A 244,339-nucleotide genomic window follows, 5' to 3' on the forward strand; every position below is an offset into this window, starting at 1 on the left:
CACACGCTGGCAGTCCCGACGGGGCCCCCGGGAGAAAACCGTAGACCATAATCAATTACAAATCTGTGGTCAGGTCATGAAAATAATTTCCCAGTGTCTCGCTTTTGTAGACTTAAATTTGTGCGTTTGGTTGGAGCTGTGTTTTCATCAGCACTGGCAATGCAATAAAAACAGCTGAGGTTATGGTGTGCGGTTGTAGGGGCCTCAGACTGGCGGCTTTGAAAAGCCAGGCTCTCCGAGACATAACAAATTAGAATAATGATTTCAGTCAACTGGGATCTGGAACAAATCGTGCTGTGAGATGGCGAGTGAATGGGCCAGAATCGGCCACTGTTCGGCACCAGAAACCGCCAGCGTAGCCCCCTGCATGATCAAACAACGTTAAAAGGCAAACTGCTTCATGTACAAATTGAGAAATATAAAAAGTATATAAAATAATCCAGTTTTAAAAAGTATCGGAACATTTTATTTGTGATATATTGTGGTAAAAGTCATTTTATTTAACTTAGTTTTTTTTTAACTAGAATTTCTCTAAATAATATGCTAAATTATTTTTAAATCTAAATTACCCAAAAAATACAATAGGAGATGGCTTGGTAGGCTTTTCAGTGTTTCTGTTCTAAATTAAACTAGTAGCACCCCTAGTGGATAAAAAAAAATCAGTGATTATTTTACGTGTTGCCGCCAGGTGTCGCTATGAATTAAGGAAAACACTGGAGTCTATCAGCGAGACTAGGATGTTAAATATTGGCACTTCCAAACTCAATCGCCCTCCATTTACTGATTTGACGTATTTATGAAGTTTATTCTGTATGAAAGAGAGAAGTAAAACCACCTAAAGGTACTGCTGCACTGGCTTGTCATCATGCACGTAGCACATGGATCATGTATTTAGTATGGAAGATTTTTGTGTATTTTATTTCAGATATATTTCATAATGGAGGCTGGAGCCAAGGTAGGAGTTTAACAGTGATTTATTGAGACAGGCTTTGTTATGGTAAGCCAGAGATCAATGTATGTTTGAATACCGATGTCAATGTTAACTGTTGAGTTCTGAAGCAATGTGCAAGAGTGGTTTGGTCAACCTCCCTGGCCAAGGTAAGAGATATTTTGTATTGTGCCGATGGGCACGCACTTCATCAAAGTAGCTGAAAGAATAAGGAACTGAGTCCAGAATCCAGAAAGTGTTAAAGAGTTCAGCAAGGTAAGAAATATAATCACACTGAATAGTCTCGCATGGAATTCAGCAGAATCTGTGCCGAGAGGCTCTTTGATGTTTTTGTCTGTACAGCTCCTGAGTAGCATAACCTTGATTCAGCAAAACATCCACATCATATTCAGTGTTGTGACTGCAGACAACAGTGGAAAGCAAGGATGAACACTAATTCCCCAAACTCCATTAGCTCCATAGTTACACAAAGCTAGGAATTAAGGGCGGGAAAACAAGCTTCCTCACCAGAAAGCTGCTTGATCTACTTGATTATGAGCTCAAGTGATGTGTGGGGTCTTTGATTAAGTGATAAACACTCCCCCTCCTGGATGGGTTACTTCAATCTTGTCTATTATATGATAATATATCAACAGAAGCCACTTTACTTTCTTGTATGGAAAGGGAGTCATCATGCACACATAATCGTCTTGGCAAATGTGCTGGAAAAGAGGATCCCCAAACAAAGACTACCACATCAAACACCCTGGGCTTCTCTACATTTTTTATTCACTGCACAACTGAAATCAAATCCATTTTGAATTGGAGAGGATACAATCTATTGCAAAATTTTCATATGATTTCATCTACATAAGAATATAATGGAAAAGTCCAATGATGTGAACGTTACTTATTCCTTTAAAAATATAAAAAAATGGGATTTACTTAAGAATCTACTACATATCTATGAAGATAAATTATGCTGTGAACATTTGCTTTCTTATTAGTTCCATGTTTGCTCATATTCTATATCAGAATTGAAGGCTCTCAATTGTCACCAAAACTGAACATCAAACTGATCAGGCCACAGCTGGAACTGCAGGGTTGTGGCACATATTGTACTGCATATTCTATTCTGGAGTACGTGCCTCCTCAGCACATGAAGCGGAGTGTTTGCAGCCAACAGGCGAAGGATTCCATCCAAGTTCGTATGCATTAAGAGCTGAGGGAAGTAATAAACAGCTGTTGTCAAATGCAGTCCTTTAATAACACTCCAATATAACAGCTCTCCTATCAGTAGTGTATAAAACACAGGTAACCATGTATGTAAAGCACCTGTCTTGCTGCACAGTCTGGACCCTCAGCAGTCCGGTAATTAATTCAGTTGGGTACAGAACTGTGGTGCCTAACAGAAAGGAGAAGTGTTTTTTCAATGCGAGGCTGCTAAACGGGGGTTGAGGCGGTCTTCACGCCCACAGCAGCTGTCCAGTGAGAGCAGGGTTACGCTCCTTGATGAGGGCGGCAGTGATCTGGGACAGGTTCTCCACAGCCTCTTCCCACCGTTCCGCATCCTAAAACATGGGAGCACAGACACTGTCACTCACACAAACAGACTACAAGTGTCCCGTGTCCTCTTACCCTCTAACCCTATACTTTAGCCAACACATCTCTCCTCTTACCATTTTCCCTCTCACTACAGCTCTTCAGCAACACATAAAGCTATTTATGTGTAATGCCTCCATTTTGGTTACTGTTCTACAGTACATCTCTCTTCTCAGTGGTACACTGATACATGCATATCTTCCCCCTCTGTTTTATACCTCCACCGGTACATTTCTCATCTCCAGATTATACTGCTACCTGTATATCCTCCTATCGCTGTAATACCACTACCTAGCAAAACCTCTGCTGCTACTGTTAGACCACTACCTGTGTGTTACTGAACCTATTATTATTACTCTACCTGTAGATGTCCAACTGTTACACCATGACCTAACTATCTCAATTATCACTATCACACCACTTCCTGTATATTAGTGGTTCCCAAACTTCTCAGGTACCCCCAGCTGGATCTAGGATTCCATCTCAAGGACACCTGATGCAACTAATCAAGGGCTTAATTAGATGTATCAGGTAGGCTTGAGGTGGAACACATCAAATACCTGAACCCAGCTTGGGGTACCAGAGGAAAGGTTTGGGAACCACTGCTGTGCATCACCTATCTTGTCATTGATACTTCAATATTTCCATCTTCAGCGTATTTAAAAGTTACTCCTTCATGTATACACGTTGTTCCACAAGAAAAACCATGCTGTACCTTAACTTGAACTGAACAAGTTATTCTCCCCTGAATGTTACAGTGTAATATCTTCACATGCCAATCTCTTCTCTCATTGTTACACTATACACCCGTACTGGTAGGCGTCTCCTTTGTTGTTATATTAATACACCTACACCTGCATATATCTGTTCTATCTTCTTTATTGTTATGGTGACATCACCCGCTGGCCCATAGGAAACTAAATACAGGAGGGATATATTTTTTTGGATATAAAAGTTCCTGGCCACATGCTTTGGAACAAAGCATGTTTCAATAAATTCTGCTAAATTTGTATTGACTCAGATGTTACAAAAAGGCAACACTTAAGCAACAATAATATTTGTGTCTTAGTAACTTTCTTTTGGCAGCAAAAAGACCATTCTGTCATCCACTTGATCCAAAAGAACATAATCTCATTCTGATTTCAATACCCAAATAAAGGTAATGATTTGTTTCAGTCAGCAACTAAATTGCACTTAACTATTTGCGAAAATCTTGCGTGTGTCCCAAATAAAAGTTAAAATATCCAGGCTTCAGGTTTTTAATTTATTTTTTACAAAACACTGCAAAATTTGTACCCAGTTCTGCTACCATATAACATATGTCTTGGATGCAGGCCAGATAAATACATTTAAAAGAACATCCAAATTGTAAAAACTAAATCTCGTTACACATTACAGTTTGGGGATTATCATGACCCTGATGTTATGTGAAAGTGAGATCAATCAGCAGATGAAAGCAATTACTGATAGACTTTCAGGGGAAAAACATTGCATAAATTAAAGCATTTCTAATCAGTTTTGCTGAATTAATGTTCTTTAACCAAGAAAAATGACATTCTTTACAGATTACAGCACATATTTTAAAGATCATTTGCAAGCAAACAAACTTTCTGTTATTTTCCCAGTTCATTTATTCACACACACTGTTATTTTTCTGGCCTTTAACCTATTCTTACCGACATTTTATTAACCAAAGTTACATGTTCACCAGTTATTCCTTACTACATCTTTTGCAATTAAATTGCTTTCATTTTAATGTTTTCTTTCAAAATAATTCATTTTCCATCAGTTATAACAGAGCCACTGCCACTGGGACTCTGTAGGGAATCAGTGCCAGTACGTAATTGACAATAGCGGCATGCTTTCTGAGGTCCAAACAGCCGCCTCTCGATGGAACATTGGAAGAATACTCTTCCTCGGGAACGTGGTGAGGCACAGGCATGATCCACGAGGGAACACTGATGATGGCAAACATGTGCCAAGAGGTTCCACTCTTAAAAACACACTTCTTAATAAGAGCCAGTTTCCAAGGAGTCCCATGATGCGAATTTTCCAACAACTGGATATTTCAGTCAAAGAATATCTGGATAGGGAATCAGTACTCATTTATTGATTAAAGAAACACAAATCTATAATTCAATCAAAATATGATTGCTTTGAAAGTGTTCCAAAATGTGTCATTTTGGCATTTCCTGTGTTTCATTTTTTCTATTCACATTGATTTTTTTAAAGACATCAAACAAGAAAAAGGGTTTTCCTGTTTTCTTTAAAATGTAGTGCGGGCCCTTGTTATTTTGCTTAATTACAAGTATTCAACAATGGGTGGAGGAAAGCCAAAACATCTGCGAACAGTCGGCGGCGTGTGCCAGCGTCTGTACACTGAGTCAGAATCCGTATCCATCATTACGGGATCACGCATAAATTCATCAGGGACAGGAGCCAAGCCTCCTCAGGAACTCCACGACATGTACAAGGGATCTTCATTTTGCAGCTCTACTCTCCTTATGGATTGCTGTTGTCTTGGTCGATATTCTGAAAAGCCATCTAGTATAAGCGACACAGCATTGACATCATTGATCTGAATTGTTTCTGTCAATCATTATACTTTTTGGCATTAATTATCCTATAGCCTCTAAAATGCTCATACACTGAAAAGCTTTGCTACATTAGGACATGTAGCTAGTTTTAATGATGATTCAATGAAGTGCTCTTCCTGAGGTTTCTGTTATAGCTACCACACAAGAAAATGTGAAAAATTAAAAACACAGTCAAACACATCATAGCAAAATCACCCAAATGGATCAAATACTAAAGGGAGCCTAGGCCAATGCATTCCATCTTTCCAAAATGGATCAGAAATATGAATCATGCTTCATAAAATACCATGCAGTATTAAATGAAATGGTTCTTCAATGTAAATGTAAAGGACAGTTTGAGTATCATTTTACAAGAATCATATAATTTTGTTAGGAATGGAAAATTAAACTGTCAAGCAGTATCATCTACAGGCGAACAGATCATTTCAAATACAGTTAGGTTGAAATGCTAAAAACAGGTAATTTTTACATTTAATTTTGCTTGGGCTAAAAGCATTGAGCTGCCCAGATGACTCACCACAGGAATACAACTGACAATTCCACATTCATTTAAAACACTAAGACAAACATACACTCAGTCGCCACTTTATTAGGTACACCTACCTAGTACTGGGCAGGACCCTTTTTGCATCCAAAACAGCATGCACTATTCATGCCATAGATTCAACAAGGCCCTGGAAACATTCCTTAAGGGATTTTGGTCCTTGCTTACTACTCAAAAGCATTACCTAGTCCCTGTAGATTTTTTAGCCACAAATTCATGCAGCAAATCTCCCATTGCACCTGATCCCAAAGGTGCTCTACTGGATTGAGATCTGGGACTCCAGGCCATTGGAGTAAACTGAAGTAACTTTCATGTTCATGAAACCAGCTCGAGATTATGCGTGCTTTGTGCTTTTTCGATCATATGCCTTGCCACTCTGGATACAAGCACCCGAACGTTCACTTTTCCACTAAGCACACATTGCATTCAAATGTACAGTACAGGCTAAAAGTATTAGGCCACAAATTTTTTTTTAAAACCTTAGAGAAGAATTCAGTTAATATGAGTGCATTTATTGAATAACAAACATTTTTGTATATATATTTGTAACTACAGTAACACAAAAAGATTAGTTTTACAAAAAAAAAATATCTTAGATATGACTACTCAAAATAGCTGCCTTTGGCTTTAATCACAATTAAACAATTTATTAGAAGTCTAATCATCTTGCAACCTGGAGGTGGGAGGGAAGGTGAGGGGTAGTTAAATTGACTAAAATCTTATTTACCTTAAGTTTTTTGTTTTTTTTAAACCACAGGTAGCCTAATAACTTTGGCTTGTAGTGTAAGTAAAATAGGCGGTAAAGCTGGTTTCTCTCTAGTTGCATTGAGTTCTTCCTGTACTTGTGGTGCAGTTTTACAATGGTTTCTCTTGCTGGACAATGCTGGCTAATGGTAGTGTCTTGCAACAATGTGATATCACAAACAATAGCATGTGACGGACAATAAAGATACATTCACTGACCCACAAGTCAGCCCAGTATACCTGCACTGGCTGGAAAATATGGCTGTACTCTGCACTGAAACCCTAGAAGATCTACTATTTCCACTGTGTCAAGTCCAAAAAGAATAAAGCCTGCAGGAATGAGCTTGTTAGGTCCATTGCTCCAGGCATGCAAAGTAATCATCGAATGGGGAATTCAAAATATGGAATTTGAATTTCTTTTTGTCTCCATCTTACATAAAAATAATGGATGAATGGGGAATTTTTCCAGTAAATCTTGGTACCTTTCTAGAGCCTTCATTGGGAAAAAAACAGTTGTCTTCACTGGATAAAATGATTATCAGAGAGGCTAATGTTCATCAGTAGAAACAAGCCACTTACATTAGTACCCTCTATACCATACAAAACCTGCAAACTCCATATTAAAATAAATCATAAAGAGAATTACAATGCTGTATTAGTTCTAACTAACAGGAAGATGAGTATTTTAAACTCAACAGTACTACATGGGTCAAACCAGTGCTGACCAGCCAATCAGATCTGTATTCCGTATGTGCTTCACTCTTCCTTGTATTTGGATGTTCTGCCTTTACTGATATTCATAATGAACCAGCAAATCAGAAAACATCAACGATGGGACATGTGCAACCCCAAAATGTGTGCAGTCAGCTAGAGTGTCTTTATTTTTCTTTTGGCAAATACTGCACAGCAGGTACAGGCAGAATGCAGGTGTCCAACTGAGCACAGGTAATATGGTCACTATGCATGATAAGATGGGAGATACACTGCTGAATACACGGGCATATTTCCATCCTTAGAGCATCCCTATTGCTGCACTAGAAACAAGGGCTGAATACAACAACAACACTTTAATACTCTACCCAGGACACCCTAAATATGTTCAATACTAAATGCACAGAGCTGAATATCTGGTCAGTAAAAAAACACCACCATGTTAATTGTCTGTGGTTGTGTATGACAGAGCCCTGCTATGCAAAGTCCAGATCCTTACAGTATCCAGATTACTTCTTTTTTCAATGCATCCTCCTTAGCAGATGATCCACATATTGTTGATATTAGTGAAAATATTGCACAACGCCACTCACAAACATGATCTGCCTCTCTCAAAGCAGAGAGAAGGCAATCTCACTGAAGAGAAATGAAAACAGGACTCATGGTCTCTGCCACTCAATAGAAGTGCTGTCAGCCATGTCTCTGCTCAAATCAATGACTGTTTATGTTAGTAGTGCTTTCTGGTTGCTATGATTATGGATTTTACCGTTTTGTGACTGATACGTCAGTCTGACGTGCTTACATTGCGCTTTTAAGGTGTATGGCATAAGGTTCCAGCTGAATGAATATTTCAGCATTTCATATAAAGCCCTTCTGTAGCTGTTTTTTAACCTTTGCTTGAATGAAACCAAAGCTGCTTTCATCTAACTGCTATGATGCAGATAAAAAATTGATAGAAAATGCATATTCCAGTTAATATGTAGAAATATCTTCCTATTCTAAATTTTAAGAATCAAAATAAGAATCAGTTATTAATGCTATTGCACTGGTTCTTAAAACCACACATGATTTAACTACAAAATACTAAAATAGGGGCATACTATTTCCATTGCTGCATTAAAATAAATATTTTAAAATTTATTTACAAATCAGAAACAATACCAAGAAACCTTTTTTATTTTTGCCAAAATTACATGATAACTACAAATTATATAACAAGCAGTTATACCTCATACTACCCCTTCCCTTGGAAAATAACTTGATAATTATATACCTCCTGTAACTAAATTCCCAATTAGCCACATGGAACAGCTTGACAGTGAGCAGTTTGTGAAAAGATGGTTTTGATTAAGCTGCTGTCACAAAAGGATAGACTTGGGCCCAGACTGTTGTCATGGAGATGGAATCAGCACTGAATGTAAAGTCTCCATCTAAAAATAACTTGCAGCATAACAAAGAACAGGGACACATATGTCATTGCATACAGACAAGAACACACACGCCTGCGCATGTGTGAATGTAAGCGCACACAAACACTGAACATGTGATGTTCCGCTCATATGATTTGCCTTTGCTGCGATATTAAAGTTTACCATAAAAATACCCATACATGGGATGTTGATTCAGATACAGTCTTGTACATTTCTAAAATAAAATGACAGATTTAAAGCAAACAATTTTTTATGTTGTTTGTTTAAAAAAAAAAAGTTGCTTAGTCACCACAAGTGGGCAATGTAGTATATTCTGCCACTGAAAGAGAAGCAAAAAATAACACTGCACACCTACCTTAAGAAACCCCTGGCCTGGCTAACAGCCTCTTTGAAATATCACATATGCCTTTAGATTCCCTAGCACTGTGTAATGACTCCACAGCAGGCATGAGAGGCATCAAATGAGAGTGGACATGGTTGTACTTTTCAGACATGATGTTTCTGTACACTTCTGTCACTATGATGTTTCTATACAATTCTACGACACCTCTGTAGTCTGCTGTTGTAAGTGAGCTCAGTTGTGTTGACATTCTCATTACTGCTTTCTATAAGAGACAAGGCTCCCAATTACAGGAAAGAAGCACTAGGAAATCCTTTAGCAGCAAACAGCCAGGAACACCCATCAGAATAGCATTCTTTGGCATAGAATCCATACAATTAGGGCAGAGAACTACTTAAAAATTGATCAGCACTTTAGGAACCCCTTTAGTCTCCATATAAAACAACTAATTCCCACCTAATTGTTTGACATCTCAGTATATATATTTTTTAAATTAGGAATAATAAGGAAATCTATATAATATACACACGTATACATACATATACCTGTATACACATATATTCAAAGAAAAACAAATAAATTAATATTACGATCAATACCTGGTCAAATGTAAGCATGATAGCTGGAACCAAGTATATTCTTTAAGTACTAAAACTGTCACAAGAGGGCACTGTAATCACAAATCAAATTCTTTGTGGGTATTCACCATTCAGAGTTTGTAGGAAACGCTCATAAACCTGGTCTGTGTTTATAGACATTCTTGTAAACAGCTTATGTAATGTAGGGTTCCAAGCTCTTCACATCACACTCAGCTTTGCAAAAGGTGACCACAGAATAAATAACAGGACCTATTCACGAAGGGACCCGAGAAAAAAAATCAATTTAAAAAGGTATTGTATTTCTGACTGACAGAACATCGTTCTCTGAGGGCTCTTATAGGAAATGGGGGTTCATTGCACTGCCCCCCCCCCCCCCCCCCACATCTCCCCAACCCATTCAGTAGATAGTTGCTGGAGGGTAAACTAGGAGGAGAACAGCAGGTCCAATTACTGCAAGGTCCACAGCCTGAATATGAGCCCAAATCCAACGGGATATTTTACCATGGTGTAATCTCACTCAACAAAAAGATTTTAAATCACACAAAGGCAGCATGAAGACACAAAACGCAGATTTTTAAAAAATGCTGGAATTTCTGCAGCATTACTACAGCACTACATGTCATTTATCTTCTACAAAACAAGAGTCAAGCTAAGAAATGTAAACAGCAAACTGGCCCTGTACTGGAAAATGGAATCCACAGTTACGCTCCTCACAATCACACTGTAATATCAAACTAAAAAGCTTTTCCAGGCCCTTGTGGTTTGTTGTTCTTTTTTTTTTTTTTTTGAAAAAATTCCAACAGGACATGGTGCCTGGAAGTCTGTATCTCTGATTACCTTGTCACTGCCATTGAGCTTCACTTCATTTAAAAAGGGACCCATATTGTCTGAGTGTGGATAAGCTTTGCAGTCTTTATCCTCGCTTTTGTACGACTGCGAGTTGCTTCAGATTTTCTGGCAGGGAGAGCCGCAGCTCTATTGACTTGTCACCGTTCCACAGGCCCATTGACACAGGCACATTCTTTCAGAATAAACCAGTCAAGCTATGATGAAAAATCACTTTCAGGGGCCCTCTGCAAATTTCCGCTTTCTGTCCCAACAAATACGGCATCCATTGAATTTGTGCTGGTTAAACCAAACAGTGTAGCCACTACCTGCAAGGCACGATTCCGTTTTTTTTGTTCAATCTGCTGAGCACGCCCCAGACAGAAAATGCCACACAATCTATTTTTGCAAAGAAAATACAGGAAGCTACTCTTTTCAGGGTGAACACTAAACTATTTCCGCAACTTAAAGTGACTGATGACTTTGTTTAAACTTGACCCACCAACAGACATAATTCTAAACACTAGGCAAAACAATATGTTTTAAACTAAAGGGAAGTGCTGGAATGCAACATAGATTTAACCCCATGACATATGGGTCACAATTTCTGTGCCCTAAGCACAGTTGCATAATACTGCCTGGCACCTGTCTCATCGCTGCCACATTTCAACACAGCCAAGAATACAAACAGATTGTGCAGCAATGTGTTTTTATTACACTGTCAAAACAGCAGAATATCAGACTAAACTGTGGTTGGGTATGGAGGCTATGCTGTCCAGAGGAACTGATGCGTGAGAATGATGGCTTGATATAATATACTCCATAAATATACTGTATATCCTCATCTTATTCTGATTTGTAGCTACTTCTTGTTATGGTCTTTTCTAGAATGTGCTTTGAACCTGATGTATGAAAAAGGATGTAATAATTATGCTAAATTAAAACAAGGATATAAAATATTCTACCCTCCATAAAATTAGTAAAAGAAAAGTTCACAAAGTCAGGGAAAATACAATGATTTCCTCATGGCTGCACTGTGTTGTCGTATCCATACTGTCTGAGTAGATCAAGGGGTCTAATTTAGTGTCATTTAACAATGCTTAACAAGATGGGGCTGTTATTATAGTCCTTCTAGAAACATAAACACTGACAGAATGTAGCATGGCCACATACCAGAATATCTTGAAAGGCAAACACTGACAATAGCTTTTCAAAGCCTGAAAATATCACTCTTTATCTATCAAGTGTTTTGTTTTCCAAAAAATTAATGAAGCTTGGAAATTCATTAACTTTTCTGGGTGGTCAAAGCAAATTGCAAGCAGGGATATGATTTCATGCTTGGAATGAAATTAATTTTTAAATACACCTGTGGCAATATTTCTACAGTCATGGACTGATTAAATGTTTACAAACTAATTACACAGACCTGGTAGGAATTCATTTTTTGGAGAAGAAATCTGTTAATAATTGCTACTCTTTGGAATGTTGTTTTAAAACTGTATATAAAAATCTAACAGAAGATACATCATTGAAAAATAAACGTTTTAAAATCCAATAAATAGAAGCTGAATAAATAACAAATTTGCTGAAAATACTAAGTTTAATGCCCCAACGAAGTTAGAAAGAAATCTCCGCTTCAGATGCTTCATGAATTTATAACTCAGAAGAGAATCAATGAAATTTAATAATTGAAAATGCATTTCAACCCTTCACTGGGAAAACACGGTAACTCATCAGTGCTTACAAGGCTAGATCTAAAAGGGCATTATAAATGATCAATAAACATCCTGAGAAAGGATGACTGAGAAGAGAAAAACCATGTGAATCTGGGATATGTATGTAAGGAATAAACCACGACGGAATGTCCCGTTATTGGAAAATAATGTACGACGGGGGTGGTGATGCAGCCGAGGTGAATCCAAGGTCGCTTAACCACTACCGAAGTACATTATTTTCCAATAACGGGACAGCCCAGAGGGGTTTATTCCACAGTCACTTATACAACGGGTTACCAATAACGACTATACATGGTTACTTTAATATTTATTGATTTTTATCGACTTAGTCACCTGGAATTGAAATATTCTTCCACGGCCATTTGGGCATATTACTTTACCGTTGTCAAGCAAAACTCTTGTTGGTAATTCTATTTGGACCATTGTTATGCAAAAACTCTGGTTGGTAGTTCTATTTGCACCATTGTTAAGCAAAAACCTCTGGTCGTTCATTCCATGAAAACAACGATTCTTTCAATAAAAAATAGTTCCTTGTTTTTATACCATACATTTAGCACCAGTTTTGGTCATTTTCGTCATTACATTATTTAAGAAAACTGAATGAAACCATGACTCAATCAAATTAATCTCCCAAGCTCTAGCTTTTTAAAATGGTCACGCATTGGACGTAGCGTTTCTCCAAGACCTTCTGAAACCGGGTTTGAATGCCAGCTAGCTTTATGATAGGTTCGCTGTCACTTGTCACCTAGCCAATATTAAAATTCACCTGGATTTTAGGTCAAAATGGTCTCACAGCATGCTTTTTAACTACTGAATTATATTCAAAACAGCGGTTCCTATAAACACAATCGTTAATGAGTTAAATACAGAACGCCTATTCTACTGTCCAAATAATGGACGATTCAGTATTTTTCGGGATGGCTGGCAACCCTAAATGAAGCTAGTAACTAGAACCGTGATTCAACGTTGCTATCAACTGCGAAATTGGACATTGAAAAGGGGAAGGGATGTAACAACAATTCAAAATCGAAAGAATAATGTTGCTGTTTTAACTACTTCAGAATGCTGGACTTTGTAGCGCATTGATTTTAGAACTGTTAAAAGGCCGAGGTGTCCCTTTACTGAGAATTAATGCCCACCCTTGGACCAATCAGAATTGAGTATTCAGTCAAGCCGTTGTATAATTAAGCAATAGCTCACGACAGGCCGTGGTATATGATTATTATATCACAGCTAAGGGGCGTTGTTCAGCCCGACGCGAAGCTATGATATAATAACCATATACCATGGTCTGAACTGAACTATTGCTTTTATATGGCAATATGAAAGTAATAGACACACTCCAATTTAAATAATTTTTATTAATAAATAATAATGTTCAAAATAAAATAGGCCCTCCTGGCTGCCTGCACATACTGCGAGGCAGTTGCTATGCAACGAGTGGAGTGATACTGAATTTTGCAAAGGAATTAGACATCATAGCCATGGTATATGGTTAATATACCACAGCTATGAACCAATCAGATTGCTTGATTTGAGCTACCCGTTTTATAATGGGTTATGAATCGAATGCTAAATAGGGGAGTAGACCAGGCCTGTCAGCCCTGCAGAGATGCAATTTGAACAACTCAAAACAGATTCAGCGCCTCCACTTATGACATTAAGTTATCCGCCACAGCTGTAAACGTTTCTGTTGTATTTCACTAATAACAATCCTAAAGCATTTTCTCCAAAAGCAGGTTTGAACTGAAAGATATACGGTGTGTACAATGGAAATGTTATTCCAAGAGAGTAGTTATTGTTCAGATAAGCCAGACATTGTTTTGTTACTGTATAGATGACAATTAAAACCATTTCATTTTTGACTACCTCAAGAAACAAAATGGTTCTTATAAACCTGTTGACATTGCAGATCGCCTGTATAATAAAAAGCAACTAGAATATTGGCGACTGTTGTATCATTTTATTTATTAACCCAGAGAACTCAGTAGTGTTGTCAATGGTGATGACTGCTCATTTAGTAACGCAAAACCCTTGTTAATCCTCTGGAGAAAATCAGCTATGGAAGTGATCTTGAATGTGTCTCATGGGCCCACAAGGAATTTTGGCACTGAATGGTTAGTCACAAGTCTTTTACCTTGTGACCTTTTACCCTCTACCCCTACCACCCCAAAAAGGTACAAGACCTGTATAGTACAGTATTAACCCCCCACCCCAAAAAGACAGTGGTCTGGGTGTTCAGTTTCACAGCCTGCCATTGGAGGGGAATCAGGTGAGAGAATGGACATGGACTGTCTCTCTTTCTCTTTTTTTTACGGACGGCTAATCTCTTCTCAGGTTTAAGATTCCTCGTCTGGGCTCTTTGACAAAGAGGAAGCACTGGGTGGGTAAACATGAGGGCTCTCAGAGCGGGGATTAGAACCCCCATATATCACCGTGACAACCCTTTTCAGCAACTGACAGCCCGCCAGGGCCTAACGCAAGAGGGATCCAGTGTCACTTCCTATCACCGCGGCAACCATTGATAGGGGATAAAATCACCTTTTTCACACCGCCAGATCACCTTACTGCCATCGCTCAGCACTGAACCTGGAGAACAGACTTTCTCATCAGGTACCCTGGCCAAAATTCCTTCCAGAGTCCCAACGCTTTAAAAAAAATCTGGGTGTTACCCATTCTGAAGCTTAATGCCATGCATAGTCCAGCTGCCTGTACGGGTTAGTTAAGGTGTACAGTGAGTACCTCGAGGGGTTAGTTAGGGTGTACAGTGAGTACCTCTGGGGGTTAGTTGAGGTGTAAAGTCAGTATCTGTAGGGGTTAGTTAAGGTGTGCAGTGAGTGATTGTTGGAGTTAGTTAAGGTGTATAGTGAGTACCTGTAGGGGTTAGTTAAGGTGTACAGTAAGTACATGTAAGGGTTAGTTAAGGTGTGCAATGAGTATCTATAGGGGTTAGTTAGTTAAGATGTGCAGTGAGTACCCGTACAGGAATTTGCAGTGCACCTAACATTACTGTACAGGAATGATTATTTGGTAGTAACCACTACTGTCCTAACCAGAACTACACAATTCACTTTACATTGTTCTCTTTTATCAGAAATTCAACATAAGGGATTTTTTTATCATTTGCATTTGGTACATATCAGAAAGTTAGATTCCCATTTTCCCAACTTTTGTATTACGTTTCACTTCTACAGTAGGTTGAAAGCAACTGATGTGAGAACACTGAGACCATGAAGTCAGACTGAGGCAAACAGGGGTATCATGTATTAAGCTGGTCAGGCTCCATTACCTCATACTTAACAAGGGACAAGCTGAATGAAAAAGCAGCTCCCACTCCCTTTCAGGATTGAGTTTTCCCATGCAAATCTATGGAATATGTAGGACACAATCTCATAAACGAATGAAATGGCCAGCCATTCACAACAGGCCCCTTTTTTGCCCAGAAACTAGTATATTCTGATCCCTTCCTCAGTCAAAATGTCCCTGGAAAAGTTTCACTACAACTTGTCAGCACATACTTTATGACGAGATCACGGGTAAACCGCTCATCGTGACACAGAACTGCAAGGAGCAAATGTCCTCCTCACAGTACACTAAAGTGTTTTTTCAGCCTTTTAAAAGGTGGCTTGTGTTCTATGTTTCATATGTGTGAACTGGGCGATGCCTTCAAGCACGAAGGGAGGCTCTGTCTGAGGCTGAATGACTCAGACGGCTTCATTCGTAAGGTCAGAGGTCACGCCGATTTCTGTGGTGTGAAGCAGTTTGATGTACACTCTTTGGACAGTACCCCAGTTTATCACAGGGTCATTACCCCGATAAATCTCTTTTAAAGCTACCCAACAGACAGGGTACCACATTTACAGTCTGTGGAATGACTCATCTGGGGTTTGATCCCACAACCTTCCAGGATCAGGGCGCAAGCTCAACCCAAGGCCACAGACCCAGTCTCTATGTTGTGCATGTCACGTATGCACGCTATACTTACTGCCTGTATATAGCCTTACTCTACAAACAAATGAAAATCTATACATTTAGTAAATTGGTAAACATCAGTTCATGTCAAAACTGATAAAGCATTCTTGTGTTATACTGTTCAGCGTAGGATGTGTTGTGGCAGCATTGCAGTTGATAGAGCCAAATGCAAATATTTCTTCCCACAAAAGGAAATTAAATATGACAAAGGCCTCCAGAGAAGACAGACGATAGGCTGAAGACAAAAATTCAAGCTGTTTTAAATAAGATGCCTGTGTCTATTTAGCAAAGTGTATTTACAGATTCTTATCAAACATCAGTGCATGTGTTTGCACTAATCCCTCGACATACAAAAAAGTTTCAAAAGCTGAAGTTTGGAAATTCTGTAATGCGCAAAGACTGTGTGCATTCCATTTGGGAAATGCGACTCAAGAAAACGACTTAATATACAAACCAAATGACAATGGGTAATTTGAGTTTTTCCAACAGAAAAGGATGTGCATTAAAAAAAATTAATTGTGGATGTCATTTTTCTGTCAAACAGATGTTGCTTGTCTGATGCTGTTAGTATGGAAAGACTAAGTTAAAATGCACAGTGAAATCCTAACAAAAATGAAAGGATGATCCAGTCAGAACTCAATCAATACCTCTTGCATTTCATTTGCTTTTCTGTTCTTCTGACAGCAGAAGTTGTATGCATACTATATAAAATGTAGTGTACATTCAGATCAGGTCCAGAATGTGCATGTACTCTTCAAGTGCGCTAGTATTTAATTAGGATTAATTAAAAAACCACTCATTTAAAATTCACATTAGTATATTGAGAGCACACATAAGAATCAAGGTGAAAGGAAAAGACCGGAAAAGAAGTATGAATTAGCCCATCTGGGGAAAATTATCTCCATTACAATACACCAAGAGAATGATTTATATCAGGACTTTATCGGCTGTTCCACTATCTCAAAATGACGTGCATTTTATCATCATGAAAACATTATCTTCATTCCCTCCCTTTCCTCTTTTTCATGTGATGGCTGAATAACCACCCATCACTCTCCTTGAGCTAAAGGAGGACTCTGGTATGCAGCTTAAGGAGGCTAGAGCAATCAAATACAAATGTTTGTCATCTCAAACTAAAGAATATAAAGGACCATTTACAAAACAGTAATTTGATGTTGGATTGAACACTCCTAGCTCCTGAACTGGCTGGATGAAAAAGGAGCCTGCTTTATCTCTACATCATCATTCCACCTGTCTCAGCCTTGCCAACACTGGTGAAGAAACATCAACAGAGAAGTCGAGAAGACCTTCTGTACCGCAGCCCGGAATTTTTCAGACATTAATTTGCAATGCACAGTTCCTGACAAAGGATACTTTGTGCGTTTGTCATGATTATGTTTTGGAAAGTCTTTCTTATGCATAAATGTCTCCAAAGTACAGGCCATGTTTTCTTAATTAACTACTCATTATTCAATACAAACTTGCTCAACTTTTGCGATGTGTGTTTATCTGCGGAGACAGTAGTGTACTTTTTTGCCATCTGAGTTTTGAATTTGGAAGCACCAATAATTGTTGAGGCTTAATTGAACTCGAGGCTTAAGCCACTACAATGCCACCCAAACTTCAGCTGGGGATGTTGGAGGGTACTAGTTAACCACAGGATCCCTGACTGACTTGCACACACTCAAACACTTCTGGGATGATGATAATCATAACCTACTGACTCCCAGTCATATTCTAAGACACCTGCAGGGACTATATATATGGCCCATATATACGCATATCAATAACAGACCCACAAAATAGGTAGAAGTCTTTTAAATTGAGAGGAAACAATATTATACAAAGCATCAAGAGTTAGAAATGCATTCTTTGTATACATTGTCATGCATCTGTATTGAAGGGGTTTCAAATCCTCTGCCATTTGAATGAGTCAAGAACTGATGGAATATTTATTCCAGGGTGGTGAACTTTAGACAGGAAGACTTGCACAACATCCTCTTGAATCCTGCAGGCACCATTATACTCTTGACACAGGGGGCTTACCGGAATTAAACCCGCACAAAATGCCCAGGAGAAATGGGTGCGGCTATCTTCTGCCCGAAACAGTGTACAGTACAGTAACATGGCCTTTCATACTCTAATCACACTGTATAATCTTTATATAAGGCACTATGGATTTGAAGCCTAAAATCAGGAATGGTCTGGAAAGTACTTTCAAAGAATGGCTTCCCACACCTCACCCACCACCACCCTTAACCCCCCCCCATATCCCTCCCAGCCAGCCAACACACAGTGCAGACAGCACATGTTGCCCCCCCAAGCAGCTACAAGAGGAGACAAGACTTTGGAGAGAGGAGCAAAATATTTTCCTTGTTGTTTTTCTTTCATTTTACACAAGTACATTCCTGGGCGACTATTAATTTTCTCAGAGCGTTTGAAGAAGAGGAAAGCTCGTGAGAGCTAAAGACAGCACGAGGCATACCTTTACGCGATCGAGCAGGATGCCGTAAAGCAAAATATTTTTCCTTTTCGCTTCCGCTGCAAGGTTCCTGATGCCGCCCAGCGCTGCCATCCTCTCGCTGGCAGAGGTCTGCTCCGACACGCCTAAATGCACCTATGAAAACAGGAGCGAGCGCCTCGTCAGAAATACCGCCTCAACGCCGGCGATCCCCACCGCAGGAGGCTCCGGAGCAATTAAAACACATTAACGTTCGCATCGCTGAACACTCCTGTCTGCTTTAGATGCCTGCCAGGGAAGACAGGAAGCAATTTGGTCGTGTTTCAATTATCTGAGCAAAGACGTCATAGGAGGCCTCCACCTTCACGTTTGGCCTAAATTTTAAAAGACTTCACAAAAAGTTGACCTTTCGAAATAAATTAAGACAGAAATGGGTAAATCCACCCCCAAAAAACCAATAGAGATTCTGGCCAATGGTACAATCCTGTGCACTTAATAAAATGGTTTTGGGATCTGAGACTGCAGTAATAATAATGGGAATGAAAGGATTACAGCCAACAAATGTAACCCCAACAAGACAGGCCAATTACACCTCTAGTTTCTGCTGTGCCACCCGCATGCTGTGCAAGGACCACTGCACTTGAAGTTTGTGCACGTCTCTAATGCAAAAGCCATCGGAGGAGAGAGACAGCCCTCAGAAATGACAGCTGGTTGCCTGTGGGTGACTGATGCCTTGTTGAAAGGAATGAATGCAGAGGTAACCTGAGTAACTAATGCCAATTTAAAGCCAGCCTTCTCCAGGAGGACAAAGGTAATTTTGTGCCTCCATTGCAGACTCGGTGTCACATCTGGCTAATGACTAATGGCCAAGCGTCTAGTCTTCGATGTCTCAAATACAGGACACAGTCTCCTTTTTGGTGAGGCTCCATTTTGCCATTTTTTATTTGTCAGGAAATCCACTTTTTCTACGTATTACAACTTCAACCAAATTCACTAACTGCTGGATCATTTCATGTTTTGTTTCTTCCATTCATTAAAGTGCAATGGTGTGCCAAATTCCTGTTCATACTTGTGTTTTTGATCTCAACCAAATTATAGCTTCAGGGCTGGACTAGGTAATCCCAAAGGAAATACTGTTGTTCGTAGATTCACAGACTATGCAAAACTCAATTATATAGTATTGCAGTATCATGAGGTTGTTATTTAGAGCTGCTAATAACTGCGGCATAACAAAAACTATCCGATGCAGGTCACAGGTCGCACAGCACAAACTGTGGCCTTTAGGGTCTTCAGCAACAACTACAAAATCCCACAACTGCTTCACATGGTTTCCACGATTTCTGCCTCTCAAGCTTATATAGGCGTGATACGTATTTGTGAGCTTCTGTGAAATCCCAACAACAGGAATGACTCAGAATAGTTTTTTAAATAACGCACCACATCCTTTCTACCTGAAGTGCCTCGCCCAAAGAGCCAAATATGCGCCTCACACACGCTTTCACTCAGGACAGGGAGCCAATCTCACCTGCAAGCATCCTGGAGCAAGGCTCCACACAGGTACAGCCCTTCTGCCGAAGTTCTTTTCAATGCAAGAGCAATCTTTAGCAAATCAGAGTGCAAGTTCAATCAAGTTATAATGTATGACATGTGCAGTGATTAAGATGGAGTTGCTTTGAGTGAAGTACGCTGGAAATGAACCAGAACAGCAATGCCCCAAGCTCTTTTTCCACTGCTTTGTTTTGGTAATTATATTATTCTTAGGGTGAAAAAGTCATCTTCAAAAGAAAATAAAAGGCTTTCGTTGGTGGAAAATGTTTCCTTGTGGCTGTGATGGATTCATTCAAATTTTAGTCTTCAAGCATTTAAGTGCTCTTCTCCTAAGAATATCTTGAAGACTCTCAAAAATTGGAAGAAATAAACTCAAATCATTCCCAAATAGCAAAAAAAAACAATAACAACAGCAAATTATCCCTACAATTTATATAAAAATTACATATTTGCACCACATAATGTCTATTCCAGATTACAATTACAGACTAATGATGGGAAAGTTCAGTCGCAGTGTGATAAAGAAAACAGAGGGAAAATGAACCCCTACTGTACATATGCACACTCTAAAACTCTCCAAGGAAATTCCCATTTTCTTCCAATTTCATAGCCATTGTAATCCCAAACGTCAGAGTACCCTGCTGACTTTTGCAGGCATAAATGTCACATCCCTTAGATAACATGCCCGTTTTGATATGCAATATATCAAAATAAACAGTCCAAAAGGCCTACTCAAGCACCCTGATGGAAGGGGCAAGCCACATGAAATTCAGACCGTGTCACATTCTCCACTGGTCATGCAAGGCCTGCTCCAGTATTACTGCAACACACCTACATCAACTGCATAAGTATGTATTACAAGATTAACACCACATCTTACCAAAATCAGAACAACTGAATACAGAACTGAATGAGCAGTCTCCTCAAATGTCTTCAACAGCTCTTCTGCGTCAGCCAAACCAGCACCATTCACCTATGACAAAAGCACAAGAAAATGTGTGAAAATGTGTGAAACAGCACATTAGGTGTTTGTAATGTTAAAAGCCAGAAACCATATTTAAAGTGAAGAAACCAGCGCAATAACATCTGAGGGAAGTTTCACATACGCTTTGCACTCGCTTGTCTACTTGGCCAAAGGCCTTGGCAAACTTCACTATTATTTGTACCAACAAACTGTTAAAAAACTGTGTTTGATCTGCTTGTTTTAAGTTACTTCATGGTACTATCAGTACTTTCTGAACTTACTGTGACCTGGACGAAGTTCCAGGTCTTTGCAATGAACGTGCCGCTGCTTCTCTGTGAAGTCGGCACGATGTCCACATGCTTTGAAGCATAAAAAAGAAAAAATTATAGACAGCATTTATTTCCTGATAAGATCCAAACATTACACCCTGCATTTTGCATACTCGCATTCCTTGAGAATCAGTTCCTCAAGGCGAGACAGCTTCCTTGACCAGTCGTTAAGTGTATCATCCAGCAACAACAGATTCAATTGAACATTTTTAACAGCTAAAAACATAAACACCTCATTTATGCCACACAAAACAGACCTTTGTATTTTTCTAAATGCAATGGTTCAACTGTTGAACTTTCCATTAAATTTTCCCACTGTAAGTGCAGCTACAGTCACTTAATTGACAAAAATCCAATAATCTCCATCTGAGCAGAGGTGACTGAAATGACAAACGCAGATGTTAGACTCACAGAGTTCAATGACTATGTGGAGATTTCTGCTAGTGCCCATTACCTTTCCATGGCCTCAATTATATTCTTAATTCTGCCCGCATATACAATACTTTGTTTGGCTGTTTGTATACCCGATATGTATAGTTTGTTTTCTTTGTGTCTTTTTAAAAGATGTATGCTTCCAAAAGAGAGAATAGCATGGGGCCTGCTGAACATTTTACTTATTCAACTAAACCACAATGTTCTCAGTAATCGATCTGCCTCTATCTTGGAGCAGCATCGAATTCTGAGCACTGAGTAAATGAACGCAAAAATAAACATGCCGGATCTGAGCTTGGCACATGCTCCCAATTGAGCGATTTAAATGTTAAAATAACAAAGCCAATGGGAAAGATGCAATTGTTATAGGAAACACATGGAAAAGTTTAATTGTTCTGGAGAGAGAGCCAAATGTGGGTTAAATCAAAAACCCATTTAAGGCAGAAAATGCAGATTAATGAGGTTATGATTTCGGACATGATCTAAACCAGGTCGGACATACCATTGACCGTGAAATTGAGCGAAATCCTGTTGATGTTAAGTGAATGCTTCTCCTTGCAAAGGCCACATGACCTGTGTTACTGTACATTCAGTGCACTGCAAAATTACTGGCACCACTGTTAAAGATAAGCAATAAAGGCTCTATTAAAGTAAACCCTGTTAATGAGCTAAAAACTGGGGAAAATTATATCCTTTCATTCTAAAGAAAATTAGAGTTTTCTAATTTCCCCCCCCCCCCATGTTCAGTACTCTGTGCATCCTCTCTTCGCAAGGTTAACACTACTGGATCATCTTCTATAGTGTTTTATAAGATTTATGATGGGGCAATATATATGGCCAATCTTTGACCATTCCTTCAGTGGCCCTCTTCAGTTCAAACCACACAATTGGATGAGGTTCAAGCATGGAGACTGCGATTGCATTGCATCCCTGTGGAGTTTATTTTATACTGTTTTGCTCATCTTTATCATGGGTGTCAACAAGAAAATATTGTCCTTCATCAAGCACCAAGAATGAAAAATAAGGGAGGCGGTGTTGTAGAGGAGAACTGTCCTTTCTATGACCTGAGATAACCACAGACCCTCCTGCAGAGAAAATCTCACCCAGGAGATGGACAAAGACCAAATTATTAAAAACATAGTTGAAACGTGATTTCATTTTAGGAAGACCAGAATTATGTAGGGTGGAGAGTGTAAAATCCATCCATGCTGAAGACACACTTAATAAACATTTTACTAAATCAGTAATAGTTTTAATGCCAATTTACGCACAACTACAGATGACTGCAATAAATCTGTCTCAAGCTTCTAGATGAATCTTTCAGCTGGGAGTTCAGCAGTATTAGATGGTCAAACAGGAAAATACATCTCCACATGAACCTCATAATGAAGTCCAGCATGCACAATATTGTGATTTACTTTTAAATGTACAGGAGAGCCTTAGCATTGTCGTGTGAAATTCTGCCCGAGTATGCAAAAACATTCTTCTGTACTTGGCCTTCAAGACTCTCTTTGTGTAGATCAAAAGAGTCAGTCATAATCAATCAACTTCATACAATAAATGAACAACAGAGACTGTTTATCAATTGGTGAATGGTTCTGAAAAGTGCTGGAAGTAAGAACTAACAAGCACGCAAATCAAGGTCTGACCAGGCTGATATGAAAATGCTTGGTAAATTCCATCCTGCCAAAGAATTCATTCCTTGTCTTTTTAAACAATTAAATAATCCCAAGTCTGAGCACAAGGTCATTACAGCAATGACACCCTTTACATGAATAGGTTAACCTTTAATCATTTAGTGTGCACAGTCAAATTTCCACAAGAAACTACAAAAATGTTTAATGCCAACAAAGCAATGTATTAACTCTCTCTCTCTCCCTACCTCCTTCTCCCTCTTCCTCCCTCCCATCCACCCCTGGGAGTAATGTATCTGCATCAGACACGTGCGCACAGGAACATGAGCCCAGGCTAGCAGCCACCTGAGCACACCCAGACCTGTTCCCAATCAGTCTGCCCGAGATGAACCCATACATCTCCTCACTCCACTGGGATTCCACAGCAGATCTCACCATTTCACAAAGGAAGATGAAGGGTGTGGACCGACATAAAAGGGACACAATATGCCAGCATGGCAAGGGTAAAGCACAGCACGTCATGCGCCTTAGATTTCCTTCTGTCATCGGCCATTGTAGACGATGTATTCTTTTTAATATCTTGGGAAGCTGTAATTAAAGCTACGGAGCTATCTTGGAAGACAGTCCTCTGTAAAGAGCAGGGGGATAAATGAGAGTATAATTGAGCTGATGTAAACTGGGTTTACCTAATTCCTGCGAAATATGAACGCATACTTTCATCTTTTCTTCCCTGGCCAAGGCAATGAGTGAAGGTGCACAAGTGGAAGTGTGCGTCACTCGACCCAAAGCTGCCAATGATCTCAAATACTGGGACCGTTCAGATGAAGACACATCTGACCCCCATGAGGGTTACATGCATGGCTAGTGTGGATACTGTCAGGATAAGCCACACAGACTAGCAAATGGTATGCAAGGCCATGTATTGACCAATCAGACACTTACACTTGCATTTTATGCACAAAAATACGAACCAAATGCTGCCGTTATTACTTAAAGCATCCAATATCATTATTGATTTCAAATGTAGACAATAATTTGATTTTGCAAGGTTTTTTTTGCAGTGATTAGTCTATATAAAACCAATTATGCAATTTCATGCCTCTAAACTGATTGATAGCTAATGGTTCATATTTTCTGCATGAAATATTTGCGGCTGTGGGGTGGCTCAGATACTGGTCGCTGAGATACTGTTTTCCAACGAGGGGTCCCAAGGTCCAAATTCTGACGATGCACGTTCTGACAGTGGCTGGTAGCCCCGCTGAGCAAAATGCAACTGCACATAGCATTTCACAGGGAGGAAAAGGAGGAAACAAAAAAATACATATCCAACCCGTCCACCTGAATCCACTATGACCCAGATGGCCAGTGCCGCCATCAGCACCTCACCATGTCCTGAGATGCCAGTGTCTTCTGCAGCGCACCCGCTAACCGCGTTGACTCCTCACACAGGCCTGTGACAACACAGGCCGTCTGGGCAAGCGTCTCTGAAAGGAGAGGGAATTGTTTGAATATGACTTAGGCCTTAATCTATCCCAAGAATAGCTTTCTCTGTGGTTGACAAGGTGAAGAGAGAAAAACGCTGCTGCAGGATATTAGCGTGCTTGACGCACAGGATTTCCTCCGAGCTAATTCCCTCTTTCAGAGTTGAAAAATGCGAAGAGGAAATGCTCTCACCATGTGGAGTGAGAAAACCTTTGCTTTTTATAATTACAGATATCCTGCTAGTTAATATAACAAGCCTTCCACATAAATAAAATAGGCCGTATTTTTATCTGTGAAAGTATTTCCTCAATCATGTTGGGGGGGGGGGTGATAATTTAATGGATCCTGTTCAAATGATTTGACTTTATTATGGAGGTTTTCAGTCAATAAGGAATATTGCATACCATTGTTGCAATAAAAATGTGCTAACCTTTAGTAAGGATTTTCCTTAGATCACAAAAATGCATAATACATTGAACCACCCGATATTACGAGGTGATGAGTATTAACATATACATGTCATTGAATTGAAGGAATGGAGGAATGTTGATTAATCTAAATCAAATTAAATACTTACAAGCTGCATGAGAATATAAACTACCCTGTTGTCTGTATTACACAACACAGTTTTAAAAACTAGCTAGAAGTTCTACAAGAAAGGCAAAGTACATTCAAGGCTGCTAAGGAGTTGAAAGACAAATATTTACAGTCAAGTTTAGGCTTGCTCGTTTGCTTGCATTGCCCCTCTTCATCACATAATTTAGAGTTAGACACCATACATAAAACAATATTTAAGCTACGAGATTGGTTATATTAAAAAATGAAAATATATATGATCTCTTAGTTCAAGATTACAAAATGCAGGACCAGGTTAAATGAATAGCTTTTTAATGTACAGGGATATATCCACAGCAATTTCAAATTTAAACGTCTGGCTCTCAGTGTGGTTCCTTCTGGCGACAGGGCCACCCAGTGGTGCATTTGATTTCATTAGAACAGTTCATGTTAATGGTCTGTTCTGATGGTAAATAGACATGGAAGGCAAATATGTTCCTATCTAAATTAAGACATTACGTCACCTCATTGTGTCTAAATTAGGATTGTTACAATAAACGGTCAGTATCAAAGATAAGTAAAACTCAGATCTGTTAATATGAAGCATTCCATGGAAATTTAAATTCCCAGCCAATATTGTGATAATGTCAGTCTTTTCAAGAATGAAATTAACCCATTCAGTACAGAGCCTACATTCTAGAGGATTTACAGTTTCCTATAATAATAATGACAATAATAGACATCATCATCATCATCTTATTAGTAATATCTCTTACTGTCTGATTTCTTGAAACTGAAGCACTCGAAAAAAGTCGAAGCCCCAGGTGGAGTGAGATTTGCAGGAAATAGTTAACACCACTCAGGGCAATATCTGTTTACTGATGCAGGATTTATTACTTAAGAGCCAGTTTAGGGTGTGGTCCCTTCAGAAGGACATCTAGTGCAAAGCTTGATAAAGAATGTTTTATAGCCTGGCATGGGGAGTGGGTGCTGGAGAAGGATCAGTGCACAGCTGTACAGCTCTGGCATACTTATTCACACACGCACACACATATATACACACACACCCCTTCCCACGCACAGAAGTGCAGAATACCTACGATGATGCAAAGCTCCAACTCATAAAACGTGCCCGTGCACGTAGGAAGATGGCTGCACTTAATTTCCCTGCATTATTGCTTTCTTAGTGGACTCCTTCACATACTGTACATTTATACATGATTTATACTCTCTTTATTCTGTTATAGATTGGAGCTAAGCAGACCATGTGTAAACCTTTTGCATAACAATATCCTTCACACTCTGTAATCTGAACACAATCATTTTTCTAACAGTGAAATTTCCATGATTTCCCCATTACATAAAACCAATAATAAACTTTTTGCAATGCTGCTAAAAGTAAATGAGAATATTCTAGGCTTCAACAATATTATTATATGGTACCAGTTGGAGAACAGGACATCTGCTGAACAAAGCCTGCCTCACTTCTCGTTTTGGACAGTCCTCTGACCATGAGTCCAGTGAACTACTAATTACGGATGCAACAGCGCAACTTCAGGGATTATGAAATTTAAGCAACAAATGTAAGGTCAAATTTCTTATACTTGTTTTACTTGTATGTATGCAGTGGCAGAAATAATACAACAATAGTGCACAAAGAACAAAACCAGCAGCAGCATAAAACAGTGAGTCAAAATGTAGGGCAATAGGCAGAAAAGCAGGACTTAATGTAAAAGTATGCTGGCTGTGACAAAGATGCCCAGTTCCTCATTCACTGCATCATTTCCACAAAGTAAAGACTATATTGCAAAAAGGCAATACTGACCAAATGGGCCCAAGTCATTACAGTCTCTGAACACTGCTTGGCAGTGGTTCAAATTTATTTGGTGGCCAGATATTGAGACATTATGTTTTCCATATCTTGGTCAAGAGCCCATCCTAGCCTGCCAGCTTGTCCAGACAAACACAGAGATGAGATGCTGTGTTATTTCATTGTGTATGTATCCTGTTGTGTTGTATTTTTCTTGCTGTGGTCCAACCATGCCTTGACATGCCAAAGCCCTTGGTCCGCAAATGAGTTCTCTGCCTGCCAAAACCCTGTCGCACTCCGTCTGCACACACACATACACACTCTCACACACACATGCCAGGTCATATACATTTCATTTCTTTTTAATCATTTCTTCCATGTACTTCCAAACACAATTCTCCTCAAAGTCAAATTTTGATGTGCTAATCTCATGCCTGGAGTGCTGACAGCTGGATAATAGTACACATTTGCATGTTTTATCCAACACACTTCAGCTCTTTTTAATCATGTATTCATATAATTCCAAACAGACAAAGTTTGGTGAGCTAATCTTACCACCTGGAATGCAGTTGAACAGTAATAGCACACATTTGCATATACTGTATTACACATAAAGAGATGTCATGATACAATAATGATGCAATTGTTAATCAGAGATTTCTAAATCCCACTGGCAGCCAGACTGCTATGATCGGGGTCAGATCCAGGTTGTGTTGCTTGAAGATATTTTGATTATTGAGGCAAAGGATTAAAGGAAATAAACAGTGGAATTAAAATTAGGATTTGTTCATTGTCCTGACATGAAAACACAGACGAGCACAAACCTTTAATTAACGATTCAGCAGCAAAAAGATCTTGTTTGTAGGTCACCTATTGGTGGAAAAACAATTACTAACATGAGCCACCCACAGGTCACATTTTAGAAAAGTCACACAGAAATAAAATTTCTGGTTTTGTATCAAAACTTTTTTTATTTTTCTTTCTAATTTTCATGTTGGCATTGAAATTTCTATTGTTCACTACAATGATATTATTATACTCATGTACAATATACAGTATAAATTATGCATCTTTGCACAACAGTATAAGAAATGTAAAATTTAAGGTAAAAGGATTGTTCTATGAGACAATAAAACAAACATTAGTGCTTGGTAAATATCAAGTAGGCATACAGTACATTTCCCTTGAAATGGTAATTATCTTGGTGTGTGTTTCGTTATGTCTAATTTAAATCTGTATTGAGTTTAAATTAGATGATGGCTCCATTAGGGGATGGAGACTACTCAAAGATATAACAACAATGCCCATGTAGTTTTTTCAATGCCCTGATTAAATCTCCATCCACAGCTTCCTACTGCCGCTCCAACCGCTGCTCCTCACTGTTGCCATGACCACTGCTCTACACCGCTGGCCTGAGCACTGTTCCGAACTGCCTGTCAGATTGCTCTATTCTGTTTCCCTTAACAGTGATCCAGGCTACTGCTCTGACCACTGCTCAACACTCCACATGACTTTGACCTCACCTTCCACAGAGTGTGGGGGCCTTCGATGAGTCTGGCATTGGTACCGCAGTACTGCAGGACCAGATGGAGACACTCTGTCCCGAACTCAAAATCCGTCTCGCTGCACTGGGGATAGAACGGCGACACAGTGAGTTAATCTCAAAGCACCACTGCAGCATCCTCACACACAGTACCTCCAATGAATAAACAACTTCATAAAGCTGGATCTTTGTTCATATACCTTTTGCAGAAACATTAGCAAACTTATGTTTACTACACACACACAGAGGAATTCAAACAAAATATGACACCTCCTAACACAATGTGGGGCAGTCTGCATTTCTCCTGTCCAGTTGCTTTGTTTGAAAGTGTTCTAAGGAACCAGAAAAGGTTTTCAACAGATTGTAATGAACACCAGATTACCTGGACTATTACCTCATACTTAATGGATAATGTGAATGCGATCCGAGAAAATAAGTGAGCAATATTTTATCTCATTTAAAGAGACGGGGTTTTCATGGGGCTTAGTTACTGGAAGGGACATAAAGTGAGAAATCTGAATGGTCCTACAGTAATTTAACCTTTACAGGTCCCCTCTTTACAAAGGGGTACATCAGGAATGGGATTGTGTGTCTCCTCTTTGTCTATTCAGCCCTGAGTGACTTACCGCTAGCCTCAAATGCATGTCAAACATCCACACAGCCAATGTGTGGCTCACTCAAACCCTGACGTTATTTTTCTCTTCTTTTTTGAATGTCCTAAAGCGCTCGGCTGACAGATACCTGACCCTTTTTGGTCGGTAAAGAAAAAAGTGGCAGTCAAACCAACACAATGCCCACTGCCATATAAAGCAGCCACTCTTTTCACTTCATTTCCAGTTCATTTTTCACACGGCTTCAAGTGAAAATGAAAATATATTTTTCTGTGGTTTTTTTCCACACAGTCGTTTTACCCTACATAGCAAAATCTGTTTATAATTTCAAAAGAGGTGGCAAAATCAACATGGCTTCCAAGTAATGAAAAATAAGTTTATGCCAGGACTAAAATTAAAAGCAGACAACTTGGGTTCCAATGGAATACACAAAGCTCACTGTTTCTTCAAGCTCAAAAAAACGGCTACCTAAATTACCATCAAGCAGAACTAAACAACCACCAAAAAGAAGTACACACAGATCCAGAGGCAGGGCTGTTGACATTAGAAATCCACTATTTTACAGACCTATGGGACATATTATTGGCAGGAATAGTACGTGGTAAGTCAGTGGAACATGACAAAATATCAAGTCAATATTTTAAGGTAGGAATCACCACTTTAAATAACCTACACCAGTTATTCCGCCTGTTGAGTTGAATGTAAGAACATTGCATTTTGTGTTCGCTTTCTCCCACACACATACCGCAAACCATTCATGAAATTGCCATACTGTACTGTTACAGTATTAGCATGGTTATAACTCACATCACCAAGAATGATAATTACTTTCTCTAATCTTTTTTGGGGGAAACTGTGACTTTTTGTTCTGAAGCACAAACATTCAGTATTCTGCCAGAACTAAATTACTGTGCGGTTAACTTTTTTTCTGGCACACATAATCAAACCATCGTGAAAATGATAGCAACTGTACCACAAAACCTTCAGCATGAAAGCCTGCAGGTTCCAGCACATCTAGAGAACAATGAACAATGGCAGAGGACTAATGTCTCGTTCGAGTGTTTGAAAGCCTTTTGTCATTTTAGAGGCACTTCAAGGCAGCAATTATTCTGTGAACATAAATCTTATCCCAAAGGTCATTTTACTGTGTTTGAGCAAGCATTTGGGAGGGGCAGTCGAAAACTGCTGGACTCGGTGTTCTTAAGGACAGAGATGACATCACCCCGATAGTCAACTTTATATGGCCCAGATCTGGCTCACGTTCACCATCGTAATGTGGCCCAGACAATGATGGTACACAAGTAGTCTACATTTGGTTGTTATACCCAACCTGGGGCAAGCCACAATGAAGCCAAATCTCAGCCAGCAACAAGGCTCTGACATAGTGTGTCATATTAAATTCCAGAAGTGGACTTAAAGCTGGGCCAGCTTGCCCCATCAATAGGTTGTGGTCTGTGTAGAAACCGACACAGAACGATTTCTGTTATATCCCAAAAGCAAACAGCAGCCAATCGAGACATAAGGCACCATATAATTGACCTGTCAATTACACCAACATCAGGCCAGAATTGGGACGTGTATCCAGCCAATGCCAATAGCCAGCTAATTGTGCTGGCACTTCACTGGATTCAGCTTACAGTTGAGTCGAGTCTTTACACTTTTTTCCTTATCTCCTGGCTGAGTAGACTCACACAAAGACACATGCAGTATTCTGCTTAAATGCAATATCCATTTATGAAGCTGAATATTGTAGAAACAAATCTGTACTATCCTGACTAATGCATCATCCAGTAATATGCTGATCTGGAAGGCCTTACCTGCACATAAGCCTGATAGATGATGTCATAGAGGAAGCCCTGGGGCATCTCACTTGCTCTGTATTTGGCTCTTTCCAAAGAATGATCCAGGTAGCCCTCAGATGTTGTAGCAATCACCGTGGATACAAGAGGTCTTATAGCTCCAGAGGCCTACAAAAAAAGAATTGATTGTAAATTTTAAATCAGTTTACTTACCTTAAGGAATAGAAAATGTGTCTTTCAAAAGTCCATTTTGCTCCTCCCAACACCCAGTCTACAAGATGTCATCAAGTGAGAGATATTGTTCTCCTCCCACTACTGCTAGTTCTCTCCTGTTGTACTGTGCATACTGTAAGGTGTACAACTATCACTTCCATGAAGGCAAGTGAATCAAATGGGTGCACACACTTTAGCTGTTGTGTTCCTAATAGCTACATGGATGTGGGTAGTACAGAAGCAAGCAACTGCCAGTTCTTAAGTGGGGAGAAAATTTTCAACAAAAAAAAATAAAAAGGTCTGTTTACATTTGTGTAGAGATGAACTAGAAACAAAACTCACACTGACAAAGAGTTTCCTCAGCATTACATGTATTACACCAACAGATGCTCTTATCCAGAGAGACTCACAAAAGTGCAGAACATAAGTGTTACTCCCAGGAATTATAGTGTGAGATCACCAAGGAGCAGTTTCTCTGGGTAACAAGGACCAGCTGATTTCCTTCTCTGTGGGTAGAGGATGACGGCAGCAAGGTGAGATCAAAGGAGTGAATCAGAAGGGGGTAGCAAACTGACAAGGAGCTCTCCAGCTGGGAAATAAAGTAAATAATAAACCAACAGAGTTCTGGAAATGAGCTAAGCAAGAGTGCCAGCTCATCAAGGAAGTAAGCACCTGGTGAACGAAAGTGACCTAATGTAAACTGCTTGGTGAGGTTAGCAACAGTGTGGAATTCAAAAAAAGAGATAAAGAGGTGAGAAAGGGAGAGATGGAAGAGTAAATGAGCAAACCAGTTCCACCTCCCCTGCCAAACTGCCAGAGAATGTGGGAAAAGGAGGAGGCTGAGGAGAGGGCTGCTGGGGTTGCAGTTCCCGTCTGCCATGTTTGGAGGGACAGCAGGGAGGTGCAGGATGAGATAAAGTCAGCTTTGTCAATGGCTGACTGGCAGGTCCATAGGGCCCCTACAAATGTGTCCAAGCCAGGGGGCAGCACCGGCCCTACAGACAGGTATGGCTGCAGCGGTGGTTCATTGCAATCACATCAGCTGTGGCCCATTACCTAATTATGGGCTCTATAACAGGCCTAGCATCCAGGTCTAGGAGAGGAGTGCTTTGAGCTTTCGGAGCTGGGCTATGCACAGTGTGGTGGGTTGCTGCCAGTTTGTTTGGTTTTTGTTAATCTTTTGCTTTTGAGCTGTTGCCAGAGTGGCCATTTCTTCATTTATTTCTGTTGGGTTGGTATTTTAGACAAATATAAGGTGGTAAGCCAAACTCTGTTCACCCCCAGCCCTGCCTCACTGTAGCTGTTGTGAGGGTACAGCAGAGTTTGAGAAGTTTGAAGGGCTTTCTGTGCCATGAAGCAGAGTGGAATGGGAAGCAACACGTGTCGCCAATGAAGTAAATACTCTATTGGATGTAATGAATACCCTTCCTTCACAACAGGAAATGTAGGTGAATTCATAGATCTGATAATATATATTTTATTTTAATCACTGTAAAATGTATTTGGCAGCTCATATATTGTAGTATTATGAAGATAACTGCAAATGTTTGTCTATGTGCATGGGCTTAATGAATTACACATGAACTGCAGTAGGAATAAACATGTGGCGTGTGTGTTCTACATGTTGATAAAATCAATAATAATCTCATAGTTCCCAGTGGAGGCTTGAATTCCAGGGTGTTCAATGCTAGTGACATGTTAATCAAACCCAGACTACTGTTTCCTTTAGGAGTCACATATCAAAAAAGCAAGAAAACACTCTAAATTCACCCTGAAAGGCTTTACCTTTTGTGAATAAGCCCTTTCATTTGCTTCAGCATTCTGAAAACGGGCATAGTTGTGGACTTTTTATGTATGGCATTAAACTCCTAATTGTTCCCTGTATTGAAAAATGTGATATTTTGCAGAATGGCTAACTTGTTAAAGTTTCCTTATATTTCTAAAAATTTCAGGCAAGATCCTTTCATTTTCATGTTTGGTCGATCTGCATAAATATCTACAAGGCTTGCCATTGCTTGTGAGTGCCTACACAAATGGGCTTGAGCATGTCACAGCACTCACAATCAAAGAAAATCTTTGATTTTGAAGACTCAGAGTAGACATATCATCACATACTAAAGTTTTCTACATGTATAAGCATGCACATGAACCTCAAACCTGTTATCTGCAGAACTCTTCAACCACATAATTACACCAGAATGCATTGCTCATGTAAAACAACTGCTAATATCTGTCAAGGTTTTGCAAGGCAATGGCTTAAATGTGCTTTCAATTTAAGGCAATTATAAGATTTTAACATTTCATGGTGTAAAACAAAACCATGATACCCTTTCAAAAGTCAGTGAGTGCAATTGCTCCACATCTACACAGAATGAAAAAAATAATATCCAATGTGTTGACAGAAAAAACAACTGCTGGATTAAGTAACAGAGGAATCTAAGGACAACCTTGGAAATTAACATTCTTCGAATGTCTCCACTGGATGTAACAGTTGTGTTTCATACATTGCGACATTACTGTACTTTTCTCCATTCAATGCAGTGTTATTGGCTTGGTCAAAACCAAACAAAAAAACTATCACAACCATTCATGCACCCCATTACCCTCAAGTGCATTCAGACAGTGAAACTACAGTTAACCATGTTATATTATACAGGCAAAATGCGAAAAGCTATATAGGTACACTCTGACAAAGACAGTAAAACAGGCACAAGAAAAGGAAAAGAAATTGTGGACCCACCCCTTGTTGCTTAGCTGCAATTGCTATCTTGAGAAGGAAGTCCTCTTCAACAAATGGCCTGACAGCATCATGGATAATGACCACCTTTGGCTTTTTCAGTGCTGACTCCCCTTCCCTTTCCTCAAAGGCCAGCAGCCCATTAAAAATGGACTTGTGTCTCGTTGACCCCCCCAGCACCACTTTAACTTTTTGGTGACCAAATTGCTGAACAATTTTCACCATCAGATCAATGCTATCTTTGGCAACGACAACAACAATGTTTTCAATCCATGTTATTCTGCAACAGAAAAATATAGTTATCAATGTATCATTTTGTATTTGATGACATAGTGAATTAGTGAATTACACAGGGTAGCAGGGTATTACTGATTACTTATCATCTGTGCATGTCATGCTAGTAATTATTTTTCTTTGTTTGCATTTAGGACACAAATGTCCAATTCTAAATAAGGTTACCAACGAATGTATTCTAAACCTGCCTTAACATAGCTAAATCACACCATATCTGCTTCAATTTCAGTAAATGTCCTTCAAAACAGACTGACTGGGCCGATATTAAACAAACACTAAAACTGAAGATGATAATAATAATAATAATAATAATAATAATAATAATAATAATAATAATAAACTAGAAAGTGAACTATCCTTTTAAAAAATTATGTAGCATAAGGTTGTCAATCCAACATACCTCACCAATATCATACCCTAATAGGCTACTCAAAGTAGGCCTATTACTCTGTCGGAGAGCCTGCCAAGAACCCTGTCCCCCCGACCCCGAAAAACCTATCATGTATAAGAGAAATGAAGGACACAAGTATACCAAAATAATTTACTGCTATAACAACCAGCATTAGACAATAACGGCACTGCATGAACTTCCACCTACCATACCCAGAATATCACTGTACCAAACGTACTGTGCTTTGCCTGCACTATAATGAGGAGTGTTCGTAAATAACGTTGAATCAGGTTTGAACGAATTAAAAAACGAATAACCGATTGATATTATGAACCGACAAATAGCTGTGTTACGAATAAATAATGCGTACCGAAAATCGCATTATGATCACCCTTCCCATTGGATTTACTAGGGTACTAGCCTATAATTTTTGTAGCCGCCCATGCCTTGCCTGCTCGGCAAATTCCATACGACGGTGGAAGTAGGCTACTCGCTTTCCTCGTGAATAGACTCGCGAACGGCACGACTCGTTTAACCTGTTGTTACTGTAGTAACACCAACGCTGGATACCTACATTGGCTAATGAACTCAAATAGAGAGACAACCAGCAAGATATGATTCTGCGGGAGCGTGTTTTAATAGAAACAAATACCCGCAGTCTAAACGTTTAGTTGACCGAAATCTTGTAAAACTACCAATACGTTGTTTCTTAAACGTTACCTCTCAAAGGCTTGAATCGTGTAGCTTATCAGTGGTCTATTAAGAAACGTGCAGAACTGTTTTGGTGTCGACAGTCCTGTTCTCTCTCCAGATCCACCGGCTGGAAGTACCACGGCCACCGTGAAATCAATGGTGAAACATCCCGGAATTTGTTCTTTGGAGCCGGTCTCCCCTGCAAGGAAACTCGCTGGATTTGTCGGCCTGACGATATTCTCTTCTTTTGTTTCCATTACTTAGATTTGTATAGTTTTCTAGAATCATTCGACTATTATCCACATTAATTTATGGTAAACCTTGCCGATCCGAACCAATACTTCGTATTTTTTCAGTTCATTATTAAAGCTAGTCTAGTAGTCTAGTAACTTAGCTAGCTACTTTACATGCGTTGCTGTCCTTGCTTTGCCGGGGCTGGCGCTTCAGTTATCTGCAGACAGTTGCCATCGTCTAAAGCTCCCAACGCTATCTCGAAAAGCGTTTTTTTTACTCTTCACAAAAATACATTTGTGAAGCTTATTTTTTTCACGTGTTCAGTTGCTTTTTATCATGGAAGACTGAGTGAGCCATACTAACAACTTTGATTTTAGTCAGTTTAGCTGGTACTTCTGCGACTGACTAATAAGAAGCATCATCAGTTAGATGCAGCATCTAGCCTATACGCGCATAGAATTTGCTAAAAACCCGTATTACCTTCATAATTCGTCGCTGTAACGAACAACTTAACCAATTCTGCAGAATAACATAATTTTATCACTCCATAGGTCAATTTTAAGTTGTCATGATCTGATTTAGCGTATTATTTCTTGCTATGCATGGTGTTACTATAACAGGTTGCTGATGTGCACACACAAAATGTGCACAATAATCAAACCCAGAATCAAACTTGACACTAGTTTTTTTTTTTTTTTTTTTTAACTTCAGTCTTGTAGCTACTTCTTTTTCTTGTGTATTTAAGCTGAGACAAACCTATTTTCAATTCACTGTGTAATGCTATGCTTTGGACAGCCCAGCATGTGCTTTTATGTTGTGTTACATGGCCATTGAAGGAGTACAGGTCTGCATTTCAGCTGAAGTAGGTATAGTGCTTGCATGAGGGATCCAAGTAGCAAATTTGTACTGGGGAGGGGGAAAATTCCATTTTGGGAGGGGGTGCTTGCATTTTACATATTGTATTTTACAGTCTCATAAAAGCCCATATGTATAGTCTGATTTTGATTTCTACACAAAGTTGTGTACATGAAGTAGGCCTACAGCATTTAGGCATGTCTGAGAGCATCGATGTTATAAATAAGGGAGGGTGGTCTGCGCATGAAGCTAGACAGGAAACCTACTGTCAGATAAACTTAGCTGTGAATGTCTGGATGGCTCATAAATCTGTAAAAGGTAGAAAAGGGTGCATCTGACTCCAGGCAGTGTTTTACACCAGTGAAGTAGGCATACGGTGTGGTTGATGACAAGGTATGCTACTACTGTATATCCAACCTCTGCAAATTAAAATATGTACAATTTGCTTTTGCCTTTCTGATTCCCAACTGGTGAAGTCTGAGTAAGTACAAGGTAAATGTTTCCATATGGAAAAATGTATTAATTAGAATACCCAATGAAAATCCATGAGGTATGTGTTTGAATATCAAGGTATTTAATTGGTGCATTCAGAAAATGTATCTGCGTGTTGACTCAAGTTAAATCTATTGAGGATTTTTCCCCTTTGGGAATTTATACACTTCGTTTCCATTTGAAAGAACACCATGATCATCTCTTTTGAACAAAATCTCTTAAGATAGTAAATTGAGGGTATTACCTCCTGCACTTTGTAGCATACGCTTCCTGAGGCACATCTTTGACTGCACAAAACAGGCCAATGAAAAGGTGAACATGTAGTTACCTTGAGTTTAAACTACATGTGTTAGGACTGTAATGTGGACATGCAATGTAACCACTTTTATACCGAGTCTTTACATTTTAGCAGCAAATTTTATGCATGCGTTTAGTTTCACTCAATAACTTTATTTTAACACTGAAGCATCACAACTTGGTAGTTACTTAGTCATACTGTCCCATTTTCCCATCAGTATTTCTGATTTGTTTTGTCTAGTTTTTATTCTATTATAATAAAGCTCCTGCATGTGCTCCTGTTGTATTATTTTCGGTGATTCGTAAAATTGTAGTGTACCCTGGAAAAAATAATTACAGTTTATTATGTTCTGTGAAGACAAAACATATATATATATATATATATATATATATATATATTTAACATACACAGTGCCACTGCATATTACAAACACTACTTTGACTGTTCTCTATATTGGCTTTCACATACAAAAAATCAAAAAATCAGATATATAAAAACTGTTGACTCACAAAATATTATATTACATCATATACAAAATTTACTGTAAGATGTGAATATCACATGTTTATATCTGGGGTGTTTGGTGAGCTACAAATATGGGAGGCAAAGCAGGGAACTTCCCTCTGATAGTCTAATTGTTGTGGATTGTTTGGTACAAGTAAAAAGTGTGCAAAGTTAAAGTTTTTCTGTTGATTCCTTTTCATCTAATTGCATCTTTGGCAGTGATGCCTTTGTTGCACTTCATGCAAAATCCAGATTTAATTATAACAAAACTCCCTTTTAACCAACCAGCCTTCTTTATTATAATTACGTGTATTTTCCCTGAAGTGTAATGCTAAACATTATATAAGATTAACAAAGTGAAAGAATCTGTTTCTGATGTGATATTCAAACAGGTAGGCAAAGTAACTAAAAACAATTAAAAAAAACATTCAGGACTATTTTATGTCTATAGGCTAGTTTTGGTCTCCCGCATTACTCCCATTTACTCAGTCAACTACTGGTTTAATATACTTCAAACTGTAACCAATTAAGCCCATTATCATATATATTTACATATATGTACACACGATATCTTTGTTTTGTGTTTTTTGTCATATTATGGATCTTTCATCATGCATGTTAAAATGATTTTACCCAGTATTGCCATTAATACAATGCATTTTTATGCTATGAAAAAAATTTTTTATCAAGATTTTAAATAATGTGTAATTATTTTGGAAGGCAAGGATTGTCTTGTCCCCATTCTGTTTCGGTTTAACTTACAAAATTCTTTCACCACATCAGGTATTGGGAAAAGAAACAGTCAACTGATGGCCTTGGTTCAGGAATTCAGTGCTATATACGCATGGTCCTCCAATGGTCCACAGACACTCAGACAACCCTTTAAGAGATAATCCAGGACCGCAGTCATTGTGAGTCTTTAATTTTTTGGCTCTGTTTCATGCCAGTTCTCACTGATCTTGCCCTTCCCATGCCTCCTCTTAGCCTTGGGTTTGTGAGCCAGCTGAGTCTGCGATGAATCCTCAAACTTGTGACCTGACTCGTTGTGCTGTCTGGAGTACCTCTTGCACTTGCAGGAAGTGACCACTGTGATTTTGTATGTTCTTGCACTGCCGTCCTGGCACTGTAGCTGGATCCGCTGGGTGCGAGTCTTATCGTTCACACAGCGCCAGTCCTGGGCATTCCTTCGGCTCCAGAACTTCCTCCCATTGCTACCACCGATCCAGTTGGGTAGCATTTGAGCTGGGAGGCACTCACCAGCACACACTAATTCCTTGATTGGGTTTATGCTAGTGCATTGGCCATCCGAGATGTACTTAGTAGACCGTAGTTCTCTGCATCCAACCTGGGTTCGCTCTGCAATAGACAGCGGAAGAGAAAATAAGTCTGAGCTTCCATTAATGACATAGTTCACTTTTGCCAGCATTACAGCTGCAGGATTATACATGCCTTTAATTACCCTTAAGCTTTCCATTCACAAGTGAGAAAACACATGTACAAAGTCCTCCTACATATAGTGCAATATATATCAATCTAAATACATTTACTGTCAGTTTCTCAATTTTGGTAACTGAATTGTACAGTTTATTCCACTAGTGCCGATTCAGTTCAAAGCAGAGGGTTTTCCTGCAGGATTGTCCAAAGCTGTGAAGTGACACCATGGACAATATTCTACTCCAGGCTATATCTTCACACACTGTAACCCAACTCTCAGCTCATTCACAATGCAGCATGCGCCTCAGTGACAATGTGTGCCTTTCTCGATGACAGCGCCTGATTAATGAAGAGCAGAGAGAGGGCCTGGCAGCTCCAGGTACTGAAGGTTCAAAACAAACACCGCCTTAATCACAGACTTCCTGAGGAGCTGAGGGCGAGCACCTCCATTCATTTGTACAGGCACACCTTCTCCCTCCTAGGATTATCTGACTCTCTCTCATCTCTACCACTCAACTGGGCACCTGCCAGTAAAATGTGCAATGTAGATCATTCCACCAAAACATCATTTGGTGCATTTAAGTGAAGGTGTCAGATAACTGTACCTTCACGGGAAAGCATTAGCTACAAAGTAAAATGTCCAGTGTTAATTAAACTCTAAGAGATAACATTTGGTCCCACTAGGCTATCTGCAACCAGACCAGTCCTGACCAGCACAGTGATTGCAGGAAAAGATAACTGCAGCTTTAAAATGTGGTTAATGAGCATGTTTCAATTAGCCAAATAGAACAACTGCGCAAAAACGTTATTGAGAAATCACCGAATCAAACCTTGGACTAGCTATATGTTGTGTTTAAATAAATGTAAGTAATTTTCAATAAAACGTTTTAGTCTACAGTAGGCTACCCAATCAATCTAACCAATCATATTTGAACTGCTGGTTGTTGGAATTTATCCCTGATACGTGAATATACTGTAATTCATTATTGCACTGCATTTAGAGTATGTTTCTACATCTAAGCGTCTGTAAATACAAAGGATGCATAAAACTGAATTTGTTTCAATAGCAGTGGGCGCATTGACGTCGACTACGACGTGAAAAAAAAATGTTATCAGAATGTACATAGAATGCTTAAATGGGAATTTTTAAAATCATAATCATTAATCGTGATTTAAAACAAATCATCTTACCACTTCGCTCTTGAGCGGTGTTGCCGATGCTTCTTCCACCGTTTCTTGCACGATTTAAAGATACATTACTCTGAATCTCTTGTACCGGATTAACCACGTGTGAATACAAGACCTCAGTGGCATCATTCTTGAACGTTTGACAGCTCTTCAACAGTATGCAGAACAAAAATAAGAAGTGGCACGCTCTGCATACGTTCAGGTGCATGACTGCTTCTGGGGGTAGAAAAACAATCAGATCCCGTGTCAGTGAAGCGATGCTTAGTTTCAGATCTCTGCGGCGGAGGTGCAATGATACCTTTCTCTGAGACTTTTATATACCCGCCTCTTATTTTGGCAGCTGCTGTTGTGCCGACCGTGGAAGGTTTCCGATTGAGACATGGGCGTAACTGTATGAGCATCACCACGCCCCACGCTCTCTATACCAATTCTCTACTTTCATTTTTCTCCATACCAGTGATGACAAATAATATATATTGTGCTGGAATTGTGAAGCAAACGTATTCCAAGTACTAGGAAATTGAATTGATTAAAGTGCCAAAATTAAAATTTTATTGAACTTCCGTATTATAATTATTTTCCTAGTTTGCACTGTTAATTAGGCTATATATTTTCATACTGCTTAAAATACAGACAATTGACATGTTAAAGAAACATTTTATTTGTAAAGTATTTTTGCTAATTATATTGAGACCTGAATCTAATGCTTCTTTATCGGTCCGTAACTATTGTCCCATATCTTTTCTGAATGTGAGAATGAGACTGCTGTCTGGACTCATTGTGTTCAATGTGAGAGAAGCAATTAGCTTCCAAAAAAAATATTTAACTAATTTGAAATAAACAAATTACATACACCATGACTCATGTTTTGTTAGAATAAAGGTTTGTGTTGTCTTTAAGTGTTTTATAATGGTTTTTAGCATATATTATCTAGCAAAGACACACATACACATACACACACGAGTGAGCACACACATATTTTAACACTTACTGATGAAGCAGTGGATAAGCTTAATGTATCTCTTCAGTTTATGAGTATTCATCTTTTCTTATGCTGTGCTGAAGGATAGAACATACAGTTCTGTGTTTTGGTTAAATTGGATAAACAATCTGACAAATCGGTACACTCCAATTCAACATTGATTGATGACAAAATTATAATTTCACTTGAACGAATTCTATATGTGTGACAATTCTGCCATTATACATTGCATATGATGATCAGACTTGGTAGGTATTTAAGCCTGACAATATACAATCAATATGTGATTGGTTATGTGATCCAATGATCAAATAATCCACTGGCCATTGAATGAAGACTTAAGCAATGTACGTGTGTTGGCGGTGGTGGGGGGTGGTCGGGGTGGTTGTTTACAGAGTAAACTGTTTATACCTTAGTGGTCAAAGAAGGACCGTCCAAATCAGTTACCTCAAAGTCATTCATTCATACCCTCATAACAAGCATATTGGTGTAACTCTATCGACATATTTGATTGGATGCTGTATATTAATTATGTTTTTGTGATTATGCTGGTGTAAATGAGAAATTGATATCTTGGCTCTGGCACAGTGTAAACTATGCAGTGGGGCTGATATCTGGAGTAAATGAGCAGTATCTCTGCTACAAACCATAATTAACAAATTTATCTTACTACAGCTATGAATTGCTCAAAAAATATACCAGTGCATATGCAGTAAAATGTCCAGTGTTAATTTAACTCTAACACTTAATTCAAATGTTAACTGTTAGAGTTAAATTAACACTGGATATTTTACTGTGTACTACATTGTCACATCTTACATCTTTTTCATTTTTGGTGACAAAATAATGATCTCTTATTTCCCAAGGGGCTGTGAAACTCGTTTACCTCACTTCCGAAAAAAAAAGAGTGAAAAGGAAACCGCTTGGAGTCCCTAGAGACGGTGACGGGTGAAACAGGGATTGTAAGGCCTTTTTGATGCATAAACGTCCAGGCGCTGGGTTTAAGAAAGAGGAATTTCAGAGCTGTACATACAATACAGCATTATTATTTTTTTTAACATCTCAAAAAAGCAGAAAGCCGAGATAGCCCTTTATGTGCTCCTCGGCCGTAATGACAGTGACATATAGACCCAGAGAGAGTGAGATAATACAGTGAGAAGTAAAGAGTTCATGAGTTATTAATATATCGACAAGCAACATGACAGGAGCGTGTTCATTACCAGGAAGGACCCTCTTGCGGAAACAGCAGGTGGGGCCGGAGGACCTATTTGGGACAAAGGGGCTATATATCAAGAACAAAGCAATGAAAAAAATTTAGCACATAGGTATATAGCAGCTTTAGAATTCCTACGGAAGTGTACGGCAAAAGGGAATTCCAAACAATGGATCCCTTTTCCATTCATAAATAAGAACTCTCTTCTGCTGTCACTGTTTTAATGGGTAATTTCCCCCATTTGAATATTTCATTTATCCTTAGTCTTTCCATTAGTGATTTTTAGTCTCTGCTTATATAAATAAATATCAATAGTCTTTTAACAGGCTGAAACATTTTGTTTGTTTGTTTGTTCGTTTGTTAGTTTTGCATTTGTTCTCAGGAAAATTTGTGACGTACACCCAGTTTTAGACAACCCAACTTATTGTCACCATAAGTCACCCCTTCTCCCGTAATCAATTTTCCAGGGTGTATATATTGTGTGCACTTTTCTAAACTTTTCTGCAAATTATTATTATTATTATTATTATTATTATTATTATTTCATTTGTATGATGATCCTCAACAATAAAAACAAAAGGCTACGTTTTTACGTGATGAGATACGGACGTGTGTGTATCACCCAGCACAAGAAATTGTGACTCAAATGCAACTCAACCTTGAAAAGAGAAAGCCTGCCCTCTAGCGATAAATCATCCATGCAGCGTCCAGAGACTGAAAATATCACATTTTGTATATTATTTTTCATACAGGCTTTCCAAGCCCTATTTGCATTGCGCTCAATCTTACGGCTCAGTAAAATGGCTCATAATGTGATTAAATGTATTAACGTTGCAGAGTTATCTAATAATCTGAACTTTCTAAGGTATCTCCTATACACACTAACAAATAATCTAGATATAGTTGTTTCAGTGCTGTAAACGGCTGGCATTAACTAATATATGTGTATAAAGCGATTTTTTTTATAGATAAAATGTATTAATTAGGCCTGATTTTTATATTATTTTTATAGTCAATGCATAGGCCATTAGGACCTACTGCAATCACTACTGGAGAATGCCCGGAACATAATAAGCCCGTTTGTGCAATTTATCTAATGAGGGCCATATCCACACTTATACTGGTGTGTTTGTAAGGGTGCGGTTTCTTAGTAACTGCGAGTTTACTGAAGTCACGAGTCGAAAAGAATGGAATTGAAGGTAGGCATTCAGGTGCATTTGCTATTAAAGTTGTCATGAAACGTAGCCTTAAAACTAATGCATGGCCATGCGTAGACTGCAATGCCAACTATAAATAATATCGTATCTTGATAGGAGATTAGTGATATTCTACAAAGGTGCGGCATTAAAAGAAACATCGACGTCAGCCAACTTTACTTTGCCAAGAGGTAATCTAATTATCTATCTCAGTCGCATTTCAACAGAATTACAATGTTTGTCTGTGAAATTACATATGCTTGAAAGCTAAATATGTTTTAATGGCAGGGGAATGATCTCTATCCCGGATTTGTCAAGATTCCCAATGCTGAGACGTTTATGGGTGAACAACAATAAGGTGTGCATTAATGATTAGTAAAAACCTAATATATTATTTATAAATTATACGAAAAATACGTATAATCCAAAAAAAAAAATTTAATAAAAAAGAAAAGAAACTTTAAAAGGGGAGGGAACACGTATGATACTTGACAGTAATAGGCTGCATCTGCTACGTGTGTGTCGTTTTCACATCCAGTTGCAAATACAATGCATTTTGAAGACGTACTGTAGTTCAAAATCTCTATGTAGTTAAAGTAGTTCCTCTGTCAAGTCTAAAAGGCTTCATAGCATAATTCTCCCTCAAGAAAATTGTTCTATTTATGCGGGAATTCATTCGTATTTTAATCCAGTATTCCACAATTATTCCTATTATATATTCCATTATTGATCATAGGTGAACGATTCATGTTTTTTTTGTTTTTTTTAAATCAACCTACATGATCAGTTACTGTCAGATGCTGAACTGTAATCAATTGAATTCAAATGAAGGAATATTAATTCCTGATATGTCCATTCAATGATTCAGATCAAGAATATTTCCTGTCTGGCCATCAGTTGCTGCTTGACTGAACTTTACCTGCACAACAATACAATTACCTCTATTTCAGGTACAGTACATACGATAGTAGTAGAAATAGCAGTTGTGATAATAATAATAATAATAATAATAATAATATTCATCATCATCATCATCATCACCATCATATAATGGCACCGAGTCGCACACAGCAGCCACATCAACTGAGGTGGAGGAGGAGGGGATCATTATGCCAGTTCAGTTTATAATGTATGTTCATTTGTTTTGGCAGCATTTAAACAAAATTTAAACTGTGGTCTGCTGAAATCTGACAGCATTGTGTGTGTTCACTTATACGAGTGCATTTGTGCCCTCATGTATGCATGCATCAACGTCAACAGGCTATGATTGTGTACACATGTATTCTGGTGTGGAATATTTAAAAATATATTCAATTTTTATGCCTTATTACATCTTTGTGTACAGGAGCCTTAGGTCACCTGACTTGCCTGAAGATTCTGTCATTGCACAACAATGAGCTGAGGAGGCTAGAGGAGTCAGTAAGAGAGCTGAAGAGAATGCAGTGCCTCCACATTGTCAGTGAGTGATCCCCCAATCAGGCTCAGTGAGTGATCAGTGTCAGTGAGAATCTGTCAGAGGCTCAGTGAGTGATCAGTGTCAGAAAAGGTCTGTCAGAGACTCAGTGAGTGATCAGTGTCAGTGAGAGTGTCAGAGGCTCAGTAGGTGATCAGTGTCAGTGAGTTTGTCAGAGACTCAGTGAGTGATCAGTGTCTGTGAGAGTCTGTCAGAGACTCAGTGAGTGATCAGTGTCAGTGAGAGTGTCAGAGGCTCAGTAGGTGATCAGTGTCAGTGAGTCTGTCAGAGACTCAATGAGTGATCAGTGTCAGTGAGTCTGTCAGAGACTCAGTGAGTGATCAGTGTCAGTGAGAGTGTCAGAGGCTCGGTGGCAGTATGGAGTTACAGAAGAAATCATAGGACAGATGGACCGACGACGACGTTGCTTTTTCATATGTCAGTGGACAAATTTGCCTTATTGTCGCAGGACTTTAGACCGCTGTGGAAACGCAGACAACAGTGGGCTGAAGGAAACTTTTAGTTCCTTGAAAAGTAGTTCCTGGGACTAAAAGTTCCGGGTACTTTTGGTGGAAACGCGGCTTCAGTGAGTGATCAGACCTAGTGAGACACCTTTGAGTGTGAAAATGTTCTTAGTGTACAGCAGATCACGACAGCTGAGTCAAGCAATGCATTCAGTCTGCTGAAACTGAGAGTTGTAGATTTGAATCCTTGAGATACATATATTGGACAATTACGTCAATTCCTCAATTGAGTAACACTGTTAAGTGTTAAATATCAATAAGTATTCTTATTGATATTTATGGAAATGCACAATTTATAGAACATTGCTGAGAAGGCTATTTATTCAAGAATGTCCATTGATTTTTTTTTCTGTTGTAGCTGAATAGAGCATTGTTAGTCTCGAGTTGGGGTAGGCAAGTGATCATACTCTTATTTCTTACATTACTGGCTGATATTATGTTGTTTGCAGCTTCACTTATAGTTGCTCTATTGTCAATTCATCCTTGCTGAGTAAGACACTAATAGTAAGAATCTTTAAGTTCAACACATTGAGATGTTAAATTTTAGTTTTGAACCTTGGGTCTCCTGAAAAAATATGTAGCCAATATATAAAGTTTCCAGTGACACAGTCAACATTCCAATACACCAGTTGCCATTCATACTGCTCCAAGATGGACTGGTGAAGATAACATCTCAATCCAGTACTGTCACACACACAGAATCACAAGGGAGAAATGCACCAATCAATGGAATGTGCAAATTACATATTGTAATTATCACCATATAACCAGAATGTCCTTACAAATGAAAAGCAATATGTCTACAATAAAGATGTTTATTTCCAGGTTTTTACCTGAACCCACTGACGTTAGATCCTCAATATCGCCACTATGTGGTCCACCATTTGCCATCTGTTAAAATGCTGGATAGTAAAGGTATGTCCCTTTTATATCTAAAATTAAGTTATTAAATGAAAACATTGCAACGTAGTTGTAAACATATCTTAATTGACTGTTTAGGTAACGCATATATAGTATGAACCTTATTGAAGTTGCACAATGACCTTAACTGTAAAATTAAACTTTAAACATGGCTATGTAATTCATTATATGCACCGTATGTACTGGGGGGGGGAAGCCGTATATTGGGGAAATTCAGACCTTGTTTGAAACGGTGGGTTGAATCAGACAGTCTACTTGTTCTCTCTTAAGAGGTGAAGCAGGAGGAGAGGAAGGCAGCATTTCAGCGATACAGTCCAGACAGACACCGTGTCCTGCAGTCTCTGGCCTTCGGGAGGCGAGCGGAGGCTGCTCTGCTAACCGGAAGCGGCTCCATCCCAGTGGGAGGAGCCAGAGCAACAGGCGCTGATGGAATCTTACCTGAGTAGCACTGATGATAAACAACAGGCAAGAACATCTATGGTTATGCAGCAGCCATAAACAAAACATACCTCTCTTTGTACTGTACATACAAGAATTTGTAACTGACATTTTTAAGGCTACGTTTTGCAGGAAGGCTGGTGCACATGATACTTCAGTAGCATGTATACCATTATTTTACTTTTTCCTTTATGACGCCGATTAAATTTCCCCGATTGTGATCTAAGCATTTATCGCTTTTTAAAAATTAATCTGTGTTTATACCAACCAATACATTTCAACGAAAAAACATAACTTGAATATATCCAGGGACCTGCTGTAGTGTCCTTCTATAAGGTACTTCAGCTGAACCGATTCAGTATTCTGTGCCAATATCCTGAGGAATAAACTACGAGGAAGAAAACGAAAGTCAGTATTTTAAGAGCAGGAACATGAGGGGTGGGGGGTCTGCTCTGCAAATAAATCAAAGCCTGAGGCAGATACACTCCTATGATGACCACAAAAGGCCGCACATTTTCACAAATGAGCACTTTTAGCTTGTGCACTGTACTGACAGCTGGAACTGAGTCTTGTCCTTCTGAAGACAGACAAGGTAATCTTCCTCCCAAAGAAAGAAATGTGGCAATACTGCCAACCCAACCCAAAAACAAGGCCACCGTAGAGCATGGCATATGCCACCGACCGTATGATGTGAACCATAAAAAATCTGCCTGATTGACAAAGGCCGTTTCTGTTAAATGAGCGGAAACCAAATTCAAGATGGCAGCCGTGGTAGCCATATTAAATAAGCAGTGGCGTCACCGATCAAAACCAGCCTTCGTGTGGTCAAGTCCAATTCACCACCAAAAAATCAGCCGGATCGACAAAGGCGTTTTCTGTTAAATGAGCGGAAACCAAATTCAAGATGGCAGCCGTGGCGGCCATATTGAATGGCGGTGCGTACCGATCAAACCAGCCTTTGTGTGGTCAAGTCCAATTCACCACCAAAAAATCAGCCGGATCGACAAAGGCGTTTTCTGTTAAATGAGCGGAAACCAAATTCAAGATGGCAGCCGTGGCGGCCATATTGAATGAGCGGTAGCGTCACCGATCGAAACCAGCCTTCGTGTGGTCAAGTCCAATTCACCACCAAAAAATCAGCCGGATCGACGAAGGCATTTTCTGTTAAATGAGCCGAAACCAAATTGTTGACGGACGACATAATGCCCCTCCTGCCTCCTACGAAGGCCGGGGGCATAAAAAAAAAAACCTCCACAATAAATAAACTAGAAATCTTTTTTTATTGGTTATCCACATATTAAATATTTTCCAATATTATTATTAACAATGGCCAGTCACCAGACACATCTGCACAGTTAAGTACATTGATCGTGATTGTCTAATTATTTTTGTACATTAATGTTCTACATTTTCAGATCTACATAATCCGAAGGTCATGGGTGTAGCTATATAGCTTTGTGTCAGTGCATTACTGGATTTTCAATTATGATTCGGCCAAATAAGAAATGTTCAAACGAATGGCTACTGAAGATAAATGGCAAAGAGCAATGCATTGGCTTTTGCTTTATACATGATCAGATATTTATCATTTCCATGTTGTACAGTAACCTTTGCATTTATGCAAGAACCTGTAAATCATAATTAAATTATCTACCTTCAAAAGGGACCAGTAAACTGTCATCACACGTTATCCCACAGGAACATGTGTTGGAAAAAGCACAAACCTCATTCAGGTAGCAAGCCCACTTTACATTGAAAACTGTGTCTAATACACTCAGTTCAGCAGCCACACAACAAACACAGTGAACATACCTAAATTATTGGCCAGATTTATAAGTTTGTAAGCCACTAATGTGAAAAACAAACTAAACCATAATGACTGAGCAGAGATAATGTTCATTCTCTGTTTGACTCAGATCTTCCCTCATATACAGTATTGATGAGTTGCAATGCTTCAGTGCCAACTTCCCATCAGCACTGGAGCAAACCCTTGCCATGTTCCCCACAGTATGAAACAGTCTGGAAGTTTCAGGGAGTCCTGTTAGCTGAAAATGTCCTCAGTGTGACCCAGAAAACTGGATAGTTCTGCTGTTTAGTGCAGGCCAATCATCCTCCATGGGGCTACTGTCACGCAGGTGTGTGGGGATTAGTGGGCAGGACTCAAGTCTCCATATGAGTGGATCTAAACCTGATTGGTTGACTGGGGATCAGACACTTCTGGGTCAGCCTGTAGGTGGGAGGAGCCAGAGGGTGAACCTTCCTCTTGTCCCACAGAGAGGTCCTGCAAGGAGCTAGTTGTGTCTTCTACTGCCTCATCGTCTTTGGCTGAAGAGAGAGATAATGCATCAGTCATGTGACAACCGTAGACCCACATACTAACAAAATAAATAAATATATAAATCCTGCACCTGCACTTAACAACTTAGGAAAAAACCTACCCATTTTGCACTCTCAAAAACAAAGCATTATCAACTGTAATTTTTCAAGTGTCAAAAAGCCTCAAGACAAATACTGGCGGTCCACACTGTTTGCACTGCTGTTTAGGCAGGTCAGGATAAGTTAGGGAAGTTTCTTTATTGAGGTCAGTAAGTAGGCTGCGTAATATAAAACGCCAACACTGTATCAAACAATCATTATACACGTTTTATTACACAAGAGCGGGTGCAGTTTTGTTTCATTGCGCTGCTCCCTCTGAAACTACCATTTCCTCCGGACCCTGAGACACACGAGTTAGAGGGGCAGCTGTGCCGAGCCTTATTAATGGTCAATGCGTAAACGTCGCGGGATATGCACGTCACCCTGGATGAAAGCATCAGCAAAGTATATAAGCAAGTTTGCTGACAACAGAGCATTAGAAACAGCGATGCAGCAGTAAAACACGCGCATGTCCATTTCTTTCAGATGGACAGCCTGTCATATTCCATACCATTCTGTTCTTTCTCCATCAGTTTGGCTGACTCCGCCTCCTGCTTTTCCCACTGGTCTTTGAGTTTCTTGCAGACCTTCTTGTGCGTGAACCAGTGCAGCTTTTGGCAGGCTTGGTCACAGTAAATCACCTGGGAACAGAAACAGAGGCAGAAGAGTCAAGCATTTCATAGGCCAGTCGCCTCAGTTCTCATCCCCCTACATTCTTCTCTCTGCTAATTAGACTATATTGAGCACGGTGTCTGAATGGCATCTACAGAACATAAGGAATGGTATGCATTCCTGACATTTTTGGGAGCAGTAGGGTTATCGCAGGTTGCTCCCACAGAGTCGTAACAGTTACCTGCTTTTGCAGTTTGGACAGGCACCTCTTCTCCGCTCCCTTTTCTCCACAGGTGGTGCAGAACTCGGCATCCATGAAGCCCACCTGGCCCGTGATGGCCTGAGTCAGCACGGAGAAGGCTGTGGGGTCATTACCCTGATGCAGAGAGGAAAGCATTCAGAATCTGTCACAGGGTGCACACTAACATCAGTGTCAGGCACTGTCAGCAGAAACCATCTGGCTTTGCCTCTAAATTTCAAAGTAAGATTTCATCAGAACCACCAAAGACAACCCAAGACTAAAGAATCCCGCCCCCCCCCCCCACCCCCCATTTCAGCGTAAGAAATGACATTCTACACTAACATGCTGAAGGGAAGATGGATTGATCACACTTTAAAATGCACACAACCCCACATTCATTACAAAACACTCACAATTTCCACAGGTGCAATGCTTCGAACCAGCTGCTGAAGCAGGGTCGCATCACAATATGGAAACTTCCGGATACATTCACGGATAAACTTCTCCTGATACTGGGGAAAGCCATCGCTGTCACGTCCTTTCAACAGGCTGGAGGAGGAAAACACCAGCATTTTACTTCAATTGCTCTTTATTTACACTAATCACAAAAACAAAAATAACTATTACTATGAAATCAGTGCTCTGCAGGAATATTCAGAAGGAAAGTTTATTCTGTATGCAAATTAGTATGATATGCAGTACACACACGTAACAGATTAAATAACGAATAAACCAGATATTTGTCAAAAGAACCAGCAGTGATATTTGCATAATTAAATGCAAATGTAAATACGAACAGGGTGGAGCACTGGTCATGGCACAGACACTAAACGGACCTTTTAATGAGACCGTCCAGCTTGTCCTCTCGCTCCTTGAGGAAGGCCTGGCATTTCTGCAGGATGCAGCTGATGTAGTGCATCTTCATGGCCAGCACCTCGTTCATGTCCTGCTGCTTCACACACTTCTCACAGATCAGGTCCATCACCCTGAAGCACTTTTCCAGAGCCTCCACGTCTACTAACAGGGGATTCTCCTTCACCAACATCACCATCTGAGGCCAAAGCAAAGAGAGAGGGAGGAGGAAGGGTGAGAGAGGATGTGTGTGTGTGTGTGTGTGTGTGAGAAAGACAGAGAAATAAAAAAAGGAGGTGCAAAGAGGAGAAAAGCAGAGAGCAAAGGCAGTGAGGGAATTAGAGAGAAGGCGTGAGAGTGAGAGCGAATGGAGGAGAGAGAAGAGGTGCAAAGAGGGTGATAAGAATGGGGATAGAGAAAGGGGATACCAACATGTCACTATCCATCTGTTTCAATCAGAGAAAAAGAAACAGAACTGAGCCACACTGAAATCACAAAGGGAACAGAATGGCACAGGCTGTTCCACACTGATATAACACAGGAAACAGAATGATGAGGGCTGTTCCACAGTCATACAACACAGGGAACAGAATCAGACAAGCTGTTCCACAGTGATAGAACACAGGGAACAGAATGGCACAGGCTGTTCCACACAGCTATAACACAGGAAACAGAATGGAGGCTGTTCACAGATAACAGGAACAGACAGACAGCTGTTCATGATAGAACACAGAACAGAATGCACAGCGTTCACAGCTAACACAGGAAACAGAATGATGAGGGCTGTTCCACAGTCATACAACACAGGGAACAGAATGACACAACCTGTGCCACACTGATACAACACATGGGATATAATGAAGCAGGTGTGTTGTCAGAAGCAGTACCTTGACAGGGTTAAGGTTAGTGCTCATTATGATCTTGTGCAGGGGTCCTGCCAGTTTGGGAGGTAATTTGGGCTCCTTCTCCAGCCCCTGGGGCTTTGTGTAATACTCCAGTCTTGCTCGGGAGAAGAAGTTGTTGATCACGGTCACGCAGTCATGCTGGCCTGCCAGAGGGACCGATCAAATATTAAGAGTGAGAGATGGCTTATTTATTTTATTTTCATTTAGTTGACTTGATTTTGCTAATTTATGTATATACTGTACTCTGCAGTGCAACATATGAATAGAAAATAATTTTCATTTAAATAATTGAACTAAAATCCAAAAACCGAAGTATTAAAGTATTAAAACTCTAGGAAAGAGAGTTGCGTAGAAAGTAACACTTACTGACAGTTATTAATAGGGGTATAAACCACAGGCTTCACCATGACAGGATACAATTTTGATTCTAGAGGCAACGGTTCGAAATTTGGCAATATCACAGATTTTACTATGATACAATACGGAAACTGAAATTATTTTTTCCAGTATGGCTTTTAATATTATATATAGATCTTTTCTTACTATATATGACCCAGCTAACACAATCCTGTTATAATGTACTCATATATCCAAAATGCTGTTGAGAGTGCAAGAACTTATTGACATCATGTTTAACAGAAGGAAAAACGGCACTAATGCAAGTGATGATGAGGCTGAGTGAAAAACGTAAATAATGATGTTGGGCAGTGTTGCTAGAGAGCAAACTAGCATAAGATAATGGTAACCTCTTACCCACGAACGCCGCCATCTGAGCCGCAGTCCGCCCGACCGAGTTCACCACGTCCGTTTCGGCCCCGGCGTCCAGCATCATCCAGGTGATGTCGGTCTTTCCTGTGGGCCAGTGGGGGGGGAAACCGGTGCATTGTGGGAAAGCCACTACCTACCACAGACAGGACGCTGGTGTTCCCGCGGGGCTGGGAGCCCTACCTGAGAGCCCGGCGAACATGAGGGCCGTGTAGCCGTGCTCGTGCTCGTTGCAGTTGACGTCGGCCCCGTGCTGCAGCAGCAGCCTGCACATGTCGGCCTTGCCCTTGTACGCGGCGTGCATGAGCGGCGTCATCCCATACTGAGAAGGGCAGAACCAAGCAAGAAAGCAGGCATGCATGTGAGAGGGAGCGGACTTTTCTCACTGTGCTGCTGAGCACCAGAAGGCTGTAGGTGCAGAACCGGGATTCAGTCCAGCTGCGGGGCACTTTGGCAAACTAGCTGACCTGACTTTGTGCGAGCTAGCCAACATGTGAAAATCACGCAATACAGGTTATAGGCTAATCAAAAATCATGATCACCACTGAATAGAGATAAAATCTTTTCGTTGAAAAGCAAGTATCTGAGATGAGCCAAGAATCTCCTGGCTGTGAATTTCATGGATTTGCAGGAGTGATGTTTTGCAATGTTTGAAATAGCCTAATTATTCACAAACTGCAAAGACAGCACGGAACATACAGTCCACAGTGTGTAGTAGTTCCTTCTCTTGTATGCTAACTTAAACAGTATTGGGGAAACTTTTACTAATCAAATTAAAGTGAAGAAGAACACTATCAGTGATTTGAAAATCATGGATGTGCTATCAAAAACAGTTCTCAACTTGTTACACAGTAATTTACAACTTATTTTTTTCTTGTTACAGACAACAGTCAAGTACTAAAAATGTAAATGGTTAGATACAACTTATACTGATAATACCCATTGTACAGGCAATTCCTTGGTAACATAAAAACACTCAGGGGCAGATATTAAACATGAAAAACCGTGAATTTTGACTGCAGGGTCAAAACAAGCCATACAAATATGTACGCATACCATTCCTCTCAATAAAACTAAAGTTTCATTCAAAAACAGTCAAGGGTTTTCAGAAAAGGGTTTCACATGTTGCCTATGTTTTACAACAAAGGGCTGACTAAAGAAACAGACAAATCCTGCTCTGAAGTCTTGGAGGTAAAAAAAAAAAAAAAACAGCTTTCTTAATGGTCAATTCTGGAATTCATATGCAGACGGATTACTCAGCCTCAACATGCTTTAATGACGAGAGCCAATGATTTAGAGTCAAGTTCACTTTACCCGCACTGCGCCACTTCACATCCCACACCATTAAATGAAAGTGTGGCAACTAAACCAAAGAATAATATTTAAATACCAGAGGGAGTACTGAAAATGTCTGGTTTACATTTTAAGACATGTTTTCTGATATATTTTGGTTATCTCCATGAAAGAGAAATTTTAAGGTAATGGAATGACATCACAGTAAGAGGACATCAAAAATCACTCAAACAAATCCAAAGGTTTTTCAGCCAAAACAGTTTCTAAAAGACAAAATGTGAGCGTTAATGAATTCTCTTGGGTCTACAATTCACAAAGCTTCAGCCATTATTAAGTTCCTTCTCTGGAAATTTACTCAATGAATTTCAATTTTTTGGCCAAATAGGCAAATACTTCATACTTATTTTTAAAAGTATGACAGTGCTTATAAATGTTACTAAAACTTTATATTCTGAGAATATACACTTTTCTCTTCTATTTGACAGAAAATCTGATGCAATGCTATGAGGGGAAAAAGCCATGATACTGGTGAAGAACAAGCAGACAGAAGGCAATCCACTGGAAAACCAGCCACATCTGATTTTGACATAAGGACAGACAATCGAAAACTGCTGTTTTTAACTATTCTACTCCCTTACAAAAAGGTACCTAGGGAAACCTGCATGCTACATCTAGTGGTGCCTTGTTATTATAGTCCGCCTTTAAGTGCTATGCCTGTCTTCCACGTCTTGGCCACATGTCCACAACACAAAAGAAAACATATGTCCACTCAGAGTGTATGCATTGGTTTACAGTACAAGCAGCTAGCAATTGCATAACAGGATATGTGTACAATACACACTAAAAAGCTAAATATGACCATTGCAGTAACTTATACCACAACAGCAATTATTCCACTCTAACAGTGAACAGAATTAGCCAGACCTCTGGTACTATCCTTACAGTGACCTCACATAACTATAAATAAGGATGTGCTCAATGTGGCTGCTAAAATTAGTTTCAATTAAGTTGACAATGTTAAGCCACTGCACCACTTAATTATGCATCTGTATTGTTAAAATGTATGTTGCATTTTTTTCAAACTTCATTCTTACCTCATCCAAACAATTGACGCGTACATCTTTGCATCCAAGCAACCTTGAAGCTTCTTGGACATTCCCTAATAAAAACACAAATCCCAACATAAGCCCGGTAAAACATATACATCACCAGGGAACATACCGATCATATAAACACATAAGGAACAGTTACTCATTTACTTAAATGAATTATGGAATTAGCCGAACAACATCCTCAGTAAGGGTTTAAAAAGCATATTTTTTTCTAATTAATTTACTGTAAATTAGTTTATATATGGTTAACTTTATGTCAGATATATTCAACTGTGAGGACAAAACTAAAAAATCGGAGAGACATTTGAATATGAAGATTGCATATAACTAGTTATCTAGTTAGCAAACCAGTGTAAGCATCAACGTTACACTATAGCCAGTTTTTCCAATATACATAGACAACCTGCTGTCAACACTACTTGTCGGCAAGTCATTTCAGTATTAGTCAGCAACAAGCCAGCTAGTTAGTTATCATCATTACCCATAAAAACTACCTTGGCAATTAGAAAATCCATTCAAAAATATCGGTATAAATATTACAGATAACAGTAGTTTTGCCAATGTTAGACTCCAGTACGCCCACGGTTAATCGAATTTACTTTACTCACAGTGAATGTAGTTGCTAAAGTCAAGATTATCTAGTCAGGTAAAGAATTCTGACATGGCAACGTTAACTACTAGCCACTTTATGTTAGAACGTATATCTAAATGCTACCTACACTGACATGTTAGCAAGCTAGCTAACAGACAAACAAGCTCATAATAACGTTACGTGTTTAAATTGGAGCTATCAAATTGGCTGCAAGTCAGCCAATTATCACCGCTAAACTAAAGACACCGAAATGTGAAGCGTGGCTGGCAATGCATGAACTCATGTCACGCATGGTACGGCCCTTCGGCGTTGGTCCTGCATAGCTAGCCAGGTCGTCCATCATAACAATTTCTGAGTAACTTAGATCTACAGTACTGTCTGTATCGGTTCCACAAAACCACAAAAATACAAACATATTATGAATCTTGTCAGGTAGACAATGGCTATAGTAGCGAGCTAATAATAATAAGCTAGCATTTGTTTAGCTAACTTGCTAACGTAGGGCTACGTTAGACAATAATATTACCTGCTGCTATAACCTGAAATAACTCCTTCTCCGCGGCTGAGAGGTCTCCCTTTTTTGGAGAGGCCATGGTAAGCTGTCCGTTGACTAGTCTTTTATTTCAAAATTTTCAGGCTGTGATAATTTTGAGGAAAATATTGGCTAACTTAGCTGGCAGGCCATCTAATAGGCTGCGTAAAATTGCGTCATCCCCAATCTCCTTGTCCACCGGTTCAACCATAGACCGTAGAAGAACTGAAAGGACTGAGCTCTTGGAATGTACCACTCTACAAAGGAAGGGAGGCATAACTTGTAAATACATTAAACACCTCGAAATATGATACACTTATAATTATAATCTTATAATATGCAGTAGTACATTATATTGTACAAATTAGAAAGACACGTTTGCATTTTTAAACGTTTGGAATGATAATGTAGTTCTGTAGTTCTTCCCTGTTGATGTGAGCTTATATGTCAGGGCTGCACAATTTCGGTACTGGAAGGCAGATTTCCATGCCGGTTTTTGTTCCAACCAGTACAAGTTTTCTGACACCTCAGTAAACAACGCTAGTACTTGAGCACAGCAAAATCCTTAAGAAATACTTCATGTGGCTGCAGCTGGTGCTCTTGCAAATGTAATTTAGAGATATGATTGAGCTGATTAAATTATTAAGAGCAGAAGTTGGCACAAAATCCTGAAATGGATCTGCCCTCGTTGTGCTCTCCTGTTGAATGTCCTGTCCCAGCTTTTCAGAACCGTGAAGTAAACCCTAAACAAGGCTGTTATACTCATCAGATGAGGTATGACAAGGTCCAACCAAGGGGTGAAGGTAACCCACAGTTTGGCATTTCAAATGATAGATAACCACATTTTGGCATTTAGCAGATGCTGTTATGTGAATGGACTTACCTAGGTGCATACATACAGAATTTGATAACAAAGATGCTGATGCTAAATTATCAGGATCACATAGTAATAATTGAATACATTATCTTACAACATAAATTTAGATGCCATAGTAGGAGCAAGAAGGAAATGAAGAATGCAACATTAATAGGAAGAAAATGGGTTAGTGATATATGGATATATTAAGCATTGGTACACATAGTAACCCTTTGCAAAATGTGCATCACCCAATGAGCCAATTTGCAGTTTAAATAGGTGCATTTTCAATTTGTGGCAGAAGATGAAGAGTGATTTGCTTTCCTGATTGTTGTGGGGAGCTCATTCCACCACTGGGGCAGCCAGGATAGAGAAAAGATGAAATGGAGAGAGGACCCCTTCATGGAGGGGACAGTAAGGCCACAAGTGGATGTGGAAAGGAGTGGCCTGACAGGAGTGTTAAATCTGATAGTAGACTGCTGGTAAGAGGGTGCTGTTCCAAGGCCAGGACAACAGATTATCTTTTAATTTGGTCTACCGACAGGATACAGTGAAGGAAGATGAGGAGAGGCATGTTATGCATATATTTTGGCTGACTGTAGATGAGATGAGCATTCTGAATGAGCTGGAGGGGCCTGCACCTGCAGGGAGACCCAGCAGGGGGAGAGTTTGTTCAGTTAGAATAACGGCCTGAATAATTGAGCTTTAGGTGGATTAGATAGCATTCATTGTGTAAAACATACCTGTAGCATGCTGATTACAGAAAACAAGCTGGACTTTACCAAATATCACGTTAATTACGCAGCATACTCTGTGTATTGATATGAGCTTGAATAAAATTTAAATTATTTGATGGATTTTGACTGTGGTCTCTCTCATAAAAGGTACGTTCCTCACTTTACTTCTTTGTATTTCCATAGAACATGCCAGTTCAGCCACTTCAGTCCCCAGGTTGGCTAAAATAGAAAAGAAACTACTGGAAGAACAAAGGGGTCACTGTTGGATACTATTTCATTGCTGATTCCCCACACAATTTATGCGTTTGGTCACAAGGGGGCACTCCATCCTCTTGGTAAATTAAAAATGTATTTTCAAGACACTTCTCCATAATCATTAACGATCATCCAGCAGGTCTCAAAACTACTGAGTTTATGCTAACCTTGAAATGAACCTTGAAAAAAGTTTATGAGCACTTTCTGGGCAGTACTATTGCACGGTAATTCTGCTCAAGACTGAACTTGCATTGTGCATCAAAAGCCAGCATTTTTACTGTGACACTACCAAGCAGTGACAGTGTTGTCATCAGGTGGCTAGATTTTTCCAGTGCCGGATGTGTTTGAAATCTCAGCTGAACATTTCCAGTTGAAAAATTAAGTGCATTTACACAACAGAAATGCTGTGTTCTCTCTAAAAGTGTTTGTAGCCAAGAAATTGCCATCCTAACATTTGGGAATGACTGGTGTTATAATTGCATATTCATATCTGAATGTTAACTTTAAATAGGAATAAGTAAATATGTGAATGACTGATCATATAAGTTCTGGAGTACGCATTACTGCCATTGTAGATCTACAATCAGTTCATTGTGTGATTACATTATTTTCATACATGTCTTCAGTAAGGCTTCGAATACTGAAATTTCCACAATTTAACCCAGATTTCTCACTTGTGCATTCACATCTATGTAGATTTTTGTACAGCGGTCTCCATCTTCAGTCCTGGGAGACTATCTACAGGTTTTTGTGGTGTCTTCTCAGCTGCCAATTTAGGCTATTGTCTTGAGTGGACAATAAGTCAGTTGCTTAAACACTGAAGTGTTGAAACATACCAATGCAGGTGATGACTAGAACATAAAAATACTTATCTCCAGTCTTTGAAAATCATATAGAGAAAAAGTTTCAAAAAAGAAGCTTTGTTTTTTCTGTATGGCTCTTTATGTATTGCCAAGGGCTGTTTCCTGCTGGTAGTGTTCAGTGAGCAAGGAGAAGATGCAATAATAATAATAATAATAGCTTTATTGATACAGCAACTTTTAAATGCTTAAATGCAGCTCAAAGTGCTTTCCAAGCATAATGAAATAAAATACAGAGGTTACAGAGAATGGTGAAATAAGCAGAAAGCCCAGAAATGCTCAAATAACAGCTGTTTACAACAGTAGTGTTCAGAAAGACATCTCTGAACACAGAACACAGCTGTAATGGTGTGGGGAATGTTATCTTGGAACACATCAAGCCCCTAAATACTAACTGAGAATCATTTGAATGGCACAGCATACCTAAGCATTGTTGCTGACCATGTGCATCCCTTTGTGGCCACAGTCTACTCTTTTTTCAATATTTACTACCAGCAGGACTATGCACCATGTCACAGTCATGTCAGAAAGTGCTCATCATCACATGTTGGTTCCACAAACATGACTGTGACTTCCATTTACTCCAAATGGCATGCACAGGCTCAAGACCTCAATCCAATAGAGCATCTTCAGGATGAAGTGGAACGGGAGGTTCTCTGCATGAGTCAGCATGGGCCAAAATCTTTAAAGAATGTTTCCAACACCTTGTTTAACTTATTCCACAAAGAAGTCTGGCTGTTCTGGAGGCAATGTAAGAACGTTTTGTTGGATGATTCTGTGTGAAATGTGAACTAGAAAAACTAGTTTGGTAGGCCTCAGGCTCTACTCACAGGTTAAATATGGGTTTGTGCCTCTTCATGAATTCAGACAACAGCAATCCTGTATAGGTGATGCCAAAACTGCAGTGAGAACAAAGAGCAAGGCCGTTAACAGCTATTTTAGGCTCTGTCATAATTTTCCGAAGAACACACTATTTTAACGATTTAAGTGCATTATTACATTTCGTTGTCGTTGCGGAATGCTTTCCTTGTCTGAATGACAATATTTGAAAGACAAATTCATTTTGAAGGTACAGTAGGTAAACCAGATTCTACTTAAATATTTGTGGCATGGCTGCATTAGGCTCTTGTCATTCCAGTCACATTTGATCTGTGCATGCATATGGTATATCAATTGTTCCCCCACTTTTTCATATTGAACTAACTTTTTTAAAATATATATTTTGCCATTTATGCTTTTTACAGCTCTTTTCAACAGTAAAGGTAAAATCTTTACATTAAAGGATTTAGCCCTTGAATCACAATTTGGGGACCCCAAAATAACAAGAAATGCTAATGTGTGTCTCTGCCCATTACACCATTCCCATTGACTCATATTCAGAAAAACAAGCTGGTTGTCAACTGTATTTCAGTTTGCCCACATCCTTATCCATACTGGAAAGGCCTTATTAAAGGAGTAAAGAAAGAACAGGATCACAGAGGAAATCAAAATAAAGAATTTTTCCCAAATAACTTCTGGCTATTCCATTTTGGGTGGTTTATATGAGGTAAAAGCCAGTATTTCAATTCATTATAAGGTGTTCTTCATACTGTTTTTGCTTACAGTCAGAAGTGTTTTCTTCTCTATGATCAGCTAGCTTTCCTCCCATCAACTTCCTAAATGTATGCATGCTTGGCATGACAGTGGAGCTGGGTTGTCTCCTAGTCTATAACTAAGTGATGAACTTATGTGAACCTTAAGTGTAAAGAGATGTTGTAGTAATTATTTTCATGTGTTTTATTTGGAAGGTAGGTTTAGAACTTATGTGTTATACTGTCTTCACTAAACAGAGCCTAAACTGAGTTTAAAGCCCCTGCACACATATAGAAGAAATTTAGACTGGGCTCAGCTCATCTTCTTTTAAACCCATGAGCCTTCATTCTTATTTTAGATCAATTTAAACTTAGGGTTTTCCTGATTGCACATCTGTCTAATGCATTTGATGTAGTGCTGCAATGTGCTTTACATTCCAAACGGAATCCAGATTGCACCATTGGGGGCTTAGACACAATTGGTAGCATCACCCCAGTTTGGGAGAGCTTCATTCAGCAAACCCCATCTCATTGCTCCACAGCAACTGCAGCACAGTAGCTGTAGTAGCTCAGTCCAGTCCACTTATATCTTGTTTCATCTAGATTAAAATAAAATAAATAAAATTAAAAACAGCAATAAAAGCAGTGGAATCTATTCAGTTGGGCTGCCTACAAATTCAATGGCTAACTGTGATCAGTAGTGTGTGTACACACCCTTGCCCTCATCTGAGCATTACAAATAAAGAACTTGCAGAACAGCCTACTTAACCTGGGACTTGTGTTTTCCAACGGTTATAGCTGTGCTTCTCTCTCACTATATAAACCCCCTTGCTAAAATGAAAACTCTGTAAACCCTAACTCCACAAAAAACACCTGGCTATTAACTTGTCCTTCGCTCCACGAAATGTTCTTGTCTTTCTCTTAACCCACACTTACAGAATCAGAATCACACTGACGACGAGGACTCTGTTTTATCAAGAAGTCGACACTTTCTGTCTTGTGTAGCATAATGTTGAACTAGTTCCATTTGAAATACGCAGGCTGTATCGCTGTTAGAAGTTCCATCCCTGCATTTATTTGCATATGGCAGACGTACAGGACAAGGCGACCAATCAGAGCCAATGGATGCTTCTGGTTTCACACATTGGAAACAAACGCACTGCTAGCTTCCAGCGTAGCGTACGAGGCGTGTTATGTATCAGGTGGAGTCTATGACTGGGAATTTAATATACCCCCCTTTATTTTAGGAAGCTGTGCTTACACAGTTTGAAACATTTTTAACCTTTCCATAGTTTAGGGGAAAATAGAACATTCACAATGGTATGCGGCGGGTTCACCTGTTCCAAGAACTCCCTCTGCGCCCTCAATATTCTCTATGTCGTAAGTAGCCTGCGGTCTTATAAATTGCCATATGGTACGAAATGACAAGCATATGATATGAAAGGTTCGTATAATATGAAAATGCGTAGCGGTCTCACTCCTAATCAGATGAATCTATAAAATGCCATTTATTACTTATTCATTAAAATTGTGTCGTTTTTCAGTATTTGCACCTTTCTTTAACATTAAATTGCATATAAAATTGGTCTACAATATGGTAAGTCCCAACAGATTGGCTAGTGTTCATTTTTGAACTGGTCTATTGTATGTCTACAGGCCACCCCTTCCCGGCTTTCTGAGTCAACACATGGTATATTTATAAGGTATAAGGTATAGCCTACTTATTGCCGGTGCCAAATCGACTGATGGCAGTGCTGAAAGCTATTGCTTATTCTACCGGCCTTAACATCTGTTACGCTGCATGCATCGAAATGGAGTGGTTATGTTTCATCGTAAAAGCGTATAACTGTATCGGGGTCTATTGTTTATTCAACAGAACCGTGATGCAGTAGTCAGAACCTTGATGCATGGAAAAATGGCATGACCTACTTACGTTGATGGTGATGTGATCATGTGCGAGCTGGATGACACACCATAGTAGGGCTAGGCTACAATCGATGTTGTCCCGAGTAGTCTAGCTAGGTTCTCTTTAACCGGTTTTGGCTCGAACGACCATTGTAGGCATGTTCTTCCAATGTAAACATGCCTGATGATGTTCATTAACACATGCTTAAAATTAGCCTACACACCATAGTTCTTGCCATGATGAAGCATCTGCATCAGTGTATACAGTACGTCATATAATGATTATGGGCATAGAGACTGCAAACACATAGTGGTAGATGAACCCTATTGACATTTTCGGCTGAATGGGGATTTTGTCGGGTCTCCCTCTTTTGTTTTTCTTAGCCTATATAACAGACCAAGAATTAAGCGTATATATGGCACTGTATAAAATAGTCAAATATAGTCAAAAACATCAAAAAGTTGATGTACGCACACTCCAAATAATTCCAAATGTAGGCTACAAAAATTATGAATTGCTTGATAGTTTCTTTTTAAATGTAACCAGCAGTTTGATTTTTGATTATTGGAAAATTGTAGTTGGAGTTCTTTTACTTTTACACGAATAATCTCTGGTATCTCTGGGACATAGACCTAGCCTATCGGATGCATAAATAAATATTATTGTGTGTACGCCTAAATTACAAAAAAGTTAGTTAAATTTAAAATGTAATATCAATATATGGCAACTTAAAGCTGCTTGTAAATGACATTTGTGTTATGTTTCCTTTGAACTTTATTTCCAGTGCTACATTATCATTATTTTTTTAATTAACCTCCTAAAACCTGGCAATTCATTTTTGTCCCCTGTTGGGGACATGAGTCTCTGGTGTTAAACTCAAGAACCAAATATTCTACTATGCTGAAAACTACTGCAAGGGACATTAAAAATAATCAAATCAAATTTTTAAAAATATTTTCACTGCAATATCTTAAAAAATTTAAATACAACTTTTTTCTTCTGGTTCTCCAAAGGATATTCTGTGTTCTTCAACCAGCCTCTTTACATTTTAAGTGTAATTATGGTTGCTCTCTCAGCTGCAAGGTGTTAAGAATAACTGTTGTATTAAAATGTCCACAGTTAACTTAAACAGATGTCAATTATATAAAAACATGGATAGCCCAAAGCAGTGGGAGGACATTGTTGACACAAGGGCAGGTCTTGTGGAAAATTGACATGCAGCACCTTTATAAGTGCACGAAAAGATAACTTCACACTATTCTCAATCAGATAACATTCTGAACAGCATTATCAGCTAGTAGATGTGCTCCAAGTAGAGATGCTGAGCACAGGGTATCCCAAATGGCATGTAGTCTATTTTGCGCCTTTGAGAAGACTGGGGCCTATTTTTTTCCCTTTGCTCTCCTGAGGAGTGTATGCACAGCTAAGTTGTCTGCAGTAATAATGTGAGGCAGCTGGAAGCCAGGATAACTCTAGATTGCTGTAATCCGCAGTCGGAGGGTTGCCGGTTCAAACCCTGCCCTGGGCGTTTCGAAGTGTCCTTGAGCAAGACACCTAACCCCTAACTGCTCTGGCGAATGAGAGGCATCAATTGTAAAGCGCTTTGGATAAAAGCGCTATATAAATGCAGTCCATTTACCATTTAATCCCCCCACCTGACCCCCCCCCCCCCCCCCAAACACACCAAGCAGAAGTGAGATGCTTGATGTATCAGTAGAAGCCCTGTGTGGGTAAAATAGTTAACCTTTTTATCTCAAATTATTGAATTAAGATCATTGCGTGTGGTTTTGGTCATTTATTTGCTTTATGGCAGGTATTTAAATTAAGAAATAAATGAGACCTCTCTACCTCCTCTCTCTAGTCTAGCCTATCTCACTGTGGCTACCACTCCTTTTATTTGACCCTGCTCTCTGTCTTTTACTTTCATCTCTGTTTTCCCCATTCTCCTGGCTGCCTCTTTTCCATTTAGTTTTGCTTACCAGCCATGTGTCAGCCCTGCCTCGTTCAGCCAGTCATACATACTGCCAGTCCTGACACATGACTGTTAAATGAGGCCACTCTACTCTTTGACCTTCATTGACATCTCACTAAAGTGCTGTCTGTCTGCACTGCTGATTGAAGATGTACCACTACCTTACCCAGTGCACCCTCTACACGATATGTTTCACTGTGAACCAATTTCAGTGTTGTACCCAGTTCTCCACTGTGCTTTACAGTTCTGTCATTCTGTGTAGCACATTTCACTCACTTGTGAACTTGTGTTGTACCATGTTCTGCAATGTATTGTGTTCCTCTGATATTTTGTTACAGGCACGTACTGGAGTTTGTATTGTACCTTGCACTAGATGGGATTAGCCCCAGTGTCATTCTCAGTTCTGTGCCACCCTTGTCTTTCAGATGGTGAGCCTGCTCATGATTGGCATTGCCGCCTGGGGGAAGTGGTTCGGCCTGGTGTCCAGTTTCCAGGTGGTTGGCGGAGTCATAGGAGTGGGTGTGTTCCTCTTCTTTGTGGCCCTGGTGGGACTCATTGGAGCCATGAGGCATCACCAAGTGTTGCTTTTCTTTGTATCCTTTCTATTGGAGGGAAAATGCAGTGAACATTTCGCAGGGTCCGCATAAAGCTTTTATTACGTTTTTATTAACGTTTTCTAGGAAGTGCTCTTCTTATTTTGTAATAAGCAATGTAACATTCTCAAAAAATATTTTAAAATGTGTAAATAAAAATTGGGTAGATTTTTGGGTGTCCATATAATTCTCTATTATGTCATCAAAATAGAACATGGTTTCTCATGGATCAAAGCCTATAGCCATATTGCTTAATTTTTAAAAGATTTTTTGGTTTCAGCATGTATCTGTGCTTTCTGAGCTTTAGAAAACAGTGATCCAGTTTCTGATGGTGCTTGAATATGTAACAGGATCAAGGTCTGTTGTGACACTATTATGTTTCAAATGCAGACCTTCTCACTTGGCTGTAACATGTCCTACTATAGAGGTTTTTGTGCAAAATCTTAATTATACATCATGTGTATTTCATGCATAGGCTTGGTAGTAAAGCACAATTAATCATTTTTTGTATTGTGTTGTCATCTGTTTCTATTACACTACTCTGGTTGACTGTAACAGTTTAAAAGGCACCGGAGACTGGTTCTGTGAGATTTAGTTTGGCTAAATTGAACTGAATTTTATAAATCACTCTCTTTGGCAGTTGGTGTGTGGTTTACATATCCTTACACTTATCAATTACCATGGCATTAATTTTCAAATGCATTTTAGCTTCTCCCCAGTAAATGTTTCCATCAGGTGAGCTTGTTTTAGAGAAAAGCAAGAGCCAATTAGCGTAATATGATACACCACTTATCACAGAGGAACTGTCTTATGGAAAATCCTACTCAAAATACTTTCAGTGTGTAGTCATAGAGGAAGTCACATTATAAAGTGAAGTTTTAAAGTTAAATTTACATGTACATAATATTATTAATAGTTTTTGAATGGTAAATATGGTAAGAAGTGTGGAGGATATGCATTTGTATAGACTTGTTTGGAGCTGAAGATGTTGTGGTTTTTCTTAATGGAACTGTCCACTGTGTTATGTCACTGTAGTTCACTTACTCATTTCAGTTGAGGATCTGGTTAAGGGCAGAGTGCTTCCTTGACTGTGGTTTCAGTACATGATTATCCTCTTCATGGTGTTTGTGGTGCAGTTCTCTGTGTCCTGTGCTTGCCTGGCCATCAATAAAGACCAGCAGGTATGAGCCGGTATTCACACTTTGGACATTCATCTAGAGTGATGAATTAGACCCAGACTCACTCTTAACAGTGCGCATGGCCCTTGCCTTGTAACACATTTTGCAGTCTTAGTACTTCTCAGAATTAAGGGCAAAACATACTACAATGAGTGCCGTAATGTTTGACTTGTGCACTAGTGGTGAAGTGATGTTAAGAGCCAACATGCTTTCACTCAAAAAGTACAGTCTTAAATAAAGATGGTCTGCCTCCTCTCTTAGTGTATTTTTAGAAACATGATACTTTTGAGTTCACCCTGCTAATTAATTTATGCAGTTCTTTAATTTTCAGTTCATGTTCTGTAGAGCATTGCTTATCAAACAATGCATGATTATGAACATTTTTTAGACATATAGACATAAAACTATAATTATTATATTTATTTACATTTATTTATAAGCATACCATTACTAATCATGATGATAACTAATGTCAGAGTGCATGTGCAGTATTTAAATGTTAAATATCCATTTGCAATACGTTATATTAAACATTTGAATATTCTCTCCCTCTATCTCTCTCTATCTCCCATTTGCTTTTGTGTAGAGCCACCTCCTGGAAGTGGGGTGGAATAACTCCCAGATCACACAGAAAGATGTAGAGAAGACTCTGAACTGCTGCGGCTTTTCCTCTGTCGACTACAACGAGACTTGTGATGCCGTAAGATGCGACTCTTCCCTCTTACAGACGCCTGCGGGGATGTTGATGCCTCAGAGCCCTCGGCTCAATCTCCTGCTTTCTCCTCTTTCTCGCACCGCAGCCCTGCTTCCCCAACCACTCGTGCGCCACATGCGCAGCTAAGATCCAGGAGCATGCTGGGGAGGTGCTGCGCTTCGTAGGTGGGATTGGCCTCTTCTTCAGCTTCACAGAGGTGAATGACCATCCGCATAATACAGGCAGCAGTTTCTAGAGTGGCAAATGAATGTTAAATACTGTACACTGCTTTTTTTGTTTTCATTGGTTTGTTTTGTTATAGTTGGTAGCCAGCCGCCAACCATTTCTTGGTCTTCATTGGTCATAGTTGGCAATGGGCTGTGGTGTGGCACCGTAAACACGAGGCTAGTGCTGTATCACAGAAATCGTGAGAACATGGTGACGCCTTGTATTGTACTACCATATTACTGAATGCACATAGGTTTAAAGATAAACAAGTTCACATAAGTTGATATTTCTGGAAAATTTCAATTCACCATTCCTGTGATGGGGCACGTCATCTAATCTGAATCAGTTATTATTGTACTTATCTTAATTAGTCCTATTTGCTCCCACATTTCTTTCGCATGGTGGAAATGTGCAACATGACTGATTTATCCTCTTTGTTTTTGTTTCAGATATTGGGTGTGTGGCTAACATACAGGTATCGGAATCAGAAGGACCCTCGTGCAAATCCCAGTGCTTTTCTCTAAAATCCGTATTTGCTTTAAAAAAAATAAATAACTGCACTATATTTAGAACTACTGAAAATGTCTTTAGCAAAACAATCACCTAATTTACCAAGCAACTGGGTGGGTGGATTGTAGCATTTGGTCATCAGTAGTGTGTCTGCTCTTAAACTGAGGAAACTGCTGCCAAGCTCTGTGTTCAGATGTTTAATAGAGGCCTCCATCATGTTCTGAATTTCAGAGGTAGGTTCTAAAAAGGCTGTGTGCATTTCTGAGGAGACTGTCGCATCTCAAAATTCAAAATTTCTTGAGGTTTGTGTTTTGCACAATGAAATGTATTTCAATGAGACACTGCTGTATCACAAAATGGCACTGCTATGATTTAGACCATAGTATATGCATGCTGGACTGATGGATGTCCATGAAGGAAAATACAGTTAGCTGAAGTATAATGTTATTTATAAAATAAACAATGATGTTCAATCAAATTAAACAAATTGCTGTTTAAACATCCACTCAATTTTTTCCAGTGTTAAATACCCTTTTCCATGTTTCCATGCATTTCAAAGTTTTTCATTATTGTTGCATTTTTACGTAGGTAATATTAAGTTTTGCACATTCTTTTGAAAGAAACTATCCATTCAGTCTCATCTGTTGGTTATTGTAATTGCAAACAGTAACAAAGCAATAATAGAATTAAAAACACAGTTTCTCCTCAAAATAATTAAGAAAATTTAAGTTTTAGTTTGAGACAAATTATTAATCAAATGATTAATGGGTCTGCTTTAGTAAAAAGCTCTTACATTATGTAATGCAGCAACCTTTGTATTTAGCTAATGATTTCTGATCTGTGCCTACAGTATTCACGTCACAGTTTCACCTTGACTTTGTTGGAGTGTGTGCTTGATTTCTACATGCATGCCTATATAAAAAATCTATGCCTGTATCTGGCGGTTTTGTGGACTGTGTACTCAAATGTTTGTAAAACAAAATAAAGGGTTTGATATGTTGCTTATTTAACATGATTTAACATATAACTAGAGTGTGATGTACTGTCAGTGTTGGTTATGCAGCAGAAAATGTTATGTCGTTACAAGTTATATCAGGCAAGCTTACATTTTACATGTTCAGGTAAGAATGCTGTCTGGGGCTGTTGTTATAAACATAAGTCTTTTTTTATTTTGCTTTTCATATCCATTTATATGAAAGTACTGTACTTCTCCCTGATGTCTGAAACTGGATACATTGTTCACTTTTTGCTAGTGGAAATTGGTCCAAAGCGATGTGAGTGTGAGTCTCACTCAAGATTAAGTTATGCAAATGTAATAAGGTCATAAACAGTGTATTCTCCTGTTGGTATTGACTCTATTGTTTTGAGTTGTTTGGGGGATTGGATAATTGAACTCTCTATCAGTAACAAGGAACAAACAAGACATATTGGTAATTTTACGCTTTATTCATTGAACAAACAGTCCGGAGCCTCAGCAGCAGGTGGAAGAACCATACGCAGCCACAACAGCCTGGCACCTCCTCCTCATGCTGGTCACCAGCCCGGTCACACGTTGCTGTGGGATGGCATTCCATTCCTCAACCAGGATTCGTCGCAGGTCAGCTAATGTGGTTGCGTTGGTCACTCTAGCACATACAGCACACCCAAGCTGATCCCACAAGTGTTCAATTGGGTTGAGGTCTGGGCTGTTGGCAGGCAATTCCATTCAACCACGTTGGCTGACCTGCGACAAATCCTGGTTGAGGAATGGAATGCCACAGCAACACGTGACCAGGCTGGTGACCAGCATGAGGAGGAGATGCCAGGCTGTTGTGGCTGCGTATGGTTCTTCCACCCGCTACTGAGACTCCTGACTGTTTATTCAATGAATAAAGCGTAAAATTACCAATATGTCTTGTTTGTTCCTTGTTACTGATAGAGAGTTCAATTATCCAATCCACCAAACAACTCAAAACAATAGAGTCAATACCAACAGGAGAATACACTGTTTGACATTGGCAGGGAAATTTGGCACATTTCACTTGGGACCCCACCCACATAACCGGATGTGCTGCTCATCCCATAAATGCATGATCCTTACAAATGGGACATCATTGTAAAGGGAAATTAACAGGCTTTCCAATGATATAATGCTATAATATAATGAGATACAATGCTAATAATACAGTAACAACAGACATATGATCGACCAAACACAAATTTCCAAACTTTTTTTGAGGAATTTATGTATTTAACATCACTGCACTTGAATTAGTGTTTAAACGTTTTCATCAATAGTAAGATTTAAGAAATAAACAAAGCTTCAAATTTCAAGGCATTGTTTTGCATCTTTGTTTTTGCATAATTTTGCATCATTGTACATAGTTGCTGTACAGTTTTAGCCTCAGTAAAGGCAAAGACTTCAAACAGTAATATTGCCCTACCATTACCTACCTACTTCTGATCAGTAACATGACATATTTTTCCCTTTTTCCTCTTGATAATGTCTTCAATGATTCCCTTTTGTCATTTATCATTATGAACTTTTTTTGTTATTGCTGTTGTTTTGTGCAATATGGACAAATATATATATGGATAGTTGCTCAACTCTTTTTATTCAACACCCACTTTTCTTTCCTCTTTTTCCCATGGCGCGGCAGGACTGCCTCCATGGGCTATGCGCCGTAAATTGTGGTCACTCACTCACTCACTCACGGACAAGCTTTGTAGGCGCATGCACAGGAGGTGCGCCTTGGGTCTGGATGGTTTCGTGCTTGTTATATATTCACATGCTTTATTGTTGTAATTCCCTATCAGTCCGTTAAAGCAATTGAAAAGTCTTGCATGGGACCTTGAAGGACTTAACAGAAAACAAACAAAGCTGTCTCTTTGAATTTAATTAATGTTTGACATCCCTCTTTTCACTCTGCAAATAGTTGTAGCCGTTGTACAACTGACGCCACAATCTAGCGCTGAAATTCCTGAAATACTCGTGCAGCAAGTTCCCTGAGAGCAACGAGATTCCTACCTTAGGTTGCAGTAAATGCAGACTATGTTTTTCTGGAATTATCAGTGGAGTACTCAACTTCATTTTTTTAGGTTAAATGGAATTCTCTGAAACATACGACTTTGAGCTGAACACAATTTCCAAAGGTTGTTGTAGCATTATGGCAATCTTGATCTCTGAGCCCTGTCCCTCAGTGGTAGTACTGTTCCTAACAATATCAGCTCAGTTTAGATGTCCTACAAGGCTTGTAACTCAGGAAAAGGTCACTCAGCCACATAAGCTGTGTCCAAGTTCCTCCAGACTGCACAGGAAATTAATGGGAACTCCACTCTCCTCTGCAGACTTGCTCAACTATTTATCCAAGACTACTTATAAACAGTATTATTGAACCTTAGAGCAAAGCAACCTTTTCTTGAAACAGGATTTAGGGAGGAACATTTAACTTGAAAAGCAAACAATGCAACATGATGCCAGTACTGAACAGAACTGGATGAGAAGTGAGTCATGAAGGACTATATCTTCATAGAACGTATCCAAACCAATAATTTGAAATGTTGCTTTATACTTTAACTGTATGTTTGTTAAATCTAGTATCAAATTTAATATAAGAAAATATTTAGTGAACCACATTATAGAAAGAAGACATCGGTATTTCATTTGTAATAGGAAGTCAACATTTATTTTTGTCTCTTCAGGCCGCTAATCGATCTTTTGAACATTCATACCACTACAAATACATAAATAACCAGCCAAAACTATTCAACATACAGAAACGCTCCCCACATAAATATTACTGCAGTTCTTGCTAGGGAATGTTTTTAAAGCTGCTATGTTGAGTTAATACAAGTGATAACAAGAACAGACTGAAGACAAATATTCTTTATTTAAAAAAACTAATTTTTGTAGTTTCAATTGGAACTTTTACTAACATGACAGTGCAGTAATAAGACTAGCAGTTGTAGAATATTTAAAAGAGGATTGTGTCCATTGAAAATATGACAATCCAGTGCTTGGCTTCATGTAAGTAAACATTTCATGGTGAGTGATGTTGAAATCCCATCCTCAAGGGGATCATGGGAAATCCCAGAGGTCACATGTCATGTAAAAGGACAAATTCAGGCTCAGCCCATCTCTCACAGCTCTGTCTTAAGCAGCTTCTTGGCTTTCTGCATATTGCTGTACACTGAGGAAGAAGGGAAAAAATAAATAATGAAATATCTTTCACTGTATTCTCCTGAGATGAGTCATAAATGTGATCAAGGACATGTCTGTCAGCATTTAAGTTCATCGTATTTTAACACTACATTGATTTTGGGGTTAGTATTTTAATTTGATTTCACAGCTATACAGTAAAATGTTATTTCTGATTTTGTAACAATACAGTAATATCAAAATGGTTACACTTACATATTTTCATGTCAGATGGTTCATAAGCATACAAACGGTTGGCATATCTTCCAATGATATCAGCTCTTACGGTGAGAGAGGGGTCTGATAAGAGTTGCAGAAGAGTGAGAGCAATAGAGAGAGAGAAAGCAAAAGAGAGAGAGTGAGAGAGAGAGAGAGAGAGAGAGATAGAATAATCAAATGCTTTAATACAATGCATTGCAAATGGATATTTAATGTTTAAATTCAGCACATGCATTCTGACATTATTTATCATCATGATTAGTAATGATATGCTAATAAATAGATTTTAATAAATATAATAATAATATAAAATTTTGTTTGTTGACACTCACAGCGGCAATAACTTACCAACGAAAAGGATCCTGGGAACATACTGACCATCAGGATAGAGATGCTTGTCAGTGGTTTCAAACTGTTAGGGGGGAAAACAATGTCAAACATAATCTAGTCACAAAATGTGTCTTTGCAGAACCATTTTTATTTTGCCCTGTTAAAATGTATCTCAATACTAACAATATTATGCATTATTTTACACTTACCACAAGGTTCAACAAGATGAAGTCCTCATCTGCCATTTTCTGGATCTCTTTGTTGCTGGCAAATGCTTTCTTCAGAGCTAGGATAGAACCATATAATGAGCATACAAATCATGTGATTTTACATCCAGTAAAACATCACTTTTAAGTTTTATCCAAAACAAGATCATGATTATTAAAGGAAATACCATTTCTGTGAGTTATTTTACACACACACACACACACCTAAGAGCACATGATAAATTGAAAGGAACAGTTGTCAGACTACAGTAAGGTTGGCTCATTAGTGTCCAGTGTCTAAGTTTTAAAAATGTACATCCTACCCAGGCTGTGGGGACAATCTTCCAGGTGAAAGATCACCATTAGGGGCTTGTTACTGCAGAAATAGATTAATGTAACATTAATATCACTACACACCAACACGTCCAACACATTTGAACTGATATTTTAGGATTGTACAATGCTTACTTTGTCTGGGATCTGTACAAAGATTCTTCGTAGGTCTGAAACCAGATTAGCTCGTCTCCCCACCCTGGTGAAAGCAGAGGGAATGAGAAAAGAACAGTGGACAGACTGTAAAGGGAGTGGTTGAGGAGCTGAGCTTGCAAGTAGAAGGCCATAGCTTTAAGTCATGGGTGTCCCACTGATTTGATTGCATTCCCCTTGAGCCAGTATACTTAACCTAAACAATAAAGATTAAGGAGACATATCAAAATATGTATATTTCAAGAAAGAAAAAAAAGCGTTTACTGAGCAGTTCAGATTAGTTCCCAGTGCACATTAGTCATGGCCAAGGAACTGGAGAAAAAGGTTGACATACCAGATTGATAGAATACACAATTATTCAGTTCGATCTATTAGAGAGTAGCTATCTTTGGCAGCTGAGACTGTGGTGACACAGGCTTACAGTACCTCTAGAGAGCGTCTGAGGGATCCTCTTCTGGGGTGTCGCCTTGTCAGGTTTTCCCCAAGAAGATGAGACAGCCACCAGGACCAAAAGTACAGACAATAACCCCTTCATCATCATTGCAGCTTTCTGAAAGAGAGAAAAAATTAACCTTAAATGATATACCGTACCATACATACCATACATTCACATGCGGTGCTTCACTCATTGTGTACTGAGCATTCTCAGGAAATCAATTCCAGGATATGTGTTTGACAAAACACTATGACACTCATAGACTAAGCATAGATACAGACAACAGAATGAAAACACAGAATTTTAAAAAGCAAAGTGCTGTGGAGTAAGAGTTGATTTTTGCCAGTATCCTTTGAAAGCTAGGCAAAAGAAAGTTCTCCTACCTGTTTGCTGACTAGCCTTGTCTCGACTCAGATTGTAACTCCAGGTCCTGTTGTCGTCAACTTACCTGTTCCTTATTTATACACCTGCTCACCAACTGGCCCCACCCCTCTCCCCTGCTGGAATGTGTGCACATGGTGATACGTACACTAAATCTGAACATGTACATTTTTTAGCCATTTAGTGTTTTATATGATCAACTCAGTCAGATATGACATATCAAATTGTATTTGTTGTTTCCTTCATGCAATAAGGTTTATTTGGGTTTTTATTTCATATTATTTTTGCATAATCCGAGGACAGGTCGACAAAAATCTATAACTCTGATTTGTCACAATGCTGACTAGTCTGTTTGCTATTGGTCCAGGTCACAAAGAACCAGTTGTTTTATGATGACGATTCTTCTTCTACCACTATTATTATTATTACTATGATCATTACTATTATTGTTATTATTATTATTATTATTGTTGTTGTTGTTGTTGTTTTTGTTGTTGTTGCTGCTGCTGCTGCTACTTTTTGTTGCTTGATATTATTAAAGCAAAACTCTTGAAGTTGTTTTTCCTTTTAAAAACATTACACAAAAACAATAAAATAAGCCAATCACAATCACAATTATTTTACCTGTGTTTTAACTAAACATATGTCCATACATTAAGTACTAAATAAATTCCATATTTTCATTCTATCTGTCTAAACATCACTTCTAATATTTAATATAGGTAATGTACTGATTACAATAAAAATAATAATACTAGGAATTATAATAATGATAACAATATGTCCTCCATATAAAGCATTTGCAACAACTATTCAAATGAAGTTTGAACATAAGAACACTGGAACTTTCCTTTAGGTTCATAGCAGCTGTATGAGTAAACATCCCATTGACCATTTTCAGTTGCTACAGTGATCCGGGTGAATGGGTGGGTTTATTTGCAGAAGCAGGTGTGGGATCAGCACCTTTTCTACTATGAAGCTGCCTGCAATTCTAATTGTGGTGTAAGGTGAAAACCTGCATTTTAGATGCAAATTATGGCAAACAGAGCCCAGACAGGACAAATCCTGCAACTGTCACTTGTGTCCATGTTAACTACTTCTCCCATTCAATAGAACCCCTCAAGGCAAAACTTTGCATTTCTTTTTTACTCATTAAAAATAAAAAGTCATATTGTTCCATTAACATTTTCACTTGTACCAGACATTTTTCATTATGAATGTTTTTGTTAGTAGATTTACCAGAGATGGAATAATAAGACGTGGATACCGAGAATTGTTCTCAAAAAGTGATCAGTGCTTTACCATCCACTTATCACTATATTCATTTCTAAATAAAAATGTAACTGGTGGGGAAAAAAAGGAAATTCAGTAACTGTTTGAAAACCAATAAATATGAATTTAGGCCTACATTGCCTATACATCAATAGCCTGTAGAAGGTTGTTTTATAAATATATCCAAGCAAACACTTTCTGTAGGTCTAATTTGTTTTTCATGAAACCACCTTTAGTTCCCTTCAAGCAGTGATCTATCAGTGGTGTCAGTAATCGGTCAGACAGAATTTCTCCTCTCAAACACACTGCTCCAATGAAACTCACTGTCATCTCTCCACTCACTGCCATCTCTCCAAGATATGGAAAGGGAAGGATATTGTGACCAGTGGCGAAAGGCTGTATTGTGCAGGGTTCCCTAATATGAACTCCTTGATTATTTATATGTGCTTCAGACTAAATGAATCAAAGTTTAATATGAACTCTCATCCACTGCTCTAATTACACATACAAGTGCCTGAGCCACATGAGGAGTTTCTACTCTGACTACTGCTCAGTGATGGGAGGAATATCCAGCCGACATAAACCTTCCCTCATTCCAAAACTCCATGGTCACGATGAATCCCCTGCGCATGTCAACGGTTGCATGACTCAAAAAATTAAAGTTTTATTTCATGGTCTCCAGCCATTTCATAGCCACAACCAATCTAATAAGCAAATATGTTTTCTGTGTCCCATCATAAACAGTCAAAGCACTCTTCATCAAGAACTTTGCATAGTGGGCCCTGCTACAGAGATGAATGAATCATGTTTTAGCAGGCATCAGGATGCATGCCGACACAATAGAGCTGGAGTGCTGAGGTGTCCTTATTCTTGAGTCGTCATTTTCTGTTAACTCTGAGTTGTCACAGCCTTGTCAATATTTGCCAGAGGGAAAACAAGGAACCAGGAAAAGCCACGCCTGAACACACATTACAGAGGACATCCGTGCTAAACCCCGCCCTGCATACCAGGATGTGTGTGGGAGAGTCTTGCAGGTCTGTCCAGATAAACCTGGATCTCTGTGATTGGTGCAGCTAAAGCATGTGAGGCTGCAGTGAGGTATGTTGAGACATGCAGTAACTCTGCAGCTCCCTCTGTTGTTACAATACAGAAATGTTACTTTTGTGCAGGCAATATGGGTAGACATGAAGGTTTACAATAGATTACCACCGCCACAGTAGTGGAACATTCATTTGATTGCCTGTCGTTGAGGACTACAAAATCGACACAACTAAACAAATAAATGGATGGATTTTTCAACCAGCAGATACTCTGGAATCCAGGACTGGAGTCTCACACTGCAATCTTAATCAATCACTATGAATGGCCAAAGAACTCCCAGTAAGTTGTAAGGTAATTGACCTTCAACTAAATCAGACGTATTCATCCAGAGTTCATGCAGTTTTTTTGGCATATTACTTGGTTATCTTGAAGCCATAAAAGGCATTTCAAATAAAATAAATAATTTGCTTACCATTAAATATAAATATACTGCAAATTATATCAATAATTAATTTGTCCACTATAGACTTCTGAACGTTGTGGTGTGAAAGAAAATATTCTAAAATTGAATTTTAAAATTAGAATAAAAAAGAATAAAATTTGAAGATACCTAGCTTATATTGTGTAGTGAATTTCCAAAATTTGAGCAAATTACGAGCTCACAAGTACTGTTCAAAAATATTACAATTATATTTCCTATGTAGGCATTCTATGAAATAATGGAACAAGTCAACAAAAAGTAAAAATCAATCTTGAGTTTGTCCACATTTATTAACGCATGTACAAAATATATACAATGAAATTATGCAAATGTGTATGAATGTGTGTATATGCTTTATGTATAGACACAGATACACACATAAATCTCCCATACAAACTTATCTGGAAAATTAATGTGAAGCAGTTCTTTAAAAAAAAAAGAGAAAAAAAAAAGCCATTGTTACAGTCCCACAAGAGACACGAAGGCCAATGTTTTCACAGAAAACACTACTTGTTTCCCAGACAACTGTGTGTCGCCTGGCTCATATAACACTGACAGAACACATTAACCCAAAATTAAAAGCTGGCATTTAAAACCATGTAGCGTCTATGATGTACAAGAATAATTAGGGCCATATTCGCACTAGTATTCTTTTAAAAATGAATAGAAAAGAATATATGAGGAGAAAAGACTGTATGGGCTATTAACAACTATCTGCCCAGGCCAGCCTTTTAACAGTCTAGTATTACAAACTGGGAGTTAATTCAGGAGTGTTAGCTCTTGAAAAGCAACGATCATCCACTCACAGGCCTATAGCTCAGTTCTACACCTATGTTAACATGTCTTTTCAGCAATACTTTCCAATCGATGGAACTCAACTTCTTAGGGAGACAGGTTTCAGCAGTTTTTGTTTTCTTTTGTTTGCCACAAGAAATCATGGATTAAACGATTAATTAAAAATTAAACATATGGTACAAAAACACCTCAATCAACTAGCTGTATCACAACAGGTGTAAAACATGTTAATGCCACTTTACAGGAATGGAAAACTCATGAAATAAAAGGTTTAAATAACAATTATAGTGGAGTAGACCTCTGCCTCTATTGATCAAACGCCACATTTAAATATAGCAACTCTAGCACAGCAGAACATCTGTCGATGAGAGTCGGACTGAATCTTAATAATGAACAAATAAAACAGTCTTCTTGAGAGATGAAAGGGCCCACTCTCATCTGACTGCAGCTTGCCAAACTTAAGAACCACAGTCAAAATAAAAGCACACTTCCTGGTGCTCTGATCAATTCAGAGACAGAAGCCATAATGATGAGCCAGAGCCCAGCCGTGCTGTCCAGTCTATTAACTGCTCTGCAGTGTACTGCAGTGGAATAGTGTGCCCTGACATAGGCACAGTTTCATATCTCACATGGGATACACACCCTCCAGGGGCAGGCACAGGGAGCACAGATCTGCGAGACCCTGCACTGGATCCAGGCTGCTATCCATCTGAGCTTCTCATGTCATTCATTTTAGTGTCATTCTCTCATTGCAAAACAAAAATTAAAACATGAAAAAATGAACAAGAAAAAAATACAATGACTAATAAAATGATTGGTGGCAAAGACAAAAAATTGAAAAAAGGAACCAAAAAAAACAAACAAAACCTGTCCTAGAGATGAGTCGGCACTGACTGCAGAAAAAACCAGAAGGACAGTCTCGAAGGTATCGCCACCTTGTGTTTGATTCTAGAAGTACAGAATATTTACAGAGATGAAGTCCCCAGCCCCCAGACTGGAGAGAGGGAGAAGGGCAAAAGGACAGAGGAAACTCAACAGAGGCGAGAGGTATACATCTGAAAACAGCAGTGAGCCTCCATCCATTTCCTCATTAATTACAAACAGATGCTCTACACACAACCAAGTAAACTGAGGATTTTTTTTAGCTTGCTACTCCAACATCCCCACAGAAAAAATAAAAAAATTAAAATAAAAAACAGAAATGTATTGAGAGCAGAACCAGTGAACAGTGCTTTTCCGTCCTTAGTGGGTGAAGTTCTTTCTGGCCGTAGTGGTGAATCCAGCTTCATAATTCAGTCATACTGTGTTTAAGGGGAAGGGGCAGGGCACAAAGGGGGAACAGTAGCAGAGTGGCCATATTAGGGCAAAGGCGGTCCATTCACACCAGGGTGGTAAAAAGCACAGTTGTTCTCGTATCGACAGTTTCCCTTCACTTTGAAGTGCCGACACACAGGCCGACTGGACATGTCTGCAAGAGAACAAGAGAAATAAGACTTAATGATTTATTTTACTTTTGTGCGCAAACAAAATGAAGAGCGTGAAAAACCATAAATCTATCACCGTTTCATATGAAATCAAACAAATGTCATCATGCACAAACAAAATGTACTTCTGTACATGCATGGTAAAATGTATTTTAGTGACAAAGCATTGATGAACACAGTAAAGAGGCTCGTTTGTAAACTATTGGGGAACTCGCCTCCTCCCCTGGGGGGTCCGCCTCCGCCACCTCGCCCTCCCCGGCCTCCTCGTCCTCCTCTGCCGCGGTGGAAATGCCCGCCTCCGCCTCGGTGTGGGCCTCCTCTCATGGGCTCCTCCCCCCAGTAACCCCCTCCATCACCCCCTCTGGGCTGGCCAGGGGGCGGGCCCATCATCCTGGGACCGCCTCCAGCAGGGAACGGGGGGGCGTGGCCGTGGGGCGGCGGTGGGTGGGGGTAGTGAGGGCCGGAGGGGGGATTGTTGGGTGGATAGCCGCCATTCATGGGCATCGCCATGTTCATGTTCATGTTCATGTTCATTCCGGGGCCGTGGCCAAGCAAGCCTGTGTTCACTGTAAGGCGGTTAAACAGACATCACTTAGTACTGCTGAAGGTTCGGCCATCTTATTCACAAAGACCATGCCACTACAGCCATGCTTGAAAATAAGGTTTTTCATCAGTATATATGACTGTCACTCCCGTTTCCATGGGGACATTGGACCCTATCTACAAGTGATCGGATCTTGAGGGACAGGGAGCGCCCGTGGCTCTTTACCTGGTCCTGCCCCTGGAGGCGGGCCCGAGGGTGGGGCCTGGGGCTGACTCTGCTGCAGGGAGCCCAGCAGCTGCTTGATCTGGTCAGAGAAGTTGGGCTGCTTTATCAGGTCCTCTGCCGAGTGGCCGCCTTGTGCACCCTGTGGACGGCACACAGCAGCCTCAATTAACTCTACTGCTACAGACAGGCAGCGAACAAGGCCAAAAGCGCGTAGGCCTACCGAAACCATAGCCCCCCCCTTTCATAGCATCTCCAGGCTGATCTGTAAATTATTCCATAGAAGCAGGCATTTGTGATACGGTGCTCTTAGAGATCCTCAATATGCGACAGTACACACATAAAGCCATTTGAAAATAAGGGGACACGCCCGTCTGGTCTTTGAGATTGGGTTTGTTCACAGTGATCCTTGCATTTCATCTGCATAACCATTTACCCTTATGAATACATCCATCAAGTAAATAATGAATGGACAGTATTATTATATTCATGTAACAGTTTACTTTTCCCAGCAGCTGACTCTTCGTGTTTATTTTAAATGGCGGTCAGCAGGGTGAAGGCATTGTGAGCAGCAGACTCCACCTACAGCCTGCCAGTGAGGTCGGTGGAACAGGCCAAGGTCACAGCTGGGATGCTAAGCAGTGTGCCTTAGATAAAAAGAAAGTGTGGCCATGAAAGACAACTGTTCCTGTCTTATCTATAGTTATGATTTACTAAGGCAGACGCCTAGGAAGGGGAGGGGAACAGGGAAGAGATCATGTGTTATCACAGAGTGCGGTTTGAGTCTGTCATTGACTCTGAATCAAATGAGAGTTCCCTGCCCACATGAAGGGCTGAAGTAAAGTATTGAGCCTGGTTGTCTACTGAGCTGACGGACCTCCTAAACACCCTGATGTGATATTTGTGGACACCCCAAAGGAGGACCAAAAGGGGTGAGTGCATTTATTTAGTTTTAGTGTCTCTAGCTAGGGGATAGGGGCATCTGAATGGGAGGGAGTCGGGTGGCCTGTGGCTCCACAGGGGGTCATGAGAAGAGATCATTCACACTATAACTCAGGGTGTGAGAAGCAGGGAGTGGATGACAGGGCCACTGGTGTGCAGAGCCAGTTTTTGAGGCGCTGTTCCACTGTACAGAAAAAGGCTATGTGGGGTGATGAAGTGGGGGAGTCGTCCTGGCTGTACAGCGGCGTGCATAAAAGGCGCTAAACGCTGGCATTCTTCTGCGGGGTGCTGGTTTCTAAATGAGCCGCGCTGGCACACAGAGCCTTTTTACTGATGGGACTGGGGCACTCTGACAAAATACAGACATGCTGCTGTTCCTGTGAAGGTCTCCAACGCCCCAGCAGCCCGGCGTCCTCAGTACCCAAACACATCAGAAGTGTGACAACACAAGAGCGTGAGGGTCTCCCAGCACAGACTCTCCTCTCGGACTGACCGTAAGGGGGCGTTACTGAGGAGAGGGCAGGGACGCCACATCACCGCGCGTGTGACAGCGACAGCTCCCAGGCGCTCTCACCATGATGGAGGTCAGCAGCTCCTGCACGTTGACCGAGGGGCCCTGGGCCTGGGGGCTGCGCCCGCTGTTTCCGAGGTTGCCCATCAGGTTGGCCAGGACAGGGGGCAGCTTGGAGCCCTCGGGCGGGCCGGAGGAGGAGCCGGCCGGGGCCGCAGTGTCCATGGGCTCCTGGTAGCTCTCGTCTACTGAGGTACAGTCCTGCGGAGGGGAACGAAGACAATGTGCCAAACAGGAAGTGGTTCGGGTGGACAGTACATATACAGCCAATATACTGTACCAGGACACACTGCAGGGCTAATGCTAAACTTCCACAAAATACAGAAATCTAGGCAAAGTCTATAAATCATTCCCATTTTTCTAAAACTTGCTTTCAACCTTTGGTACATAATTTACTTGAATAACCATTTAATTAAATATTTGTTACAATTATAATAATACATATTAACAATAATAATAATTCATATTATTATTTAGACCAAGTACATGTATTTTGTGCACTTGTCCATCTGTACAGAGAGCAGAGGGTATTACATTACCTCATCGATGGGTATGAGTCGCGGGGGTACAGGTTCGTAAGGCTCTGGGTCTGGCTCATGAGGACTGTCTGGTACGCTGAAGGACACACACAGAGAAACACACGTATTTACACACGAGGCCACACAAAGACACACAGCTGCTTACAGAGGCCATAGGCAGACTTCACTCGCTGCCTGACAAAATGGGAAGCTTCTGCAGAAAACCATGTCACCACTAGGGGGCAGAAAGAGCAGCAGAGTAATCACTAATGATGGGGATGATGCTTCACAAACAGCATTATCAGTGACAAAAGTGAAAGGAACCAGTATGGTGCGTTGCTATAGAGTGGGAAACAGCCAATCAGCCCAGGTGTGGTGAAGTCACCTGTCTTTGCTGAGGAAGATCTCCTGCAGGATGCCCAGCTCCCTGTCCCTCTGCGTGAGCTTCTCGCTGCTATTGGCTCCGGGGATGACCAGGCTGGTGACCATGGTGAGGGGCCGGGGCGGGGTCCAGGCCGTGCTCTCCTCCATGGCATCGTGGGAGAGCCGGCGGGCCGTCTCAAACGCCTGCCGGTCCATCATCAGCTCTCTCCGCGCTGCCTCGCCAAAGTCTTTGATCTTATTGACGTTGACTGGGGGGACGGGAGACAAATACGTCAGACAATGAGAGACCACATCCCATCGGCAGAAAGCATTACCGTCACACTGACAGAGACGGCACACAGCGACAGACGGGCTGAAATGTGGTGTGGAGATCAAGGAACTGTGCTTGAAAAAAGGAGGTTGAATGTCCTATTCAAGGCCCTGGCATTGCACTGCTCAGAAGGATACATAACTTTCCCTAAACAGATAGCATGCAAAGTGTTGGCTGAGGCAAGTCAGCCGGGATACGGGCGTCTATCACGCAAATGCAAAACAAAATCCAAGCGTAAGCAACACATGTGGGCGTGAAACTGAAACACAAAACCGCGGCTGTTCTCGCCGCCCTCACCTCTCTCCGTCTCGTCAAGGTCAAAGAAGAAATACTCCTTCAGCTGCGCCTCCTCCGCCCAGCGCACCGTCTTCTTCTTTTTCCCGCTCTTGGTGAGCAGGCTCTCCTCCTCTCCGCGCGGCTCCGACAGGGCGTTGGGTTTCTCCCCTGAGAGACAGAGAGGGGTTAGCAAGCCTACTCCTGCTCAGCACAGTCAAATACACGTACTGCATATGTACAACTCTATAAGTGTGCACACACCTACAGTACAGCCGTATGCCTGTCATTAAACATGACACTAAGGTCGTGACTGACTGGTTAACGATCTCATTGTGCTAATTAAAACAGCAGGTGTGGTTACCCTTACATTATGGGCAGTGGCAAAGCAAAGTGAACGAACCCCTTCACAAGATAAAAAAAAAGGCATACATAATCAAAGAGTTGTGTGACGTTGAAAAGCTTCTTGACTGACATTGTGTGGAATGGAGTGTAGAAACAAACTTGGCTAAAATCTAAGAGAATTTCTACCGGATATTTAGGTCTGTCATTTGTTAACCAGTCAGCCATGACCATAGTGTCATGTTTAATGGCAAGCATATAGATATACTATAGGTGTGTGCACAATTCTAGAGTTCTAAATATGATATTCATGACACTCGATGAGACTATAAAGCGCATGGGCCCACTTAGCAGGCTGTCCAGTGTCCCACCTGTATCCATGACCTCTGTGTCCTCACTGGGCACGGGCGTGCCCGGCTGCTCCAGGTCGGGGGGGTCATGGGGGGGACTCTGAGTGGCCGGGGGTTCGGGGGACAAGGGTTTGCTCTGCGGGGCAGGGTAGGGTAGGGGCTTGTTGTCAAATGGGCAGGGCTGTGGAAATAAAGCAAGAAGCACATGCAAATCAGCGCTCTGCCAGCAGTACCCATGATACCATATACAGACACCACACTGAAGACTACAAAACACAGTGTGCTGTATGAAAGTACAAATCAAGTGCACCTGACACATTCTAAAGACTAGCAATCACTGTATTATGTGCAATTTATTTCATTAGGATGTGCACACCACACACGTGCATGCATGGCATGCCACACTGGAGATGTGGCATGCCACCAAGCCATATGGAGCCACAAAATATCAAAATGTCACTTTCAGCTTTTCTTTAAACAGTTTCTATAAAAAATAGCAGCTGAAAGATTACGCTGTTCAATTATCGTCAGTTAGGCTAGTGGAAGCCAACACTTTAACCTTTCACAACTTGCCATTGCAGCTGTTAAGTGCTTGCCAGCTGAATTTTCCAAGCTCATTGGCAAACATCAAGATCTACGCTGTCAAGCCAAAGCACAGTTTCAGTATGAAAGTGCCCAGCTTCAGCCATCATGGAACATTCAAACTCACCATGGCTATAATCTGGACTAAATCAATGCTACAATAATGGAGGCATTTCCTGAGTCCTGAGCTGGAGGGACAGCTGGGTGGTGTTTTACCTTGTTTGATGTTGGAGACACAGCCTTCTTCTTCTTCTTAATCTTGATCCCAGGGACCGGGGCAGAGTTAAGAGCATCCAAGAAGCCAGTGCACTCCATTGCTGAACCAGGGAAAAATCAGAGGGTAAAGTATAAACATGCAGACTCATTACACTGGGCATTTATACTACTAATACTGCCAGGACATTAGCAGAGTTGAGCTTCACAGTCAGTGGGTTTACATGATGTTTGAAAAAGTCGATTTATTGTTTTAGTCTGGCTAAAACTGGACTTTTAAAAATCATGTAAACATTGTAGTCCGATGAAATCGTACGAAGTCGATTTTTTCAGAGTCGGACTAACATACGATAATGCGGTTTGGGGGTTGATTTACTAACTACGGCATGTATACGCTTCAATAGGCCAAAAATTGGCCTAGGCATTCTGCGCATGTTCCGTAATTTACATAGCAACTACACGCTCCCGGTGGCCAAGCAGAATCGATAAAGTTTCAGAAAATATATAACTTTAAAAGATTTAATTCAATCTTCTAATGGGACTTGTGCCATTTATTGAGGGTGTGAAAGAAAATTTTGGTGCCGCTGACTATAATCGAATGTTTTCCACATTTACCGTTCGATTGAGCAAGTACCATTCAAAGTATATTTTTATGGGTTAGTGCTGTCCGATTGTGCTAGCTACTTCGCATTAACCTTGAACGGTGATCAATAAAGGCTAACAGCACAGTACCACTTAGTTATTGTCACTTCTATCACCAAAGTAATGAACTAAAAAAAGACGACAAACAACCTTTTTTTCTGTGAGAAATGCATTGTCGAGCTCATGCGCATACACTTCTGGCAACATTCTAAAGCTCCGTTTTGCCCTCCCTAGAATCATGGCGAAAAAAAACACATTTCTGGACGGACGAGGAGACCAACTTCATGCTATCGCAACTAAAGGAGTTAAATATCCTAAAATACATGGATGGAAGAAAAACACGGAATGGCGAACTATTCAAAAAAGTTGCGAAAATTGGAGGAAGCAGGATTAATAAGAAGCCTTCGTCAGACACACCTCGGTCAATAAATCAATTCTTTCCAAGTCATGTATATTGGGACAACAACCATAATCCAATTAAATCTCATCTTTGGTCAAAATGAGCTATTAATAGATTGATTTCAACTGTGCATGTAAACGCACTGAGTGAGCAGAAAAGAGATTAGCTAAGCAAAAGGTGTGTATGAACACAGGAGGGATATTTAAAGTGCTTACGCTGTGCTGGGATAATCTTGACTTTGATTTCCTTGGTGGAATTGGGTGTGGTGTTGAGTGGTTTGTATTTCTTCTCCACAGGTGAATCTGACAGAGAGGGGCTGAGAGATGTGCAAACAGTCACACATTCCGACTGACCACTTGGGATCACTTCAGAGCAAGGTAGCACGCTCACAAAACCAATAACTGCATATCTTTCTGACAATCTGGACATTCGTGCATTAGAAGCCCAGGCAAGCGTGTAACACAGGCATGGCTAGGAAAGAAGAGATGACTGTTCTTAAAGTAAACACGATCATAGCCCTAGATGCAATTTACCTGGGCCTCTTCAGAACAGCAGGTTTGATATTGTATTTGTCCCCAAGCTGGGGGGCGGCTGGGGGTTTTTTGGCTGGGACAGGACTGGGGGTGTCCACTTCTAGGCCTGTGAAGACCAGAGGGCAGTTAAATGCTGCGTGCTGAGTGGTGTTCTTTATATACTAATAACTGCAGTATAGCCAACTAAACCTGAGAAATACGAGGTCAGAAAACAACCTGGGATGAGCAGTAAGATTTTAAAGTGCGCATTTCTGTTAATATAATGATGAAAACAAACCATATTTCCAATAATGTAATGTTTGATTAGCTTCCTGTTCGCATACAAATGTATAACCAAGGACAAAAGGAGCCATCACTGACCTGTAGACCGGAACTTGGCATGGCTGGGGGCATGGGCTTTGGGCTTCTCTTTCTTCTTCTCCTCCGGTGCCACCTTCACTCCATCTCCACCTTTCTTCACCTCTCCGCTTCGGACTTTACCTTCCTCCTTCTTTCGTTTTTTGTCTGGGAGACAGATATTGTTACAGGAACACACATCATGGAACCGCACATCACTGTGCATTAATGCTCACAAACAGAACAGATAGTGAGCAGGAGAACAGAAAGTCAAGGAGGTGGGGTGGAAATTAAATGGTGGATCCATCAGTTGGAAATGCACAGTACTGCGCTAAGAGCTGCAGGCAGTGTAAACAAATGTGAGGAATGAAGAGAGATAAGGAACAAAGAGAATGTAAATACCTGATGGGGAGGCTCCACTGGACGTCGACACACCCTGAGAGCGAATGATTGCCATCCAGCCCTCGACCAGCACGCCTGCCAGCTTCCTCAGTTCTAAAGGAGAGGGACGCCCACAATTTGCATTGGTCGCATACATTGCTGGGCCTTTACATAGAACAGCGCACTGTGAAAGAAACAAATGCCGAATACACCCTTGACTCATAGATCTGCTTTTACCTTCAGTCTCTCCACTCTTGCTCAGCTGTTTGACCAGTTTGGCTGTGTTGTTCTGAGAAACAAGACAGAAATGGAGTCTTAAGTTCAGCTTTCATCACATGTAGGCAAACGTAGTAGTTTGACAACAGAATGCTGCATGACAGACATATCTGTGATATCTGGTCATTCGTATATGCTGTACTGCAACTGTGCCATGAAAACATTTATACCCATACACCCATATCCTTTATAATAAAAAGTTGTGGATTAGGACTTGGGTGTTTGTGGAGCAGGTACCTGTTTGAGGTGATCAACCTTGAGGGGCAATTTCTGTAGAGTTAGCAGAATTAACTGCAGCAGGGGAGTGTTGTTGGTGGTTTTGGAGTAGGTTAACCAGGCATTCAGCAGCTTGTACCCCCCCACCTTGATAAATCTGCAGAGAACAGCATAGGTGAATACTCCTGCTGGCAAGAACCATTCACACAGAGAGACGTTGAAACTGACAGAATTCAACCATACATAAGTGTCTTATTATTATAGCTAGAATACCTGAAAGTCTTTATTTGTGAGCTGACTTTCCGTACACTGAGAGTCAAGATTCATTCCAAACTGACTTCGTTCATTTCTAAAAAGCAACCTCTAGACTATGAACAAAATATCCAAAACACACTTCCCAATCAGCGACAACATTTCTAGATTCCATTCCAATGACTCCTCGAAAACAATGCCTAAACTATGGCTATTGGGGAACACAAGTCATAAATGTAGTCATAAATTAAGACTGGACTCACCTGTTCAAGATGTCATGAGATTTGGTCTGAAGTAAAATATTTAGGTAGATACATCTGCTCACCATCTTGTGGGAGGCTTTCATTAGACTGAGAGAGACAGGCAGAACGTAGAATGAGAAACTAAGTAGCAATCACAGTGGGAGGTTGAGCAAAATGTAGATTTTCCTACAATGATCTTTAAATATAGTCTCCTTAAATCATCAACAACTAAATTAATCCTTTACCATTTTTGGGTTCATTTAATGGACACACAACGTCCCAGGATGCACTGCAGCACGGACGTCTGTCCACAGCTAGATTATAGGCGCACAGAGAGCGTAATATTCCCTCCCTTACCTGACTATCTTTGTGACTGCTTCAGGGCTGCGAAGCTCGCCATCTTTCCCCAGCAAGTTCTCCACTCCGTTTATGACTTCTCTGGGATCCACTCCACTCCCAGCCATTTCTGAAAGCGAAACGCAGGTTTAAATTTTTTTTACTGCAGAATGAGAATAAACATGATTAAATCCACCTTAAAACATCTTCTATTGCATGACAAATCATTATGCTGGCATTAAATAAATACACTGCTGTATATAGATTTCCTTAGAGACCCTGCACCATCAAAACATGACACTGTAACAGTGCAGTATTCCCAAAGGTATAATTGGCTAAGTCAAAATGGATGGACGCAATGAAAAAACGCATGATGAACTCCAGTTTACTTATTTTTCATTGACACAGGGCTCATCTACAGCAGGCAAATGGAACGAGAGTTGGTTTTATACACAAATGGCATTATCACAACTCTATACCAATATAATAATGCGCAACTCAAATTCTGAAGCCTAACTGCAAGAAACAGAAAAGTTATTGCTGAACATAATTTCATGGTGTGACTTTTTATATTTTGATTACGCATCAGCCTTTTAACTTCTATCCTTTTAAACTGGGCAAACCATATAGTGTCAGGCTAAACAGAGCCTTTATACAAAATTGGGCCATCTAATCATGACATACTTAAAAAGACATTTGTACCAGGATTTCAGCTGTCGGTTGTTTAGGGCCCAGTATCTGAAAGGATGTCATTGACATGACTAGGACAAAGCCAAAAACAATAAAATGTTATTTTTAAGTACATTTCAGTTAGTGATTTTAGTTTTTACAAAATAAGGGATGGCTAACATTTTTTCCCCATCTGGTTTGCAATTAAAAGTTACATAGAATAATACATGCTTGTACAAAGTGACACACAGAAACAACTGATCACAACTGCAAATAGCATATCTTCAAAAAATATTCACTGAACTACAAACATACTAATTGTTATGTACGAGCAGTCATTGTTGGCCCCATGAAGTCCTATTCCTATAATTCTTCAAATCTTAATCAATCATCACTTTTATCTGCAAAAGAAAAAAAGACATCTGCCACAAATTAGCAATTAATTTTAACTGAAGTAAACAATGGTTGCAATCAGAACTGTGATATTGCTTGAGCCAAGACACTCAGGAAAGTACAACCGAATGGCATAAGAGGGAAGTGGGACAGATTCATTAGGATTGTCACTACCAATTAGTATAAAATCTTTGAATAAAATATTCCCTTATTCCCTCTTCCATTTATCTAACCATCTACATATGCACATGAAAAATGCATAAAATCCTCGTTTTACCAAGAATGACTCCTTGCTAAGCAAATCTGTCATATCACCCATAAGCTACAACATACCTTAAGTACTGCTGCAGTATCATGTCTCTAGTCATCTCATTAATGCACGCGTATGAATGAAAGTACAATAACCTAAAGCAGTTTGCCAACCCTGGTCCCTACTACAGACTGTCAGACCCGGCATCACTCAGCAGGTATTACCATCAATTTTTGTTCAAGAAATGTGAGGTTGTAAGAATGCATTCTCTCACGAGAAAACATGTTAATTCTTCAACTATTATACACAAGCATGCATCTTACATAAAAGAGTAATACTGTAAGTAGTTAAATTATAAATTTTGGGGCTTACAACCGTAAATGGAACTATTAAGCATCAGTGAATTAGGACTTTGCGGGCATTTCAGGGGCAGACCTTAAAATCTGGCTGGATACATCGAATAACTTCCATCATTTGCAAAACTACATCACCAACCACAGGGTATACAACCCGTTCATTAAAAGCTGTTAGTACAAAAACCAGGATGGTTGAGCCCAAATATTAAGATCAAGGAATACAGTGTACATATTAACTTCTAAAAGACTATTCTGTCTCAACACAGTATCAAGACTAATAAAATGTAATTTTACATTTTAAAGGTTTAGATATATATTACCAGATGCAATACTTTACCTTTTTCAAACCTGCTTCACCCTACTTAGCTCAATTTCCATTCAAAGACATTTACCCACCTGCTTATCCAAATGTGAAAAAGTATAGCACTGTGTATTCAAAATTTCTGCTATGCTATCTGATGTGATTTCAAAATGAAATCACTTCTAACCAGTCCACTAACACAAGGTGAAGTCCAGACATATTTTGAAGGTAAAGAATTTTAGACAAATGAAAACCCAAGTAAATCTGCGGGTGTAGAGCTTATTGTCTAAATACAAGACTGTGTGTGCATATGAATGTCAATATAGATCAAAGTTAATAATCATGAATATTTTTGACAGATAACACACACATTTTAAGGCGACTTAAGGGACTTCACTGGATGTGCATATATTCAATACTGTTTAAATAATCAAGGACCTCACATGATCACTGTTCAACTGAACTCTTGTGTAGCTGTAATAACAAAATTTAGAGAAATTTTTTCCATGTTTAATTTGAAGCTTACTTAACTTGTGATGTACAATCAACATCAAATGTGAGTGATTGCCAATCCAGAGCGAAATGTATGGAAACAGGCTAAATATTACTAGTTTTAATTTGTTAGATTTCTTACCTCAAGAACCTGCCCCCCTGTAACTCTGATTACAATGGCTGGTATTATACTTAAAACGGGATGCAAGAAAAAAGCTTGACACTAAATGTATGAGTTTCAGGGGGAAAAATTGTTATATTCAAATGTATAACCTATGCATAAAATGTACATTAGTCTTTTGTGGTTGGTTGCTAAGTGACAGAAGTGTAGCTGACACCAAACAACACAGGGACAAAAGACATGAGTGCAACAACAAACATGCACAAGATGGACAGAGAACTCCACAGCTGTTAAAACACAATTGTGCATGGATGGAGGTTTATCAGTTCAATTACCAGGCTTATCATCAGTAGAGTAACTTTTCTATGAAGAACCATTAATTTGGTTATCAAATATACAAAAACTGGAAGACTGGGGTTCATGTGAGCAATTACCACTCATGCCTGGGAAATAAATATAACATACGGAATTAACTTTAATGAATGGATGAAAGAGATTCCACTGCAAACTAAAATTTACCGGACAATTCTGCCAGTCCGACAGATCACTTTTCAAAACAACCTGACACAAGTCTGACACAATTACAGGCACAAATATGATTGACAAACCTATATGCATCTTATTTGCTTACCAAAGTTTACATTAATTTGTCTTCGATACATCTTAAAATACTTTTAAGTTAAAATTTCCGTCAATTTATGTTGATGTTTATGTAAATGTGGCATGCCTTATATCAAAATCAAGCTGGCAACATTACTAAATACTCGCCGACTAGTTCTACACCTTATCGTGCCTCAAATAAATGCAATAAGATTAGTTATAAAATCGTCGAGTTTCTAAAAGACACTAATGTAGAAATTGTTTATTCTCATACTTTTGGTATCCTTTCATGGCAAATAGCTAAACGTTACATTACTGCGGTTTAAAAAAAAAGATCAAACTGCTCCAAAAGTAACGTCAGACTCGGAATGAAAACCCACCCTCTCATGTCTACCACTGACAGAACACTCGAGTCGCCACGCTAGGGATATTGCTAAGGGAGCGAGCTCTCTGGCCTTCATACGCCCCTGGGTGTAAGTTTTACGTTTAAATTCCAAACGCTCAATGTGTATAAATAAATCCGAATTAGATTTGCCGGGATATACAGCCAACACGCTAGTTCAATCCAATTAAAACTAAGCGTTGCGCACATAATACAAACGCGAGGTTTCCGTTTATCGGTTTCATTTGCTGAAAACAAATACAATCCCGCCATCATACAATGACAGACTAGCCATTTAGCCATATGCCTCAGTATGGTATTGGTTAGCCATCTTCTTTCCTCGGGTAAAACAACAGCTTGTCCGCCATTTTGTGGCTACTTAGTAGCTCTGACAATGGACTATTTTAATCGATTATTATCAATTTCAGCGTTGTTGAATTCCCATATGGACACACAATTGTGCAATCTTTATGAACAGATTGCCGATTAGTTTATAGTATTCCAAAGGAACCCGTTTATTTGTTCTAGTAAGATAGCTGGCTAGTTCGCTATCTTGCCAGCTTTCGATGTCTGTACAGTCGACACATAAAATGTCAGTATTCCTTATTCATTTCAAGATCCATAGGTTCTTCATGTAATGCAATCTTTATGTATAGATTGCTCGGGCAGTTCGTTCCATTTAGCTCCCCAGAGCTTAAGAAAAAGATGCGATTTCATAAAAAAATTTAACAATTCCCTGCTTTCTATATGGCAATCTTTATGTACAGATTGCTTATAGCTACAACTTAATTCATTTCGCTGTATTATTCTGGTAACCCGTCTCACACACAAAGACGACGAGCTTTTAACGAAAACGTGGCCAGCACCGAGGTCTTAAGTGTGTGAGCTCATACATTACGTTACCTATATTGTAACTACTCGTTTCATTTGCCCAGTATTTGCCAACTACAAAGATTTGTAGCTACATAAACTATCAAATAAAATTATAGCTAGCTAGTTAGCAAACTAGCTACATTTTCTTAGCAATTAGCTGAAAGACTGGAGTGATACATTCGATTTCAAATTTCTTGGAAAATCGACTTACTATTAATATCTCCACTCAGCGTCTGGTATAATGAACAATGCCTTAAGGCAACAGATCTGTTACAAGTTTAAGATGGAAAATTCATGATTAGGTCGCTAGCTAGCTAAAACATTAGCAGGCAAACGTAACTATATGAAAAAAAATGGCTTTGGCTATTTTATGGGCGGGTTTGTGATAAAGGCAAGCCTTTTCTTCTGGAACAAAATGTGAAGGCCAAAAATAGTAATTAAATGTCCATTACTTGGATAGGAAAAAAATGTTTTTTGCTATTTGTCTTCAAATACTTGAAAGTCCTTGGCGCCCGATCTTCATTGAAAAAAGCATCAGACCTGAAATCGAAAACAATTCATAATAGCAAATTAGTGACAACATAACTGATTTATAATGTTAAAGATACGCTTAAATGCAATTTGGGAGAGCTTTTCCGGAGGGAACATTAAAACGTTATTTTGTATACGCAATTGTTTAATTGTTGCTGTAGAATGGTCATATCATTCTTACCTCCGTACAAATCCGGGAATGAGCTCAAAGAGGAGGGGACTTGTTTATAAACCCTGTGACGTGTTTGACTGGCGTTTTATGAGACCGCTTCACACAAGGGAGACAACGCCTGCGTCACCCCCCTCACGACATTTCCTAGGGCATTTTCGCGATCTGATTTAAAATTGTCTTCACAGCCAATTGCAGCTGGATGTGCTAATCTCGTTTGAGTGTTTGCAGTTATAAATAATGTAGTAGCTGTGTTTTCAAGTCGACCGTGATGGGTCTTCGGTCAGTATTGTTTGATATCTGAGTGGGTATGGACATTCTTCAATGTCCTTGCGGATTCACAAACTCCGCCCATAATTAAGAAAATCCAGCCCAGTAGGTCCCTTTGTGTGAAAAACAATTTTGAACAGGAAAGTGAACGGAAATGTTGTGTTCACTTTCAAAAAATAAAAATCTTATATTGCAGTTAGTCTAGAGAGAAATTGCCCCTGCACTCAAAATGAATTTTGCGGCACGCATGTTTCATAGATTGTTAACTAGAAAGGGAATTTCTTGAGTAATACTAAATCACCGCTAAAACCTTGTTTCTCCCTCCTTCACACGTAATCTGTGGCTTGCAAATCCAGATAGGTTTTTGTGTGCAATACTGCATCAATTGATTTGATTATCTTTCGTGGAAAGAGTTAAACGCATAGCGACATTAGGGGTGGTGGGGAGAATGAGGAGGCAGGTGGAGAAAGTGTGGCTTTCCATTTTGAGGGATGAGAAAGATAGAATGTGGAGTTGTGGAAGAGTGTAGCACTTGAATATTCAAGCGAATTGTAATTTCCTCAATTATGTATTAACAATACGTTTTATGTATTCCTCTGAGCATTCATTATTCATACGTAATTATTGATACATGAACTGTATTGTGGCTAGAACTAGAGTGATGGCCAAGCAGACCAACGAATACATAACATATGCAGTAATACATATTTTTATTATTTTTAAAAAGACACTCTAATAAATGTATTACATTACACTTTTTTCAAATTTGAGTCTAAGGTCATTGCATATGCTGGGTATAGTAAATAAAAAATAAAGATTTATAAAATAAATATTAAGATAGATTTTGAATGATCAAAAATAGCATGGTGACACAATATTGTTTCATTTTTTAAACCCCAATCAGTGATTAAAAAAAAAATATATATATATATGTTATGTGACATTTACTTTCAATTTGACCCAAACTTAATAGTTTTAAAGCAATTATTAGATCACAGGTACTGCATTTAGAGATGAATACATGGGTGCCGGGCTCAAAGGCATTTCTACATAATGCACGTCTCCCTTGCAGACAATATACATAGTGAGAAGCTCAAACTTATAGTAGGTTTGAACTTATAGTTATTTGCTTTGGTTTTGTTTTGAGCTCCTTATTTTCCACAAAGGGTTTAGTTTCAGTGATCAAGTGTCCATACTTTTAGTAATTATGACCCCACTGAGTTCCCATATTAGTCTATAATATTATCATTGACTCAATATAACCTCATTAGGAGTCATATACCATACAACACATTAAATGAAAGCATTTAATTAAGAGCAACATCTTGTTACATTTCAGTGATTGTAATTCTAGCTAGAATGAAAACCAGCATACAAAGGTGACCCATGAGTTTGGGAACCCCTTGATTAGACCACAGAAATTGATTTTATGTAGGAATACAAGAACAGTCTTTTGTTTTCCATTACTCATAAATCTTATGAATAAATGTAGCTAAAATGTCAGATCACGTACAGTGCAGTCCTTAAATACTATGGAACAGGAACTGATGATGGTGCAGAACAGACCTTTTTTCTTGCTTTGGCTCTGTACTCCACAATTTTAGACTTGTAATCAAACTATTTGGATGTGGTTAAAGTGCATATCCTTTTCTTAAAGGATAGTTTTAATACATTTTGGCTTCACCATAGAAATTACAGCACTTTTTATACATAGTCGCCCATTTCAGGGTACCATAATGTTTGGGACAAATGGCTTCACAGGTGTTTCTCATTAGTCAGGTGTGTTTAATTGCTTCCTTAGTACAGGTATTAGAGTGTTTTCAGTATCTGGTCTTGATTCCATGCTTTTGATTGCCTCTGGAGTCTGTTAATGAGACTGACAAATGTCAAGGAGACTGACACATAAGAAGAAAACAATACCATGTTTGGTAATATAATAACAAAACAGCCATTATGGTTTGTTTTCATAAATTAGTTAAGGCATAGAGCAATACTGTACAAGAACTGTCGATCAGTTTCATAATTACATACCAAGGTATTTCATTAATTCATTATTCCAATTAATTTATGTTCGATAAATGAATGAATTACAGTTGTATACTGCGCATGTACGTATCTGGTTAAAACGTTATTGCGGCGCAAAGGAGTCAACCTTCAAAGTGACCATTGCGACATTTTAATTCTTACAACTGGAGAGTGTGCAGTATATGAAATGTATACACTGAGAAAGGTGTCATTGTATATTAAAATAAAGGCTTATACAATTATGTGATGATCCTTGTTTAATGTTTTTTCCGAGTCAATTTTCCAGACAGTTAAAAGTGCCCTCGAGATGATGGGGTGGGGGGGACGGGACAGTTGATGACAGGACTCGATTAATGATGATGTTTCTAATGCATACATTCGGCGCATGCGCAGTATGACACGAGCGGACAAGGGCACAGCAAGGGAAGAGTGACATTCCTGCAACTTAGGAAACTTTAAATTGACTGATACCACCATAGACATACAGCATCCTTATACACATAACCTACTGTAAGTGCTGTGTTATTGTTATTAGATTGATTGCTATTTTGAGTGGTTTGGCCGCCTGAATCGGATTGCTGTTTCTCTGGAGCTGGCTAGCTAACTAGCCACAGGTAACTAACAGCAGGTTTAGATAGATAGCTAATAGCACACAAACATACTTGACAAGCTAACTTAAGCTAGCGATTTTGCCTATGAGTGTTCCGGTGTGTCAAGTTTAACAGCGAGTTAATATACCTGAGTTGTTGACACATAATCGTATGCCTGTGACAAATTATCACGATAGCAGCTGCTGCGCAGATACAGTTGGGTAATTAGCTAACTAATATTAGTTAGCTAATTTAGCTATCTATCTTTTACTTATGCCTATTGTTTTATATTACCTATATTTCTGAGTTTTATTCATGTGAATCTTTTTTGTCTCTAAAGCTTAAGTGATTCCATGAATTCAACATTTTGTGTCTAGCACCTTGAGCAAGCTGTCAAACAACCGATTGCTGTTACTCCTGTGACTGTGCGTGAGTGACTAATTGCGTTAGTAGCTACTCGTGTTTGGTCGGTCATGCGGTTCTTTAACTTTCTATAGCTCTGGGGCCAGTCGAGATGCTGTACATTAGCTCATCAGTAAAGGGTTGCAACGGTTGCTTTATTAGCAGGTTGATGTAGACGTAATGTAGGCTAGCAAGTACGTTAAGGGATTTAAATGATTACAGTTCTCCTGTATATCACATGTAAAAAAAAGAAACATTTTGTTGCTAACTACTGTACTGCTATATTTTTATGTTTTCATTAAGATAGAATGACAGAGCTTATGCCGTTTCATTGAAAACACAATATTACCTAAGTCAAAGTAACAATATAGTCAAAGCAAGTTTGTAGACAGAAAGATGGGAAAATCCGGGTGGGCTTTAATTTCACCGAACATCTTTGGATTGCAATCATAGACTTAAAATTTGTGGACCAATCAGTGACTGGGGTTTCCCCCTGCCCCCCGCGCTGAATGGCTGTAAGTAGAAGGGGCGCAGCGTTGTGGTTCACACGTGGGCGGAGCTTTGGCGGCAGCCCCGTTGTCCAGGGAGAGCGTTGGAAACTGCCTCAAGGAAAATACCTGTTAAAATCAGTAAGTTTTTTTGTTGTTGTTAGAACTATATTATGTTTGGGCATAATAATAAGGAGTTTTCACCAATGTCTCCCTGTCTGGCATTATTAAATGTAGTACAGTATCTGATATGGACTTCTTTATAATGAAAATATAATCACATCCAGTATTTTAGAAAAAATGTCATTTCCCCAAACAGATTGTTAAAATTATATGAGAAGTAATGGTTAAAATCATATGAATCAAAATTTAGAGTAGGTTTCATGTAAATTTTGCTGTCTCTAACCTTTGCAATCTCTTTCAGAATCATGATTTGTTTCCCATTAGTCCTTTCCGGACCATCAGCAACATCTCATCGGCCCTTGCCCCACTCAGTTGTACGTGCACTCAGACTGTCTGCCAGTCCACTGTCGACCCATTGATAACTCATCGTATCCCCAAAATCAGACAGCCAATTAAAGTCCCCTTTCGGGAAGAGACGGTCAGCTTGTGTGTGCTTCTGGGCCCTGGAGATGGTGGGGGCCAGCGTACCCTCTTAGAGGTCCCTCTGTCACAGTTCACTGGGTTCAGTGAGCTCTTGCCATCAAGACCCGCCAAGATCAGCGAGTTTCCTTTCCCTTTAACGACTGTGGACGGAAGGAGAGAGGATGACATAAATGTGAGAGGAGGAGAAAGAGGTGGCAAACGAGAGCCGACTGTGCAGGAGAAAGAGTCATTTCGAAGCTTCTTTGAGAAGGAGAGTTGCCCCGCTCCTTTTGTGTGGGGATCTTGCTTTTACTGCTTCCACTGTCCGGCTACACACAGCCTTTTATGGTATATGGACAAGTCAATGAGAATAACTAGACTGGAGCCCCAGACGTCAGCCTTCTCTACACCAACGCCTGTCTCTTACTATGCACACACAGTGACAGAAAGGGGCGAAGGAATGGACGAGAGAGAGAGGGAGAGGGAGGAGAAACTTGCTCTGATGCATGAGAAGATGAGGCATGAGGTGAGAGGGGGATGAGCAGGAAGGAGAGATGAGTGATGGTGAAAGAGGGAGGGGGTAGCATTGCACAGCGAATCTCTTGAATATTAACAAGAATATCCAAGGTGCATTTAAAATGTATGTGATGGCAGTTAACTTTAGGCTTCTTGAAGGTTGACTGGAATTTAATCATTCAAGAGACTTGTAGTTTGTTTAAACTACCAACAACCCAGAGGCAGCTGTTAAAATGAAGTCTTTATGGGTGATACTATGATGAAATGACAATAATTGTCATTATGCCCTGACCATTTATATGATCTATTGATGCAGCTTCTGTTTATTACATACTAATATACAATACCAGTTATGTTCATTTTCAGATACTATACTCATGAACTTTTCCATGAAATATGAAATTCTTAATTAAACTATATTCATTTAAATGGATTGAAGGCTCTATTTCGTGGGAAATCATCATTGCTCGGTTAACTACTGAAAACTGCTGACATCAGTTTTATGTAAATAATGAAATAATGCAAGGCTGATTAGTTCTGTTCTGGCTTCTGTGATAGGAATTGAAAATGGTATCATTACTGTCTTTCAAAATGTGATTGTGCTTCTGTTATTAATGTGGTTTTGCAGTTGCCTAGGTTCTTTTTGAAGAGTCATGACTACAGCATGTATTCCCCTGATGTTGAGTTCATCAATGGACTTTTAAACATCAAGACAAGGTATGCAATCTCCTGTTCCCAGATATTATAATGTATTTTGCTTGGCCAAAATTTTACCTTGAAATTCAGTTTTTGAGCAGGTAGTATTAAAACCACGAGTGGTATTTATTGTATAATTTATAATATAAAGTTCAGAGACAATATTACTTCTTAACATGAATTACGCTGAAATTTGCCCGGCACTCTAACCAGGCAATAGATGTAAGTTTTCTATGGTATGCTGTTCAGTAATATTAGGCAGGTATGGTGTGTTCCGCTTAATACTTCTTCTGGGACTTGTGGAAGGATTGTGAGGAGTACGCACTTGCCTGATTTGATAAAGGATGCATAAGGGGTACAGAAAATAAAGTTTTTTCAAAAATAATGAATTTCTGCTACCACTAATGATTTAATAATATCTAAAAACAAATTTAAAAAATAAAACTACAGTTAATTTTAAAAGTAATAAAAACAATATTCCCTTAATCAATGTAGTTTAATTTGCTATCTAAGCGATAGCTAGTTTGGTACATTCTGGCATTTTTTATATGGTTAATCTAACCAGTCTTTTAGGGTTAACCAGCAAAATGAGCATCCCCGACAAGTAGGTGTGGTTTTGTACCATGTACTATTTGGGACAAGACTCACACATCCCCATATTGTAGATTATTAATATAGCAGGTCATGGTCTCACAGTCCAAACTTTTTATACACAAAATTAAGAAGTTGTGGAAAAGATCATTTTTGTATTTGTTTCCTGCATGTCACATGATCACATAATTTAAGTTTTGTTGACTGTATGTGTATTTTAGCATTTTAATCCTATTGCTTCTAAGAAGTGTAATGAACCGGAAGCATCCTCATGTTCCTGACTTCCCGCCTGTCCAGGCCGCTGCTACCATGCCCCTGTCCCTGAAGGGCTGTGCGTGCTCTACTTGCGGATGTCCTGAGTGCTAGCTGAGCAAGCACGAGCGGCGATACGAGCCCACTGGGAGGGAGCGGGCTGCTGTCACTGCTGAGCCAGTTCACAGGAGGACAGGCATCTACGTCAGAGCTCTGCGCTGGGGTGGGGGCTAGCTTTCCACACGCTCGCATCGCTCTACAGACAACACAACAGTCCCACAACACAACGTCGCTCACACCTCTGGCACACACACCACTCACACACACAAAACACACCTCACACACACACACACACACACGCTCACACACACACACACAACAGCACTCACACACACACTCACACAACATCACACACACACACACACACTCACACACACACACACACACACACACACAACACACACACACACGCACACAACACCACTCACAACACACAACACACACACAGACACGCACACACAGCACTCACACTGCACACACACACACACACACCACACACACACACACATCACACACACGCACACAAAACACACACACCAAACATGCACACACACACACACACACACACACACACACACACACTCACACACAAACATGCACACACACACACGCACACATACACACACACACGCACACACACACACTCACACACACAAACATGCACACACACGCACACATACACACACACTCACACAAACATGCACACACACACACACACACACACAAACACACACACTCAGACACACACACACACACACGTGCACACACACTCACACACACACACACACACACACACACACATGCACACACACTCACAAACATGCACACACACACACACACATGCATGCACACACACTCACACACACACACATGCAGACACAAATGCACCTAGCTTTATACATTGTGTTCAATGTGTGGAACGTGTTAGTTTTATGTCCAGTAATACCATTTTTTTTGTTTTCTACATTAAATTTTTGTCTGTTTTTCTGTGCTCTTCATTAATATGGCAAAATAGGGACAGAGCATGTCATTAACACCGTTTCCTGATTTAAAGATGAAAATGTAAATAAATACAAACATTTAATTTGATGAAGTCTAGAACTGTGTGTAATGATAATATGTAACTCACTTTAGAAACATAGTGCAGTTGAATAGATACAATTAATATTGAATATTACATGTGTGGCACAGAACAATGTACAGTAATAGTGTATGTGTTACATTAAGTAGTTTCTCACTGTAACAGGTCTTACGATGCCTTCTCTACCTTTTACCTGGGGTCTGATGGGCTTGTCCACTGTCACAGAGTTGATAAGGTGAGACTTGGACTGTATTACATATAAAGAGAAGCGTGGCACAGTTCAACCAATTATAGGTTTAACTAAATGGATTGAATTAGATAATTATTACAATTTGTGAAACAATTGAATCCAAGACTTCACATTAGCAGCAACTGCAGCTTTTCTTCAGCAGAGCTTCATGCATTGTTAATCAAATGACAATGCTAATAACGTAGTAGGACAGTACAACACATAACTTTTCCTTTTTTACAATGTAAGTTGAAAATCCTCTTCACATTGTAAAATTGTCAGAAAAACAGGAATATTGTGGATAGCGTCATACTTTGGATAGGCTCTATATTTCACATACAACAGCCTGTGGCCGAGAGTTTAACTGAGCGATAACCTGAGGAACCATAGAAAACCACAGCCTACCTTTCCTGTGCTCCTGCTCATAATTTCTTAGAGGAATAGCTCAGGTTTGAACCCGCACCTACAGGGCACACCCACGCTTGTCGCTTGGCATTTTTTGAGTAGACCCCTCGGGAGCACAATCTGGTTCTCTGAAGCGCTGTTCCCTTTTATATTACAGAGATGAGAAATGGTCTGCTTCATAGACTGTGATAGATAAGTGTTACAATGAACTTCTGACTTCCTCTCTTGTCTTCCTCTCTCCAGGTCATGCCAGCCCAGCCCCCAGTTTTGCCGCGAGTAACCTCAGCACTGACCGGGGCATTGGTGGCCCTGGGACTGCAGGAGCACAGACCTGCCCTTAATTTACTGCCCTTCCTCTTCTTTCAGGATAGGGCTGGGGAGATAGTGAGGAGAGGGGCATACTGAACCTCCTGTAGAGATTGTGTAAGATTGTGTGTGTGTGTGTGCGTGCGTGTGCATGAGTGTGTGAGAGTGAGTGTGTGAGTGAGATGAAGAGAGCCCGCTGCATGTATTGTTTTAAGATGGAAGAGAACTAGGATATCACACAGAAATGTGTCCATTTATGATGGTGTAGGAGAGAGATATTATATATAATATGATATATAGAGATGCTTTGAGAATACATTCTGTCCTAATGACCCGACTACTTTATTTCCTTCATTCAAAATGAATGCAGTTCATTATTTTCTCTTTTGGAATTAATGTTTTATATAGCCACTCTGTTGTCTCTTACATTGTGGCTTTTTATTTAAAAATTAAGATAAATTATTACAATGAAATATAACCCTCAAATGAGCAAGGTCCTTCTTTACGTATGTATAACATACAGGTGTATAAGCAATACCTATATAATGTCTGTGTGTATACTATCTACCATTCATAATTGCTTACTGATTGAAGTTGTACATACTGTTCATCAGAAGAAATACTCAGTCTTGTACCATAATATTACATGCTGTGTAATGAATGCATCACTCAACATTGTTCAGGTATCAAACACATCATCTGCGTAGAGAAGCTTACAGACAGGCAATTGAAGGTAAGCTCCAGCTATATGGTGAAGGAAGAATTCAATGGGAGCTTTATAAACGTAGCCAGCAATGGCCAATGATTGTGGTTGATGTTTACAGACTTTAAAAGCACAAAGTTTAAATTTAAAAATAAGTTTCAAATTAAAGCACAGACCTTTTCTCATATAGCATTGATATAGTTATTTATATCAGGCAAATGATCTATCAATAAAATAATGTGCTTCTAACTGGCAAGATGGGATTATTGGACTGACAAGTCAGTTGAACTTGAAGCTGCAATATGGACCTTGCTGCTTATACAGTTGTCTGATTCAACTCTTGTGACCTGTGGTTAAACTGTAGCCTGTAACTGTATTCAATAATTTGACTTCAGCTATGGGTGTTTACTGCTCTGTGGTGAAATGTGTTTTGTTATACTTTATTTATCTAGGTGAGACCCAATAATAAAAATAATAATGTTCAGTGTGAGTGACGTGAGGTACCTCCATAGATATTGCTGCCACACAAAAAATTAAAGCAATTTTATTTTCCTTTTATCGCAATGGTGCACTGTGCCAACAGGTTCAAATATAAACCAGTAATAAAGTGACATTAGGTGTAGTCAATAGCACTAGCAAGAGTGTGAGTTACTTTTTACATGGGTGGTTGATAAGTAAATTAGATAATTTAAAAAGTTCCCTTTGTCTAATATTACATTTTGTCTAAAGGTCAGAAACCATTCAGACAAATATGCAATAACAGAGGAAATCAGGAAGGGGACATACTTTTGCATGGCACTGTATGCTGACTGTCCGCAATTTCTTTGCAAATTTTTTATCTGGTTGGTAGATTTGAACACTAGGACAGTTGCAGCCATTTAATTCCGCATGGATTTCTTTCAGAGAAACTACCTGTAGTTGGGTCTGGCTACTTGACTTTTATCTGTAATAAAATTTTACTCTCTAAAACCACCAGTTCTACTTTGCCCTGGATTGAAGAAGTGCACTGTGTGTGGAAATCAGTCTACAGTGAATACAGATACCAGGGTACCAGATTGCTATTACTGTAGGTATAGCATGGAAGCAACTACAACACCACGTGTGAGTTAGTAGAAATCTGTGAGCTACCAATTCATTGAAGGATCTCTGATTTGAGACTGAGGTCTCATGTATTACATTGATTTATGGCAACTATCAATATCTACAACTCTCAATATTAAATACTTCTCAGAGTTCTTCTGTTGAAGTTATGTTCTTTATTTCACAGCAGGTTATATTCATAAGCAAAATAACCAATTGTCTTTGGGAAAAGCAAAGGATAATACAGCCAATAAAATATAAACATGTCCAAGTAACATGGGCACTTCACGGAAAATAGAAATAACTGGCAACAACTATTTTATTTCACCTTTATAAGAACCTGAAATCTGTGTGCTGCAATTTATGTCCATATTCTCTCACTGTAAAAAAGAATGTCACCAATTTCCAGTTTAAGATGCAGCGAGAAGATTTTATTCAGCCAGAGTCACACCATTAAAATACCAAATCCCCGCAGCAGTGGGTGTTTTTATCACAATCACTTTACTCTTTTGTAGTTTGCGGTTTCATGTCCATCAGAAAAGACAAAATAATACAGCATGTTACAAAGGCAAAAGGATGGGGTAGCCATAAAGCATGTCTTACACACAGTAACAGGGTTTATGGGAAGGACAGAGGTCAAAGGTCATTTAGCCAAAAGCCAGAGGGATGATGGCCCTTGATGCCTTGCCTGGACCACTCAAGATCAGTGCATCTGTGGTCTTAAAGATGAACTGAAAAGTTCTCAGGAAATGTTTGGTGGGAGCAAAGATGGTTTGGATTTATAAATGAGTGGCTGTCTTTGGTGTGTTCTTAAGTCCAGTGGCAAGCCTTAGCTATGGAGAGTAAAATTTCTCACGTGTCAAGTTGATACAGGGCAAGTCTATTTGCTGTCCTTTAAGCAATGGATCGTTTTTACAAAAATGGCTGGTTTTCTCAGTGACAGCCCAGCCGGAAACAGTGGTGGTTGTAAGATGGGATCTGGATGGTTAGAGGGTCAGAAATAAAGAGGGTAGGTCTGGGCTCCTCATTGGTTTGAGTCCAAGGAAAAGGCCCTCTGAGTGTTAGGGAATCGCTCAGTGTCAAATTCCGGATCCTCCCTCACACGCTTCTTAATATCACTCCTCACCTGAGAAAGGAGGGGGAGGATGGGTGGGGATTGGATATTCATGTACATTAGGTCATTACTATTCATATAAATTTAAGTAATTATATACATGGGATTACAAAAAAATGTTGACTTCCGTTTTCAAAACAAGCACATTACAAAACTCCATACGAAACAAATCTATTAAAATATTAATGTAACAACAGAACAAAAAATGACAGACATTAGCACCCATATACAGCTGAATAGTTATACGGGAAAGCTGTTTAATAAAATACGTTCTGTGATTCTTCTCAATTTATTATTCCGTTGTAAAGCAACCATTCACAGTCTGATCACAAAAGGTCAGCATATAATGGATTTTATATATATATATATATATATAAAATCCATGTTGACGTCACAATAAATAATAAAAATTACACGTTTCGGATAAAATAAAAGGCCAAAGATTACCTGGTCTGCATACGCCTCCTGCAGCTCATCGCTCTCTAGCTCCGCCTGCAGGCTTCCTGGGGCAGTGACAGGCCTGACTCCAGCTGACTTTGCTGCCCGACTCACAGCCTCTGAGAGAGTGAGGTGGGGTCCTTCACCTTGTGCTGTCTGAGGAAAACAGAGAAGCTCATGTAGTCCCTGTGTAGCAGCACACACTGAAACTGCATTGAGACAAAATTCAGGGGTACAAAATACACACAAGAGGCATTGCATCTCTGGGTCATCGCTTGGTTGTCTTAATCGGGAAGGGGTGAAAAGAAATGACCTACATTTCAAAAAATGCTTCACAAGATAAAGCTTCCAATATTTTGGACATTACACAACAGATAATTTGCACCAACAAAACATTACTTAAGGGGTCTTTTGAACCTAAAATACACACTATTAAGAGGGAAAGTATTTTTATTTCAATGAGACTTGTACTGGCAAAAAAAATCTACTTTTTAATTAGTAAGAGGCTGGGAAGAGACTGGGTAAATTGTAAACCAAGGTCCAGGTCAGCACCAAAATGCTACTTCTTCACAGATGAATTAAGTTCAGCCTGGAGGTCCAGAACTGGGCAAAGGGTGACTGACAAACTAAAAGGTGGATGGACCAGGGAATACACAGTGGGAACAGAAGCATACACATTACACTGGAAGTGACAGCAAGTGTATTAACTGTAGTGGGGCAATATGGGGGAGTGAAAGAGGACAAATTCATGAATGAACAGCCGGCAGGTAATAAAGGACTGTGTTTTTACCTTCCTGCGTTTTGCTGGCATCCCATGCAAGTAAGCATCAGACAGAGGGGGTTGAGCCTTAATCTTCCTCTGAGAAATCAGATCATTTCTGATAATGGGAACCCACTCCTGATACGAGAGAGAGAGAGAGAGCTGTAGGATCACTATCTCTACAGCCCAGAGATACCTGCTACTGATGCAGAGAGAGGGAGACAGTGGGACAGAAGGTTCCTCTTACAGTATCAGTACAGCACAGAAAGAACCTGATCCAGAGAGAGATAACTGATAATATGATAACTATAACAACTGAACACAACACAGAGAGACAGAGTGTGTGAGAGAGAGAGAGACTGATGAGAGAAAAGCACACGCTCTTACAGGAGGAACAGCTGCGGCCCAGGGCTCCGTCTCTCCCCCCGACTCCTCCCTCCGGCCTGCTGCAGCCATGGCCCCACCTTCTCTTGTCTCCCGTAGTGAAGCCCCTCCCACAGCTCCTGGGTCTTGAGGTGACAACCCCACGGCCCCCACTTCCCGTGATGGCACCATGGCCTCCTCAGCCGTGGTGGCAGGGGCAGGAGAGAGAGTTCTGTCCGTCTGGTAGCAGTGAGGAAGGAGCAGGAAATGCGTACTGAGTCTCATGCACAAGCACTGGGTAAAAGCCCACAATAGAAGCTGAGGAAATAGAATGTAGCAAACACGGTTTCAATATTCTCAGATACTTACCAACCACTTCAGCATACTACTGAGGACTCAATCCTCAGTCAGACTGTGTATACTGGTCTTTGTTACTACCATAATTACAGCCTCTGAACAGAAACAAGCTGGTCACTGTTCTTAATTAGATACTTAGTGTCGACTGAAGGATGATTTACCCTCTTCAGGCCACATTATGTCAGAAACAGCTTTGTGTGCAAAGACAATCACATCCCAGAAGTTTTAATCATTCACATCACATACCATCTGTTTTGCATTGCGCTGTATAAGTTTCTGTGTAAGTTACTTCTTTATAAATCAATTATAGTGAGATTCGAAATGATTGGGTCCCTAATTGCCAAAAGTATGGCCATCTTGTCACTGAAATGGAAAAATAAAGAGTTCAGCAACAGCACAAATTGAAATGTGCCAAACTGGCATTATGGTGGCATACGTGAAAGTACAAAATTATGTTAGAACTTAAACTTCTTCAGCAAATTTTAACAGATCAAGAGACTCGCAGTAACAAAACCAGCACACGCATTGGGTCCACAGGACCGAGTTTGAAAACAGAAAGTTTTTTTAAAATAACACCATGGTGAAGGAAAACTATAATGAGCTCTAAGAAAGAACGAGCAGCATCTGACTAAATAAACTAATCAGGAGAGACACACACTTACCTCCACGTTGTGGCTCTCAAACTCCGGAATGCACTGCAAGTCCGACTCCTCCATGTCTGTGGCCTCTCCCTGCGATGCATAACCAGACAAGTCCCCATAATCACTAACTGAAACAGGCGCCACTTGTCCCAGAGGTTTACAATTCCTCTTAATAGTAAGTAAATGCAATCCATTTCAAAGGAAGCTAATGAAACGGGTAGCCTGGCAGCTATGCATGACCTATCCGCAGAGTAATGACGTATGAGGTGACGTTACCTGAGTGTGCACCACATAATGCAGGACCTGGTCTTCTGTAACCGGGATGTGCTCGAGTATGACCTGTAGTCTCATTGACATCATGCTGGTCAGCCAGTTCACCAGGCTGGGGTTCACCTCCGCAGACATCCTCCTCTACAGAGACGAGAGGAGAGGACCGTTCTAAAACCACAGGGAAACTATGCTTCCCAACAGGAGGGGGAGCTTCAGAAGAGACATGTTTAAGGCTCTTTAAGTTTTATTTAACTGCAGATGCACATCACAACTCGGATTAAAACATCCAGGTATACAGCTAGCCAGCCACTTAACCATTTAAAAAATTTCTAAAAAGAATTAATTTATAAATCAAGTCAACCAAAATGTCTGACGAAGCTGGTTAGAGCAGGGCATTAACAATTTATTTGTTTATTCATTTCCATAGAGGACCACATTTGTAAATAGCAATGCCCTTATGTGCTACCCTCCGGCATGAATTTCTATAGCAATTTGCAATGTATGCATTTCAGTCCAGAAATAAAATCCAATCCAAGCCACCATGTGCCACTGCTAAAGCGAAGCTATACTGGGGAAAAGGGCAAATTACTGTAGCTTCAGCACAAAGAGGGATAAACCTAATGAGATCAGGTGTTGGACTGTGATAAGCTGAAATAAGGCTTTCCCATGCTTTTCCCAGTCTGTTCCGCACGGACTCCTCCATAAGGAGGCTGAATGGAGGAGGAGGGTCTGTTCAGCAGGGACTCCTGCATAAGGAGGCTGAATGGAGGAGGAGGGTCTGTTCAGCAGGGACTCCTGCATAAGGAGGCTGAATGGAGGAGGAGGGCCTGTTCCGCACGGATTCCTCCATAAGGAGGCTGAATGGAGGAGGAGGAGGGCCTGTTCAGCAGGGACTCCTCCAGAAGGAGGCTGAATGGAGGAGGAGGAGGGCCTGTTCCGCACGGATTCCTCCATAAGGAGGCTGAATGGAGGAGGAGGGTCTGTTCAGCAGGGACTCTGGCATAAGGAGGCTGAATGGAGGAGGAGGGCGGCCTGTTCAGCAGGGACTCCTCCAGAAGGAGGCTGAATGGAGGAGGAAGAGGGTCTGTTCAGCAGGGACTCCTCCATAAGGAGGCTGAATGGAGGAGGAGGGTCTGTTCAGCAGGGACTCCTGCATAAGGAGGCTGAATGGAGGAGGAGGGTCTGTTCAGCAGGGACTCCTGCATAAGGAGGCTGAATGGAGGAGGAGGAGGGCCTGTTCAGCAGGGACTCCTCCAGAAGGAGGCTGAATGGAGGGGGAGGAGGGGGAGGGGAGAGCGGCGCGAGGCTCACAATGCGATGGTTTATGACGGCCGTGAGGGCAGTCTGCTCCCCTCCCAGGCAGTAGAGGTTGAGGGCAAGGCATTCAAACAGAGCCTGATTGCACATATGCAGCAAACGAGGGCCAAAGGTGTGGTCTGTAGGGACACAAAAAACAAAAACATGCAGCTCATTGGAAATATAACATCATAAGTATTACGAGGAAAAGCTACAGTCATGATCCTTCAGCAACGTCAGTCCTTTATCCATATATTCTAACCACCCTAATAGGGGAAAAAACACAAGTTTTAATTCAAAATTATTGAATCAAATATTTGCTGTATATCATTTCCTATGAATTTAGTAGAGCTTAAAAAAAAGAATACTGTCCAAACTCATTTCCCTACATATGTAAATGTATGTAAACTCAACATCTCTTAATATTCTTAATTCTAAAATCTCAGATGTGATTACCTGTGCAGAGCAGAATGTGTGTTGCAATGCGTGTAAACTGCTGTCTGAAGAAGGACATGTTAGTCTGTGTGACATCTACACCTTCCAAGACTGTAACAGTGGACTGAGAACAAAGAACAGAGACAAGGAGGTTAATACATAACGTATACACACCTGAGTTCAAAATAAATGAACAAAATAATGTTGGAGATAACTGAACGTTGAAAAGGGAAACGCAAAACTGAGACGTTGGAATGATCTTTTAATCTCACAAAATTTCCCTTAAATCTTTTAAAAATAAAAAAGGCAGAAGCAGACAGACAGTCAGAAGCAGCATACTTACGAAGCTGTCCGTGATGTATTCCTCCAGCCCGTTAATCAGCTCTTCAGCTCCTGCCTGAGGAGGGAAAATGTGAATTGGGGCACAGATGTGTGAAAAGAAAACATGCAAATCATTCTGGTTTTCCCATAGAGACCTAAATCTAACAAATCTTTAAATATTTATTCCTCAACCGGCATTACGGTTAATGTAGAAGCACCACTAAACTTCCTCCATTAAACATCAAGGGCAAGCCATCATAAAATACTCTGAAATATTGGTTAAAAACCGCTTAGCACAGAGCTTAAAGGGAACCCCGTCTGTTAAGACATTTAGGCCTTAAAATGGTCTAAATGCCTTCAATTATATAAACGTGTCATAAAAACCGTTTAAAAGTTATTTAAAATAAAATAAAGTAAAAAATCGACTCGTAGGTCGCCATTGTTATTACCGTCACAATGCACTCTGGGTAGTGACGTCAAATGGTTGCACGGGTCTCCTGTATATATGTCTATGGCTCTTGTCCATTGAGCGGCACTGAAAATGTCTTTTCGATAAGAGCCAGAGCGGGACACTACTCAGCAGAAAAGCACCGAGGACAGCCTCATCAAATAAATAAAAACTATGAAGACTGGGGGCCAGAGGAGACGAGAGTAGTGTATAAGAGATGGTGTCTGTGGAGCAACTGCTCGCCTACGCTAAGACGGAAAAGTTTCAGAGCTAGAGCTCCGCTTTCTAGCAGCAGCTGTTCAAAATCACTTGACCATACGGATCAAACTATCGCTTTTGGTGAAACTGAAACGTATACATGACCGTAATTAATTTAAACGGCGTAACATAGCCTAATTATTGATCCGCATCCTTGAATCTTAAATTGGTGATAACGCCTCCTTTAAATGCATAGTCCCTAATGATAATACATGCGGATACAATACAGGCGGGGTTCCCTTTAAAGCTAGAACTGTATACAAAGGTATGCATTTAGCACAGTACTGAAGCACATCATGATACTGGGGTGAGTACAGTGAGTACAGGTTCTCAGAGATGCTGGACTAAGCAGAGGGTGAACTGTGAGGGAGAAGAGGACAGGACTTAGAGATGCTGGAGCAAGTAGAGAGTGAACAGAGCAGGAGAAGAGGACAGCACTAAGAGATGCCATAGTAAGTAGAGGGTGAAAAGAAGAAGAAGAGGACAGTACTTAGAGATGCTGGAGTAAGTAGAGGGTGAACAGAGAAGAAGAGGACAGCACGTAGAGATGCTGGAGTAAGTAGAGGGTGAACAGAGAAGAAGAGGACAGCACGTAGAGATGCTGGAGTAAGTAGAGGGTGAACAGAGAAGAAGAGGACAGCACGTAGAGATGCTGGAGTAAGTAGAGGCAGAAGAGGACAGCACTTACAGATGCTGGAGTAAGTAGAGGGTGAAAAGAGAGGATGAAGAGGACAGCACGTAGAGATGCTGGAGTAAGTAGAGGGTGAACAGAGAAGAAGAGGACAGCACGTAGAGATGCTGGAGTAAGTAGAGGGTGAACAGAGAAGAAGAGGACAGCACGTAGAGATGCTGGAGTAAGTAGAGGGTGAACAGAGAAGAAGAGGACAGCACGTAGAGATGCTGGAGTAAGTAGAGGGTGAACAGAGAAGAAGAGGACAGCACGTAGAGATGCTGGAGTAAGTAGAGGGTGAGTGCAGAAAGAGCAGAGACTCACAGCGATGTTGGCCTCGGTGGCCTCCCTCCCGTGTAGATAGTGCTCAGTGAAGAACTGGGTCAGCTGGGGCTGAATGCGGCTCAGGGGCTGGTGCTGGCCGTGAAGCAGCAGCACCAGGTCCAGCATGGAGAAGCTCTGGCACACCAGGGCGAGCAGGTCACCGAAGAACCCTGCACACACCACATCCGACCGTGAGCCACCATTAACAACCATTCAATTATCCACCTCAGGTCTCACAACCTACTTACTGCAACATTTACTCAAGGAGGAAATGTAAAGAAAATCATTCATTTGTTAGCAATTCCCAATAGCCTTCATCAGCCCTGGCATGGCCAAATAAAATAGGCATGTCTTCTGAAAGATGATGATACCAAGACTGACATGTTATTATATGGGTATACGTTACAATCGCAGAACGCCTCATTTACAAACTGGCAAAACAATAAATACCAAAAAATCATAAGGGAAAAGGAAGCGGCAGCCACTCGCACATCACACTGTGAACTACAGGAATGCAGACACACTGTGAGAGACAGAATGATTACCTATGGCGTCACCAGTGCCAGGTGTGAATATGTTACTTGTCTGGGACAGCCTCTGGATAAACTGGGCGATGCTCTCAGCGTTATTTTGGGGGCCCCCCAGCGAGCCCATCATGGTGGACAGCACCCCCTGGACGATGCCAGTGAAGAGCTCCGGGCTGAGGGACTCTCCAGGGCCCCCCGGGCCCCCTATGCCTGCACCGGACACAGAGTTGGGGGTGGAGGTGGGGGTAGGAGTGGGTGTGGTAGTAGGAGGAGGGGTGGGGGTAGTGGAGGCTGAGGGGGGCTGTTGTCCAGTGGGAGATGGTGAGAAGGCCGGCTGGGTCGCCTTCAAGATCAAAGGAAATGGCAACAATGTTAACAAACACAATGAATTGGTCACTTTTCAAGCCCCACAAACTGCCAATCAATACATTTTATTATCATTACTACTTGTACTACTACTAGCACTACTACTACTACTACTACAATTAGTACAACTACTACTACTACTACTACTACTAATACTACTAGGGCCAGTTACATGTATAGCCCATGTACAGAAATGAGCCAGCATTGACCTGGATGAAGTCTGTCACGCCCTGAATGAAGACAGGCACACCAGGCATGGTCACAGTAATGGAGGTGGGGACTCCTGAGCCTGCTACCGGGCCTCCTGCCCCGCCAGCCAGCAGAGAACCCAGGAGCTGAGCCAGGCCGGCCTCCCCTGTCCCGCCCATGGAGGCCGTGCTGGTGGTGCCGGTCGACGTTTGGCCAGAGGTGTTGGCCGATGAGGTCGGTTGAGAGGTGGACGTGGTGGAGGTAGAGGACGAGGAGGAAGAGGGTGAAGAGGAAAAAGAGAAGGAATGGGTCGAAGAGGGAGTGGAGGTGTGGTCCGCTGGAGAGAAAAATGAGCCGATCAGAGGAACATCTTCCACAAAAAAAATGCTTTTCACTCCTGCTGAGAACATGACTAAATTCTACACCCGAATCATTTTATCCTTTTTCAATCATTTGAAGCTTACCAGTCTGACTTCCCACCCAGTGAAATCACCACCTGAGAGTGAAGTGGTTGAAAAGGAAAAGCCTACACAAAGCCTGACCCACTTCACAACAAGCAAGAAGATGCAATCACTAGCAATCACTGCTTTCAGATGGAATAGCTGGGTTCAAATCCCACATCTCATTTCAAACTGACATCATACAAAAATGTTGCAATAAGCAGTTCACTTTCTGGAGTTACAGACATTATTTCCATTTTAGCCAGGGGCTAGCCACCACACAGCCTGGTCTTCCAGGCCGAATGTTAGATTGAAACTGACTGAAAAAGAAGAGTTTCAGCTACGTTTCCAGACGGCATTTTTTCACGTTTGAATTTATGCAAGGCGTTGCAAGAGACGGAGACTGAGAGGTCAGGGAAGGCGAACTGGAGTGTGGACATGCCGACTGAGGGTAATTCGCCTCATATTGGATTGTCTTAAGGTAGTCAGTGAAAGTGACATGTAGGTGTTTTAGTCATTCCCCCCTTGCTGCTTTGAGGCTCTTCTCACATGTAGTCCAGCAGATGCAGGAAGCATTGATACTTCTTTCCTTCAGCCTCAGAGGAAATCTCTCTAACCAAAAGTGACATTAAATGTTGTTGTTCATTTTTTATTAAATGAGGTAAAATACACACGTATAATATGTGCAGGCATATTATCACTGTACAAGCTGCTTTGGAGTGTGTTGCTTTAAACCACTAACCCATCGATGCCCCAATATCAGCCACTGGGAAGCCAGCAGGCAGTGAGAAACTTTTGTAAATATCTAAAATATCCTTCATTGTACACAAAAAACTCCTGCTAATAAAAAAAAACATACACTAAAACTGAAATAACTCCAGAAGGTGAACTACACGTTTAAGTAATTACATTTCAGTTCAATATTTAGGTACTGAAGCATTTCATAGGAGAGGGGGTGGGGATTTCCAGTTCAATAAAGTCCTGCTGATTTTTATGTTTATGTTTCATTGAGCAACCGGTAAAACCAGAACAGTAGAGGAGTTGATTTACTATCCAAATTACTATTTTAATGTGGAGCCAAGACCAAACTAGTACCAGCAGACTCAGCTGCCACTGGCAGATAATGAGGGCCTAAAAATGAGCACCACTGTGCAAACAAGAAGGCCCCGTGATATTTTAAAAGGACTAATAATGAGAGAATACAAACTAGGGGAAATGACCATGAGGGTGGAGAGACGGGCCTTACCCATATGGACTGGCATCAATAGCTGTCCCACAAGAGCGTTGATCATCTGAGCGAGAGAGTTAGGAGGGGGTTAGGCTCAGTGGCCAAGCAGAGACATCCACACACACAGCTACAGGCGACACCTATCCGGACAGGAGTGCAGAACTATGCAGGGTGCAGAGACCATAGAGCACCCGCACAGAGCCATAGACATGGCAAAAAGTAAGCAAAGACCAATAAACAAGCGCAAAACAACCAGTATTACACAACCACCATTTCAAAGAAGCAAAGCAATGCAGAGACGAGCAGAACACACGCTAACCGCCATGCTGAGAAATATGCAGAAAGGAGAGAGTTCTGTACCTGTGCCGGCTGCGGCCCTGCAGAAGGGGGAACAGTTGCCCTCAGATTAATTGTGGCCCCTCTGGTCCCCAGATTGGGTTGGGGGACCCGGGGTGCGAAGGAGGGCCGGGTGATGACCACCCTGGCCTGGGGAGGGTGGGGAGGCACAGTAGGGGTGGCCGTAGGGGTGGGGGTGGTGGTGGTAGTTGCGGCAGAGTTGGCGGTTGCGCCACGGTCGGTAGCAGCCTGCTGGCCCTGTTGCCCGGCAGAGGCGGCTGTTGCCATGGCAACGGCCTGCTGTGTGATCTGTTGCACGATGGCCTGCATGAACTCCGGGGGCAGGCCTGGGATGTGAACAGGAGGAGCGGGGCCTACAGAGGGACAGCACACAACACGAGCCTGTGAGAGGGAGCTCTGCTTGTCCGTACTCTACCTGAGCCAGGGAAAGCAAAGAATACTCCGCAGACCAGCGGACAGACGACTGCAGAGAACTCCTGCCTCAGCTAAAGGACAACAGCCACAAATAAACGTAATGTATGTAATAATTTGCCGCTAATGACAGCAAGTACGCAAGCATCATCATTTCTTACCAGTCTGTCCAGCAGCTGCTGTAGTTTGCTGTCCTGATGTCGGAGATCCACTACCGGAGTCTGCACACACAAAAGCAAAACATCATTACCAACATCACTGGTATCATTACCAAAAGGAGACATTCAGTTACTGTCATTAGACTCCTACAATCAGTTAAATAATTAGGAACACAAACACAAAAAAAGCCTTTCAAATAATTTTTCCCAACTTATCCCTCAAAACCCCTACCAATATAGTCATGCACTTCACATTTTTAGCAATGTTTCTATCAAGCCACCATCTCATCAACATGGAATTCCTTTTCTAGTCTGACCATAAACACAATGTCTATGCTTGTTTACATGCAGTGGGTGGGGTTTCCATAGAAAATGCCTAATGAATCATTTTAAGAACTGACTGGTTCACAAAACAAAGTGAGACTGAGAAGTGAGACCCACCATCCAGGTTCATCTGCATCATCACCACCGGCTCCATGGTCTGGTGGCTGATTCTGATCATGCGCGGCCCTGCATGTCCCTGTCCAGGCTGCTGATTGGCTGAGGCAGGTTGTGGAGGCGGGACCTGTTCCTGTCCTTGTTGCTCCGATTGGTCAGCTGATTGTGCAGGTTGGGACTGGTCCTGAGCTGCCTGTCTGCCATTGGTAGTCATGGTCACAGTGGATCCCAGGTTTATCTGCTGGTGAGTTTCACATCAATACTGCACCGACAACAGCAGTTCTGTATTGAGTTCACAGTGAAAAATATGGAGTGCCACTTAAGGCCTTGCATTTCACACAAACGTGGAACGCCAGGTTTAAACACCACTGCAATGCCACTACAGACAGGTGAACGCTCACACTGTCACAACAACCCACCGGTATAGGGATGTGGTGCAGTCCACCTGGCATCATGAGGGGGGAGGTGTAGTGGGACATGGGCCGGATCACGTGGAGGTGACGGGGAGGGGGGGCCAGCAGGTTGCAGCGCAGATCACTCAGAGCGACTAGCGCATTGCCCAGGGGACGGAGGGCTTCCCCCACCAGATTCAAAATGCGCTGGTCCTCCTCTCTCTCCTGCGTCTGGAAGACAAGTTCATCGTCAGGGCTCAACCAACAGAGCTCTTACAATGTCATCTCAATGCCAGTGAGCACCGTCCGCAGCAAACCAGCCAATGCATTTAACATGCTGGGCGCAAAATGTACATTACGCCTCGTATGTGGAGGGGCACAGCCAATGCGGCTCTTACGTTGTTGTTGTAGTCTGCACTGGTGGCGGAGCCCAGAATGGAGTGTGTTCTCTGCACGAAAGGCTGCAGTCTCTCCTCCACCCTCCTCAGCTCTGACAGGACCTCCACAAGGTCTGCTGGGCAGGGGTGACTGTGGGACAGAGGGTGGTACGGAGAGACACGCTACTGCTGCCCTTACAGTGGGCCACGTCAGCCGGTACGTACACAGTGCACTCGGTCCTTAACTATCTGCAATATTTTTATGAAAAATACATTTTTCTCCCAAAATATTGAGGACACTGTGATTTTTTTAAAGAATTCTAAGCCATACCATATAGTTACAGTAGAACTACACAAATTCAGGACAGTTAACAGTGTTTTATAAACAAAATTCTATACAAATTCTGTATATAAACAGAATTAATCTGGGATCGAGTCTATATAAACAGCAGCTATAGTGCAGATACAGAAAACCTAACAGGAAGAAGGAAAGCAAATCAGTCTTACTTGGGTCCAGAGAGGGGGGGGCCCTCGGTTTGGGTGGAAGAGGAGGAGGAGGAAGGCGGAGGAGGTGGAGGTGCAGGTGGGGAGGTGTCCATAGGCTGAGCTGAGGGTGAAGGAGTGGATGAGGAGGAGGAGGGTGGGGCAGCAGACTCCTGTTGTGATGAACCACTAGACTGACCCTGAAACCAGTAGAAGGGATAGTGATATAGGAGCTTTGAAGAATTTATACAGATTAAACTGAAAAGATGAAATGCATTGCTTGAGTGTGACCCCCTTTGTTTGCCATGTGTTCTTTGTGTTTCACCAAACTGTTTACATGTGACAGTGTCCTCTACAGGGAAGAGGGGAAGACGACAACCAAAACAAAATTGCTGATCCTGTAACTATCTTTGTCCATTTCTTTCCATTATGTTCATCCATTTTTTCACAAATTCAGATATTTCAGCAATGCTTCCTGCCACTGTCCAGCCAATGAAGTCGGTCTGCAGACTGCTGAGGAGCTCATAACTCTGACAGGTAGTTTGTACAGTGTACAGGCCTAACATGTACAATACATCTACTCAGGTCAAACATGAAATATAGGTCAAACAAAAATACAGCCAAAATATGTAAAACTGATTAAATGTATTACTTGCTAAAAAGAATAAGTGAAACAAAATTATAATTCAAGGCTTGCAAGGTGGATTCTTGCCACAAAAAAAAAACTTCTGAGAATTTTCTAGATTAAGGAGCAATGTCAAAGATCAATGCAGTTTTCAACATTGGTTATGATAGTGAGGGAACCCTGCTTTTGAGCACTGCAGCTGAGGTGTACCTCCAGTCTACGGATGACTGCGTCTGTGTCCCTCAACAAGTTCTCAGCCAGTATCAGTCTCAGCCGGGGCTCGCTCTGCACCGATTGGTCCATGTCGATGTGCACATCCACAGAGCCATTGCTCTGAAACGGACAGTGAAATGATCCATTACTGGCATGTATTTCTGAGGTGAAAGTCCAAGCAATGAAGGCAACAGCAAGACCCTCTTACCCCGGTGCTGGTGCTGACTCTGGCACTCCTTGTATTCTCCCCCAAGCCTGACATCATCTGCTGCACCGACATCTGAGGGAAGGGGGCGAGAGCGAACTCAAACAACTAACTAATCACTGACAGCTATTGCTCAGGGATAGCAGGCACGGCTGAATTACAGTGCGTGGTATGTCAGACAGTGAATGCACCCTCAGATTATCACCAAACGGATTTAATCAAAAATGTTACATTTTTCATGTTACATTTATGTTACATTTCACATTGCTACGTTACATTTTTCATCCTTAAGTTAGATTGACTTTTGGAATGAGCCACTTCCACATAGCTGGTATTTTACACCAGGGGGCTTGGAATAGTCCAAGGAATGAAGAGTAGAAAGAAGCAGATGCACACTCATACACATGCAGGTAGCTGTGCATGCACGCAGAAAGACAAAGAAATAGATACACACTCATACACATGCAGATAGACACACATTCACACAGACAGACAAAGAAACAGATACACACTCATACACATGCAGATAGACACACATTCACACAGACAGACAGAGAAACAGATATATGCAGTATTTCAGCACCTGAATCTGCTGAGGGTCCATGATGTTCATGGGAAGGTTGAAAGTGCCCAGCATGACGTAGCTGTTGCCATTGCGGTCATGCGTGGGCATGTGAGCCGCTCCCTGGGAGCCGGAGGCAGACGAGTGGGAGGGCATGGCACCCTCCGCACCTCCTGCGCCCCCAGACACGCCCCCCACTCCGCTTCCCGTGTGCGTGGTCTGGGGCGGCGCCCGCTCCACCAGATGTATGACTTTCCCATCCACATCTGACAGCGGAGGGGAGGGGGGGATAAAGGAAAGAAAAGAGGACATCATCTCAGTCCATTCTTATTCACTAGCATGATACTTCTGCTACAATGCGCAAAACATGCACATGCTAATTGTGCAGCATCTGCGCTCAAGCCAAATGTAATTACTTGTGTTCCGTTACTGTACTCAGATCAGAAATGCTATGTTTTTACTGTAATAACTTATTGTGAAGAGACATTTACCAGTTGTTCTACTGTCCTTACGCTATACATGGTGTAGTGCCTACACGCTGCAGTCAGTGCTCAAGTTGGGCAGCTGTGAGGCAGATGTATTACTGTCACACGTAATGTAACGCCCATGCAACTCACTGTATTCTGTTAGTGTCTTCTCATCCTGGAGTACTCTGCCCTGGTAAATCAGCCTCTGTTTATCCACAGGAATTCCCACGGAAATTGAGATGTGCTCCTTAAACTGTTTAACTGTCAGCTGGGAGAAACAAATGGAAAGAAGGCAGAGGAAGGTTCCCAGTTTACACACAGCAAAGAAAGAACGAGTCACTCTTGACCAGTGCTGGTTATCATATGCAACAAAATCACAAGGGCCATACATATCAAACACAAGGGAAGCACTTACATCACTTCTGACTGTATAACTTCTGCTCTGAGAGTCCAGAGTCTTGACCGTCACCTCTATAGTGCTGGGCTCATCCATATTTATTTGCTGTTTTACATGGGTCACAGTGAGAGGGAGAAAGTTAAGTGAACACCCATGAACATCTCATTAGCCAAACAGACTTTCCTGCATTTCCCTTCTACATCACTAGATACATTATGAGCACTACATCAAAAAAAACTATCACAAAATACATTTTACTCAAGTCAGTTACCAATTGGTCATTTGCTTTAGGGCTGACAAATACTACTGCCTGTTTAGAAACAGTTTTCCAAAGTAGTCTATCCAGTAAGATTAATGGTAAAAATGATACACACTAGAGTGCCACATGATAAAAAGTGGTAGTCATAAGCTTTTACTCACAGGCCCATGAGTAGTCTACCTAAGCAAACATTGAAAGTAAACAATGTACTTATGACACATGGTTTTTTCCCTGTGCAACAGAAAATTTAGGCAAGTCCAGGCAAATCTTTCTGCCATGAACCTACCAAACGTCAAACCAGCACCTACTATTCCCCAGGTCAACTTTAACAGTACGCAGACCATTTTTATAAGCTGCATAAAATCATGTTTATACTTGTTAGCTGGCGAACTGGAGTCTTTGACAATACAGATTTGCAAAACAAAAATTGAGATTTATCATTGCATCTAAGAAATATATATATATATATATATATATATATATATATATATATATATATATATATATATATATATATATATATATATATATATATTTTACAATTCGCTATAACCAAAAACGCATTAAGATAGCGGCATGTTTTGATCTTGACATGCCAATTTTCTTCAGCTACAAACTTGGCATGGCGTAGTTTATTATAGATAGTTACTAAATGAAAGCATAAACGAACATAACCTGTAAACTTTTAAAATGGTTAACGCTAGTTATCAATAACATGCTGAACACTTATATATTATAAATCTATTTTCTAGATTAACAAGGACGTTGAATTAGCAGAGCACTCTGCTAGTAATAATGCCCACTAGCACTTCAACTGCAACAGACGCCTGACGAGAGTTAGGAAACGGGAGTTAGCTCAGTTGCAAACATATCCTATAAAGCTAACTATCGCCATATACAGTCAGTTCTCGCCAAATAGTATGTAGGTAAGAAAAGTTAACTACCTATACGCCATTGTTCAATTAAAATAAGAACATCACTAACGTTAGATACCACACAGAGCAAAGAGTAAACAGGGGCAACGTAGCCTAGCTAACCATACAACGATCGTGTCCTATCGTTATGTACCCGAAAAGGGCCGGTGTAGGTGCCGGTTTTTGTTTTAACCTAGCACCAGGACACCTGATTCGACTAATTAATGTCTTGATTGAAGATCATAATTCACTGAATCAGGCGTGGTAGGTAGTGATAGGCTAAAACAAAAATCTGCACCAACACCGGACTTTTTTTGTTGCAGAATTTGACACCCAGGATAACAGACCTGCTAAATGACTAGCTATAGCTCGCTAGCATTAGCTAAGTTAGCAAGCTAGCTAACACTTAGCAACGAGCATTTCAAATTTACTTGCCGATCTCACGGATATATCGTCAGTTTTTTGTAGTTACCTTACTTCGCGTACTGTTGAAACACCTTTATTTCCCAGTCAGAACCAATTCATGAGGTTAACGAACGACCGTCTGTTCATATTCCCATATTTCGTTAAATTGCCAGTATTTTAAAGATGCGACAAAATAAAGGAAGGACCTAGCTGACGTAAGCTTCTAACCTGGTGTCTATCTTCACCGCCTGAATTGCATTTTATCAGGTGTATCAACTAAAACCGCTTCCATGTCTTTTTCAGATACAAATACTTTAATCCTGAGACGGATTTTCCGACCTGACCCAGAGGAGTATAACGCAAGTACATCCACATAACTGCTGTCCTTTCCCAGCCATTCTGTCAATTGATTAGCGCTATTATTTCTTATGTGGATAAGAAAGGTATTTTAAAGCATGATTTTGTCACAACTTTTCTTTTATCAGAATGTGCTATATTCATCCCGTAGCTGCATGGAACACAGAAATTACACTGCATACGTGTGTGTGCGCGTGCACACACAAACATTCACACACAAGCAGCGTACTGTAATTATCACGCTTTGTGTGTGTGAAAATTAGGCACTGTTGTGTCCTATATTGATTTGATATGTCTTTCCGCACTTGTAACAGTAGAGGGTGATGTTGCTGCTGAGTCACTGTTGCAGTAAAGAGTCATTGAGTCACTGCTTCAAGCAAAATAAAAAGATAAGATAAAACCTTTATTGATCCCCGGAGGGAAATTCAGGTGTCATAGCAGCAACAGCATTGAGAATGAAACACAGGAGAGGTACAGGGAAGAGTAAGAGTCAACCAAATTAAGATAAATAAGTAAAAATAAAAAAATAAAGATAAAATAAAATAAAATACTGAGCTGCTGGCCCAATAAAAATAGATCAATGTACAGTGAATGCACACTGAATGGCCCCATAAATATAAATAAATGTACAATGAATGTTCGTGTGCAAGTGCGCCAGCGACCATGTAGGAGTCAGTAGTCAAAGTCATATGTGGGTCACGCTTGGTTGTGGAGCTGGTTGGCGACTGGCACAAAGGACTGGCAAAGGTGATTTGTGGTGTGCCGAGGAGGGGGGAGTCTGTGGCTGAATGTGCTGAAAAAAAAACGTGTACCTTTTTATATAGCCATAAAATGCAATAAACTCGGATCTCAGTTAGCTGACTACTATTCACTACTCACCAACTCTGACTTACCTCTTTCTTTTATGCCTGATGTATAAAATAGTGTACTTCACCATACTTCAAATTTAATATATAAATGATATGCTTAAAGTAGTGCTAGCAGGCAAGATATAATACTATTGTAGTGCAGTTTAAATATAGTTAAGGGTAATTAATTGCATTATTATATGTGTGTAATGATGTAGTGTACAGCTTACTACTGTTGTGGAATGCTGGTGTAATGATGCTGTTGTATTTTGAAGGTGTTATGCTATAAACGTATTCTGGTATAATGACACTTTAGTACTATGCAGGTACAACAATTCTGTAGTCTAATATAGGTATATGAGCACTGTATTATGTATGTACAGTTATACTGTAGTGCTGTACCGGTATAATGCTAATGTATGGATTATAGCTACAGAGAGAACTGTAATCAATAAATGTATTGTTAACTGAACAACCAACAATTTGTACTGGAACAAACAAAAGTACTAGTAGACATGTCTTTATATAGCTGTGCATATAGCATTATCCAAATGAAAATTCACAGAAAGAAAGAAAGAAAGAAAGAAAGGCTAGAGGGTGGTCTGGGAGCCATTTGAACAGATGAGTCTCCAGTTCATTTTGGGAGATGGGCAGGCATTTTTCTGTCCTGCCTGCAGTGGGAAGCTCATTCTACCACAGGGGACCAGAACACACAGGAGACTTGGAAGTGCAGGCACGTGGGGGTGAGGTGCGAAACCCTTAGAAGTATCAGGATGGAGAGGTCTGGTATGTGTCCTGGGTCTGATGTTCTTTTGAAGATATAATGGAGTAGTCACTTTAGCTGCTCCATAGCCTGGAAGGGGAGTGAAATGGCTGAGTCAGAGGAGGTTGTAGATCAGATGAGCAGTAGCATTGTGGATGAGCTGCAGGGGTCTGATGGCAGAGGCAGGGAGGCCAACAGAGAGGGAGTTGCGGTAGTCCAGACGAGAGATGACCAGCGCTTGGACTAAGAGCTGGATTTAAAAAATATATATTTGTCACATTTACAACAACAAAAAATAAATTCCAATAGCAGGCAAATGTGAGACAATAATGAGATTAGAGGAGAAAGAAACAAGTAAAGAAAAGTAGGACTTATTTATTTATTTGTTTGTTTGTTTATTATTTCTCCTTTATTTAACCCGGTGAGTCCCATTAAGATGTCTATCTCTTTTACGAGGGAGTACTGGCCAAGCAATGCAACAACAACAAAAAAACTGACACCTCTGTTTCACCAAAAAGTTCAGCTCACGTTTAAAAATGTAGAAATCCAATGTTACTGTTGGGTGCACTTGATTTAGCTTGCCATAGCCATTGAGCAGGGATGGTTGTGAGCTGCCGGGGCAGTGAATAGAGACGCATGGCAAACCAGGCTTCGTTATTTTTAGAAGTAAGACTTCTATGTCACACTGTTTGAAAAGTACATTACAGTGCAGACCTGGTTCAAATTGGCTTGTCAAGCAGCATTTCCTGTGGCATTAAAATACTACAGTGGAAGTATTTCCACTACCCCCCTCACTACCCATCTTCCGCCGTGGCCTGAAGACTCATCTCTTCAGACTATACCTAGACTAACTACCACCACACTGTATATTTCACTCTAAATCCACCCCCCCCCCCCTTTTATGACACTTGTTACATGTTGCCCCATCCCAGCACTTTTGGTAATTTGTATTTGTCCTAATACTGTAGCTTATTCTTCTGCCTAGTTGGCTTTGCAGAGGTTAGGTCAGAATAGTGTTCACTGTGTGAACTAAACGGTGTTTTTGGCTAGAAATAGCTGTACAAAATAAGTATTGTATCTTACTGAACCTGTGTTTAGTAGTTGTCTATGACCATGAAATGTACTTTTTGTACGTCACTTTGGATAAAAGCGTCTGCCAAATAAATGTAATGTAATGTAATGAAAAAAAAAACATTCTTCAGAATTTTATCAGATTCTGTCTTCACACATGTCCAACTCTCTCTTTCCCCCCCTCTCCCCCCCCCCTCTCTGCCTGCCATTTAGTGTATTGAACATTAAGGTAGTCAGCTTATTTATGGGGCAGTTTTCTTTATGCTAATACTGCATTTTAACTAATTTACTTCTACAGACTTAAGGGAATTGCTTCAAATTTGAGCCACCATGTCTCCAAAATTCACTGTACCATGACATGAGTCAGTGAACAGAAAAAGAAGCATGTATCTTCAACAACATATTTGAGCCTTAGCATACAAATTGAAGAGTGGATATTAATGTATTTTAAAGTGTTTTGACATTATTCCTTAGGCATAATGTGGTTATCGTGTATAATGTTAATCAGCACAAATGTGCTGAAATGGATCTTGAAAGCTAGCAGTGTAACATGCTGTAGAACACATTAATTTTGCTTTGGTCTGAACTATCAATGAGTTAACAGTATATTTCACTCGCAAAATTCACCTTTTAAAGAACCCACCCCCACAAACAACACAGAAAAGACATGAGTAATATGTGTACAAGTAAATCTACAGTGGGACAGTGGGGAAAATAAACAGATAGAAAGAAAGTTTTTGTAGGTGGTGAGGAATTAGAGGGGGTGTTTGATTTCCTGAAATGGGGGGGGGATCTGAGATATATGTGGGTGGGAGGGAGCAAAAAAGCAAATAATTAGACATTATTAACATAACCATATGTAACAGTCAGCGACAGCTCCATACAAACTATAAATCACAGATACTGCTGTTATGGCTTGACCAATCATATGTTCCTTTGTGAGTATGCATCACAGCATATTGGTATACAGTTTATGTTCGTGTCTGGGTTGAAGAACTTGGTAAATATGCTGACAAGGTCTTATGTTGAAACAACCTCAGCATTCAGTAGGTGAAATTGTTACAGCTGTTGGAACCTTTTTTTAATGGATTGCTGTTAGGACAAGTGCATGATGGTGCTTTAAAAACCAAAATATTCAAAGAAAATGACTTTTGAATGATGGTCAAAGTGCTCTTGAAATGATTGTGAAATAAGCAACCATGAAATTGCTTTATAGGAGAGGGGAAAAGTAAGAACAACATGTTGGGCCCTGTTCTTGGTAAAAATGGTTCTGCAGTTGCACCTGAGTGCTAGTGGAATTGTTCAATTCACCCTCAGAAATGGAATATTTTTCACTGTGGCCTGGTTTGGTAATTTTGTGATCTTGAATAAAGGTGTTAGCATCAACATGGGTGGGGCAATGCAATAGAGGGTACAGTGTGTCAATAGAAATTTGGGCTGTGCTAATGTGGTGCTGAATAATTTGTTTGTGCTTCAACCCACCCAGACCACCTCTTAACTCAAGTACAGAGGCTTTATTTTATTTTGGGAGCTTTAAAATGTAGAGATTTGAGTGTTGAACATATCGGGCAGGCGAGTGATCACACAATTTTTTAAAGAATTGTAATCCTTTCGTTAGTATTAATGTTACCTTATTTTTAAAGAGGCCACTTTCATTCTGTAGCCATGAACCTTTGTTTAAATCTACTGGTAATTAAACCAGCAGTAATCAGGATCTCATTAGAGCTGTTTCAACACCTGCTTTCCAAACATACATCTTCTTCCCACTGTCATTGGTTTGAAACAGTTTGAAACTTTTTCTGGTCTTTATTCAGAAAGCAGAGCGGAGTGTATTAATAAGCCCTATAGTCATAAGACCTGAACAACAGAAAAAAATTTCAAATGGTATGCAGATTTGTTTAACCACGTAACACAGTAGGGACAACGTCTTTCGATTTTATTCAGGCAAACTGACCCACCCTCCTCCCTGGAAATTCCACTCGAAGAAGACCTGCATTGGTCAAATTTCTGTTCTTGTGCTCTGTTTTATGTTTTTAGAAGAATCTGGGTATTAATTTGTGGTTTTCTGTTATGTACGTTTGAGTGTGTCTACTGTGCAACTGTGCTAGGTTGCTACTAATTACCAAAACACTGAACTGTTAATACAATGTGATCATATATTTTTATTCTTTTGCATATATAGCTTTTTTGATTATGTTTTTCATGAAGTACAACTGAAATAGAAGATACACACATTGAGACAATCATTATATTAAACACTATTAAACTTTTTCTAAATGTTATTCTTTAGCAATATTACAGAGATGTACACCTTTTGTTCACATTTTGATATTTTACTCATAGAAAGTGAATTCTTCCAGCTTAATGCTTGCCTTTTTTATAAGCTACTCTGAATTTATTATGCATTTTTCAAAAAGTGACTAATACTTTGCTTCCAAACTTCCTTTAGTCAGATGATTTGCAATGCTTGTGCGAAACCTCGCACATTGCTCCAATGCGCTTTTATCAGCCTAGCTATTTGGACTTTTTATTTTACGTTAGCAGGTTTGGGGAAAGAACCTAGATGCAAAAAAAAGACTTTAAAAAAATAAATAAATGACAGCGATTGGTTTCATGACATTATTTCTGACTTTTGCAACTGAATATGTATAGTAATGCCATTCTAAACTAATAAATAAAATAGATATGTCAGTAAAGTTTTTTTAACACCTCAGGAGATAATACAATATATTATTAATTTAGCCTCCACTCAATGACAAAAACAATCCAAATGGTGCCTGCTACAATCTGTTTCTAGAGGGAAAGCTCTTGTAATTTCCTTGTCATGTTTTCCAAATCATACAATAATGATCGCTGATGAACCTCTCTGATTTGATTGATTCTCCTTCTTTCCATGTGTACACCAGGGCTGCCCAATCAGTTCAGTGCTCAAATGCCTTCAATGGCTGCCTGTCAAAATCAGAATTGACTATAAGATCGTATTGTTAGAACTTTAAACAGTTTGTCTCCAGAATATTACATTACATTACATTACATTACAGGCATTTAGCAGACACTTTTATCCAGAGCGACTTACACAACTTTTTACATAGCATTTTTACATTGTATCCATTTATACAGCTGGATATATACTGAAGCAATGCAGGTTAAGTACCTTGCTCAAGGGTACAACGGCAGTGTCCCTACCCGGGAATCGAACCTGCGACCTTTCGGTTACAAGCCCAGAATATCTTAGTGAGTTACTTATTCCTTACTCTCCTCCAGGATCACTTTGTTCTCAAGATGCTGATTATGTGAAAATGTCATGTACTTATATCTAAAATTACAATGGGTGGTAGACCCTTCTCCTACGGAGCTCCTGGCTTATGGAACAATCTTCCTATGCATTTGCTGGCTTCAGACACACTCTTTGTCTTTCCTTGTAGGCTTAAAACATTTCTCTTTAGCCAACCCTATAGTTAGCCATTCCTAGTGTACTATATCCTCTTTAATGGTGAAGAGTAATCATGGAGTTTATGAAATTAGATGTGGTTGTCAGGGCATACTTGCAGTACTGCCACTCAAGCCAGCAGGACCAGATGCTCGTTTATCAAGTCTAGGGAGCACTTGTTAATGGGCTGTTTACACACATCTGAGGTGTCAAGCGGGCCATTACAGAGCTGACACACTTTGTAGTTTAGCGTCAAGTGTCAAGCTGGCTTTAATAAAGCTGACACACTTGGTAGTTTAGCGTCAAGTGTCAAGCTGGCTTTAATGGAGCTGACAAGCTAGTTTAGCCTTGTGCATGAATGTATGATCTGAGTTAGCCCTGCAGTGTTGGAGCATATATTGAAATCGAGTTGAGGCTCCAGTACATTTACTTTGTGTGTTGACAATCTTTATTGTGTCTAACCACATTTTCTCTGTTTGTTTTTCCTGGGGTTCCTGCACCTCCCAGACCACTCCAGCCTTATTTTCCCCTCCCTAAATTCACCGTTCATTCAACCGCTTCTTCATACCAGGCCGGCCAGTGGAGGATGGGCTCCTACCTCTTTCTGGGTTCCTCTTAAGTTGTCTTCCCTTCGGGGAGTTTTTTTAAATTGACCTCATGCGCTTGCTTTTTGGTGGTTCAGGCCTGATTTTGGCTCTTTTTCTGCTACTCTGTAAAGTGCCTTTGTGTCAGTTCTCTGTAAAATGTACAATACAAATAAAATTGATCTGACTCAATTTGATTTGACAATACCATCTTCGGGGTTTCTAAGTAGTTCAGCTCGAACAGAGTTTGAGTCCACACATGAGAAAACATACTGTGTAATGTTTTCTTTCAGTGTTGATTTCATATTGAGCATTCTGCTGTGTAAGGACTATAGTGGGCAAAGGGAGAGAGACATGTCTCTCATCAAGGGGTGTACAGACAGAATGAATCTGCCAGTCTCACTTGCATATGACAGGTGGAGAAAGGCTGAAGAAATTTTTTTTCATTATTTTGTTGTTTCCTACTAAAATATCATGCACAAAACATGCTGGCAGCCAACTAATTATTTAATCTGCAAGAAGATCATAGAGGTAGGGGTAGTTCTTATTTTTGTAATGAAATAAACAATTATGAAAACTAGAGCAAAAACCTCGGATAAGTTATAAGTGATAAAAGAAAAAAATGAAATGATTAATCAAGTTGCATCCACAGAAGCTTTACATCCCATGACCTATTGAAGTTACTGTCGGAACTTAATCCAAGACCAAGTATGTGGAAAGCTGATAATCAGCTTGGCACAAGTTAAAATGCAAATGCGTGTTGACTGAGGCTATATTCAGTTATTTGTACAATTCATGTAAAATCCTCCACTAAAAGTCAGTGCTCTTCAATAATTGGTTTTAGTGAAAGCACAGCACTTACATAAGAATAAGAAAAGAGGAACTGGAGGAACAAAGGAACAGGAACTTTTCTACAAATCTTTGCATGTCCTGCAGAAAAAAATACATCAAGAACTGATGAAACTAACTGGGAGAAAGTGTTTTGAGTTGCCAACTTAAAAAAATACCGCTGACACCCACTTAATCTAGGACAAAGAAACAGAGAGAGAGAACTGAAATTTATGGTGATCTCGGTACATTCCTGTTCTAAGTAAGTGAAACTATCTTTAAATGTTCATGATTGATTAACACAGTATTTTTAATCTTAGAAATGGGTCACAATTACACTCAGGGGAACATTCTTTTTGATATGAATGTTTTGGATCTGGTACTAAAATATTTATATTTATTTTTTGCGTAGTCATCTGTACCCAAAATAGCTTCCATTGTTTACATTGTGATATAGTGTACATATTATATTATACCTAAGCAATCCAGAATCCACCTTACTTAATCGTACAATTCTTGAATCAGGCCAGATTCTGTTATTTAAGAAGTTGCCCGGAATGCCGCATAATTGGAGAAAAAAGAAAAAAGAAAAAAGAAAGCAGATAACCACAGATTCAGTACAGTAATGAAAGTACTCTTGAAGAACCATAATACAGTTATACAGCACTAATTGATTAGTTTATTATCCATGATTCATAGAAGTAAGGAACATAACCTTATTAATCCCTATGTGAAAAGTGGATTCCCCCAGTAGCCATTTTCACTGCATAATCCAAGACATGGAGGAATTCTGACTTTTTCCCTTTTCGAGGGGCACTGGGTGGGGGCAGCGACGGCTCGGAAACACTAGGGGGTGCGAGAACACTAGGCGGAGCAGGGACACTGGGGGACTCGGGAACACTGGAGGACTCGGGAACACTGGACAGAGCAGGCGGCTTCTCCTCCGGGACAGCGGGCAGAGCGGGCCGCGGCGGTGGCCCCTGCGGGACAACGAGCACAGCAGGCGGTGGTGGCCCCTGCAGGACAACGGGCACAGCAGGCGGCCCCTGCGGGAGACTGGGTGGAGCAGGCGACCCCTGCGGGAGACTGGGTGGCGCAGGCGACCCCTGCGGGAGACTGGGCGGAGCAGGCCTCTGCGGGACAACAGGTGGAGGAGGCCTCTCCTGGGCGCGGGGCGAAGCAGGAGGCCTCTCCTGGGTGCGGGGCAAAGCAGGAGGCCTCTCCTGGGCGCGGGGCGAAGCAGAAGGCCTCTCCTGGGCACGGGGCGAAGCAGAAGGCCTCTCCTGGGCGCGGGGCGAAGCAGAAGGCCTCTCCTGGGCGTGGGGCAAAGCAGGAGGCTTCTCCTGGGCACGGGGCGAAGCAGGAGGCCCCAGCTGCAGTCTGGGCTGGGCTTGGGACAGGAACACGGACCCCAGCCGTAGGGAATCCGGCTGGGCCGCCGGATGGGACCGACGGGACCTCCGCGAGCCGGGCCCTGGAAAAATGGCCAGCCGAGACCCCTTAAAAAAAGCATGCCAGGGGTCTGCTGGCTGAGCAGTTGGAGGCCTGGCCGACCGGGAGGCAGCCCGACCACGATGCCTCCGTGACCGCCCGCCCCGGGCTCTGGGAGGCCCGAGGGCGAAAACTGGCTCGAGCTCCCAATCGCTGGGCGGAGAATCCTAGGGATCAGTCCACCGTACTGGCGGCATGATTAAACAAGAAACCCCAAAAACCTCAGGAAACAGGAAGAGGGGAAAAAAAAAACTCTGCTGGGTCCAGTACAGCTGGATCCTTCTGTCAGGAGTGGTGAGGGAATGGACCCAAATGCAGTGAAACACCCAAAACTCCCAAAGGAAAATTCACCCAAAGACTTTAATTATAAAAACTCAGGAACAAAGGCAGGAAAACAAAAAATGCCTCGCAGGTCAAATCCCAAAAACATAACACAAAACTTTCTTCAAACGCAAAAACAAAGAAAATCCAAAAATCCAAAAACACGTAGAAAACAGAACATGGGCAGAAACACACAGGGAGCTACTCTCAGACGGAAACACACGCGAAAACACAAGCAGAAACACAATCAGAAATGCAATCAGAAACACAAGGATCCAGCACCCGAGTCAGGGAAGAAAAGAACTTAAATAGACAAGACACTAATGAGACACAGGAGGGCGCAATGCACAATCAGACCACAGAGAGGGAAGGGAAAACGAGACATAACCAAAAAACAATAGTTGAATAATTGAAAACAATAATACAATTAAACAGGGAAAAGGAACAAAACTACAAACTGAAGTGCCGCCATCTGGCGGCCCAAAAAAGGAAACACAGACAGGCACAGAACCATGACAGTTTATTAGACGTATTGCTTTAAGTAATGGCCAGAAAGTGAATTGTGACCTTATCCTCCTACCCTGTCTACTGAATTGCATTACTGTATCTCCAGTCTTCCACATACCCCTGCTACCATTTCCCGCCCCCCCCCCCCCCCATAGGCTGAATTTATAGAACAGTAAGTCTATCTATCTATCTATCTATCTACCTATCTATTTATCTGTCTGTCTGTCTGTCTGTCTGGCAACAACACATACAAAAGACTACCTTCATTGTTGTTATCCCTTCTGTTTTAATAATTACAGTATTTCCCCAGTGTTTCTCTAGTAGGCTCGGTCTCCTGCTTGACAATGGCTGAGTCTCCACTGTAAGTTTATCTATTGACTATGCACTGAAATGTCAGGCATTTCCCCATCAGCTTCCCTGGGACACCAGCCAGCAGAGAAGATCAGCTTTGCTCCACATGACTGCTCAATCAGCTCAATAATGTCAACAGATTCCTTGTAATGGCCGCAGCACAGCCAAAAAAACATACAAATACCTCACGCTCACATTACAAAATGTCATATCGCAAATCAGGCATCGTGTTCTTCCAAGGGTAAAATCAACATCAAATCATTGAGTTTACCTGCTAACTGAAAATGCAACAAAAATAAAAGAACCAGCCAGGCTTCTGCAATAAAGATTACATGGCCATGAGGCATACTTGTATAATGATAACATGGGAGATTCCCCTCTCAGAAACAATATTAAGCTGTGTTTACAAATGAAACCTGTTTTATACACCTGTTCTAAGGAGCGCACCACTTTCCCCACCTGTATGCCTTGCCCCACATCGCACATGAGCACCCTTTCCCCACAGATGTCTTTGTGTCTTCTTATGACTGTTCATTAGGCTATATTTGTGGTTAGATAATTAGTTAGGTTCACCAGGTGTTGCTTCTGATGTAACAAAAATCCTCCTAACATTTGGTCGCAGTCATGTTACAATTAATGCATTCTTCTACTTTTGATTATAAAGTCACCTTTTTGGTGAATTTTTATGGTATAAAACACTATCATGATCTGACCAAAATGCAAAACAGTTGAATACCTTATACATTTTGAAAATACATGGAGAGCCCTTACACAGAGTATGAACTTAAGGATTATGGATGAGATTTAACCAAAAAAGGTGAAATTCTCATGTATTAAATGGCTGAAACCAAACCAGAACAAATCTGATTTGTTCTCTTTACAATGATGAACACATAAAAAGAATATACCGGACTACAATACACAGTGTTGGTGAAAATACTCTGAAAGCGTCATTGTACAAACTACAGTTACTTCACACTGAAAGTAGTTGAGCTACTACAAAGCAACCTATAGAGAAGGTAGCTTGCAAAACTACAATTGGTTTGGAAGAAAGATAATGTTTTACAACCAAAAGTAGTTCGTTGTTCCTGTAGTTCACTACACCTCAATATGCCAAAAAGTAATTAACTACAATCACTACACATATTTAAACTTAGTTGAACTACCAGCCAACTGCTGCATAATGTAATTAAGCTACTAGTTTTACTACATGTCATGTAATATGAGTGGATGGACAAACATAATAATAATGGGGTTTTTCAAATCGTCATATGTAGGTGTATGCAACATAATGTCATGTTCCTTTGAAATGCAATTTTATACTGATTGGACAATCATTTTCAGAAAAAGAAAATAGGTTACAGTGCCTGAATAGAAAAAAGGACTGCCTGGAAATTCCCATCAACAAGAACCTTTATCAAAAGGTTTGCAAGTTTGACAAAAACACTGACTGGTACTTCTCATGTGCACTTGGTCAGAAGGGTAAACATCCTCCACGTGAAAATGACAGACTTGCCTTTGAGTGTTCTTGTTTTTACTTGTTTTTACTTATATACAACACATTTGGAAAAATGGATTTCTGTATGTCGGATTTATGTGCTCGTGTTCACATATGATTTTAATGTGTCAGATGTTTGATTCTGAGCATTTAAACTATGATCCCATTTCTCTCAGTTGTTGTATTCTATATTCTCTCCCACTTGAAGCCCCCTACAACAGAGTTTTTTTTCCCTTCTGAATTATTATGGGATGATTTTTGTCAGTAGAATGTTAGTGACAGAAGTTTACATCATATCCAATAAAAGCAGTATTCTATTCAGCCAACCTCAGGATGTGATTCAGCTTGGATTTAAAGAAATGTGATCCACATCAAATTTCTTATGTTTGGATCATAAATATTTAATGAGAAAAATAACTGTAACACTTGATGGATTTTGTGTTGTTCTATATTTCTACATTTGTCTGTGCACCTGTGCTGAAGTCTTGGGACAGCACCTATGCATCCAAGTGGTGTCTGTTTGTGTTTGTCTGGGGCACTAGTGACCTTTTCTAGACAAAAAAAAAAAATGGGGATGCCCCAGAGAATCGAACACATCAGACACAGGGGAGGAGGGAGGAGGGAGGGGGGGGGGGGGGAGGGAGGGAGAGAGAGAGAGAGAGAGAGAGAGAGAGAGAGAGAGAGAGAGAGAGAGAGAGAGAGAGAGAGAGAGAGAGAGAGAGAGAGAGAGAGAGAGAGAGAGAGAGAGAGAGAGAGAGAGAGAGAGAGAGAGAGAGAGAGAGAGAGCAACTTTAGTGCACAGAAAAATGTCAAAGCACTTACTTCTTTGTATTACAATACATTAGACTTGAAAAGAAAGGGAAAAGTATGACCGTAGACCTAATGGGGAACAAATGTGAAGTGGTTTGTTTCGTTTTTATCACTGCCTAGGGAAGACCCTTGTGGTTTATATGTGCTCCACAATCTATATAAAAATAAATTGTTTTTTTTTTCTACACTTTATTCGATTATCCTGATTTGGTAATTGGCACAGGTTTGTATTTTAGCCATTCTACTTTCCTATTTGTCTCTCAGTATATTGGATCTTAAACATGGACTCAGGGTCTATCAATGCAATGTTAAAGGAACATTTATTTTGGTCAGATTGGTATACACATTCCATATGAAGACCCTCTCTCTCGGCTCAGTGTTATCATGATGCAGTGACCAGTGGCATCAGTGTGATAAGCATAGTGTTCAGGTCTCTGGTGTATAAGCATATAAAGGCTTCCCTTCACTCAACAGTTGGTGTATTTTCACCTGCTGATTTCCCCTGAAGTCTTTCTCAGTATCTCATACTATACCACAGTTATGACAACAGCTGTTAACATGGAATTAAGATCTTTCGAAACTACCAAATCAGTGTTAATTTATATAACTGCCAGAATGTACAGAAGTGGCTGTTTTATTCCAGGTGCTATTCATTCACTCTCACTTTGTCTGTACAGCCTGGTCAGTCTGCTGAGGGTAGTACATTTGAACTACCCCCTTCTTCTTTCTTTTTCCGACCACAGTGGTGGAAAAAAAACCTCTACTCATCTCTTCGCCACCATGAAGAGGGGAAATCCTGTAGTACTCTAAAGCAAACATTTATCTACACCACAGCATCAAACGTTGACACATCCACACTACAAGACACACCGAGGTAAGTCAAATTCATGAGAATAATGTATTGTATGAGTCTCTAAACAGGAAATAATGTAAGCTATATCAGGTAATGTATGGTACTGTAGCAGTCCGGGCCTTACGGTAAATATACTGGATTTCATCATTCCTTAAGTGGACTCTAATAACTCAGTAAGTGAAACTGTTGACTCTATAATATGCTAAAGTGTTTCTGTCCTTTCTAATTTTAAATTATAGAAAACTCGCTGATTTTCTTTGGGTGTTCATCTATCATTTCTGTTTTCTACCCAAACATACAAATGTGTGTCTGCAAACTGGATACAGTTGTGCATTTCAAATTGCTTTTGATTTTCTTTAACTGACTCCACTGGTTTTTTTGGGTGTAACTCAGCTCTGTAGAAAGAATGCTTTATTTTTTGTTTCTGAAACAAACATGTACCTGAATGCACACATATTTTTCATAGTTTCCTGATTATAGAGTATGTATGGACTTGTATCTCAGAGTGCAATGTTACTGCTTTTGCAATATAATGCATGGCATTTGGAGCGTTCTACCTGGAGAGTCCAAAACTCCTCTGTCATTAAAGGGGAAACACCTGCTGTGTGATATCAAAGGTGAAACCCCAGCACCCTTTCACCACTGTCCCTGGAACGTGTCACATCATAATCAACCCCTCGTTGTGACCAGAGTGCTGATGTTTCACTGGGATCAGGAGCCAGTGTCACTGCTCTTCCAATGGGGGATGAAAAGATGTGGACACAAAAGTTTTTACTGCTGCTGGTGTGGTGTGGTCTGCTGTCCGTGGCCGTGGTGGTCATGTCTGTTACTCAGCTAACCGCTCGACACAACACCCAAGACCAGGTAAGTCAGGTCGCCATATTCCACTCACAAGGACTTACTAAGTAAAGCAGTGAAAAAGAACAACATGAGTTATTTGTTATGTAATTTATTCAGTTTGTATGTCTGAAATGATTATAATGATGAGGATGATGATGATGATGATGCGCACTTAAAATGCAAGCTGAATGAACATGGAGTGATTGGATGCACAGCTGTATACTAAATTTATCATACAACACAGTCGTTCAGAAGTCAGTCATTAGATGGTGTTAGAAAGTTACTAATTAAGCTATAATTGCTCATTAATGTTTTTATGTGACCACATAATTGCAGTACACTGCTATATGAAGCTTACGTGCATGTATGTGTGCTTGTGTATGCATGCATGTGTGTATTTTGTTCGTCTCCCTGGACTTTTGTTTGTTCGGAAACTATTCAAGTCTATTCAGTGGTCATGTATAGAATTTTCTTGAGAGATTTGATTACATTTTTTTCAGGTCGAAGATAACAACCCACAACAAAATGAGCGTGAGTTTTCTATTGTTAGGATTTATGTTACTATATTTTTATTATATGTTACTATATGACTTGTGAATGTACTGTACCAGTGTTTCAAACATACAATACAAATATATAGACATATGCATGTGAAAATCTTACTGGTTGCTCATTTTTGTTTTTTAAATTCCCAGCTCATTCTCAGCCTGCTCAATCCAGCTCGACCACTGGTGAGTAGTGTATCCTCTCTCACTCCCATGTTCCTGAAAATCAACACAGGGTATGCAGTGATCTCAGTACAGTAGAACTGACTCTGTTCCAAAAAGACCTGGATATCATGTAGTTGGGCAGAACATAACAGGGTGTAGTTAATAGATTGAATGTTTTTGTGCTGTAGTGCTTCAATCAGAAGGTCTGAGGGGGTAGCGGGTTTTTAAGAAAAACATATCACAATACACACATTATAGTATATGCTCAAATGAGTGAAAACGTTTTGGGCAAACCGACAAAAACAATACCTGCTGCAACAATGTGAAGCTAGTTTTGAATCGCAGTTGAGGTACTGCTCCTGTACTTTTGGGAAAGGTGATAAACGTAAATTGCTTTAGTAATTACCCACCTGGATAAATATATAAAGGGAAACTGAAACCATGACCAATGTACATGTGAGCAAACTGGAGTATTTGTTAAATGTAATGCTAAATCAACAGAATTTTGCTTTCCATTGCAGGTCGTCCCCTTTCTCACATTCATCTAACAATAATTGGTAAGTTACAGTCCTGAACTGAAAGAAGTTGTTGGAAAGGAAGGGACTTTCATCCATTTCATCCATTCAATAGGACTCTCTGCAGAGTCTCTGCTGGCATAAACACTATATGCAGCCATTTTGGACCACAACTATCCCTAGTTCACACATTTCAAGTTTTAATATACTTCTTTTGTGGCACGTATTATTTGTACAGTACTGTCACTTATGTGTCTGTGGCTTAACTCCACCAACCCCCACTCCCCCTCCTGGTGGTCCTTGTTCTTGGGCCACCAAAATCCTACTGCCAGCTCTGACTCTGTGTGCTGTTCCATGTCAAAATGAAAAAAAGACACCCTCATTCCATTCTTCCACATTTCACCCTCCTTTCCCTTCTCCCGTCATTCCCCTCTCTAATGTTAAGAGGGACCGTTAGTGCTCATGATGGCAATGGCCCTGAAGGTCCTCTGCTTCACATTTCCCTTTTGAATTTCTGTCGTTATTCAACCTTGACTATTGCCCTAATACTGAATAGCATTCGTGACTACAATACCAAATCACAAAATAGCTCTGGTTTTTTTATATACTGTAGAAGTTAGTTTGAATGGTGAGTAAACTCAGCATGAGGCAGGTGTAGCTGCCTGTAGTAGCAGCCAGCACGTGGTGTTTTCTCCTTAACTCTCCTCCTTGCCTCCACCCTTCACTCCTTTTGTCTTATGCTTGGATGGACTGGTGCTGGAAACAGGGAGCCAGAGAGCCAATGGCCCCTCCACTTTCAAGAAGCGAGCCGTATTAGACTAAACCAATGGATAATGTGTGGAAGGAAAAGTAGGAAAATATAATGGGTAGGAAAAAATGATATCACATCAGCACTTTCTCATTGGTCTCTGCTGTGTCGCTGGATATTGATTAGAAGCATCACTTCTAAGGTATTAAAGCCCATGTTTTCAATGCAATCATTGAAAGCCTAATAAGACAGGAACAGCGCAATTGCTATAATTAATCTCCATTCAATTGAATATCTTTTAATAATAGTAATCATAATAAATGGCAGCAATTGTAGGCAATGTCAATGAGCCCTATGGTTTCTAACTACATCCCTAATTTTCTGTAGTGCAATGTAATTTAGATCAAGAGTATGATTTTAATATAGTCATAAGGCTAGCAGGGCAAGCCTCTTAGGTTCATATTCACACCAGCTGGATGTGGCAACTCAATCAGTCACTAAACAATTTCTTTGCAAATGCCATACCATGACCAAGCAGCACTAGGCCTGGCTATATGCTTGAATAAGATTCTGATGTACTTGCTTGGAAGGGCTGCCATATTTCTGCAGTTTCCTTGCTTGGCATTCCCAATTCTCCCAACAAGGGAGCACATTGCCATGCCCCCCACCACCTGACAGACCCTAATTCTGGAACATAGTCTGTATACCTACACTGTCCATCTTTGTATGGAATTTCTCCAATTGTGATTTCTGAGCATTGAGACAGGGTGGCTGTGTCTCCAATCCCAATGAATTCAAGGTGCATTTGGCTGCCAGCTCTTTATACAGTCATACTAGGATTAATTCAAACACACATGCCGAGCACGCCCAAGGTGCTTAGGAAACCCGTGGCTTTTATTACTACATGTATCAAAACCAAAACCTGGTTCAAAGCTTTATGTTCAGGATCTGGCCTATACTTTACTTCCCCCTCACGCTTTCTCTTCTTCCCACTTCTTTCTCCGCTCCTCTGTAAAGTGGGTTGTGTGACTCACTCAGCAGGCTCAGATGTGGAAACCGCGGTAATCCGAAACCAGTAAGGTATGCTGAATAAAAATAGCAAGCACAAACAAGCTTGTTTAGACTTAGACTTAAAAGATTGTTTGTCAACTTTATTCTGTTTGTATGTTTACTCCGCTTGTGGACCTTCTACATACCTAAGGACAGCTGGCTGACTTTCAGCCTTATGTCCAACCTTCTCTGAGTGATGATGAGCTTAACACTCTCTGCTCTTAACGCTCTCTCTCTCTCCCTCCCTCATTCTTTCTCTCTCTCTCTCTCTCTCTCTCTCTCTCTCTCGTTCAGACTCCAATTTGACCTTGAATGAGGACCTGCCTCCCCGCTTTGCCGGCACCTCACGTTCACTTGACCTCAGAAACAACTCGGTTTACGTCGGATCTGGGGGGCTCTACCATTTTTATGCCCAGGTGACTTTTGGCAAGATGACAAAGCTGACCAAGCGAAAGGTCACTCTGATCAGGAACGGCATACCAGGTCTGGAAGAGAGGCGACTCAGTGAAGCAGTGAACTGGGGGACAGAAGAAGGCACCGTATCTATTTCCCGGACAATTAGATGCCAGGAAGGGCAGAGTTTCAGACTTGAGATCTGGCCACGAATGCCTTTGAGACATAACGCACAGTATACCTACTGGGGTCTCTTCCTACTGACCCCATACGGAGTCAGGGAGGAAAAGAGATAATGTCAAAATTATAAAAAATGTTGACAGAAATAATGTTGGTCAACAGAAAAAAGGAAAAAGAAAGAAGGAAAACAGTTCATTTCAATCATGAAGCAAATTAATTTAATCTTATCTTGAAATGATGTTCCTGATCTAATGCCAAAGGAACAGGAGGGGATTGGATAATGTCATCTATAACTGATTTAAAACAGAATTGTTCCAATAAAGAAGACAGAAAGATTGTCAAATTAAGCTATTTAGTTTAATTTTTATATTTCTGTGCAAATGTAATTTTGTTAGAACAATATGTTGTTGTTGTTGTTGTTGTTGTTGTTGTTGTCATTGTTAAAATGTCTTAACAGTTTGTGTAAATTCTCAAAAAGAATAAGATAAATAATTTAACTGGTATTGTATTTATATATAAATGTGTTGCTGACATATTTCATAATGAACAATTTATGTAAAGAAAATGTATCAGTGCCTTTAACTGAAAATAATTAAACTCGGATAAACTGAACCTGTTACTCTATTAATGTCACTGTGCGACAACTCATGTTGACTCAGGCTACGTAAACCTGTTCAGCAAGTTTGTTTTTTTTGCCATGGCAATGATTATTGCTGCAATTGGCCACTGGATGGAGCTACTCTCTATAAAACAACTTTCCTTTCACTGCACTCTGTCACTTCTACTAATTCATGGATGAGCAAGAAGAGATACAATCAGTTATGATATGATTATTCACATCTTCATGTCTTTTGTTTCTTTTACCTTTTTGCCCATCATTGTTTAAATCTACCAAAGGGAATGACGTTAACGTAAATGTCCCTGATGTATAAATCACAGTCCAGGAACAATTTACTCATGAACACAAGAACACAAACAGATTGATAAACAATGTGAAAACAGGAAACCACAACAATGCTGGTAAGAACGCTAAAACCCCCTCTCCATCTAACTCCCTCTCCTCTCAAACCAATGCTTATGCGTACATTGTTTGCTGCACTTTCAGGTGTTGATAAATCTCTTGCTCTTAAGCCAATTTGCTTTGAAATCCATACCATAAAATCCATAAGATCTGATTCAATGATGTGATGTTTTGATATACTGAACACTGTCTTTGTTATTAGTTGTCAATATGGCACCCATTACTTCTTTCCTCCCCATATCCCTTTTATTAAAAAAACATTTAATTTGTTGCTGTTACATGCTTAAAAGCTCATGATCTGTGGTACATCTCCATAGATTGGTGGAAATCAACATCCTTTCCCTCTCACATTCAGCTGAATGTTTGTAAATGTCACAGATATGTAGAACATATAATGAAACATAAAATGAAACTGTCTCTAAGGTAGCATTGTTTCCCAAGGGGAAACATATCCAGAATTTCCCTGTCCTGGGTTGATAGCAACTTTTCATTTTCTCTATTACTTTTTCATGAACAGTGATTTGGTATTGATTGAGACAAAAATTTAAAATAAACAGATGTATGATAAAAAAAGATACTTAACCAGTTTAAGTAAATAAAGAAACAACTCACTCCACATATGAAGTGGGCTGCTAACTATCACTGCAATACAAAGTATTCATTGAATAATATTGATTGTGTACATTCTGTTAGTACTAAGAGTTTGTTTACAGGATACACTAAAAAAGTATCAACTACTGTTTACACCACGTCATGTCTTGTTAGAGGGTGGAATTCACCTTCTTGTTATGACAACTTCCCTATATCTGACAGAAGGCTTTGCTCATGCGCAGAAGTGGCACATTACATTTTCCTCACTACTGCATGCCATTGCTACGCCATGCATCATTGCATAGCTGAGCAAACAGAGGATGTGTAAGGCCATTGGCTGTAGGCTATGCTCATAGCATCAATGCATGACACAGCATTGCTCTTTAAACAATGTTGAAAAAGCACCATAGGAACTTTAATCAGCATTTTGTAATTCTTAAAATATGCTTTATTTTTTAGAATTCCTTATATGCGATCATTTTAATAAAATACAACAAGTCACTCTACAATCATCCTTGTGCATGTGTACACATTAACATTTAAAAAACACCAACTGAACTCTAACCAACTTTTTGAAAATTTCTAAATTCCTTATAAGATCTTTTCCAACCCAGAAAGAGACTTGGTCAAAATCGTGATCCTGGAAACCACAGAGAGTAAATGGTAAATGGACTTCATTTATATAGTGCTTTTATCCAAAGCGCTTTACAATTGATGCCTCTCATTCACCAGAGCAGTTAGGGGTTAGGTGTCTTGCTCAGGGACACTTCAACAAGCCCAGAGCGGGGATCGAACCAGCAACCCTCTGACTGCCAGACAACCGCTCTTACCTCCTGAGCTATGTCGCCCCTGCCAGAGTGTAAGGTCACAGACCACCTGAAAGAAAGTCAGCCACACCTGGCACCTGGCACCTTGCACCTGACACCTGACACCTGCCTGGGGGGGGGGGGGTTGTCTTGAAGAAATGAAGAAACATCCATATTTTTATCTTATTGACAGAGACCGAACGATATACCTTTCTGCTACTGTATTCAATGTACATAGTTGTATATATTATTTTATAATGTTTTAGTTCAGCACTAATCAAGAAAAATGCTCATTTCTCAATTTCAGGTATGGTGCATTGGCAACATACCACCTTGCGGTTGAAATTGCAACGTCACTATGCTACACTGCCAGCCTCAGTTTATTGGCATTTTTACATTTCTTATAACTGCATCCATGTCTGAGTCAGTGGGGGTAACCACAATACCCACTTCTGATTGCCCTACATTTACAGTATGCCACCCAGTTCACAGAAAACACAGGAATGCAGGTCATGTAGTCACAAAGGGAAAGGAGCGGAAAACTATCAACACAGTTCATACCACAAAATGGCAACTCTCAGGCAAGAAAAATTGAGCGTGGGAGTTTTCTTTAAATTACAGGGCCTTCTTATCTCAGAGCCTCCATTTAACAGAATTTGAGGGATAGAGGGAAACGGGATGGTTGCAAGTCCCTTGTGAATTTTAAAAAGGAATTACATTCAGTGTGTGGTTTATTTGTGTGTGCGTGTGTGTGTGTGTACTTGTGCATTTGTGTTATATGTGTACACGGCAAGGCGGCATGCCTGAAATCTATACAGCATCAAGACTTTTCCAACAGAAATAGCCACAATGACCACAGACTCTCAGCCCTTAAGAAAATTCATTTCTCTACCCTCTGACCTCATGTCAATGGAAAGAATTCACAAACAACTTCACACATCCAAACTATAAAGCCCCAAACGTATGATGATTACATCACAAATGCTCCAGGCCCTCAAACAATATGTCTCCATATTGGACATTTAGCTGCATCACAAATGAAAACATTGGATGTGCACTCAAAATGGACATATATAGAAGTGCACACATTTATAATATAATGACTTCCTCACAGCAGGTACATCAATTTTTTAAAAGTGAGAACAGGTAAATTTACCACTATGCCGTTTCTACTGTTAGCTACTTTTTAACTAGACTATTGTAGCTACTCTACAATGCCACATTTCTACATGAATTATAGCTAGCCCTATAGATCCTCTATGGACATACATACAATTATTATGTACACAATTTCCCATTAAAAACACTTCCATTTAAAAATATGACACTATCATTTATTTGTCATTCATGGTAAAGGAAAAATGATTGAATCCATGCCTATGTGTTTCTTTCACCTAGAATGTGTGTTTGTTGGATGTATTTATGTGCATGCATGTCTCTCTCATTACCTACATTCATATGCACTTACTCATAGCAAACACATTGCAAAAAGAAATTATATCTGAAGAAAAACATGCTTTCAATGCAAAAAAATGCCAAGTTAAAATAAACAATATTAGCTATCTTAGTTGATACAAATTAAACAAGCTGTAATCCAAAGCAAGCTTGAATTAATGACTTATAGACAGTGCTTTGTATGTGTGAGTGACTTGGCATTTTTGTACATTGGAAATGTGTTTTTCAGATTAGAGCCAGTGTGTATGTGCGTATGCATGTGTACCCACATACATGACTACAGTATCACAGAATGCGTGCAGGTGCATGCTCGAATGTTAATCACATCCCCATCAGTCAGCAGAGATAAGGATTTGAAATATTTAATCTATAATCAGCCAAATAAGTGCTAAGATGAAAAACGTTTTGACTGCAAAAGTAATCAATCCATTTGCTGTCACAAACTTAAATAAACTCACTATACTTGTCTTGCATGCTGCCTTGGATGACATCTCCTGCAAACTGGGTATAATGTAGTAGAATTAACTGAAATGGAAATCCTTAAGGTAGAATGCTTGAGTCAACTTTGAGTTTTGTGGGTGGATGAAAATGCTGGAGATGACACAGCCAGCCATCATAACCTGCATCTTGGGCCGAAATCACATCTGATTATTAGAACAGAAATCATCCCCTTTGAATACTTGTATATGTGAGAATTACTTTGCAAAAGGCATGGGTACAGAGTAACAGAGAGTAGGAGAGAGAATGAAAGTCAAGACAAGAGTAGTGACGTTCATGTTTCCTCTCTCTGGTATTTTTGAGATTGGGAGGAAGTGGACTACATGACAGACAGAAAGAACACAGCGCTGAAAGAAACCATGACAAATACCTTTAAAGAATGGATACAAGACAGAACCGATAAAACACTTATTATTTCTGAAGGGACCTCTTTTTGACAAACTCAGAACCCAAGTAAAAAGTTGGGTCAGAAATGTGGATATGCTGTGATGACTGTGGTAGAGGTATTTAAGTTTGATTCAACTCAAAATGTGAGGTACTGCTCTGACTACTGCTCTACATTGTGGGCCTGATGGAAAGACGAATTGATGAAAATGATTTAATTTGTAGTATCAGATGGATATAGTGCTCAAATCTGGCCGTTGAGGCCAGTAGTACAGCTAGTTTTCATTCTTCCCGTCAAATCTGGACTGATTTAAACATGGGGCACCAAGTGAGATAAAGCTCTGGCCAATCAGTGGTATTAATCGATCAATTAACTATCTGGAAGAAAATAAAACCTGCAGTATTGCTTAAACTAAAGTACGGGCTATGTTCACAGCTAACAGTAAAAAAAATAGTTGATTGTTCTAAACTGAAAGCATTTGAGTAATTGCTGGAATTTAAACCACTCATCACATACACTGTGTACAGTTGGCATATTGACAAACCGGATGCTCTACTATATTGAATGCTATTTAATTTTTCTTTTTAAATAGTAAATAGTGGTACAAAATGTCTAATCTCCATTGTCTTTCATAACATTAATCAAGATGTGTGCTCAGAATGTTTGTGTGTAAGATTTCCAACACGAATAAGCACACAGATAGAAAAAAGGAAAACGAAACCAATGAGATTAAAAGACAACAACGAAAAAGAGGTAGAACATTGAGACCCTGTGAAAAGCCATTCTCCCCTTCTCAAAATAAATAAAGCCAATAAATGAAAGGGTATATAAAAGAGAAAGGATGGAGGATGGAGAAGAAAAAGTCATAGGGAAGATTGGTGGTTACATTACCCATGGAGTTTGAGTGTGAGTGTGAGTGTGTGCGTGGGGGGAGGGTTGTGGTTGGTGTGTCGGATGTGAGTACACACACATATAGCTGCATGTGACTGAAACAGAGAAAGAGAGAGGTGTGTGTCTGGACCTGAGTATGTATGTGTGAGGGTGCTTGTGGGTGGATTTGGATATCTGTGTGTGCGAGGGTGAGTGTGTGTGTGTGTGTGTGTGTGGGTGAGAGCGTGTGGGCATGTGTGCTGGGGAAGGAATCTTTCTGAAACTCACATTTGCTTTCCCTGTGCAACCAACTCCTCCCGATCAGATAAACCTCTCTTTCTGAGTCTCCATTCACAGTGACGTCATGGGAGTTTCCCCAGAACTGATATATACTTTATATTGCTGCATCTGGAGGAGGACAACTGCAGTCATCTCCAAAAATTCTGTCTAACTCTTTTAAGAATAATTAAAACATCCCAAAAAAAACACTATTTATTTACTTATTTAAATTTCTCTATTTATTGTCAGCAGATAAACATTTGTTCATCTCCATCCGCGTTTGATATTGTCTCATCTGTACACATAACTTTACCACGAAAGCAGCGGCAGTGAAAGTGTTCAGGCTGGTCATTCCCGGGGAGGAATGGAAGGCTACACAGCGGCACTGACAGGCATGGAGCTCGGGGACGGAGCGCCGGGTATGGTGCCGCCCCCAGAGAAGCCGTCGGGTGGCTGGGCAGGGAAGCTGTGTGGGGTAGTGATGCTTGTGGCACTGTGCGGCACCTCTGCGATGTTATTCCACTGTCATGGCCTGGTAAGCTGAACACCAGTGTGTCTTATCTTTTCTTGATTTTTATATATGCGAATGGGGGTACGTGGGGCTCTCTGGTGTGGGTACATTAGTTGGATTGGAAGGTGGAAGAGTTTGTGTGGTATTTTACATGTAATTGGCTGAACTGGTCATGTGATACACTAGCAGAATAATGTTGCATTGAAGTACAATGAATAGATATCAGCAGATAACAGTCCATATACTTCTGCATACTTCTCTCCTTTCTCTCACCCTCTTTCTCTCTCTCTCTTGCTCTCTCTCCCTTTGTGCTGTATTAATTCCCTTGTTTCTCTCTCATAGACTCAGTCGCATGGAATAGAAACCAATGGTGAGTAAATTAATTAAATTAATTAGGTTAACACCTTATTATAAAACAAATTAGTTTAGATAAGTACATCTCACCAGTCTATTCAATTACTAACCAACCTCTTCTCCTGATCAGAGCACCAGCAGAACTTGAAACAAATATCTACAAATATGAAGGCTGCCATCCATTTGCATGGTAAGAAATTCTTTACATTGTGATGTATTTTGTAGTATCATGGTGGTTGGCTTTGCTAGCAGAAGAATATAAGATCTAGGTTCCAACCGCTGATGTACCATTGATCAAAGCATTACCCTTAATACCAGTAACACTAATTGTAATTATAGTCCCTGCTTCATTGTCTCTGAAATGTACCAAAGTTGCAGTACCTCAAAATTTCCCCCACACTAAATATAATATACGCACCTACACACTCAGTAAAAAAGAGGAAATGCCTCCTACTGTAACTTCAGAGATTAAAAGTGAAAAAAACCAGCTGTTTAGTTGGTTAATAATTTGCTCACTTGTGGCTTGGAATGTGGTTTGTGATAATGATTAAGATTCAAGATTCTCTGTGCTGCTGCTATGTAAACATCCCCTCTCTATGTCTCTCCAGGCGAATTCAACCCAAAGGTCTACAACAAATCTGTGCTGTGGAGAGATGGGGATGGACATTCCTTCTTCCAGGGGGGACTCAAACTGGAAAACAATGAGATCATTATACCCCAAAATGGGCTGTACTTTGTCTACAGCCAAGTCTCATTCCGAGTTCTATGCAGCTCTGCAGCTGGGCACACGAACCAACCCCTTAGTCACACGATAATGCGCTGGTCAGATTCATACAGTGACGAGAAGCCCCTGCTCAGTGCAGTAAGTACAATGTGCCAGAGCGATGCAAGCGGCCTGGACAGACGATATAATGCAGTATACCTGGGGGCGATATTTAGTTTAGAGATTGAGGACAGACTGTGGACAGATACCAATCAGCCGAAAAATGTGGATGGGGGAGATGGAAAAACATTCTTTGGTGTATTTGCATTGTGATAAAAAGACAGAGACAACCATATGTAGAAGCCAACTAAATTAAAAGGAACTGAAGACACGTTTTTAAGAAAAAGAGTTAATGAAGAAGATAAAATCGAGTAATCAAGATAAGAACCTGTGACTTAGGGACATTGTGGTTATAGAGGATGTATTAGGAGATAAAACTGTAAGATCTAATTATTTTACAAATCATTAATTCAGCAGTGTGCTGTATGTTATAGCCCAGGACAGGTTTAAATGAAGGAAATTGTTTTATGTTAAAACACAGTGTTAAAACAATGTTAAAACACAATGTTAAAACATTTTATACTCAACATGAACTATTAAACCTGCAAAGTTACAAAATGAATCCATTTTATGGGTTTGAACTGCCAGTTAAAGAGAGCACCTACCCTTGTAAATTGCATATCAGTGTACCATTGTTACTATTATTATTGTTGTTATGAATGGCACTATGTGCTACTGTGTATTATGTATATTAGGACTGTGTTCTTTGGTGTGTGCTACTGTGTGCATTACGTATAGTGGGACTGTTTGATCCTTGTTCTTAAGTTTTAAAATGATGCACTATTACATTCTCCTGTCATTCATACTATGTTATGAAAATGTATATTTTCATAATGTTTATATATATTTAAGTGAACAGCCTTAAGCTATTTTCATTTGATCTGAATGTTTTTTTGGTTTTTATATTTATCTGATTATTTAATGTGTTGTCATTGTTGTCTGTGATTTATTTTTAATGATGAATGTATTTGTATAAACAATGTGTATGTATTATATGTTATTTATGACCTCAGGTGTTGTGGAACCAGGGATGACTTTACAAAGATGTTCTCAGGTCTTACAGTAACACAATTAAAAACCTAATTTAAAAAAAGTTCATTTCAGTAGTTCTGTGCCGAATCAGTTACATAGCCTACGCTGCTTATAATTTAATTATCAACAGGACCAATTCTATTTGAATATCCGTCCACCAGGGGTAACTGAATGTAGCCAGTGTAATCCAAAATAAACCTGTCACGTCTGAACAGAGAATTAAAACACCAAGATTTAGTCCTATACCTAAACTATGAACCATGAGTACCTAAATTTAAGAAAGTGAGTGTTTATTTTTAATGTCTTTCGGGGCACTAATTCAGCAGCCAATTAAGTAAACAAAAGTTCTTTGAATGATCAAGAAGCACACATTTCTTATTCACAGTGCTTATCTAGTGAATAAATATTTATTCAACTGAATCACTTTCATATTTTTGTATTTTAAATTTTAGTTTTGTATTGGCTACATCTAATGCTGGTAACCTACAGTACCGGGCCCTAGACATGACTTTGGCTTTCTTGTTTTGAATGTTTAGCTTATATCTGTTTCAATAGAAATGTAACATGCAAATGTCTATCTACTGTATAAGACCACTTTCACATGAGTTTTCTTCATGGACTGAACAAGGGAACTCCCCAATTTTGTTCTGTTTTGTGGCAGTGTTCAGTGACAAAGCTAAAATCGTAGTCAGGGAATTTCCCGGCCTGCCCTGACCTTTCAGCCGGTCTACTGCATCACCCAGCACACCTACTGTGGTTGCTTACACAATTTTGGTGTAGAGAAGCATATTTCCTTTTATCATCTTCAGAGACGGACATTACACCCCTTGTTCATTCATTTTATTTCAAAGTTACAAAGCTCACTCAAATTGTTGAATTGTAACATCCTAGAAGATTGTTGAAAGTTTTTCACTACTATGAAACACTTTTAAGGTTTTGCTGCCACCTTGAGAACACAGAGTGGAAAAAGACACTGACGCTTGGGCTCAGTAGAGAAATTATCATCATCCCTGTGACAGATGGATGATTTGCCTCATCATTTCTTGCCATGCTCTCGATCCTTCGAGAAATGCAAACATCCTTGTGATTTCTGTAGTTTATTGCTTGGGCAACTGCATAGGAAAATCAAAGACTGGCCCTGGGAAAGCACACAGGGAAATAAAACACCAAGATGTAGCAGGATTGCTTCGGTAGGAGAAATCTTAAATCTCTCCCAGAAGCACAGGCCATAAAGAATGCTGTGTGTATGTCAGATTCCATGAGCACGTCCTAAACTACAAACACCGAGGTGCATGTAAGCATTGGTAATAGACCTGGGTGAGATAAACAGTACAATGTCCACAACAACTCTAACAGTGTTAATTCAACTCAACAGATAACACATTCCCAGAGTAGGACCAAACGGTATCTGTTAAGACTTGAATTAAGACTGGACATTTTACTGTGTAAGAAGGCACCTAGACTGAGGGGGCCCACATAAGGAAACGGAAACCGAAGGGGAAAAAACTGTCTAGAAGAGGTAGGCAGAAGGTGAGACTATCAGATGAAATGCAATCTGGCTGGATCACAGGATGGCAGATATACAGCAATATGACCCAGCAAAAGTGTGGGAGTAGAATTTCTGTTGGAGTAAAGTTAAGGGTTAGATGTAGAAGATATACATACCTGAGATAGCTCTAAAGGACACTCTCTTAGAATTTCACAGAATTTCAAATCATATGAACATAGGTTTCGCTCAATCTATTTGTCAAAATCATTTTGAAATAAAATTTAATGACAATAAAAATAGGTCCACACAACAGGGATGGGAAGAGAGAAAAGGAAAGGAGCATAGGATACACATAACGACCAAAGCTAACAATAAAAAACAAAAAATTGTATTGACAGAAAAAAATATAATGAAAGTCCTACAATAATCAGAGCCTCAGTCTTCTGAATGGTGTAAAGCTCTTTGACATGATACAGTGGTCAGGGTTAGTCCCTTGTATAATTACATGCCCCTGTCTGCTTGTCTGGGTTAACCTTTGGTACAGGGATGTACGTTGTGGCCCGGGTAAACCCCTGGTACAGTCATGGTGATGCACTGAAGGGGGAAGGGCCTCATTCAGGAGAGTAACCCCTTAGCATTTGTATAACCATGACTAATCAGGTCAATCAAGAATATGATCTGCCAAAATCAATCACACACGTTGTGCAGTACTATTAGTGACATCTTGTGGTAAAATCGCAAAAAAACAAAAACCAAAAAAAACACTTAGATTCACGACTAATGAAAATGTTGCTAACAAACATTTTGCTGTTATATTACAGATTTTGTTCAAAGTTATTTATCATTTTAGATCAACATCTTCTATCACAGGCATATTATTAATTGATTCTCAATGTCGTTTAAAAAATGACTTATTTTAGTTCCATAAATTATGCAAGTGTTACCAGGGAATTGCTTTGAAATTAATTGAAAACAGCAAATCACACACAGCCTGGTAAACAAGTATTAGACAGAGTAATAAAACGATTATTATCAGACACAACAAAATAGAAATATTGATGGCAAACTAATATTTTATTATGTCAATTGGATATCAACTGGCTTCAACCACAAATAAATGTACTTATGTTCTGTATGTTTATTGGGCCATTAATTAGCATTTTATTCATATTATTTCAAATGCAGACAGTTAAATATCCTTGACCAAAGAGTGGTGGTAAAGGTGGCGGTAATTGTGTTAGCCCGTAACACAAACCTGCGTATCTGAAATAGACTATGCATCCGTGCAATCTTACAAACATATCATTGTGCCAAGAGTTCCACCAATTAATTCCCCATTTGCATTAAAACAAATGGATGTCGAGCACAAAAATAATGACAAAGCCATTATGGATACATTCAGTGAAAAACAATGAGTTTATTGTAACAACCATTCCCTTTGCATACCACATAATCTTATATTGAACAACAATGTAAATATAAATTTATTTCTGAAACCACAGAGGAATACATCTGTATATGTCCAAGTTAATACATTTATAATAATAATGACACACTGTGTGACTGTTTGACTGTGTGTGTGTGTGTGTGTGTGTGTGTGTGTGTATGTATCTTCCTGCGAGTATTTCTCTCTTAGACATACATTGGAAGGTACGACAATTAACAGATGTGGTTTCGATCAATAAAAATATTTCGTAACAAAACATGTTCAGAGAAGAAAGATGATTAAGAACACTGTAGAAAAGCGAATGGAGATTTACAGATAAACTTTACTGAAAGGGTAAAAGATGCCTTCATACTATACCTGTGTACATTTATATAAGGTCTATGTTTCTTAAAAGCAAAGATGAATAATTGATTAAACTGAAAAATAGGCACATAAAGCGCAAAAAAGGTTTGGTAATGTTAAATAGCCTCAATGCTTACAGATTTGAAACTAAATTCTGGAAAAACATATGTAGACAACGAGGCAGGGATCAAAAGACAATTTGTAATTTGTAATGCAAATTGACCAACTGGGAAGGAATTGGGTTAATATAACTTTTTTTTGTATGCACAAAGTGCCAGTGTAAATACTCAGGACAGAATCCCATTCCAGATATGTTGCATGTTGTTCTCACGTTGTGAAATACATTTCTATACAGTACATTCATCCAGAAATTAGATATTTTCTTATCTCTTTTTCCAACTGATGATGCCAACTGCCTGAAGTGAAAAGCTTTTTGGAAGCAGTATTCATTGCAACTAAAGGCCTTTATCCGTTTAGTGGCACACCAAGAACATGATTTCTTTGCTTTTTTTATTACTTTGGTCACTAATACCAACTATTTTTACCAACAGGTTCAGCAATGTCAGGAGTAGATCCTACAAATTTTTCAAGCCTAAATGTAGTGTGATGCTCAGCTGAGCAGAGTTAGAGCAGGTTGTAGATATGCAATGTATATGTGTTTAGCCCATAAGAACAATTTTCCTCATGAAATAAAGTGTGGCTGTGATCCCATTAAGAAGCTTAACCCCAACTCAATTTGCAATGTTTGGCTCTTCAGGTTCAAACTTAAGAGACCTTCACCTCATTCTAAAAGGAAAAAAATACTTTAATGTAGCAACATCAAACACCAAAATAGTTTTCGTTAGGTGAGGAAAACTCCCCAACACATACTTAAGTGCTGATTACAGTTGCAGTTAACTTGATTTTTGACATAAACAACAACACAGATCAGAGGGAGATAAATCTGTGCTTGCTGATTTATTTTTGACTTTCTGAGAAATTTTCTGTGGTGTCATCCCATCCTTAGAACAATGCAGTGAATATGAAATACAGTGGATGGTGATCATTTTGTTTTCACTGGGTTGCTCCAGCCCAGAGGTCAATGACACGGTAGCTGCTTGTTTCCAAATCATGGGCCAGAAGTGTGGTCATTATAATATGTGCGCTGCACAAGTGAAGTAGCAGCTGACCTGGGATCTGTTTCATGCCACACCACTGGTCAGTAGTGTATATGTAAAATTAACAATGTGGAACAGGTTAATTAATTTGATACAAATAGAAATGAAACAAAATAAGTGAATACCTTGCTCTTTAAAGAAAACAATGTTAACATAAAATCTAATTGCAGCTTGTGACTAATTTGACATCCTCTGTAAAAAACGTCAATAATTTTACTAAACACAAGGACAGTGTTGGAGTACAAACAAACCAAGCAGGGGCAAAGGAGAAAACCTCTGCAAGCCCTGGTAAAGGGCTGGCGCATTCTATCAAGCACTATCTCAGGGTCCATTTTAACGCTCATTCATCTTTTTTGAGAGCTTACAACAACCTTCAAGCACTAATCGAAAACATATCAGATGTAATTCAATTAATTTTCAGTAACTGCCTGAAGTGTTACCGTATTTCATTAAGCGACAGAGAAAAAGAGAAATAGCCTCAATTAAAATGTGTTCTTGACAAATTCCTTTTGCGCACCTTACACTGTTCTCTTTCTCTCACTGATAAATACTTCTACGCCACACAGAACACAGCCATTCCCTCTCACCGGCCCCCTCTCGTAATGACACTGTCCTCCGTCTGTCTCCGCCGGCCTCCCTCCTCTCTCGCTCACTTGTAGAGCAGCTGCAGCCGGCTGGTGTGGCAGTGGTTGCGGCCGATCTTGCTGTCGGCCTGGTAAAGGTTTGAGGAGTTGGAGAAAGACGGGGGGAGGGCGTGGTTCTCTGATGAAGGGATGGGATATCCAGGCGGAGGGAGGAGGGACTTGGGGTCGTTCTGCGACGACGGGGGCGGGGGGGTGCTGTGGTTCTGGTTCTGTGTGGAGGGTCGCCTGCGGGATCGCAGGGCCTGTCTTTCAGCCAGCTGGCTGCGCAGTTCAGACACCCTCTCTTCCTTCTGTAAGCCAGAGAGAGAGAGAGCGAACTTATGTGCTGTGCATACAGCCCCAATACACAATTACCAATATGTTTTTCCTTTTGTATATAGGATGTATACGAAACTTCAAAATTCACAATTATATTTCTGCCGTAAATTAGGCGTGAAGCAGATTCAATAGATTCATTTGACCCCATTCATCTGTAACTGTGTTATGACTACTAGCCTTTTCCTTGACAAATGACAGTTGAATGTATAGTCTTTTTTAACAGCCTGAACATCTTCATGTTCTGTATTGCCACCTACCCAATAACCTTTTAGAATCAAGATGAAATAAAAAATATTCATACTTTTGCCAGAAAACTAAAGTAAATGGAACTGCTGTTTGAGTTCTGATGAGGACTTGCTTCCCAGACACAGATCAGACGGAAAGAGAGACAGATGTAGAGGGAGAGAATGGGAGTGGAGAGGGAGAGAGAGAAAGAGGGAGATAGATCAAAAGAGAGTGATTTTGTCTGATCGCTAAAATCAACTTCAAGGTACTTAACCTGCATTGCTCCAGTATATATCCAGCTGTATAACTGGATACAATGTAAGCCGCTCTGGATAAGAGCGTTGGCTAAATGCCTGTAATGTAATGTATTTTGTTATTTTTCACGTTGTTGCTCACCTTTTTCCTTTACTTCTATTACTGTGTGAAACTGTATTGTGATGTTGCATCTGTTTTGACAATATGAACGTATGAAACTGAATTTAGAAGAGAAAGAGACAGAGAGAAAAGCAGGATAGAGAGAAGGACAGAGAGAAAAAGAGTAGGAAGGGGGAGAGAAGGCACCTCCTGTATGATCTTCTGCAGTTCTCGGTTCTCCCTCTCCAGTTGGCGTGATTTTTCCTCATCGTTATTGTTTGTGGAGGAGCCAGTCTTCATGGTGTCCTGCTGTTCTGACTGCCACTCCCCTCGAGTGATTAATCTCCGCATCTAAATGACCATAGAGACTCATCAGCTCGTACTTCTACTATACCATAGAGAGACTTTGATAAGCCTGTGTAGCTGCAGGCCCACTGAGAGTCTGAGCAGCCTGCATATCCATATGAACTATACAGAAAATCTAAAATCAATTTAATGGATCACACTCAAGGTCTCTGACTATGTGCACGTCCACAGGAGGACAGAGAATGATCCTCCTGTGGATCAACAGCATCTGATTAGTAGTTCTCAGATCCACCATGGCAACATAGAGCAACATACACAAATTCCTTTATAATTCTATCTACTGTACATTTAACATAAGGACTGCACATATACAGCCACATAAAACCCCAGGTCCAACTGTACACCACCATACCACTAAAACCAGCTTCCAGTTTGAAACCCTACAGTCTTAACCATCCATGCTGAGCTGATCCATGTCTGATCCACCTGCACACCAAGCACAGAGCAGTACCTCTCAACTGATGTGTCATAATGCATCCACAGTCTACTCTGAAAAAGGAAACCAGTAATTCGGTTTCTATATAAGTATATGTACTGTATATGTAGTTTAAATACATTTTTTCAAGTGTCTCAAAATTATAAACAGTGAATCCTGTGAATTAATAACACAATAACACAATGTGCTCTTCCACTCCGTCTGAAAATAAATCGCAAAATACTGAGTGCTCGTCACTGCACAATCACTCGATTTTCTTGGTCTCCATAGTAACCTGGCAACTCCTTCGGCGCGTTTCAGCCATAGAAAATAAATTGCAAGCAAAAAGTAAGCAGCCAGAAATAATGCTGCAACATTCACTAAAAGGGATTAATTCTTCAAATTGAATTTAAGCAAATTAGTTCTACCTTATTTTCTAAATGTTATTAAGTCAAAAGGATCCAAGGCGGAATAAGCATTCAGGTAAACAAAGGAAGCACAGGTTAGCTGTATTGGCTTAACTGCCTCTGCTTTCATTTGCTGTCTGTCACCTGACATTGTGTCATTTTCTGAGCAATCTAATGCAAACAAGGCATCTTATTTTAGCAGCTAGATGTACCTATTGTTAGAGGCGATCTAAAACTGAGAATGTTCAAAGGCATTTCACAACTGGCTAGCTTTTTCACAGTTTAAATGAACACATTTTAAATTTCATACTCGTTGTATACTTGTGTTGTATCTATGGTTTGTATTAAGATAACTCATTTTTGCAATCTGATGAAGGATGGAAAATGAGAAAATAGGAGGTACTGTATGTCTCAAGGCCTTTCAATGTCGAAAAGCACTGGCAGACTGAGATAACATAGATTACATGATTCATTTCCACAATTAAAGCACACTGCAGACTGATCAATCCCAGAATCTACAGTGAGCTGCATTAGCTGATCGATGCCAATATGCAAGGCTACTATCAATCACCCTGCACAGAACAACACAAACAAGCAGAACAAGCATAAAACAAAGTGTGAATTAAGGCAGGAAAACAACGCTGGTATTATTCTGCTGACCACTGATGCTGTGTGCAGTGACTTGGACGCCTACCTTGGGAATGAAGAGCACAACCAGGGTGATGTAGACAGAGAAAACGATGGCCAGAGAGGCAAAAGCGAAGGAGGCATCCTGCTGAGAAGAGAGGATCATGGTGACTGGAGCCGTGATCATACACAGCACCTGAGAGAGGGAGAATAATAAAATAAAATAAAATCAAATAAAATAAAGAAATAATGAAATTTATGAAACAGCACATTTTAATTTCCGTCTTAAAATAATTTACAGTTCAGTGACATGCACAATATGGCATTTTAAGAGCTTATGTGTGGTGTAAGAATACTGTATAGTGTAAATATCCTGAATTACCTTGCTATATAATTGCATCTGTTTATAGCAATTCAGGATATATTTGGGGAAACAAGCGGACAAAATAACCACACACAAAACCTGAAGGGTGTACATGATTTAGCCGCTGCAAGCTGGTCAGCCGAATATTGGCAGAGTTCTCCTCTGCCATCACAGCAGTCACTAACTGATGAACACAGGGTAAGTGCTGCATGTGTCCACTCTTCACAGCGACAAGGCCACTCCATCAGCGCGCCGCACAAAATGAATCAGAGGCACAGGGGGACAGATCCAGGCAGCAGGGAGACTTACAGCCACATTGTAGATGGCCATTCCCACCGCTCTGTGGTCATTAATCTTCTCTGTCGAGACCGACTTGGTTTCATAAGCCAGGAATATCCCAAGCAGCAACAATAAGCCTTTGTATCCATACACCACCCCTAATGGACAGAACACAGAGGGGGCAAGACAGGGGGGAGGTATTAGGCAGTCACATTGTGTTCGGTTAATGCCAAGTCACTTCCTCTCCTTTGTAATGCACACACACTATGCAGAGAAATATTGCCCTTTGATGATGGTACCTTTATTGAGCTGTGCGATTTGATTTTATGTTCATATCTTTGAGTACGTTATTACAGCACAATGCAAGAGATTTTGAGTACCTCCCAAGTAGGTTAAACGCAGTCGTTTCAACTGCTAAAACCCCTTCCTCAGCCACATAACAAATTGTTCCTTCTATTTCAAACCCTTGATAAAACATTTCAAGGTTACTGCTTCACTTTTGAAAAGCAAATTGCAGACATTCACTGGCAGAAGTCATCATTTTCAAAAATGTAATAGTATCATCACACCCTTGGCCCCTCCGTTTCGCCTAGCGATTTCAGGATGGACAGTTTTGTTTGCCCAGAGGAAAAATTAATCAGCGAGCCCTGCTGTCTCCTCTCCCTGGTACAGATAAAACTGGTGACTGTGCTGGTAATGCTCAAGGTCAGTGCCCAGTGTCCAATGAATTCAAATACTGACCGCCAATGGAACGTACCGACTCCATCAACTGCAACAGAATAGTCAGGGAGGAGCCTGGATTTTATGGCACAGTTTATATATTCCACCCTTTTAGTCACTAATTTTGGCAATAGAGAGAGAGAGGAAAAGCTCGGGGGAATAAAAGTAGGTTACCAAGCCATGTGTTCATCTTCTCAGAACTGCAGTGCTCCAGGAGTGGCTGAATCAGAACATCCAAGTCCCCTTTCGGTGCCTCTTTAGTGAACTTCTACTCAGAGATAAGAAAATTTAGCGTAAGATACGCATTGGACATCAGTATTCTGCATCCACACATTGACAACAGTACCACAAACAGCACTACACTGTGATACAGCAGTACCCACACACACATTACACCCACACGCGGGCTAGCGGTGACCGAAGAGCGCTGACAGAGACACAGCCGCAGACTGATAAAGAGGAATGGCAGTGATCACAGCACGGCAATTACACCAGGAGGACACAGACTAAACAGGTCCCAGGAGATAAGGAGAGGCAGCCACTGTGAAACCAGAATGTTAGAGGCAGCTGCGGTGGGGTCATCGCAAATTTAAGCCTTTGGCTCTGATTGGTTTTCTTGTTATGGGGTGATGGGGGGTTATTTTTGTTTCCAATGTTCTTGTTTGCTTTCATACCATCATTGCTATTAATGCTACAGTTATTATTAACTGGATGTAGCTTAAATGTACTGTACATATTCTTATTGCCAGGTGTTGAACATTTTCACAGGATTTGATTAATTTTTATTTATTTATTTTTAGGGTGGGGTCACACCCATCCAATATAGTGATGTGGTTCATGCCAATCCAATACAGTATTTTTTCACTACAATGATTTCATGACTTCTCAAAAAGATAATCACCCAAAAGCCGTCAAGTCAATTACACTCACAATTACAGGCTGACAATTCATCCCAGTTCTGAAATTATAAACAGGAAATCCTTATTATCACTAGTTCGTTTATTGTACTACTTTTCAGTTAGTGAGCGAACAAATGACACTGTTGCAAAAAAGGTGTAACATTACGCCGACTGAAAATGACCTTAAGCAAATATGGCTACAACAGATGAGTGACTTTGGATGTCTTGTTTGTCTTTGATAATGGTCAGCATTCAAGTTTAATGAGCTTTGAATGGCTTCTCATCTCCTGTCAACCATTTTGGTGTTAATTTGACAGCTTCAAAGCTTTCCCCAGACACACAGTCAATTAGAGCGAGCCATCATAATATTACACAGACACAAAATCACCACCCATGGGTCAAATTTCAGCGCACCTCAACTGTGATGTGTAAAGGGTCCACGATTTGCCAGATCATTAGAGACAGGATGTCGATGGCCAATAACACCCCCACAGTGGCATAGAGTTTCCAGGGCTCCAGGTGCTGCTGGGATACAGGAGGACCAATAATCATTTTTATGCACCGTACAGCAACATACTACACAACAAGCACATAATGAGCTCCTCTAAATGAGATGACCCGCAGAGAACAGTGTTGTATTACATTACATTACAGGCATTTAGCAGACGCTCTTATCCAGAGCGACTTACACAACTTTTTACATAGCACTTTACATTGTATCCATTTATATGACTGGATATATACTGAAGCAATGCAGGTTAAGTACCTTGCTCAAGGGTACAACGGCAGTGTCCTTACCCGGGAATCAAACCTGTGACCTTTCGGTTACAAGCGCAGTTCCTTACCCACTGTGCCACACTCCGTCCTCATATTGTAAACTAATGATCTTATAAAATATATTATTTCATATTGGTTGCATTAGATTAGTGTCTTTATAAATGGTGTGACCATGCTTCCCATGTGTAAACTGTTGCAATATTGAAACAACTTCTAAACAGCAAGTTTATTTAAGACTCCCACAGAAATGAATAAGGTAACTGGTAGTAATACGAACATACTGACAACACCAAATATTCCTCTTGACTGAAATGTGCATCAGGTCCTCTGCTTATGTGTTGTAAATTATTACATTACATTTATTTGGCAAACGCTTTTATCAAAAGAGACATACAATAAGTGCATATCGAAGGTCATTGGAACAGAGGTTCAATAAGGTACAATACTCATTACGTAACAGTTATCCATAGCCACGGACACCATTAAGTCCAGTTCACACAGTAAGCATGAAGCTATATGCCAAATTTTTCAAACTTTTAGTTAGGACAGTACAATTATTCGTGAATTCATTCTGATCATGGTTTAGGTTTCCAAGATTAATGAAAAGTGATCGCCTGCGATATTGACCTATTGTTAGGATGCCTGCTCTGCTGTATCAACACAAGCGTTCCATTATAGTTCAATTATACTGAAAAGGGGGTGGGGGCCAGAATACCTTATATGGATTGAAAAACCACATCACACTTGGTAGGTCTATTACTCCGTATCGGTATGTGACGGCCCCCTTCAAATTTGGCCTCTCAAGTATGACATTTTTTCTGCCATAAGAAGGGACTTCAGATCCCGCCCCCTTTCCAGTACAATGGAAAAAGATCACCTCTAACTACATACACAGCTAAATCATAAATATAATGCTGTTATTGAACATGTGTATCACTGCCAGACTCGATTGTCCCGCCTGATAAGTTTACCTTTCTCTTCTCTTTCTTCTCATCCTTTTTGGTGAAGACGGTGTGAACCCACCAAATTTTAGTGAACATGCTTCCATAAGCAAGACTGAAGCCCAAACCCAAGAGCCACAGGCGAAACTGACAACAGAAACAGAAAGAAAGAAAGAAAGAAAGAAAGAAAGAAAGAAAGAAAAAGAAAAAAAAATCAAAATGGTTCTCCATACAATCACAGGCTTCAACATTCTGGCCTTAAATACAGACACGTTATTTGTGCTTTTATAGCAGTCTACATTTGATGTTGATTGAAAGGTAAAGAGGCATAACGAAAGAAATAAAAAAAATCAGGGAACAAAAAGGTGAAGTGTAAATGACAACAGGGAAGCATTTGCACTCTGACTTAGAATGGTATACACAAGGGTATAAACCGCACACAGTAGGGTGGAAAAGACGTGAAGCCAACATGAGAGATCCATCCACAGCACTGGCCCAGTGCATTACCTGGCAAACCACAGGAAACTGCGCCCTATGAACATGGTGTCCATCAATCCCAAGGGGAAACACAGCAGCCAATGCCATCATACAGCCCACCGCTGTCATATTGTTCAGGTAAGGTTGTGAGTTTTGAATGTACCTGTAAGAGAGAAGGCAGGGGTGGGGTTAAACAGTGTAGAGTCAGAGTGATTAGACTGGACAGCCAATTGCATTTAACCCTGTTTAAAAAAAGGCGAGTTCCTTGTCTAGCTACCTCACATTGCTGTTGTAGATGTTGAAGGTGAGACACACGATCCCCAGCAGGATTCCTAGCCCAGCAAACACCGATACAGAGATAAAGAGCTTCTGAGACAGGAACCTGAACTCCTCTATTACAACAGTCTGGTCTGCTGGGGGGCCGGGACCTGAGAAACAGGAAGAGAGAGGCTTATAAAGTGGTTATTTTAACAAGCCCACCAGAATCCTGACACAGTACACAACATATACTCAACACTGCCACAACAGTAGACCACATATACTCAACACTGCCACAACACTAGACTACATGTACTCAACACTGCCACAACAGTAGACCATATACACCCAACACTGCCGCAACAGTATACCCCATATTCCCAACGCTGCAACCACAGTAGACCCCATATACTCAACACAGCCACAACAGGAGACCAGACATACTCAACACTGCCACCATAGTAGACCTCATATACTCAACACTGCCACCAATGTAGACCCCATATACTCAGCCCTGCTACTACAGTAGATCCCATATACTCAACACTGCCACCACAGTAGACCTCATATACTCAACACTGCCACCAAAGTAGACCCCATATTCTCAACACTGCTAATAAGGTAGACCCCATATACTCAACACTGCCACCACAGTAGACCCCATATACTCAACACAGCCACAACAGGAGACCAGACATACTCAACACTGCCACCATAGTAGACCTCATATACTCAACACTGCCACCAATGTAGACCCCATATACTCAGCCCTGCTACTACAGTAGATCCCATATACTCAACACTGCCACCACAGTAGACCTCATATACTCAACACTGCCACCAAAGTAGACCCCATATTCTCAACACTGCTAATAAGGTAGACCCCATATACTCAACACTGCCACCACAGTATAACTCATATACTCAACACTGTCAGTTAACAGTGCTAGTGTCCATTTGTGTTGTTCCACAGTGAAAAGCTGTATCCGTATTTTTTAACAAAGTAAATCTGTCATGGTTTTAGCATCTGTCCTTTGAAGCGTAAAAATGTCACGATGATGGTATTAGTATATTTAGAAGTGTAAAACCATCAGAATGTCAGTGTCTGGAAGTCTTTATAACGTACAAATGTCAGGGTGCTGATGTTGGTGGAAAACGGCCAGATGTTCGTACTGCTGGACAGTGTAATACTGACATGGGGTTGGTATCAGGGTGTTATGGTATGGTATTAAAATGTCAGATGTATACAGTAAATGTTGCATTGATTATTACAGAATGTCAGAGGATTAAACTGTAGAAAGTCGCAACAGAGAAAACTGTCAGAAAAGTGGAGTGATGAATGTGCGTGTGTGTATGTGTGTGCCCACAGCCCACAGCCTCCTGTCAGTCAGTGGGTATGTACTGTTTAAACCTCTCTCTGTCCTTGATGAAGGAATCAGGACAGGGTGTTACCATGGAGACCAAGCTCCGTAACGGTTGCCACGGCGATGGGAGGAGAGCTGAGCCGCAGTGGTTGTCAGGGGCGACCAGGGAGAGAGAGAGAGCGAGTGAGGAAAGGGGGCACAGTGTGCATGAAGAGAACAAAATTAGAGAAGAGTTTAGTGGGGACAGGAAGGAGGTGTGGGACGATATGTGTGTGTGTGTGTGTATGTGGGTGTGTGTGTAAGTGTGCATCTGTGTGTACGTGTGTGAGTATGTGTGTGTGTGCGTGAGTGTGTGTGTGTGTGTGTGTGTGTGTGTGTGTGCGGGTGTGTGTGGGTGTGTGTATATATGTGTGTGCGCATACGGAGGAGTGTTAGGTTTTCTTTTTTGAGACTCTGTAAATTAGGCACTGTTGATTCACTCCACAACTTCCCTGACCTCTTTAGCAATTCATTTGGCCTGAATTTCAGAGCACCAGGCAAGGGCATCATGCAATGTCATCTCTACAGAGCAGAGACTGGTCGGCCCTGCCAGAGCAGCTTTAATCAGATGTGGAGTCGGACGCTTGCCAAATGCTGTCCTGTGACCCTTCAGCCAGCCGAGTGTGAACGAGCTAGAGGTCAAGCGTGCTGCCTGATCTGGAGCAAGTAATATTCCCCCGCAGAAGCCAAACATTGACCCACATCCAAGTCATTTTCTGTAAATTTCCAAAATGAATAGATTACAGTCCTATTTCAGCCTAACTGTTTCAAACCGAATTCATTTAGAAAGTGAACGAGCTCACATGAACATCCGACATCCTGTAAATGCAATCATGCCATGGAAGAATTTGATGTAATGAAGCTGGAATCTCTGCAGACACACTAAGCTCTGGGAGGTGAAGCCAAGGAAAAAATGTGATTATTACGATCATCATGCTTATGATTATCACAATGATTTTACTTGTGTTGTACATCTCATACGCAAATCCCACAGTAATCAAATTATTCCTACTGCTGCAGTAAAATGCACAGTGGACTGTAGTTGCCAAAGAAATAGCTCCATACAAAACACCCATAACAAAAGGCATCAATAGCATCAAAACGTAATAACCTGTAATATCCTGTTTCAGTAATAACCAGATGAGCAGTGCGGTCCTGGAGGGTGTCCTTAAATGCTCTTTGGTGCAGAATCAAATTTTAGTGGCCTGCTGAGAGGGGCGTGTATGTGCAGATCCAATCGCCAGCTGGTCACTGATGCCTTGTATTAGTCAGTGTGTACAGTATTAAATATCAGCATGGGGAATGAGGCTAAGTTGGACACTGTACAGGGCACAGCAGCGACTCAACCACCTTACTCTCCTGAAGCCTCCCCTCATTTTCAGCTATACAGCTGGTTCAGTTCCAGTTCCTCATACATTACAAAGCTCTATTATAAACATGTGCGTATACTTTGGGGAAGTGCATAATGTGACAGCACTCTCAAGAAAAATGCAGTTGTCAGGAGTTTATACACAGTTATGTGCAGGTGAGTTATTTAAGGTGCAATCAGCACATTTTAGGACATGCTTTTGCAAGTCATATGGAGAGGAAATAAATATCCTACTCACATGAGACCTATCAATCTATATGTACCTGTTTCTACACACACATACACGCAAACACACACAAACCCATACAAAAACACACCCATATGCAGACGCACACACACACTCACATATGCACACACAAGAAATGCGCTCATTGTTTCAGTATCTAAAAGCCTTATTGACCATAGAAACAGTATGCACCAACAGAATTAGGAAGAAAGGGGAAAGATGGACACAGAGTAAAACAGACAGAAAAGTAAGACAGCTGATGGGTGGAGCCAGTAACCAGGGAGATGAGCAATCATCCTGTCTCACCTATCCACTTGTCATTTCCATACCAGGACAGATTTCCTTTAGTGCTGTCATAGTACCCAATCTTCTTATAGCTGCCTCCTACACAGAGAGGACGAGAGGCAGTGAGTTAGCACACATACACGCTGAATGACTGACATGACGTTACAGGAAAGGAGCACTATACTCAGACAGCACAGTTAAATGGAATAACAGTGAAGTAGGACAGACGGAGACAGACAGATGAGAGAGAGAGAGAGAGAGAGAGAGAGAGAGAGAGGGACAGAGAGGGACAGAGGGAGAGAGAGAGAAAGAGAGAGAGAGAGAGAGAGAGTGATAGAGGGAGAGAGAGAGGATTCTCTATTGCGGGGTATTGTCTTCTTAATCATCATAAATGCTTGGAATGATAAAAATCCAGCATAAAACTTTCATCCTTAAATCTACAGCATTACACTGCAGGTCCAGGTAGAGTTCCTACCCCATGCTAGGGATATTGTGCATAATTGGGTCACTGATCCATGTATATTACCCAAATATAGTCTAAAGCTATTGCAGATCCACCTAAGGTGAACATATTTTCTTCTGTAATGGTCTACTCCATAGGTACTGGAATTCATTAGCTCAACAAAGACAAATAGTATAGCATTTCCACTGCAAAAACCAGCAGTACTCCAATTAGATTCCAGACTTGAGGTCAACAACATCATAAATCAGCCCAACATTATTTATTTGCCATGGGTTGGACAACACTGCCAAACAGACAGAATGCTGGTTCACTGTCCAATACACAAAGCAGAGAGGGGCAGTAACCAAACACAGACTCAGTGATGGGAACATGGGAACCAAAACAGGAGAGCCAGTACGTGCCTAGGGATTGATGAGCCACCATCACAACAGACCTCCTAACATTTCCTTTCTGAGTGCTTGCAGGTGTGTGACCACCGGTACTTTAGTAATTTGATTCCTATCAATTTCTTGCGCTGTGTCATTGTTCAGCAGTTTGTATATACTTAGCAGCATTTTAAAACACTTGCGTGCCAATCGTTGCTCCTTCCCTGGAGTTTAATTGTTAAAATTGAACACAGTGGCTAAATTGAGCAGTTTCAGGCAGGACACCAGAATGATGCAGGTTTAAAGCTCTGGGAGTTGCCCTGCACAAGCCTGTATGCCATGTAAACTGATTCATGAGTCATAATAAGTATATAAATTAACCAGGAGTGAGACATTAGTATATTAAGTGATTAATAAATCATAAATAAATTATTTAATCAGAAGCCTGTCTGCTCTACTTTGGAAACATTACACTTTTTGACATGCAGACACTTTAAGAAATAAGGGCAGGGAAATATGAATATTATAGGAATAATAAATAATGAAAAAACTTAATTTCATGAGAATAAGAATGGGTGCTTAAAAAGCACCTAAAAGTAGCAAGAACATCAGCTGAAAAGTGCAAAGACTATTTCATAGGTTTTAGAGGCATTCTAAAAACAACTGTGCCAAATTTGAAAAAAGATGCATGAGAGCCTTTTGGTGAGACTCCCAGCATTTCATTAAATATTCAGAGAAACATAATAACATCTTATGCATGTTCACTAACCTCATAATTCTATTCTGGGAAAAACATGACTTCTCTCAGATAAAATGGCTGTTTCAATGACACTGCACAGTCTGGGGTCTGTGCGTAAAATACGCTTCAAACCATTATGAGTGTGGTGTCTACTGGAGGTCCTCAGGTTTATAGCATTTGCTCCATTTTAGGCCTTAATTAGTGAGCTGGAAAGACAGGTGGCTAGGCTAAAGTGTGGAAGATCAGAGCAATAACAGAATTAGAACTGTCCATCTATAGGGCCTGACAGCATATTCTGTCTATAAAGCCAGCTTTCTTTGAAGGGATTTGCACGCCTACGGTAATACTCTCAGAGCTTACACTTTCTTGAAAAATATGCATTCATGTACCCAGAAATGCAATAGCATGTGCACACTGAGATAAATTTAAAACACTTCAAGGGGGTTGGGCACACGGTGTGGAACCTAGCAGGTTTATATCTTAGCCCAATTTCTGTAAAAAGAATCAGGTAGATGTACTGCCATTCCCACTGGACCAGCTGAGTTTCACAGTAGGGCTAGTGCCCTAATCTATTTCTGTACTACAGAGAGCCAGGCAAAGAGCCAGTGGGATATTTGCAAAACTTCCCTTGTTACCTTGTTCTACAGAGAAACCACAACTGATAACTGATACAGTGGCACCTCCATGCAATGGGCTCATTCACATATCACATGTCAATATTTATGGAACTTGTGGCTGAATAGCGGGGTGATATGTTGCCATGCGTCATCCAGTGGGGGCGACACATGGTGACAATGGTTAAGGTGAGTTGTGATCTCCTTTGAGAAGTTCTTCATTACTGAGCAGTAACTCAACAAAATATGTGTTCTGTGAGAAAAAGGATTTGCAGTTTAGCAAATAAAATTGAAACAAGACAAGATGGAAGAGTACCTTGCAGTTGCTCAATCAGAGTCCAAGCCATTCTCGAACCCTGGGCGTCAAATACCACATGACCCTGAAAAAAAAGTAAAGTAAGAAAAGTAAGAGACAATCAGTGTGTTTTTTGTGCTACTCTCAATGTTTATGGTGCTGCACTGCTATGTCAGGGCAGTCATTGTGTTTTCTCTCTCACTCTCTCTCTCTCTCTCTCACTCTCTACATTGTGCCTTTGGTAAACTCTCCAAGCACTTTCAAGTACTCACAGACACTCCCTCAAAGGAACTGGTGTTCAGCGCCCTGTATATCTCAGCAGTAATGTCACGGTTGTTGTAATTGAAATCCTCCAGTCTCCGTCCCTTGACTTTTAGCGGGCCTACAGTCTTATTGAGGGCCAAGGCCAGGGCCCACACAGCATCGTATGCCAGGGGCGCCTCCTGGAAGCCCCCAGTCTCCTCTGGGTTCTTCCCTCCCAACCGAGACATCAGCTGAGCCAGGAACTCTTGAGAAGTCTGAATGAAGAGTATAAAAGTGGCTTATATTACTCTCGCGTTGATGTCTTTCTGGAACCTCATCAGTTATACTGCTGCAAGTGGATCTGATACATCATTTATCTGCAGAGAACATGTGACATAAGACAAATGACCAGCCAGAAGGAGGCGTTGTTTACTTCTACAGCCAACTGATCAGTGACCTTAATGCCAGCGGCTCAAATATACTGCCTGTCTGAATTGCTGACACCAATTGAGCTTCATCTTTGAAAACTGATTTGGACATGGCTGTAGCACAATTTTAAGAAGGGACTTAATCAGAACTGTTTCAGTAAATATGGAGCACAGTAATAAAAGCAAAAATGGAAGTACAGGCTCTGTAAATCCGAAACCTGTCAACTTCCTTCCACCGCCTTAAAACAATCTTCCAACAGTGTGCATCACAGCAAGCCTCCTGAGTAGGATGTTTATACCTCTAAATGTTCTTGGCACCAGATGGTATTGGGTCAAAATATCAAGGGGAGGAATTTTCCATGTCCTTGAACAAAGTACACATTATCTGATTTGCTTGTGCAAAAATCAAGTCTTATTAAGAGGCCATAAAACAGAGAAGAGAAATACAAAATTATTGAACTAAGTGGTTATTTATAAGCATGTCTCAAACAAAGACAATAATTCAATCCTAAACCAATTGCATGGATCACCATTTTGTCTTTCACTTCGACATAGAAATTAATGCATTTTTTTCTTCCTAGACATAATTTGGATGGAGAATTATTTTTGGTGAATTCTGAAATGATTTAGTCATAAGTCAAAATTAAGAGCAATGGTTGAAAGAATAGCCCAATTTAAAATAACATCACTATGTCTCCTCCTCTTTCAGGGTGTATCCAAAGATGTCAGTTAAATGTGATGACACGTACAATTACAGTTTTGAGACTGTTGGTTTCTACTTGTTCTGTATGATTTCACACCAGCCTGAAAATAACTCCAACAGCTGCACAGGCTTCCTAGTCTGTTAATCACATGGCTGTGGGCAGAAGCTTTCGTGATGCATCAAAATGACTGCAAACTGACAGAGAGCATGGGAAGTTGTCTAGTTAAGAGGCTCTGACTCGACTGAGAGTGGCAATCAATTTCACCATTACCACTTGGCAATATTAGCAGTAAAATAACAATAATTGATCTGACGAGAATCCGTCACAATAAAAATTGCTCTCTTTGCCACTTCATTAATCATTATCTTTGCACAGTCCAAATTGCACTACGATGTTAATGTAACATTCATAAAAAACGAGGCGAACGAGAGGTCACCAGGTTTGACGCCCCACGGACAGTCTCGGGGTTGAGCATGACAATCTCCGTGGTGACATGCCCCTCTACAGCCTCTGTCATGTTCTCCACAGTGCAGTTGATGGCCGGATCTTTAATCTTGAACCAGTTGTCTGCATACCAGCCAATCAGAAACCACACATACTTCTTTCCATAGAGCTTCTCTTTAAAAACCTGCCCCAGGAGAAAAAGAGAACAACAAATGAATGCACAGACATAGAGTACTCAATCCATTAAAAAGTCCCTAGATTTTTCATACAAGAATATCTTTTTTTAATCATACCAAATAACCACACATACACTACATGACCAAAAGTATCTGGACACACCTTGGTCTGTGGCTGTTTTTCATGGTCTGGGCTAGGCCCCTTAGATCCAGTGGCAAATCTTAATGCTACGGCATACAATCACATTCTAGATAATTCTGTGGTTCCCCGGGCACACAGCAAGGTCCATATATAAATTATTTTGTTGAGAACGGTGTGGACGAACTTGACTTGCCTGCACAGAGCCCTGACCTCAACCCCATCCAACACCTTTGGGATCAATTGGAAAGCCAACTGCGACCCAGGCCCAATCAGTGTCAATTTTGGATGCAATGTTGGATGTCAGGTGCCCAAATACTTTTGACCATGTAGTGTAGAAAAAAGATAGTGGTGTTGCAATGGGTTTACTTTCCATAATTTTATTTAACAAATATAGAAATAATTAATTTTCAGAAAAAGTGTGAAATAGCTGACCTCACAGAAGACTTTCCTGGCTTCAGTCTCATAGAAGAGGCCCACAATAATTCTGGCATCTTGACGCTACACAATCAGCATGCGAGAAACACACATCAAACATGACACAGAATATATACGACACACACAGGACATGGAGAAGCATACATCACTAAGATTGGAATTGTTGAGCGAGGTTGCGAGCTGTAGCGATGTTATGTTCAAAGTAATCGCCGTGTATTGCCCTGCAAGCCAGGGCCTATAACGTAGTGCAATATATATAACTGCACCAATAAATTCCACCGTGTATTATAGCAATTCCCAGAAAATCAAAACTGCTGCATGGTCAGCACATTGAAGATTACAAACAAAATCAAAAGATACTGCGCCCAGCAACACAGATTACAGACGTCATGTTCAGAGTGAAAATGTACTGATGAAAGCACTAGCTCTAGTGCACGCTTCTCCAACATGACAGATTGACATTTAGAAACACTTTGTGCAGTGAAAGTGGGTTTTCTTCCAATGAGGGATTGTCTTACAGCAGCCTGGAAGCACCTATATCTTTCTCATTTTCTGAGAAACAAGCATGTTTCATTTGAAATATACTGTAGTTGAATGGAAGGCAACACTAGACAGGACATACATTTTAACTACAGCTTCAGTTGCCACTCAATATTTAAAAAATTATTAGAAGTTACCCCAGAGCTGTATATGATGATGCATGGTTAATGATTGGTTTGGGTGATATAGGCCGATTTCAAAAGGCACTTCAATGTTTAGCAGCATAATAAAAAGTACCGCAAATCAAATATGATGCAGACAGGCCATTAGGTGAAGTTGCTTCAAGGAATATAACAGATACATACATCACAGAGGTCAGGAGCAAGAAAGCATTGAACTCAGACTTTACTCTATCAGCGCTAACAGTTGTCAAAGGCTTCAATAGCAAAGTGAACCCAGACGGATTGTATTAACAACCAGAAACACAAGCGAAGAAACCTGTCAGCCATTATAAATAAACTTCCCATGATGACTTCAGGACATATTTATTGGTTTCACTTGCTATTTTTGTGAATTAAATGATTAGAGACACTTGCGGTGAATCGAGCAGGATGAGGCAAAGCTGTCCAACTGAATTTGAACACGAAAGCACCTTGAGGTTTTTGACAGCCACGGCAGGGTCAGTGAGGAAGCTCTGTCTCACGCTGATCTCTATTCCAGCCTCCTTCACTCTCTGCTCCAAATCATCCAGAGTCTGTACATAAAGGAGACAGCAAGAGATAAAAGGAGAGTGCGTGCGCATGATACAGAGAGTGTGAGGAGGACAAAAATCATATGATAGAGAAAGAGTGTGCCAGGGAGAAAATTAATGTTAGAAATGGAGAGAGATGTGTGTGAGAAAGAGAAAATGTGCGAAAGAGAAAATGACTATTATTTGAGAGACTGATTACTTTATCAGAATTTCCAACATTTCAAATATCATACTGCCATACTCACCTCGATTGTAATAAAATGTCTAACAACAGTTAACCTATACTGAGATATGAATGACTGTTGCAAATTGCACTGATCTTCTGCTTTTTGCTGCAGTTTCCATGAAATATATTTTGGGTGTAGCCTAGTTTGTTTTTCTCATGACACGTTATGTACTCTTGACACCCACATATTTTCATTTTACAAGGCTACAAATCTGTACAATTTTCCAGCCACTGTCACCATATGGTTTCATGAAATACAGTCCTTTTCTATCATCTATCAATGCTCTGGTCAGGCCACCATAACCCTGTCATCATAAGAAGAGATGACACTCATACCTTTAGCCTAAGTCACAGTGCAGTATGAAGCTAAAGAACTTGGGGCTAGAACACTGGCATGATGTTATAAAAGTAAAACCTGTTTTGTTTGCCTTTCATGGCAGATATTGTAAAAACAGACGACTGCTTTTGTAAATCTACTCATTACAGTATTTGAAAGGTGAAGGTAGCAAGTAAAATGGTGCATTTATCCCAGTTTCTAAGTGCACTGCAAAATTCTTTGCATAATGTAAATTTAATAGTTGAGTGAATGCTGATTAAAGGTCTGGGCATAATGGCACATAATAAAGGGCACACTACATACACACAATGCATGAACTTGTGCTCACTGGGCACTTAATTCAGAAAAACAAAGATAAATTGCAGGAAAAAGTGCTAACTGACCGAAGTGAAAACCTCAGTCGTTTGTTGGATGGTGGCAATCTTGGTCCATTTCCACTTCTGGAAGAGCTGCACACGGGTGGGGTTGTGCAGGGTGGCCGAGGGGTGCGTGCGGAAGAAGGTGGGAAAGCGCTGTCGATTGGACAGTGCTGGAGAGCTGGAGCCATAGGACAGCTATGAGAGGAGGAGCGTACAGTAAGAACAGGAGAACAGTGTGTTTAATCCTTTTTTTCTTACCTTCTCTTTAAACTGCTCTGACCTACCAAAGGCTCGACAGCACATGGAAACCAGGCTCCCTCTAGTCATCTTAAATTTACCAGGCATTTGTATATTTTTCTGCTTGCATTACCACAATGTTAACCTGAAATTAAATTCCTGATCTTACGATGATATTTTAAAGAACTTTATATTACGCTGCCATCAAACTGGACATATGTAACATGGCACATTGTGGACAGCAGTGTATCGATGAGGGTAAGGACCTGGTAACCTAAAGGTTTCAGGTTTGATTATTGGGCAGAACACTGTTATCGTACCCTTGAGCAAGGTACTCAACCTGAATTGTTTCGCTATATATTGAGCAGTGTAAATGTATACTATGCAAAAAGAGCTGTTTAAGTTTCTATGGATAAGCATGTCTGCTAAATTCTAAGAATGTAAATGTAAGGAATGAGGCATTGGCTATTTTACTATTTGTCATGTACTGTATTTTTTAATGTGTGCTATCAAGTTTCTCTTGGTCAAACTGGGTTTTGCCTGGATAAATAAAAGTTAAAAGCAAAATGAAGAGACCATCTGAAACTAAGCGTTGTTGATTCATAAAAAATGCATTGTACTGTACACTTCAGAATGGTGCAGTGTATTACCTCAATTACTTCAGTACAAGCCTGTAATTCCCATAGTTACAGTATATATATATATATATATATATATATTTATATAAAACGTGATTATGTCAATTGCCCTAGAGAACTGAAAATTACAATTTATCTTAGATTCCTGGAAAAACTATAATTAGTATATTAACTTATTGTAGTATATTCATTATATTAACTATATAAGTATAATAAGTTTAATCCCAGGAAAGCCTTTAATTTATTTGACAAATCAAAGATCAACCAACCAAAAATGGGCAAACAAGCCCCCCACCAGGCCCAAAAATAAATGCTTGGCATGTCCATCCAACCCTTTTCTGTGGCTTTCATTTTTTTCCTCTGGGCATACTCTTGTTTCCCGTTAATTAAATCACAAGCCCTGATGAGAAATCACGCGTAAACGCAATTAAATCACAGATATCCGAGGGTGAATCGCAGGCATTCTTAATTCTTGAGTGCACGCAGATACACTGTAAACATCAATCAACCGATAAAGAGCGACACGGCCTTTAGAGAGATTAAAGAATTAGTTAATGCACTCTGCGGTGCAGTCAGGGCCTGACCGTGCCTGTGCGCTAAGTGCAGGTACAGTACGAGGGTGACATTGGCGATTGATGGGAAAATCAAGCAAAGCACTTTCTAAAAAAAATACAAGAGCAATATTTTTGTCGCGGAGCATTTGCTGATTTGTTTCAATTTGCCTAACTAGAAAATGGTACGGATATCAGCTCCAAAATGCTGCTCTCAAAGTCCTCGAATGAAGGAGTCCCCACACTGAAGCAGCTCATTTCATTCTCAGCAGCGTGCAGCTCAGCGTCGGCTGCCCCCTCAGATCAAACAGACAACGACGTGAGCAGCTTTCGCGCTGCAATTGTTTTGGAGCAGAAAGCCAACTGAGCATTCTCCAGAAAATCCCTTTATCTAGGTTTTGTGCAATTCTACATATGCAAACATATCTTCATTGGTAATTTTGATTGACTTAACTTAAGTAATTGGATTTTTTTGTTTGTTTGTTTTTCAATGTGCATTGAAGGTTCTCAACTGGCTGTATTTACTCTCAGTTTCATAAACTAAGAGGTACAGTACTAAAGTCGGTTCAAAACTCCAAATGATAAAACCATAATACTCACTTGAAAATGCAAAATGGAATCAATTTTTGCCATTCCCGAGAATTGCATTATTGAACATATAGTATAAGGTTAATGAATGACACCGACAATGTGTGTTAAAAGAACAAAATAAGGTGTCTACAGAAGATTGTCTTACATACCACCTGGTTTTCTGTAGTCTATGGATGTATCAACCAGGTAATTTTCTTAAAGCAAATTTTTTATTTTTTCTCCCTCATGTAAATATGAATTTACACACAACATTTTTTGCTTAAAAAAATTCAAATAATTCAGCCTATTTCTAGAAGAACAGTTTTACTTTTGAAGCAGCAATAATAATAATGAGCATTGTTGCTGTGCATTTTGGGTTTAAATTAAACAAATTGTTAACAAACTCAGGTAGTCAGCACTATAAACAACTGATGCCCATTACTAGCTAAGCTCTTGTATAGAACTACAAGAACGGAGTTTATTGTACATTTTTACTTCAGCTCTATTAGACAAATAAATGTTTTTTATTTTTACTGTCGAGTTAAAAACAGACTGGGCTCAAAAATCGATTAAAATAAATTGTATGCTTTGGTTGGGAGTGCTTTCCTCAAATGCTATCCATTTCACAATTAATTTTCTGTGCAGGTTTCATTACTGTTGGTAAATGGGTTTACATTTCCATTATTCCATTGTACATTTCCATTTCTAAACAATATACCACATTACCGAGTCTTCATGTTAATGATATCACTTATTCAAAATTTTTTGCATTTTCTCTTGGGGCAAGCAGTACCTCAGTTTCCCAGAATTAAGATACATTAATCCGCAGTATCACAACATTGCATCTCAAACCAAATCACTACATATGCCACACTTCTTTGCAACCTGAGTAAGCAATAATTAATTAGAACAGACTATAACAAAACAAAAAACTAATTTAATGCATCTAAATTTTAAGTACCTAAAATGGATATTTCCGATAACTTTTTGTTAATTCAAGAACAGCTAAAATCATAGCTTTATGGTGAATTTATACCACTCATATTGGCTTTTTTTAAGTAGTGTAAATATTGACAGACTACTGCAGTTCTGTTGTTGGATTCTAAAAACTTGAGCCTGATTTCTTATATAGGACCACATTCAGAAGTTTTATACCACAGAGAAAGCCAAGCTGAACAAGAAGCCAATGATAATCATCACACCCACAGGACAACAAATCTAACAAATAAGACATGCATCCATAGCAAAGAGAATGCAGAGACAGAGACCATCTGGGTGACAATGTGAGATACAGTAGTTGGAGGACCTCATAGCACAAAGCTCTGAAAGTACTGACAGAGAGGAGGAGTAAAGAGGAAATTACCACAATGAGATTCCACATCCGCGCCGCCTCTGCCACCAGCGTGGAGACTGAGCTACAGCCGGGCATCAGGACGATCTTAATGGGCTCTGTGTAGAGCAGGTCATACAGCAGCTTGGTGGCCTCCCCTGGATCGCACTGACAGAGACAGAGACAGAGGAAGGGACAGGACACAGTGATTACAGGTTCACTACCAACCAGAAGAAAGAGGCCCTCTGTGAGACACTTCACAGAGTTGGGCCCGCGACCATACAATCAACAATAAATCAGGAGAATGGGATGGAGACAGAGGGGCTTAACGGCACAAATACACTGGGAATACAGGGCAAGATTATAAGCCATAAACCTGCTTTGTGGGCAGAATTGTAGCTCAGATTATAGCTCTGGTCAGCTTTAGCATCAATGTAGCATTACACAGGACATTATCCAGGAATCCCAAGGGTCACAAATGCCATTTTCCCTGACTTGGCACACAATGCCCACTTCCTCAAACCCCACAGGATGAACTATATTAGGAAAATCGTTCATCCCTGTTGTTGCCCATGGTTTCGTAATATTCAGGGAGTGTAAAACTGGGGATAAATCCCCCAGGGGTGGAATAGCTGACATTGATTTATGATACCAACGTCATTGCTTCATTTGTCATGTGCTCTTTGCTATACATATTTTACAAAACCATCGGGAGATCAACGTTCATGCCAGAGCCAGTGAACAGCCATTAAAGAGCTATTACTGTCATCTGAAGTATACCTAGAAGCAGGGACATATTGGACACCACAAAGATCAGGATTGTACATTATGACATTAATGGATCAGCATTGTTTCAGTACCTGCCCAGAAACCAAAACTTGGTTGACTTTGGAAAACAAAGCCCTGCCCAAGCCTATAAAATAAGGACCCACTGCTTCTCTGCCAGCCATTCCATATCAAAGGGTGACTGAGGCTTGGTCACAGTACACAAGGTCATGCAACCACTTTCCTACAGAGGTGACCCTTATGACAGAGAACACATCCCTCCCAGCCCAGTAAAGAAGAGTCCCTCACGCTAATGCATTGGGATACCATGTCTGCATAGCAAAACCCACTAGGTCCAACTGGCCAACCTGTTCAGCATACGGGCAAACAAAAGGCCCTGTTCTGCATTCACTGCCGCACACAACTCCAGCTGAGGACAAACATGGCATCTGAGCAGTCGATTCAAGTTAATAATGACTAATTGTGCCTCAAGCGTCCCGCAAAGCCGTCTCCAGGACCTTTTTATTCAGCCTGCATCCGACGGGCCATGACACATCCGCGATGATTCAGGAGCGAGGCGGAGAGGACGCTCGCACAAGGTCCGGCTGGCTGTGGCCATTAATCGGATCTGCGAAACCGTGATTTCAGTGACAGGAGTGCTCTGTTCCAGGAGTGCTCTGGTCCTCTGGTGTCGGCGGCTGTTGTGGACGCTGTCTGTGCAGCTGCTCCACCGTTGAAGTGAACGGACTACGAGGCGACATGCGTGTCCGCGCACGGAACATCTGGACAGCCAGGGCCATTTCTACGCCCTCCACTCACTGGGCGACTGCGCGGCGTAGGTGCCATCTCCGTAAGAAGCGTACAGCAAGATCCATTCTGAGGTCCACAGAAGTGTCACATCTGATAACTGTCTTCAGAACAGAAGCAGAAACTGCCCTGATTCCGCTCCATCAGTGTCAGCTCAATATGGTCTGTGGTGGAACTGGATAATGATGTCCTGATCCAAGTTTTTTTCTCCCGATCTGATCCGAGTACAGTAACACTCAGTATTGGATGATCCCTATCCGATACAGATATTTTTTTGTTATTTGTCTTTTTAATATTAATCAACAGCTAGCCAACATGCAAGAACATACTTGGCTTAAAATCAGCAAAACAATTCAGGCAAGATAAGCTTAAACAAATTTTACAGAAAATAAATAATTGTGTTTGAGAATAAATAGGTACACAATATGGCTGGCTGTATTTATTTTTTTTCTTTGATGGTCTCCAAATGCACCATTAACTAATGGTAAGCAACAGACTCTGAAACTGGGTGATATGGCCAAAACATATGATATTTTTCAAATTATTGACAGTATGACAGGATTTGATTTTCTAACGTAAATTTGAGAAATAAGCTGAAAGCCAATTGTGTAAAAAAAAAGGATCAATCAAAATAATAATCAATTTCACAGTTTTTATTGGGACCATGAACATTGAACTAGGGATGTCCCAACCCAATCCATGGATTGGTATCAGCTTCCGATGCGACCATATTTTGTGGATTGGATTTCGGTTAGGACATGCCCGATCTGAATCCGATCCTGTCTGACACTACAACATTTAATATGCATATTAATTCTTGCCTGTAGCAAAGCTTCGCCTCCATACTTTCTGACTCTGTTTACGTCAATTGCCTGAATGCGGCATCACTCCGGTGAACAAGCACTATTCATTCATAACCACGAATGAGGCTGTTGTTTATGAAACAAGGTGGTATCTGCTACGGTGTGGAACGTAAACCAAGTCCAAATGCTGCCCAATGGCCACTTATGGGAAACATTTTCAATGCCAGTGTTTCTAGGGGCACAGCTGCTTGTAATACAATGAATTGGATAAAGCATCTGAGGGAATACCGACGACTCTCCGCAGTTGTTAATTTTAGCTTTTATTGGAATCTTCTGGCTTGATGATAATGCTTATACACCACTTCAAGGCAGGTCTCCAGCACCCCTCGCAACACTGACCAGGAATAAGCAGGTATAGATAATGGATGGATGGGTTTTTGTATATTAGCTTAACATTTGCATGGTGCACAAAGGGCCTTTTGTTTACTATCCAATTTCTGAATGTTATTCAACATTTCACACTGAAGTGGAAATGTCTAGAAGCAACAACAGCTCAGCCGCAAAAAGTGGTAGGCCACACAAGCTCACAGAATCGTTTGTCCTTGGTTGCAACACAGAATACCGAGTTCTAGACTGCCTCTGGAAGCAACATCAGCACAAGAACTGTTTGTCGGGAGCTTCATGATATGGGTTTCCACGGCCAAGCAGCTGCACACAAACCAAAGATCACCATAAGCAATGCCAAGTGTCAGCTGGAGTGGTGTAAAGCATACCGCCATTGGAGCAGTGTAAACGCGTTCTCTGGACTAATGAATCATGCTTTACTATCACGCAGTCTGACATACAAATCTGGGTTTGGCAAATGCCTAAAAAACACTACCTGCCTAAATGTATAGTTCCAACTGTATAGTTTGGTGGAGGAGGCATAATGGTCTAGGGCTGTTTCTAATGGTTTGGGCTATGTCCCTTAGTTCCAGTGAAGAGAACATTAATGCTAGACCATACAATGACATTCTACACAATTGTATACTTCCAACTTTGTGGCAACAGCTTGTGGAAGGCCCTTTCCTGTTTTAGAATGATAATGCCCCAGTGCACAAAGCAAGGTCCATAAAGAAATGGTGGAAGAACTTGACTGACCTGTACAGAGCCCTGACCTCAACCCCTTCAAACACCTTTGGGATGAATTGGAACACCAACTGCGAGCCAGGCCTTATTGCCCAACATCAGTGCCCAGACCCTCACTAATGCTCTTGTGGCTGAATGAAAGTGATTCCCCGCTACCACGTTCCAAAACCTAGAGGAAGGCCTTCCCAGAAGACTGGAGGCTGTTATAGCACCAACTTCATATAACTGCCCATGGTTATGGAATGAGATCTTCAACAACTATATTTTTCTCTGGATTTGGCATACAGTTATGAAAGCCAAGATATTGTTCTTCTAAATTAAGATTTATTAAGAAAAACCTTAAAGCCCTTACCATATTTGACATAAACGACATATATGAAATTGGCCATAGTGACTTCTGACTGATTATGATAGAATGGGTCACATTATGTCCTCTCTCTCCAGTACCCAGATGTCAGGCAGTGCATGTGCATGTGTTTGGAGGGAGGGGGTTTGCAGGGAGAGCTGAGGGGAGGGGGTGGGAGATAATCCAATTTTCTTTGTTTCCAAAATCTACCTCCCTCTTGCTCGTTTCTCAAAACTTACATACTGCACCTTTAAGTAAAATGAACATACTGTAATAGTAGAGCATGGACTGCTTTCAGAAAAAGCACAAGGTACCCTTTAATCTTGGTACATAAAATAGGCTTAAATTTGGATGTGACTGTTCTTGGTGTCACAAATAACTGAATCACTGTGTAACAGCTGCCAATTAAATGTCAAGTGAAATGCAGATTCCTCATAAAGCTCTTTTCTTCTCTCTCTCTCTCTCTCACACACACACACACACACATACACTCACACACTTAATAATCAGTTAATAATTGATCAAAGTTTGCAGGCTTAACTTTGAAATATCCATGGCAGCAGTCTCAAAACGATGAGTGCGTCTGCTTGTGAGTATCCATGTAAGTGACCTTAATTGTACACTTTAAAAAAATGTTCCCTTTATTATTTTGTTCTGTGAAATGCAGCTCATGTAGATAGATTGATCAGTATAAAAGACAAGCCTTTACAAAAGTATTCTACAGAGCAGTAAGTGTGTTTGGTCTTCTTTCTTAGTGATTCTGAATAATAATAAGAAGAAGAATAAGAAGAAGAATAGGATCACCAACACACACAACTTCACAGTGGGAGATATATTTATATATTATATAGTATCTAATTAAAGTAATTTATGATGACCATCAGAAATATATATAAAAGGGAATAATTTTAAAGGGAAAATTTTATTTTTGAAATAGGCTTTCCTGATTGCAAAGACCACAACCTAGGGCATGGATACTCAAATCTGGATCTCAAATCTAAATCTGGTCCTGGTTCTCTTTTCCACCAGGAAATTAACTGAACAATTAGTGCTATTGATTGGCCAGACTGTTTTCACACCTGATTCCAAGGTAAAGGGAAGATGGAAAACCAGCAGTTCTTTGACCTCGAAGGCCGTGATTTGAATAACAGGGATCTAGGGTGTGGAGGCAAAGTTTGGCCCATTCTTAAAGCATCCAGAAAAACCAAAATGGGTAATGTAATCAGTTTTTTCTCACTTAAGTATTTTCAGGTTGAGCAAAGAGGATTGACTAAGCTTAACTTAGTCAAAAAAATCCCTCATACTTCTTCCATAACTATGAAAATTTTGATCAGCTGCTGATTGAGCCACAGTCATTATCAGTTGACAGCAAGATGGGGCTATGGCAACTTAGTACCAGCAAATCAGCCCTATTGGACTACTTCTAAAACTACTGTGACTGAGCATGATAATTAACATACAGTAACACACATAACTGAAAATGAGCTTGGAACTTGTAAAAAGAAATGTCAACCTTGCTGATTATATCAGGACATTAATATGTTTCTTTGCCTTCGTGTAAGGGGTCCTAATGTATTGTTATCTCTCAGTTACTGTGTAGGATGTGTTACTGTTTTACGGTGATTTCTCTTGCACCTCTGCCTGTCCCTCAGAGATCATATATAGCACAGTTATGCACGTATCCATTTTATAGAGATCGCCTGAACCAAAGAACCATACAGTCTTTGTGAGTTCTGAGTGGAGAGGACAACATATGAGCCATACACTTTATCTTTTGTGTCTGTGCGATTGTGTATTTTGCAATTGCATAAAAATGCCTTTGTTCACTCATTTGTTTGTCACCTTTTTTAAACTTGTTTATGTACACATTATATGCTGTTAAGTATCCTTGGAATTTGTGTCTGTTAACTGATTTGAAGGAAAACTGTACTGGCACTTGACACATTTAACAAATTACAGGTTAAAATACAAATCGATATTAGACACATCAACGACAGTTGTCTGTGAATATGTTCACATAATTATTTTATAGTTCTGATATTTTCCTGGTCAAAGCTGTGCAGCTATGTGTTTGTTTGAACTCCAGTTGCCTTGGTAACTGTTACCATGCCAACTCTCCTTTTCCCCCCCTCCCAGTTCTTTGAAGTGGGGTTCCATTGCAGAGCCATTTCACCCAATCAGAATAAAGCACTTCCCAAACACTAACCAGTCACACACAGAACAGTTAACTGTTTCTTGTCTGTGTGTGTGTGTGCGTGTGTGTTGGTGTGTGGGTGTGTGTGTGTGTGCCTGTGAGTTTGCGTGTCTGTGTGAGTGTGTGTGCATGCACGTGCATCTGTTCTGCACTGTGACTGGCTAATGAGGCAGGTGGAAAAAGGCAGAGAAAAATGATGGAGATGAAGGAAAAAAATGAAAGAGTGATAAAAAAAAGAGTATGTGAGAAAGTGTCAGTGACTGGATTGTGATTTTCATTAAAATGCAGCATAGAGTGCTGAGATCTATACTGTAGGTAATGTCAAACACTATATTGATAAATGACCAACTCTACTGAGAGAAGTGGCCAAGTTATAAAGCACAGATCAATATCATTACATGCAGGGTCAGCATTGGCATATTTATGAAAAGACAATGTGAGACAATGATGTAGGCTAGCATGCAATAAACAGTGCCACTTCTGAATTCTATCAGTAAAAAAGAAGTATAAAAGGGTACACCTGATACGCTGGAAATCAAATAACTATTGGCACATAAAATGCTGCTAAATGGGTTAGAAAAAATAGGAAGATATTAAACATAACGACAACATTAGCCCTACAAATGACAATAAAACGAATTATTACAATACAAAAATGGCATGTCACAGATGTGCAGATTCCATGCTTAAGGTCACAAAATACATGGGCCCAACTTAAAATGACCACCAACGCACAAAATACATTTCGCAATTCTATATTAGTTAAAAAAAAAAAAATATATATATATATACATTTTTTAAATTATGTTTTTAAATTACATTTAAAAACACAACCAAAGAGAAAGCGAACACTTCATCGTATGTTAACTTACCATACTGTCATAGTGTATCAGCTCCAGCTCGTAATCCGGTAAAATATCAGTTCTTTTATTCACCAACTCCAGCGCCATTTGGGCAGACGGGAGGCACGCCTGTCCACCTGGCCAGCCGCCGCTCATCGGGAATAAAGCGCCGATGTATAGTTTCTTCTTCCCTAAAGCCGGGCATGTCCAGGAGAGAAGTAAAGTCAGCGAGGCGAAGAGTAGGGCATGGCCGATCCTGAAGCATCTAACGCCCCTGAGATACTGCCAAAACACAACCATTGTTTGAAGTCGCTGTGAGTTGTGAAGGATTCGATAAAGAAGTTTTACGCAATTTGGTTATTTAAAAAAAAAAAACCTCAAATACTATCTAACAGTCCTACTGCAGTTCAGGAGTAAATGAATAATTGGAAGGATACAAAGTATGAAACTGTATTTTTAATTAAAATATATTTCCCTAAAAAGGTAGACTAAACTAGATTTTTTGCATTAATATGCGCTATATATCGGTAGTGCTTAGGTACAAAAATGTATAAAATGTAAAAAATATACTATAGTCTAGTGGTCTAAGTTTGCTAATATTGGAGAAAATATCTTCTCATTTAAACGAGTGCGCAGTCTAATAATAATAATACCGAAAATAATTAATTGATGGACGAGTATTGATCTTTGTTTTATTGTTTTGATAGCTCTTCTCGCATTCAATGAATAGGCTATGTTAAACAAAAGAATATGTTCAACACGTGTTAGCCTCGCAGACATAAAAATAACAATGCAAATTCCAGTAGCGCAGCGGTGGCATAGACTATATCATTAAAAGGTAGGATACCTAGATTTATTATCCCCGACTGCTTGCGTTTTAAAGAAGGCTATCGATTGAGTAAGGATCCAGGGGAGTTTAAAAGTGCACATACGCTAAAAGGTCAAGTAGTCTAATAATGGCACGAGTGACGGGCTCCTGTTAATTGTGGACTTCGCGATCAAAATTAGCGTATTTGTAAATCGTAAAACATAAGAGATTATTTTGCTATTTTGTGTTCTGAGATTTTTTCCCACATGCAGTCTCTCTGTCGATGCTTAAAGCGCAAGCGTCTGCCGCTCTTAGTTAACCCTCAAGAGTAGGCAATATGAGCCGTTCAGTCTGAAAATCACCCCAGCTGATAAAACTACTCAATATTGGGTTGCGTTACAGAATAAAGTGATTCACAGCAGTCTACTTATGAAACCAAAAGGGACTAACAAAGGAAAGGTGGAAGGAGGGATAAAGGGGGAGAGATAAGAAAACAGCCCACCCTACCTCTCGCCCCTTCAAAATAAGAATATCCGCGGAACCTTGGAACGCTGTCTGTCCTTTATACATTACTAGTGGCCAATGCGTTTGTCCCTTTACATACTCACGTTTTTATTCCGGAAATGTGTTCGGTAATTTAAGCGGTAGCCTATTTAAGTTATATTTACCGTATGTTACATCGTGTGCATGATAAACGCAATAAATACTACGCAGTCTCCTGTTGTATTAGGTCCTATTTCTGATTCATATTAATGATTTCTCCTTATTAAGTCGGCATTAGGACGATGGAATTTTAAAAGAACCCCATGAACGATGGGTCGCATCAATCCGTTTATCCACCAGAAAAAAAGAGGAAGAATACGACAAACGAAATTAGAAATATTAAACGAAAGGTCTACATAATATATTTCCTTCACTGCAGCAGTGACTGTGTGTGAGACTCTACGCCAGCGTTGTCAGTATGTTTTGAGAGAGAGAGAGAGAGAGAGCGAGAGAGAGAGAGCGATGGAGGGTGGGGAATAGAAGGGGGGCCTTTTCTCTCTAAACCTCTCCCTTCCATAAACCTCTTTGAATTTGCAATCCCCCAACATCGCCTTACATTTTATCTTGCCCTCCCTCCCTCTTTTTTCTCAGCCAACTGACCGTCCCCTCGTGTTTTAAACCTACTTTAACTAAATCTTTCACACACAGCCCTCCCTTATTCCATTTACCCTCCTCTCTCACAAGTCATTCTAATGAGAAAAGTCATTTAATTATCAAAGTATACAGTTCTTTCTCATTTAAGTCACACATGGGATGTCTTCTATTTCAATGCATTTTCTCTTTGGTTTTCCCACTGCATTTATTTTCTTTCACACTCCTCCAATTCCAAAAGCTCCCTAAAATCTTATATATTCTAAATCATAGACAATATCTCATCTACCCTCCTCCTATCACGCACTCATTGTCGATCCATTAAAACCTGTTATAGACCAAAAAAATATATTTTCAGCCTGACAGTAGAGAAATAAATGTTGAATCCTTAAACTGATCTCTTACACTCATATTATCATATCCTAGTATCAATGCAGTCCTCTTCCTCACTATCTTAAAAGCAATGAAGCATCATCACCCAGTTGATACCATTCCCTCTGTCCACCACCCTCTCTTTAACTCTTTCTTCTGATCAGCTGTTGGGATGTCTGCATACAGTAGATGAATGGGTGTGTACAACTCTTTTATTACTCATTTAAACATGACATTCTGGGAGAGTGTTCATTTGCCATGCCAAACACACACTAAATCAGTCAATGGTTCTTTCAAGTTAGGTTAATACATGTCTGATATTTTTCAATAGAACACCCCACCGTAATTTTAATTCCATGCATTTCCCACAGTCCCACATAACACATTTGGAAAACAGCCATTGTGTTTCTGCAGATGGGCAGAATAGAGAATCCTATCATTCATTTTCCAAAATTTTTTACTGAAAAACTTGGCTTATGTTTCCTTCCAATTACTTTTTAATGTAAACAGCCAGCTGCAAATGTGCATAAGTAAAATTAATCGGAGACATTAGCATTCAAGCATTTACACCTTGGTGCCCATCATCTCAATTACCTCATTCCAGAGGATCTCTTTATCTAAACAATAGAGTTCTGTTTCACACAAGCAATTCTTTTTATGGTGAGCATCATTTCTTAAAACATTCTATTTTCTAGCATATCAATGGTACAGCATACACATTCTCCAGATCCCCAGCACATGGCTTAGCAGCTCCTCCCATCCAATCCTATCTTCATGTTTCAAACCCTCAGTAAGTTGAAATGACATCCTCAGAAAATTTTTAATATATTTTGTCATTTTGACATTATGAAAATGTAATTAAGTAAAATTAAGCAGAAATTGTTAAAGGAGTAACATGGTGGTTGAATGTGACACTTGCCAGTTGTCTTTAGGCAACAACAAAACAAATGTGCATAATTTTTATTCAGTCACTTAAATGTATTTTAAAACATATTTTTCTAAGCCTAAATTTCCCACTATAAAAGTTCACCCGAACTGTATGGGCGTGGTAATAAGAACTGTCAGTTAGCTATGATTGACAGACCATGCCCCGTTACCATAGCTACCTCCATGCTACGCGCTCATCTTGGGAGACTGAATTTTCACAAGCTAGCTAACTTAGTATATCAAGTATCGACAGCTAAGGACGTTGACTTATATCCAATAATAATTTTTTCTAGCTATCTAGCCAGCCAAGTTAAGATAAAACCACAACTATAACGTCCTTATGAAAGCAAACTAGCTAGCTAACATTAGCTAGCTAGCTATAAATGAATATGACTAACCAGAGATAGTCTAATAGTCCTTAAAAGGCACTCTAATAAGTGAATCTAACTTTAGTCAAATATTTGTATTGTCTTGCCTGTAAGCCAGTGGCACAAACTATGGGTCTCGAGTTATCCATTTAGAATGAGCTTTCACAGCAATCTGACTGACTGTAGGGAGGGCAAAACGTAGTTTTAGAATGTCGCCAGTAGTGCATGCGCATGAGCTGTGACCTTTTTCACAGAAAAGGTCGTTTGTCGCCTTTTTTTAGGTTATTACAGTGGTGATAGAAGTGACAATAATTAAGTGGTGCTGTGCTGTTAGCCTTTACTGATTAACCGTACAAGGTTAATGTGAAGTAGCTAGCACAATCGGACAGCACTGACCCATAAAAATATACTTTGAATGATACTTGCTCAATCGAACGGTAAATCTGAAAAACATTCGATTATAGTCAGCCGCACCGAAATTTTCTTTCGCACCCTCAATAAACGGCACAAGTCACAGTAGACGATTGAATTAAACCTTTTAAAGTTATATATTTTCTGAAACGGTATCGATTCTGCTTGGCCACAGTGAGTGAAACTAGGCGATCTGAGCGTATGGTTTCTATGTAAATTACGTCAGAAGGATTCAGCCTTGTTGTTTGCTACCTAAACTTCACACCACACTTGTAGCAGGATGGTGTGTCCAGTCAGATTTCTCTACGGGGCATGGAAAGGGGAGTGGTTACTGTACTTGTGACGCACTAAGTTGATAACATTCTCAACCGGCTGAAAATAGGACAATAAATTTAAAAAATGCATATTTCTCCAAAAATAAAGAACGGACATATTTAATACTTTACTCATCGTGTGTCTTCAATGCCTCTTGTGCAAATAGCACATAAAACCGAGAAAGTGTGAAAACCACCATGTCACTCATTTAATTGCATTTTACTCTAGGGTACCTACAATGACATTCTCTTAAAGTCCTCTAGGCTGGGTAGCCCTTTTCAAACATTTACAGTGTGGTATAGCATCAGTGGTTATGCAGGAGTGTCCACTCCTCTGTGCCTCTTAGTGCTGTTATCCATAGCCCTATCCCTCAGCTGAACTGCGGTGTGAAATATTACAGGTGCTGTTTAATAACACACCTGCTGTTTAAACCGCCTGTCCCTCTAAATCACCTCCCATAATTTTTCTTCTGTTAACCTACCCGTTGCTGACTTGGACTTGCACACGCAGTCTGTCTGAATGTAGTGCACTGCATCCTCCGCCAGTTATAATACGTATATTCCTTACAGCATTAACCAGTCACTCTTTCTTACTGTTCCTCCCATCCCCCCTTTTCTCCCCTGCTCCTCTCTATCCCGGATCCTCGATGTAATAATGTTAATGTACTCTGCGGTACTTTGATGAAATACATACTAATCTCTCAGATTGGCTGTCTGAGCATTTGGTTTAAACCGGCTCTACATAGCACTTCAACTGCCACTAGTGGGTTTTCTATTCATCTCATATTTCATGTTTCTCTCGCTATGACATTTTTACTTTTTACTACAACTTAGTCACGGAGAATTCTCATCCTGCTGCCACTGCTGTGCATCATTTAGTATTTCATCTTAATTCTGGAAAATTAAAAAAATATTAACATATTGGAGCCCGAACACTAACCACTGCCACAAACATTTCCTTCATTGATACCACTTCAACCAGCGGCGTCGCTAGGGGTGGGCTTCCGGGACTGAAGCCCCGGATGTTTTTCGTCCAGCCCCGGACCTTTTGACACCAAAAAAAAAAAAAAAATTTGACACCCAAAAAAAGAGATACAGCACCAAATTCTATTTAATGCAGCCCTAACGTAAACAAATCACCCCCTTCAAATTGAACAGTAAGTAACCTAACCGACCAGTAGGCGCAGTAGGTTGCAATCATTCGATGGCTAACACTGGTGTAGTTCAGTTCAGCCAGTTCAGTCACAGAGTTCTGAGTGACAGACTAACAGTTCTACTTGTCTGACAAAAGACTACGCACTACGCAGAATTCTGTAGACGAGTCTGAATATTTCTCATTCAGTAACGTTAGTGTCAGTGAACTGTCTGAAACGATGGATATCCGCCGATTTTTAAAGAAAATATCGAGGCAGGTTGTTGAGGAGGAGATTCAATGATGAGATTGACAGTGTTACAGCGGGTGTTGAGAGCCAGTCAGCAGCCGGAGAGTGAAGAGCAGCTAGCTTCAGGTTTGTGGAGGGCAGCACAAGGTTGATGATACTGACTATACATGCAGCTAATTGTGATTAACTAAAATTAGGCTATTAGCGAGCTAAAACCAGATTTAGAAGTTTAACGTCAGCAAAATGATTATTCGTGATGCCAGCTCAGTAACGTTAGTGCGGCTAACGTTAGCTAACAACGTTAGCTAGCTAGCAACGTAACTGGCTGGCTAAGCCAGCTAACGTTGTTAGCTATGTATTCTTTTTAGCTTGCATGCCCAGTACCTTGCCAGTTTACATGCTATTACATATCATCGTTAAAGCCATTACATATCATCACTCACAGCTGCATAGGATAAGCAGCTAGGTAGTTAGCTAGCTATTTATGGGTAGTATTTTGTTTATTAATTTAGTTACAGTATATCTTATACATATTCTGGTAACTAAGTGTTTTTGTAAAGCCAGTTATATTGAACCACGTGGCTATTTACTCTGTTAGTCTGTTTCTCTACTGTAACATAACCAGTTACACTAATTATGTAATTACTATGTCTTCATTCTGCTTTGCAATATAGCCACATACATACATATCACATTCACTCAACATTATATCCCTATACTAGCCAGTGTAGTATAGCACTGTCACTATTATTTTTTTGTAATCTACAGTAATGTTTGTATGTGTAGTAATATAATAACTTGGCCCCAAAAAAATCCGTGCGCAAACTAAGACTCCCCTTGGGGCTAAGCCCCTGATGTCTTTGAATCCTAGAAACGGCCTGACTTCAACCCTTGTGAATAAAAAGCACTTCTAGTGAAGAAAGTTGCAGAGCGGAGGGTATTGAATGATGGATGAGACATTTAAGCAAAGCCAAACGAAGGCAATTAACCTGTGCTGCTTGCTTTGGACATATCCCCGCTCAATAAGTAGACTACCAAGCAAATAAATCTCCATGTTAATAATAGAAGTAGTTTAGAAAAGCGGGATATTTTAATGTGAGATGTGTGCCTTACTGAGCTCTCTGAGACAGGAGCGGATTAGTGAGAGCTAGCCAATCCCCTGCTCTCTGAGAACTCCACATGCGCCTCCATGGCATTTGGCCTCTCCTCACACCCCCCACCGGCACTTCCTCTCTCATTCCTGCAGAGCAGCATTAATAATTCACACGTGATCTTTAGTTTTGGTTTAATGAATGAAAAGTGTACAGTCAAACACACACACAGACACGCACACACACACACACGCACATGGACACACAGGCACACACACATGCACGCACACGCACATACACATGCACACACACGCACACCTCGTTCCCTTCAGATTCAATTGCTGCACTCTTGCATACTGAGAGCATGCAAAGAAAATCTGTACGTGTCAGAATGCTGTTTTGAGTCACAGACTGAGAATACGACTGAATTATGACGAAGGCGACCTTATTCTCTTGTTTGTTCTAGTGCATTTATGATTGTGTCAGTCCACACATTTCCACACACAGATAGGGGCTGGGTATTAACCTTTCCCCTGTGGAGAATGCAAGAAGTGGGAGGTGAAGGCATGCTGAGAACCAGGAGGTGTATCCTTACTGACTCACTGCAGAAGAACAAAACACATTCTGTGTGCACAGGGAGAGCGAGGGTTAATGTAAGATCAATTAATGTGGCAGCTTAAACAGGACAGTCCAGCAAATTACATCAGCACTACACTGAAATAGGCTCATTAAACAAAAGTCAACTGATGTTTTTGTTTCCTTCATTTTTGTTAAATATTATATCAAAATGAGAGGTGCTCAGCTTTTTGCCTGTATACATTATGCAAAAGGTGTAGTTAATTGTTTTCAGATGACTATGATCTAAGATGTTTAGGATAAGTCCCGTATCATCATACATTTAGCATTTCTTTAGTTGCTATAATCAGGACAGATTAGTAGACTTTTTGACATGTAATCCAATTTTACAGAATACATTTACTGCATTGTGGGTATAGTAGTTAATAATATATAATTATGCCCCTGTCATCAGTGCTTATTACTCAGTGTCACTATTGTGACATCATCCCCCATCATGGACCAGCACTTGGTGTAATCATTATTTACAATTTACAATTGTTGGACGCAAGCCTTGGGCACTGTGTTCAACCACACCCATCATGCCAGCATGAAAACATACATGTGCATACTTGCACACTTGGGGATAATGTTGAATTAAGACAATCATTATGAATCTGTATTTCTACATTGGTACACTTTTGATCAACACTCTACAAACTGGGTTTAGGAGATTTTTGTTTGCACAAAGACACTCCTCTTGGAATGACTTTCTCGGCATAAATGGTGTCAACGTGACACACTTTTTTTTTTTAACTTCTTTGCAACAAGCTTTTCAAAGCAGCACTGTTGGTGACAGTCTAAAATTAACATGCAATGTTTTGATGAAGATTGGATTTATTTATGCTCTGAGCCAGACAAGAAACAATTTATATCACATGCCCAATCAGTTGGTCACACCAACCATTACCTTTCATTTGTACTAAAAACCTTTTCACATTAATACAGTTAATACAGCGGATCCCGAACATAGTAGTTCCCCTAATGCAACTGTACAAATGTGTGTGAAAGCTCATAGATAGCATGTACTGTCACTGTTCAGAAACATGAGTGATTTCCGTACTTCAGGGCTATGGCTACAACCATTTCTGACCAATAAAATTAATCTCCTTGTCTCCAGTCAGATGCATTATTAGGATACGTTTAGCAGCTATTTTCTTACATCACAGTGTTTGTGTACTATGACAACAATACATATTTATTGTTTCCTTTTTCTCTGTGGCTGGCAGCTTATGTTGAATGTTTACCATTCAAATGCAATCTTGACATATGAGGCCATTTTAAAATGTATATAACTTGATTTGCTCAGCTGCAGAGACAAGTGGTCTTATCAAATCTCAGTACAGATTGAATGAATATGTTAAAATGACTGTGAATAATATTTGTACAATTACATCCTTTAGCACGAAAAATCAGTGCCTGTCTATTGTGTTTAATTAATTTTATATCATTTCAGTATTGTACACAGTTGGTTTTCACAGATGAAAATACTAATATTGGGAGTTATTGATTTAGCCCACCATGCCTCCCTGCATGGCTCTTGTAAATAATGGATTTTATTTTCATTTGCATTTATTTTACGAAGTCAAGGTTACCTCCCCAAGGTATAAGTTAAGGTATAAGCCCATCTTTACTTGTATATTATGTAGTGTAATAGCGCCTCTATGTGGAGACAATGAGATCTGCAGCTTCAGTAAGTATTCAATACCATAACGTTTTCAGTTGAATATTGACATTCTGAACAATATTTCAGATTTAAACAAAAAATAAAAATACAGGGTGACTCGCTGGATGTTGCCTCCAGAACACACACTACATCATGTTGTGAAGTGGATTATGTTGACAAACTCAAGTTTATATGGTGTATTATGTTGACATGGCCAAATGCATGTACATAGTGTTATGCCAAGTAGGCTAACTCCAGTTCTGCCATCACTGACATTTTATCTAGAAGCTGAATGTTGAGGTATCGCCAGTTTAATGTGTGGGCATGAGGCCAGTGTTTGCCAGCACAGTATCTAAGCATAACCTAATATCCGTGGAGCTTTGGCAACATTCATATTACTCTTTGATTCGTTGATACGTTGATGCATTCCTAATTATGTTCTACTACCAGAATGTGCCACAGTACCTCTATAGGTGAACTGCTGAAATGCCTCCAGTGCAGCCCTGTTTTGGAGCCCTCACTCTGCAAGACAAAATGTTCCTGTGGGTTGTGTATTGCTATTCAGGCAGCGGTGTCCTCCCCATTGTCTCTTTTTAGCAACCCAGAGGCCTTGTCATGTGACTTGTCTTTATCCATTCTCACACTGAGCCTTTGTGTTTCAACTGCCTCCACTGGGTTCAGTGGCTCTGCTATGAGATGGACACATTTGAAGAGCAACAGTTGTATGTCCAGGAAAGCTGATATATATATATATATATATATATCTTGGGCTGTACTTCTGACAAACAGCATTGCTTTGCCCTGGTTTAATTGTCTAAAACTTCTCATGTCAAAAAAATGGTGAATGTAAGCAAACAACATACTGGGTTTACTAGGTCTCTACCCTCTGCCCTGCTTCACGTTGCATCCTTTGAGTCTACAAGTAAATATTCTCATTTTGCTGTAATGCTTTGTAACTGCTACATCAAACACCCAGATATCGTACACTCCAACGCTCAAATCAGCTCCCTCCGAAAAATCTTGAGGGAGATTTTCATTGGTAGTCAAAGCCAGTGACAGACAGGCAGTATGGTATTTGTGCCACTTATTCATTTTCTAAGATCCTCATTCAAAAGTATATCAAGACAAAGACATGAGGTACATAAGGTATACTAGATCTTTCTGTAAATTTGGCATGACACAAACCATTCATGATGACATCAGAAAAGGAACATTTTCTCACAATGGCCAATAATAGATACTAGGTAATATTTATTAAGTGACAAATACATATCCCTGGTTTTTCCCACAGTGCCTACACAGTGTAAAAACTGCCAATCCAATCAGTGTTTTTAATTATCAGAGCTACCCTGCCATCTCTCCCCAGACTTGCCAGTTCTTCCATGTACAGATTGTACTGACTGCTACTCTTCACTTTGGCAGATTTAATGGAACTTTTTTTATCTGCTTCCAGCTTTTGCTATCCCTCAAGGAGGCCACACACACACATACATGCTCCAGTCTTCGTTTGGACTACAAGCCAGTGTCTCTGCTGCCTGTGACTTTATTAATTTGCCAATATAAATTGGCACAGAATGGCAAGAACCATGGTAACGGTTTGATTCTGAAATCTTAACAGATTTTCAGCTTATCTGTATATCAGTGATGTGTTATTAGTCTGTTGCCATGCCCTGTTATTACTGCTTTATGATGGCATTGTAAGTTTCTCTGGATGAAGCATCTGGCAAATAGATAAATAGAAATATCATCTCATATTAATATACAATGGAAATTTAAAAAGGGAAGTGCTTTGTCAGTCCTCTCATGTTGATTTCTATCAAATTTCAGTGTAATCCAGTACTTAAATGTTTTTGGGTTACTTGTCCTTTTTGTTCAACAAAATCCCTGGTCGCTGAAGAAAATGTCTTAATTTTACTCCAATACATTTCCTTGGCCTCCTGTTTTTTGTTGTTTTTGTCAAGAACACTCCTTCTGGGTAGGTCTTTGGCAGGTTAGTTGTTCCTTATTTTATGTTGGTAAGCGGATTGTAGGCGCCTTGTAACATACATCATCTTGTGATGCACCTGGACACATCATCAGTGATGTTACCTGGGGTCATTGGGTGTTTCGGGTCTTTCAACAATCAGACACCCTCACCCAGGCGACCCAGCCAGGGTTGATCAAGCCCCGGCTTGTGTCCAGGTAGCGCTACCCCACCCATGGCTCTCCTCTCCTGATCCACAGCCACCTAGAAGCAACTTCTGCTGCCTCAAGGGCCAACTAGATGGCGCTTCGCCTACTGGCCCCTGTGATGCCCAGCATGTTGTAGACCCTGCAGAGGGACTGGCCTGCGAGCCCTCTGCATCCCACCTCAATGGGCTCGAACCTCGCAAAACCTCTTTGAAAATGAATGAGCCAGATATGAGTACAATTTATCATCATTAATGCAAACCTTCTGTTGTTATGGTAACCAACCACGAAGATCTGTCTGACTGAACAGTACAGTATGTACTACGCATGGTTGTACTTTGTTATGTAAAAGGTGTGCTTCAGACCTAAACTCCAAAACAGTAGTAGGCATTCAACTTCCAGGCTTTGTTTGTGTTCCTTGTTTACATGCTCCTTTTTTTGAATTGCATTCCACAAATCCATCAATGAAATATGCAGGTGTTGTAATTTCAAAATGCAAACACTGACGTTCACTGGCTTGGACCAATCACTTTTTACAAGCTAGTGTATGCAAGCGTTTGCATTTATTTTGGCCATATTTCATTTTTCAATCCTCTGTCTAGTGCTACTTATGAACTGTAGTGATTTTCAATTTTAGTTGATGTGAGTGAGCTGTAAGAAATGTGTATTACAAGTCAGTTAGACTGAGGCAATTGACTTAATCAGCATAAACCTATGCCTAATCATAAACACTTAATTGTATTTGTTTTCTGGTAGTATGTACAGTACCCTCTTAGGATTTTATTCAATTTGCAAAATGTATTGTAAACTGAATATATTTAAAACAGAAACCAGCAGTATTCTACACAATGAAACAATACTCCTTCTTTCCTATAATTTTCCATTACTCTTTGCAGGATAACAGTTCCTTTCAGGTCACTGCCAGAATGCAGGAATCTCTTTCCAAACGTCGACGTACAGATTTTTTATGTTAATGATCTTTCACTGCCCCTCACTGGTCATAAGTGGTATGACATCCACTTTTGACTTCACTGGGCTTCCTGCTCTGGCCCCCTCAGCCTTCAAATACCTATGATCTCTCACACAAATCTGCTATGCAGAGCTCAGCTTACACATTGTTAGACCACTTTGGGTGCAAATATGTTATTTATTCTACATTATACTCTAGGCAAAATATTCCAGCTGCTTGAAGCACAGCGGCCCTCACCAGCCTCCTCTAAAATTCCTCTAAAGGCCCCATTATCCAGTACTGAGGCCTTGCCTCCATAACTAAGGTTATTTTAGTACTGCATCAAACCACTTACAGTATATGAAGTGAATATGCTGAGAACGGGGCCTGTGTATCATACAGGCAAGTGCTGTCATCACAAAATATACTGTCACCTTAATCATAGATTGATGCCAGTGCAAATAATTATGAATATTTATATTCATAACTAGTTTACAGATAAATGTCCTTTTTCCACTAAAGCTCAAAATTGTGGAGTGTGTGGTCATAGGCACCAGGGGGTGCCATTGCACCCCCACAAATTGTCATCACCATCACAATCTCCCTTTATTGATATCATACTGTAGAACTGCCTCCTAGACATGCGGAATGGCTTGAATCCTTCACTCCCATACTTCTGAATGAACTATTCAAATTAGTTTCTTCTTCCAGATCATCCTCCTGTTCTCTTGACCCCATGCACACAAAGCTACTGAAGGAGATGTTGCCTGTCCTTGGCAAATCAATTTTTCATATAATGAAGTCTTCAAGAAGAAAAAAAGTATTTTATGAAATCAAGCCACTGCTCAAGAAATCTCATTTGGATTCCACAGACCTTGCTGACTACAGACCTATTTCAAACCACCAATTTCTATCAAAGATCCTTGAGAAATGTGTAGCTCAGCAGTTCTCTTCCTTCTCAGCAGCTCTCTTCAATGTGTATGAGAGGTTTCAGTCTGGTTTTAGGAAGCATCATAATACTTATAGACTATTGAATGATCTGTTTCTCTCCCTTGATTGTGGCTGTAACAATGTTCTTGTCCTGCTTGACCTAAGTGTTGCCTTGGATACCATAGACTACCGAATTCTCCTCCATAGGCTTGGTGAAATTAGTTGGTGTCATTGGGCAAGCCCTTATGTGGTTTAAATCTTATTTCTATGACCGATCTCAGTCTGTTAGGGCAAACAATAAATCATGTGAGTATTCCAGAGTAAACTTTGGAGTACCTCAAGGATCTGTGTTTGGGTCCTTAGCTCTTTTCTCTGTACATGCTTCCCCTTGGGGACATCATAAGCAGACATGGTGTTAATTATCACTGCTATGCAGATGATACACAACTATATACATATATTAGTGAGTCAAATTAGAGGCCTGTCTTAAAGACATGATGGCTTGGATGTTTCCTCATGTTGAATTCTGATAAAACTGAGCTACTTAATGCTTAGCATACTTTTTAGTTCGGCCAGAGCAGAAAAGACACCAGCACCACCAGCAGGGGCTTTTGTTGAGTGCGGATGGTGGTTTGAGCCTCCAAGTCTGTTCAGATGGCCGTCATTTTTTTCACTTCATCCAATGTCCTCCTCTCCTAGATACCTAGACAGATGTGCAGGTGAATTCAGTGCCTCTATTTCCACTGCATAAAATCAATGGTAGGGTATCTGCTGAGAAATAATAGTATTAATGAATAAATCAATAGCAATAATACTTAACAAATTTTGGCAAAGTTTAGAACAAATTCCAATTGCATTGTAACATGAAGTCATTGCAACAGAATGACAGAGTGATGATGGCATTGCTCTTATTCATAGTAGCCATCTTTGCATCTTTGTTCACCAATTTACACTCTGCTGTACCATGTCTGGTTGATCATTAAAATGCTTAATTAGAAATACTGACATTATCTTAAAATCACAAAATAAACATCAATAAGACATACTGTAGCAAACATTTGTTTGAAATCAGTAGCCTACATGCAAAGTACCAAGGGAATATACAGGGGGAAAGGACACTGAATTCAGCAGTACACCAGGGCCTGGGTCAGTCAAGAATCATTGTTTTTATTGCTCCCTTGATCATAAATCCCCACTCCCCCCGTCCCAGCATTTGATAATCTCTTTTCTTTGCCACGCACACGACAGGCAGATTTTTAAATCCTGCGCACGCCCCTTCTCCCTTTGTCTGTTGTCTGTGGTATGAATAGTCAATCAGGAATTCCATTAACATCACTTCTGTATATATGACCTGAGCTCAATGTGTTTGCGCCCTTGCATTTATAGCTAAGCATTTTGCTATGATCTAGGCACAGAGCCCCCCCAACCACCCCACCACACTAATCACACTAAACACTAAGCTCATGGGATGGTGTCATATGATGGGTTTTTCGAACTCGTAGCAAAATCGGATAAGCACATCAGAGAAAGAAGAGGGTGAAGGTTCAACTTTCCTGAGGGCTACTGCTATTGTACCCTTGAGCAAGACACTTAATAAAATTGGTTCAGTACATACCCAGCTATAAAGTTATCCTATATGATGGTGTCTACTAAGAAAATAAATAAACCAAAATGGCAGCCGTCATTGTATTCCCCACCTTGCAAATCAATATACTTTTCATCAGTTGGAGGCTAACACACAGACGATACTGATGTAAATGGTACAGTTATATCCTAGAGGGTGCTACACATTTGTGTCAGTTGAGGCAAGTTCACCTCCCTTCACTGTACAGCACTATTGCTTTTGCGAGTTCACAGTTGTGCAAAGACCTGAAGCAAATGTAATACATTTGGAATACACCAGCTAACAGGGTACAGTATTGGCAAGAATGTCACATACTGAAATGATACACTCAAAGCAACATTTGTTGCTCCTACCTGAGTAATGTCGGTCATCTTTGAAAGGGAGAGAGAGAAAGAAGGAGAGAGATGGAACACAATACAGCATTAGTCACCAATACACAGACATACAGCAACCACATTTACATGGAATCAATTGCCTGACTAAACAACCAAACATTTAAATATTATATTAAAAGAAACAACTAAAATGAATACTGCTGACCCAAATAAAAGTAGCACATCATCATAAAACTGCATTGCACCATTTGGACAGCTCTCTGAAATAAGAAAACCTCACACTCACCGGCCACTTATTAGGTACACCTGTTCAACTGCACCCGTTAAATTCAAATATCTAATCAGCTAATCACGTGGCAGCAACTCAATGCATTTAGGCACATAGTCAATGGTCAAGACGATCTGCTGAAGTTCAAACCAAGCAGAATGGGGAAGAAAGGTGATTTAAGTGACTTTGAACGTGGCATGGTTATTGGTGCCAGACAGGCTGGTTTGAGTATTTCAGAAACTGCTGATCTACTGGGATTTTCACGCACAACCATCTCTAGGGTTTACAGAGAATGGTCCGAGAAAGAGAAAATACCCAGTGAGCGGAAGTTCTCTGGGCAAAAATGCCTTGTTGATGGCAGAGGTCAGAGGAGAATTGCCAGCTTGGTTTCAGCTGATAGAAAGGCAACAGTAACTCAAATAACCACTTGTTACAACCGAGGTATGCAGAAGAGCATTTCTGAAGGCACAACACGTCGAACCTTGAAGCAGACGGGCTACAGCAGCAGAATACCACACTGGGTGCCACTCCTGTCAGCTAAAAACAGGAAACTGAGGCTACAATTGGCATGCTCTCACCAAGATTGGAAAAACGTTGCCTGAACTGATGAGTCTCGATTTCTGCTGCGACATTCAGATGGTAGGGTCAGAATTTGGCGTAAACAACATGAAAGCATGGATCCATCCTGCCTTATTTCAACAATTCAGGCTGGTGGTGGTGGTATAATGGTGTGGGGGATATTTTCTTGGCACACTTTGGGTCCCTTAGTACCAATTGAGCATCATTTAAACGCCACAGCCTACCTGAATATTGTTGCTGACCATGTCGATCCCTTTATGACCACAGTGTACCCATCTTCTGATGGCTACTTACAGCAGGATAGTGCACCATGTTACAAAGCTCAAATCATCTCAAACTGGTTTCTTGAACATGACAATGAGTTCACTGTACTCAAATGGCCTCCACAGTCACCAGATCTCAATCCAATAGAGCACCTTTGGGATGTGGTGGAACAGGAGATTTGCATCATGGATATGCAGCCGACAAATCTGCAGCAACTGCGTGATGCTATCATGTCAATATGGACCAAAATCTCTGAAGAATGTTTCCAGCACCTTGTTGAATCTATTCCACAAAGAACTAAGGCAGTTCTGAAGGCAAAAGGGGGTCCAACCTGGTACTAGCAAAGTGTACCTAATAAAGTGGCCGGTTAGTGTATATTGTACCACAAAGCATATTGAAATACTCTGAAATATGAAAACCTTCTGTTGTATCACAAAGAATACTGAGGATTTACTGATTGTTAATACATTCAGTTTATTTCTAAACCAATTCCCCTTTCAAGCATGTTACCGTTTTACTGAATTAGTATGAAAATACGAATGAATAAAAGGAATTTGTCATTATTTTAATGCGATTTCAGTGAAAGGATTTGCTCTGCCTTTTGTTTCCAGCTGCATGTGTTGATATTTTGCCTATTTTGCAAATAGGTATGTACATAACACTCATTCGTGTGTAGAAGGACTCACAGTAAATTCCAATGATACACTTAATAGTAAGGTACTATTAGTCCGTATCAAGATTTGGTCTGGTTTGCCCCTCTGGATGGGAAGGATTGCAAAAATGACTGAGCTGCTTCTGGGAGAGAGTTTGGTGTTCACCTAAAATAGCATCCTAGAATGTTGTTTTTGCTGTACTCGGGCCTCCATCTGTGAGCTTTGTCTGTGAACACTTTCAGTTCTTTCTTATCCAAGCAGACAAAAGCACTGACAGACACACACACACACACAAACACACACACGGGTGCCCTGGATAAACACGCAGAGCAGACACGCACACTCACAGTGGCAGACTGGTTTGGGTGAGTCCCACTTCCCCAGCTTGGTACACAGAGTGGAGTTTCGGCCCACCAGAATGAAGCCGGTCAGGCAGCTGTACTGCAGCATAGTGCCCTCCACCGGAGGCCCAGGGGGCCACGCTGCCACCTGCCCGTTCTCCAGGGACGTCCACACACGTGGGCATAGCAGCACTGGTGCAGAGAAGGAAAGACACTGGGCTCAGGCACACTGCAACATTGCTGCACATCAATTTACTGGAGGAACTATGGAAAACTGGTCACTTCCCCATCAGCTTGAACAAGTTTGAACATACCAACATTTGACAAAATATGAAAAAGACATTAAAGAGAAAGAAAGAAAGACAGATCTGGCCTCTTTGACATTAGACTTGATGAGGAAAGTTATTTTCTGATTTAATACATGTAATATAGAGGGTAACGGAAGAGCTGCATGACAGAGATTCACAAGGTGAGTGGCACATACAGCATCTGCTCCGCAGGGTCATGTCAGTCCAGGTGCCATTGGGAAGGCACTTCCGGACCTTAGGTCCCACGATAACTCTGTTCCCCCGGCAGATGTACTCTATCTCATAGTCCACTGGCAGTATCTGCACACTGCGTATCTGCAGAGGGCGAAAGGGAAGGTCAAGAGCCGTGTTAGAGGGCATCCAAACAAAACACACCACAAACACTGCCATCCATTATTGTAAAAGCAGACATTAAGAAAGGTTGGATCGATTGCTCACGTGTGTGGCTGATTTGCAAATATGGCAAGTATGGTGGTTTGTAAAATGATGTATGTATTTATTCTTTTGGACTTTTATAAAGATAGAAAAAAATTATTTCAAAAATTTTAGTGTCACACATAATGACACTCCTCCTTATTCGTTAATTCAGCTGAAAGACCTCTGTAGGAATCACAAATGCCCTCAATGCAATTTATTTCTAATGTGTTTGCTTGTGTAAACAGCAACTGTGATATGAATAATACACTGCATTCTGGCAATGTATTCATAATATCTGCTGCTAATGGGGGGGGGACATGACCTCCAAATGCATGTATGTATGGGGACCATGTATGTGAGTAACTACAACTACCAGTTACCTTGTGCTAATTGGTAATAAAGTGACACAATGCACAAATTCAGAATCCATCAATGTTGTGAATATTAAACATTAAAGCCAGTGTAAAACTGATTGGTATATGGTTTCGCAATGTTTTTGAGATTTAATATTCTAAGGAAATAAATTGGGATATATGAGCGAAAGGGGACTGACATAACTCTAGTGGACAGAGACGCCTGACCACCAGAACTCCTCTCACACAGAAGCTGTTTTTGTGGTGTGATTTAGATTATTATTATTTCTTTATTTATTTATTTTCCAAACTAACCTCAAAGTCCCGAACGGCTACAATCTGAGATCTTAGAAATGTTCATTAAAAATATGAAAGTTGGGACTACTTAACCTGCATGGAAGTAGGTCCTGGGGGGACATTTTTGAGAAAACATCAAATGGTCCCCCATCATGTTGTATTGGGTGGTACTGTAAATATCCCAACAAACAACATCTTGAAGATTTTCTGCTTGCAGTCCCCCCCAAAGTTGAAATGAGGTCTACGTCCCTGGCACCCTTAGCTGTAAGCCAACCCTAGCACTGATGTAGAGCATCCAGCCACTACCTCTTTTCACTCTGCAGTTCACCAGCTGAGCAACACGGCCATTCTGCTGAAGGAGAACGGATGCAGACTACAGGCACTCAAACGACCAGAGGAGTCGCTCGTGCGTGATGAGGTGGGGAAATACAGCCGTCTCTCCCAGAGAAACGCTACAGCCAACTTTACTGTGGTCCATCAAGCACTACAGCTTCAGCAGCATTCAAGCTGGGCCAAAGAGATGAAATGTTGTAAACCGGTCTCCCATAAGAGTTCCATTAAGCAAAATGAATTTACCCTCCGGCTCTAAAAGTAGTGGAAATAGATATTTCTTTATCTCTAGTCTCCAGTCTGTGGCTGTCAATCTGCGTGTTAATTGCATGTCTTTGTAGAGCCACCCAACGCCTAAAGCCGTTAAACAGTTCTCAACCGTTTGTTTTTTGTGACTGGCAACAACATTTCTGGCTCATGAAAATACATATACACACTACAGGTTCTACTGAACGGACTCTCCTTGGAAACGTCTGACTCATTTTAAAACCTGGCGGCTATAGCTCACAATCATTACATTGTAAGCCAGAGGTGTGAAACTCAATTTCTGGAGGTTTTAGGGTTTGCTTATTATAAACAGTCAATTTAGGCTTTGGAATAAAGCTCTGCGGACTCTAGACAATCAGTTCAACTGACTTTGGTGCTGAAAAACCAAAAAACCTCAGACGAAATGGCCCCCCAGGACTGGGGACTATAACACCTGCTGCAGGCCATTAAGGGTGAGAGGAACACCGGCATCACCATTATTGCATAAAAACAAATTTCTCAAAAACTATATATCCTTTCTGAAGTTAAATCCAAGAAATCAGCTGTACCTGCTCCTGGGTCAGCCCTCTGTATCGTATCCCTCCATCTCGTGGAGGACGAATTATAGCACAGCCTGCAGAAGAAAGGATCAGACCAGAGATTACGCCATAGAAACAATCAGACAGAAAGTTCAGACAGCCAATATGCAACTAAATTTCCTCTCCCATAGAAAATACCCTGTCAAAACTCCTCAGACACAGCATCGTATTTCATAACAAGATCTCCAAGAGATGTAAATCTATCACAATGTCAAGCATGCAGTGCAGTGGTCTGGACCTAGAATGTGGCGATACAGGTGCAGCAACACAACTGTACACTTTTCTACACAAATGTAGAAGTACTTAAATGAATTTTTCCATTAAATTCCAGCTGTGTAAATAAATAGCTACATATATTAAGGTGTGCATGGATAAGAGTGTTTGTTCAATGAGATATTTAAATAAGAAGCTTAAAAAGAAATGGCTAGATGTACTCTATCAAGCACGCAATCAAGATCCATGTTTGGGGGGTTACTATATCATGTCTGTCGATGAGATGCTCTAGGGAGTGTATGACTGGAGGATGTCTTTCCTTCATATCTAAAATGTACTGCCCATCCTTTCATCTAAACCCAAAGTTATATCCTTAAAGGCATAGTTCACCATAAAATTAATGTTATTTATTAATTTCCTAACCTTGAGAAAAGTCTTTTGACCTAACAATGCCAGCTCTCTGCAACAACTTTTTATAGACTTGATTAGTCTATCAAAAATGCTTCATGAGGCCTCATTTCAAAATAGTTAATTAGTTCAAAAACCTTAAGAATCATTAATTAAAATTAAAATTTTAATTCAAAGTAGTTTTCTTTTTTCAACAATTTTCAGTGAAGACTGAGATAAAGATACTATTGAATGCACTTTCATACGTTTCTTTTGTGTGGCCTAGTTTGTGTCTCTATTCTTGAACGTCTTAAACTGCGCACTGCAATTAACAAAGCAGCACCCTGAAAAATACTATACTGTTGTACCTATCATTGAGATATCCTAGTTTAAGAATAATGTATTTTTATATCCAGATTTCAACCATCACAATGCTCTTTACATGGAGATGTTACACTAATTCACACTAATCCACACCAACCATCAATATGTAGCACCAACACTGCTGCATGAACTTACAGCACAGATCAGGACAAGAAAGAAATGTTTGTTTATCTAACTGAATTACTGTTCAGATTTGATAGAGGCAGACTGGGGAGCATAGCTTTCAATACCCAAGTCATTCAGAAACAAATATGCCTGGGGCGTCTAAATAAAATGGTTATTTAAAATATGGTCATGCTTCACTTATGAGACAGGTGTTACCTTAGGGCCTAAAACTATATTCAGAAGAATAATGGACTGTGTCAAATAAATGCTACGGTGGTTGCCTCTGAATGACAATGCAGAGCAGAAACACTGCTATAAAAATGGCCTTTACTCTAGCCTAACACTTCACCAACTGATTCAAATGATATATTCTTGAATGTGCCCCTGTAGCTTCTCACCCCAGATCTGGTAGCATTATTGATTTAAGCAGCAGAGAAGCTGCTGGAATACAAGCTTTCAGGACTGCAGCTGTGTGAAACTCATCTAAGACCTGGTTCTTTACGCCAGTGGGATGCAGCTCACACACCATGAGACAACTGAAAGACTGGCGTACAGTAGAGACGACGTGCACTAGTAGAGGTATTCAGGATCGGACCTTCTATAATATGAATACAATATGCACCTGAAATTTGTATTGCTTCAACCTCACAAAAACATATTTACACTCTGCACTTGTCGATCACTGACAGTACGTTTCAGGACTGGATTCAAGCTAAATATTTTGTTGGCCTCAAATGTTTCTCTGTGCTGCAATTCTGCTTTACTCCAGGAAGTTTCCACATAAATCAGAGGATTTTTATAAAAGGTTTTTATAAAGTGATCATATTTGGAAGCACAAAGAGACATGAACATTCACACAAATACAAACACACATCTTTGCAGGTTACCTCCAGTCGTTGAATTATGTATTGCCACAGTGAGAGATGGTACAATGGCGAGAGTTAAAATAAACAATAATAGTGCCATTCCACTATCTGCAGAGAGAGAGAGAGAAGGAGAAGGATGGTTAATAATGCATATTAATCCCGCTGAGCTCACTGACAGACAGAATTACTCCCAAAAATAACCACCCCAAATCTCACTTGTATGAAATATATGGCAATCAACATGGCCCACTAGTTAATGCACATACACACACAACATTGGGAACCACTCCATGTATCACATTATTTGGCCTCATTTACCAAAGTAGTAACATGGAAGCCTGATTTGAATGTTATTCCTAATAAAACACAGCAGAAAACTTGAATGTGTGCAAGTAATATAACATTGTTCCTGGAATGCAATATTTTACTTTAATTACTAATAATTACTTTACATTTCAATGCATTACACAGGCACTGTGCAATAAACAATTTCCCACATATATTGACAGGAAACTTTACGGAAACATTTAACAAAATTACCCATGTATATGTATATCAGACTTATATCACATTTACGCATGTAAATGTAATTACATGAGCACAAGGCTAATATAAAGAAAAGAGACTTTTTTCATTTAGAAAAATTTGAGCCAAATGCTTTGTATTTTCTGTGTAATTAGCTGCCCAAATTAAAAACTGAGGGGAAATATCATACCACAAAGACAATGAATTACAACAGTAAACATACACAATCGAACACCAATTTCATCAAAGGGACTTATCCAGGCAATAAAATGTAAAGCACAAACAGTGCAAGGGTTAAATTATTTAAAAAGTGCTATTTAAAATAATTGATAAATAGCAAAAAGAAAGCAATGAATAAAGTTAAATGAATGAATGAATAAATGAATGAATGAATGAATGAATGAAGAAATGAAGTTCCACATACGTCCTGCAGGTGTCAGCAGAGCCCAGTACAACACAACCGTGCAGAAATATGTGGCTGGTGATTGTTGCTTCAAGGACCTTTCCAGTTACAGCTATAGTAGGTAGCAGGTAGAGGGGTACAGTACCAGGTTTGCTTGAGTTGTGAATCCAACAGGGAATCGTGTAAATTGTATGAATTACAATAGATGCATGCTATTCCCATTTTAATGTATATTGAAATGTAAATACTAAAGTAATAACAGTTTTACATTAGATAAGTCTTCATGGGAAATGTGTCCCATACCCAGCAGAATTCTCAGTGGTGTATCCATGCTTGCGGAGTTGGAATAAGCCCAAACAGGAGCACAAGTTGATTTAACTCTCACACTTTGCTGTGTAGGTGTATAGAAAATTATTTTCTCTAAAAATGAATATGTAACAAACCACCATAATCTGGAGAATCATAGTACTTGAAATGAGAGCCTATAAACATGCCAGTGTACTGTTACTGGTATTTGTAGCTCATTAGCAGATCTATTCATCGCAAAGACTTTCAAACACTCATTATTTATTTAAAGATACTGAACTAAGGAAGGAAGCATCCATATGGAATTCTGCAAACTGAGAAATCCTTCTTCCTGTCTCTCTCCATCTGCTTAATTCCCTCAGTCTCCGACCTTTATATCCCTTGTGTTCTGTACACTTTCACCATCACTCTAATCGTACATATTGTTTTGCAATGCATAGGCACCCATGCATATACAAGCACACGTTCACTGGTCGCAATGAGTATAGACATGTAACAGAAGGCACTCCTTCTCTCAGACAGTAATGGGAGCAGGCAGCTCTGCCTAATTCTGTTGCTTGGCAACTACTCACTATCCCTCCCTCTCTCTCTCTCTCTCTCTCTCTCTCTCTATCTGTCAGTCAGTTTCCATAATTTTCCCTTTTTAGACCCCTCCCATCCTCTGTTTTCCTCCCTCCCTCTCTCCGTCTTTACTGCTTTCTCTCAATCTTTGCACCAGACCTTTTCACCGACATATAATTAATTCAAGGGGTAGAAAATGGCATTTTCACACTGTAATCAGACGAAACCATTTTTGGACGTATTAAAAAAGAAACTAATTGTGGAGCGCTTTGAAGCAATTTTCTGCCTAGCACAGCATAAAAGAATGGAGGCTAGACTGGCTGACTAATTTACTTTACATGCAGGCCACAGCACAGAAACACTCAGAAACATCATTCTAAACATTTTCATGACGGAGAATGGAAAGCCATCCAAAATGTATTAGAAGCCTACCATTAAATAGGTAAAACACAATTAGGTCAACAATTCGACAATATTGCCCCAGACCGCTGCATTTTCTGAGCAGAACCATTAGAATTAATTTAGTTTTAAGCTGTAACTGCAGTATGAAGTAATGCAGTGTTGTTTTTCATTGCCGGGTACTATGGTCTGTACACTGTTCTCTGTGTGTGTATTCCATCTCATATAAATACAGACCTAAAAGGGAAACAGGATTCACGCTAAAGGGTGATAATGATGATTATTCTGACAGTGATGATCATAAATATTCTGGCAATTGTGAGGATGATGCAGGCGATGATGAAGATAATGATTATGCTGTGATGATTATGATAGCAATTACATTAATTAACATTAATAACAAGGTTGTTGATAATAATAATTATTGTTTTTGTTATTACTCTTATTATTATTATTATTAGTATGCCTGTTGTTAAGATACCACTGTTTCTGTTTAGGGCCAACCATCAATGAAGATGCCCCACTTTGATGGTAGACAAATTTCCTCATTAAATTGATTCCATGATGAGTAACTAGATAATGTCCCTGCTGCTTAGGCTTGTTCTTGAAACCAAATACTAAAATGAAATTGTATTCATGTTGTGGAGCGCAGCCAGAGTGACAGTCTCATCATCACTACAATGATCTTACAAGCTCTATTATACGTACCACCAGAGACAAAATGAACCGAGTGAGAGAAAGACAGCGTGTGAGAGGGGGAGGGGGTTCAGAGCATGGCTTGGCTGTGTTGCATAACATTATCACAATCACAGCAGTACACACACTGCTGTGAAAGCGAAACATTTTCAAGGACAAACAGAAGCCATATATAATTGCCTAATTTTTTCCCATATTCCTGTTGAAGGCGACTCACTACAGAAAATTGCCACTCATTACAGAATGTGATGCTCACTCTGTGGTAACTCATGCATGCTACAGGCTCGATCATTAAGTATTGTGGAATTTCAGTGCACTTTACGCAACTCTTCCATATAAATCATTAAAGGAAATGGGCTATAATTACACCAAAAATATTTGCCATTTGATATGGTTAAAGTTGTTTTTCTTTAATGGTATTATTACATTTTTAATATATATTTTTTTTCTCAACATGCAAATATATGGGAATTGCTAAGAATGTTAATTAACATTTGGGTCAGCAAATGCTCTATCAGAACTTTACAGTACTGTATGAATATGAAAATTAGAGACAGATCATCTAAATTAGAAACATTGATTTTTTCAACATGAATTTGTCAGAATGTTATACAGTATGCATACAAATGTGTGTAATATGCAAATACTTTTTTTTTTTTACGTATGACATTTTTGAAGAGTCTTTTATTTTGAAGAGAAACAAAGCTTTTCCATTTCTGTTCAAATGGGCTATTTTCTTAGTACCACATGCGTCATAGCTAAGGTGTAAATTTGACCATTTTTAAGTCATTCTGGTGGCACAGGAACTTAATGGATCTACATGTTACAACCATGGCTCTTATTTCCACATCTGTATTTTGAATGTTGGAATCACATCTGAGTATCTGGAACACCAGCAGGGCCCCTGCATTGAATTTAATCCAGAAAACACAGATTTCTTCAGGACAGATCACTACACTGCAAATGAGAGGCAAAGCTTTAGGGGACTATTTAACCATCTGGGGGTATAAACCATTACATTTGTTACATTGTAACAAACAGTCGCCATTCTCAGTGAATAGGCTTGATGGGATATAGGCCTGTTTTCACAGGTGGTTTTAATGAGAGAGTTGAGTAGAATATAGTGCAAAAATGAAAACTACAAGTAGAGACTGAAGCACAACTGAGAAAAGAATGGCATAACATTGTTCAGATGAATACATAAATCAATGGATTCTGGCTTGAGTAGAAATAAAACAGGGGATCTTGTTCAGGCACTAGCGACAGTGAAAAATCAGTTTTGGTTACATGACTGATGGAATAGCCTTGTATTTTTTTCTAACTCACTGATGATTTCAATGGGAAACTGACTGAAGTCGAATAAAAAATTTTACTGCCTTTTTTCACCTGTCATTGGGCTATGGGGTTCACTAAATTTGACAAAAACATTGTTGTCAAGTGAGTGAAAGATTTGGTTTAATCCTGTTTAGTTTTTACTCCTTATCCAGGCTAATTATTAGTGTCGTCCAAATGTCACCCTTCCAAAAAATACCAGTCCATTACGTAAAAAACTTAGGAGTGGCGTGAATCAAATCAAATCAAAAAGCCCAAGAAAAGGGTTTAGTTTGGCATGTAAAGCTTGTGTTACAAAATGTTTTCAAGTTTTCTAAACTTCCCCTAGGATAATTTTATCAATGAATACCATAGATAGTTACTGACATTTTATTCCATTTGAGTTAGTTACCATAATTAACTCATTTTCAATAGTAAGCAGTGAAAGAGAAAAACATATTGCTGAGAAACAGCAAGATGCCACAGTGAGATGGATGAAGGTGTAGTTAATTAGCACTATACATAATTCCCAGAGCATCAGCAGAGTGGAGAAGACGAAGGGAGAGAGACAGTCACACACTGAGAGACATGAACACATGCTGAGAGCCACTGAAACAGTCTAGTAAAGATCAGAGAGAGAGAGAGAGACAGAGAGAGGGGGGAGGGGGCTTACATTTGAACTGGTCTGGTTGATAAATATCTAGGTAAGTCGGTTTTAACGAATAGAATTAGTGAATCAACAGTGATGTTTTCATTGCCATTTCACCTGTAAGTTAGTGAGGTAATCAGCAGGTCAGTACATGGGCCTGTGTAAGAGACAAGCCTCAGACAGACAGTACCTTTTCATCTGTTGATTTTCCTACAAACTGCTTTTACCCACAGTCTTATAATTTTATTTTTTTCCTGTTTCACAGTTTTGTTTTGTTTTTTTAAAACAACCTACAGTGCATATATCAATGTTTCCTTAAATACAACACATCTGACTTTCATACAACTTCATTATAAAGTTACATATTATAATCAACCACATTTCCAGCTTGGAAACAGGCAGTATTTCTCCCTCAACTTGTGTTTTCTGGCCTTGAAAACATTCCATTCTAAACCAGACCTTACAGTTGTACCTAAACACAAGTCAGCAGTTTATTTTCGTGGCATGGAATCAGATGCATAAATATTGCTGAAAAATCCCAGTGCTATTCATTCTATCCCACTGAAACCATGCCATCTTTTCAAAAATCCATTACTCACGGATTTAAATGTCTGTCTCGCTGTCTGGTCCTGACTACAATTCTCTCCGCCTTGATTATTTACGGTCACTCACTCTGTATAGTAGTGTAGCTGTTCGGGTACACGCACCACTGTTGACACTTTTCCAGAACCATGGACAGAGACCCAGTCAAGCACAGTTGAGAATAGTTCTGGCCGATTAATACAGAAAGTCCCCGTCGGAAAATTCTATGTTCACTCGGACAAAAAGGTGTTGGATATTCATGCTAATGTTTCCCCTTAAAATCTGTCGTGGATTTTAAAAACTGCAGTCGAAGTCGAGATATACGTAAAAGTTGTATAGAAATGTCAACGCGCAATCATTAACTGCGATACAATGGCACGGTAATGACTTATAGGCAGTTGGCTGCTTCACAATTTGTATGTGTTCTAATCTTGAATGAAATACTACAGAAGCAATATAGCATGCTGTAAAATGCGCTGCAGTGCAGAACAGAACAGAACACACAATGTGACACCATACTGTTAAAGGGACTAATATCAGTATGGTCTAACACCGCTTCCGAAACTCAAGTGCATCTGAAAACGAAGGGAAGACATGACATCAACCACGAAAACAGGTTTTCCAGATAATTGTCAGACTACAATTCAAACACAGCAATGGGTGGTGAAGAGGCATTGAAATCTCGACTTACATCGCCGCTCAGTTGCTTGTTCGTGTTGAGCCGGGAATAAATGGTCACTTACAAATAAATGCCAGTTATATCCACGCGACCAAGCGTAATTGTGTGTTTGCGCGCGTGTGTGAGTTTAAGAAAAATATATGGCTAAATATCCTAGACGATCCAAGCGTAAACTGCACACCTTGGTAATATATTTCCCTGTACACAACACTACACATTCCCTGAATTGCAATAAATTGTTAAAAATGACCAAAATCTAATCGAATATGAATATGTTTAAAGGAAAATATGTACTAGCACCTGCTGGCTAGATCAGCAGCCTACACGAAAGCCAAAGACTAGCCTACAAGGTAGGCTACCACTCATACTATTACTGCAAATTAAGCAAACAAACAACAGACCTGCGGTAAAATGTATCTACCTTGTAAAAAAACATATCAGCATTACAACTGGCCTTAAGTCTGTGTGCATACTAGCTACAATTGTGCTTCAGCCAGGAAGCATATTGCTCGAATATTAACGCTCATATAATACATTAAAAATCTACAAGGATAATCTAAAATCAAAACGGAAAAAAATTAACTCGACAACAAATTACTACCAATGTAAGTGCTGACTATACGGCTGTAACGTTTGTACTTACAGATACTTAAGAAGCCCGCTCAATACGTCAATTTCCGTCGAATTGTACTCGTACAAAAATAAGCAGATGTCGTGTAGCTTATGTGGCAAAATGTGCTTATGTTCAAACAACTGTGCTCATATAACCACCTATCTGTATAAGGATGCATCCGTCTATTTTGTATACGAAAAATAAACGTGCGTCTTATTTGTATTGCTTTCTAGATGTTATAATTTTGTTGGGTGGAAATTCTGAATCTGAAAAATACAGTATACATAAACGTTTCTTCCTTGGACGACGAAGCACAGTTCCCCTCCCTCCTTTCCTTCCTTCTTTCTCTCCCAACACTCCCTCGCTAACTCACGACGTCATCGACGGAGACGTAACAACGTTAACTGTCCCTCGATCGCGCTCACACTAATCACACAGGCTGCAGTGTCCATGTGTTAGGCAATGCATACCCAGCATCTACTATTTAATCAGCCAATAAGAGCTCTGAATTCCTAACTCACTATGAGTCTGTATTCTCGCTTAGATAAGTGGTGCTAGTCTCCACAACTGAAGTGTTGAGTGGCATGGTGGTGTGTGTAGATAGACATGGTCTCCAATATATGTGTTCCAGTATATGTGGGGAGATTCTGTTGTCCACATTTGCGCATATGGTGGATACTACATGGAGGTATTGCTGAATGAAATCCAACGAGCATGAATATTATTAAGTTATGTATTTTATGTGGTGCTCATATCGACAGTACTATCATATATAACTATGAAACGTTCATAGTGTCAGACCTCTTTATTGCGATCAGTCAATCACATCTATATCACAGAATTATCACCTTGGTCTCTTCTCCCCCTTCTCTCCCCCTTCAATTACTTTTCCCCTCCCTCCCTTCATTCTCTTCTACACTCACCCTCCCCATGCAGTCTATTCTAAGTGCACTCTTCTCTATTTTTATATCACTGTTGAATAATTGAAACACAGAGACAGATGATACTCACTCTTTTCTCTCTTCTTGTTTTCATCAACCCTCAATGTTGTTCTCACAATGTTATCTTCCACACCTCTGTTTCTCTGCCACTCACTCACAGTGCACACAGCTTCTCTTGATATTGCTTCCTACTTCTCCCTGTGTGATCATAGTGTAATGGGCTTACCCTTGCTGTTAGCATCACTTGTTGGCATGATTTTGTCCCTTCTGGTTTAACCCCTCTGCATTTGTAAACATTTCTCCTGCCTAGGATCTAAAGTCTCTACCGTGGCAACACATTACCTTCTGTAAACAGCGGTGGTTGGGTCACAAGCAGTGCTCCTGGAAAAAAAAAAAAAAACTTACCAGAACAGCACAACCAATTAACGTTCAAAATCTATTTTATTTGCTGCAGTCGGTTTGTTATACACGAAACTATAAGACTGAGGGTTGCTTGTGAAGAACAAAAAAATCTTATGGCAGTGCAGTAGGTGCCATCATATACACAGCAGAAATAAACACTGTTGAATACATCATTTTTTAAATCAGTGCTTAAGCTACTTTTAATATAATTGCAGAAACAGTTGGGTGGGCTAACCAGTATACACAGTTTTACGGCAATTACATCTGCAACAAACAAGATGCAGATGCATCTGGAACATGTTCATAATTCACTTCGCCTCCTCTGGGAGGATTAAGCCTGCCAGGGCTCAAAGCTGACATCTTCAGTCATAATTGGGCATGTTTAAACATAGCCCCCCTGCCCCCAACAGCCACACACACACACACACACACACATACAGTAAACACCAAATACACACATTCAAGCTGTAACAGCTGGGCAATGCGTTCATTTCTCATTTCAAGTTATCATTATGCACCTGTGCATGCAGGACAAAGCATTGAATGCAATTTGTTCCACTTTGTTGATTTCACACTGCTTGTTTGTTTTTCAATTTTAGAAGAACTGTGTGCAATGTTACATGGGTGTCATTGTTCATTAATAGTGAAATATAATATTTTATCTAAAAGATGCTATTGAAATAAATTTACATTACATACATTACAATAACTTAGCAGATGCTCTTATCCATAAACAACAAGTGTAATGTTTACCTAACAAACTATTTGTATTTTATCAAAAGAAAGCACCACCAGACAGATAACTTTACACAGTTGTAACTATAACATATATATTTCCCTATAAAGGGAACTCTACAGAAATAAAGAGAAAAGAAAGGTAATCCTTCAATCTGTATAGGAATATGGGCAGAGTTTCTGCTACTGTAGTGGAATGTGTGATCTTTGTCTGCTCAAAACAAAAAATTTGTAAAAATAAACAAAAATGATAAGTATACATTAATAAATGTGGTGTGGTCCCACTGGTTTCTCTGAAAGGCTGGTCCAACTGGATTATCAACAGAATATACCATAAACCCCATATAAGGGTTGTAGATAAGTTCTTATCTATAATGTGGCAGACATATTTATGTTAACAGTTTAATAAATAATGTAAAAAAGAAAAACTGAATAACATAACTTTTAAAAATCTGTGCAGATAGAGGTTCCAATATTTTTCAGTCAACAACACTCAATATGCCTGTACATACAGTGGAGGCAAAAAGACTAAAATGATTCACTTACCTTTAAGCGTGTTCTTAACTGTCGCGACCTAGGTTCTGAGTCGGTTCAGGGTTCGTGAGTCGCGAGAGGTCCCTCAGTCTAGTCTGAGTTTTGCAGTCTGAAGAAGGTCTGAATGGCATGAAACTGGTGGGTTCGTTACAAGGTTAGAACACTGCTTAATGTGTAATTTGCAAGCATGTTAGATGCCTTACTGACATTCTAATGCTGATGTAACAATTGTTACAGGTAATTGAAAGCAATGGGGTTCTAGAGTTCCTGTAATGTGTAATGTGTAGGTTACTTAAAATTTTGAAATAATAATAATTATATATATATATATATATATATATGCATTCCAAAAATTTTACTTTTCAAAGAGAAAAAATAAAATAACAAAACACAGAGTAATTTTTAATGCATGAGGACTCACTACCATTTAAGTAGTAGAATTTCAAAGTCAGTGTAGCATAAGTGGTTCTCTGTGGTTGTTGTATAGAAACAATGTGTTTGCTTTAATAATTCTTTAAAAAAATAATAAAGGATAAACAGCAATTACTGTCAAAACTACAGTGAAAAGGTACTACACTGTGTGTGCGTGCGCACATATGTACTTTAATATAAAATGGAACTATTTTGAACAGCAACTTCCTTAATTTCACAAAATCTTTATCAAACCACTAATTGCAGACATTTGAAAAATCTACTCCTTTAACAGAGCTCTGAGAAAGAGTGGTGAGCAGGTGCAGGACAACTAAGAGATAACCGCAATGAGATGTTAAAGGAACAACATCAAAGACAGTCACTCCATTATATATAATCATTAGTCAGTTCAAGTAGACAACTTTATGAGATCCTTAATCATCATCACTGATCTCCACGATATCCATGCACTCAAATGTTAAAGCATTTAAAAACAAGTATTCTATAAGTGACATCGTAATTTTCATGTAAGTCAATGCGTAAGCAAGAGCACTGCGATTATAATAATTAATGAGATATTCACTAAACAAATGAATACCTATATCCAAAACACAGTTAGGCCCAATGGTATAGCATTTGCAGTTAAGTTATTCAATGTGTCACAGTATTGCAAGACAACTTCCCCTCTCATGACAATATGCCCACAAGATGTATGAAGGCACACAATTTCAATCACAACCACAGCTCCTATATCAAATTACTAGTGAGATTTATGAAGCAATGTTTGTTTTCAGCGAGGCGCTTTAGCCACTAGTATATATGCTGTGTTCATCAGTGAAGGAACTGTGAAGTATGCAAATGTATAAAGCCAATAAACAGGTTCGCCTGGTCAGTACTGGCTAGCACGAATCAGTGAAGACAAAAGCAAAAAACTAAATATCTTAAATATTTTTTATTTGACTGTAAGATATTGCATAAATTGCCACTTTATATTCATTATGTTAACATTATTAATGATATTGCAATACATCCACTTCACTTGAAACTAATTTCACAGAGAAATAAAGAATAAAGGGGGAGGCAGAGAGAGAGAGAAATAGAATTATGATGTATACTGTATGGGTGCTTGTACGAATGAGAAGGAAAGAATGATGCCAGGAAGGAGATAAACAGTCAAAGCACACAGCACAGTTCAATTCCAGCGATAATCAGCATTTCCAAGTGTTCAAATAGATTGCACAATTTTCCATGTAATAATTTGCCAAAATTATATACAACATGAACAAACTTCTAGCCCTCATTTCATATGGTCTGTTCCCCTCACGCCAACCCCTGGGGTCCATATACTGTGGTGAGGTAAACTTTAACAGCATCATTCCAATTCTTGAGGGTCACAATACAGCGGGATTTACAAGTTTCTCATAAACTAATGTCACTCATGAGTTAACAGAAAGAACTGGCCAATCAAACGGCTTATCTGAACAGAAAAGAAACAAATGAAAACCTGAAGGACCTCTCACACACATCTTCAATGTAATTGTTCTCTTGGTGTACTGAATTCAGGGGCTATACTTTCGAAATGAATTCAGGTGGCACACTTAAGTGAAACTTGAAAGATTGTGCCAACAAACAAAATGGCCAGTATCCAAAATGATACATAATGGAATGGCATTTTTATTAAATAAATTGTACACTTTTCACAGACTTCATTACCTAAAGAATATTATCATAATACTTAAAGGTTATTTGAAAAATCGCATCTTCCAACTAATGTAGATGCCAAACTGAGAGCAATTTTTGGTTGGGGCAAAGGCAAGTGGGTCCTTGTTTCTTACAGAGAAAACAACCATACAATACATTTCTAGCATTTTAAATTCCCAGCATATAACTGAGGATTAAAAATGTTTCACTTTCTGGAAACAATTTTTTACCAATTTAGGTTTTGGTAGTATGCATAAACTGTTTGGGAATGTAAATTCAAAAGCAAAAGTATTTTTAGAAATTTTGGAAAAAATAATAAATAATTTTAAAATAATTTTCAGCAGGACGAAGTAGTTACAATATCTTAAAATAATTTTAAAGATTATTGTTTATTGTATTATTGTTGAGGACAAACATTTCTTCTACAATATTAATGAGTAGTGAATAACCCAGTTCTCTTGCAGGTGCAGCATTAAACATACTTGTGGATTTTCTGGTATTTTTATCACATGAAATATGGATTTATTCAGTGTGTTACTACATTTCTCCAGGGACAATGCTACTTTTCTATATGGCGGCTTGATGTCAACGTATTGTTTCATAAGTAGTCTTGATGTTAGTCCCTCATCATTATATTTATGACAAGCGTACATATTAGAAACCATTTCACATCAATTCATAAGACATATCACAGAAAGGAAAACATAAAATCTCATCATTCAGCCGTACTCAAGTAAACAGGAAGAGTCAATGAAGCTGATACAATTTCAATGTGAGCTGTTTGAATAGATCTATGACATCCTGCTGTATCTAGTTTCAGAGTGATTTTGCTCTAATGACCTCTAGCTATTCCATCATGCATTGCAAGGTTGTCCTCTCATGTAACAGTGCAGCACAATAGACAGGCTAGGAATGAGGAAACCACCACTTCCAGAGGCCGATATTTAAGATGTGGGGGTTCCTGTAGTGTGTGTACGTACCATACTGACCCAACTCATCTTCAAGTAATGAAGTGCCAATCTGAATGTCTATTTTTTACTACATAACATTTACACCTGGGTTAGTGTTGCTTAATCATCCGTGTTAATTTTCTGCTACCCCTTACTTTCCCTTTTCTTGTCTCATGTTAGTGTTTAAGCTCCATGCACTTCCCTTCAGGTTTGTAACAGCTCTGCATTTCCCTGCCCATTCCCCCCAGGCCTCACTCACAAACTGACGCTCCTGTGGTGCTGCTTGACAAAGCTCTCTCTGCCCGCTGCCTGCACCTCTCCACTCGTTCCATCTTGCCCCGATGGGCGAGCGGCCGCCCTCCCTGCTGCTCTCTCCACTTCCCTCACTTCCCTCACTTCCCTCAACCGCCTCTCCTTCTCTCCCTCCTCCCCTGACAAGCTGACCACATCGCTCAAAAAGTCTCCCAAGTGTTCGACGGAGTCACATTTTTCCAGATCGGAGGCGATGGTTTGCAGGCTGAGAACTGAGAGGGTGTCTGAGCCGGCCTTCTCCGCCTCCGCCCTCTCTTTCTCCCCCCAGCCCGAGGCTCTGTGTCTCTCCACCCACTCCCTGGTTTTGTCTCCGCCCCTCGTTCCGTCCACCCAGTCTTTCGCCGTTGTCCCTCCCCCACAGGCCCCGCCCTCACCCCCAGTCTCACAGTCAGACTCCGCCCCCACTGGCGAGCTCCGCCCTCTGCAGGCATTGGTCTGCCCGGTCGCGAACCGCCGTCGCCCCCTCTGGGCGTGGATCTGCTCGCTGATTTGCTCCAGGTTACGCAGCGCCACCGAATAGCGGGTCTTCACCTTTGACACACGCTCCTCCAGCTGCACCACTTTAGACTTGTGCTCCTGTGGGGTAATACAAATACATGAAGAGAAGGATGGAAAGCAAAGTTAATACCACATTTTATTAGAACCGGGTGCATGTCAAGTAAAATCCATACACAACTATGAAGACATAATTTCCTAAAATGTCAGTGAAATTAAATGCAGCCCAGTAATTAGCTTCAAATAATTAGGGCCACAGTTAAATTAGATAATGCCCCTGTGGTAAAGCATTGGTCTGGGATCCTATCTCTACTACCTTAGATGATGTGCAACACTTGCAGACTGTTGAGCGGGGTGTTATGACAGCAAGCAGAGAAAGGTGTAGCAAGAGCAAATGCCATGACAACTGTCACTACAAAAAACAAAGACACACACTACAACCCACATAAACAAGTGTGTGTTTGTGTGCGCATACGTGTGTACAGACATACATGCTCACAAAGTGATTCGTGAAAGACAAACCCTAGAGGACACTAGAAATCAGTGTCTTCCATCTGGATATTACATTTTGGAGGAGTGGGACTGAAGATGATTTAGAACTTTTTAGAGCTTAAGGCTGCGCTGTGGTATTGATGGGGAATATGATAGAAGAGATACACAGAACCGCAGAAAAGAGAAAATGGATAACCCCGCCCCAGCAGAGTCATAGAAAAAGAAGGGTACTGGGAGTTGGACGTGTCTACAGATTGCAGTTTGAGTAGGCTGGAAGAGAAGGATTTGAGAAGAAAAACATAATTTAAGGAATGACTTTGCTAGATTATTTTTACATTACAGTAGTGCAATGTACATTTAGTCCAGCATGTGCTTACACTCCACTGCAATAGGTGCAACTGCAAGCCTTCAAGCTAAGTCATTACAGAAGTTCCCTTGTATTTAAAAAAAATGTATTCCATTGAAAATTATTTAAATGACAATCAAATCAAGTCTGTTAGTCTGCTTACAATGGCTAACAATATTCCAAATGCAGGCTAAATGTATTCAGGGAGTTCTGTAGAAAACATAACAAGATTATTTATTGAGAAAAGTATAATTGAAATATTAATTATGATTGACTTATTCCTTGATTACAGTGAAAAATATTTTGATGTGATTGAAAACCGAATACTGAACTGAAATGTAATGTAATGTAATGAATACTGAATACTAAGGTATCAACACAAAAAGCATGAGATTTCTTTCAGAATGAAAAAACACTTTCAGTGAACACTTTCAGAATGCAATTTCAAATTTGTTCCAGAATTGAAATATTTTAGAACAAAGTATTTTAATAGAAATCTTTAGAAAGATAATCTGAAAAGAAATTTTAAAAATATCTGACCCAGGTCAGGTAGGCTCACACAAAAACGTGGGTATTAAGAGCAAGGTGACCTTTCCCTTTCACAGAACTGAACTGAACTGAACAAAACCTTGAAAACAATGGCAAAATCTACACAAAATGTTGTGGAACATTATCAACAAAAAAAGGCGGGGATGCTGGTGGGGATATATAAGGTGAAATGCAACAATCTTCAAACAGACAATTAACTTTTAAGTATTTGTATTTGTTAGGTTCATTCTTCCTCTGTTTATTGTGGGTTTTTTCAGCAGGAGGGGAGAACAGCCCTTCAGCTCCTCGAGGCAGCCGCTTTACGCTGAGAGAGCAGGAAACGGTGAGACACACAGCAGAAAAACGAGTCCCTGGTGCTCAGCCGGAGGAAGAGGCAATAAAGGCAGCCCACAGGGCTGCCACAGCACCAGTGCGTCAGCGGGAGGGTAGCCGTTAGCTAGCAGCTGAGAAACACCAATCAGTCCACTGAGGAGGAACAGAGGGTCACGGCAGAAGGATAGAAGTAACGGAGAGGGGAGAACAGAGATCAAACCACGTAGACCCTACCTGACCACGTAGTGGTCACATACTGCGTGGCTAAAGGCTCTGGACCTTTCGCCACTGTGGCTGTGATCTTGCCGTTCCCATCTCTTGTGGACCCCCATCTCTTCCTTTGGAACGCAATGTATATTTGAAAAACATGAAAATAGCTGAAACACTCTCCAGAGTAGTTTTGTTTCCTCTGAACAAAATGTGGACAACAAAACGTTTCTTTAACAAGGTTGAAGTTCCCATTGCACTCTGATGCGCATCTATGCAGTTTTAACCACGACTAAGAGGAAAGATGGGCGTATACAGTACATCTAACATGTCATATTCTGTTCTGTGGAACCAGTGCCTCCAGCTTTTATAAAGAACTACAATTCTTCAGATGGATCTATCATAAGCTCATTGATATAAAGTGGTTGATGAATGCACAAGTGACTTTGTGATAAACCCAGAAAGCATGTTTCACCCCAGCGTGCGCTGAGAAGGCAGGTACCTCCAGTATGTAGTTGAACTGAGCCTTGAGTTCGAAGTAGGGCTTGGACTTGATGATGACCCTCTTGAGCGCTTTCTGCAGGGTCTGCACGCGGGCCTCGGCGTCCTGGCACAGCTGCGTGACGCGCTGGTGCTCTCGCTCGCTGCGCAGACGCTCCTCCTCCGCCTCGTTCACCTGCCAACACCCACATGGCCAGCATCAGCGTCGGCGTCAGCGTCGGCGTCACCGCACCCCACCGGGTGCCTGTCACCCAGAGTCCGCCTGGACCGCTGCCCCGCCCAGCGGTATGAAACCCGCGGCTCCGAAACAGAACAGTCTCGTCTCGGACGAGGAGACAAGGCCCCCAGCAGTTCTCATCCCTTCAAGAAGACAACATCCCAAAAACTGCTGAATCCCACCATCTTACGCACACTACAGACACATTTCCGCAGCACTACCACACACAACCTCGTTTCCCTTAACCGTGGATAAAGCCGTCTAAAAGCGACCATATTTACTACTGTTATTTCACGTGTCAAAATAAAAGCGCAGTCCCTGGCAGAAACGAGCCGGAGCGTTTTATCACACGACAGCCGCACTTCCATCTCTCCCAATTTCACACTCAGACAGAGCTCCCTACTACGCAAATAACAAATGAGTGCTTTTAACGACCACACTAATGAGCTATGGTGTGGGCTACACTGCAGCAGCTACTACAAGTGACAGATACAGTAACAGCGGATAAGTTACACTTGCTATAGACGTCACTGTGAACAGGGGTGTTTAATAAGCAAACAATACATGAAAAATAACAAATGTCACAGGTTTGTATCATAAAATGGCTACATGTAATTACATTGCGCAACGGCCACACTGAACTTACATGATGTTTCTCTTATAATTCAGAAGCTGTTCATGGAAAATGAATCTCTAGAAGACAAGTGCAAAAAAATTAAGATAAAAGCAGAACAGAAAAAAACTGAATAGATAATTGAATAGAACATCGTATAAAAATCTTCCCTCTCACTTGGCTTGTGTTTCTAAATTATTCACAGTACATCCTCCAACATTTTATGGTGTAGTTCCTTCAACTAAAGCATCCCTAAGGTTCAAAGTCATAGTGGGGTAGCAATGATTCTTTTCCCAGTCTACCTAAATTTCACTTTTGCTGGCAAAACTTAAAATTCTATTTTAAATACAACTATTTAAAATAATTAAATATTTTAACTATTTAACAGCTCAAACATCAAAATTTACATTTGCTGTTTTTTTCTTGTTCACTTTGCTCAAGATGCAAGCAGACATAAATGGTCTCAGTAAACCGATCAGGATTTAAGCTGAAATGTATCTCAAAAGGTCATTAAATAAAAGTAAAATAAAGCGCAAAAGTAACTAGAAATACTGCCTTGCGGTTGTATGCCTCCGCCAACCAGTAGCTAGTTTGGATATAAAATGTCATCACTTCATCATTTTATCCTATTAGACATTTGTGTGAAACTTTGTCATAATTAGCGTATGAATTATTGAGTTATGGCCAAAAACGTGTTTTGTGAGGTCACAGTGACCTTGACCTTTGACCACCAAAATCTAATCAGTTCATCCTTGAGTCCAAGTGGACATTTGCGCCAAATTTGAAGAAATCCCCTCAAGGCGTTCCTGAGATATTGCCTTCACGAGAATCAGGACGGATGGACGGACGGAAGGACGGACTGACGGACGGACGGACGGTCAACCCGAAAACATAATGCCTCTGGCCATGGCTGCACCGTCGCGGAGGCATAATAAAGCACATGCCATGTGGGTGGCCTGAATAAGTCGGATTTATAAATTCCTTGACCATTCAATCAAATTCTTTTTCTGGCCTTAATCTTTTCAGAGAACTACCCCAGGTGTTGCCTGAATGTAATTTAAAGCATTTTGGGGTGATGACAGCAAGTGGTTATGGGAGGTGGGTGTCATCAAATGACTTCAATCTAAATTCTGACAGGGATATGATTGACTATTCACACCTCGCATATCACTCACCCGTCACGTCGCCGTGTCAAAGTTTGAGGCCTCCAAGCTGTGACGCGACTACCAAAGATACGCGGAAATTACCGGAATCCATCGCCCTCATCCACTCTCACCTTAGCGGTGGCGTGATTGAGCATCTCCTGCCACGTCGGATCCAGCGTGTTCCTGTCCGCCAGGAGCCCCTGCTCGGCCACGTACACCATCTCCCTAGCGGCGGTGTGCATGGAAACGGCTCTCTCATAGCTCAGCGCGGCCTTCTGGGTTTCCTGTTGGGCCTGTGGGGAGTACAGACAATCACAGTGCATTAGAGGAAGAGGGCAACCAGCAACCGTACACTGAGAAAGAAGTTCATAAATCACTGCACTGGGAGAAGTTAACCTGTATCACATAACAGTAAATGAGGAGAACACAGAGAGCGACAGTAACCAATGACAATTGCTCTGAGAGACAACAAATCATGCTACCCTGACAGAAAGAGAACAGTAATTCAGAGCCATTCAGTGAGTCTGGAATTATCACACCTGCCTCCAGAAGTTTCACGCCATTAATACCGTTTATCAGTCTGCCTGTTAACTTAAAACACTACGGGCAGATCCAAATAAACCTCGGTGAAAATACTGCAGAATAAGTTTTATATTTTCAGAGCTGACAAGACAACTATTAAAGGCAGTGAGTGTGTGCACTCCACAAATGGCTTGGGTTTTCATTAAACATCCATGTTCACATGGATTCCTGCTATTTTTGCTGTGCAGTGGATGTTCACAGTAACTTAACACTACACAGTACCTAGTTTGTAGGTCACAGTGTCTTTACCACAGTCAAGCATCCTGTCAACACCACCCAAAAATAAAATAAATGCCCCTGAGCTTCTGAGATTCAAGTCAAGGACAGGTCTACATTAAACAGCTGAAAGCAGTATGGCCAGGTTACAGTTGGCTAATAAGTACCTAAAAGAACATGCAGTGTTCTGAAAAAAAGTCTTGTGGAAAGATGAGATTCACTTGTATCAGAGTAGTGAAAAGAGCAAAGTATGAAGGTCAAAAGGAACTGCCCAAGATCCAAGTCACTCCCCTCATCAGTGAAATATGGTGGTGGGGGTGTTATAGTTTGGGCATGTATGGCTGCCACAGGTACTGGATCGCTTGTCTTCATTGATGATGTAATTGCTGATAGCAGCAGAATGAATTCTGAAATGTACAAAAGCATCTTATCTGCTCAAGTTCAATTAAATGTCTCCAAACACAATAGAACACAATAGACTATCTTACAGTAAGACAAAGATCCCAAACACACTACTAAGGAGTTTTTCAAAGCCAAAAACTGGAAGATTCCTGACTGAATCACCTGATCTGAATCCAATTGAACATGCGTTTCATATGCTGAAGAGAACACTTAAGGCAACTACCCCCTTAAGAAACAAGCAGGAGCTGAAGATGGCTGCCATACCAGTCTGGCAGAGCATCACCAGAGAAGATACTCAGCACCTGGTGATGTCTATGGGTCACAGACTTCAAGCAGTCATTGCATGCAAAGGGTATACAACAAAGTACTAAACATTACTACTTTAATTTATATAACATTAATATGTCCCAAACATTATGATGCCCTGAAATGGGGGGACTATGTACAAAAAGCAGTCTAAATTCTACATGGTGAAACCAAAGTGTATAAAAAATACCCTTAAATAAAAGCTAAGAATGTGCACTTTGACCGTGTGTGAATTGTTTGATTACAAATCTAAAATTGTGGAGTACTGAGCCAAATCAATAAAAAAAATGTCTTTGTTCCAAATGTTATGGAGCTCATTGTTAAATAAATAAAGATTATCATTATTAAAATCCATTGATTCTTCCCAAGAAGAAAATGCCTCCCTTTCACTTCAAGCAACTCCATGTGTGAAGAAAAATGATGGAACGCAAGCATAAAATCAGTACCTATTAAGTAGTGTTTTTTCACCTTGTTATGATTCTACACGCATAATTAATTGTGCATATAATTATACACCTTGTTGAGATTACTGGCAGAATGAGAAGTAATCTACCTTGTCTTTTGCTTTGAATGATGTAGGCAGGTCTGGTGTTAATTCTAAACCACTGTACTCCCTGTCCTTATGACAGACCATAAGATACGATTGGCTTGTCATGTTAAAAAATCACATTCCCTTGCCAAAGATACTAATGATGCTCTGCCTCTGGCTCTAGCGGGTGATGTCACATTCTGTAACCAATAAAACATCCTTACTAACTCAGTTACACAGGGGTGATGAGTTTGATGTATTCTTCCCAATGAGCCTTAGAGACACCTGGCCAGAAAGTCAAGACCCAACAATAACAGGTTACAATTCGCACACGCACACACGCACACACACACACCGACACACAAGCGCACACGCACACACACACACACCAACACACGCACACATCGACACACACAAGCACACACTAGTTAGTGTTTGGGAAGGGCTTTGTGCTTCCGTACCTCTTTGGCCAGTCTACGGGCCTCGTAGTATGGCCTGGCTTTCTCAATGCAAGTGCCAAGCTGGGAGCCCTGTGCATTCAGCTTCCTGGCTGATTCTGTAAGGATCTTCCTGTAACCTGATCTTGCATCCTGTGAACAAGGAAGTGTACACTTCAACAATAAGGAAATGAGAAATGAATGGCTGTGTATTTCTTGATTTTATTCCTGTGAATAATGATCAACAAAGTCTTAAAACACACAAACAGCCTGCTTGTTTTGTAGCACAGTCATTTCAAAATCACTCAAGCAAAAGATGATACATATTCCAGCAAGTGCCCATACTAACATATCAATAATATTAACATGATTCTGAAAATACTGTCAATTTATAAATGACTCACTGTCAATCTGTCACAAGCATTAAAACGACTAATAATGTTAATTTCCAATTGTGCATACAAAACCATGCCAATACCCTATATCGGAAGATCTTTAAAAAGGCACCACAATTTTCAAGCTCCGCGTTGACACTGAATTGCCACATCCGTAGATCTTGCAATTCAGTCTACCAAATCTGTTGGCAAACTGCTGTTGTCATGGGCTCAATGTCGCAAATTGACTGCTTATTCCCATTTCCATTTAATCCCCTTATTTACTGCTCAATGGTATAGGATGCATTCTTACCAACTTAACACAGCACTACATTAAATTAATTTTTATTAAATGCAAGCTGGCTACATAGGGCATGCACAGTTGATAATTGTATATGGCATGTATTTTAAATAATGGACCTTGGGTGACACTCACATCCAACTGAAGCTCTAGTCTATTAATCTCCTCACTGGCCTCATTCAGGTGCTCCAGCTCCTCCTGAAAGGCAAGAATTTAAACAGTTTAACAAAATAATATATGAAGTCCAATTATTTTAGGATGCTTTTGACTGGCAGAAACATGATAGGACTACACTCAAATGAACAGTAAAGCATACAATTAAAAAAGTGTTTATTCTGCTTAACTGTAAGTATCAAATTGTATAATCCAAGAACTGTTACATTGGTCTGAAAACGTTACAAACAAACTGTTTGCGATTAGGAATTATACGACATGGTGTATTGTAAATAATATAAATTATGTCATAACCCCAGATTAACTCCGGAATTTTTGGTCCCGAATAGCCGCACAGATGAGATACAGTACGTGACATGAGGCTACATCGCTAAACCACCCATCTTGCTGACTACAAGCAAGCAACGTTAGCACATGACGTTAGCTTACTCATTTAGCTAACGTTAAATAAACAACTAACAAGGAAGCCAACATTTTTTATATTTTAATATAGCAAGATGACACAGCACCGCATTCTCAAAAACATATTTAAAATCTAAATCTTTTATCTATAATATATTTTTCTCTTTTACAGCAATTTGAGTTTTGCTCTATCTTTATTTGAACAAAGTATATATATATATACTATAGGTACTGTTTACCTGAATTCTTGGGTCTAATTCTTCTTCGTATTTGCCCTCCTCTTCCTTCCTCTCGCGGTCTCCATCTCCATCTTGGCCCTCTCCTCCGCCGTCCCCAGTATCTGTCGTCCCTCCATCACCGTCTCTGTCTTTTGGTCCCCCATCCTTCCCCTCCGCCTCTCCACCGGGCGTCTCCCCCCTCCAATCGCTCGGCTCTGGATCTCCGGAGCCCGCGGGACTCTCACGTAAGCTCTCCGGCTCCATTCCGGACATAGACCCAGTAAAATAGCTAACGTTAGCTAGAATACGGCGTGTAAATAATGAAAGAATTCAGATTTCGGGTGCAATCAGCCCACGTATTTTGTTTGCTTTAAATGTGTAATATTTAACGTCACTTATTATTATTGAATTTGAGAGATTGTTACGGCTTCTATTTGGTTAACCTATCACTAATTACTAGCTAGCTGACTGCACTACTTAGCAAGCTAGCGAGCTTGGCATATTCCTAAAATAATCTGCGGAAAAACTCGTTACATTTCTAGCTATCAAATTGTAAAATAATGAGTCTGGAATATAATTCTGATTTACTTGTTTATTGTTATGGCTGCTGTGAAGTCCTTCCTTATTTCCAACCCGTTTCTCTCGGACAATCTCCCATCCCTCCCTTCCCTCCCTCCCAGCGTTGATACTGCCACACTGAATCTCAAACATACACATGAACAAAAGGTAAATAGAAAATGCACGTTTTGCACCATTTTTAATCCTCCACGGTTACCGTAGTTGCTGTACATCATTGAACGTGCGCTTTTCCATTCGTAAGTTAGTGTGTGTTCTTATGCACTTCAGCAGTTCAAACAGCAATATGTTTTTTGCTACAGTACGCTTTGAACATTAGATTCACGGTAAACAGTATGCAACAGCTAATGAGATGTTTGTGCTCCAAATTGGCAGGTGTACTGGGAGTTGTTATGGTGTAACCATAGATGTAACCAGAAGCAGCAAATGCCATAGTTTGCACTGCAGTGTCTACAATGATCCTATCAGCACCCATGTATAGGACTGTTTGGAAAAATTTATATCAAGGCCCGTGGGACAATTTACCTTGGTTTCAACATAGGGGGCATGCCCCTTGTCTCCCACACCACTCCCTGAGGCGTGTTAAAAGGTCCTTTAAGCTCTCTGAAATTGGCATCTTAACATTAGCTGCTGGGTGAGTTTATGCATGTGTAAATGAGCTTCTGTCTGGATGCAGTGTGTGTTTCTAATGCAATACACAAGAGGCAGTGATCTGTATGAAGAGATAATACACTGATATAGGCTTTATGTACTTCATGTAAACTGGTATAGGATTTATGTACTAATCTTGTCCCTCACTTCTTTTGCATATTTATTTACACATTTGTCAGATGCTTTTATGCAGGTTTTGGCAACAAGCCACAATTATATCAAGTCAGTTGGTGCAAAAGACATAGAAGAGAGGCAGGAACCATTCGGGAAGGGATGGCATGGTGAACAGAGAATGCTGGAGTTGTTTTGCAGGAGTGCATAGTTGTTACAAAGCAAGATGGTGAATATGAGGGGAGATCTCACAATAACTGTGCCTTTTCCAATTTCTGTACCCTTCCTCATGCCCCTAACCCTTACCGAGCAACTTTGCCAGTTGGTGGAAGTGAGGGGTATTGTTAAGCTTCGTAGTACACGTGGCATAGGCAGATTTATTTAATGTAGCCAGAGGCAAACTTAAGTTCCAAGACAGTGGAAACAGCTGTACTAAGTGGCATATTCAATGCTCTTTTGTCGAGTGCATTCATATGACCTAAGAACTGTTTCAAATTCACACTGCTAGTTTCAACTGGTAGCCAATAGTACCAAGTGGAGATGCATTTTTTGCTGTCGTGCCAACCAAAGACTGTTTTGGGCAGAGTAACCCCCACCTCCTCACTCACTAGAGACTCCACTCGTTGATCAGGCACCTGCTGTCTGCTTGTGTCTGCTGGATCAGCTGCACAGTCCTCTGGTACAGTAACACTGTAAATCGCAGCATTGTGACACATTCTTTTATGCAGTAGTGCACTGCATACCATGACATAAATGTCCTGAGTTCACCTGACACAATTCACACTAAAAAATCACCAGCTTGGAGGCACAAAATGTTGCTTTTCCTGCATTGTGAAAGGAGTAATATTTGGTTACAATTACTGTAACTACCCCGCTTCCAGCCCTGTGAGAATTGGCACTCAAAACATTATTGAAACAAATTGGCAAAGTGCACAAAAAGATATTATTACATGGCCAACTACTACACTGTGTTAAACTGGTTAGAATGCAAATACAGAACTACCTTATCAGCTGCTGCTCCTCTATTCCATATCTGCAAAATATTATTTCTTTTTGCAACACAAGGCAGGAATTCAAAACTGCTCCTCATGGGAATCCATTCTCCTCCTCTAATTGGCAATTGCATCCTGATTAGATAATTAGAATATGAAAAGAACAGCAACAACAAGGCCAGGAGATGGAGATTGACAGTGTATGCTGAAGATAGAGCATGTCTCTGGAGGTTTGAGAATGTCTGTCATACTGTCATAAGAATAGCAGAATTGCATTCATAGGAATGACCGAAACTAATTGCAACTGCAGACAAGTCACACCCTGGAAAAAAATGAGATAACATGGCTGGTAGAACAGTTCTTCTGCAGGTGGTCAATGTCATTCTATTTCTATAAACTGTCTTGAACTATTAACCCTCGCAGGCTCAAAATCAGCTGTGCAAGTTCTGCCATTATCATCACAAACCAATGTAGTCAATGGATATTGACAGTGTCAGAATTGCCCTCCAGTATGATGTGCCTAAAGGCTCTGACCTCTGCTTATGCCAAGTACTCAATTTTTTCGACCCCTTTTTTGCCCTAGCAATTTGCCACCCACGCTGTAAAATTGGGCCTTGGCTTAACATAACACCATACGTTGTGTTGTGTGTCATATCCAACAGTTAACTAGTTTTCTTGCAAGAACTTGCCAGCTACAAGTGGTATGAAATTATTTTGGCATTTCAGTTCAGTTTTGGCTTTCAGAGGCAGTGAAGCCCAAGATTAAGTCGCTTTCTAGACAGAACTGGATGATAATGCGATTTTGGATGGGTTTATGGGTGGGTTTATTTAATCCATGAGCAAAGAGCTATCATGACCAACAAGTGGCCAGTTCTAAGAGCTTGGTAGAAACTGTTGCAGATTGTTATTCCTAACATTATGGTGAGTGTATTATATGTGACCTCACAGGGCAATATCAGTGACTAATGTAATGCACCATACTGACCTGAAGTAATTTCTTACTCCTTGGGCAGTGACACGTACAGTAATACAGATAGTCAATTTCAAAATATATTTGGTGTGTCAGCCCTGACCCTGTCAATACTGAAATAATCACATCATAGTCAGCTTCACTCCCAGTGCACATGTCTCTTTTCATACATCTGGGATAGCTTAAAATGAAATATATAGCCAAGTCTGTGCAGTCAAACTTACACAGATAATTGTTTTATGGCACTTAAAGGACCATTTGTAAGATCATATCCTCTGATGTTATTCTGATAATGGGTAACTTGGATCAACACTAAAACACTACTATAACTCTTGAGTGCTTTTGAAGTCCTAATAGGCCTCTCTATCATACAGCAATTTCTTTCAGCACAGTAAGGATGAAGTGTGCTGTGGATATTGTTTTTTTCTACTTCTGAGGTGAGAGTGAGATAAATGGCCTTGCTATTTTTTTATTTTGACCCAAATGTCAGGCTTGTACCAGAAAAATATAACAGCAAATAAAAAATAAAAACTTCAGAAAATCTTCTGGAGTTGTAAATCCATTTTATATATATTTTATTCTATTGCATAGGTAATGTACTGTACAATCCAGTCAACATGTAAATAATCAACCTTCCATTCATTCAGAGTGTATGTAATGCATTGATTGCTGTTACTGCAAGGCACATTAAATCAATTTAATCAATCAGTTTAAATTTCTTTAAATTTAAATCAATCAATTTAAATGTCTAAGCATTGGAGGTACACCTCAGATAAGATTTAATGTGCTTCTGCTTTGTTCAGTTAGGCAGTTTGTACTGCTCCCACTGGTATTCCACTGTTACTCCACTTTGTAGTGGCCCACCTCCAGCCCAGATCTAACAGATATGGAAGCTCAGGGTCTGTATGGGTTTTATTCTAACTATTGGATTTCTGTGTTTAACTTTTCTTAAACACTTAAGAATCCCTTGGTCACTCATTTGAGGTTTGTGTCTTTAATCAAATGGAGCCTGACAGGTCGCATATGTTCCCATACTCATCTTGGTTCTCACACTTCCCTACAGCTCACATTCATGAGCTTCAGTGAGGTAAAATGTTCCCAAGTTTTTATGGCATGAAGGCTCCCTGACTTCTGAATGAACAGCTGTTTTCTCATATTATTGACTTTGATTTTGCCATTAAGTTGAAAATATTTAGATTCTTATTCATCTTATAAAATTCTGAGCCCTCATGTACACTTTAATTGCAAAATAGCTGTGAATATTTTAATCTCTAATGTTACTAAATACAAAACCATCAAGGTGTTCAAGTAATATGAGATAAAGCTGAAAAATAATAACAAAGCTGAGTGTGAATGTGAAAAGGACTGTTTTTAAAATCAGATTAGCAGAATTGAATACTTGAATGTGCTATTACAGGCTATGTGTACAAATCACTCCCACCCCCCACTCCACAGCAAATGTATCTTTGTTTTCTTTTTGAAGGAATTCAAATTATTATATCACAATTATAAATACCACAATAACCATTAAGAGGTTAAGAGACAGTTCACTAGAAGTTATCTACACATAATTAACATTAGTCAATTACTGAGTTGACCAGAGTAGGCTAAAAGAAAATAGAAGTGTTCTAGCAGAATTTAGAGTAGAAAGTAAGTTTTTTGTTTTGCTAGGAGGTATTGATATTGAGTTGGAAACTGTACCATCTGCCAAGCTTAGCCAGGCTAACCCTTTTATCAGCCAGGTGCTGCCATTACTTTCAAACCACCTAGTTTTTGCATTTTAATATTTTCTGTTACATGAAACACCTGAATAAGAAGAGGTTATTGTAGGACATCTAAAGGGGAGCATGGACCTAAATATGTTCAATTTTCAACCATTTCTCAAAAATGGGTTTATTATGCCATTATGCCTAATGTCTAACACATAATGTGTGGTTTTCAGTAATGATGAAAATGCACACAAAGGCTCTCTTGGCGGATAATACGGCTACACAACCGTTACAATTAACATTTTCAATCTTTTCTTAATTCCAGGTACCAGAGTAAAAACTGACTTGGAAAGAAGACTTTTGTCTTCCTGGATACTATATCCAAGAATGACCTGCAAAACACTCTGCATTTAGAGCTTAAATTCATTGCGTATGTGGAACTGTTTTAACCATTTGGCATTTTTATTGTGTATCATTGTGTGTATCTGCTATTGCATGTTTGGGCTGTTCTCTTGGGCTGAGTCTCACTTGTAAAATAGATTATCAATCTCCATGGGATTTTCATGTTAAATTAAGGTGATTTTATTGTTTGAGAATTTAAGCAGCAATATTTAAACCGGTTTAGAAGTGCAAACATGATATGGTGAATTTTTGTTGCTGATAATGAGTAATAAGGGTTTTGTATGTAGTACCAAGGAGCAGATATACCCCAGTTGTTCAAACAAAGAGATGGAAACAACTGCAGAATTCATTCCTATCTAAGAATACAAAGCACAATGGCGCTGCACTCCACAAAGCATTACATAACCTAAACACCTGCACTCAGTGCTTACAACTCACACATAAGCATGAGTGGGAATACTGTCTTTTGAGTTTTAAGACTGTTATATTTGACTATTCACAACTTTAGACATACGTGCATTAACTAAGGATAAATATCCTATCTATAATTAAAATCCATAACTGTGGACAAAAATGTATATTTTGGTCTTTGGTGCCAAAACAGAAAAAATAAAATAAAAATAAAAAACAGATATAGAACAGATCAAAATATTCTGTTTTATTACCAAGGTATTAAAATTAAAAACATTTCAGGCAGCAGATTTACACATTATTTTATGACCCTTCAAAAAAAAAAAGAAAAACTAAAATCTTTCTCCCTAAATCTTACAGTAAATAATATTCTGTGAAGAATTCCTCATGCATATCCATTATTTCAAGTATATAATTTTTTTTCAAACAATGCTGTTCCTAATAAATGTCAAGGAAAAATAGTCTGTTCTCTAAAAGTAACATGTAAACTATGATTTCAAAATGTAACCTTATATAAAATGTCTTGTATAACAAGCAGCCTTGCCAGGAATAGATTTTTTTTCTTAGTTTCAAATATCTTTCATTAATCATTTAAAATTTTTGTCCATGATTATTATTAGTATAACAGCACACATGGAAAATAATTTGAAAGTTTGACAAAGGAATACTTTTTTGGTACAAAGATTTTAATCATACATCACTCTCATTCATACCCTCAAAGAAGCTCAAACCTACAGCCTGAAATATATAATAATAAAATTCTATTTTTGTTACCAATTTAGCCCCAATAATCATGATCATCAGCTTGCTCTAATAGGTGCTGGGATTTGAAGAATATTGCACATATTGTACATCAGCTGAAAAGCATCTTTCAACAGGCAAAGTACTTTCTGGCAGGTTAGAAAATTTTCGCCAGAATCACGTTAATATTTTGTGCCATATTTCATACATTTAGCAGATATTATGTACCACAAAGAAACAGTGGAAAATGACAATGCAACATAATAATCTAGAGGCGATTTCCTGTTATATGCAGCAAGAGAGCTGTAGAAGACAAAAGACACAATGGCCAGATGTTCAAAGTGCCAAGGTAATAACACAATATTACAAAAATTCTGAAAAAAGAAACTTTCTTAGCGATGGTGAAAATATTTTTCAGATTTATCTGCAGGGCCTGTCCTCAAAGAGAAACAATAAAAGCATGGAAATCAATAGTGGAGAGGTGGTGTAGAAATCACAGGTGATTTTTGTTACATCCTGAAATTATGTTTCGTATTTTAAAACCACAACATAACAACATGATTGGATAATAGTAGTAGTAATAGTAACTACATCCTGATTTTGTGACAAATACTACAATTATCCTATTCAGAATCTGTGCGGCAGTCCTCCAGCATGACTCAGTTTTAAAGGCTATTGTTCCAAGCACACGCGCTGAGACCCGCAACTTAGACACTGAAAGCTTGAGTTTGGATTCATTAGCAGACCATGAAAGATTCCACAGCAGCAGGACAACACTGACTTCTTTCTGCTGGGGTCAGGCGAGGTTGCTGAGGTTTACGCTGCATATGTGCCCCAAGTCACTCAGCAGGCACCAACAGTCCATTGCAGTACCTGTTATGAAAATCTGTTAATGTGAAATTACACATTTCTTTTGTGGCCCCTTGTGGCAAACATATTCTGGCCATACATAATGTGAGTAAATTATTACATCAGCATTCATTTATCATAATCCATGATTTTTCTTGTTATGAAAGAAGTCATACGTTTATATATATATATATATATATACAGTGGCCCCAAAAAGTATTTGGACACTTAAGCCACGCTTAAAAATGTATGGATTTCATTGAATTAAATAACAAAATTTTAAACCAAGTGGCATTTATGTTAAAGACAGATACCTTAAGCACACCTTTCAAGCAAAACATTTCACAAAAAGATGTTTGTTAGGTTTTAAATTATAAAACAATTGATATACTGTTCCAAATTAGGACAAAAAAGTATTTGGACACTCAAACCTATACTGATTGTGAAACTTAGTGGAACATGTCCATGGTTAATTTGATGATGAACTACACCTGTGGTTGGAGCACATGTGTGAAATTAAGGATAATTGACTCATTTACCCACTATAAATGATCTTGGAGCAGTTGTTTGAAAGTGATTGCAAAAATGGCTAAGAAAAGTGAAGTAAGTTCTGAGAAAAGGTCTAGCATCATTTGTTGGCACAAAGAAGGCAACTCTATTCGACAGATCAGCAAAAAACGTAATCTCCCATCTTCCACAGTTGGGTATATTGTAAAAAAATTCAAAGATGAAGGACTTGTGAATGAGAACAGAAAGCGCAGAGGCAGACCCAGAAAGACCACCAGCAAATTGGACGGGATAATTGTTGGTAGCATCAAGAAAAACAGGCAAGAAACAGCAGCAAGGATTGCCTCAGACATCAACAAGAATTACCAGATACAACTCAGTTCACAGACTATTCGAAACAGGATCAATGAGCATGGGTACAGAGGGCGAGTAATGCGGCGAACGCCATTCATTAGCCTAAAGAACAGGAAAGCCAGGGTAAAATTTGCAAAAGAACATGCGCACAAAGACGGCAGCTTTTGGAGAACTGTCTTATTTTCTGATGAGTCCAAATTTAACCTCCATGGATCTGATGGCAGAGCATTTGTGTGGAGAAAGCTAGGAGAAGAATTCCAACCGGACTGCACTAAAGGTACTGTATGGCATGGAGGTGAGCTTGTGTGCATTGATGGAATCATGAACTCTGAAGTATACAGATGCATTTTGGATGCAAACTTACAGAAATCAGCAAAGAAATTATTCAAACGACAGAAGTGGCTCTTTCAGCAGGATAACGATCCAAAACATACCAGCCGCCTGTTGAAAGAATACTTTGCCAAAAAGAAAATTTCAGTCTTAGAATGGCCGTCCCAGAGCCCTGACCTAAACCCTATAGAGCATCTATGGGATGCAATGGAGAAGAAAATGTCAGGCCGTCGATGCACTCGTGTGGATGAATTGAAAGCTTTGCTGGCTGAAATGTGGAGGAAACTTTCACCACCGCTGTTCATGAAACTAACTGATTCCATGCCCAGACGTTGTCAAGAAGTTTTGCGAAGTAAAGGGTGGCAAACTAAATACTAAAACACTTAAACTGTGATCTTTATTGAAGGCATTATTGAGTGTCCAAATACTTTTTTGTCTTCATTTTCAGCAGTATATCTATTGTTTTATTGTTTAAAAGCCAACCAACATCTTTTTGTGAAATGTTTTGCTTGAAAAGTGTGCTTAAGGCATCTATCTTTAACATAAATGTTATTTGGTTTGACATTTTGTTATGTAATTCAATAAAATTCATAAATTTCTAAGCATGGCTTCAGTGTCCAAATACTTTTTGGGGCCACTGTATAGTGCTGTCATACCATGGCACTGCATATTCTCTCTAACCCGCCCCACCAGATACAGACAGACAGGCAGGCAGTCACACACACACACACGCACACACACAGAACCCATTTATGTTATGAGCTGTTCCAATAATATTACTTTTCCTGAAGCTAATTTTCAGCATGTTATTTTATTGCACATCAAAATAAACAGCAATGGAACATTTGCTAATTTTAAAGTACTATTTCAGAACAGCCACTATTTATCTCACGGTTTCTAGATATTTTTCATTTTCTTTTCATTAGTCTGTGTTTGTACAGGGAAGTCCATTTCTATCAATGATTACAAAAAAATCAAAATAAAAAATCAAATCCTGGCAAGCCTCATGTATGAATCCTGATCATGTTGTCACATGCCATTCAGAATCTGGTAAATTAAAAAATCAAAACAATTTTAACAATATAATTTCCATTCAAATTTGATTGAAACATTTTATTTACCATAATTATATTCATAACAGTACCTTTAAAAAATAATTATATAAAAATTCCCACAATCCCTATCCCAAAATACACTATCCCTTTCCTTTGGAAATTAAGGAGAAAATAAATTTACCCTCTAGGGATAAGGGAACAGAGAGGAAAGGGCCTACTTCACCCCCAATAGCACCCTTTCATTTTCCCACTACTGCCATCATCTGCATTCCTCTCCTCATCTTTTACTCTCTCTTTTCACTTTCCACCCACTCTCCAATGTCCCAGCTTCCCCATTTCTGTTCCTATTGCCCCTTCTGCGGTTTTCTTTGGTTTTCACGGGTTCTTTTCGGATACATAATTTGTCTAGTCTCTCTGATGATTCGTCCTGTTCTTCACTCCCAACCTAACCGCCACTATAGCCCCTGCGGTGTGATCCTCAGCTCCAGCTGGTGTCGTAGTGGCTCCACCCACTGGGAGGTGCCAAGTAGATCCTTCGCCCATGTGACAAGAAGCTGACCACACCCCTGTATCCCGCTCTAGGAACTCCTGACTTCAAGTCATCCATCACCCCCAGACTGCGAGCCAGGACCTTGAAGCTGTCTTTGCTGGAGTATTGCAGGCGAAAGGGCCCGGCACCCTGCATGGAACCCCCTTTCAGGTCCTCAGCCTTCACCAAGGGGGCGCTGTACACCTCTTTTTCAAACATCTCGTCGTATCTCTCACGAAACAAGTAAGACAGATCCCGTTTGGTGAAAGGCACAAATTCGGTGTTGAGTTTAATATAGCGCAGGTACTGGTCAAAAAACTGACCTAAGCTCACGCCCTTGCGCCCAAATGTCAATGTTCTGGATATTTCTGGCCGGATGCAGGATCTGTCTCTGCGCTGGTCTGGCTGGCGCATCCAGTCGTCCCAGAACGCTGCAGGCCACTTGGGCTCCAGTTCTGCCCACAGTTCCTTTGTGAGCATCCAGCCCAGCCCGGGGAAGAAGTCAGTCCTGTACAGGAGCTCTGCTTTCCCAGGATCCACCAGCCCCTCTCGCCCATTATCATTCCAGGCTGACACACACCACAGAGTTGAGTCTGAACGTAGAATGGGATAAAGGGATCTGAAATACTCAAAAAAATCTGGTGCCACCTATAAGAGAGGAAGACAAGTTCAGCCCAGGAGTTCCTCCATCCACAAACTCTTCAACTGTAATTTTTACTATACATAAGTACTTTTTTACTATATATAACTATTATTATATGACCAAAATTTCAGCTCAAAGTTAAACGATGTACAAATTCATACACTGTCAAAATGATCATTAGCACACATTCATATTAAACAGATTATAATAAGACCTCCACTGATGTGTTACCTTAAACAAATGGACAATAAAATCAACAAAAACCAACATAGCACATTCATTTAGCCCACTTCTCTGAAATGGACCCAGATTCCAATGGCTCAACTCCACACATTAGCTACTGTGTAACAGGCTCTATGTTTATCTAAAGTTATAAATGCAGTTTTAATGTCACGTCATCTTTATCATGCTTGTAAAAAATAATTAAAATCAGTAAATAAAAACCAAATAAGTAAAGTAAACCAGAGCAGACAAGAGTACTAGACTATATCATTTTCTAAATTTTAAAAATCCGGCTGTCAAAAATTCAATAGTTTCTATGCAGCTAACCAAAGCACTGCTATACATTATTTAACAAGGGTTGGAATGAATATTATCGCAGCCATAAAAATTTTACTATTTTGGTAACTTCAGTTAGAGACTAAATAGATGCAATCTATAAGATGCATAAATCAAACCCTGCTACATTAAATAACTGAACTTCTCGATAAGCCACTGTAATGACAGCAAAGTAAGGCTTCATGAACCCCATTATGGGTGGAACTGCCTCAGGCTGGTTGTCACCCATCCATATGAATCAATCAGGTGGGAGTGCTTTCCACAGGACTGGTCCAACACACTGGGTTACCGATAACACATAAGAGCTCCAACCATTTTGTGATTTGTGAAGAGTCATGAACGCACTTGCAAAATCACTACACAGCAAGAAAAAAGATTTAAGTATCATTGCCTGGTTGACAATGAACAAAATAGAATGTTTTGTGTACCCTTGTTGTTGTAGCCATAGCAAATGCCCTAAAGACATTTCCCTTCTATAAAACAAAATTCCAGTGATGCAATTTATGTTTACGCCTGGAAACATAACAGCAACATGACATCAATAATTAGCTTCAGTGTCTAAGGGGCACTCCCCACCGCATAGCCGAATGTAGGCTATATAGTGTGTTGATTATTGCCTACCAATCAATATGAAATCAAGTAGGTCAAATATTTACAGTTGTGTTCATCAAACCACGAAGCCCCGTTTGTCTTCACTAGCACAATACACTTCACAGACATGGTCTGAAAATGGCTGCTCAGCTCAGCTCCTGGAGAGCTCCAGCTACCAGCCATAATGACCTAAAAGTAGGGATGCACCAGCTTAACACTGGAATCAGCCCAGTATGGGATCAAAATGTGAAATTATCCATCGGCCAACATGCTTGTTTAATAGCCATTTCTTTAATCCAATATTAGGCTATAACTTTTAGATGTTGAACCATGGACATAAAAATATTAGTTAGTTTGATGGAGATGTTCTTTTGTACTGCACTACTAATGAGGTTACGTTGAACCAGATCTGTCTGAAAACTTAAACTGATCAGTAACATAATATATAAAAGGCATTCACCAAACAGGGTTAACAGAATTAGGCATATATTACAGTTGATTTGATCACAATCACACCAGCTGTAATATATTTTGTAATAGAATTTCTGTAATGTATTTATTACAAAAAGATGAGCATAAGAAAATGACAATACACAGTGATTGAGACCAGGAAATTTGGCTTATCTAGGCACATAATTTATCAACAAAGTACCCAGCACTGCATCAGGCATGGACTTGAATTCCACAATGGTCACTGACCACAAGTCATTAACAATTTTACATTATCAAGCAAATTTAAGAAATGTTGAAAGTAAAAGAAACATACCACGGTTAAACTTGTAGTTTTCTGCACAAAACTTCTAATATTGCAATTGTTAAAAAGCTTTCAGCCAAGCCTTTTATTATAAAAAGCCACATTTATTCAGAAACTTAAATTAGCACAACTAACCCTCCTCCCACACTGCTCCCACTCTCTTTCAAGACTGCTTCTTCCTGTCTTGCATATTTATTTTATTCTAGCACTTGTTTCTATTGGCACGTTTGTCTATGAATAGATTTTTCTAGGTATAGCACAGTTCGTCTTAACTTGTTATAAGCATTTATTTGGAAGCGCGTCTGTGTAATAAAATCTGATAGATGCCTAAATGTATGTGTTTAAGCATATCATATGACACATAACAATTTAGTTAAATGTATGCCTTCTATTCTTTCAGTATGGGACTGTTCAAGAACAGATCCAGAAAACAGGCAGGAAGGAAAATTGGCAAAAATAACTACCCACTGCATGGAATGGCAAACAGAACACCATATGATAACTGGTACACATCAAGTCCACTGCACTGAAACCAGAAATTGCACAATGATAAAGTTTTGTGGCTACATTCAATGTTGTATCTTCCAGTTTACCGTTTCAAACTCTAATTTCAAGTTTGAAAACATTGACATTTTTTTTTAGATGAAACAAATGAGCAGTACTATCCTCATATATAGGCTAGTTATAACATTTTGCCATATGAAACTATACAGTAGACATACATTAATCACCAGAAAGCTGTATTGCATTTAAACAGATGCATACAACCAACAAACAAACCCGGCCATTTATTTTAGAGGTCTTTCATCTGACCAATGCAAAAATAGTAGCAATCAGGGAGATTAAAGAAATTAACTCAAGTACTAATCAGGAATATGTAAAATCTGCAAGAACTCAAAGAACAAATCATGACACCATCCAGAATAACCCACCATTAACTAGGCTGGGACTTGAACTGGATAGATGTTCTATTCCATAGACATTGACTGGTTACACCAATTTGTTGAGACTTAGTTTCTCATTCAGCCTAAATGTATGGGATTATAGTACAGCTCGCTCTAAAGAAACAATCTCACAAGATCATCTCCCCTCTCTGGCAACCGCATCCTCTCTTAATCCATGAAACCCAATCTATGATGGGAGGAGCCATCCTCTGCTGCATTAGAGTATCTAGCATTCGAGTAATCTCAGTTTAGATTTCAGATTTCACCTTCTGCTGTCGATCTCAAAAACTCATTTCATTTCCACCACACCGGACTACTGAAACACCTTAAATCAGAAACACCCAAATGAATAAAATAATTTTTGCAATGTGTTGATTGTGGAGTGATGTGGGGAAAAAAGCTCATTTGTAGAAAAAGTTCAAACTGTGAGTGTTTGAAGATCAACAAATCAATGCTCTCTCACAAGATCACCTCCCTTTTCTGGCAACTGATCCTCTCTTAATCTACGAAACACACGCTATGAGGGAAGGAGCCTTTCCATGCTGCAGTAGAGAATCCAGTAATGGAGTAATCTCAGTTCACTCTTCATATTTCAGCCTCATGATTTTCTGCGCCCACAGGGATATGTAAACTTCAGTAACAGGGAACAGTAATATTCCAACAACTTCAGCCAACAAAGTTTCCCCCTGGGAAATTACAAAACAAACTAGTTGTGTTGGGCTGAAGCACAGAGACTAGTGTGTCTTTGTCTGATGTCTTTATGATTTTTTAAAAGATATATAGCCTAGATGTATTTGCAATGGGTGTATGATAAGTTTGAGCTGAATCTCTCATGAAAATGTGTTTAGACAAGCAATTTTGCTGACTGAATAAAGCACATTATAGTGAAAAGTAAAATGCTGTAAAGAAAAATACGGTTGAAAACTAAATATTTTCAGGTGGCAGAGTCCATAGGACAGCTGACTCAGGACTGCTACACAAATCTCCATGCTGCCGGCGATTCCATTTCCAGCCACAGCACTGTGATCCCATCATTATTTGCAACCTTTGACATTTGAATTTTAAAAGAAATGTGCACCTGGATAGGTGCACAAAGAAACTTTAGTGCATCTGGATAGGTATACTAAATCATCCTATCCCTCTATTAGGTATAAAGCATGTATATTTACCTCAAGGTCATCCTCCACAATGACAACAGCAGAGTGGGAGAGTTTGTTGAAAACCTGGTTGAGTGCCCATCGGTAGTGTCTTGAGATTTTGTAGTAGCCCTGGAACTTCTTGTGTTCTGGCCGCACCTGAATGTCTGAAAGGTCAGGTTGGCTAAGGTGAGTCACCTGGCTGCCATAAGAGCCAATCACACGAGCAGTATCAGCGTGACCACAGTCCTGGCTGACTATGATTGGGTGAAGTTCAGCAGAGGGACGATACTGTATCAACTTGTCCAGACACCTCTTCACGGTGACTCTGTCACAAGCAATAACCAAGATAGGAATGACATCGGTAGAGGCAACAGTGCTTTTAACTCTGTCTTCATTGGCAACCAGCTCTTTATTTTCTACTTTCATATTGTGAATAGGAAAGATTAAAGAATCTTGATCTTGCTTTCCTTTGCTTTGGTCTATATCGGCTAAACCTGGATATTTCTGAGGTGGATGCAGCAAGTCCTCTCCTCCCTTTTTGCTATTCATCAGTCTCTTTCCAAGTCCTTCCCATAATGGCCGGTGTCTCTGTAACTGCAGCAGAAGTTTTTTCTGGGTTTCAAGCTCAGATTCCACTTGGTCTGCCAATCGGATCACTTCCTTGGCCAAGTCTAATCCAGCCCCTCCCAATTCCTCTCTGCTCCCTGGCTCAGCTCGACCTCCCTCTCCGAGTCGGCGAGTGGGAAGCCGCCCCCAAAGAAAGAGGAGAAGCAAAGCATTCCAGGTAACAAATAGGAAGACACCACACAAGATAAAGGAACCTCTTTTACGGACCATGGCCCAATGAGACCACAGGAGCAACAAGAGTTATTAAAGATACAAAGTGGTCACACTGATGACAGTCAAAGACAGGGAAACAGGGAGTTCTATAGTGGAATGATACAGAGAAGTCTAATCAAAAAAGATGGCACCTGTTATTCTTATAAAGGGGGAAGGCCCATTCACAGGGTAAGGAGGTTGATTTAATGATTGACAGACAAGACGACATAAACAGACAGACTGGTTATTAAGGAAATATGTATTGTGGTTTAATATGTGAATTAGAAAACACATTTACAGTTCACACAAATACATCTACAGGAATTCCTGGTAATGGATGAATAAACTGAATATCACACAGACATGAAAAGAGGAAGTGTAGGAAGAGAGGAATGCACGGAAGCAAAAGCAAAAGGAAAGGAGAGGGAAGACAGGGCAGAGGATGAGGGAGAGTTAGGGCACTCCTGGGGTGGGGAGGGGGGTGATCCATTACTTCAGCCTTTTGCCATCAACCTGAAATAGAGAGAGATTCAAATAAGTTCAACACTATGTTTGGCTGATTATTAACACCATAAGCCAATTTAGTTGATATTTTACTTTTGGTACCCTCCATGTGCTACAAGTTAATATCTCTAGTCTTTTACCTAGTAAGCTTCCATGGCTGATTATTAAATGCTGGTTCGCGTTTGGACATTTAATTTTTACGCTCGGGATTGTTTGCCGCGTTTCACACAATAGAAAGATCAAATACAACGATTGTATAGTTGCTCACTGGATCTATGTTAAACTTTATAGGAACTGCATGATACACCATGTGACAGTTGACTCGTGTCACAAAAGAAAAGTAGCGTTAACGCTGCCCGGTCGTAGAGTTTCTAGGTTGTGAAAACCGTGCTTGTTGCGCACCTTTAAGCACTCTTATAAATGCTGACTTAGTTTGCCAGTTAAACCGAAATGTTCGGAATACGTATACATCACCTATTGAATCTCATAACTGCGCCAAATGGTCATGTTCATTGTTTTTTAAACCACCAGAGCTCTAAGAAAACAAATTATTTCTCCCTGACTATGCCGTAAATTAGAATTCCTTTCCAACCATTGCCGGGGCATACACGTCAACGACTTCTGACAGGCGAGGACTACCAAGCGGTAAAAGCACGGTAAATAGCCTACAGTTGCGAATTCAACTTTAGTAAAGAAATATTTCAGCAACTTTTGGTACATGACAGAAAACGATAAACGTGTGGTGTAGCTGTGGTGTAATGGTCAGACAGGCATGCTGTGATTGATTTACCCTGTCGTATCTTCTTGTTTCGGAGGTACGACCGATTGCTTTGACTATAAGGTAAAGTGTAACAGCAAGACCTACTGTAACTTGTGTCTAGCTCGCCATGCTTATTTCAAGCACAACCAGACTACTACTCACTACTCATGCCACGCACGCACGTTTTCTCGACAGCCAACGAGCCATATATATTCCCAGTTGGATGTTCCACTCACCTCGCTTCATGTCCTCAACTAAGATCTTACGATGGTCATATTTATTAGTTTCTTCTCACTTCTCTTTCTTTCGCCTCTCCTCACCGGGGTCAACACTTCATATTATGTGCACCTATGTTGTCGCCCATTCCCCCTTTTTCCGCGTCCACGCGCTCAGTCATACCATATATGGGGAAAAAATAAATGTCTCTGACCGAACAATGAATGTAAAAAGCACAGAGTGTCCTACTGTGCGCTCTCTAAGTCTTTTACTCTGCGTTTGGCTCTTTATGTCGCTCTTCAGTCAATACAATTTTCCTTTCCCCACCGCCGAAATGCAACTTCCGGACTACTACATTGACGGAAGTCCCTCCCCATCAATCGCCAGAGTTCCTCTAAGTGCGAAATTAGTAACACGTCAAGACAAGAGATAAATTAGTGGATGTTTAGCATATTTATTATCGATAGGTGTGTTAAACGCATTTTTGTGCACATCTTGCAGACACAGTCTTCTGATAACGAGTCTTTTATCATGCGCGTTTAATAACCACACAACGCCTCGCAATACCGTGAACGTTTTAATAACATTTTTAATAACGCCAGCTACGCAAACAGCAAAACCCTTGGAAAAACTTTTTTTTCGCAGATTGTACCGTGGCCGATGCATCTGAACTAACTGGTTTTTAAGATGAACATGACTAAAGAAACTCTGAAAGTGTTGCAAGTGTTTTACAAACTTGGTAACTGGTAGCCTAAATGTGTTAGCCTACTGCTGCGAGCATGCAATATCATGCTATCAGGCATTATATTTAGCATACGTGAACCGTAGGTTGCAGCTATAGCGTAGCAGTTCATACATTGGAAGCGTTAACAAAAATACAATTTTTGTTTTATCTGTAATTGAACTCAGTAAAAACGTTTTCAACGTAGAAAATGCCACGTTAGTCACGCATACAAAGCACTGTCTATAACCCTAACCCGTTAAAACTCGCAAGACCTGCCGATTGACATCAAAATGAGGCGTAGTTGCAACAAACAATATTGGCTATCTAAACTCTCCCAAATTAAACAAGCTCTATTCCTAAGCAGTTTTACCCAATGCGTTTTTTTATTTTACCATCTGAAGAGAATGTGGTCGTTCAAAATATGTGGCAGTCATTTATAGTGGAGATAATATGCAATTCAGCTGCGTTACACTTAAAAATTATAAAAATGAAGATAGAAATGACTACACTAGGCTTATATATTTAGTAACAAATTACTTCCAGTGCTTTGGATGTCTGAAAAGCATTATTATTATTATTATTATTATTATTATTATTATTATTATTGTTATTATTGTTGTTATTTTGTTTAGAAAATTGGATTCACAAAAAAGATTTCTATTTTATATAAGGAAATAAAGTTATAAACACTTATTTAAACAGCCATGAACAGTGAAATTGACAGTCATTTGTTTTGCCTGTATGCTTGATCATTTTGATTGCAGTGAGTAACATTAAGACTCCAGAATACCTTGCAGCAATAATAGTCTGAGGGTTTAGGACCTACCTTGTATTCATGTAGCTGTCATGAATAGGGTTGGGTACCAAAACCTGGTACCCAGTTCCAATACGATAGGTAACCACTGGGCCGAATCACAACACAGATTTCAGTGCTTCATTTTGGTACCATCTAATGTTATACTCGCTCTTTCAACTAAGTCAGTGACAGTAGGTACTGTTAGCAAGCTAGCTAACATTAAACTCGGTCAAAAGCAAAACTGTGTATTTTGCCAAAAAGGATGCAAACAATTTTTATTTGAAAGAAAGTAGACTACCGGTTCAGGGTAGACACCGTTCAGGTTGTGTGTCCATTTTTCCTGTGTATCCAAATGTCCTGCAATTGGCTACTTTGATCAGACTACTTTGATTAGATGTTGTTATTGGCAGAAGATGTAGCAACATGTCCAATGGGGAGAATTATTGGGGGCTGGAGCATTTGTGTTGACAAAATTGGCAGAAAAAAGAAGGAAAACCCAAAATAACCCAAGTTTGGGGCTTTATTGTTTGGACTTGTGAAGTTGTATCTGAAGTCTGTGTGTTTACATGAGGTTGGAAGGTACAGAAGTTAATGTTCTTAAGATCAGAGAGTCTGTGGTCATTGTGATTTTCTGTAGGATACCCTGAAATGTGTCAAACCTGCTGGATGGCATACCTGCCTTCCCAATTATTGATGCAATATTTACATCTCTTGATAGTTTTACCCCATGATTAAATTACAATAGCGCCATCTTGGGGAACTCGTATGGCAGACGTCTGTAAACAGAATCACTTTTCTTTCTTTTGTTTGTGTCAATGTACAGTTTTGTACACATTTTTAAATGTATATTCCTAACATAATAGAAACATTCTAGCATGTCTAATATAATGTCCTATTTATGGGTTTGTAATTCATTCAACAGAAAGCTATCTTGTTGAGCTGCTAATTAGTAGAATTACATGTGCAAATTACGGTTGAAACGAAAACCTACAGAATGGTAGATCTCCAGGAACAGGGTTGGTTACCACTGTTCTGGGGTGTGAGCAGGCAATCTCATGAAGAACAGTCCATTGAGAGCTTCACAGAAAGGGATACTGTTATCTGGTTCCAGTGCAAAAACCAACATTAGAACAACAAAAATTATATTATCAAGTGGCAAAAAGAAAACAGTGGGGGGACAGATTATATGGTTAGATGAAGCTGAAACATCCTTCACCCTGTTCTCAACAAATGAATGAGTGTATATGCAGTGCGTGACAAATAAACCTAGAGGTCCCTCTGCTTGTTTCTTTTCGCAAAGATTTCTGTTATAATGATGCATTTTCATGGAATCATTTAGGGCAGGGCTGTCCAACCCTGTTCCTAGATATGTACTGTTCTGTAGTTTTTTCATTTCAACCCTAATTTGGCACCTGTAATTCTAATAATTAGCAGCTCAACAATGTTGAATGAGGTGTCCTTTGTTCAGTTGGAGTGAAGACCTATTGGATGGTGAAGCTTCAAAAGCAGGCTTGGGAAGCCACTCAATGCTTTTGAGGTCAACGTAAATGCAGCACATACTAAGTGACTTTATTCATTTCCAGGGTGACAATTCCCCATCCTCGGGGCAAAGTGGTCACTCAGTGGTTTGATGAGCATTAACACAACCTAAACAATATTCTATGGCTGTCTCAACCCAATGGAGCAGCACCTCAGACAGCTTTTCCCAATGCCTTCGACAACATTCCATGATGACATTTTTGTGGAAGAATAGTATTGAATCCCTCCAGTTTGAGACTAGTATAACCTATGACAAGGTGCACTGAAGCTGTTCTGGCAGCTTGTGGTGGTCTAACCCTTTAAGACACTTTATGATGGCATTTCCT

General features: G+C 39.9%; 14 protein-coding genes across 35 annotated transcripts; 5 read left to right on the top strand and 9 right to left on the bottom strand.

Moving 5' to 3' along the window:
• Window positions 1-1,695: 1,695 nt before the first annotated feature.
• crppa (CDP-L-ribitol pyrophosphorylase A) lies at window positions 1,696-36,403 on the bottom strand. 4 transcript variants are annotated; one of them, XR_010332304.1, is made up of 11 exons: window positions 35,552-36,396; window positions 34,150-34,426; window positions 31,215-31,364; window positions 28,767-28,871; window positions 28,068-28,113; window positions 24,783-24,880; window positions 21,283-21,360; window positions 20,918-21,010; window positions 18,514-18,645; window positions 2,264-2,499; window positions 1,696-2,150 (listed from the first exon to the last, which is right to left on the bottom strand). XR_010332304.1 is itself a non-coding variant. In XM_064349853.1 (10 exons), the coding sequence occupies exons 1-10, from the start codon at window positions 35,779-35,781 to the stop codon at window positions 2,395-2,397; spliced, it is 1,314 nt and encodes a 437-aa protein (XP_064205923.1). In that variant the 5' UTR covers window positions 35,782-36,396; the 3' UTR covers window positions 1,696-2,394. The 4 variants fall into 4 exon arrangements, 3 of the variants coding, with proteins under 3 accessions (XP_064205923.1, XP_064205943.1, XP_064205937.1); XM_064349853.1 differs by having other exon boundaries at window positions 1,696-2,499; XM_064349873.1 differs by lacking the exon at window positions 35,552-36,396 and adding an exon at window positions 34,841-34,973 and having other exon boundaries at window positions 1,696-2,499.
• Window positions 36,404-37,727: 1,324 nt separating this feature from the next.
• sostdc1a (sclerostin domain containing 1a) lies at window positions 37,728-40,874 on the bottom strand. The gene is made up of 2 exons (XM_064349888.1): window positions 40,533-40,874; window positions 37,728-39,263 (listed from the first exon to the last, which is right to left on the bottom strand). The coding sequence occupies exons 1-2, from the start codon at window positions 40,735-40,737 to the stop codon at window positions 38,827-38,829; spliced, it is 642 nt and encodes a 213-aa protein (XP_064205958.1). The 5' UTR covers window positions 40,738-40,874; the 3' UTR covers window positions 37,728-38,826.
• A 2,980-nt stretch (window positions 40,875-43,854) lies between these two features.
• Window positions 43,855-48,150, top strand: LOC135262727 (leucine-rich repeat-containing protein 72). Its single transcript, XM_064349901.1, has 7 exons — window positions 43,855-43,923; window positions 44,038-44,111; window positions 44,209-44,278; window positions 44,789-44,870; window positions 45,266-45,379; window positions 46,723-46,812; window positions 47,089-48,150. The coding sequence occupies exons 1-7, from the start codon at window positions 43,912-43,914 to the stop codon at window positions 47,262-47,264; spliced, it is 618 nt and encodes a 205-aa protein (XP_064205971.1). The 5' UTR covers window positions 43,855-43,911; the 3' UTR covers window positions 47,265-48,150.
• A 367-nt stretch (window positions 48,151-48,517) lies between these two features.
• Window positions 48,518-56,804, bottom strand: ankmy2a (ankyrin repeat and MYND domain containing 2a). The gene is made up of 10 exons (XM_064349912.1): window positions 56,570-56,804; window positions 55,434-55,498; window positions 53,230-53,368; window positions 53,035-53,133; window positions 52,264-52,424; window positions 51,361-51,575; window positions 50,938-51,073; window positions 50,525-50,659; window positions 50,183-50,312; window positions 48,518-49,581 (listed from the first exon to the last, which is right to left on the bottom strand). Exons 1-10 carry the CDS (start codon window positions 56,634-56,636, stop codon window positions 49,439-49,441), a joined length of 1,290 nt encoding a protein of 429 aa, XP_064205982.1. The 5' UTR covers window positions 56,637-56,804; the 3' UTR covers window positions 48,518-49,438.
• A 5,166-nt stretch (window positions 56,805-61,970) lies between these two features.
• tspan13a (tetraspanin 13a) lies at window positions 61,971-70,248 on the top strand. The gene is made up of 6 exons (XM_064349924.1): window positions 61,971-62,234; window positions 65,158-65,325; window positions 66,426-66,506; window positions 67,090-67,203; window positions 67,304-67,414; window positions 67,875-70,248. Exons 1-6 carry the CDS (start codon window positions 62,172-62,174, stop codon window positions 67,947-67,949), a joined length of 612 nt encoding a protein of 203 aa, XP_064205994.1. The 5' UTR covers window positions 61,971-62,171; the 3' UTR covers window positions 67,950-70,248.
• Window positions 70,249-71,572: 1,324 nt separating this feature from the next.
• LOC135262749 (anterior gradient protein 2 homolog) lies at window positions 71,573-74,289 on the bottom strand. The gene is made up of 8 exons (XM_064349938.1): window positions 74,173-74,289; window positions 73,780-73,903; window positions 73,336-73,399; window positions 73,191-73,243; window positions 72,871-72,947; window positions 72,680-72,743; window positions 72,329-72,412; window positions 71,573-72,104 (listed from the first exon to the last, which is right to left on the bottom strand). The coding sequence occupies exons 2-8, from the start codon at window positions 73,892-73,894 to the stop codon at window positions 72,055-72,057; spliced, it is 507 nt and encodes a 168-aa protein (XP_064206008.1). The 5' UTR covers window positions 73,895-73,903; window positions 74,173-74,289; the 3' UTR covers window positions 71,573-72,054.
• A 2,934-nt stretch (window positions 74,290-77,223) lies between these two features.
• Window positions 77,224-93,388, bottom strand: LOC135262781 (serine/threonine-protein phosphatase 1 regulatory subunit 10-like). 6 transcript variants are annotated; one of them, XM_064350008.1, is made up of 19 exons: window positions 93,258-93,388; window positions 92,757-93,085; window positions 88,130-88,238; window positions 87,794-87,880; window positions 87,300-87,435; window positions 87,024-87,075; window positions 86,808-86,900; window positions 86,430-86,573; window positions 86,070-86,175; window positions 85,752-85,852; window positions 84,498-84,598; window positions 83,721-83,880; window positions 83,032-83,178; window positions 82,426-82,672; window positions 82,062-82,137; window positions 81,526-81,723; window positions 80,013-80,151; window positions 79,459-79,809; window positions 77,224-79,227 (listed from the first exon to the last, which is right to left on the bottom strand). In XM_064350008.1, the coding sequence occupies exons 3-19, from the start codon at window positions 88,234-88,236 to the stop codon at window positions 79,118-79,120; spliced, it is 2,355 nt and encodes a 784-aa protein (XP_064206078.1). In that variant the 5' UTR covers window positions 88,237-88,238; window positions 92,757-93,085; window positions 93,258-93,388; the 3' UTR covers window positions 77,224-79,117. The 6 variants fall into 6 exon arrangements, with proteins under 6 accessions (XP_064206078.1, XP_064206089.1, XP_064206095.1 ...); XM_064350019.1 differs by lacking the exon at window positions 93,258-93,388 and adding an exon at window positions 88,811-88,869 and having other exon boundaries at window positions 92,757-93,108; XM_064350025.1 differs by lacking the exon at window positions 93,258-93,388 and adding an exon at window positions 88,793-88,869 and having other exon boundaries at window positions 92,757-93,108.
• Window positions 93,389-93,522: 134 nt separating this feature from the next.
• Window positions 93,523-102,928, top strand: LOC135264595 (uncharacterized). The gene is made up of 5 exons (XM_064353719.1): window positions 93,523-97,161; window positions 97,445-98,131; window positions 98,750-98,852; window positions 100,948-101,036; window positions 101,679-102,928. The coding sequence occupies exons 1-5, from the start codon at window positions 97,042-97,044 to the stop codon at window positions 101,838-101,840; spliced, it is 1,161 nt and encodes a 386-aa protein (XP_064209789.1). The 5' UTR covers window positions 93,523-97,041; the 3' UTR covers window positions 101,841-102,928.
• A 1,005-nt stretch (window positions 102,929-103,933) lies between these two features.
• On the bottom strand, window positions 103,934-120,875 carry bag6 (BCL2 associated athanogene 6). Of its 7 annotated transcripts, none has more exons than XM_064349964.1 (25): window positions 120,705-120,875; window positions 119,073-119,159; window positions 118,808-118,925; window positions 118,212-118,456; window positions 117,632-117,703; window positions 117,421-117,543; window positions 116,610-116,785; window positions 116,124-116,253; window positions 115,753-115,956; window positions 115,337-115,574; window positions 114,899-114,958; window positions 114,330-114,679; window positions 113,988-114,033; window positions 112,322-112,638; window positions 111,765-112,089; window positions 111,220-111,389; window positions 109,542-109,595; window positions 109,220-109,322; window positions 108,779-108,903; window positions 107,474-107,608; window positions 107,219-107,287; window positions 106,224-106,439; window positions 105,867-105,974; window positions 105,086-105,232; window positions 103,934-104,650 (listed from the first exon to the last, which is right to left on the bottom strand). In XM_064349964.1, exons 2-25 carry the CDS (start codon window positions 119,148-119,150, stop codon window positions 104,549-104,551), a joined length of 3,711 nt encoding a protein of 1,236 aa, XP_064206034.1. In that variant the 5' UTR covers window positions 119,151-119,159; window positions 120,705-120,875; the 3' UTR covers window positions 103,934-104,548. The 7 variants fall into 7 exon arrangements, with proteins under 7 accessions (XP_064206034.1, XP_064206063.1, XP_064206054.1 ...); XM_064349993.1 differs by having other exon boundaries at window positions 115,337-115,571; window positions 115,753-115,950; window positions 120,700-120,875; XM_064349984.1 differs by having other exon boundaries at window positions 115,753-115,950; window positions 120,700-120,875.
• LOC135262800 (uncharacterized) lies at window positions 120,874-139,392 on the top strand. Of its 2 annotated transcripts, none has more exons than XM_064350067.1 (7): window positions 120,874-120,991; window positions 134,235-134,365; window positions 135,035-135,208; window positions 135,685-135,715; window positions 135,880-135,915; window positions 136,416-136,451; window positions 138,502-139,392. In XM_064350067.1, exons 3-7 carry the CDS (start codon window positions 135,083-135,085, stop codon window positions 138,894-138,896), a joined length of 624 nt encoding a protein of 207 aa, XP_064206137.1. In that variant the 5' UTR covers window positions 120,874-120,991; window positions 134,235-134,365; window positions 135,035-135,082; the 3' UTR covers window positions 138,897-139,392. The 2 variants fall into 2 exon arrangements, with proteins under 2 accessions (XP_064206137.1, XP_064206146.1); XM_064350076.1 differs by having other exon boundaries at window positions 120,882-120,995.
• Window positions 139,393-144,601: 5,209 nt separating this feature from the next.
• Window positions 144,602-147,450, top strand: tnfb (tumor necrosis factor b (TNF superfamily, member 2)). Its single transcript, XM_064350087.1, has 4 exons — window positions 144,602-145,220; window positions 145,539-145,566; window positions 145,681-145,740; window positions 146,159-147,450. The coding sequence occupies exons 1-4, from the start codon at window positions 145,050-145,052 to the stop codon at window positions 146,584-146,586; spliced, it is 687 nt and encodes a 228-aa protein (XP_064206157.1). The 5' UTR covers window positions 144,602-145,049; the 3' UTR covers window positions 146,587-147,450.
• Window positions 147,451-150,287: 2,837 nt separating this feature from the next.
• On the bottom strand, window positions 150,288-210,064 carry gabbr1a (gamma-aminobutyric acid (GABA) B receptor, 1a). Of its 6 annotated transcripts, none has more exons than XM_064350131.1 (24): window positions 210,047-210,064; window positions 202,333-202,419; window positions 200,327-200,391; window positions 198,291-198,429; window positions 197,813-197,998; window positions 195,720-195,737; window positions 180,637-180,797; window positions 173,755-173,889; window positions 170,420-170,590; window positions 169,375-169,476; window positions 168,240-168,305; window positions 167,482-167,673; window positions 165,943-166,188; window positions 165,692-165,755; window positions 163,216-163,293; window positions 159,931-160,081; window positions 159,684-159,816; window positions 159,207-159,323; window positions 157,873-157,983; window positions 156,734-156,827; window positions 155,870-155,997; window positions 155,264-155,392; window positions 153,589-153,732; window positions 150,288-152,774 (listed from the first exon to the last, which is right to left on the bottom strand). In XM_064350131.1, exons 2-24 carry the CDS (start codon window positions 202,409-202,411, stop codon window positions 152,490-152,492), a joined length of 2,994 nt encoding a protein of 997 aa, XP_064206201.1. In that variant the 5' UTR covers window positions 202,412-202,419; window positions 210,047-210,064; the 3' UTR covers window positions 150,288-152,489. The 6 variants fall into 6 exon arrangements, with proteins under 6 accessions (XP_064206201.1, XP_064206183.1, XP_064206207.1 ...); XM_064350113.1 differs by lacking the exon at window positions 210,047-210,064 and adding an exon at window positions 209,066-209,387; XM_064350137.1 differs by lacking the exon at window positions 210,047-210,064 and adding an exon at window positions 208,435-209,387 and having other exon boundaries at window positions 157,873-157,980.
• A 2,927-nt stretch (window positions 210,065-212,991) lies between these two features.
• sh3bp5la (SH3-binding domain protein 5-like, a) lies at window positions 212,992-224,509 on the bottom strand. 2 transcript variants are annotated; one of them, XM_064350164.1, is made up of 7 exons: window positions 224,428-224,501; window positions 223,861-224,138; window positions 223,181-223,243; window positions 222,395-222,523; window positions 220,030-220,191; window positions 217,925-218,098; window positions 212,992-215,597 (listed from the first exon to the last, which is right to left on the bottom strand). In XM_064350164.1, the coding sequence occupies exons 2-7, from the start codon at window positions 224,110-224,112 to the stop codon at window positions 214,965-214,967; spliced, it is 1,413 nt and encodes a 470-aa protein (XP_064206234.1). In that variant the 5' UTR covers window positions 224,113-224,138; window positions 224,428-224,501; the 3' UTR covers window positions 212,992-214,964. The 2 variants fall into 2 exon arrangements, with proteins under 2 accessions (XP_064206234.1, XP_064206227.1); XM_064350157.1 differs by having other exon boundaries at window positions 223,861-224,509.
• Window positions 224,510-233,234: 8,725 nt separating this feature from the next.
• Window positions 233,235-241,358, bottom strand: mgat1a (alpha-1,3-mannosyl-glycoprotein 2-beta-N-acetylglucosaminyltransferase a). Its single transcript, XM_064350203.1, has 3 exons — window positions 240,975-241,358; window positions 238,686-239,987; window positions 233,235-234,674 (listed from the first exon to the last, which is right to left on the bottom strand). Exons 2-3 carry the CDS (start codon window positions 239,490-239,492, stop codon window positions 233,976-233,978), a joined length of 1,506 nt encoding a protein of 501 aa, XP_064206273.1. The 5' UTR covers window positions 239,493-239,987; window positions 240,975-241,358; the 3' UTR covers window positions 233,235-233,975.
• Between the last annotated feature and the right edge of the window lie 2,981 nt (window positions 241,359-244,339).

The sequence above is a fragment of the Anguilla rostrata genome, chromosome 1, assembly GCF_018555375.3.
Source record: "Anguilla rostrata isolate EN2019 chromosome 1, ASM1855537v3, whole genome shotgun sequence".
Taxonomy (NCBI): domain Eukaryota; kingdom Metazoa; phylum Chordata; class Actinopteri; order Anguilliformes; family Anguillidae; genus Anguilla; species Anguilla rostrata.

Coding starts and splice junctions, on each gene's coding strand:
- LOC135262749 (XM_064349938.1), bottom strand. CDS start 73,894: ATGATGATGAAGGGGTTATTGTCTGTACTTTTGGTCCTGGTGGCTGTC. Junction 73,244..73,335: donor TTGTACAGATCCCAGACAAA/GTAAGCATTGTA, acceptor CTATTTCTGCAG/TAACAAGCCCCTAATGGTGA. Junction 72,105..72,328: donor ACCATCTGACATGAAAATAT/GTAAGTGTAACC, acceptor CTTCTTCCTCAG/TGTACAGCAATATGCAGAAA.
- mgat1a (XM_064350203.1), bottom strand. CDS start 239,492: ATGGTCCGTAAAAGAGGTTCCTTTATCTTGTGTGGTGTCTTCCTATTT. Junction 234,675..238,685: donor TTGTGGAGGATGACCTTGAG/GTAAATATACAT, acceptor CCTCTCTTATAG/GTGGCACCAGATTTTTTTGA.
- sostdc1a (XM_064349888.1), bottom strand. CDS start 40,737: ATGCACCTGAACGTATGCAGAGCGTGCCACTTCTTATTTTTGTTCTGC. Junction 39,264..40,532: donor CACCGCTCAAGAGCGAAGTG/GTAAGATGATTT, acceptor TGTCTATTGCAG/AGCGAACCCAGGTTGGATGC.
- gabbr1a (XM_064350131.1), bottom strand. CDS start 202,411: ATGGCACTATTATTGTTTATTTTAACTCTCGCCATTGTACCATCTCTC. Junction 167,674..168,239: donor CCAGGAAAGTCTTCTGTGAG/GTCAGCTATTTC, acceptor CTCCTGGGGCAG/GTTTTTAAAGAGAAGCTCTA. Junction 152,775..153,588: donor TGCAGAAGATCATACAGGAG/GTGCCTTCTCTC, acceptor TCTGGCTTACAG/AAGGAAGAGAGGGTGTCTGA.
- tspan13a (XM_064349924.1), top strand. CDS start 62,172: ATGGTATGCGGCGGGTTCACCTGTTCCAAGAACTCCCTCTGCGCCCTC. Junction 62,235..65,157: donor CCCTCAATATTCTCTATGTC/GTAAGTAGCCTG, acceptor CTTGTCTTTCAG/ATGGTGAGCCTGCTCATGAT. Junction 67,415..67,874: donor TCTTCTTCAGCTTCACAGAG/GTGAATGACCAT, acceptor TTTTTGTTTCAG/ATATTGGGTGTGTGGCTAAC.
- tnfb (XM_064350087.1), top strand. CDS start 145,050: ATGGAAGGCTACACAGCGGCACTGACAGGCATGGAGCTCGGGGACGGA. Junction 145,567..145,680: donor GCATGGAATAGAAACCAATG/GTGAGTAAATTA, acceptor TCTCCTGATCAG/AGCACCAGCAGAACTTGAAA. Junction 145,741..146,158: donor GGCTGCCATCCATTTGCATG/GTAAGAAATTCT, acceptor ATGTCTCTCCAG/GCGAATTCAACCCAAAGGTC.
- LOC135264595 (XM_064353719.1), top strand. CDS start 97,042: ATGGCTGTAAGTAGAAGGGGCGCAGCGTTGTGGTTCACACGTGGGCGG. Junction 98,853..100,947: donor GACAAGGTATGCAATCTCCT/GTTCCCAGATAT, acceptor TGTTACATTAAG/TAGTTTCTCACTGTAACAGG. Junction 101,037..101,678: donor ACTGTCACAGAGTTGATAAG/GTGAGACTTGGA, acceptor TCCTCTCTCCAG/GTCATGCCAGCCCAGCCCCC.
- ankmy2a (XM_064349912.1), bottom strand. CDS start 56,636: ATGGCCTCTCCAAAAAAGGGAGACCTCTCAGCCGCGGAGAAGGAGTTA. Junction 55,499..56,569: donor ATTTCAGGTTATAGCAGCAG/GTAATATTATTG, acceptor TGTTTTTATTAG/GGAATGTCCAAGAAGCTTCA. Junction 51,576..52,263: donor CTAACCTTAACCCTGTCAAG/GTACTGCTTCTG, acceptor CTTTGGCCTCAG/ATGGTGATGTTGGTGAAGGA.
- LOC135262800 (XM_064350067.1), top strand. CDS start 135,083: ATGGGGGATGAAAAGATGTGGACACAAAAGTTTTTACTGCTGCTGGTG. Junction 135,209..135,684: donor GACACAACACCCAAGACCAG/GTAAGTCAGGTC, acceptor CATTTTTTTCAG/GTCGAAGATAACAACCCACA. Junction 135,916..136,415: donor TCAATCCAGCTCGACCACTG/GTGAGTAGTGTA, acceptor TTTCCATTGCAG/GTCGTCCCCTTTCTCACATT.
- sh3bp5la (XM_064350157.1), bottom strand. CDS start 224,112: ATGTCCGGAATGGAGCCGGAGAGCTTACGTGAGAGTCCCGCGGGCTCC. Junction 222,524..223,180: donor GACTAGAGCTTCAGTTGGAT/GTGAGTGTCACC, acceptor CCTTGTTCACAG/GATGCAAGATCAGGTTACAG. Junction 218,099..220,029: donor TCAATCACGCCACCGCTAAG/GTGAGAGTGGAT, acceptor GGGTGTTGGCAG/GTGAACGAGGCGGAGGAGGA.
- crppa (XM_064349853.1), bottom strand. CDS start 35,781: ATGGAAACAAAAGAAGAGAATATCGTCAGGCCGACAAATCCAGCGAGT. Junction 34,427..35,551: donor ACGATTCAAGCCTTTGAGAG/GTAACGTTTAAG, acceptor TTTCTGTTGCAG/AATAACATGGATTGAAAACA. Junction 21,011..21,282: donor GGAACTTCGTCCAGGTCACA/GTAAGTTCAGAA, acceptor CTTTTGTCATAG/GTGAATGGTGCTGGTTTGGC.
- LOC135262727 (XM_064349901.1), top strand. Junction 45,380..46,722: donor GCAGTGCCTCCACATTGTCA/GTGAGTGATCCC, acceptor GTTTATTTCCAG/GTTTTTACCTGAACCCACTG. Junction 46,813..47,088: donor TAAAATGCTGGATAGTAAAG/GTATGTCCCTTT, acceptor TTCTCTCTTAAG/AGGTGAAGCAGGAGGAGAGG.
- bag6 (XM_064349964.1), bottom strand. CDS start 119,150: ATGGATGAGCCCAGCACTATAGAGGTGACGGTCAAGACTCTGGACTCT. Junction 114,034..114,329: donor CAGGGCCGCAGCCGGCACAG/GTACAGAACTCT, acceptor TCTCTCGCTCAG/ATGATCAACGCTCTTGTGGG. Junction 108,904..109,219: donor ACACATTCTGCTCTGCACAG/GTAATCACATCT, acceptor GTGTCCCTACAG/ACCACACCTTTGGCCCTCGT.
- LOC135262781 (XM_064350008.1), bottom strand. CDS start 88,236: ATGGCTGGGAGTGGAGTGGATCCCAGAGAAGTCATAAACGGAGTGGAG. Junction 85,853..86,069: donor GCTGTTCTGAAGAGGCCCAG/GTAAATTGCATC, acceptor CACATCTCTCAG/CCCCTCTCTGTCAGATTCAC. Junction 82,138..82,425: donor ATCTTCCTCAGCAAAGACAG/GTGACTTCACCA, acceptor TGTGTCCTTCAG/CGTACCAGACAGTCCTCATG.